At 48.4% G+C, this 241029-nt stretch overlaps 8 protein-coding genes, 1 long non-coding RNA gene and 1 pseudogene across 21 annotated transcripts; 4 read left to right on the top strand and 6 right to left on the bottom strand.

Annotated features, from left to right (window-relative positions):
- The first annotated feature begins 2688 nt into the window (after positions 1-2688).
- B3GNT9 (UDP-GlcNAc:betaGal beta-1,3-N-acetylglucosaminyltransferase 9) lies at positions 2689-6287 on the top strand. Its single transcript, XM_033218733.1, is given in 3 exon segments — positions 2689-3258; positions 3734-4574; positions 4577-6287. Coding segments are annotated over 2 exon segments (1203 nt in total). The 5' UTR covers positions 2689-3258; positions 3734-3919; the 3' UTR covers positions 5125-6287.
- Positions 5851-41628, bottom strand: CUNH16orf70 (chromosome unknown C16orf70 homolog). 4 transcript variants are annotated; one of them, XM_033218730.1, is made up of 17 exons: positions 41515-41628; positions 41280-41400; positions 34057-34139; positions 28959-29042; positions 23933-23976; positions 22747-22826; positions 22365-22459; positions 20979-21076; positions 20777-20889; positions 14725-14858; positions 14239-14322; positions 10322-10404; positions 9819-9862; positions 9280-9323; positions 9072-9130; positions 8045-8117; positions 5851-7350 (listed from the first exon to the last, which is right to left on the bottom strand). In XM_033218730.1, the coding sequence occupies exons 2-17, from the start codon at positions 41341-41343 to the stop codon at positions 7264-7266; spliced, it is 1269 nt and encodes a 422-aa protein (XP_033074621.1). In that variant the 5' UTR covers positions 41344-41400; positions 41515-41628; the 3' UTR covers positions 5851-7263. The 4 variants fall into 4 exon arrangements, 3 of the variants coding, with proteins under 3 accessions (XP_033074621.1, XP_033074622.1, XP_033074623.1); XM_033218731.1 differs by having other exon boundaries at positions 41530-41625; XM_033218732.1 differs by having other exon boundaries at positions 41510-41586.
- A 10775-nt stretch (positions 41629-52403) lies between these two features.
- CBFB (core-binding factor subunit beta) lies at positions 52404-134796 on the bottom strand. Of its 4 annotated transcripts, none has more exons than XM_033218726.1 (6): positions 134452-134791; positions 134128-134214; positions 126272-126388; positions 91324-91440; positions 72212-72307; positions 52404-54748 (listed from the first exon to the last, which is right to left on the bottom strand). In XM_033218726.1, exons 1-6 carry the CDS (start codon positions 134527-134529, stop codon positions 54680-54682), a joined length of 564 nt encoding a protein of 187 aa, XP_033074617.1. In that variant the 5' UTR covers positions 134530-134791; the 3' UTR covers positions 52404-54679. The 4 variants fall into 4 exon arrangements, with proteins under 4 accessions (XP_033074617.1, XP_033074618.1, XP_033074619.1 ...); XM_033218727.1 differs by having other exon boundaries at positions 72181-72307; positions 134452-134790; XM_033218728.1 differs by lacking the exon at positions 126272-126388 and having other exon boundaries at positions 134452-134796.
- Positions 134797-139912: 5116 nt separating this feature from the next.
- On the bottom strand, positions 139913-151990 carry LOC117087923. The gene is made up of 3 exons (XR_004438946.1): positions 150623-151990; positions 142668-142794; positions 139913-139967 (listed from the first exon to the last, which is right to left on the bottom strand). It is a non-coding gene; the product is annotated as an uncharacterized LOC117087923 (long non-coding RNA).
- Positions 151991-155986: 3996 nt separating this feature from the next.
- CES4A (carboxylesterase 4A) lies at positions 155987-170746 on the bottom strand. Its single transcript, XM_033219853.1, is given in 15 exon segments — positions 155987-156761; positions 159223-159295; positions 159521-159649; positions 160628-160781; positions 161145-161225; positions 161750-161777; positions 161779-161879; positions 162413-162451; positions 162602-162706; positions 162788-162892; positions 164499-164652; positions 164969-165102; positions 165180-165321; positions 170333-170534; positions 170671-170746. Coding segments are annotated over 15 exon segments (1689 nt in total). The 3' UTR covers positions 155987-156595.
- Positions 170747-172103: 1357 nt separating this feature from the next.
- LOC117088611 lies at positions 172104-182546 on the bottom strand (annotated as a pseudogene).
- Positions 182547-194793: 12247 nt separating this feature from the next.
- On the bottom strand, positions 194794-208042 carry CES2 (carboxylesterase 2). Of its 2 annotated transcripts, none has more exons than XM_033218722.1 (12): positions 207485-208042; positions 201900-202104; positions 200799-200940; positions 199522-199655; positions 199182-199440; positions 198670-198768; positions 198246-198386; positions 198045-198125; positions 197628-197772; positions 197077-197214; positions 196500-196572; positions 194794-196036 (listed from the first exon to the last, which is right to left on the bottom strand). In XM_033218722.1, the coding sequence occupies exons 1-12, from the start codon at positions 207780-207782 to the stop codon at positions 195850-195852; spliced, it is 1902 nt and encodes a 633-aa protein (XP_033074613.1). In that variant the 5' UTR covers positions 207783-208042; the 3' UTR covers positions 194794-195849. The 2 variants fall into 2 exon arrangements, with proteins under 2 accessions (XP_033074613.1, XP_033074614.1); XM_033218723.1 differs by having other exon boundaries at positions 201902-202104; positions 207321-207817.
- A 174-nt stretch (positions 208043-208216) lies between these two features.
- Positions 208217-211090, top strand: CIAO2B (cytosolic iron-sulfur assembly component 2B). Of its 2 annotated transcripts, XM_033218724.1 has the most exons (5): positions 208217-208934; positions 209091-209170; positions 209416-209541; positions 210325-210370; positions 210847-211089. In XM_033218724.1, the coding sequence occupies exons 1-5, from the start codon at positions 208340-208342 to the stop codon at positions 210942-210944; spliced, it is 945 nt and encodes a 314-aa protein (XP_033074615.1). In that variant the 5' UTR covers positions 208217-208339; the 3' UTR covers positions 210945-211089. The 2 variants fall into 2 exon arrangements, with proteins under 2 accessions (XP_033074615.1, XP_033074616.1); XM_033218725.1 differs by lacking the exon at positions 210325-210370 and having other exon boundaries at positions 210847-211090.
- A 6127-nt stretch (positions 211091-217217) lies between these two features.
- On the top strand, positions 217218-221387 carry RRAD (RRAD, Ras related glycolysis inhibitor and calcium channel regulator). 4 transcript variants are annotated; one of them, XM_033218721.1, is made up of 5 exons: positions 217218-217525; positions 217794-218178; positions 219164-219237; positions 219363-219567; positions 220725-221387. In XM_033218721.1, the coding sequence occupies exons 2-5, from the start codon at positions 217809-217811 to the stop codon at positions 221000-221002; spliced, it is 927 nt and encodes a 308-aa protein (XP_033074612.1). In that variant the 5' UTR covers positions 217218-217525; positions 217794-217808; the 3' UTR covers positions 221003-221387. The 4 variants fall into 4 exon arrangements, with proteins under 4 accessions (XP_033074612.1, XP_033074608.1, XP_033074609.1 ...); XM_033218717.1 differs by having other exon boundaries at positions 217218-217579; XM_033218718.1 differs by having other exon boundaries at positions 217218-217579; positions 217732-218178.
- A 2454-nt stretch (positions 221388-223841) lies between these two features.
- CDH16 (cadherin 16) lies at positions 223842-234685 on the top strand. Of its 2 annotated transcripts, XM_033218709.1 has the most exons (18): positions 223842-224014; positions 224740-224797; positions 225093-225176; positions 226409-226564; positions 226635-226773; positions 227463-227621; positions 228422-228618; positions 229222-229344; positions 229554-229704; positions 229935-230162; positions 230266-230342; positions 230416-230604; positions 230706-230947; positions 231534-231667; positions 232354-232596; positions 232763-232870; positions 233417-233533; positions 234318-234685. In XM_033218709.1, the coding sequence occupies exons 2-18, from the start codon at positions 224753-224755 to the stop codon at positions 234413-234415; spliced, it is 2490 nt and encodes an 829-aa protein (XP_033074600.1). In that variant the 5' UTR covers positions 223842-224014; positions 224740-224752; the 3' UTR covers positions 234416-234685. The 2 variants fall into 2 exon arrangements, with proteins under 2 accessions (XP_033074600.1, XP_033074601.1); XM_033218710.1 differs by lacking the exon at positions 233417-233533 and having other exon boundaries at positions 234318-234683.
- The last annotated feature ends 6344 nt before the right edge of the window (positions 234686-241029 follow it).

Below are 241029 nucleotides of genomic sequence, written 5' to 3'. Positions count from 1 at the left end.
ACCCTATCCCTGCCCCCCGAAAAAAAAAAAAAGAATTTGTGAAGGATGGAGGAAGGAGCCTAACCTGGACAGGGGACAGGTGGTAGGCTTCCTGGAGATGAGTGTGAGCAGGCATAGGGTTGGGGTATCAAGAGAAGGGCAATGTTCGGGGCACCAACAGCCTTAGGCAAGAGCTTGAGGAAGATGAGAGAGAGGGACCTTTGAAGGACAGTTAAAAGTGTCTGGATCTGTGGTTTGGTGGATTTGCTGAGACCTGGAGCTGAGGCTGATCACATGTGTGGGGGGATCTGATAAGCCATTTTACAGGGTGTGGGTTTTTCAATGAGGCCAGTGAGAAGCCTTTGAAGGGTTTCGGAAGTTAAGACTGGGAGGTTTTTTTGTTTTGTTTTGCTTTTTTGCCTTTTTTTTGAGATGGAGCTTCGCTCTTATTGCCCAGGCTGGAGTGTAATGGCACGTTCTTGGCTCACTGCAACCTCCACCTCCCATGTTCAAACAATTTTCCTGCCTCAGCCTCCCAAGTAGCTGGGATTACACACGCCCACCACCATGCCCAGCTAATTTTGTATTTTTAATAGAGATGGGATTTCTCCATGTTGGTCAGGCTGGTCTCAAACTCCTGACCTCAGGTAATCCACCCACCTTGGTCTCCCAAAGTGCTGGGATTACAGGCATGAGCCATCGCACCTGGCCAAGACTGGGAGGTTGATGAGGATGGGGGTGGGGGAAATGGTGGCCCCAGGCTGGGGCAGCAGCAGCAGAGATGGAGGGAAGGGGATGACCACAAAGAGCTGTGTGGGTGGAAGAGCAACAGGCCTGGTAACACTGAGTGAGGAATGGCTGAGAGAGGACCCCAAGTTTCTGCCTTTGCCAGTTGGATGGTGGGTGGGACTGCCTGCTGGTATGGGGCCCCGGGGGAAGTGAAGTGCTTGCTCTGTTTGGGACAAGTTGAGCATGATGTTCCTGCAGGGCATCCAGGGAGAGAGTATGAGGGCAGCTGGGTCTGTAGTTCTGAGTTCAGGACAAGGGTCCAATCTAAAGATTGATGAATAGACAAGTGAGAGTGGGTGGGGTGGCCCCAGGGGATGTCCTGAAGGACACCAACCAGAATGGGAACAGCCAAAGGAGGAAAACCAGGAGATCTGGAAACCAGGAGATTATCCACCCGCTATAATGGAGTGAAGACTGAGGAGCGTCTGTTGGACTCAGTTAAAAGGAGCTTACCAGGCAGGGGTCTTTCTGAGTCATGGTGGAGGCAGCCCGAAGCTTTATCACAGGAGGGAATGGGAGGTGAGGCCGCGGGGAAAGCTGGAGCAGAGGACTCCTGATTACTTCGTGACCAGAAAAAGTGAGGCTCAGGGTGGAGAGTTGCTTTTTTTTTTTTTTTTTTTTGGACAGAGTCTTACTCTGTCACCAGGCTGGAGTGCAGTGGCATGATCTTGACTCACTGCAGCCTTCCTCTCCCAGGTTCAGGTGATTTTCCTGCCTCAGCCTCCCAAGTACCTGGGATTACAAGCATGTGCCACCACACCTGGCTAATGTTTGTATTTTTAGCAGAGACAGGGTTTCTCCATGTTGGCCACGAGGCTGGTTTCAAACTCCTGGACTTAAGTGATCCACCTGCCTTGGCCTCCCAAAGTGTTGGGAATACAGGCGTAAGCCACCGTGACTGGCCTTTTTTTTGTTTTGTTTTGAGACAGTCTCACTCTTTTCCCCAGGGTGGAGTGCAGTGGTGCGTTCTTGGCTCACTGCAACCTCCACTTTCCAGGTTCAAGCAATTCTCCTGCCTCAGCCCTCTGAGTAGCTGGGATTACAGGTGCCCACCACCACGCCTGGCTAATTTTTGTATTTTTAGTAGAGAAGGGGGTTTCACCACGTTGGCCAGGCTGGTCTCGACTTCCTGACCTCAAGTGATCCACCCACCTCAGCCTCCCAAAGTGTTGAGGTCACAGGCATAAGCCATCACACCCAGCCAGAGTTGGTTGGTTTTTTTTTTTTTTTTTTTTTGAGACAGAGGCTCTGTCGCCCAGGCTGGAGTGCGGTGGCGGGATCTCGGCTCACTCACTGCAAGCTCCGCCTCCAGGTTTACGCATTCTCCTGCTCCGCCTCCCAGTAGCTGGGATACAGGCGCCGCCTCGTCGCCCGGCTAGTTTTTGTATTCTTAGTAGAGACGGGGTTTCCGTATTAGCCAGGATGGTCTCGATCTCCTGACCTTGTGATCCGCCCATCTCGGCCTCCCAAAGTGCTGGGATTACAGGCTTGAGCCACCGCGCCCGGCCCAGAGTTGGCTTTTTAAGGTTGAACGTTGGTGGGAAGAAGCCATCAGGAGCAGATATAGCCCTTGGACAGAGGATGGGGCTGGGTTCTTAAGAGACTGGTGGAGGCTGTCTATTCCAGGCTAGACCACATGGGCTGGGACCAAGAAAGAGAGAACTGGCAGCTGAGCTGGGCAAGGACTTAGCTCTCCATTGCAGAGCACCTCTGCCCACCTGGATCCCAGAGCAATCCCTAAGCCAAGGCCTCTGCCAGGAGTCTTCCCAAGCTGTCCCCATCCCTGCCAGCCCAGTCTGACCTGCAGCAGCACAGGCTGATCATTTCTACCTGCAGTAGGCTATGCTGGAGACCAGGGGACTCAGAACTGCACCTGGCTTGGGCTCAGGTCCATTAGTCCTCGGGGAGACAGGCTGAAGTGCTTGCCTGTGAAATCAAAGCAGACTGGGTTGGCCCCCTGTTCTGTATCCCAGTGGATGGATGAGCGGGGCAAGGACAGATGATAAAATAATCCTGGGCGGAATTTCAGAAGACCTGGGGGCAGAGCTTTCTGGCCCTTTGATCCTGGGCAAGTCACTTAACTCCCCGAGGAGCCCCCAGTGTCCCCCATTTGGGCATGAATGAGAGCTGCTGGCAGAGTTGTCCTAAGGATTGGGTGGGCTGCCTTGTTTGTCCCATGCGTGTGTTTACTGGGGGTGGGAAGCATGACAGTACCAGGAGTAAGAAGGCAGCCGTATGTCGTATGTCTCGGGGCAGCGTATGCACCCTGCCTCATGGAATCAGGGCTGCTGAGGAGAGGCTTGCAGGACGGGCCCGGGATGGTGGCTAGGTTCATGCGCATTTGGAACCGGCCCGCTCAGGGTCTCCTAGCAGCCCAGGCTCCGCCCCACTCCGGAGAGGCGGGAGTGGGGAGTGGAGAGTGGAGAGTTGGGGGAGCTAACTACAGGAGTTGATGCTTCTTCCCAATCCCCGGAAAGGCGAATTTGGCATGTGAGCACCCAGACCAGCCCTTCCCAGAGGGCCTGACCGTAAGGAGGCTCCCTCTCAGGGATTAGTCCCCACTCGGAGGCCGAAGTGCTCCTGGCGCCGGGGCGGAGCTGAGCTCTAGAGGTCCGGGCGCGCACAGCTGGAGGGTCACGTGGCACGGCACCGGTCCCCCTTCCTGCCAACGCTGCATTTGGCTCGGGCCCGGTCCATGGCGGCCCCTGGGACCCTGCGCTGAGCCCCGGAGGCCAGGGCGTCCGGGGCTGCGCCACTTCCGAGGGCCGAGCGTGAGTGTCGTGGACCCCAGGGCCGGACGTTAAGGGGATGGCAGGGGTGGAAAGGATTCGGCCTCAGCACAAGGGAGGCGGGCGGGGGAGGGGCCACGGCTCCCGTCTCCCTGGCCCGGTCCTGGGTCGCAGTCCTGGGCCGGAGCGAGGCCGCCAAGGAGTTGGCTACATGGGTGAACTTCTCGTCCCTTCAGGCTGCCCGTCCTGGCGGTGCGACACGGTCGGAAGGAGGAGAACGACACGAGGGGCTCTACTGCCGGTCGCTGGAGCCCCCCCCGGGGCGTGGCCTCCTGCCCCCTCATCTGGGGAGGGCGGGGCTCCCTGCCCCCTGCCGCCGACTGCGACCCTTACAGGGGAGGGAGGGCGCAGGCCGCGCGGAGATGAGGAGGCTGCGTCTACGCAGGGACGCGTCGCTCACGCTGCTCCTCTGCGCCTCCCTGGGTCTCCTACTCTACGCGCAGCGCGACGGCGCGACCCCGACGACGAGCGCGCCAAGAGCGCGAGGGAGGGCGGCACCAAGGCCCACCCCCCAGGCCCGCGCGTTCCAATTACCCGACGCGGGTGCAGCCCCACCGGCCTACGAAGGAGACACACCGGTGCCGCCCACGCCCACAGGACCCTTTGATTTCGCCCGCTATTTGCGCGCCAAGGACCAGCGGCGGTTTCCGCTGCTCATTAACCAACCGCACAAGTGCCGCAGCGACGGAGTACCCGGTGGCCGCCCAGACCTGCTTATTGCTGTCAAGTCGGTGGCAGAGGACTTCCAGCGGCGCCAAGCCGTGCGCCAGACGTGGGGCGCGGAGGGTCGGGTGCAGGGGGCGCTGGTGCGCCGCGTGTTCTTGCTGGGCGTGCCCAGGGGCGCAGGCTCGGGCGGGGCCTACGAAGTTGGGGAGGGGGCACGAACCCACTGGCGCGCCCTGCTGCAGGCCGAGAGCCTTGCCTATGCAGACATCCTGCTCTGGGACTTCGACGACACCTTTTTTAACTTAACGCTCAAGGAGATCCACTTTCTGGCCTGGGCCTCAGCTTTCTGCCCCACGTGCGCTTCGTTTTTAAGGGCGACGCCGATGTGTTCGTGAACGTGGGGAATCTCCTGGAGTTCCTGGCGTCGCGGGATCCTGCGCAAGACCTGCTTGCTGGTGACGTAATTGTGCAGGCTCGGCCCATCCGCACGCGGGCTAGCAAGTACTACATCCCCGAGGGCGTGTACGGCCTGCCCGCCTATCCGCCCTACGCGGGTGGCGGTGGCTTTGTGATTTCCGGGGCCACGCTGCACCGCCTGGCTGGCGCCTGTGCGCAGGTCGAGCTCTTCCCCATCGACGACGTCTTTCTGGGCATGTGTCTGCAGCGCCTGCGGCTCACGCCCGAGCCTCACCCTGCTTTCCGCACCTTTGGCATCCCCCAGCCTTCAGCCGCGCCGCATCTGGGCACCTTCGACCCCTGCTTTTACCGCGAGCTGGTTGTAGTGCACGGGCTCTCGGCCGCTGACATCTGGCTTATGTGGCGCCTGCTGCATGGGCCGCATGGGCCAGCCTGTGCACATCCACAGCCTGTTGCTGCAGGTCCCTTCCAGTGGGACTCCTAGCTCCCCATTACAGCCCCAAGGTCCTAACTCAGACCCAAGATGGAGCCGGTTTCCCAGGCAGATTATTGCCGTGTATGTGGTTCTTCCCCGATCACCAGGTGCCTGTCTCCACAGGATCCCAGGGGATGGGGGTTAAGCCTGGCTCCTGGTGGTCCACCCTGCTGGAACCAGTTGAAACCTGTGTAATGGTGACCTTTTGAGCGAGCCACGGCTGGGTGGCAGATGACCATCTCTTGTCCAACAGGTCCCAGAGCAATGGACATGTCTGGTCCTCCTAGTAGCACAGAGGTGTGTTCAGGTGGGGTGGCAGGGACTCATGGAATCCTACCACACTGCTGGATTTGGAACCTCTAGGCTGACGCGGACGCATGCAGAGGCTCTCAAGGCCAGGCCCCACAGAGAGGTGGAGGGGCTCCGGCTGCCACAGCCTTCATGAACCTGGCAGGCACTCTGCCACAGCTCATCTGAAAACAGACATTGTGCTTCTCACAACCTCTCCTGGGCCCAGGTGTGGCCGACCACCAGGGATGGAGCCACACATAAGGGACAAATGAGTGCACGGTCCTACCTAGGCTTCCCCCACCTCCTGAACCCACACAAGAATGCCAGTCTCCCACTGGAGGCTGTATCCCCTCAGAGGAGCCAAGGAATGTCTTCCCCTGAGATGCCACCACTATTAATTTCCCATATTCTTCACCCCCTTGCTCAAAAAACCAATACCCACACTTAGTACAAACATCCCAGCAACAGCACATGGCAGGCCATTGCTGAGGACACAGGTGCTTTATTGGAGAGGGGATATGGGCACGGGATAAGGAAGGTTCCCACATTCCAGGAGGATGGGAACAGTCCTGGCTACCCCTGACAGTGGGGATATGCAAGGGGCTCTGGCCAGGCCACAGTCCAAATGGAAAGACACCAGTCAGTCACAAAGTCATGGGAGCGCCACACAAACCTGGCTATAAGGCCCAGGAACCATATAGGAGCCTGAGGCAGGTCCCCTGCACATTCATCATTAAACTATACAGGATGAGGCTGTACATGAGTTAATTACAAAAGAGTCATATTTACAAAAATCTGTACACACATTTGAAAAACTCACAAAATTGTCATCTATGTATCACAAGTTGCTAGACCAAAATATTAAAAATGGGATAAAATTATACATTTCTCTTCTCAATTCTTTTCAAAAGGATTAATATTTTTAAAGCACATATATGCTACTTTCCATTAGCAAGACCCATGAAGGGACTGAGCAGCCCAGCCTTCCTTGAGCCCCCAGAGGCTTTGAGCCATGAAATGGCTCAGCCAGGGGCCAGTGCCCAGGGTTGGGGCAGGGAGCCAGCCCACAGTGCAGAACAGAATGCTGAAACACAACAGAAGTAGGAAGATGTCTTTGGCTAAAACTTTGGCATTAAATAAAAGAGGCAAACAGCATGGAAACATGCAGCCCTGCCAGCCAGGTTGGGGCAGAGCAGGGGCACAGGCAATCTTGAAAGCTGACTCCAACAGGGGTGAGAACCAGGCCTGGGCACATACCTGGATGGTAGAAAGCTGTGTTTCAACCAGTTTGGTGTGCCCAGCCAGGGAGCACGTGCAAGAAAGGAACAGGGAAGGGCAGATGGGTCACCCTGGCCACAGCCAGCTCATCAAGTAACTAAAGTGGATGTAGTGCAAATGTTGCAACCAAGTACTACGGACACGCTACCTGCTTGCCTTAAGGGTCGTGTGGCAATGTGGGACCAAAGGCAGGACCTTGTCCTTATCCTGGGTGCCTATGTCCTCAGTCACAGAAAGAGCCCCAAGTCTTCCCAACGTGCATGGGACAAGGGTTGACGTGTCCTGCCTCCTTGCTTGTTTGTTGAGAGCTCCTGGGTCCAGGAATCAAGGCTCAAACTTTGTGCTTCTCTTTGCAGTCTGTGTCCCCTGCTGGCACCAGCAGGCCAAGGATGGACAGAGGAATATCTGGGCCACTCAGCCTATGGCAGAGCACGCAGCCTGAGCCCAACCTCAGAACATCACAACAGCCCTTCAACACTGGCCAGGTGTCCAAGAAAACCCACTGGGTGGTACAGAGGCCCACTGAGCAGGATGTGATGCACAGTTCCACGGGACAGAGGGGCATGGGTGGTGATGTCCCTAGGGGAGCTCCGCTGTTCTCAGGTGGCTACCAGGCCTAGGGGGACCATACAGGGTCACCGAGGCAATGTGGTTGTTCTGCATGACCTGGTGTGAGAAGAGGACAGTGGGTCACGGGGGAGGGGTAGAGGGATGTAGGCAGATCCTGTGCATGAGGGCTGGAGGTTGTGTGACACACCTGTACCTAAGGGCTGGGCTTCCCAACTCCTCAACCTCCCCTGGTTCATGCTAAGGGCCCCCCTCTACCTGAGATCTGCCTGTTTCTCAATGGTTTACGCAGCCTTTACCAGGGCCATGTGTCCAGTCCTTCTGGAACTGTTGGTGTCTGCTGGAGATACCGCATCCACAGGGAAAACAAGGGCAGCTCACTGTTCTCCCAAGTCAGTGGGGCCCCCAGAGCCACTCACTCCCCTACAGTGCATTCGTTCACATGCCACTGGAGGGCCCCCAACACCCTCAGGTGGGCCCCACTTGCCCTGTGGCTCCCTCCCCTGCTATACTCACGTTTTCAGATAGAAACTTGGGATTCATTACCTCCCATCTTGTTGGATACAGACCACTGCTTTGGCCTCTGTGACCCCAGATTTCTCAACATCATTTTTGAACCTTCACTGGTTAAGTGTGGGGAGGCCAGGTATGCAGCAGACAGGGTTGCTGGAGAAGGATGAATCTGCCCACTATGGCAGTTAGGCCCTCCCCAGTTTCACTCCATCATTCACCTGGCTCTGCCATGACCAGCAACCCCCCCAGGCAGTTTATTTCTAGGGCTTCCACAGCTTACCTCAAAGATCATTCGCTGAAGACCAAAACAGAATGTGGAACCAAATGGGTTGGTGTTGTTTGGGGAGGAAGACCTGAGACCAGAGAATTCAGAATTAGAGGGGCAGACAGAGGCCACAGCCTTGAAACAAGGGATCCAGTGTTTTCTGGGGTGTGGGATACTGGCCAGTAGTCTCATGGCTGTGAGTGTATGTCTGTTTCCCACACAGGCCTGCAAGGTCCTAGGGGTAGGGATGGCCTCACTCAACTCAGAATCGTACATACAGAACCCTACAGGGCACAAAAAGTTACTGTGGAACTAGACTAGGGTGGTGAGGAGTCAAGAGGGCTCTCTCGAGTGAGAGAAATCTCAGGCAGCATGGCAACCAGGAATGGGGCTGTGGACGTCAGCAGGTAGCAGCTTTGATGGGAAAAAAGACAGCCCAGGCCAGCCAGCCAAGCCCTCCTTCCTTATGAATTCGTAACTAAAGGTGAGAAGGCCCCCATACCTGGAGGTAGGGTTGGGAGACGGGAGCTACCCCTGGGAACAGCCTCTCTATCACAGGTGAACACAGAGAACAGTTGACTTACTCCTAATGTGGAGTGGGGCAGGAATTAGCCTTGTGGCAACACCAGAAACTTCTGTATTTTTTTTTTTTTTTTGAGATGGAGTCTCGCTCTTTCGCCCAGGCCGGACTGCAGTGGTGCTATTTCGGCTCACTGCAAGCTCCGCCTCCCAGGTTCATGCCATTCTCCTGCCTCAGCTTCCTGAGTAGCTGGAACTACAGGTGCCCACCACCATGCCTGGCTAATTTTTTGTATTTTCAGTAGAGACGGGGTTTCACCGTGTTAGCCAGGATGGTCTCGATCTCCTGACCTCGTGATCTGCCCGCCTCGGCCTCCCAAAGTGCTGGGATTACAGGCGTGAGCCACCACACCTGGGCAACTTCTGTAATTTTTAAGCAACATCCACTATGCCAGGCTTCCCTGGGCTTTCTGGGCTCTGAGGAGTCAGGTGGGGTGGCCGGGGACATCAAACTCCCGCTCACCTGTGCAGGACAACAGGCTTCTCCACAGGGTGGCCCAGGAGCTCCTGGATGTTGTCCCACTGCAAGAGGGACGGGGGGAGCAGGGGTTAGTAGGGACATGAACATGCCTGTGACCAATGGCTGGCCTAGAGGACACAGCCCCATGCTGCCTGCAGGTTCATGTCCACCTCATGCTCAGGCTGTGCCAGGTAGGAAGATAGGTGCTCACCTTGCTGTAGGTCGTGCATGTTTCTGTCTGACCATCTGCATTTTCTGAAAGAAGACAGCAGGGCAGATTGGTAGCTGGCCCAGCCTACCTGTGGCCCCAGCCTTAGGCAGGATCCAGACCTGGTGTCCCTTTGCACTGGGGTTGGAGTACATGGGGAGGACTAACAGGCTGTTTTGGAGTTCCAGGGTGGAAGAGGATGGAGGGGTGAAGGGAGATCAGTCAGGTGTGAGCTACACCAACTGGCAGTGGGTGGCAGGCAACAAGGATAGGCTGGGGGCCCCTGGATGATCATCTGTAGATAAGAAACTCCCCCCTCCACAGGCCAGCAATCCCACAGTCAAAGGAAAAGGCCTCAAGGGCCTCTAGGAGACTCAGACCAAGAACACTGCAGCCCCCAGAACAATGAGTGCACCCCAGAGGAACTGAGGCCATGGGCAGAGGCTCTACACATCCAACCACTGCTTCGATCTTTCTCCCTTCTCATAGTGGAAAACAGACTCTAAAACCCCTCCTTTACCCTGAGAGCTTTCACTACTCACCTTTCTTTATGGCTAGTGGGATCTTGAACTCACAGCGATGATAACTGGAGAGAAGGCAGATGGGTAAAAGCTAGGCCTCCTAGAAGGCCTGGCCACTCCCATATTCCAACCCCATACCCCAGGAGAAACAGAACCAAACACACCTGTCCAAAGCCCTGGCTCTGAGCCCCTGACAGTATTCATTGAGAGAGGCCAGATTTAGGCACGGAAGTCAAACAGAAAAGATCTTGGCCCTGGGGTCTGGAGAGCCTATGACCTTGGATAAGACATCAAGCTTTCTGAACCGATTTCCCTATTTATAAAATGGGTTCAAACAGAGAGATGTAAGGCACTGGACCCCTGTGCCAGGAACACAGCAAGCACTCAGGAAATTCGCTTCCCATGAAACAGCAAGAATTCAGATGTAGATAAATTAGTGAACACCCAAAGCCACAAGCTCTTTCCTGGGGTTTTCAGTCCAAAACTCACTTTACAGAGGGGAAGGTACAGACAGGTGTACTCACATGTTGAAATTATAATGCCCAGGGTAATTGGTGTGTAGAACAAACTTCTTCACTTTGTGTGTATTCGCATCAAAGAGGATGTCCTGGAATAGAAAACAAGGGTACTCAAGGAGGGAATGTTACTGAGGCAGGGCAGAGGACTTTCCAAGGGCATGCCCAACTTGGGACATCCACTCTGCTCCACAGCGAGAATGCCTGCAGGCATCACCTTTCTTCCAGACAACAGTCCGGGGGACAGGCCAACCAGCTTTTAGACATTTTCTTTTCTTTTTTTTTTTTTTAGACAGAGTCTCACTGTATCACCGAGGCTGGAGTGCAGTGGCACCGTGTCAACTCACTGCAACCTCCGTCTCCTGGGTTCAAGCAATTCTCCTGCCTCAGCCTCCCGAGTAGCTGGGATTACAGGTGCCCACCACCTAGCTAGTTTTTTATTTTTAGTAGAGACAGGGTTTCACCATGTTGACCAAGCTAATGAAGTGGGGACCCAACCATCTACAGACCTGACAGGCATAGGGTCTGCAGCTACCAGTTCTTAGGAACAAAAACATAAGGGAGATCCTTCCTGCCAATGGCACCTGATAAAAAAAATCTAACTGAGAGCAGATTTTGGCTCTAAGGCTACCAAGAAGATTGAGAGTCACTTCTTTTTTTTTTTTTTTTTAGAGACAGAGTCTCACCTCTGTCGCCCAGGCTGGAGTGCAGTGGCATGATGTCGGCTCACTGAAACCTCTGCCTCCTGGGTTCAAGCGATTCTCCTGCCTCAGCCTCCCCAGTAGCTGAGAATACAGGCGCACACTACCACGCCCGGCTAGTTTTTGTAATTTTAGTGGAGATGGGGGTTTCACCATATTGGTCAGGCTGGTCTTGAACTCCTGACCTCAGGTGATCCACCCACCTCGGCCTCACAAAGTGCTGGGATTACAGGCGTGAGCCACCATGCCGGCCAAGTCACCTGGTTCTTGGCTCAAGGCCACCTGACTATTCTGAATTCCATGATCCATCAGACCCTCCTGGCTTCCACTACACACTCTGTAGGAGTCAGCAACTCCAGGAACTGAAGTTAGAGCCCGACCTCTCTCTCTCCAGGACTTGGACCTGGATTTGATGCCACCCAGTGAATATTTCCCTCCTATCCCCTACCCTTCCCAGCTTCATATTCATCTAACTGCTTGGGCCTGTGACCTCAGGGTCACCTCTGACTCTACCCCTGTACCCACGGCCAACTAAGTCCTACTGTGGCCAGTCCATTCTCTCCATCTTCCCTGTCACCTATTGATGGCAGCAATGGCCCACCTGGAGCGGCCGCTGCGAGGATGCCAACTGCAGCAGGGGAAGCGTGGCCAGGACCTCTGTTTTCCCATAGAACTGTGCAGAGCTGGCTGGGCGCGGTGGCTCAAGCCTGTAATCCCAGCACTTTGGGAGGCCGAGATGGGCGGATCACGAGGTCAGGAGATCGAGACCATCCTGGCTAACATGGTGAAACCCCGTCTCTACTAAAAAATACAAAAAAAAAAAACTAGCTGGGCGAGGTGGTGGGCGCCTGTAGTCCCAGCTACTCAGGAGGCTGAGGCAGGAGAATGGCGTAAACCCGGGAGGCGGAGCTTGCAGTGAGCTGAGATCCGGCCACTGCACTCCAGCCCGGGCGACAGAGCGAGACTCCGTCTCAAAAAAAAAAAAAAAAAAAAGAACTGTGCAGAGCCTGTGGGAACTGGGAACAGGTGAGAATCCTGCCCTCTACTGAGTTGGCAGGGCAGGAGCCCATGCTCCTCAGTGTAGCTGCAGCCTCCCAGCTGCAGCTCCAGACCCTGGCATCCCTGCACTCTCAGGGCCCCAGAAGGCCCCTTGCCCTGGCAGGCTTGAAAGTGCCTGCTTCCACTCCCTAGCCTCTCCCCACTCCCGGTGCCTGCTCTGGGGAGGAGCAAAGTGGTGGCTGAGCCCAGGCGCTGTCACAACCTGGCTGGGAGTGCACACGCTCAGGGGGGCACTGACACACTAGCCCTGTGCTGCCTCGGCATGCACAGCATGGGCACCATGGATGGCATGTTGATGGCGGTAGGAAGCAGAAGGGCTCCTGGGCGGAAAGGGGTGGGTCCCAGGTGAAACCCCACCTTCAAGCCTGGGATGGCCTAAGGCCTGGGGGCCGGGCTGCCAGCTCTGGGTAGAGTCTGGGTGGAGTGAGAATTTATGGTGCTTTTTGCGGGCCTGCTCATGGACTAATCAGTATGCACTTCCTCCCTTCTGAGCCCATAAAAACCCCGGATTCAGCCAGACTTGGACAGACGTCAAGACTACCAGCTGTGGGAAGGAGCTACCCACTTCAGGTCTCCTTGACTCCTCAGGACAACCTGCCTACAGAAAGAAGCTACCCACTATGGGTATTTTCTCTGCTGAGAGCTGGACACTCGTCAGGATGACCTGCCTGTGGAAAGGAGCTGCCCACTATAGGTCTCCTCAGAACTGTTCTGTTGCTCAATAAAGCTTCTCTCCTTTTTGCTTACCCTCCAGCTGTTTGCATACCTCAATCTTCCTGGACGCAGGACAAGAACTTGGGACCCATTGAATGGTGGGACCGAAAGAGGTGTAACATAAATAGGGCTGAAATGCCCTGCCCCGCTTTCCCCGTTACGAGCAACAAGAAGAGCTGCAGCCCTTCAGGAAGCCCAGACCTAGGAGCTCCCCAAGCCAGAGCTGTGACACCCTGTTTGGGGCTCTGTGGTTCCTGATGTCTCCAAACTTCTGGGTGTCACTGCGTTCTCCCTGTCCAGACACGGGTGCCAGCAATGGAAGCTGCTTGCAGTACATGTGATCTAGCCTTACCCTTACATGGAGCCGGCGCCTATGCTGGCGCCTGGAGCCGCCCGCCCCACCACAGCAGTCAGCGTGCCTGGCTGGGTGCAGTGGCCGGACGCCACATTCACTCGCTCACACACCCCTTGCCATTCCATGCCTGGCTTGCCCTTGGCAGGCATGGGATCCAGGCCGGTAGTGTGAGCCAAACGCAGCCCGCCAGGCTGAGTGAGCAGAATGAGCCCAGTGGGACCAAGCAAAAACTGGGGCAACGACACCACCGGCCACAGAAGTTTCCAGCTAGAAAACAACATCCTAAAGTTCTTGAGATACTATCATCACTGGCCTTTGAACCAGAGGTCCAGCTGCAACAGCACTGTTCCCTCCTGCCGCCGTCCTACTCTCAGGAGTTCATGACCCGACAGCAGCTACACTACTACTCTTGGCTCCTGTGTTTGGTCTTTCCCATTTGGACAGACTCAGTCTCTCCTCACTCCCTCTCTGGAATCTACTCTTTGCTGCCTCAGGACCTCAGACCCTAGAAAACTCAAAGGTTACAAGACCCATGGTCCAGGCCAGCCCTGCCCTCTGAGATGTTTCCTGCTGAAACACTGTTTACACAATCATTTCTCATGTCTGCATCTTACCCACCAGGTGGACTGTCCGCACTGACCAGCTACCAAATACATCCAGCTCCCTGGGTCCAGAGTACAGGGATACAGCAATGCCTCTGGGGTGGTCCTCTAAAAATATACAAGCACACCTCACTGTCTCCAAGCCTTTTCAGTCTCCATTTTGTGACTCAAGAAGAGGGTCCTATGCTTTATAAAAGGGCAGTTCCCCAAACAGCTTAATCTGAATGATTTCCAAAGCCTCCATCTGTGGAACATATTTCCCTCAGAAAAGAAGTCAATATGTACCAGGGAACCTAGTGTTCCTGAGCAATCCTGGTCGCAGGAAAGGTCTACTTTGGAGTACCAGAGCCTATGCAGAACCACCCTGGGCAGAGCCAGCTGGCACTAGGTTCTCCAATGCCCATGGTTCCAGCTGCATGTGGACACACAAATCTGCAAAAGTGTACTGTCCACCCCAATAGAAATGAAGGGCTTCTCTGAGGAATCACAACTTACCACTCCAAGAGTGAAGTAGTTAAAAAAGTAGTCATTGCACTTCGATGGAACTTGTTTATGAGGGGAAGGAGAATGAATTTTCATCTGTAGGGAAAAAATAACCATAAATTAAAATCCATCCCTCTAATATAGTTCGGGATTAACTTAAGTCTACAAATTGTGTTCCGTGAGTAACATTAAGCTGCGGTACAAGCAAGAGTGTCGGGAGTCTCAGCTCCTGGTGCTGACCAATCTAGGAGGAGAGGGGGCCAGTTGTCATTGATTATGGACTGCCTTGGTCTCCAAGGAAAGGTAGGCACTATGGAGAGGGACAGAGTCAGGGTAATTGGACTACAGGGGTTAGAAAACAGTTTTCAATTTACTTTACCATTAGCTTTAATTAGAACAACTTCTATGGGAAAACAGCAAACAGTTTACATTTACTCAATATTAAATTGGTGTTGATTTAAAAAAAGAGGGAGAGAGACTGCAACATAATTCCCCTACCTTGTCTTCTGATTTATAGAAGACTTTGTGTGGAGAGCCAAGCATGCTAAGAACATCTTGGCAGGAATCACCAAAATACACTGAACGTTCAAATACCCGCATCTTGGCATCTGCTAATAGGCCAGGTCCACAACCTGCAAAAAACAAGAGAGAGAGGTTATCAGGTTATGGTTAGGACGAGAGACCCTCTCTGGGGGCCCCAGAGAAGCTACTGGCTCCATGCTACATTATTAGGTCTGGCAAGGGGCAAGACTGCATGCAAGCAGAAACATCAGGTCACCAGGGCTTAAGACTGTACAAGAGATCACTATCTATTCAAAATAATGCCAGGGACTTATTCAATCCCCTACATGTGACATGAAGCTCTGAAGACTTCATTCACTTATTCATTCACTAACTATTTTATTGCCTACCATGTGCTAGGACATTGTGCTAGATGCTGAAGAAACAAAAGCAAACAAAAGCAGTGCAGTTTCTGACCAGACATGGTGGCTCACTCCTGTGATCCCAACACTTTGGAAGGCCAAGGTGGATGGATTGTTTGAGCTCAGAGTTCGACACCAGCCTGGGCAACATGGTGATACCCTGTCTCTACAAAAACATACAAAAATTAGCTGGGCATGGTGTTGGGTGTCTGTAAGTGCCAGCTACTTGGGAGGCTGAGGTGGGAGGATCACTTGAGCCTGGGATGCAGAGGTTGCAGTGAGCCAAGATCACACCACTGCACTCTAGCCTGGGTGATAGAGACAGTCTCAAAAAAAAAAAAAAAAAAAGGCAGTGCTGTTTCTTTCCCATAAGCTCCATCACTGGAGCTTATGTGTGCTGGAGAAGACCTTAATCAGATCATCACACAACGATGGTCAGATGCAAAGATTTATGTTCAGAGGTACTTCTTGGCCGGGTGCGGTGGCTCCTGCCTATAATCCCAGCACTTTGGGAGGTCAAGCGGGGTGGATTGCTTGAGCTCAGGCATTCAAAACCAGCCTGGGCAACATGGTGAAACCCCGGCTCTACAAAATATAATACAAAAATTAGCTAGGCATGGTGGCACATTCCTGCAGTCCTAGCTACTTGGGAGGCTAAGGTGGGAGGATCACTTGAGCACCGGAGGCAGAGACTGCAGTGAGCTAAGATCACACCACTGCATTCCAGCCTGGGTGACAGAGTGAGACACTGTCTTTAAAAAAAAAACAAAAACAAAAGAAAAGAAAGAAAAGATACAAAAGTACTCTCAATGGTAACCCCTAACAGAGACACTGAACCTGTAAGACCGCTCTATCAACAAGTAGAGTGAAGCATACATTACTTGACTCCCTAATTCTACAAAAACACCTGACAGAGCCCTCCAACCCAGACAAGAGCCATTATCACTCAAAAGGGACAAACCAGCTAAGTGGAGGAATAAAAGACCTTCTGATTTGCCAAAAGTTTATTCTTTGGGAAGAATCTTTAAGCTCTGACTTTTTCTAATACATTTCAGAAATGATTACAGTTAATGACACACACACAAACACACAGATGTGGAAGTGGTTGTAGCACAGTAATAGACACACCAACAGTAAACATTTCCCCATTTTGTGGAGGGGGAGACAAGGTGTTGTGCTCCCACCCCCCAGCAAAAAAAAAAAAGGAAGCAAAAAATCTGAGAAGGATTGTAATTCCTGGTGCCATGATAATCACTGACACCATCTTACTCAACAAAAGGCTTTACAGTTGTCAAAGTTCTCTCATGTGTAACAATCCATTTGCTATATACAGAAGCTTTTGAGAACCCAAATCTTAAATAACTAGGTACTGAGTTCAACTAACCCAAGAATCTCTATTCTCAGCAAGTATACACTGAGGGGCAAATAAACGCTTAGGCAAGCCTGGGTGACCTACAGAACCCACCAAAAGTCCTGTCAAGCTGGATTGTGGGCCCAAAGTATCCAGTGGCCTAACACATTTCTTCAGGTGCCAGCTACGTGTGGATGACAGATCCCCGGGGCTGCAGGGAAGAAACCCTTTACAGGTGAGTCTTCTTTTTTGTCTACCTCTGCTTGAAGTATATCCAGGTAAAATTACCCGCAGTTTCAGGCTACTTTTTAGATTGTGATTCCCCAGAGTGTATCTTTCTACAAATTATTGTGGAGACCCAGATGGCTGAACTGACTCCCTGCATTAAAACCATCACTGCAGCCATATTCCATAAGGAAGGATATGAGAAATGAGTGGGTCAAGAAACTTGTGCTTGCCACAGGAAGCTCTCAGTGAAGACGATAACCCTCTGAGGGCCTGACTTAACAAATCGTTTGCCCTGCTGACAGTGTAACCAGTGAGCAGTGTGACTGCTGGGAATGTGCTGTACAAGGTGGCAGACATAATTGGCTGGGAGTCCACCCTTAACAGGCTCCTCCTGCTGTCATCTGGGATGATTAATGACCCTGGTCCTTGACCACCCTGCTGTTTCAAGCAGTGATCCTCTTGGGAAAAAACATACTAAATCACTTGACCTTGCTGTCACATCTCAATTCTCTCAAAAACCATGGCTCACGCTGGGCACGGTGGCTCACACCTGTAATCCCAGCACTTTGGGAGGCTGAGGCGGACAGATCACTTGACGTCAGGAGTTTGAAACCAGCCTGGTCAATATGGTGAAACCCCATCTCTACTAAAAATACAGAAATTAGCCTGGCGTGGTGGTACACGTCTGTAATCCCAGATACTTGGGAGGCTGAGGCATGAGAATTGCTTGAACCCAGAAGGCAGAGGTTGCAGTGAGCTGAGATCGTGCCACTGCACTCTAGCCTCAAAAAATAACGACAATAACAACAAAAAACCCCAAAACCACAGCTCAAGTGTGATACTCCTTTAAGTGGCTGTTCTGTCTTGGCTAGAAAATCACATTTTAAGAAATTCTTAACCTGGAGGTTGTGAACTGTCTAATCATTCACAGAAGTGGGCTCAGAGTTTATATACCAGATTCTTAATAACTAAGAACCATTTGCAAGGCTGAGGTGGGAGGACCGCTTAAGGCTCAGAGTTTGAGACCAGCCTGGGCAACACAGGGAGATCACATGTCTACAAAAAAATAGAATTAACTGAGTGTGGTGGTGGTGTGCACCTGTAGTCCCAGTTTCTTGGAGGCTGAGGCATGAGAATTGCTTGAACCCAGAAGGCAGAGGTTGCAGTGAGCTGAGATCGTGCCACTGCACTCTAGCCTCAAAAAATAACGACAATAACAACAAAAAACCCCAAAACCACAGCTCAAGTGTGATACTCCTTTAAGTGGCTGTTCTGTCTTGGCTAGAAAATCACATTTTAAGAAATTCTTAACCTGGAGGTTGTGAACTGTCTAATCATTCACAGAAGTGGGCTCAGAGTTTATATACCAGATTCTTAATAACTAAGAACCATTTGCAAGGCTGAGGTGGGAGGACCGCTTAAGGCTCAGAGTTTGAGACCAGCCTGGGCAACACAGGGAGATCACATGTCTACAAAAAAATAGAATTAACTGAGTGTGGTGGTGGTGTGCACCTGTAGTCCCAGTTTCTTTGGAGGCTGAGGCAGGAGGATTCCTTGTGCCCAGGAGTTAAAGGCTGCACTTAGCTATGATGGTGCCACCGCATTCCAGCTTGGGTGACAGCGGAGACCATGTCTCAAATAAAGAAAAAAGCAGGCTGGACGCAGTGGCTCAAGCCTGTAATCCCAGCACTTTGGGAGGCCGAGACGGGCGGATCACGAGGTCAGGAGATCGAGACCCTCCTGGCTAACACAGTGAAACCTCGTCTCTACTAAAAATACAAAAAACTAGCCGGGCGAGGTGGCGACGCCTGTAGTCCCAGCTACTCGGGAGGCTGAGGCAGGAGAATGGCATGAACCCGGGAGGCTGAGCTTGCAGTGAGCTGAGGTCTGGCCACTGCACTCCAGCCTGGGTGACAGAGCGAGACTCTGTCTCAAAAAAAAAAAAAAAAGAAAAAAGCAGCAAAAACCTCCCCCCAAAAAAACAAAAAAAACAATGCCTAAGAGACTGATGCAGGAAAACAAATGCTGGTTGGTTAGGCTATGAGCTCCACGAAGGTTCTCAGCTATCTTTATGGGAACAAACTCCACGCTGAAGCTCCCAGTCCCGTTAAGCACAATTCACAACCCAAAGCAGCTGACATTGGCCAGGCATGGGAAAGTCACAAAATGAGGCATGGATCCTGGAGGGACCAGCTACTGAAGGTGGCAACTCTTTTTTTTTTTTTTTGTGAGACGGGATTTCGCTCTTGTTGCCCAGGCTGGAGTGCAATGGCGCTATCTCGGCTCACTGCAACCTCCGCCTCCCAGGTTCAAGCGATTCTCCCATCTCAGCCTTCTGAGTAGCTGGGATTACAGGCATGCATTACCACACCTGGTTAATTTTTGTATTTTTAGTAGAGATGGGGTTTCATCATATTGGTCAGGCTGGTCTTGAACTCCTGACCTCAGGTAATCTGCCTGCCTTGGCCACCCAAAGTGCTGGGATTACAGGCATGAGTCACCGCGCCTGGCCAATTCTGTCTTTTCGTTGTTGTTGTTGTTGCTCGTGGTTGGCAAAACTCTTGCGAAGGTGTGGCCAAACCACAATTCAACAAGTCCCGTCTGCTTGCCTACGTTGAGAACTTGGCATTAAGGGTAGAAAAAGGGAGCCAGGCATGGTGGTGCGTGCCTGTAGCCTACTCAGGAGGTTAAGGCAGGATTGCTTGAGCCCAGGAGTTCAAGGCCACAGTATTCCACTGCAGCACACAGGCCTGGGCAATACAGGGAGAAAAGCTGGGTGTAGCGGCTTGCACCTGTAATCCCAGCAATTTGGAAAGCCGAGGGAGGATCGATTGAGCCTGGGAGTTCAAGACCATTCTGGGTAACACAGCAAGACCCATCTCTACATACACAAAAATTAACTGGGCATGGTAGCACATGCCTATAGTCCTAGCTACTTGGGAGGCTTAGGTGAGATCACTTGAGCCCAGGAGTTTTGAGGCTGCAGTGAGCTACGATCACACCACTGCACTACAGCCTGGATGACAGAATGAGACCATCTCTTTTAAAACAAAACAAAACAAAACAAAAAAGGTAGAAAAAATGGGAGAGCTGGCCAGGTGCGGTGGCTCATGCCTGTAATCCAGCACTTTGGGAAGCCGAGGCGGGCGGATCATGAGGTCAGGAGTTCGAGACCAGACCAACATGGTGAAACCCTGTCTCTACTAAAAATACAAAAATTAGCTGGGTGTGGTAATGCGTGCCTGTAATCCCAGCTACTTGGAAGGCTGAGGCAGGAGAATCACTTGAATCTGGGAGGCAGAGGTTGCAGCGAGCTGAGATCGCACCACTGCACTCCAGCCTCAGCGACAGAGCAAGACATTGTTTCAAAAAAAAGAAAAAAAGGAAAAAGGGGAGAGTAGTAGCACTGCAACCCACAGGATGCATCTTCAGGAAACACTTGGGAACTGTCACGAAGCTATATAAGCACACAACAGGCCTATGTGCATGCTGAGAGAAGCAGTGCTGTTGCTTATTAAGATTTGCTAATTAAAGACTATGTCCAGTCCCTTGATAAAACTAAACAAAAGCTTTAACCATAAACATCTGCATAATTTGTCTTCTACCAACTATGTGGCAATGGACTGAATGCTTTTGTTCCCCTAAAATTCATATGTTGAAATCCTAACCCCCAAAGTGATGGTATTAGGAGGTGAGGGATTTGGGAGGTGATTACATTATGGAAGCAGAGACCTCAGGATTGAGATCAGTGCCATTACAAAACAGACTCCACAGAGTTAGCTAGCCCCTTGCACCATATGAGGAAGTCTCTTCTATGAACTAGACTGCAGGCGCATCCAGATACTGAATCTGCCAGTGCTTTGATCTTGGACTTCCCAGCCTCCAGAACTGTAAGAAATACATTTCTGTTGTTTAGCAGCCACTCAGTTTATGGCATTTTGTTACAGCAGCCTGAATGAACTAAGACACATCCTAAGCACATGGGATTTTAGACTGTCTCAACATAGGTATAATGGGGAATGTACCAACCTCAAAGCCAGTCACTGACCTGCAGCAAGCAGCCGAAGTCGTAAACCTGCAGGTCCAGTTCCATCTCGAAGAACATCTACACTCTCAGCATACACATTGCCCAGGAAACAGCTCAGAGGCATTATGGGAGCCCTGGGGACAGGCACAGAATGAGCAGAGGCTTGGTTCTTTCTCCTAGGCAGCCCAGGCCTTAGCATGAAACTCATGCTCCTTACACTTACTTGGTATCCTGTAGGCTGTTGCCACTGTAGATATACATTCGTTTTACAGTTGCTCCATGGGGTATCTGGAGAGAAGCCAGGCCATGGGCAAAATTGGGCTGCAAACAAAGGTCAAGAGTTTTACTTAGGGCACTACAGGTCATGGGACTCAGGCTCTGGTCTTCCCTGTCACTCATGGTCTTCAAGAGCTGCTCAGGTCAAAGGGTCAAAGCACATCCTCAAACCTGGCTCTCTGGCTCTGGGTCAGTAAACTCCCCAAAACCATGCAAGTCCACCTTTAATTCTGCTTGGTTTTCCTTTTCTTTTCTTTTTTTTTTTTTTTTTTGAGACAGAGTCTCACTCTGTTGCCCAGGCTGGAGTACAGTGGCATGATCTCAGCTCACTGCAACCTCCACCTCCCGAGTTCAAGTGATTGTCCTGCCTCAACTTCCCGAATAGCTAGGACTATAAGCATGCACCACCACAACCGGCTAATTTTTTGAGACAGAGTCTTGCTCTGTCGCCTAGGCTAGAGTGCAGTGGCACAATCTCAGCTCACTGCAAGCTCCGCCTCCCAGGTTCATGCCATTCTCCTGCCTCAGCCTCCTGAGTAGCTGGGACTACAGGCGCCCGCTACCATGCCCAGCTAATTTTTTTGTATTTTTAGTAGAGACAGAGTTTCACCATGTTAGCCAGGATGGTCTTGATCTCCTGACCTCATGATCCGCCCACCTCGGCCTCCCAAAGTGCTGGGATTACAGGCGTGAGCCACTGCGCCCGGCCTTTTTTTTTTTTTTTTTTTTTTTAAATATTTTTGGTAGAGACAGGGTTTCACCATGTTGGCCAAGCTGGTCTCCAACTCCTGACCTCAAATGATCCGCCCGCCTTGGCCTCCCAAAGTGCTGGGAATTACAAGTGTGAGCCACCACACCCGGTCAGTTTTCCTTTTCTTCATAGGGGAAAATGCAGAAATGCTTCCTTAATTAAAATAAGCATTATGAAAGCTTATCATTTTCACAGCCCTAAGAATGAATGAAATGTTTGCAAAAATAAAGGTAATTGAAAATCCAGAGGATGAAACCTCCAAATTCTAGGTAACCAGGAAAACTGCTGATTAGGAGTTTGAAAATAAGGAATGAATGAACTTATCTCTGAAAAGTGAGCCTGACCTCACTCCATGGTGGCAAATATCCTCTTCCTGGGAATGCCAGCCTGAGCATTGTTCTTCCTCTGTCAGTCCCACCCACTCTGCCCCTTCCTTGTCCCGTAAAGAGCTCAAATACATGGAAACCAAAGAAAGTCTGCCTATCTAATACCCACTCCTCTATCCCCATCCCATGACACCGTCTGCTGAGCCATACCACACAGACACTGGGCAACAAACACCAGGGGACAGGAAGGGCTAACCTCATACTTTGGAGCCTCGGTCCATGAGTCTAACTGAAAAGAGAAAGACAGTCCTCTGAAGTTGAGATGGAAGAGCTGCTCAGCGGAGTTGTACACTGTTGGGGGTGGGGGAGAAGAAAATAACATGGTTGACTGGCATCTGAAATGGCTAACATAAACCAACCTGGCAGGGAGTAATGACTGACAACACCTTCCTTGTGGCTTGTTTCTGAACTGGCCTACTAAGTTGAAAACAAGGGGGAGGATCTTTCCTTCACACCCAAGTACCAATCCCACAATCCTAAGGGAGCCTGACTCCAGTGGGGTGGGATGGTACTACCGGGCAGGTTTATTGCTATGAACTGCCACTGATGACCAGAGGAATCAGATGGACTTGGCTTACCTCCAGGATGGGTTGCACCAAAAGACTGGTCAATCTGTTCAATGGTAGGAGCTATGGCCTGAGAATTAAAATGCACGCCACTGAAAAACAAAAATATTTTTTAATACTAGGCTTCACAAGATGGGCTCACAGATCGTGTGAGATGATAGTAGCTGGGAGAGTTATTTTTAAGATGCAGGCAGGTGAGTCTCTAATTATATCAAAATACAAAGTTTAATTAGAGAACTTTTAAATAAGAGAATGAGGTCAGGAGAAGGTCAATTCTCATGAGGCTGATATACAGAGTTGATCCTCTGGGGCTTTAAGACACCAGTGACTCTTAAGAAGAGGGTAGAGAAGAGAAGCCACCAGACCCTGAGGTATGAAGGCCCCAGTAAAACTAAAAGACAACTAGAACCTGCAGGGGCCAGTGGTACCACACATTTGCTTGTCTACTCCTCTATCAGCAAAACTGCCTGAGCCTGCCCCAGGAATCAGGTCCTCTTCACATCCTCAAAAAGGGAAAGGGAAGCCAGTTAAGGAAACTTACTGAAAGGAGTATTCTATCGCTTGAACCCAGGAGGCAGAGGATGCAGTGAGCCGAGATGGCGCCACTGCACTCCAGCCTCGGCGACAGAGAGAGACTCCATTTCAAAAAAAAAAAAAAAGAAAGAAAGGAGTATTCTAGATTTTTAGATGGGGCATGCTGCCTTGCCATAATGGGGGATCAACAACTTTGGATTGTGCATGTCATTCCTGCTGTAATTCTAAAAAGTACATTAGAGCTCTAAAATGGTGGTCTCTTTGGCATTCTCTTCAGCATAGGATTTGGAGTCAGACCTATCTGGTTTGTACCACCTCTATTACTCATGAAAACATGAAAAGAGGTGACAAGAGAGGCTGTCAGGGGGAGGGCAGCTATGACCCAGGAGACTGTCACATTACCTCTGAGCTGAGGTCTGGCTTTGTTGAGTGGATTAAGTTAGATGACATATATGTGAAGTGTTAAACACATCATGTATTCTTAATGAGGTTTACTTCTCTTCTCCAGGAAACTGAGCAGGCTTGAAGGTTGCCTCAGGAAATCATGGCACCAGGCTATAATTCACATCTGTGACAGATGTGAATCTTTACTAACTTAACGAAGGTAGTATATATGGACTGTCTATACCAAGTGTGACATATACCAGCAGGGGAGAAAACTTACCAATATTTTAACTTTACTTTAGTCAAATCATACACTTCGATCACCTAAAAAAAAGTTTAAGAGTTGTCAATGCTCTGAAGGTGATGAGAGACTAAAAACAATTAAAAATACATTTATAGAATAAATAGTAAAAAAAAAAAAAATCTATTACTAATAGAAATTTTATGGAAGCACTGCATGTTGTCTTTTGTTCTCATTTACATTTTTTTTTTTTTTTTTTTTTTGGGACGGAGTCTCGCTCTGTCGCCCAGGCTGGAGTGCAGTGGCCGCATCTCAGCTCACTGCAAGCTCCGCCTCCCGGGTTTACGCCATTCTCCTGCCTCAGCCTCCCGAGTAGCTGGGACTACAGGCGCCTGCCACCTCGCCCGGCTAGTTTTTTGTATTTTTTTAGTAGAGACGGGGTTTCACCGTGTTAGCCAGGATGGTCTTGATCTGCCCGCCTCAGCCTCCCAAAGTGCTGGGATTACAGGCTTGAGCCACCGCGCCCGGCCTCATTTAAAATTTTTTTAAAACTTTTTGTAGAGATAGAGTCCTAGCAAAACTAAAAAACTATGTTGCCCAGGCTGGTCTCAAACTCCTGGGCTCATATGATTCTCCTGTCTTAGCCTTCCAAAGTGCTGGGATTACAAGCACGAGCCACCACGACAGTCCTTTGTTCTCATTTTGAAACTGAGGAGAAAACACACAGCATAACCTCCTCGCCCTCTCCTAGTGGACTGCTCAACAGATGTCCATGGATGCTCTGGATCAAGGCTCTTACATGCAATCCACTTCTGGGTCAGGCTGGAGCACACATCACCCTATAGGACAACGATCTCTTCCACAGACATGAAGCTTGTTAAGGCTCTGCTTTGGACACTAAGCTCCCTTCCTCCCATCTCATACTTTGCTGCATTTTAAAACCCAGGTCGGGTTGCTTTTGAAAATAGCTTATTTTAGCTGGGCACGGTGGCGCACACCTGTAATCCCAGCACTTTGGGAGGCCCAGATGGGTGGATCACATGAGGTCAGGAGTTCCAGATCAGCCTGACTAACATGGTGAAACCCTGTCTCTACTAAAAATACAAAAATGAGCTGGGTGTGGTGGCACATGCCTGTAATCCCAGCTACTCAGGAGGCTGAGGCAGGAGAACTGCTTGAACCTGAGAGCTGGAGCTTGCAGTGAGCCAAGATCACGCCACTTGCCCTCCAGTCTGTGCGACAGAGCGAGATGGATGGATGGAAGGATGGGAGGGAGGGAGGGAGGGAGGGAGGGAGGGAGGAGGGAGGGAGGAAGGAAGGAAGGAAGGAAGGAAGGAAGGAAGGAAAGAAGGAAGCAAGCAAGCTAGCTTATTTTGAAGTTGATTTTGTTTACAAAACAAAAAGATGGAGGGGGAGGCCTATCCCGTTAGAAAGCAAGCCATAATATTTGTCACACAAGTGTGACAGTATTCAGTTATGTCCCTGATGAAGAGGATCTGGTTGAAACAAGAAAGCCTCAGGACCTTTGTGAAGCTTGCTCTTTAATGGCTTCAGCCTCAGATGAAATTCAAAGAACTCACGGCAAGGCAGAGATAAAGGAAAAGGCATCACCTAACACTCTGCCATCAGTGGTGCCAAGTAATAAGCACTATGAAGTCCTCCATGCAATGGTGTCAAGGGTTTGGCAGCCAGCAGCACAAGTAGGGGCTCAGAGCACCATCTACCATCCTCCAGCTGGGAGGTTTGGCTCTCATTGTGGAGACACAAGCAGAGCTGGCTCAATATCTGTTTGTCCTGCCAATCTGACCCTGATTGTGGAAGAGGCAGTGGGGCATTGTATGCAGGAATATCTGGCACTGCCACAGAAACTGAGACATAATAGATAGTAGGTTCACTTTTGGCCAGAGACCCTATCCCTAACTTTATTTAGAGACCACAACACTGAACCAAATTGGAAACTTCTTGACTACAATGTAGCTCTTTTGATCCTATCTGCTAGAAAGAACTGCTCCCTTTGCTAGGCCATCACAGCACTGGAATGAACCCTTTCCTCCCTACTTGTGTATTCTGTTAACTGGTCCACTAAGTTAAGCCCCTTGAGGGACTCATTAATTTGCATAGGGAAGGTTTCAATTCATGTTAGGCAATTCTGCCTGGTGTGAAGCTTGAAAGCATGAAAAGAAGTGCCAGGAGAGGATGTGGAAGGAAGGGCAGGGGAACAGCTATGATTCAGAAGACAGCCAGTGTCCCCTTCAGAATATCTGGGCATGGAGTATACCATGCCAAACTGGCATGCCATTTCACTGAGGCTTGTCTAGCAGAGGGCCTCTACCTTCAGCCAGAAGCCCTCCTTCTCATAGCAGGTGCAGGCACTCACCTCCCTCACTTCTATCCCTACAGCTGGCCAATCATCCCCCAAAGCTTCCCACCACCCACCCTGTGCAAGTGAGCCTGCACAATGTTCCTCCTGTATCACTGGCACCCCACCTGCCAACAGCCATATGGATCCAACACATATAGGTGCTTCGACCCTGCCTGATCAACAGGAAAACAGTGGACCAGAGCTAATCACAGGGCATGAAGCAGTACTTGTGACAATGGACCCAGAGTGCTGGCCATCTTGGAGTCCTTCGTGTCACCAGGAGCATCAATAAGCAGATTTCATCTCTTGGAGCTTGCTGCACTACAGGGACAAGCCCCTGGGAAGGTTAAAGCCCATAATTTTCCACCTCTGGGCTACAGAAGCTCCAGATTTCCCCAGAGGGGATGAGATGTGGCAGCAGCCAAGATAAAAATGGAAAAGACAGGTGGCTGTAAAGGTTGTGACTTATAAAGCCTCATTCCACAGGGCTGTCTCTCTTAGGCTTGAGGCAGGGGGTGGGGAGCAACTGTAGGAGGCAGCATCAGAGGAGGCGGATTCTGAAGGTGTTGGATGGAAGGGCAGGAAGACAGGTCAGGTCACGCTGGTGCCAACCAAAAACATCTGGATGATTACTTGCTCAGTTTCCAGAAGACTCAGGCAGGACCCCAGTCTCTCCTTCATGGGGATCCCACAGAAAGCAGAAGAGGATTGCCGGTTCGATTTTATCTCCTTTCCTATCCAAAGGTATTTCCCATTCCTCACACTTCTGTACATTTCTTCAGCTTTTCTCATTTATTTCCCAGACCCATCAACAGAGCCTAAGTGGTCAGCTACCACATATTGTCAATATCGAGTTAAAAGCCTGGCATCAGGTAGCCTACTTATCCTCTCTTTCCCTCAGTTGTCTTGCTAGTAAACAGTTCCTACTCACAGGCATGTTAGGATTAAATTAGAAAATGCGTGTGAAACACCCAGCCATGTGCCTAGTATATACTAAGCACTCACTAAACATATGACATTGTCTTCACCATGCTGTGATTCTGTGGGCTGCTGGCCATCCCTTTTGTTGGCCATTTAGGTTACTTCCAGCTTCTCATTACCATGAAATGCCATTACCTTCCCCCAGTGTTTCTGGGTTACATTTTCTAAAGTGGACTTTTACCAAGTCAAAGGGAAATGACTGCTTGTAAAGGCATTTCCATGTTACCAGACTAATTTCCCCCCAATTTGTGATTATGCCATATTGATGATCATCCTCTGTCCTTTCCCAGTGTGGAACTTCTGGCCATGAAGACAGGATAGAATGAGGAATTCTAATTCCACATACTGATTTTCTTTCCACGTTCTGTTTTCTCTCCTTAGCAGTTCACTTGTGACATGGATGATGAGAACTGAGAAGTACCCAAGTCTTTTGGAAAGGCTACTCCGTAACCCAAGGACAACAACCCTGGCATGCCACTGCCCAGGGCCCATTCAACCTCATGACTTTGAGGCATGACTCTGGTGTCACATGACTAACCTGTGAGGCCCAGGCATTTATAAACAGAGTATATTATAAACAGACTAGGCTGGGCACAGTGGCTCACGCCTGTAATCCCAGCACTTTGGGAGGCCATGGCGGGCAGATCATGAGGTCAAGAGATCGAGACCAGCCTGGCCAACATGGTGAAACCCCGTCTCTACGAAAAACACAAAAAATGAGCCGAGCGTGGTGGCACGCGCCTGTAGTCCCAGCTACTCAGGAGGCTGAGGCAGGAGAATTGCTTAAACCTGGGAGGCAGAGGTTGTAGTGAGCCAAGATTGCCCCACTGCATGCCAGCCTGGGCAACAGAGTGAGACTCTGTCTCAAAAAAAAAAAAAAAAAAAAAAAGACTGGGCTGGGCGCGGGGGCTCATGCCTGTAATCCCAGCACTTTGGGAGGCTGAGGCGGGCAGATCACAAGGTCAAGAGTTCGAGACCAGCCTGGTCAACATGGTGAAACTCCGTCTCTACTAAAAATACAAAAAATTAGCCGGGTGTGGTGGTGTGCACCTGTAGTCCCAGTTACTCAGGAGGCTGAGACAGAAGATTGCTTGAACCCAGGAGGTGGAGGTTGCAGTGAGCCAAGATCGAGCCACTGCACTCCAGCCTGGGCGACAGAGCTAGACCTCATCTCAAACAAAACAAAACAAAAAAATAGACTGGACTGAAACAGGTGTTAGCAAATTGCACTCAAATGCCGATTAAGATAGCCTCACATATTAGTAAGTTGTTTTTTTACATTTCCTCCTCAGGGTTAAAGAATCAACTCATTGCTGGTGTTATTAACCCAAGCCCCAGCATTCTAGGAAGAACAGTTTCCATTTTCTAACCAAGTTACAGTGTTTGACAAAAGAATAAAGTAAAACAATCTTGTTTTCCTGGACATGAAAGCCCCTTCCCCACAGCATGTTTCCCAAATCTTCAACACTCTTTCACCTTCCCCTCTGGAGCCTGGGAAAGCAGCTCTTCCCAGCCTCTTTCTGACCATCCCAACCACTTCCATCTTCCCTCTTTTTAGGGGAATGGGCACAGCTTCAGTTCCCTACATTGTAGTGATCTCTGAACTAAAGAAGTCCACACTTACTTATAAGTTTTTGAAACATCTCACAATAGCACATACTAATTAGCTCCAGAAAGACTGGCCCAGCTGGACATGAAACATTAGTTGTCATTTATAGTTACCTTAAGTCTCTGATTGAAAGCATCAAACAGTAGTTTGATCCCGTCCTGAGTCAGGTTAAGAATGAGGTCATGGCTTAGAGGAGACTACAAAACAAAAATAAAACACATTCTGACTAACTGATTTATTCACTGAACACCTACTGAAAGCCTTACAATATAAATGCAACACACAGGGAATATCTAAGTGCAGGCAGTCCCTCTCTCCTCCAGCTAATGATGCTTGGAAACCAGAAAAAAACTGCTGCATGAATACATGGTGTTTTTTACTTCTAGCCTGCAGCTGCTGTTTCTTAATATTGGATGAAAAGAGCCTCTCCCTTCTGGGCTTGAGTAAAAATACCTGGGAAAAGGGACAAAGTTATATGAGTATACAGGTCATTTTCCTTTTAGGATCCAGGGTCCACATATGCAGTATGAAGTTCATTGCCATTGAACCTACAGAGCAGTTGGTGAGGAAATACAGGTCATGTGAAAAGGCCTAGTTCAGGATCTAAACTCAGTAGATACTGCTTATGCCTATCAGCTGAACCTACATCCCTTCACACTCGGGCTGTTCGTACCATCCACAGGCAATACATTTTTATTCTTTGATGGTTTAGATCAAATTCTAGGACAAAGAAATATACTGTGATCTGATTATGAATGACCCTCTTATCCCTCTTCTCTCTCCCACCAACCTCCCATCCCATTTCATATGTGCTTCTTCCTGAAAAGCCTAAATCTAAGATCTAAAGAGTCACATTTCTGCATTTGCCCCCTCTGAATCCTGGGGGAGGGGAGTAGCAGAACAAAGCAGTGAACAGAACCCTGGTGACCTTAGGTAACTCTCAAAACTTCTCTAAGCTCTGGTTTCTTCATAGGAATACCTCCATCCCTTCCCTCCAGGGTTGCTAGGAGTACAGAGACAGTAGGTCAGAAAGCACCTAGCCAATACCCAGCACACAGCACTCTCCTCTTGTGTCTGCCCCATCTGCGTGCTTCTGGTCCAATTCAATTAATTCAAGGATTCAATGTCTGAAGATTCCCCACAGCCCTGATCGAGGCTGCCCAATAGTAGAAAGAAAAACACCATCTAAAACCCCACCCTTCTTTAACACATAGCTGCTCAAAATGTTTAGTTTCTTTCTTTTTTTTTTTTTTTAGATGGAGTATTGCTCTGTTGCCCAGGCTGGAGTGCAGTGGTGCAATCTCACTCACTGCAAGTTCCGCCTCCTGGGTTCACGCCATTCTCTTGCCTCAGCCGCCTGAGTAGCTGAGACTACAGGCGCCCGCCACCACGCCCGGCTAATATTTTGTACTTTTAGTAGAGACAGGGTTTCACTGTGTTAGCCAGGATGGTCTCGATCTCATGACCTCATGATCCACCCGCCTTGGCCTCCCAAAGTGCTGGGATTACAGGCGTGAGTCACTGCGCCCGGCCAAAAGTTTAGTTTCTTTATAGAGCTTCTCAAGTTAGACAAAGTGAATGATGGAGATATGGCTATCAGAGACAAAGACACAGGCTGGAAGGCCACAAGTCACTGCTAGTGTTGGCCTTATTGGAGAAATTCTCTCCTAAGAGTCTTTTGGGATTAGTGCAGGTTGCTTCCTTCCATTCCAATGATCCCCACAAGGCAGCAGGCCCAGGTAGTACCATCATGCTTGACAAAAACTAAAGGAAGAATGTTATAATTTTCTAGTAGGTCTATATGAATGTCTAAACCATTAGGTCTCAAGCAAGATAATGGAACAATGAACTCTGACCTTGGATTACCAGTATCAACCCAGAACACAAAGTTCCATTTTGGAGAGAGCCATTCCATGGAAGTAAGCAGAGTGAAGCAACATTTTAGTCTCTCAGGAATCTTGCTTGGAGGAGGAATGTGCCAGGATCTGGATTTTCCTATACTTTCCCAAGATCTGATTTTTTTTTCCCCTGGCATTGTTATAATTCAGGATATAACCTAGCAATTTTCAAAAGCAATCAAATTACTCTCAATGTTTTATTAAACTTTATATCTCTAAAACTAAAATACACATGTACTATGTGGTATTTAAGCAGGTTCTTCCAGTAACCTAGCTGTCGTCCATATGAAGCAGTTTAGAAAAATCATCTGCTACCAGTTAATACCTTATCCCTCTAAGAAAGATGGGATGTACTTGACATTTCATTTCCAAAGTGTGATTTGCATAGAGCCAAGAAGATATTTCTGAAACGTTTAATGCAGACAAAATGTTTTCTGCATTTGGGAAACAAAGAGACAAATGGGTAAGGAAGGGAAGAAAGTAGGCAGAAGAAGAGAACAGGACCCAAATTTAAGAAGCATCACATTGGTTGGGTGCGGTGGCTCATGCCAGCACTTTGGGAGGCCACAGCAGGTAGAATGCTTAAGGCCAGGAGTTTGAGACCAGCCTGGCCAACATGGTAAAACCGCATCTCTGCTAAAAATACAAAAATTAACCAGGCGTGGTGGCATGTGCCTATAATCGCAGATACTCAGGAGGCTGAGGCAGGAGAATTGCTTGAGCCTGGGAGGTGGAAGTTGCAGTGAGCCAAGATTGTGACACTGCATTCCAGCCTGGGTGACAGAGCGAGACTCTGTCTCAAAAACAAACAAACCCAAAGATTATTCTATTATCAAGAAACTATACTGTTTTACAGAAAGATAACTAGATTACTTATTAATATGCCACAACTCCCATGAGTTACAAATGAGAAAAGCAGAGACCTAATCAGGATTCAGACTCAAAAACCCCCCCCTTTTTTTTTGGAGACAAGGTCTTGCTGTGTCACCTAGGCTGAAGTGCAGTGACACAATCATACCTCACTGCTCATAATCCTCCCACCTCAGCCTCCCGAATAGCCAGGATTATAGGCGTGCGCCATCACTCTAGGTAATTTTTAATTTTTTTTTTTTTTTTTTTGAGACGGAATCTCGCTCTGCCGCCCAGGCTGGAGTGCAGTGGTCGGATCTCAGCTCACTGCAAGCTCCGCCTCCCGGGTTTACACCATTCTCCTGTCTCAGCCTCCCGAGTAGCTGGGACTACAGGCACCCGCCACTTTGCCCGGCTAGTTTTTTTTGTATTTTTTTTAGTAGAGACGGGGTTTCACTGTGTTAGCCAGGATGGTCTCGCTCTCCTGACCTCGTGATCCGCCCGCCTCGGCCTCCCAAAGTGCTGGGATTACAGGCTTGAGCCACCGCGCCCGGCCTAATTTTTAATTTTTAATTTTTTGTAGAGATGGGGAATTACTGTGTTGCCCTGGCTGGTCTCCAACTCTTGGACTCAAGCAATCTTCCTGCCTCAGCCCTCCCAAAGTGTTGGGGTTAGTGGTGTGAGCCACAGTGCCTGGTCAAACCCATATTTGCTAACGTGTTAAAGTTGTTTAGAAGATATTGGGGAAAATCAGCTTAATGCTAGCACTGTTTATACCCAAATATTGGAATAACAAACAATGATGGTGGTGATATAAGAAATAAATTTTGGCCAGTCGTGGTAGTTCACGCCTGTAATCCCAGCACTTTGGGAGGCTGAGGTGGGAGGATCACTTGAGTTCAGGAGTTTGAGACCAGCCTGGAAAATATAGCCTGCAAAACATAAAAATAAATTAGCCAGACATGGTGGCATGAACCTGTGGTCCCAGCTACTCAGGAGGCTGAGGTGGGAGGATCACTTGAGCCTAGGGGATTGAGGGTGCAGTGAGTTGTGATCATGTCACTATACTCTAGTCTGAGTGACAAAGCAAGATACTGTCTCAAAAAAAGTAAAATACATTTTCTTAAAAGTTAAATAGGCCAGGCGTGGTGGCTCATGCCTGTAATCCCAGTACTTTGGGAGGCCAAGGTGGGCGGATCAACTGAGGTTGGGAGTTCGAGACCAGCCTGACCAACATGGAGAAACCCTGTCTCTACTAAAAATACAAAATTAGCGGGGGCATGGTGGCACATGCCTGTAATCCCAGCTACTCGGGAGGCTGAGGCAGGAGAATCGCTTGAACTCAGGAGGTGAAGGTTGAGGTGAACTGAGATTGCACCATTGCATTCCAGCCTGGGCAACAAGAGCAAAACTCTGTCTCAAAAAAAAAAAAAAAAGGTAAATAAATAAATAAAATTAAAGAGAATCCACTTTGGCACTGAGAATTCACAGTGGTTCAAGAAACCTTGCACACTCCTACAAGTCCCCTGTTCTGTCACAGGCACCACATGAATACTCAAGCACTTGCTTGGAGACTAAGCATGTCTTCTCTCAGATCCCTCACATGAGGGTCTCACTAGGCTGGTAGAGGGGTACAACATGGCAGAATGTAATCTCTGGGTATAGGTAACAGGCCCAATTCTGAATCTGCTCCAAGCCAAACTGAGAAGCCTCTCAGAAATTTTGCCCACCTATAATTTACAACATTCTTCATATCAGAAATAAGCTGTCATTTGCTTTAGGATCTGAAACTAATTGGAACAGATAGAACTGAAATAATCAAACTAGTACTCAAAGGGTCTCAGAAAAGTCATTGAGGACATCCTTTAGCCTCTGTAGGCTCAAAACTATTCCCTGAGGCTCGTGACACATAGGACACCACAAAGGCTGTTCAACATGGCGGCACATGGTCTGTGTCACAGAACTGCAGATTTCGGAGAGTCCAGTGGTGGGAAGACTACACTTTGAGAGAGATAAAGGGGTGAATTATATCTGCTTTCTTTCAAATCTGGTATGCTGTGCTCGCTAGAGATCTGTACTACAACAATCCTGAACACAAACTAACCAACAAAGCAGAAAAGACAATTTTAAACACGGAAGTGGACGGTAAGCACCCTAAAAGACCAGCGACACCCTCTGAAGCGACCCACCACTGAAAAGTCCCTGTTTAAGGGCCTGTAGGCAAGTTGAGCACAGGCAAAACACAGGTTCAATTATTACTGCTCTTCCAAACCTAGCTGCACTAGATGATCAAGAGCAAAAGTTTCAGAATCAAAGAAAAGGTACTTGATAACTGGCTGGTGCTAGAGATTCTCCCATTCGAACACAGCTATCCTTGCCAGTCAGCCTTTCCCAAAGCATCAGCTCTGGAAGTGACTCACTGCCGAGGGATGCTATTTCAATAAACAAATCAGCCACCACTCACCTGTTCACTGTAGAGAACCTGGACGTTTTTGATGATGCGACAGTGCTTCTGAAGAATGGCTACTGCCTGAGCCAGAGGCATTCCTGAAATAAAGCAAGAAACCTGTGTGGTTATTTTGGCTATACATTTATTGACATCTACCACTTCACTAGGCACTGGTCCCTGTAGTAAAGCCTGGGGATGTTTGGGGGCTACTAAGGTCTACAGATACATGAGTAAATAAGAGTTCAATAAGCAGTAAGAGCCATAATAAAGTTAAGCAGCAAGCACTAAGAGAATACTTGGACTGTGCACAGGTGTCCAACTCTTTGAATGCAAGGACTCTTTTGCTTATCTGTGGTGGTGGATATCACAAAAATCATGCATGGGCCAGGCGTGGTGGCTCATGCTTGCAATCCCAGCACTTTGGGAGGCCAAGGCAGGAGGATCACTTGAGGTCAGGCGTTCAAGACCAGCCTAGCCAACATGGTGAAACCCCGACCTTTTGGCTTCCCTGGGCCACAATGGAAGAAGAATTGTCTTGAGTCACACATAAAATAGACTAACACTAATGATAGTTAATAAGCTTTAACAAAATAAAAATGTAAAATGTAAAAAAGGTCCATGCATCTTTTTTTTTTTTTTTTTTTTTTTAAGATGGAGTTTTCCTCTGTTGCCCAGGTTGAGTGCAGTGGCATGATCTTGGCTCACTGCAACCTCCGCCTCCCAGGTTCAAGCATTTCTCCTGCCTCAGCCTCCCGGGTAGCTGGGGCTGGGACTACAAGTGCGGCCACCTCACCCAGCTAACCTTTTTTTTTTTTTTTTTTTTTTTTTTACTTGGGGTCAGGAGTTCGAAACCAGCCTGGCCAACATGGTGAAATGCTGTCTCTACTAAAAATACAAAAATTAGCTGAGCGTGGTGGTACACGCCTATAGGACCAGCTACTCAGAAGGCTGAGGCAGGAGAATCATTTGAACCTGGAAGGCAGAGGTGGCAGTGAACCAAGATCATGCCATTGCACCCCTAGCCTGGGTGACAGATCGAGACTCTGTCTCAAAAAAAAAAAAAAAGTTGTGACAGGGGCTGAGTGCAGTGGCTCACGCGAACCTGTAATCCCAACGCTTTGGGAGGCCAAGGTGGGTGGATCGCTTAAGCTCAGTAGTTCAAGACCAGCCTGGGCAACAGGATGAAACGCTGTCTCTACAAAAAATCAAAAAAATCAGCCAGGCAGCCGGGCACAGTGGCTCACGCCTGTAATCCCAGCACTTTGGGAGGCCGAGGCGGGCAGATCACGAAGTCACTCCTGGAGATCCAGACCATCCTGGCTAACATGGTGAAACCCTGTCTCTATTGAAAAAAACAAACAAACCAAAAAACAAAAACAAAAACAAAAAATTAGCCGGGCGTGGTGGTGGGCGCCTTAGTCCTGTAGCTGCTTCGGAGGCTGAGACAGCAGAATGGCATGAACTTGGGAGGTGGAGCTTGCAGTGAGCCAAGATTGCGCCACTGCACTCCAGCCTGGGTTACAGAGTGAGACTCTACCTAAAAAAAAAAAAAAAAAAAAAAAAAAAAAAAATTAGCCAGGCATGATGGTGTGCCCCTGTAGTCCCAGCTACTCAAGTGCTGAGGTGAAAGGATGTCTTGAGCTTGGGAGATGGAGGCTGTACTCTGGCCTGGGTGACAGAGCCAGGTGCTGCCTCAGGAGAAAAAAAAAAAAAAAAAAGCGACAGGGTGAGGCATTCCTGAATATCTAACTCTTAACACTTGGTTCTTTAACTCATGGCCCATTATAAGCAGATTTACATATGCCTCCAGTTTAAGTAATCCAAATTCCAATTACATCTCCAACATTCTAAGGACTCACCGAGACCATCAAAAAGTTTGTTTCCAGGCTGGGTGCGGTGGCTCACACCTGTAATCCCAGCACTTTGGGAGGCTGAGGTGGGCGGATCACGAGGTCAGGAGTTTGAGACCAGCCTGGCCAGCTTGGTCAAACCCCGTTTCTACTAAAAATACAAAAAAAAAAAAAAAATTCAGCTGGGCATGGTGGTGCGTGCCTGTAGTCCCAGCTACTCGGGAAGCTGAGTCAGGAGAATTGCTTAAATCTGGCAGGCAGAGGTTGCAGTGACCTGAGATCCCGCCACTGCACTCCAACCTTGGTGACAGAGTGAGACTCCGTCTCAAAAAAAAAAAAAAAAATTGTTTCCAGAGTCCATTATAATTTAAACAAGTAGAAACACACACAGAGACAGGTCCTGGACAATCAAAAAACAAAGACTAATAGTTAAATGAATACGAAAACAGTGTGTCTGCTGTTCACCACTCTCTGGATCCCTTGTACCCTGCTCAGAGCTAACCACCTAGTGACTGGTTTTGTTTTGTTTTGTTTTGAGACAGAATCTCACTCTGTCACCCAGGCTGGAGTGCAGTAGTGCAATCTTGGCTCACTGAAACCTCTGTCTCCCAGGCTCAAGAGATCCTCCTACCTCAGTCTCCCAAGTAGCTGGGACTACAGGCATGTGCCACCACAACTGGCTAATTTTCAAATTTTTGGTAGGGAAGAGGTCTCACTGTGTTGTCCAGACTGGTCTTGAACTCCTGGGATCATGTAATCCTCCCACCTCCGCTTTCTAAAGTGCTGGAATTACAGGTGTGAGCCACCACACCTGGCCAATCCAGTGACTGTTGAATAAATATTTACTGAGTGGGACTGATGGATTGGAGGGTGGGTGACAAGAGAAAGGAAGGAAAAGGGACCATGGCTTCATCGATGGCAGCCAGTTCACATTTAAATCAGTTGGCCTCCAGGTCAAAGAGATGAGATGTGCAAAAAAGAGCTTACAAATGAAAAATTAATTAGAAGGTAAAAAGCTCATGGCTCATCTACATTTAAACAAACAATCTGATTCTACCCTCATCTGAGAGGCCATTCTTCATTTGAAGAAAGTTGAAGGCAATCATCGCAAGGCTGACTTACAATCTTTAAAAAAGTACTTTTCAGCCTTTCATAGCATAAAACCTGGCACATAGTAGGGACTCAATAAATGTTTGAGAATATGAACAAGCTGGATGCATCCCTCACCTTTGCCATTCCTAAATGGAGGAACATCTATGCTGTCGATCCCAGGAGGAATGGACAAACATCCATGTGCAGAAGACAGACAAGTTCAGTTAGTTAGATGTCAAGAAAGAGGAAGGCTGCATGGCTTCTCTGATCCACATGGCACATGCCAGTCTCTTTTTCTTTTTTTCAAAGAGACGGGGTCTTGCTATGCCACTAACGCTGGTCTCAAACTCCTGAGCTCAAGCTATCCTCCCGTCTCGGCTCTCAAAATGCTGGGATTATAGACCTGAGCCACCGCTCCCAGCCCATGCCAGTTTCTTGAGGGAGGATTCCACTTACCACATCAAAGGATGTCTCAGCATCTTAGGATCTTAGGATCCTGAGTCACCCAAGAAGAAACTCACCCAGAGGAGATGAAGCAGCTGGTCGTCACACAGCTACTGGTAAAGGAGGGCTATGAAAGATCTCTAAAGGGAACTAACTATATGAATGGCAAAGAAACAGGGGCACTATCCCAGCTCTAACAGAATGGTCAGCCTTCTAAACCGCACAAATCTTTGTCTCACAGATCTCATCACTTGCCTGCTTATAACCTCTCAATGGAAGGGCTTCCCATTGCAGGCAGATAAAACCCAAACAACATGTCATCACCAAAGGCCCTGAATATTCTGGATCTTAACCATCTATATCTTCTTTCCACCGTTCACCCTTTGTTACTTGCATACATCAAGCTCTTTCTCACCTCAGGCCTTTGAATTAGCTCTTGTTGCTGCTGGAATCTGGAATGTTCTACCCAAAGCTGGCTCTTGTTCGCACTTTAGGTCTTGGTCACACTTCACTTCCCTAACCGCCTTATTCAATGAAGTCTCTCATACCATTTATTTGTTAGTCTCCCTTATATCCTCACAGAGGTAGGACCTTGTCTGTCTTGTTCACCTCAATATCTCCCAGCACCCAATCACTGTACCAGGCACAACTGTAGGTGGTCATGCACATCTGTGAAACAAAGCAATTAGGTGAACACTTAGGTTCTATACCATGAATCCTGTTGACCACCCTCCTTCTCTGGAACTCCTATTGTCTCTCCACCAATACTACTCTCCTCTAACTTTTCCAAGTGTCTCCAATGGGCTATGTTTCTTCTGCTCATCCCTGGTTCAACTAACCACCCAGTTTCTGACTCATATCTCCATCTGTCTCCTGTATACATCTAAAGGCCAATAAAAGTCAACAGATTAAAAGTGATCTTTTCATCTTCTCTGTATTCTAAGTCTCAATATGTATGTCCAACATCTAACAGAGTTTCTGAAGTCAAAAACCTTTAGATTCCTCCTCCTTCCCCACCTTTCCAAATCCAGTTCTTCCTAAACCAATGCCCACAATACACTTCACTAATACATATCCTCTTTTCCACAGATTTGCACAGATTCCAACACAAAGTATCCTTGATAGTATCCCAGGCAGCTAAAACCAAACAGAATTGGGACTGTGGGAAATCCATTTTCTTCTTCTACCAGTACATCATGCTCTAATTATAATATCAAATTGCTTATAGTTCCCTGCACACATCATTTATCTTTTCTCCTGTGTTTTTCTTTTCCTCTTTCACTTGACTAGAAGATTTCCAGCTCCTGTTGGTTGGCAGGAAGCCTTCTCTGAACTCCTACGTCAGGTTAAGTCCCTTCTTCCCCTCCACAGTACCCTATACATCTTCTACTTGATTATAATAAAATGAACTATTTCTATAATCCTTCTCTATCACTAGACTAAGTTCTTCAGGGAATAAGATCATTTTTTTAAAATTTTTTATTTATTTTTTATTTAAATAGAGACAGGGTCTCACTATGTTACCCAGGCTGGTCTCAAACTCTTGGCTCAAGTGATTCCCCCACCTCAGCCTCCTCAAGTGCTGGGATTACAAGCATGAGCCACTGTGCACTGTTTATTACTTAATTTTCAATGTTTGTAAGCAATTCACAGAGGTAGATGATGCCTTTAACACACTGAGCCTTCAGTCTCTGTGGAACAAGGTAATCTCGGAGAAGGTATTTTCTCCACTGACCCTTTAAATCTACCTTTTTTAGTCCCTTTCAAGACCAATTTCAAAAACAAATTCAGAGGCCGGGCGCAGTGGCTCAAGCCTGTAATCCCAGCACTTTGGGAGGCCGAGACGGGCGGATCATGAGGTCAGGAGATCAAGACCATCCTGGCTAACACGGTGAAACCCCGTTTCTACTAAAAAATACCAAAAAAAAAAAAAAAACAACAAAACAAAAACTAGCCGGGCGAGTGGCTGGCGCCTGTAGTCCCAGCTACTCGGGAGGCTGAGGCAGGAGAATGGCGTAAACCCGGGAGGCGGAGCTTGCAGTGAGCTGAGATCCGGCCACTGCACTCCAGCCTGGGCCACAGAGCGAGACTCCGTCTCAAAAAAAAAAAAAAAACAAATTCAGAGACTTGCCTCTGCATCAATACATTCTGCAACTCTCATCGAAAACATTTCAGGGCCCAGCACAAATGCTCACGCCTATAATCCCAGCACTTTGGGAGGCCGAGGCGGGAGGATCACTTGAGGTCAGGAGTTCGAGACCAGCCTAGCCAACATGGCGAAACCTGGTCTCCACTAAAAATACAAAAATTAGCCAGGCGTGGTGGCAGACACCTGTAATCCCAGCTACTAGTTGGGAGGCTGAGGCAGGAGAATTGCTTGAACCTGGGAGGCAGAGGTTGCAGTGAGCTGATATTGTGGCACTGCACTCCAACCTGGGCAACAGAGTGAGACTGTCTTAAAACAGAACACCAACAAAAACTGGCTCTTACAACACACAGGATGTATGTAGCCACTAAGTATCAGCAGGGCCCTACCAGCAATCTGTACCACCTGGTTTCTCCAATACACTGTCTCCACAGACATGAGTCTTCCAGAGTCAAGGATAATTTATAATCCAATGAAGCAGCTGATTTAGTCCAGTAGCTCACATTAGAGTGATTAAAGTTCAGGCCTGCATAAACAAACAGCACCAACACCTACCCCCACCCCCTTTTCTTAGTGCTGGAACATCAAAGTAAACACACAGGGGTTACTGAATGCAAACATCCTTGTACACATAAAAGTAGTGATGTTGGGAATGGAGAGGGTGAAGGGAGAAAGCTGGGCCAGCAAACCCCAAACGACCAAACTGTATCTTTTAGAAACTAAATGTTACGTCCCCCAACTCCTATTTCATCCAGCCTTCACCTGTCACAACTGAGGTCTGGGTTTAGGATTACAGCATCCGATACAGACCACATTTCAAAAGAGAGGGAAGCGGGGCCGGGTGCAGTGGTATACGCCTGTAATCCCAGCATTTTGGGAGGCCGAGGTGGCCGGATCACGAGGTCAGGAATTCGAAACCAGCCAGCCTGGTCAATATGGTGAAACCTCGTCTCTACTAAAAATACAAAAATTAGCCGGGTGTGGTGGCGCGTGCCTGTAATCCTAGCTACGGGGGAGGCTGAGGCAGGAGAATCGCTTGAACCCACGAAGCGTTAAGTTGCAGTGAGGCAAGATCGCGCCACTGCACTCCTGGGCGACAGAGCCAGATTTCGTCTCAAAAAAAAAAAAAAAAGAGAGGGAAGCAAGTCAGCTGTTCCTTTAACACACACAAACTCAACTCCCTTGACCAGAGCCCCAACATCTGATCATGGGTTCCAAACCTAGGTTTCCCCTCCAAAAAAGGGGAAGGAAGCCACAGCCCAGAAAAGCAGTGGGAGACAGACCACAGGCCACAGTGGTGATCAGAGGGATCAGCCACTTCTCAGCCATTATTTAGTCTGTAAAATGGAAATGGGAATAACAATAGTACCTATCCTCAGGCGCCGGCGAAGGGTACTAGAGAAAATTACGTTCAAAAAGAGCAGGGCCGGGCATTAGGCATTTGGGGAGAGCCAGCTATTATTGTCTTTACTACTACTGTCCCACCGTACCAGAAGAGACCCTGCTGAGACCCGAGACGAGCAACTGACAGGCAAATCGGGCCACTTGGAGCGGGTGTCTAGTGCCGGGAGTCGGACAGCCGAGAGGACGAAAGAGGTGAGGAGCTGCGGGCGCAGGGGCGTGAGAGACTGAGAACAGAGGTGGGAAGAACCCAGAAGAAAACAAGGATCAGCGAATGGGGTCCTGACAGAGGACCCCAAACTCACCCAGCGTGAATTCCCATTGCTCGTTCCCCAGAGAGCGTTCGGGCACCACCTCCAAGTCCAGCATTGGTTCGGCTCGCCTGGCCCGGGCGGCCTCCCTGCAGCAGCGCAGACTGGACCCGAGCTGATGAGACAAAGCAGCGGCTGACAGGCCGCCCCCGCCGGCCCGCCGCAGCCCCACTTTCCACCTCCTCCCCGGCGGCAGGGGCGGCGGCACCGGCCCAACACCACACCTCACCTCACTTCACTTCACCTGCAGCAAAAGCGGTGGTGGGGGCTACGGCGGCGGCGGGAGTGACTGCAGTAAAAGTGCCGTGCCGGGCCGTAAAGTGCGGGGAGGGCCGGCGAAGGCGGGAGTGCCGGCGCGGGGGAGGAGCCTGAGGCGGAGCCGCGCACGCGCAAACTCCGGGTTCCACCGCCGTTGCTGCGGAGGCTGAGCTGGGCAGCTGCTGTAACGTCGGCAACCGTCGGGGCTCTAGGAGCGAGGAGCCCGGTACTTCGTGAGCCCCTATATCCGTGCACCACAGCACACACACGTCACATATCTACACAAAGAAGGGTTCACCACACAACACACACGTCACACAGCTGCACAACACCCGTCTGCAGTCTACACACACATCCGACTAACATTGACTGGTCGCAGAAGGCAAGTACAGAGGGCACGCTGAGGCCCAGCTGGAGGGAGGACGCAGAGTCCCTAAGCCTTACGGGCCCCACCGTCTCCGTTGGGGCTGGAGGTGACGCTGGCCGCAGCAGCTTTTAGTTGTTCAGGAATGACGGCCCCACCCGGTCGCCCCTGGGGCAGGAGTCGAACCGAGTGAGGACTGTGGGCGTTAAGGGTTGGAATTGGTTGGGGGAGAGGACTCGGTAGAAGGGGAAGGGGCCGGGCCAGGCCTCCCTGCTGACCACATCCAAATGTGCGCAGTCCCCCGGGACCAGGATCCGAAGCCGCCCGCAGCAGCGTGGACCAAAGCTGTGGGGTCTTGACCAACCCCTATGGCACTTTCTGTGCCACCGTTTTCCTAATCTGCAAGGGAAAGGAAGGTTCCTCTAGCACGTTCAGCCTGAGGTTTTGGCCCGTGCCCCGGGACACCCTGAAACTAAAGGACGACCGAGGCCTCTGCTGATGCCAAGCCTTCACGGAGGCAGTTTCTGGGTTCTCACAACAAACCTGAAACGCGAGATTATGCCGACTTTACGCAGGCGAATGCATGAGGCCCAGAGAGGGAGGGTTAAAGACCCAAGGCTCCTTAGTTCTAGGCGGCAGAACCCAAGTCCTTTCCATTACATTGCCCCGGAAGGTTTTCAGCAGCGGAGAGTGGCATACTAAATTCTCAAACTGGCTTGATACTAGTTTATCTTGGGAGGCTTTATCAAAATTTGAAATCGCTGTTTGATAAACTACATGGAGAAGGTTGTCCACTGCAGCACTGTATGCCAAAACAACAGAACTGGGTCACTGAGATGTCCAGTAGGGAAGTGGATAAATAAACCCTGAGATATATAATTAGACATGTTTTTAAAGGTGAATGCTGAGAACAGTGCTCACAGCTGTAATCCCAGCACTTTGGGAGAATGAGGTGGGAGGATCGGTTGAGCCCAGGAGTTGAGACCAGCCTGGGTAACATAGCAAGACCCAGTCTCTATTAAAAAAAAAAAAAAAATTAGGCCGGGCGCGGTGGCTCAAGCCTGTAATCCCAGTACTTTGGGAGGCCGAGACGGGCGGATCACGAGGTCAGGAGATCGAGACCATCCTGGCTAACATGGTGAAACCCCGTCTCTACTAAAAAAAATACAAAAAACTAGCCGGGCGAGGTGGCGGGCGCCTGTAGTCCCAGCTACTTGGGAGGCTGAGGCAGGAGAATGGCGTGAACCCGGGAGGCGGAGCTTGCAGTGAGCCGAGATCCGGCCACTGCACTCCAGCCTGGGCGGCAGAGCGAGACTCCGTCTCAAAAAAAAAAAAAAAAAAAAAAAAATTAGCTGGTGTGGTGGCAGTAGGTTGGGCCTGTAGTCCTAGCTACTCAGGAGGCTGAGAGGTGGGAGCATAGCTTGAGGATAGCTGCAGTGAGCTGTGATTATTGAGCCCTGGGGCTTCAGCCTGGATGACAGAGCGAGATCCTGTCTGTAAATAAATAAATAAATAAATAATAAAAAGTGAAGTAGGTCTCTATATTGATGTGGAAGGACCTCCAAGAGAAAAAAAGTCAGATGCGGAAGTATGCATACTATGACCCCCCCCCCCCTTTTTTTCTGTAAAAACAAAAATAAAAGAAACATTTGCTGTACCAAAAAGGAAGAACATTTCTGGAAAAATAAAACATTGTCAATCATACCTAATAGAGTGGCAGAGGACAGGAATCAGGGGGTCATTATTCCTTACCATGACAAGCATTAAAGATATGTTTAGAAAAAGCTTAGTTGAGGCCGGGCGCGGTAGCTCACACCTGTAATCCCAGCATTTTGGGAGACCGAGGCTGGCAGATCACGAGGTCAGGAGATCAAGACCATCCTGTCTAACATGGTGAAACCCCGTCTCTACTAAAAACACAAAAACAAAATTACCTGGGTGTGGTGGCGGCACCTGTAGTCCCAGCTCTCAGGAGGCTGAGGCAGGAGAATGGCGTGAACCCGGGAGGCGGAGCTTGCAATGAGCCAAGATCTCGCCACTGTAGTCCAGCCTGGGCAACAGAGCCAGACTCTGTCTCAAAAAAAAAGAAAGAAAAGAAAAGAAAAAAGAAAAAGCCTAGTTGCGCAGCTAGGCTAGATAGCTTGGGAAGGAAATCTGGGGAAAAATCTTAAGATTGGTGAGGAGCAATCTTAGTCAATTAAAAGTGTCTGGCTGGGTGTGGTGGCTCACGCCTGTAATCCCAGCACTTTGGGAGGCCGAGGCAGACAGATCACCTGAGGTCAGGAGTTTGCGACCAACCTGGCCAACATGGTGAAAACTCGTCTCTACTAAAAATAGAAAAAGTAGCTATGTGTGGTGGTGCATGCCTGTAGTCCCAGCTACTTACATACATGTGCCTCCACACCTGGCTTGTGTGTGTGTGTGTGTGTGTGTGAATGGAGTCTTGCTATATTGTACAGGCTGATCTCAAGCTCCCGGCCTCAAGCAATCCTCCCACGTCAGCCTCCCAAAGTCCTGAGATTATAGGCATGAGTTACCATACCCGGCTAGATAAACTTTTGTTGTTGACTGACATTGTTCACAGAAATCTATCTGCCTAGTATCCCAACAGGGAATTTCTTAGGGCTCTCCCTGACAACTTTGTTCTTCCTGTTTTGGGGGTTACCCAAATTAGAAATCATTTTCACTTTGTTATCCAGAATGATGTGGTTTCTTCTTTGTCTTGCCTCTCCCACAACCCCACTGGGCTTATCCCACCCCAATTTAGGCCCCACCCATCTTTCTCCTTCAGAAATAAGTCCCCTCCAAGTTTTGAGAGTCTTGCTCTCTTGCCCAGGCTGGCATGCAGTGGGGGTGATAATTGGCTCACTGCAACCTCTACCTCCTGGGTTCACGTCATTCTCCTGCCTCAGCCTCCCGAGTAGCTGGGAGTAGTAGCCCACCACCATGCCCGGCTAATTTTTCGTATTTTTAGTAGAGACGGGGTTTCATCGTGTTAGCCAGGATGGTCTCGATCTCCTGACCTTGTGATCCGCCCGCCTCAGCCTCCCAAAGTGCTGGGATTACAGGCGTGAGCCACTGTGCCCAGCCAAGCCTGGGAGATTGCGCCACTGCACTCCTGCCTGGGCAACAGAATGAGACTCTCTCTCAAAAAAAAATTAAACATAGCTGCAGTGAGCTATGTTTGTGCCACTGCACTCCAGTCTGGGCAACACAATGAGATCCTATCTCTAAAAAAATAAAAAGCAAAAGTTTATCTTTGCTCATTTAATGTTGATTCACCCAGGTTTTTATCCAAGGTGGGAGTAACAGCTTTGGGATGGTGATATTAGGAGGCCTTGGCCCAGAGCCCAATACACAGAGTAGAAGCAGAAGGTGCCTCAGAGGAGCAGGCCAACTCAGGAGAATGTCAGCAACAGCCATTCCCCCAAAATGAGGGTGGGGATGTTCAGAAATATGGAATTGGCTAATGAAGAGCATATTCAGGGAGGACAAGTAGTTATGGTAGCAGTCAAAGCCAGACATGTAAGGACAGCTTCAGGTCAGAGCATGGTGATTAAGCTCAGGGACTAAGAATTTGAATCCCAGTTCTGCTACTTAATAGCTTTGTGCCTTGACAAGTTAATTAGCCTCTCCATGTCTTAGTTTCTTCTGTAAAATCTGTAACAATCTCACAGATTTGTTAGGAGGTCTGTACTTGTGTGTCTGGCTTACAGGTAAATGCTTTGTGTACAATTAAAATTTTTAAAAATCTAATAGTAACAGAATTGATGGAATCCACTGGCAGGATTTACAGATTGGATGTGGGAGATGAGAGAGACTGGGAGTCAAGAATAACGACATAGTTTTGCCAGCTTGGGTAGCTGGAAGGATGGTGATTGGTGGAACTGACATTGGTGTTTGGAAGGATGTCAGTCCTTCTGGTAAAACTGTCACATGTGATAACTTGGAAGGGAAGAAATGTAACAAGCTTGAAACCTTACATGAAGAACTTGGAAAACAATCTTAGTACCATGGTTGTTATTAACTGCATTTGCCAAGTTATTTTTTTCTTTTTTTTTTCAGAGTCTCACTCTGTCACCCAGGCTGGAGTGCAGTGGCGTGATCTTGGCTCACTGCAACCTCCGCCTCCCAGGTTCAAGCGATTCTCCTGCCTCAGACTCCCCAGTAGCTAGGATTACAGGCACCTGCCACCACACCCATCTAATTTTTGTATTTTTAGTAGAGATGAGGTTTCACCATGTTGGCCAGGCTGGTCTTGAACGCCTGTCCTCAGGTGATCCACCCACCTCAGCCTCCCAAAGTGCTAGGATTACAGGTGTGAGCCACCGCGCCCAGCCAGATTTTTTAAAGCCAGTTTGAAAGCAGGAATGACAGGTAATGTGTACAGCAAATGAGGGATGGAGCTAAAAGTCATGCAAAATGGTGGAGCAGGGAACCCATCCTAATAGGCCTTACAAATACCACTCCCCTCTGTTAGGACAGAGGGCCCTCAAATGGTCTCCAGTGTCATTTCATAATTGTTACTGACCAGTGACTTCATTTTTCCCCTTTCTGAAGGCAAATGCTTCCTGCAATTTTTCTGCCTCTGTCCCACCACTGTGTACTGGGTGTGTAGATCCTGGTCTTCACACACAATTTTAGCTCAATGCCTGACTAGTAGGCACTTTTAGGTTTTCTCCCATGATAAGTATATGTTCTTGAAGGAAGGAGAATAAAACTATTGAAAGAGTGGCCTGTTGTTATTAGAGCGATTCACAAATATTGGACAAAAAGTAGGGTTGCAGTTCCCTGCGCAACTGAAGTTGGGTGTGGCTATGAATTGCTTGGTCCATTGAAAACAGAAGTCACGTGTATCAGTTTCAGGTGAGTTTTCAAAGCCAATGCCTGTTTCATTACCTGTTTTCTTTCTTGGTTCTCTCACAATGGCTGGTGATCTTCCAGTTCTGCTTTATTAGGTCAACCCCTGATGAGTATTTAGCATACAAGACGTAAATCTTTAAGCCAATAATTTTTTGGGGTGTTTTAAAGCAACACACCAGGCTGGCCATGGTGGCTCACGCCTGTAATCCCTACATTTTGGGAGGCCAATGCGGGTGGATCACCTGAGGTTAGGAGTTCGAGACCAGCCTGGTCAACACGATGAAACCCCACCTCTACTAAAAATACAAAAAATTAGCTGGGTGTGGTGGTGGGCACCTGTCATCCCAGCTACTTGGGAGGCTGAGGCACGACAGTTGCTTGAACCCAGGAGGTGGAGGTTGCAGTGAGCTGAGATTGCGCCACTGCACTCCTGCCTGGGCAACAGAATGAGACTCTGTCTCAAAAAAAAAATTAAAACAAACAAAAAAACACAAAGCAACATAACCAGTCTATTCTGACTGATAAGAGAAATTGGGAAAACTGTCAATTATGCCTCCTGTACTATTTTTAGCTTTGAAATGTCTCCATGCCCACAGAGCTACCCTTAATCTTCCTACTATGTTACCATATCATATGATCAGTGGGACCACATTTCTGATTCCAGTCTTATTATTCTCCCCAAACAAAACTTGAGTTTTCTCAAGCACCGATTCCATCAAGGTCATAAGCCCTCAATGGCTTCCTATTCACCCTTGGGAATGGTCCAAATTTTTTTTTTTTTTTTTTTTTGAGGTAAAGTCTCGCTGTCTCCCAGGCTGGAGTGCAGTGGCACAATCTCAGCTCACTGCAAGCTCCGCCTCCCAGGTTCATGCCATTCTGCCTCAGCCTCCAGAGCAGCTGGGACTACAGGCGCCCGCCACTACACCCGGCTAATTTTTTTTGGTGTTTTTAGTAGAGACGGGGTTTCACTGTGTTAGCCAGGATGGTCTCGATCTGCTGACCTCGTGATCCGCCTGCCTCGGCCTCCCAAAGTGCTGGGATTACAGGCGTGAGCCACGGCGCCAGACCCCAAATGTTGGAAAGGCCAGTCCAGCACTGCTGGTGACTCTTACCCTGCCCTCTGCTGGGTGGAATCTGTCCTTCGGATTCATCTCACTGCTGCAGCCCCCTTTTTTCTGTTCGTCATACTCAGCTGCTTTTAGCTTCTCAAAACTTGCCAAGCTATTGGCTAGCTACCTGCAATACCTTCTCTAGCTAGTGTAAGGTCTGCCATCCTTCAGATCTTAGCTCAAACGTCTCTTTTTATTTTTTGAGACGGAGTCTCGCTCTTTCGCCCAGGCTAGAGTGCAGTGGTGCGATCTCGGCTCACTGCAAGCTCTGCCTCCTGGGTTCATGCCATTCTCCTGCCTCAGCTTCCTGAGTAGCTGGGATTACAGGCACCCACCACCACGCCTGGCTAATTTTTTGTATTTTTTAGTAGAGACGGGGTTTCACCGTGTTAGCCAGGATGGTCTCGATCTCCTGACCTTGTGATCCGCGCGCCTCAGCCTCCCAAAGTGCTGGGATTACAGGTGTGAACCACCGCACCCACCCTCAAACGTCTCTTTAGGGAAGCTTTTATTCCCCACCCAGACTAGATGTACTATAAGAGCCAGTACTTCCGATGTAACTTAAACGGTGTTACTGCCTTTGGTCAGCTGTTGAGCTAGACTGTACATTGTGAGCAGGGAACATGTTTACTTTGGACACTGGATATTTTCCCCCCTAAACGATAACCATACTTTTAGTCTAAAAAAAAAAGAGCCTAAACATTTTCCATTTTTATGGGTAAGATCTTGCTCTGGTTGCCCAGGATGGAGTGCAGTAGCTCACTGAAACCTCAAAATCCTCGGCACCAAGCGATCCTCCCACTCCAGCCAGAGGTGTGCACCACCATGCCTGGCTAATTAAAAAAATATTTTTGTGCAGATGAAGGTCTCGCTATGTTGCCCAGGCTGGTCTTGAGCTCCTGGTCTCAAGCAATCCTCCTGCCTCAGCCCCCAAAGTGCTGGGATTAAAGATATGAGCTACCGTGCCTGGCCTTTTATTTTTGTCTACTCACATTTTTGAAATCTGAATGAAGCCAATAATGACCTTAATTCTAAGTTGCTTAAATTTTCTAACCAAAAGCTGAGAGTTGACTAAAACAGTGACTTATGTTTTAGAATATTCTATATTTAAGCAAACTAAACTGCCATTTCCATCCATGATTTCACCCTGTGACTATCATTTTTTAGCTTTGGAACATTTTTGAAATGCCATGTATGAATATATGATGGTGATGCAAGAAAAGGGATTGATGCTATCTAGGGGGAATTATGTGTTCAAATCTGTAAGACTGAAATCTTACCTTTAAAGAATGTTTAGGAGATTAAAACACCAAACATATACTCAGTTACATATATTTGGTAGTATTGTGTCTGGAATTGGTGGGTTCTTGGTCTCGCTGACTTCAAGAATGAAGCCACGGACCCTGGTGGTGAGTGTTACAGTTCTTAAAGATGGTGTGTCTGGAGTTTGTTCCTTCAGATGTTCAGATGTGTCCGCAGTTTCTTCCTTCTGGTAGGTTTGTGGTCTTGCTGACTTCAGGAGTTGAAGCTGCAGACCTTCACAGTGAGTGTAAGGGCTCTTAAAGGCAGCGCGTCTGGAGTTGTTCATTTTTCCTGGTGGGTTTGTGGTCTGGCTAACTTCAGGAGTGAAGCTGCAGACTTTCCAGGTGTTACAGCTCATAAAGGCGGCATAGACCCAAAGGGTGAGTAGCTGCAAAACTTATTGTAAAGAGCAAAAGAACAAATCCTCTACCATGTGGAAGGAGACCTGAGCAGGTTGCGACTGGCTAGCTGGGGAAGCCTGCTTTTATTATCTGACACCCCCCCACACACACATCCTGCTGATTGGTCCATTTTACAGAGAGCTGATTGGTACACTTTGACACAGTGCTGATTAGTGTGTTTATAATCCCTGAGCTAGACACAGAGTGCTGATTGGTGAGTTTACAATCCTTTAGCTAGACCGACAGCTAGACAGAAAAGTTCTCAAGTCCCCACTAGGTTAGCTAGATACAGAGTACTGATTGGTGTATTTACAAACCTTGAGCTAGACACAGAGTGCTGATTTTTGCGTTTATGATCCCTTAGCTAGACATAAAAGTTCTCTAAGCCCCCACTAGACTCAGGAGCTCAGCTGGCTTCACCTAGCGGATCCTGCACCGGGGCTGCAGGTGGAGCTGCCTGCCAGTTCTGAGCCAGGCCTGCACTCCTCAGCCCTTGGGCGGTCGATGGGACCGGGCGCCACGGAGCAGGGGGCGGCGCCCATCGGAGACACACGGGCGAGCGGGAGCCCGCCGCGGAGGGGAGGGCTCGGACATGGCGGGCTGCAGGTCGCGAGCCCTGCCCTGCTGGGAGGCGGCTGAAGCCCAGCGAGAATTCGACCACGGTGCACGCAGGGGCCGGCAGTGCTGGGGGACCCGGCACAACCTTTGCAGCTGCTGACCCGGGTGCTAAGTCCCTCACTGCCCTGGGCCGGCGGCGCCGGCTGGCAGCTCCGAGTCCGGGGCCCGCCAAGCTCGCGCCCGCCAGAACTCGCGCTGACCTGTGAGCGCCACGCGCAGCCCCGGTTCCCGCCCGCGCCTCTCCCTCCACACCTCCCGGCCAGCAGAGGGAGCAGGCTCCCGCCTCGGGGAGCCCAGAGAGGCTCCCACAGTGCCCTGGCGGGCTGAAGGGCTCCTCAAGCGCCGCCAGAGTGGACGCTGAGGCCGAGGAGGCGCTGAGAGAGCTGCTAGCACATTGTCACCCCTCAACATCACTGCGGTGGTTTAGAAAGATGTCCAAAAACGCTTTGACATCCCCGCCTTCAACAGATGAAGCTTAATATTCCTCCCCCTTTGAGTGTGGACTAGATCCAGCAACTAGATTTTAACATACAATATGGCAGCCCAAGATTCAGTTATAAGACTGTGGCCGGGCGCGGTGGCTCAAGCCTGTAATCCCAGCACTTTGGGAGGCCGAGACGGGCGGATCACGAGGTCAGGAGATCGAGACCATCCTGGCTAACACGGTGAAACCCCGTCTCTACTAAAAAATACAAAAAACTAGCCGGGCGAGGTGGCGGGCGCCTGTAGTCCCAGCTACTCGGGAGGCTGAGGCAGGAGAATGGCGTAAACCCGGGAGGTGGAGCTTGCAGTGAGCTGAGATCCGGCCACTGCACTCCAGCCTGGGCGACAGAGCGAAACTCCGTCTCAAAAAAAAAAAAAAAAAAAAGACTGTGCTTTTGGCTGGGCATGGTGGCTCACGCCTGTAATCTCAGCACTTTGGGATGCCGAGGCGGGCATATCACTTGAGGTCAGGAGTTTGAGACCAGCCTGGCCAACATGGTGCAACCCCGTCTCTGAAAAATACGAAAATCAGCCGGGCATGTTGATGGGCACCTGTAATCCCAGCTACTCGGGAGGCTGAGGCAGGAGAATCGCTTGAACCCGGGAGGCGGAGGTTGCAGTGAACTGAGATCGCGCCACTGCACTCCAGTCTGGGCAACAGAGCGAGCCTCCATCTCAAAAATTGCTTTCAACTTGGGTGTGTACTCTCGGATCACTTGCCTTGGGGGAAGCCAGCTACCCTGCTGTGCACCGTCCTATGGAAAGACCCAAGTGGGCATGAAATGGAAGGAGGTCTCTGTCCAACACCTAGCAAGGAACATCTGCCTTTCATCTAGCAGGCTGCAAAGAACCGAGGCAAGTCAATGACCACAGTAGTGGGTTTGAAAGGGGATCTTTCATCCAGCCAATCCTTGAGATGACTGTAGCCCAGGATGACTCTAACCTTGTGAGGAACTCTGAACCAGAACCATTGATCTTAGCTACTTCCAGATTTGTGACTCAACTGTGGGATAATACGTATTCACAGTTTTAAGCTGCTAAGTTTTGGGGTAATGTCTTATGGATAATACAATGGTATTAGCTTGAAAAGCTCCCCATTGCCAAATGAGGCATAAATCAAGTAAGATATTTTTCACCAAGCAGCCCCGAGCTAGCATATTCAATTACATTTTTAGAAGTGATATACTTACTAAAACCATGCTGTTACTGCTCAATTTTTTGAAATTAAGGGCATGAATCCTCTTTGGAATTTCCCTTAATGGTGTCAATTCAGAATTTAAAGGCATTTTTGTTATTTGCAGTAAGTCTGGTGGTTAATGAGTAAATCTGTTTATTACAGGTCAATCTTAAGGTATACTTCCAAAGAAAAGGGCTTTTCTGTTGTAGGAAAATGCCATGAGTCTTAAGAATGTTTGATATAACACCAGCACAATCAAAATGGCTGTGTATTTCCAAAACAACTAGCTTGAAAGATGGAACTAATTTGGATGTGTAATTTAAAATTCTTCCAACTATCACTACTTTATGGTCATATCTCACAGGATGGGTAAATCATGCCAGATTTCTTGAAAACCGTAATATACACTGGGGGATTTGTATACCTTGTGATATCTATATTTAAAGTAGTCTTCTTTGGAATCAACAGAAATTACCACTAGATGCCACTGTTGTTGCTTTCTTAGAAATCACTGGGTTAGGTCAGTAAAGAGGCAAGACCCTGTTTTTACTACACAGAAGTTTATTGTGAAAGTAAATTAAACAAACACACAGTATGGCTAATGGAGGCAAAAGCAATCTGGTAGCTTAAGGCAAGTTTTAATGGAAATGAATTTAGAAAAGATGATGCAATGATGTAATTTTGTTTAAATACAGATTATGAAAAATATCAAATTGCATCAATAACTTAATAGAAGTAGTTTTCAAAGCCTGTACTACTGGAGAAAAAGGGCTCATGATCTTAATGCCAGCATTAAGACAGACAGAAGCAGCACGGTGCTAAATGACAGGAAAATCCAGTATTTACAGAAGGATGGTAATAGGAACATTTAATAGCATTTGATCTTATTTACTGGTGGACTGAAAGCCCTTAGCTAGACAACAGAGGAAAATGTACCATCATCATGTTATTTAAAAAAATTTAACTGCAGAAGTAAAAAACCAAGGAGCTCTGTAATAAAGTAACATAAAACACCACTGTAAGGATCACTTAAAAAGCAATTCCCTCAGGGCAAATTAGGGCACTGAGTGTGTAAACATGTGAGCTGTACACCACCAAAACCAACCAAATTCATTCATAGTACTTATAGTTATGCAAGATCAGCATGGCCTTTAATGATGCATTATTGTTTATAACAATTTAAACACACTTCTTACCATGCATGACTTCAAATATATAACAAATATTTTTATTCTGATCCAGGATATCTGTTTATGAAATAAGACCTATATACAATGAAAGTAACACCTCCCTCATCAATCAAGTAGTTATATGCTTTTTAAATGCAATGACCTTATTCAGACTTCAGTTCATTTTCTGAATTGACTGTGTCAGTTTTTCACCCTTTAAAATAATGCCATTTTATGATAAAATACATTTTTCAAAAATTCAGAAATGTAGTAACATTTAATAAATGTAACCATGAAAAATATTTGTAAGGAGGTGCTAAATGACTTAGCACATTTTTCCAGTCTGTATCTAAAAAAAAAGTTGCACTCAATTTGACAGTAAGCCTATTTAAAAAATATTCTTACATTAATTCATCTCAAAAGGTTCTATTAATAGTCCTTTTGCAAAATACCATATATATAACTGTGAATGTTTTTTCCAGAATTAATGGAAGAAAATGTATCCTCTGCAGAGATGAACATTTTCTCTCTAAAACTAATCTTTTATCATCACCCAGCATGTTTTTACAAAAGCATGCAATATAAAATACACATAAAAGCAGCTATCTTAAACATGATTTTAATATAGTATTACCTTTGTAGCTGATTCATCACTGTCTCCAGTTTAATATGCTGTTACATACATGAAGAAGCTCCAGTATCCCTTTTCTGATTGACTTTTTAAAAAAATCCCTGAATAAAACAGAAGCCAGCCTGTGACTTCTTTAGGCATTTCAGTAGAAGATCATCTATGGAGAATATCTCCAACCAAACTCATGATTACAGAACAGAAGCTAAAACAATCTGGGGCAGAGTACAGAGTTAACACCAATTTAAAACTTCTATGTGTAAAAATAAAGAGCCTGTAATCCCAGTACTCTGGGAGGCTGATGCAGGAGGATCGCTTGATGCCAGGAGTTTGAGACCTGGGCAACACTGTGAAACCCTGTCTCTATTTAAAAAGAAAGAAAGAAAGAAAGAGTGCTGATTACTAGCATTTAAAAGGATACTGCAACTTTAATAACTGTAAACTTTGTCAGAAGGCTGTGGCAGACAGCTCTATGCTACTAGGTTTTTAGCCTGTAAATAATGCAAACATCAGCAGTTTTAAAATGCTATAGACTATAAAAACACAAAAGGAATGGGGCAAACAAAACACAAAACAAGAATGCTTATCTAAAATGAAGCTGTATAACCAAAACATCTAGAAGTACAAAAAAAAAAATTAGAAAAAATGATTAGAGAAAACCCTCTGATATAATTTTAATTTCTTGACCTGTTTTTAAATGACATGAACTTTTAAATTAAAGTGGAAGAAAAGGAGCTTTACAAGTAGATAGTTTTAACTCCCTAAAATAATGCCAACAAGGTAAGCTTGCATAGAAAAAAAACTTCAAATTATTACTGGCTACATGCTTAAAAAATTAGAAATGCAGGTATAATCATAGTGCAAAACCATGGCAGTTTGTGATGTCTATTACTGCCTAAGGTTGAGAAACAGACTGTAGTACCTCCAGTTATCACAGTTTCTGGTCTTTTAATCAATTATTTCTGCCAACTAGAAGCAATGTCTATGTAAAGATGGGCAGCACACATCTGCTGTGCTATTAATTAACGAAGTTTGAGGTCGTCACCACCACCTAAATTGGAACCAGGACTAGGGTCTTGTTGTCTTCTTGCCTGCAATGACAAAATCATAATTTGGGGTCAAAAAGTGTTTCGACAATCAAAATGCTAGATATATAAAATACAAGACAGCAGCACATAGAAAAACTTCATAACTAAAAAATTTTCAACCAACATATTCACATGTAACAGGCAAAAAATAATAATAAAATAGTCTGACATATTTTACTAAAGTTTCCTTAACAATCAAGAATAAAAACCATTTTTATTCAAAGGACAATCACCATAAATACGTACTGCATATAAAAGAACAACGAATCTAGCGCTGGGCTCGGTGGCTCACGCCTGTAATCCCAGGACTTTGGGAGGCTGAGGCAGGCAGATCATTTTAGGTCAGGAGTTTGAGACCAGCCTGGCCAAAATGGTGAAGCCCTGTCTCTATGAAAAATACAAAAAAATTAGCCAGACATGGTGGCAGGCATCTGTAATCCCAGCTGCTTGGGAGCTTGAGGCACGAGAATCCCTTGAACCTGGGAGGTGGAGGTTGCCGTGAGCTGAGATCACACCACTGCACTCCAGCCTAGATGACACGAGTGAGGTTCCATCTCAAAAAAACAAAAAACAAAAAAACCCAACAACAAATCTATATTTGCAGTTTTGGAAAAAAGAGTAACACATTAGTCAGTGCCTTAGAAGCAAACTCTTCCTTTTAGTAATAGCTGACATTTATTGAGTATCAGCTGTCTGCAGGCACTGTTCTAAGTACTTTCCATGAATTAAATAATTTTTTAGAGAGATGAGGTCTTGCTATGTTGCCCAGGCTGGACTGCAGTGGCTATTCACAGGTAAGAACATAGCACATTACAGCCTCAAACTCCTGGGCTCAACCAATCCTCCTGTCTCGCTCAGCCTCCCAAGTAACTAGAACTATAGGCACATGCCATAGGATGTGGCTAGAACTAATTTAATCCCTCCCAATAACCTATGACATAAGTGCTATTATTTATCTCTATTTTACAAATAAAAAAACTAAGTCACAGAGAAATATATGTTCCACTAATTATATGACTGAAAAATGTAGCACTTTATTATGGATAAGGTATTGTCTCATGTTAAAAATAGAAATATAAAATTAGAGTCCTTGGTGCACTTATATCCCCAGATTTTTTTTTTTGAGACGGAGTTTTACTCTTGTTGCCCAGGCTGGAGTGCAATGGTGCAATCTCCACTCACTGCAACCTCGCCTCCCCGGTTCCAGTGATTCTCCTGCCTCAGCCTCCTCAGTAGCTGCAATTAAAAGCATGCACCACCACGCCTGGCTAATTTTGTAGTTTTAGTAGAGACGGGGGTTTCTCCATGTTGGTCAGGCTGGTCTCAAACTCCCGACCTCAGGTGATCTGCCTGCCTTGGCCTCCCAAAGTGCTGGGATTACAAGCGTGAGCCACCGCGCCTGGCCCCAGATGTATTTTTTGTTTGTTTGTTGTTGTTTTGAGACAAGGTCTCACTCTATTGCCCAGGCTGGAGTGCAATGGCACAATCTCTGCTGACTGCAACTTCTGCCTCCCGGGCTCAAGCAATCCTCCCACCTCAGCCTCCTGAGTAGCTGGGACCACAGGCACACGCCACCACACCTGGCTAAATTTTGTATTCTTTGTAGAGACAGGGTTTCACCATGTAGACGGGGCTGGTCTTGAACTCCTGGGCTCAAGCCATCTGCCTGTCTTGGCCTCCCAAAGTGCTGGAATTACAGGCATGAGTCACCATGTACCACCCAGATTTTTTTTTTTTTTTTTTTTTTTTTGAGACAGAGTCTTGCTCTGTCGCCCAGGCTAGAGTGCAGTGGTGCAATCTTGGTTCACTGCAAGCTCTGCCTCCCAGGTTCATGCCATTCTTCTGCCTCAGTCACCCGAGTAGCTGGGACTACAGGCGCCTACCACCACACCCGGCTAATTTTTTGTATTTTTAGTAGAGATGGGGTTTCACCATGTTAGCCAGGATGGTCTCGATCTCCTGACCTCGTGATCCTCCCACCTCGGCCTCCCAAAGTGCTGAGATTACAGGCGTGAGCCACCGCGCCTGGCCCCGATGTATTGTTATAACAATATTTAACAATTAAGAAGCTTCACTACGTCTATGAAATAAAAATTAGAAAAAAAAAACCTTCCTGTTGATCACACGCTTCTGTTTTTTAAAAAAAGAGGCTTGACAATTATAAACACCGAGATTTCAAGATTCACTTTAGAGTAAACATTCCTATTTAAACCACTTAGATAAATTACTTAATAGGGAGACTATATATATATAGTCTCCTTCTCAAGTTCTAATATGTGTTTATTCTATAAGTTTTCTTTACTGCCTCCAAATGTTGGCCAAGCACAAACATCTGTTTGTATCCAGAATCTGGTACTAAATACTTTCCATGAATAACAGTAATAATAATAATAATAATAATATTATTATTATTATTATTATTATTTTGAGACAGAGTCTTCTCTGTTCCCCAGGCTGGAGTGCAGTAGTGCAATCTCAGCTCACTGCAACCTCCGCCTCCCAGGTTCAAGTCATTCTCCTGCCCAGCCTCCAGAGTAGCTGGGATTACAGGCATGCACCACCACACCTGGCTAATTTTTAAAATATTTTTAGTAGAGATGGGGTTTTGCCATGTTGGCCAGGCTGGTCTCAAACTCCTGGGCTCAAGTGATCCACCCACATCAGTCTCCCAAAGTGCTAGGATTACAGGCATGAGCTACCATGCCCGGCTGAACTAATTTTTTTTTAAGAGATGACGTCGGCTGGGCAGTGGCTCATGCCTGTAATCCCAGCACTTTGGGAGGTCAAGGTGGGCAGGTCACCTGAGGTCAGGAGTTCGAGACCAGCCTGGCCAACATGGCAAAACCCCATCTCTACTAAAATACAAAAATTAGGCATGGTCGTGGGCACCTGTAACCCCAGATACTCGGGAGGCTGAGGCAGGATAATCGCTTGAACCCGGGAGACGGAGGTTGTGGTGAGCCGAGATTGTGCCATTACACTGCAGCCTGGCCAACAGAGTTGAAACTGTGTCTCAAAAAAAACCCAAAAAAACAAAAAAACAAAAAAAACCCCAAAAAACAGAAAAAAAACAAAAAAAAAGATGAGGTCTTGCAGTGCTGCCCAGGCTGGAGTGCAGGGGCTATTCACAGGCACAAACACAGCACCCTACAGCCTCCAACTCCTGGGCTCAAGTGATCCTCCTGCCTCACCTTCCCAAGCAGCAAGAGTTTTCCTATGTTAGATAACGGCAACTCCATTTTACCAGTTGTTTGAGCAAAAAGCTTTCCTCTGTCGCCAGGCTGGAGTGCAGTGGTGCAATCTTGGCGCACTGCAACCTCCGCCTCCTGGGTTTAAGCAATTCCCCTACCTCAGCCTCCTAAGTAGCTGGAACTACAGGCATGCACCACCACGCCTGGCTAACTTTTTGTATTTTAGTAGAGACAGGGTTTCACTATGTTGGCCATGATGGTGGTCAGCCCGCCTCAGCCTCCCAAAGTGCTGAGATTACAGGCGTGAGTCACCGCGCCCAGCCCTTTTTTTTGAGACACAATTACGCTCTTGTTGCCCAGGCTGGAGTGCAATGGCCTGATTTCAACTCACTGTAACCTCAGCCTCGCAGGTTCAAGCAATTCTCATGCCTCAACCTCCTGAGTAGCTGGCATGTGCTACCATGCCCAATTAATTTTTTTTTTTTTTAGTAGAGACAGGGTTTCACCATGTTGGTCACGCTGATTTTGAACTCCTGACCTCAGGTGATCCGCCTGCCTTGGCTTCTCAAAGTACTGGAATTTACAGGCGTGAGCCACCAAACCCGGCCTCTTTCTTAAAATTTTGATATATTTCTCTAGCATGTTTTAACTGCTTTTGTAAGCAGAATGGACAATGACTAAATTTTAGCACATTCTTTTCAATTAAATAGGTTATAGTGCATAGTCACAGACCGAAAGAGTTGCGGAATACATATGCATCAGAAAAGCAATTTATGTTCCATATACAATCAATGCTAAACGTAGTGTAAGGACAAATCAATTCTACAAAATCAGAGATGGTGATATAAGCATCTGCTTTCAGTCAATGAAGGTTAGAAAGGGGCTGAGCAATGAAGAAACACTGAGGAAAAAATCAATCCTAATTATATATGTATAAATCACTACTAACCTACCAACAATACTTTGTGAAGAGTATTTCAGCTTTTGTGTCTTGGGGCAAAAGTAATTTTCGAATTATTTTAATAATAACAGGATTACTCCAAATATATGACAAAGAACAGTCATCAGCAGCTGGAGTTTTCCCTACTCATCACAGCTGCACAGAAATAGCCAGTATTTGTTTAAAATATTACATTTTTGATAAAAGCACAGAGAACAGGAGTAAAGAAAAGTTGTTTTGCTATTATTTTTGGGTTTCGTTTCTATTTACATTGTGAAGGCACTGAGGAAGATGTAAGGAAAGACACTGTGATGAAGAGTCAAGAGTAGGAACAAAAAGGAGGGGCCTGGGGGCATGGTGCCTCATGCTAGTAAATCCCAGCACTTTGGAGGCTGAGGTGGGAGGACTGCTTGAGCACTGGAGTTCAAGACCAGCCTGGGCAACACAGTGAGATCCCCAACTCTTAAAAAAAAAAAAAAAAAAAAGAGGGAGGAAGTCTAACAGTACAAATGAGAGCAGAAGAGGGAAGAATGAGATATCTGGGAGGACATTTAATGCTAGAAGGGAAAATGTATTGACCGTCATATGAAGGAAACAAATACAGACACAGATTTAGGTTCAGTAAAATAGGTTCCATAGGACTAGAACTTAACAGCCGAATAAGCAGCTGCCTTAAGAAGCAGAACTTCTTACTGTGGCAGTTTTCTTTTTTTTTTTTTTTTTTTGAGACGGAGTCTCGCTCTGTCGCCCAGGCTGGAGTGCCGTGGCCGGATCTCAGCTCACTGCAAGCTCCGCCTCCCGGGTTTACGCCATTCTCTCGCCTCAGCCTCCCGAGTAGCTGGGACTACAGGCGCCCGCCATCTCGCCCGGCTAATTTTTTGTATATTTTAGTAGAGACGGGGTTTCACCGTGTTAGCCAGGATGGTCTCGATCTCCTGACCTCGTGATCCGCCCGTCTCGGCCTCCCAAAGTGCTGGGATTACAGGCTTGAGCCACCGCGCCCGGCCACTGTGGCAGTTTTCTAATGAAGGCTGGATGTTTTTGAAGGATTTCCTCTATGGGTAAATAAACTATACTACATGATGGCAAGGAAACTCTGAATTCCATCATCCTAAAAGCATAAAGTTTATAATTTCTAGTTTCCTTCTCCTCAGTCATAGGCCCTTGATTCTAACCTTTTAATAACAGTTATTTCAGAATTTGGGTTTTAATATAAAGCACACATCCATGAGTCTGATTTCAGAACACAAATCTGTTCTTAGTATTTATGAAGAATTAATCTCAACATTTTGTGCTACAGATCTCTTACTACAAGTTGCTCTCCTGTTTTCTCTCAGTATATCATCTCCCAGGAACAAGGCAAATAGAGTTGCTAGGAGATAGTCATGAGATGACTCCAAATGAGATGAAAGAACAGACACTAGCAGCTTGAGTTTTCCCTACTGGCCAGAGCTATGCAGAAACAGCCAGGAGGAGGGGGTATGCAGAATGAAGAAAATTTCTTGGTTGATCTCCATTCTTTTAATATTGAAATCTCAAAAAAAAAAAAAAAAAAAAATTGCTGAAAACTCTTCATGGGAAAATTCCCTAACAAAAACAACTACATTTTATTGAGTGTGTACTATGTCCAGATACTGCAGTATTCACTTTATGTTTGATACTTGGCTAAAAGAACAGCTGGGCATAGTGGCTCATGCCTACAGTTTACAGCACTTTCGGAGGCTGAGGTGGAACAATTACTTGATCCCAGAAGTTCAAGACCAGCCTGAGTGACGTAGTGAGATCCTGCCCCTATAAATAATTTTTAAAAGTTAGCTGGGCATGGTAGCACATGGCTGGAATCCCAGCTACTTGGAAGGCTGAGGCACGAACTGCTTGAGCCCAGGATATTAAGGCTGCACTGAGCTGTAAGACTGCACCACTTGGCTCACGCCTGTAATCCCCACACTTTGGGAGGCCGAGGCGGGCAAATCACCTGAGGTGAGGAGTTCGAGATCAGCCTGGCCAACATGGTGAAACCCCATCTCTACTAAAAATACAACAATTACTCAGGCATGGTGGTGCGCACCTGTAATCCCAGCTACTCGGGAGGCTGAGGCAGGAGAATCACCTGAACCCGGGAGGCAGAGGTTTCAGTGAGCCGAGTTCCAGCCACTGCATTCCAGCCTGGGCAGCAGAGTGAGACTTTATCTCAAAATAAATAAAGAAATAAATGAAATTCAGGGGGAAGGAAGGGAGAAAAATAAGTAAAATTCTGAACACAGAATTATAGAATTTTAGAGTGGCAAAGTACTTGAGAGATCTGATTCAACTCTCATTGTGCAGATGACAGCCTAAGATTAAGGTTAAGTGATTTCCCCTAAGTAACATAGTTGGAGGCAGAGTCAGAACACAGAATGAGACCTATGGAAAAGATGAGCCTTTAACTTACCATTGGCATTAATGTCAGCCTCCTTAGTCACTGCTAGTTCTCCCTATTGCTAAGTCTGGAGGAGACACACAGCACAATTTTTTTTTTTTTTTTGAGACGGAGTCTCGCTCTGTCACCCAGGCTGAAGTGCAGTGGCCCGATCTCGGCTCACTGCAAGCTCTGCCTCCTGGGTTCACACCATTCTCCTGCCTCAGCCTCCCGAGTAGCTAGGACTACAGGCGCCTGCCACCACGCCCGGCTAATTTTTTGTATTTTTAGTAGAGATGGGGTTTCACCATGTTAGCCAAGATGGTCTCGATCTCCTGACCTCATGATCCGCCCACCTCGGCCTCCCAAAGTACTGCGATTACAGGCATGAGCCACCACGCCCGGCCTCAAAGCACAAATTTTAAGTCCCAACATGAGAGAAAGGAATGCACTTTCCCCAAACTCATTAAAAAGGTTAAAAAGCAGCCATAAAAAAGAATGAGTTCATGTCCTTTGCAGGGACATGGATGAAGCTGGAAGCCATCATTCTCAGCAAATTAACACAGGAACAGAAAACCAAACACTGCATGCTCACACTCATAAGTGGGAGTTGAACAATGAGGACACATGGACACAGGGAGGGGAACATCACACACACAGGGGCCTGTCGAGAGGTCGGGGGGAAGGGGAGGGAGAGCATCAGGAAAAATACCTAATGCCTGCAGGGTTTAAAACCTAGATGATCGGGAGGCTGAGGCAGGGGAATCACTTGAACCTGGGAGGTGGAGGTTGTGGTGAGCCGAGATCGTGCCATTACACTCTGGCCTGGGTAACAAAAGTGAAACTCTGTCTCAAAACAACAACAACAACAACAACAACAACAACAAAAACCTAGATGATGGGTTGATAGGTGCAGCAAACCACCATGGCACAGGTATACCTATGTAAAAAACCTGCACATTCTGCACATGTATCCCAGAACTTAAATTAAAAAAAAAATTTTAAAAGGTTAAAAAAAGGTCAGCAGACAATTATAAACATCTGTCAGATAAGCAGTCTGCGAGAGCGGGTCCAACAGGCATGTCAAAAAATACAGTTCTTACAAAGTATGCAACCTAAGGAAAATTTTAAATATAAAGTAACATTTTAAAATGGAATAGTGGGAATCTACATTTCTGGGCTTGGACCACGATGGCTCTACCACTTTAGCTATGTGACCTTAGGCAAGTTTCTTATTCTCTCTTAGCCTCGGTTCCTCAAAATGAAGATGTAACTTACAAGAGCATTTAAAAAGCAAATATAAAGCCAAAATTATAATGTATTTACTGCCTGGCACATAGGATGCACTCATGATGCTGTTATTATAACAAAGTTGCTCATCACTTCGCATTTACATTTATGAACTTTTCAAATAACTACTCAAATGTTGAAAAATCCATATCCTGCAGATAGAGTAAGTTTTAGAAACTAAAACAAGGCTGAAACAAAATAAATCTTAATAAAGTCTATAGCTCCTCTGATAGAGAACCAAGACTCTCTTCCTCTGGTAGTGGGGGAAGTCAGATTTTGTATCCTTTTCCTCATTCATTAATCCTCTTCCGATTCTCATTCTCAGTCTGAGTTCATACTCCCAGTTCATTCTCATCTATTGCCATTACCCAAAATACATCCCAGGAAGGCCTAGTACAGACATGTTCTCATGTTGATTTGTCCATACACAAGAAAGAATATTGGTAGAGTTAAATGATTTGAAAACTGAAGTCTTTGCAAATTTAAAATAAGTAAGAGGCTGAGATTTTTTTCTTGGACCACACAGAATTGAAGGCCCCAAAACTATGCAAAATACAAATACAAAAACCACATAAAACTTTTTGCCTGTTTTTATTTCCAAATAGTTTCCACATAAAATTCTCCTATGATTTGAATTGTATTAAAATTGCTTATAGTAGGATAAACAATAATTTACCCATTCTCTGACATTAAAGACAACCATTTATTTGCTGCCACTTTATAATCTAACCAAATGTAGGCATTTTTAAGATAATAGAGAAAATATCTTTAAGCACCCTGTCACCTTGGAGCTGAGTTAAGAGCCAAGAGTACTATATTACGGGTTTAGGTCAAGAGGCCAATAAAGTTGAAGGCAGTCTCTAGAAACAGAGAGTAGTGTATAAGTTGCTATCTTTCCAACTTAACTATGATCAGAGCATGAAATCTGTCCTTTATTAACCTCAATCTTCCTTCACAAAAGACATCTGAATTAGTTATAGACAAATGTACCCCCAAAAGAAAGGCCATGGGAAACAAGTCAACATTTTCAGATCAAGGAAGGATTCTCAGAAAAGGCACCAGGATGCTTCTATATGGCAACAGATGCCAATGGACAGCATTTCACAAAAGTAACGTCTGTGATTATTTTTTCTTTTTAAAAGCCTTCTTTTTATACAAGTACAGAAGAATAGTGCCCAAATTGTTAAGTATGTAACGATGAATTTTCACAAAGCGAACACACCCACCTAACTAGCATCCAGGTCAAGAACTAAACATTACCAGAATGTGGAAAGTTCTTTTCATACCCACTTCTAGTCACTACTCAACCCCCAGAGTAACTGGTAGCCTCCAACAAAGCCAAGAAAAGTCCAAAATCCTTCACTGGTTGTTTCAAAAACCAAACCAACCAATCCACCAAACAAAAAACACCAGAAACTAAAATAGCTTAGCAAAATAGTATCTTTGACTTTCGAAATCTAAAGTTAGGATATGACTACTTTTACTGCTTTCCTGCCACTCCAGATATGTTGTGAGCCAAGTGCACAGAAAGGAGGGGTAAAGAAACTGGCTTCCACTGAGTCCCCATTCTAAGCCTCAGATACTGAGCTCTGTGACAACCTGGGAGGGAGGTTTTAGTGATGAGGCTCAATGAGAATAAGCAATCTTCTCAAAGCAATGTGGCAACAAGTAGTGGAGCCCTGATGCAAAACCTCGTGCTCATTCCACTACATCCAGAGTCCTCGTTATGTTCTGCCACCCACTGGGTGCCGTAAAAACACCCCCAGGGACACCGGAGGGAGACCAGAACAATCCCTACCCTGGCTTTGCCCAGAGCAGTGCCTTTAAAAAAACTATTTTATACAGTGGGGCTCTGTATACAATTTCAAATGAAGGAAGGGTTTCACATAAAAAACAGCCTGTATGCTAGAGAATAGAGATAGCAAGGTCTAGAATCTTCTGTTTTCATTATTTTGTGTAATACTAAAAGCAAATTCTATTTTTTTCTAAATAGGTAATTAATGATACAAAATTCATAAGGTATAGAAGATATATAGTGAAAAATAATAATTTGCTTATTTTGCCCCCCAGATATCTGGTTCTCTCCCATAGTTTCTAGTTCCAGTTTCTTACATATCCTACTAGAGAATGACTATGCACATTCAAACAAAAATCACCCACGGAGTAAGAAAAATACCCAGAGAGTAAGATATTATACACAGTATTCTGTACCTTATGTATATCATTTTAATGTATATCAGCGATTTAAGAGTATTTGGTAAAGGTTACTAACATAAACAATGCTTCTGCATTTCACTATAGTTTCTCATTTCAAGTTAATGATAATCTGCCATTACCTCTGAAAGGTAACAAAAATATTGTACTACTGAAATAGGCTTTTCCAGAAAAATGAGAAAAAGAAAACACTAAATCCTATCATGAAGGATTGAAAACTTTCTAAATTTTACACATGGTGAAATGGAAGTAGGCTCAAGGAATTTTAGAATTAGTTTCAGGTTAAAAGACACTGGTGAAAATCAAAACCCCTAGGGCCACCAACCACTTGGAGTTCTGCTTCCCCCTCTTAGTAATCTTAACCTTACACACAGATTAAATACTCAGGAGCACCACTGTTACAAGTTTAGAATGGCAGGGCTGGAGGCCTCAGAGGTTATCCAAACAGTGGAGGACATCCCTAAGCCTCTGTGCTGCCAGGATCTCAAGCTTCCACAGGCCGTTTACTGAGTTGCTGCCACCCACGAGTTACCACTGTTCTCTGGCCCTCCTCTCCAGCCAGGCATCAGGACCACCCACTAGAACCATTATTATTCTTTTCTGCCTCAGCCTTTTCTATTCCAGGCAAAACGGTTCTTAATCCCTCCTGGCAGATTTTATTTTTCGGCTTAAGCATCTTTATGGGTGGTGTGGAAATTAATTTGCCAGCACTAAGCTGTATTTGTGCAGGCCTCCTGGTTAGGAAACTGGTTTAAATACTCACTTTTTCTGCCATTAACCAAATATTTGAGGGAGAGCAAGTCAATTAATTTTTTGGAGATTCTCAGTTTCATCAACTGTAATAATGTTAGATTAGATGATGTTTGAATCTCTAAAGATATCTGAATTACAGAGGGGAAATAACATTTTTCTCTGATATTCTCTTTTTAGGAAAAAGAAGGTAAACTGTAAGAAAATAAGCTGACATTAGGAATTTCTTATGGATGGAAAAAAAAAGAGAAGCAAAATACATACACACAAAGTGCCAAAAGACACACAAACCCCAAACTCCACTATGTGATTGCCAGTGTATGCGCTGGAGTCAGATTCCAGCCCAATTTTCTAGATGACAGTTCTCTACAAGAACTGATGTTTTAAATTACTGCCATAAGGGACTACAGGATCTTAAATCATTGATGAAAATATAACTGTTTTCTCTATGCTCTAGGTCATAATGCAGGGAAAGTGCTCTGAAACACTTCAGAGAACTAAAAGGATGTTCTTGTTAGCCAAATAATTCAATTAACTGGAACCAGCATTATGGTGGAGCTTTTAGTGCTAAAGAAGTACTTTAGAGCTATTATTTACTGTAGGTATACACATACCAACCATCATATTAAGTGCTTTACAAGCATTTTCCCATTTAATAGTCAATTTCTGTGAGAAAATTAGGGCTCTTGAGGCAAGTGATGGAGCAGGAATCTCAACTACGCCTGACTACAAAGCCCATGCTTTCAATCATTGACAAAAAAACAAGTAGAAACTATCTGAGCAAGAAATTATGTGACATTTCTATCAACAGACTATATTTCTGTTCATATATACATATAAACTCACATACCAAAATAGACTTCCAACATTTTAAATTGGAAAAATCAAATTAACAATGTATTTATTTAATTTTTTTTTGTGGGGTCGGGGAGACAGGGTCTTGACCTGTTGCCCAGGCTGGAGTGCAGTGTCACAATCATAGTTCACTACAGCCTTGACCTCCTGGGCTCAAGCGATCCTTCCACCTAGCCTCCCAAGTAGCTGGGAACACAGGCACACGCTACCATGCTCAGCTAGTTTTAAAATTTTTTGTAGAGACAAAGTCTTGCTATGTTGCCCAGGCTGGTCTTGAACTCCTGGGCTCAAGCAATCTTCCCTCAGCCTCCCAAGGTGCTGAGATTAAAGGTGTGAGCCACCGCAATTTAGAATAGACAATTCTTAGTCAATCAATCTAGAGTTTTACATAAAGCAAAATACATACAAAAGCTTTCAATAGTTGTTCCATTAATTGTCAAATAGTTAATCTCCAAATATAATGCAGCTGAAGAGCACTTTTTAGAAAATGATTCCTATATTCATTTAAGGCCATGTTAGCTTGCTCCAGAAATACTGACCAATCACACTCTCTGACTTGGCAGGCTCTCTTACTCCTCCATGCCTTTGCATACACTGTTTGTCCTGCCCAGAATGCTTTCCCCAACTTGTCCAGCTGGCAAAACACATTATTCCTTCAAATCCCTCTAAACGTACTATTCTGTGAATCTCCCAAGCAGAGGCAGACTTAAGCTTCTTCTACACTGCCACTGTCCCCTTTTTGAACCTCCATTGTGTATGGTGGTTGCAAAAGTACACTGCAATGATCTGTTTATCCATCCTTTTCCCTCAAGACTGAGAGTTGATCAAAGACAGAAACAACGCATTTTAATCTATATATTTCTCAGTCCCTAATGCAGAATACAGCCCAACACACTTGGGGTTTATTACTTAACTAGTTAATATAAACCAACAGATTATATTTAGAATCTTTCCCGACACCATCAATATGTATTATCTACTTGAACTATCCTAGCAGGCTCTCCTATAATTCTAGTTTTCAGACAGTCAGGATAGGGGCTGTTTTTTGAAGATATCCAATGAACAACTAAGCAGTGTACAAAGCATTGTGGTAGGTAATGTGGAAGACACAAAAATCAGCAGTTCCATCTCATGGGATTGCCATAAAGTGGAGGGCACTAATGTTTATAATTGTTTCAACATGTTGTTCAATAAGAACACTAGTAGAAATAAAAAGTGCTACAGAGTGGAAGGGCTTTATGATTATGATTAAGAAGACTGAGGAAAGGTCTGATATTTAACAACAACATTCAGGTTGGGCCTTGGCGGACAGAAAACATTCTACATCAGGGAACAAATGGCATGAGCAAAAAGGTTCAGAATTATAAAAAATGTATATTACACATTTTAATGATCCTAAATTTTACAGATATAGAATGAAAGGGCATGGTGTGGAAGTCTTGTATTCACATATGAAAATCACAAGAATTATAACAGCATCAAAGAAAACAATACATCACATATACCCCTCCATTTTCTTCCCTTAGCTAACAAGTATTCTTGGGGATATCCTCAGCTGCTATCAGCCCATTAGATTAATTAACTCACTGACAAAGAGATCTAGCAATCACTAAAAGACACTAAATTTTAGGCTGTGTGCAGTGGTTCACACATGTATTCCCAGCACTTTGGGAGGTCAAGGAGGGAGAACTGCTTGAGCCCAGGAGGTTGAGGCTACAATGAGTCGTGTTCGCACCACTGCACTCCAGCCTGGGCAGAAGAGTGAGACCCTATCTGCTCCCCCCAAAAAAGATACTAAATTTTATTTCAAGGCTGGGCACGGCAGCTCATTCCTGTAATTCCAGCACTTTGGGAGGCTGAGGCAGGTAGATCACCTGAGGTCAGGAGTTTGAGACCAGCCTGGTCAACATGGTGAAACCGCGTCTCTACTAAAAATACAAAAATTAGCCAGGTGTGGTGGCTGGAACCTGTAATCCCAGCTACTCAAGAGACTGAGGCAGGATAATCGCTCGAACCCAGGAGGCAGAGGCTGCGGTGAGCCAACATTGTGCCACTGCACTCCAGCCTGGGTGACAGAGTGAGACTCCATCACACATACACACACACACACACAAAATTTATTTCATACACTAAACACTAAATAGGCTTGATTTTTAAATGTATTCTAAGTAAATATATTTTAACACACAACCAGAAATTTTATGTAGTACTTTAAATAATATTAACAATAGGCCGGGCGCAGTGGCTCAAGCCTGTAATCCAAGCACTTTGGGAAGCCGAGACGGGTGGATCACGAGGTCAGGAGATCGAGACCATCCTGGCTAACATGGTCAAACCCCGTCTCTACTAAAAATACAAAAAACTAGCCGGGCGAGGTGGCGGGCGCCTGTAGTTCCAGCTACTCGGGAGGCTGAGGCAGGAGAATGGCATAAACCCGGGAGGCGGAGCTTGCAGTGAGCTGAGATCCGGCCACTGTACTCCAGCCTGGGCGACAGAGTGAGACACTGTCTCCAAAAAAAAAAAAAAAAAATAACAATAATAAGAGCATGACACCTATTCAATGGCACATACTCAAAGTGGTTTCACATGTATCTACTCATGTAAAATCCTCACAATGACCATATGACAGGCAGGATTATTACACCTATTCTGTAGATGAGGAACTTCAGTCACAGAAAAGTGAAGTAAGCTGTCCAAGCTGAAAAGTAAATGACAGAGCCAGATTCAGACTTCTGTCTGGCTGTAGAGTCTGGGCTGTTAGCCACTGTCTGTCCACACACACACACACCTTAATTTAAATAATAGTGTTCATATAATTTTGTGCTTGGAAAAAACCCACAAATTTTCCTCATTATGTAACACTGACTTTAAAACTTAAAAAAAGTGATAAAATATACGTATCATAAAACTTACCATCTTAGCCATTTTTAAAGCATACATTCAGTAGTGTTAAGTACATTCACACTGTTGTGCAACCAACTAGAACTCTCTTCATCTTGCAAAACTGAAACTCTATATCCTTTAAATAACTAACCCCCATTTCCCCTGGCAACCACTATTCTACTATCTGTAGATTCCAAAAGTATGTGGGACATGAATTTAACAATCTTAGGTACATAATATTGATTTTTAACACCTGGAAATGGTTCTATTAGTTGACATACTGTAATTATATTTTAATGTGTTTTGATTACCAAAGATGAATGTGTGCTTTTTCTATTTCTTCTTGTATGAAATGTTCATGTTGATACAAAGTTTATAAACTTGAAGCATAATATACAGTAACATTTGACATTCTTCTTCAAACACATTAGTTCTTATCTTGATTATTTTTGCTAGAATATACTTTTTTTTTTTTTTTGAGAGGGAGTCTCGGAGTCTCGCTCTGTCGCCCAGGCTGGAGTGCAGTGGCCAGATCTCAGCTCACTGCAAGCTCCGCCTCCCGGGTTTACGCCTATTATCCTGCCTCAGCCTCCCCAGTAGCTGGGACTACAGGCGCCCGCCACCTCAACCGGCTAGTTTTTGTATTTTTTAGTAGAGACGGGGTTTCACCGTGTTAGCCAGGATGGTCTCGATCTCCTGACCTCGTGATCCACCTGTCTTGGCCTCCCAAAGTGCTTGGATTACAGGCTTGAGCCACTGCGCCCAGCCTTTTTTTCTTTTTTTTTTTGAGGTAGGGTCCTGCTCTGTCATGCAGACTGGAGTACAGTGGCATGATCACAGCTCCTGCAGCCTTAAGCTCCTAGGTTCAAGCTATCCTCCTGCCTCAGCCTCCTGAGTAGCTAGGACGACAGGCATGTGCCACTATGCTGGCTAATTTTTTATATTTTGCAGAGATGGGAGCTTGCTATTTTGCCCAAGATGGTCTCAAACTCCCAGCCTCAAGCAATCCTCCCGCCTCAGCCTCCCAAAGTGCTGGGATTACAGGTGTGAGCCATCGCACCTGGCCCTAGAATATACTTTTTAAAGAAAATCGGTATTTCTGAACAATTTGTATATACTTTGAATATTAATTTTTGTAATTGAGGTCTGCTTAAAGCAGGGTACAATTTTGTGTAAAAAAGGTTAAAATTCTATTGTCAATTAAAAGACACATCAAAATTCAGAAACCAACATGGTAGATTTAAAAAAGCGGGGGAAAAAAGATCAAATTTTAAAACTGGGCAAGACTAAACTTCAATGGGTACTAAAACTAAAGAAACACAAGAAATTAACTAAAGGCCAGGCGTGGTGGCTCAAACCTGTAATGCCAGCACTTTGGGAGGTCGAGACGGGCGGATCACGAGGTCAGGAGATCAAGACCATTCTGGCTAACACGGTGAAACCCCGTCTCTATTAAAAAATACAAAAAACTAGCCGGGCGAGGTGGCGGGCACCTGTAGTCCCAGCTACTCGGGAGGCTGAGGCAGGAGAATGGGCATAAACCCAGGAGGCAGAGCTTGCAGTGAGCTGAGATCCGGACACTGCACTCCAGCCTGGGCGACAGAGCGAGACTCCATCTCAAAAAAACAAAAAAAAAAAAATTGAAATAATGGGCCGGACGTAGTGGCTCACGCTTGTAATCTCCGCACTTTGGGAGGCCCAGGCAGGTGGATCATGAGGTCAGGGGTCTGAGACCAGCCTGACCAACATGGTGAAACCCTGCCTCTACTAAAAATACACAAATTAGCTGGGCATGGTGGTGTGCACCTGTAATCCCAGCTACTCAGGATGCTGAGGCAGGAGAATCACTTGAACCTGGGAGGTAGAGGCTGCAGTGAGCCGAGATCACGCCACTATACTCCAGCCTGGGCAACAAAGGAAGATTCTATCTCAAAAAAAAAAAAAAAAAAAAAATCGAAATAATGATTACTTTTGAGCAGATATCATGAGAAAGTCATGATTAGATGTATATACGGAAGGAACTGCTGGGGCAGCTGTCAAAGTTTTATTTATGTTTTATTTATTTATTTTCTAGAGGCAGGATCTCACTCTGTCATCCAGGCCGGAATTCAGGGGCACAATTACTGCTCACTATAACCTCAAACTCCATGGCTCAAGTGATTCTCCTACCTTGGCCTACCAAGTGACTAAAGCTACAGGCATGTGCCACCACACCCAGCTAATTTTCTTACTTTTTGTAGAGACAGAGTTGCTCAGGCTGGAAGTTTTATTTTTTGACCAAACTGCGGTTGTAAGGATGTTAGCCTTACAATAATTCATTCAGCTATAGATTTATTATTATTTTAAAAAAAAATTTATCCTAAGTAAACCAGCAAAGGAAGCTACAGATTTGTTAATGTTGATTTCTGTTTCTGTATTTTCCAATTGAAAGGTTAAAAGAAAGTTTGTTAATTCCGTTCTTTGAATAGTTTGAAAATACTAAATTTTCCTTTAAAAATCACACAAATGACCGACAATTATAGCTACAAAATCAAGATAAATATTCATAGGAAAATGGAAAGTAATATTACTCCAAAGAGTTTTAATAACGTTCTAAAAATATGCAGTCTATGTTAACATAAGCTAGTTTTTACAAATAATTTGAAAAATAAGAAAAAAAATACGTGAGATTTTGAGTAAATGAATTAAGAGAAAATATACCTTATTATAGTAAATGATTTTTATGAAAATCAATGAATGAGGAATTGATGTACAACCTTAAAATTAGAATAAATTTCTTTACAGCAATTACATTTAATAAATACAAAGTCAGAGAATACAACTTTTTAAAAATGAAAGACAAAATTAAACCATTAAAAAGCATTATGCACAAACATCACAAACACAGCCTGAGAGTTTGGGGGAAAGTACTAACCAGTTACTGCCAGCAGCTGTGAAACTCTCACCTCCATTTCCTCCCGATGAGACCTGTCTCTATCTTCAAATTCGCGTGTCCTTCTCCGAGCCTCTTCAAAGGCCTGTTGTGCTAATGCATCCTCCTGCTGTCAGAATACATGAAATACCTATTTTAATTTTGATTTATAAAAAAATACAAGATCTGGGGTTTTTTTTGTTTTTTTTTCCTGAAACAGCAGCTGGGCACGATGGCTCATGCCTGTAATCCCAGCACTTTGGGAGGCCGAGGTGGGCAGATCACTTGAAGTAAGGAGTTCGAGACCAGCCTGAACAACATGGTGAAACCCCATCTCTACTAAAAATACAGTAATTAACTGGACGTTGTGGCGCATGCTTGTATGGTTAACCAGCTACTTGGGAGGCTGAGGCAGGAGAATAGCTTAAAACCCGGGAGGCGGAGGTTGCAGTGTGCCAATATTGCGCCATTGAACTCCAGCCTAGGCAACAAGAGCGAAACCCCGTCTCAAAAAAAAGGAAAAGAGGCCGGGCGCGGTGGCTCAAGCCTGTAATCCCAGCACTTTGGGAGGTCGAGACGGGCGGATCACGAGGTCAGGAGATCGAGACCATCCTGGCTAACACGGGGAAATCCCGTCTCTACTAAAAATACAAAAACTAGCCAGGCGAAGTGGCGGGCGCCTGTAGTCCCAGCTACTCGGGAGGCTGAGGCAGGAGAATGGCGTCAACCCGGGAGGCGGAGCTTGCAGTGAGCTGAGATCCGGCCACTGCACTCCAGCCTGGGCGACAGAGTGAGACTCTGCCTCAAAAAAAAAAAAAATGGAAAAGAAAATAAAAACAAACAAACAAAAAACAGCGTACCACTCTGTTACTCAGGCTGGAGAACAAGTGCGGTGGTGGAATCATGGCTCACCGCAACCTGAAAATCCAAGGCTTAACCCCATTACAGCAATTCTCCTGCCTCAGCCTCCCAAGCAGCTGGGAATACAGGCACGCACCACTGCACCTGGTTAATTTTTTTTTTTTTAGTTTTTGTAGAGACTGGGCCTTGCTCTGTTGACCAGGCTGGTGTCAAACTCCTGGCCTCAAGAGATCCTCCCGTCTCGACCTCCCTAAGTGTTGGGACAAGCCACCTTGTCCAGCCTTTTTAATTCTGACAGAAACAAACAGCAGAGTATTTCTGAAACATCAACAGCATTAAAAAAAAAAGTCAGAGGTACTTTTAAAAGAAAAATTCAGTATTTCATATTTTATACTACACCTTGGAAACGAAGTCATGTTAATCATATTCTAACAACTGAAAATGCTCTTCCGTTTTCTTTACTTACTTAATCCTACTCATCAAAATCCTGACCAATACAACATTTAAGGCAGAGAAGAACAAGAAAAAAATGTGGTAAATACTTCTATCATTTGTGGAAAAGAAAGGCTCTCTCTATGAACTAAAGCCAGAAATATAAATGAAGATGAACAGCACTGACTATACTACACAAATGTTGGAAACTTCTGGACAACAAAAAGCAAATAAAATCTCAAGGGAAATTATTAAGGAAAATGTATTTGTTAACATATAACAAATCTGTCTTTTCCCAGTTAGTGGCTAAAGATTTGCACATGAAAGAAACCCATATACCTCAGGACTCGTTGTGTCTAAAAAGGTAACCAACTTAAACTTTCTCCTCTCCTCTTTTTTGGTCTCTGTTGGTGGCACCATTTTTTTTTTCTGCTAGAAACCTGAGCCATCATCTTTGACTCTTCCTCATTCTCTCCTTGTCTCCACAGTCAACCAACCACTAAGTCCTACCCACTTGATGTCCTACATATTTTTGGAATCTTCAGTTTCCTCTTCATTCCTATGAAAAGTTTCCTAGTTCAGGCCCCTAAAAATCTCACTTCCATTGCAAAAAGTCTCCTCGACAGTCTCTCCTTGCTTCCATTTGGTCACCCCTCAACCCAATCTACCACACAGCCATCAGAATATGCCTTTAAAGCACAATCTGACCACAATGACCCCAACTTAAAAGAGCTCCCTTACTGTGTACAGCCTAGGATGCTTGGCCTTTGCCGTCACACACTTCTGAAAACTAGATTTTTTTTTTTCTGAGACAGAGTCTCACTCTGTTGCCCAGGCTGGAGTGCAGTAGTGTGTTCTCTGCTCACTGCAACCACCCAAGTTCAAGCAATTCTCTTGCCTCAGCCTCCCGAGTAGCTGGGACTACAGGTGCATGCCACCATGGCCGGCTGGTCTTGAACTCCTGACCTCAGTGATTTGCCTGTCTTGACCTCCCAAAATCCTGGGCTTACAGGCGTGAGCCACTGCGCCTGGTCAGAATACTAGGATTTTTGATGGTACACTTGAAGAAACTAAAAGATCCAAAACAATACCAGAAAAGTCATCAATACTACTCACTTTCCTAGATTCACCACAGCAAGGGGTGGCCACGTAACTCAGTTGTAGCCAATGAGACAGAAATACAAGTCACCTAATGGGGCTTCCAAGAAAGTTTGAGACATTTCACCATTCTACCTTCTTAGGAACTGATGCAGTGCTCAGAGATGCAGCAGCCATCTTGCAAACATAATAATGAGGACATAGTCACGCAGTGAGCATGCTATGGCAGCAAGACTAAAAGATCTTATATCATGTCAGGGTCAAAAAAAAAGGCCCCGGGCGACTGATAACATAATTAAGTGCTATACCAGGCCTGGACTGTGTACTGCTGGATATCTTGTTCTGTATGATAAATCCTTTATGTGTCACTGTCAGTGGGGTTTTCTGATACTCCAATTTTTCAGTGACAATGTCTATAACGTAAACAGAATGGAAAGATGTACTTCAAACATTTGACTGAACATCATGACATGGACCTACTATATTCTCATGACATACCATATAAGCCAGAGGTATCCACAAAATAATGCTGTTTCCAATTTCCCAGGGCTTTCTATACACTTAGGCATCAACTGGGACACATTTGCTCATGACAGGAAAAAACTGTGGGCCTGGTGTGGTGGCTCACACCTGTAAGCTCAAGCACTTTGGGAGGCCAAGGCCAGTGGATCACTTGAGGTTGGGAGTTCAAGAAACCAGCCTGGCCAACATGGTGAACCCCGTCTCTACTAAAAAACAAATACAAAAAATTAGCCAGGCATGGTGGCAGGCCCCTGTAATCCCAGCTACTCGGGAGGCTGAGGCAGAAGAATCACTTGAACCCAGGAGGCGGAGGTTGCAGTGAGCTGAGATCACACCATTGCACTGCAGCCTGGGCAACAAGAGTGAAACTCCATTTCAAAAAAAGAATAAGAAGTATTATTATTAATATTTGCAGCAAAATAAGCCAGGAGATATCTGGTAGCCCTCACTTTCTTGTTCCATCTTCTGTTTTGATCTTTTCTTTCCTCTTTTTTTTAGAGAAGGTCTCGCTCTCAAGCCCATGCTGGAGTGCAGTGGCATGATCACAGCTCATCGCAGCCTCAACCTCCCAGGCTCAAGTGATCCTCCTGCCTCAGGCTCCCAAGTAGCAGGGACTACAGGTGTGTGCCACCAGAGCTAATTTTTAAAATTTTTTATATAGAGATGGGGTCTCGCTGTGTTGCCCAGGCTGGTCTTGAACTCCTGGTATCAAGTGATTCTCCTGCCTCCACCTCCCAAAGTGCTGGGATCACAGGCATAAGCCACCGTGACCAGCTTGTCTTGGTATTTTCTAATAACATGTGAGATGTATGTGCAGTGAACAGAATTCACACTTTAACAAATGGTAAAATGGAAAGACAATTCGCAATTATCAGTATTATCCTGATCCTTTCCTGCTGCAATCTAACACCTCCCTTTCAAGGACAGCATAAAGGGCACCTGCTAATAAAAACCACGTGCTCACCCACAAAGTAGGCTCAAATGGCTAGGAACAACTAACTCCACTCAGGTTCGGGTGGGATAAGGTTTTCAATTCTCCTGTCCCCACCAGCCACTTGTTATACTACTAGTCTGTTACTCCAAAGTCTATACCACAACCTGCATAATGTAGCCAGGTGGGGTCATCATAAAACATGGTTGGGTGTAAATGAAATCCACGTGGAAAATAAAGGCTTAGCAGTTCTGTCATAGAGCATACACAGAATATTCTGACCATTCTTGTACTAATTCTCTCTTCACTGTATTTAAATTGTGTCTTTATTTATTGTCTAAATCTACAACTATATATATTTTACAGTTTGGTAACACCTTTCTGCAGCAGAGGTTAGAAACTAGAAGTTCATGCTTAATTAAAAAATTAAGAATCAAATTTGTTTCCAAGAAAGTTGACGATGAACATGTCATTTGCACAAAATATCGACCTTTACTATTCTCTTTGGGGACCAGAATGGTATCACTGATCACATGAAAACCAAAAGAAATAAATCTGCTGAAGAAGCATCAGTATTTACATAAAAGACAATTAGTATGTGCAGCTGCAAATGGTACATTTAACGTATCAATCTGTAGAGCGTAACTTTTCACTTAAATGACTCTTCCAAATTAATTTCACCCACTTTTTTTGCATATGTAAAAAGTAAAGCTGTTTATATGTTGCTTCATGAACAGAAAAACCTTGCAAACAAAAAGACACTAATTTTACAGCAGTGTCATCAGGTACTTCAAATAGAAAATTCATCAATTCCAATAATGGTTCAATTTTTCTAATCCAATCATGGAATCAAATAAAACTTTGCAGGGTCATTATACTGAAGGTGAACTATTGTTTTGTGATTGCCAAAACAAAGTCATTAAAAAAGTACAACAATGAAGATAAAATTATTGGCTTATATTGATAATACAAATGTTGGTGGAACACACTGTATAAAAAATAACATTCTCACTGAATTAGAAATTTACTAGGAACTAGTCGTGGTACACATGTAATTTATAACTGTATCCAAAGAAATGAAGCATTCTATCATTTAGAAGTTACAGTTTATATAGGCCAGGCATGGTGGCTCACACCTGTAATCCCAGCACTTTGGGAGGCTGAGGCAGGTGAATCATGAGGTCAGGAGATCGAGACCATCCTGACTAACACAGTGAAACCCCATCTCTACCAAAAATACAAAAAATTAGCTGGGCGTGGTGGCGGCGCCTGTAGTCCCAGCTACTGGGGAGGCTGAGGCAGGAGAATGGCGTGAACCCGGGAGGTGGAGCTTGCAGTGAGCCGAGATCACGCCACTGCACTCCATAGCCTGGGCGACAGAGCAAGACTCCGTCTCAAAAAAAAAAAAAAAAAAAAGGTTATAGTTTATATAACTTACAAATATCTTTATATATCCATAGTTAAAGTAACTGAACTGTAGAACTGTGACAAAGCTAATGATGAATTAAAAAAATAATCTCATGACAGTACACACTGGATTTTAAAAAAACTTGAGTCTCTGAAGAACTATGCTAAAACCAACCTAGTTCCTACAATAATATTGACCTTCTTTTGGTAAATGAGTCTTTGTAGTAACATTTTATTTAAAATTAGTTGGAAATCTGATTATTCAATGGTGAAGTACCAAAATTTTCATGTTTTTCAAGTTTTTAGAGAATTATATTAAAAAACCAAGTGTGTGGCCAGGCACGGTGGCTCAAGCCTGTAATCCCAGCATTTTGGGAGGCCGAGACGGGCGGATCACAAGGTCAGGAGATCGAGACCATCCTAGCTAACCCGGTGAAACCCCGTCTCTACTAAAAAATACAAAGAACTGGCCGGGCGCGGTGGCTCAAGCCTGTAATCCCAGCACTTTGGGAGGCCGAGACGGGCGGATCACGAGGTCAGGAGATCGAGACCATCCTGGCTAACACGGTGAAACCCCGTCTCTACTAAAAATACGAAAAACTAGCCGGGCGAGGTGGCGGGCGCCTGTGGTCCCAGCTACTCGGGAGGCTGAGGCAGGAGAATGGCGTAAACCCGGAGGCGGAGCTTGCAGTGAGCTGAGATCTGGCCACTGCACTCCAGACCGGGCGACAGAGCAAGACTCCGTCTCAAAAAAAAAAAAAAAAAAAAAAATACAAAGAACTAGCCGGGTGAGGTGGCGGGTGCTTGTAGTCCCAGCTACTTGGGAGGCTGAGGCAGGAGAATGGCGTAAACCCGGGAGGCGGAGCTTGCAGTGAGCTGAGATGTGGACACTGCACTCCAGCCTGGGCAACAGAGCAAGACTCCGTCTCAAAAAAAAAAAAAAAAAAAAACCAAGTGTGGCGGATCACCTGAGGTCAGGAGTTCGAGACCAGTGTGGCCAACATGGTGAAACCCTGTCTCTACTAAAAATACAAAAATTAGCTGGGCATGATGAAGGGTGCCTGTAATCTCAGTTATTCGGGAGGCTGAGGCAGGAGAATGGCTTGAACCCAGGAGCCGGAGGTTGCAGTGAGCTGAGATTGTGCCACTGCACTCCAGTCTAGGAAATGGAAAAAGACTCCATCTCAAAAACAAACAAAAAACAACCAAGTGTGTAAAGAACACATTCAAACTTAAAGACACTAAAAGATGAAAATACAATTTAAATTTGAATCTTTATAACTGTACTCAGAAATATCTTCATCTATAGAAAAACCTTGGAAATATTTTATTTCAGTATTTTATACATATAAAAAAGTACATGTATCTTAAGGCTATGCTGTCCAATATGACAGCCACATACCACAGATAACTACTGCACACTTGAAATATGAATAGTCTATTGGGTACAGTGGCACACACCTGTAGTACCAGGCTGAGGTGGGATGATCAGTTGAGCCCAGGAGTTTGTGGTATAGCGAGACCTTGTCTCAAAAAAGAAAAAAAGATTAATCTGAGTTGAGAAGCGAAGTAAGCAGACTATACCCCCTGAATTTCAAATACTCATTACTAAAATAATATATCTCAATAAATTTTTATATTGGTTATATGTTCAAATAATACTTTTGGGTATACTGGGTTAAATAAAATGTAAAAAATCACACTTGTTTCTTTTTCTAACTTTTAAAATGGGCTTCTAGAAAATTTTACTTTATTTTTTCCTAGAAAAATTTAAATTACAGTATATGGTTTGTATATTAATTCTACAGGACCACACTGTCCTAAACCCAGCTTGATGAATTTTCACAAATTGAACTCACCCACATAACTAGAACCATATGAAGAAACAAAACAGTATCAGCATCCTGGAAGTCTCCTGCTCCATTCCAGTAATTAGCCCCCTCCACCCAAGAGGGCACCATAACCCTTACTTCTAAAGCATGTGTTAACGATGAATAGACCTTGGGCATTTCAGTTTCTGTGCTGCTCTACCCTGTTTCCCTCTTGTTCCTAGAGGTGACCACTATCCATAATTTTGTGAATCTACTTATGGCTTTCCTATTATTTATTACCAAGAGGTGTTTTTCTTAATTTTGCTTCTTGTTTACTCTTTCTATAGAAATAAACAAATGGGGGTAAAAAAGCATATATTGGTTTTACCCAACTTTGTACTTTTACATAAATCTATTCATATAACATGTGCTATTTTTAAAATTATTTATTTTTTTGAGACAGTCTGTTGCCCAGGCTGAAGTGCAATGGCGCAATCATGGCTCACTGCAGCCTTGACTACCCGGGCTCAAGTGATCCATCTACCTTAACCTCCCAAGTAACTAGGACTACAAATGTGTGCCACCATGCCTGGCTAATTTAAAAAAAAATTTTTTTTTTTTTTTTGAGATGGAGTCTAGCTCTGTCACCCAGGCTGGAGTACAGTGGCGCGATCTCAGCTCACTGCAACCTCTGCCTGCCGTGTTCAAGCAATTCTCCTGCCTCAGCCTCCCAAGTAGCTTGGACTACAGAAACCCACCACCATACCCAGCTAATTTTTGTATTTTTAGTTGAGATGGAGTTTCACCATACTGGCCAAGCTGGTCTCGAACTCCTGACCTTGTGATCTGCGTGCCTCAGCCTCCCAAAGTGCTGAGATCACAGGCATGAGCCACTGTGCCCAGTCAATTTTTTAAAATTTTTGAGATTTTTAAATTTCAGGCTCTTGAACTCCTGAAACAACCCTCCTTCCTGTCTTGGCCTCCCAAAGTGCTGGGATTACAAGAGTAAGGCACAATAACTGGCCTGTTCTGTACTCTCAATATTTTTGAGGAACTCACACATATTGGTGTTAGTTGTAGCTTTTCATTCTCATTGTATTTGTGTGACCACGCACTTTATAAATTTCACTGTTAATGGCCATTTGTGGTTTACAATTTCTAGCTATTACTAATAATATTGTTATAAATGTCCTAGTACATATTTTGTGATGAATATACATATTCACTCCTGTTGCCATCATGCCTTGGAGTAGAACTGCTAGATCACAGTTTATATTATATACATACATATGCATATATATGTGTGTGTGTGCCTGTGCAGCTTGCGTATTTACAGCCAGTTTTCCAAATGTTGTGCCAATCTTTTTTTTTTTTTTTTTGAGACGGAGTCTCGCTCTGTCACCCAGGCTGGAGTGCACTGGCCGGATCTCAGCTCACTGCAAGCTCCGCCTCCTGGGTTCACGCCATTCTCCTGCCTCAGCCTCCCAAGTAGCTGGGACTACAGGCGCCCGCCAACACGCCCGGCTAGTTTTTTGTATTTTTTAGTAGAGACGAGGTTTCACCATGTTAGCCAGGATGGTCTCGATCTCCTGACCTCATGATCCGCCCGCCTCGGCCTCCCAAAGTGCTGGGATTACAGGCTTGAGCCACCGCGCCCGGCCTGTTGTGCCAATCTTACACAACCAACACACCAACTGCTGCTCTACATTCTTGTCAATATTTGGTATTTTTTTTTCATTTTAACCATTCTGATGACTGTGTGGTAGTACTGTAGTTTTAATAATTATTTTTCTGATGATCCAATAAAGTTGAATCCTTTTCATTTGCATAGCCTGCTTGTGAACTACCTGTTAAATGTCTTTTGCCAATTTCTTTTAGGTTGTACTGCGTTTCTTTTCAATGAAAATACTTGCTCACTGAAATGTAAGAGTTCTTTATATACACACACACACACACGCACGCACACACACAAACACATTTTTTTTGAGATGGAGTTTCGCTCTGTTGCCCAGGGTGGGGTGCAGTGACGTGATCTCGGCTCACTGAAACCTCCGCCTCCCAGGTTCAAGCGATTCTCCTGCCTCAGCCTCCTGAGTAGCTGGGATTACAGGTATGTGCCACCATACGTGGCTAATTTTTGTGTTTTTCTGTAGAGATGGGGTTTTGCCATATTGGCCAGGCTGGTCTCGAACTCCTGGACTCAAGTGATCTGCCTGCCTTGGCCTCCCAAAGTGTTGGGATTACAGGTGTGAGCCACTGCGCCTGGCCTCTACATATTTTATGTTAAGTCCTTTGCCAGAAAACATTTTCCACCACTGTTCAGGTTGCCTTCATATTCTCTTAATACTGTCTTTTGATAAACAGTTCTCGGTTTTGCCATAATTCATTATTTATCCATTTACTTACAGTTTAGCATCTTTTGTGTCCTGTTCAAGTTTTTGCCTACTCCAAGGTCACAAAATGATCTTCTCATTTTCCTTTAAAAAGTTTTACTGTTTCGGCTGGGCGCAGTGGCTCATGCCTATAATCCTAGCACTTTTGGGAGGCCAAGGTGGGTGGATCATGAGGTCAAGAGATCGAGACCATCCTGGCCAACATGGTGAAACCCTGTCTCTACTAAAAACACACAAATTAGCAGGGCATGATGGTGCGCACCTGTAATCCCAGCTACTCGAGAGGTTGAGGCAGGAGAATCGCTTGAACCCGGGAGGCAGAGGTTACAATGAGCCGAGATCATGCCACTGTACTCCAGCCTGGTGAGAGCTAGACTCCATCTCAAAATTAAAAAAAAACTTTACTGTTTCACATTTTATAAACTGCTATCCATCTGAAATTGATTTCTGTGAACGGTATAAGGGGCTCTGAAATATTTTCCCCTCACAGAAATGTTTTATTGTCCCAGCGTCATTTATTGAAAAGACCTACCCCCCGCCACCCCGCCCTTGTCTGCATTGCAGTGTTACCTTTGTCTTTGTTTATTGCTGGTATACAGAAATGTAACTGATGGTGCACTGACCCTGTATTACATCTAATACACATGAAATTCATGTGTTAGTTTTCTTTTTTTTGAGACTGAGTCTCGCTTTGTCACCCAGGCTGGAGTACAGTGGCGCCATCTCGGCTCACTGCAAGCTCCGCCTCTAGGGTTCACGCCATTCTCCTGCCTCAGCCTCCAAGTAGCTGGGACTACAGGCGTGCACCACCACGCCCGGCTAATTTTTTGTATTTTTAGTAGAGATGGGGTTTCACCGTGTTAGCCAGGATGGTCTCGATCTCCTGACCTCGTGATCCGCCCGCCTCGGCCTCCCAAAGTGCTGGGATTACAGGCGTGAGCCACTGCACCCGGCTAGTTTTCTTAATAGTTTGTAAATTATCTTAGATTTTCTAAGTACATGCATTTTCTGCAAATAACAGTTTGGTGTTTTGTTTTGTTTTGTTCTGTTTTGTTTTTACGACGGAGTCTCGCTCTGTCGCCCAGGCTTGGAGTGCAGTGGCAGGATCTCAGCTCACTGCAAGCTCCGCCTCCTGGGTTCACGTCATTCTCCTGCCTCAGCCTCCCAAGTAACTGGGACTACAGGTGTCCTCCATCATGCTCGGCTAATTTTTGTAGTTTTGGTTGAGACAAGTTTCACCATGTTGGCCAGGCTGGTCTCGAACTCCTTACCTCAGGTGATTTGACCGCCTCAGCTTTCCAAAGTGCTGGGATTACAGGCATGAACCACTGTGCCCAGCCTCATGTTTTTTGAGATGGAGTCTCACTCTGCTACCCAGGCTGGAGTGCAGTGGCACGATCTTGGCTCACTGCAACCTTCACCTCCTGGGTTTAAGTAATTCTCCCGCTTCAGCCTCCTGAGTAGCTGGAACCACAGACACACGCCACTATGGCTAATTTTTGAATTTTCAGTAGAGACAGGGTTTCACCATGTTGGCCAGGTTGGTCTCGAACTCCTGACCTCAAGTGATCCACCTGTCTCGGCCTCTCAAGAGTGCAGGGATTACAGGTGTGACCCACCACACCTGGTCACATGTCTTCTGTTTCTTTTTGGGAAAAGAATCTTGGATGGAATTCCTATTTTTAACTGGAAATGATTTGATTCTGAAGTAACTGAACTTGGCAAAAATTTCAGAAGAATCATAAATAGAGACAGAATAATAAAAAGAGACAGCTTCGACAGGTTTTTTCCTTATATCAAACTTGTCAAAGAAAGGTACTCTGGACAAAAGCAGAGACAATACCTGTGAAAATATTTCAGCTGAAATATATATACAATTTAATCTTTCAAAAATGGAGTTGACTCTTTTCCATTTAGCTTAGTTTACCAGATACTTCAACATTTGTTGAGAGTATTTTGTCAATTTTTTACATGTTTACAGACACTCAATTGAAGATGTCAACAGTTCCAAATTTACTAATTATAACATGCAATTCTGAAGCATATTGCAAGCACTTTTATGAAGAAAATAAAATTAAGAGGCTAGATGCAGTGGTTCGTGCCTATAATACCAGTGCTTTGGGAGGCTGAGGCAGGAGGATCATTTGAAGCCAGCAATTCAAGACCAGCCTGGCCAACATGGTAAGACCTTGTCTTTGCAAAAAATAAAAAAAACTTAGCCAAGCATGGCAGGAGCTTGAAGCTGTAGTGAGCTGTCATTGTACCACTGCACTCCAGCCTGAGCAACAGAGCAAGATTCTGTCACTAAAAAAAAAGAAAAAAGGGGCCGGGCATGGTGGCTCACATCTGTAATCCCAGCATTTTGGGATGCCGAGGTGGGTGGATCACCTGACGTCAGAAGTTGAAGACCAGCCTGACCAACATGGAGAAACCCATCTCTACTAAAAATACAAAATTAGCTGGGCATGGTGGCACATGTCTGTAATCCCAGCTACTCAGGAGGCTGAGGCAGGAGAATCACTTGAACCCAGGAGGCGGAGGTTGCGGTGAGCCCAGATTATGCCATTGCATTCCAGCCTGGGTGACAAAGCAAGACTCTATCTGAAAAAAAGGAAAAAGAAAAAAGAGAAGAAAAAAAAGACCATATGGAAAAATCTATATATTCTTCAGAAAAATATTGGATACAGATATGAGACTAATAAAGTGCAAAAGTATGAAGACTAAGTATTCTGCTTATTAATAATCTTAATGTTGAGAAGATTAACATAAAGATGTAACTTTTATTTTGCTTTCATGTGTACATATTTTATTTAAAAACATTTTTGAAAGTGTTTTTTTGAATGAAACAATTTTTCTAGGGCTAGCAATATAATAAAATCAATTTGTGGGTCAATAAATTTGTGGGTCAAAATGTTACATAATTTCAGTTATTTTAAACAAGACCTTCTTTTAGGAGTAATACGGTGACAATAAGTAATATGGTCACTCTCATCCTATATCAAATTATATTAAATATGAATGATAAAACATTAACCATGAACTTAAGTAACTTCAAAAAACTGTTTTCTGGTTAATTTAGAAGAGTTATTTCTGCCTGTGTGATCAGCAGGGAGAAACAAAGCTGTGTTGGGACATGGAAGTGAGCCTGCCACCGGGCTCACTTGCTAGAGACGGGGCCTATTTCAGCCCAATGAGAGAGGGCTGAAATCCACGCTTTGTGATTTTACACTCTACTACACAAGATAGACATCTGCAGAAGAGTGGAAACCCTAAGTATAAAATGCTGAAGTACAAGCAGTAACTAACAAGAGTCTTTGTTTAGGAACTGTACTGCATGCCAGATATTGCGCTAGGAATGGCCCTTTACATATGCTATCCCATTCAACAGCCCACAATTTTGTGGGCAGCATTATCCCATCTTAGGAAGGAGAAATCTGAGGCCTGGAGAGATTGAATAACTTGCCAGCATCACAAAGCTGGTGTTTTAGTCATCTCAGGATGCCATACTAAAATACCAAAAATGGAGTGGCTTAAACAAAGAAATTTATTTTCTCACATTGCTGGAGACCAGCAGTCCCAGATCAAGGTGCCAGCCAATGTGGTTCCCCAAGAGGAACCTCCTTTCGGCTTGCAGACATCCATCTTCTCACTGTGTCCTCATATGGCAGAGGGAGGGGGGAGGGGGAGAGGGAGAGGGAGAGGGAGAGGGAGAGGGGAGGGGGAGGGGGAGAGGGAGAGGGGAGAGGGGAGAGAGGAGACGGGAGAGGGGAAAGGGGAAAGGGAAACGGGGAGAGGGGAGAGGGAGAGCTCCCTCCTGTCTGTTCTCATAAGGACACTAACCCTACTGGATCAGAGCCCCACTCTTATGCCTTTATCTAACCTTAATTACTTCCATAAATGCCCTATCTTCAAGTACAGTAACAATAGAATAGGGCTTCAACATATCAATTTGGGGATGGGATACATAAACATTCAGTCCATAAGAGCTAGTAAGTGGTGGGGCCAGGATTCACATTATACGACTATGAACTTCTGCCCCTAGTGTCTACATTTCATTGCCTCTTTACTTATATTATCTTGCAGATGACCTGGGGACAAGGAGAGCTACAGGGAAGTAAGTACTGATTGCTACCTAAATAGTTGGAGTCACCTGCTTTCAATTTTTTTATTATATACTGTATAACTCCCATTATCATAAGAGTTACGTAACTCCGTTGTGATAGCAGTAAACTATCATAACAGATGGCACTCAATGTGTAATGATATAGTTCAATTTGGGGACTATGGAAATAAGGCTTGGAAAAACTCCAAGTATAAAAAATGTTAAAAATTTTAATCTATCATCTTAATAAAATACTTTAGTTTTTGTTGTTTGTTTTTGAGACAAGGTCTTGCTCTGTCACCCAGGCTGGAGTGCAGTGGTGCAATCTCGGTTCGTTGCAATCTCTGCCTCCTGGGTTCAAGCAACTATCCCACCTCAGCTTCCTGAGTAGCTGGGACTACAGGTGCACACCACCACAGCTGGCTAATTTTTTTCTTTTTTTGGTAGAGACAGGGTTTTGCCACATTGCCCAGGTTGGTCTCAAACTCCTGGGACCAAGCAATGCTCCCGCCTCTGCCTTCTCAAGTGTTGGAATTACAGTGTGAGCCACTGCACCCTGTCGAAATAATTCAGTTTTAAAAGTCAATCCAATCTGAATTTTCCTTATATAAATAAAGTCTGCTTTATCACTTCTTAATAGAAAATAGTCTTCTAGATTGCTGGTTATTATTTTTCTGAAAGAACTGGGAACTGATTAGCATTGTGGAAATCAGGGTAGAGAATGGATTCTTTATTTTTGTTAGAGATGAAGGTCTCATTATGTTGCCTAGGCTGGGCTGGAACTCCTGGAATCAAGGGACCCTCCTGCCTCAGTCTCCCAAGTAGCTAGGACTACGGACATGTGCCATTGGGATGACCCAGGCCAGACTAAGGATTCTTTCTTGAGAATTTTCACTTTGAATCTTAAACTTTTCACTAGGAAGTTTTTGTTTTTTGATCCCCTTTAAAGAAAATTCTTACATTTCCATATATAAATAACTACATGGGAAGAGACAACAAAGAAACAACAGTTTCTTTATATTCCTGTTACTATTTTAACTTTGTTAAGAAGGTTAATATCAGGGAAACAATTAAAAGACATTAATATCTGCTAATAATCAGGTGCTTTTACATTTTCGTTGTTTTTAAAGAGACAATGACTCACTTTGTCACCCAGGCTTGAGTGCAGTGGTGCGATCACAGCTCACTGCAGCCTCAAACTCCTGGGCTCAAGTGATCCTCCCACCTCAGTCTCCCAAAGTGCTGGGATTACAGGTGTGAGCCACAGCACCCGATCTGCTTTTACATTTTCTTTCAGTGTTTGTAATACGTCATCCCACAACTTTCTGGCCTCCATGATTTCAAAAGAAGTCAGCTGTTAATCTTACTGTGGTTCCTTTGCATGTGAAGAAACCTCTTTCTTGCTGCTTTCATGATTCCGTCTTTCAACAGTTTATAATGTGACTAGGTATGGATTTCTGTTTATCCTACTTTGTCCATTGAGCTTCTTGGACAATGTAAATTAACATTTTTCATCAAATGTGAGAGTTTCTGGCTATTATTTCTTTCTTTTTTTTTTTTTTTTTTGAGACGGAGTCTCGCTCTGTCTCCCAGGCTGGAGTGTAGTGGCCGGATCTCAGCTCACTGCAAGCTCCGCCTCCCGGGTTTACACCACTCTCCTGCCTCAGCCTCCTGAGTAGCTGGGACTACAGGTGCCCGCTACCTCGCCCGGCTAGTTTTTTGTATTTTTAGTAGAGACGGGGTTTCACCGTGTTAGCCAGGATGGTCTCGATCTCCTGACCTCGTGATCCGCCCGTCTCGGCCTCCCAAAGTGCTGGGATTACAGGCTTGAGCCACCGCGCCCGGCATTATTATTTCTTAAAATGTATCTTCAGCCTCTTTCTTTCCTCTCCCAAACTTTCATTACATTTACGTTAATATGTGTGCTGATGTCCCACAGGTCCCCAAATCTCTGTTCATTTTTCTTGTTTGTATGTCAGCTCTTATCTGCCATTTAGTCTGTGAACTTTTTGTTACTACTATACTTTCCAACTCCAGAATTTCTTTCTTTCTTTCTTTTTTCTTTCTTTTTTTTTTTTGAGATGAAGTCTTGCTCTGTTGCCCAGGCTGGAGCAGAGTGATGCGATCTTGGCTGGCTGCAACCACTGCCTCCTGGGTTTAAGCTATTCTCCTAACTCAGCCTCCTGAGTAGTTTTGATGGCAGGCATATGCCACAACACCCAGCCTGTTTTTTTTTTTTTCTTTTTTTGAGATGGAGTTTTGCTCTTGTTGCCCAGGCTGGAGTGCAATGGTGCAAACTGCAACCTCCACGTCCCGGGTTCAAGTGATTCTCGAGCCTCAGCCTCCCAAGTAGCTGGGATTACAGGCATGCGCCACCACGCCTGGCTAATTTTGTATTTTTAGTAGAGACAGGGTTTCACCATGTTAGCCAGGCTGGTCTTTAATTCTTGACCTCAGGTGATCTGCACGCCTTGGCCTCTCAAAAAGTGCTGGGATTATAGGAGTGAGCCACCGCACCCAGCCTCAACTCCAGAATTTCTATTTGATACTTCTTAATAATTTAGATCCGTTTATTGATATACTCTACTTGATGAGTCATTGCCATCATAATTTCCTTTAATATTAAAAGGAAAGAATTTTCCTTTAGTTCTTTGAGCATATTTATAATAACTACTTTGAAGTCTTTCTCACTAAGAACCAACATTTGCACCCCCTCAAAGACAGTTTATATTGCTTGCTTTTTCCCCTTTGTATAAGTCGTATTTTCATATTTGCATGTCTCATAACTTTTTGTTGAAAACTAGACAATTTAGGCCGGGCGCGGTGGCTCAAGCCTGTAATCCCAGCACTTTGGGAGGCCGAGACGGGCGGATCACGAGGTCAGGAGATCAAGACCATCCTGGCTAACACGGTGAAACCCCGCCTCTACTAAAAATACAAAAACTAGCCGGGCGAGGTGGCGGCGCCTGTAGTCCCAGCTACTCGGGAGGCTGAGGCAGGAGAATGGCGTAAACCTGGGAGATGGAGCTTGCAGTGAGCTGAGATCCGGCCACTGCACTCCAGTCCAGGCGACAGAGCGAGACTCCGCCTCAAAAAAAAAAAAAAAAAAAAAAAAAAAAAAAGAACTAGACAATTTAGATAATACACTGTAGCAACTCTGACTTCTAATCCTTGCTTTCAGCTTGTTGTTGACACGTGTTTGTTTACTGACTTGCCTGGACTAATTCTGAGGAGTCTGTTTTCCTCAGCAGTGCACAGCCTCTGATGTCACTGCTCAGTTTTTCTTTTTTTTTCCTTTTCAGAGAAAGGATCTCACTCTGTTGCCAAGGCTGCAGTGCATTGGCATGATCATAGTTCACTGCAGCCTTGAACTCCTGGACTCAAGCTATCCCTCCACCTCAGTGTCCTAAGTAGCTAGGACTACAGACACATGCCACCACACCTGGGTTTTTTTTTTTTTTTTTTTTTTTGAGACAGAGTTTCGCTCTGTCGCCCAGGCTGGAGTGCAGTGGCCGGATCTCAGCTCACTGCAAGCTCCGCCTCCTGGGTTTACGCCATTCTCCTGCCTCAGCCTCCCAAGTAGCTGGGACTACAGGCGCCCACCAACTCGCCCGGCTAGTTTTTTTGTATTTTTTAGTAGAGACGGGGTTTCGCCGTGTTAGCTAGGTTGGTCTCAATCTCCTGACCTCGCGATCCACCTGTCTCGGCCTCCCAAAGCGCTGGGATTACAGGCTTGAGCCACCGCGCCCGACCCTGGTTAATTTTTAAAACTGTGGAGATGGGGTCTCACCATGTTGCCCAGGCTGGTCTTTAACTCTTGGGCTCATGTGATCCTGCCATCTTGGCCTCCCCAAATGCTGGGATTATAAGTGTGAGTCATTACGCACAGTTGTCTTTTTAAGTCTTGCTTTCTGGGGGGTTGTCCCTGGATCAGCATAGTTCAGCTGTCAGCCAATGACTGGCCAGAGGTTTTACGCAAACACCTTGAGCCAGCAGACTTCCACCTTTTGCCACTGGACTTGTGCGTGGCTTGGAGAAATGCTTTCAAAGTTCAGGGAGTTTGTCAGTCTATCTTGTGTTCACCCAGGGAAAAGTAGCATGCAAGAGCCTTCTGTGTTCTCTTCAGAGCAGATGTAGCCTTGTACCTGCATACAGCTTTCTGGATGACATGAGTGTAATCTTAGTAGGGTCTACTTTACCTATCTCTTTCCCTGAATCTCCCTGATAAATTTCTGGCTGGTCTGCCATTTCATTGCTTTCTGCAACATTAGCTTTGCCAGATTGTTTGCAAATGAGACCTCTATCATTTTAAACAACATGCCTGCATATGGATTTTTTTTCCCAAGCCCTACTTTTAATAAAGTCAGCTCTCTTTTACAGGACAACAGATCTACCAGTGTTCATGGCTTACCCTGCCTGCCCAGGAACAACTTGATGGACCACACAGCTGGGGAATGGGAGCAGCTCCTGACTAAAATGCCACAGTCACTGATCTTACTGAGATTCAATAGCTTCCATGAGGCCTTAAATGGGTGTGGTTTGTTGTTGTTGTTTTTGAAACAGACTTTTGTTCTGTTGCCCAGCCTGGAGTGCAGTGGCACCATCTTGGCTCACTGCAATCTCTGTCTCCTGGGTTCGAGCGATTCTTGTGCCTCAACCTCCCGAGTAGCTGGGATTACAGGTGTGCACCACCACACCTGGCAAATTTTTATATTTTTAGTAGAGACGGGGTTTCACCATGTTGGCCAGGCTGGTCTTGAAATCCTGACCTCAAGTCTCAGGTGATCCGTCTGCCTTGGCCTCCCAAAGTGCTGGGATTATAGGTGTGAGCCACCACGTCCAGCTCTTTTTTTTTTTTTTTTTTAAACAATTTTTGTCAAGTTTTATCATTGCTTTCTGGGGAAACGACTTGTTGAGCTCCTCACTCGAGCATTCCAAAAGCACGGCTCCTACATTTTATTTTGAACTGTTTTTCCTTTTTTCCCTATTCATAATATTGTAGAGATCAAGAACAAATATTTTAAAGAACTACTGGCCGGGCGCGGTGGCTCAAGCCTGTAATCCCAGCACTTTGGGAGGCCGAGACAGGCGGATCATGAGGTCAGGAGATCGAGACCATCCTGGCTAACACGGTGAAACCCCGTCTCTACTAAAAATACAAAAAACTAGCCAGGCGAGGTGGCGGGCGCCTGTAGTCCCAGCTACTCAGGAGGCTGAGGCAGGAGAATGGCGTAAACCCAGGAGGCGGAGCTTGCAGGAGCTGAGATTGGGCCACTGCACTCCAGCCTGGGTGACAGAGTGAGACTCCGTCTCAAAAAAAAAAAAAAAAAAAAAAAGAACTACTTACTGGACTTTGAAGCCCCCACTGAGCAGATACGAATAACCCATGAAATTTAGAACTGCTGAAGAAAAAACTTTCCCAAAATCAGGATCAGAATTTGAGTCTCAACATTTTCAGGATTCCTCAATATTGCTTCGACATAATACTTTCTATACTTAAAGACTGGGTAAAATAGGTCCCCAGACAAAGGCAAGATTAGGGACTACAAATAAAGGGACCATGCTCAATAAAGCCTGACGTTACCCTACCTGGGCTCGCTCCTCATCAAACTCCAGACAGCCCATACCATCCAGTCTCTGGAGATCAATCCAGCCTTTCCAGATAACACAGACTCCATTCAGAATCATGGGAGCCTTCAAATACACCTAAGACACAGAAAAGGACGAAAATCATTGAAAAGCATCAGGCATATGAAAATAAAAAGATTAAACTTACTTATATAAACTCTGTAGAAAAGATGAATAAAATTATGATTGATTGATTGATTGACTAAGATGGAGTTTTGCTGTGCTCCCCAGGCTGGAATGCAGTGGCACGATCTCAATTCACTGCAACCTCTGCCTCCCAGGTTCAAGCAACTCTCCTGCCTCAGACTCCCCAGTAGCTGGGATTACAGGCGCTCAAGCACCATGCCTGGCTAATTTTTTTTTTTTGTATTTTTAGTAGAGATGGGGTTTCACCATGTTCCCCAGGCTGGTCTCGAACTCCTGAGCTAGGCAATCCGCCCGCCTTGGCCTCCGAAAGTGCTAGGATTACAGGCATGAGCTACCATGCCTGGCCAGACACTGTGATTTTTGAATGTTGGGTAGAAAGATGGAAAACAATTGGAAGCCACCACCCTCTGAAGAGAGCATGCACTGCTTCCCTCAACGTGGGTTCCTGGAGCCATGCAGGATCAGGCTCTTGATATTCCCTTCAGTTTTATAAGCTATCTCATAGATTCCTGATAATTAATCTTTTTTTCTTTTTATTTTTTTGTCTTGTTAGCCAGAGTTGATTTCTACTGCTTTTAACCAAAGAACCTGAACTGGTATAATATTTGCTATTATATCACATTAAGTAGTATGTGGTTATCTTTAGGTGTCCATAAATAATTTGCAACAAAACACTGCTATCCTTTATATGGGATTATGAAATTTAATTCAAGTTATTTCACAGTCTTTTATTTATTATTTTTTACTTTACCCAATATGCAACAGTAAGCTTAATCAGTCTTTTAAATACAGTAGAAAAGTTATAAGGTCACAGGGTTTGACTACATGTAGTATGAATCATTGATCTCGAAACTGGTAAGTTAACCCAAAATCTACTTCTTTCAATTCCCTGTTGAAATCCTTTTTTTTTTTTTTTTTGAGGCGGAGTCTCGCTCTGTCACCTGGACTGGAATGCAGTGGCCGCATCTCAGCTCACTGCAAGCTCCGCCTCCCAGGTTTACGCCATTCTCCTGCCTCAGCCTCCCGAGTAGCTGGGACTACAGGCGCCCGCCACCTCGCCCGGCTAGTTTTTGTATTTTTAGTAGAGACGGGGTTTCACCGTGTTAGCCAGGATGGTCTCGATCTCCTGACCTCGTGATCCACCCCTCTCGGCCTCCCAAAGTGCTGGGATTACAGGCTTGAGCCACCACGCCCGGCCGTGAAATTCTTAAATACTATAACAAAATCAACTAAGACAATAAGGCTAGGCACCAGTGGCTAATGCCTGTTATCCCAATACTTTGGGAGGCCAAGGTGTGAGGATCACTTGAGGCCAGGAGTTCAAGACCTGCCTGGGCAACATAGAGAGCCCTCACCTCTAAAAAGTTAAAAAATAAAAATAAAAAAATGAATAAACTTAACCAAGCATCTTGAATTATTTGTTTTTTTTTTTTGAGATGGAGTCTTGCTCTGTCGCCCGGGCTGGAGTGCAGTGGCCGGATCTCAGCTCACTGCAAGCTCCGCCTCCCGGGTTTTACGCCATTCTCTTGCCTCAGCCTCCGGAGTAGCTGGGACTACAGGCGCCCGCCACTTTGCCCGGCTAGTTTTTTTTTTTTGCATTTTTAGTAGAGACGGTGTTTCACCGTGTTAGCCAGGATGGTCTCGATCTCCTGACCTTGTGATCTGCCCGTCTCGGCCTCCCAAAGTGCTGGGATTACAGGCTTGAGCCACCGCGCCCGGCCGCATCTTGAATTCTTAATGGAAATGTGTTTATTCCTTTCACATAATACCTTTAGATAAGAAAATTAGTCAGACTTCCTATTGTATCACATCCAACAAGTATATCTGCTTATACATTAGAGAAATATCAAAAATGAGTATCCTAGGATATGGTAACATCTCAAGTCACTGACAAATTAAATATGTTCATTATACTTTATGCACTGAGGTTTAAAAAAGTACCAACAAATTTTAAAAAGATCTTTAAGATTGCTAAAACCAAAAGTATCTCCCATCTGGTGAACCTTCAGCTTTATGACAAAACTCCTATATCCTGGCTAGGTGCGGTGGCTCACGTCTGTAATCCCAACACTTCGGGAGGCTAAGGCGGGCAAATCACCTGAAGTCAGGAGTTTGAGACCAGCCTGGCCAACATGGCAAAACCCCATCTCCACTGAAAATACAAAAATTAGCCAGGCATGGTTGCAACCACAGCTATAATCCCAGCTACTCAGGAGGCTGAGGCAAGAGAATCACTTGAACTCGGGAGGCGGAGATTGCAGTGAGCTGAGATAGTGCCACTGCACTCCAGTCTGGGTGACAGTGGAGACAAAAAAAAAAAAAAAGAGAGAGAAAAAAAAGAAATAAAACTTCTGTTTCACATTTTCATTAACTTTTCTTCTGGAAAAACAAAAAGCAAACAAAAAAAAACACAGTTTCTTCATCATTCTTTTTCAAGTAAATAAATAACTCTAGAATAAAAATTGCTTTAGGTATACATCATACCCAAATTTAGATCATTTTGATCACCAAATTAATTCTCATATTGGCTCAAAATACAATTGTTCCCAAGAGTATCCACCCAGAAAGGATGGTGCTAACTCTATTATCCTGGGGTGAATATTTTATTGTGATAAACAATATAAGAGAAATTTATTACAGGTTCTACACTCTTTCCACTCCTAATACTACACCATTCTAATAGTTACTTTTAAAAACATAATTTTAGGGCTGTGTGCAGTGGCTCATGCTTGTAATCGCAACACTTTCGGAGGCCAAGGCAGGTGGATCACAAGGTCAGGAGTTCGAGACCAGCCTGGCCAACAAAGTGAAACCCCATCTCTACTAAAAAGACAAAAATTAGCTGGGCGTGGTAGCAGGCACCTGTAATCCCAGGTACTTGGGAGGCTGAGGCAGGAGAATCGCTTGAACCCAGGAGGCAGAGGTTGCAGTAAGCCGAGATGGCGCGACTGCACTCCAGCCTGGGTGAAAAGGCTAGACTCTATCTCAAAAACAAACAAATAAAACACATAATTTTAGGTGTTCTCTACCTCGTTTAACATGAGTTTCTGAATAAACCAGCATAGGTTAGGTTAATATTTACTGCATTGAACAAGATATTTTTAATGCAGAGGAAGCAGGAGTTCTTCAGTGAGTTTTCAAAACTGCAGATTATCAAATATATCTTTATTAACCAGGCTTTTCATTTACCTGCACCAAATGTATTTCCTTTGGGAAATCCAGTGCTTTGTGAGCTCAAATCTGGCATTATTTATTACCTGTTTAATTATATAAAAATTTGTAAAACAGTTTCTCATTCTGAGGAAAAGCTGGAAGCATCTTTTTTAAAAACTCCTTTCAGTAGTCTCTTCAGTCTCTTGGATTCTTTTTGTTTTAGAGATGTCTAATAAGAATAACTGACTGCCAATAATTATAAACACAATAAAAAATTACCTCTGAGATACCTTTAAAATAGTACTTATAGAATTTATGCCCTCTGGCTGGGTGCAGGGGCTTATGGCAGTAATCCTAGCCCTTTAGGAGGCCGAGGCAGGAGGTCAGGAGTTCACGATCAGCCTGGCCAACATGGTGAAAGCCCGTCTCTACTAAAAACAAAAAAATCAGCTGGGCGTAGGTGTACGTGCCTGTAGTCTCAGCTACTAGGGAGGCTGATGCAGAAGAATCGCTTGAACCTGGGAGGCAGAGGTTGCAGTGAACTGAGGTCGCACCACTGCACTCTAGCCTGGGAGACAGAGTAAGACTCTGTCTCAAAAAAATAAATAAATAAATAAACAAAAATTTATGCTTTCCTGGTATATATTTGTGTCATTCCCCTTCACTACTGAACCCAATCATTTCTGCTAAGGGCTGCAATGAACCACACTGAACCAATTTCTACTTACATTGGAAAATAACCAAAATACAAAAGGTTCCATTTCTCCTCCTATTTGGACCAAGGGAAATAGTCTTCCGTTACAACTGAAACCGTTTAACCACACATTTCCTTCTGTTCTGATAAGTGCTCATTCCCTTCCATACTGTGCATTTAAAACTCCACCAATGTGCACCAAATCAAACAAGTGACTATGCCGACCTCTGCTCAACCCCTCACAAAACCTAAAAACAATATCGCTTATTTCATCTCAGTGAAACGTGATCTACCATCTCTCATGAATATTTCCATCCAGAAATCTTCATTAATCTTAAATCCTGTTAGAAGGCTAACGGTGGACAGGGTAGCATGCACTGGGGGCTGTTGTTTCACCTATTAGCACACCTCATTATAAATTCTAATCATGAAGACATCTTTTCTAATAGCAAAGTCAACTTTACACCATTTTAATTGGATTTTATATTAGTCATCAATGATTTACATTCTTTAGAATTGAAGATTCCACAATCTCTTAGCTTATTCTTTTTTAAAAAATTATTATTATTTTTGAGACAGAGTCTCACTCTGTCTCCCAGGCCGAAGTGCAATGGCATGATCTTGGCTCACTGCAACCTCCACCTCCCAGGTTCAAGCGACTCTCCCTGCTCAGCCTCCCGAGTGGCTGGGATTACAGGCGCACGCCACCACGCCCCACTAACTTTTCTATTTTTAGTAGAGACAGGGTTTCGCCATGTTGGCTGGGCTGGTCTCTAACTCCTGACCCAGCCAGCTTATTCATATTAATGTCCATAGTCAAAAACATTTTCCTGGCTGGGCGTGGTGGCTCACACCTGTAATCCCAGTACTTTGGGAGGCTGAGGCAGGGCAGATCACCTGAGGTCAGGAGTTTGAAACCAGCCCGGCCAATATGGCGAGACCCCGTCTCTACTAAAAATAAAAAAAATTAGCCAGGTGTGGCGGTGGGCGCCTGTAATCCCAGCTACTCAGGAGGCTGAGGCAGGAGAATCGCTTGAACCCGGGAGACAGAGGCTGCAGTGAGCCAAGAAAAAAAAAAATTTCCTGGCCGGGCGCGGTGGCTCAAGCCTGTAATCCCAGCACTTTGGGAGGCCGAGATGGGCGGATCACGAGGTCAGGAGATCGAGACCATCCTGGCTAATACAGAGAAACCCTGTCTCTACTTAAAAATACAAAAAACTAGCCGGGAGACGAGGCGGGCGCCTGTAGTCCCAGCTACTCGGGAGGCTGAGGCAGGAGAATGGCGTAAACCCGGGAGGCGGAGCTTGCAGTGAGCTGAGATCTGGCCACTGCACTCCAGCCTGGGTGGCAGAGCAAGACTCCGTCTCAAAAAAAAAAAAAAAAAAAAAAAAAAGAAAAAAAAAATTTCCTTATAAAATTACCAAACTTTTTTAAAGCCAATTTATTATTTATTTATAAATGTTCTTTCACAACAAAGAAAACCAATGATCTATTTTGGGAAAATTCTAAATGGTTTCAGAAAATGTGTAAAATTCTTTGTTTTACGAGATGGAGTTTTGCTTTTAACGCCCAGGCTGGAGTGCAGTGGTGCAATCTTGGCTCACTGCAACCTCCACCTCCCAGGTTCAAGGGATTCTCCTGCCTCAGCCTTCTAAGTATCTGGGATTACAGGCGCCCACCACCACGCACCGCTAATTTGTGTATTTTCAGTAGAGATGGGATTCCATCATGTTTGTCAGGCTAGTCTTGAACTCCTCACCTCAGGTGATCCGCCTGCCTCAGCCTCCCAAAGTGTTGGGATTACAAGTGTGAGTCACCGCGCCCAGCCAGAAAATGACAACAATTTTTAATCAAGACTAATGTCTGCAATTATAATTAAAAATAATATTTAGATGATCCTAGTGATTTATTTAGATGTTCTCATTCAAATAAATACAGTTTTATGTGTACATCTTCAAAGTAAATGCTTGGTGCTTTCATGTATTCATGAATACCAAACTTCAAAGTATAAAGAAAATAAAATTCTGTCTCTTAACAGTTTGGCATTTTATAATGTAATTCAATAATGTCATTTAATACACAGTGAAATGCTTCTGTCAAAAAAAAAAGTCATTTAAGCACAAAGACAGTTTTTCACTGAAAATGATTCCTTATTTAAAGTTATTATTCCTTATTTAAAGTTATTATTCCTTATTATTCCTTATTTAAAGTTATTATTCCTTATTATTCCTTATTAAATTAGTTCCTTATTTAAAGTTATTCCTTATTTAGAGTTATTATTCTAATAACTTTAAAAATAAAAGTTATTAGAATATGAATTAGGGATTAAACCCATTGTCCTAGAACAATGAAATATTTTATACAAAATGAATTTAAAATGGGTAAACAGATGCAGCTAACCATACATGAGAAAAACAAGAAAACAGTTTATCTTTCCAAAAGTAAAATATCACAAATATGTTTGAGACTTCACAGAAGGTTAAAAAGTGACTATAGTTTCATATCTTGTGTTCTTCTGAAAAAGGGGAAAGCTAGTTCAACACAATTTTTAATCATCTCAAGCTCTAAATATAAGTATGTGTGATGTTAGATTCAATCTAAATCACACATGGTATCACCTAATTTTCATTCTGTAGCTTTAAATTTCCCACCACTAATCCAGTAGAGCTTCAGCAAAGTATGTTTGTACCATCAACTGTGGTATCACCTATACAATGGAATATTACTTGATCATAAAAAGGAATGAAATGTTTATACACACAAAAACACAGAATGAACCTTGAAAACACAATACTAAGTGAATGAAGCTACGAAAAAAAGGCTACATATTATATGAAATGTCCAGAAAGCTGGCCGGCGTGGTGGCTCATGCCTGTAATCCCAGCACTGTGGGAGGCCAAAGTGGGCGGATCATCTGAGGTTGGGAGTTCGAGATCAGCCTGACCAACATGGAGAAACCCCGTATCTACTAAAAATACAAAATTAGCTGGGCGTGGTGGTGCATGCCTGTAACCCCAGCTACTCGGGAGGCTGAGGCAGGAGAATCGTTTGAATCTGGGAGGCGGAGGTTGTGGTGAGCCAAGATCGCGCCATTGCACTCCAGCCTGGGCAACAAGAATGAAACTCCGTCTCAAAAAACAAATAAACAAAAACAAACAAACAAACAAAACCCCAGAAACATCCACAAAGCTGAATCTAGAGCGACAGAGCGACAGAAGGTAGGTAAGCAGTTGCCAGGGGCATAGGGGAGTAGCAAATGAGGAGTAATTGCTACTATGTATGGGATTTCTTTACGGTGTGATGAAAATGTTTTGAAATTAAATAGTAATGATGGCTGCAGAACTCTCAATGTATTAAAAACCAATGAAATGTACACTCTAAAAGAGTGAATTTTATGGTATGTGAATTATATCTCAATGAGCTGTCATTTTTAAAAGTTTGCTGCCAAGCATGGTGGCTCACACCTGTAATATTAGCATACTTTGGGAGGCCACAGTGGGAGGATTGCTTGAGTTCAGGAGTTCAAGACCAGTCAGGGCAACATACTGAGACCTCATCTCTACAAAAAATTAGCCAGGTGTGGTGTTACACACCTGCAGTCCCCGAAACTCTCTGCAGGCTGAGCAGGGAGGATCACCTAAGCCCAGGAGGTTGAGGCTGCAGTGAGCCATGATCGTGCCACTGCACGCCAGATTGGGCAACAGAGCAAAACTCTGTCAAAAAAAAAAAAAAAGAAAAGAAAAGAAAAATGAAAAGTTTGCAACAATTTTTATCTGCCACATGTAAATGACATCTATGAGATATCCAAATCAAGATTTTGAGGAGGCAGTTACATATGGGATTCCAGCATTCTGAGAATAGATCTGGGCTGTTATGAATCTGGCAGCCATCAACAATAGCATGGTATTTAAATATAGAGGAAACAAAGAGACCCCGGAGCAAGCAGGGGAAAAGAAGGGGACCCAGGAAGAATCTGGAGGAAGTCCAACTTTTAGATGGTTGAGTAGAAGAAAAAACCCCAGCAGAGCAGGCTATGAACAGCCGGTGAAGAAACCTGTAAGGAGCGCAGGTTAAAGGTTGTCACAGGTCCCCATTTAAAATTTCCCCTTTGTTGGCTGCATTAGATGGAGTTCAGAAAACCTGCAGGGGTTTGGGCTTACAGATATGTTTCAAGAAGACCAGAAACTTCTCTGTGCAAAAATGTGTTTGAGACCATGTGCATTTTTCTAATGAAGTCCACTGCTTTCATTAGATGCTCCAAAGGGGTGTGCAAGGCAAAAAGGATTCAATTATGATAGAAAAACTCCATTTTTCCCTTTCCCTCATAGACACAAAGATCTTTCTAATACACAGCCTGAGATGGTAAATGTTCTCTATTTAGTAAATGAACCAAACTTAAGTATCTCAATATTACTAATCCTGTGTTTTGAAATTTAAGTATCAAAGGAATAACCTAAGTCAACTTCTCATGTATTAACCTGTACAAACAGTTCTTTGAGGGTCTGGAAGGTACTTATTCTATGAATATCTAAATTTGGAATAAGCAGTGACATCCTTACCTGTCTTTTCCTCTACAATACTATGTAACTTACAGAAAAGATCATGGTTTCTAGGTAGCCGAGATGAGAGAGAGGAAATTGAAGGTACAAAGGGATAGCAAAGTTCCCTTTTTTGAGTGATTCTAAAGAAAAGAATTTCAAGGCAATTAAAACAGAGTAACTACAGATTTGCAAACAAGACCCCCACGCACATCAGTACTGAGTCATTAAATCAATACACACAGAAACCAGGTGTCAAAGCTACTGAGAAAAGCAAGAAGCTGAAACTTCACTGTCAAAAAATTCCTTTTGACTGGAAAGGATATCTCACTTCTCTGTAATAAGCTGTTAGAGCTTAAACACTTGTGGCTCTAGTCTATAAACTGATATCTTAAGAAAACGTAAGAAGGTGTGATCATTCATTACTCCTTAGGTTCTCAGTAAATATTTAAATACTGATTAATAGAAGAACAGAAAACAGCTAGAATTTAGAATTTTTTTCTTGTAAGTTTCCAATAATAATTTCCATTTGAAAAGATCCACCTGTTCAACAAATGTTTATTACATAGGTTGGGCGTGGTTCACGCCTGTGATCCCAGCACTTTGGGAGGCTGAGGCGGGTGGATCACTTACTAGGAGTTCAAGACCCAACCTGGCCACATGGTGAAATCCCATCAACACTAAAAATACAAAAATTAGTTGGACATGTTGTCATGCACCTGTAATCCCAGCTACTCAGGAGGCTGAGGCAGGAGAATCACTTGAACCCAGGAGACAGAGGTTGCAGTGAGTCAAGATAGTGCCATTGCACTCCAGCCTGGGCAACAGAGCAAGACTCCATCTCAAAAAAAAAAAAAGATTTGAGTAACTAGTGTGATGTCATATTCATGAATGGAAAGACTACAAATGACAATTTATCCCAAAGAAATCTTAAACGAAATTCCAATGAAATATCTGAAATATCAAAATAATGTTTTTTAGAATTTAGGAAGTCTACAGTTCACATAAAAGAATCAGGCCATCCATGAAAAATTAGAGAAAGAATAATTTTTTGTTCTTTCAGATATTAAAACATAACACAATCAGTAAATATATAGGAGTGCTGTGGCAGTCAGCTGTAACTTAATGGAACAAAACCAAAAAATTCAAAAATGAAACCAAGCATATAAATACTTAATATAGGCCGGGCGCGGTGGCTCACGCCTGTAATCCCAGCACTTTGGGAGGCCGAGGTGGGCAGATCACAAGGTCAGGAGATTGAGACCATCCTGGCCAACACGGTGAAACCCTGTCTCTACTAAAAATACAAAAATTAGCTGGGTGTGGTGGCATGCGCCTGTAGTCCCAGCTACTCAGGAGGCTGAGGCAGGAGAGTTGCTTGAACCTGGGAGGCCAAGGTTGGAGTGAGCTGAGATCATGCCACTGCACTCCAACCTAGCGACAGAGCGAGACTCTGTCCAAAAAAAAAAAAAAAAGGCCTGCTAGAATCCAGGCAGGTCTGCTGATCGTTGACCACCAAAAACAAGCATCCCTCACCACCAAAAACAAGCATGTTACATGGGATGTTTATACTACACTGTTAATGGGAAAAGACACAATACTAGGTAAAGAAAATGATTAAGCCTATGTGCGCACGCACACACACACAGACTTGCCATTGTTATACTCTATCAAGTCTATACAAACACTGAATTAGTGAACACTAACCACTGTTCCTAAGGGAAATGCAGAGGTAGGTTCCTTCTAGCCTAACATCTTCCTCAACTGATCAATACATAATCTTGTTTTATGTATGCTTCTGTTCAGACACTGTCTTCAATATATATTGCTGATTCACTAACACTGAACTTATGGCTGACAGCACTGTAACTCATGACTGAAGGGAACTTAGCTAACATACACATTTTCTCCATAAGGCACATTACGACCTTCTTGCATTTAAGGAATGACAGCACTTTAACATTATCCTTGTGGGCCATTTTAAACAGTGAAATCACCAACAAAAATCACAAAATGAAAAATGTGAAGAGACCTTGAAAAAGACATGTATTTACAGCATAAAAGCTGAGACAAGAAGGCAGCACACCACTTCCGTTCTACCTCAACTGGGAACATGCTCTGAATGTGACTCATTTTTTTGCCACTCTGTACAAGTTTGCGCTTGGCCACCAACAATCCTCGTTCTTTGTGGATTCTGTATCTGCAAATTCATCCACCACAATTTCTTTGTAAACTCAAACTCAATACTCACAGCGCTTTCACAGTGATTCACAAATATGCCCACGTGCACTGTGTTGTGTTGTATTGTATTTCACTCTGTCATCCAAGCTGGAATGCCGTGGTGCAATCACGGCTTACTGCAACCTCAACTCGCTGCCTCTCAAGCAGTTGGGACTACAGGTGCGTGCTACCATGTCCAGTTAATTTTTACATTTTTTGTAGAGATGGTGGTCTCATTATGTTGTCCAGGCTCGTCTTCAACTCCTGGACTCAAGCAATCCTCCCGCCTTGGCCTCCCAAAGTACAGAGATTACAGGCGTGAGCCACTATGCCTAGCCATATATGCTTTGTTTTGTTTTTTTTTTTTTTGAGACGGAGTCTTGCTCTGTCGTCCAGGCTGGAGTACAATGGCGCAATCTTGGCTCGCTGGAACCTCTGCCTGTCCAGTTCAAGTGATTCTCCTGGCTCATCCTCCTGAGCAGCTGGGACTACAGGCACCCACCACTATACCTGGCTAATTTTTGTATTTTTGGTAGAGACAGGATTTCACCATGTTGGCCAGGCTGGTCTCAAACTCCTGACCTCAGGTAATCCACCTGCCTCGGCCTCTCACAGTGCTGGGATTACAGGCATGAGTGAGCCACTGTGCCCGGCCATGTATTCATTTTTAAAAGAAAGAAAATATTATCCACTATGCTTACCTCAAAACAGCATGGGAAGAGTGAAAACAAAATGTGCTTTGGAATTAAAAAAAAAATGTGAGTTTAAATTCTAGCTCTATTAAATGTGCCTGGGGCAAAGATTTCTTACATATAAAAAAATCGGGTTAAATAATACTCCTTCATAGGTGACAATAAAAATCAGACAGCTCAACGTACATAAAAGTTGTGAAACATAGAGAACATTACAGTAACAATGACAGTAATTTCTTTCCAAAGGAGAGACACTGTTTTTTCCCTGACAATGAAGAGTTGTTCCTACCCACAGACCAATGAATGAATCAGCCAACAGTAATACTGGGATGGCCACAGGCACCCAAGAAAACAAGATATTCCACTGAAGAAGTATGTACTCTGTCGTTTGCTGTAATCATTTCTGTAGTCTATTCAACAGATTCCTTTAGAAGATACTTGGTTCTGACTCATCCTCCTTTAGCCACACGCACCTCCCTGTTCATAAATGCACAGTCAGCTGCTCAACTGCCAGATAATCTCTACAGTCACTCAATCTTGTTTGCCTCTGAATTATAACTGGGTTGCATGTATGGGTAAAAATGGCTTCTTCTATAGTGAATTAATGTAATTTACCAATCTTCTTATAGCTCAAAAGAGAAATCATAAAATGAAAAACTAAAGAAAGTGTCTGGAGTGCGGTGGCTCACGCCTGTAATCGCAGCACTTTGGGAGGCCGAGGCAGGCGGATCACGAGGTCAGGAGATCGAGACCATCCTGGCTAACACGGTGAAACCCTGTCTCTACTAAAAAAAAAAATACAAAAAATCAGCCAGGCATGGTGGTAGGTGCCTGTAGTCCCAGCTACTATGGAGGCTGAGGCAGGAGAATGGCGTGAACCCGCGAGGCGGAGCTTGCAGTGAGCCGAGATGTGCCACTGCACATCCAGCCTGGGTGATAGAGCGAGACTCCGTCTCAAAAAAAGACAAAAAAGAATTAGATTTAATTTTAATAGATTTAATAAACTGTGTGTATATACAAATATAAATACATATTCAATAAATGGATACTAAGACTTTTGTCAAGAATAAATTAGACCTTCCCAAAAGTCCTAAAAATGTATCAACATGCCACCCAATATGCTTCTCCACATAATTATTTTAATTTGGTTTCACTGTATTTTTCTTTTCTTAAATGAAAAGCTGAGCCAAGATAAATTCTGACTTTCCCACTTCACTTGCAGTCCCCATTTCCTCTGAAGCGATGTAAAGTGGTAAATATCTACCAGCTAGATTCTCAGATAAAATGCACCCAATAAACAAGAAGGGGATACTAACAAAAAAGGAACATTTGTAGCACACACGGAAAAAACAGGTCAGTGAAACCCCGTCTCTACTAAAAAAAAAATACAAAAAATTAGCCAGGCATGGTGGGGGGTGCCTGTAGTCCCAGCTACAGCAGGAGGCTGAGGCAGGAGAATGGTGTGAACCCAGGAGGCGGAGTTTGCAGTGAGTCGAGATCGCGCCACTGCACTCCAGCCTGGGCAACAGAGCGAGACTCTGTCTCACGAAAAAAAAGAAAGCTCTATTTGAAATATAAATATGATAGTAGAAATTAAGACCCAATAAAATACTTTGAAGATAAAGTAGAGGAAATCTTCTGGAAGGTAAACCAAAAAGACAAAAGAGAAAATAAGAAAATAAGATTAACAGTATCATTCCTGTGGGTCTAACATCCAAATAGTAGATGTTCCAGAAAAGAACAGAAAAAATATAAGAAAGGAAGTCATCAAATAATATAAGAAAATTTCCTTATGAAGGACACAGCTGGCCGGGCGCGGTGGCTCAAGCCTGTAATCCCAGCACTTTGGGAGGCCGAGACGGGCGGATCACGAGGTCAGGAGATCGAGACCATCCTGGCTAACACGGTGAAACCCCGTCTCCACTAAAAAATACAAAAAAACTAGCCGGGCGAGGTGGCGGGCGCCTGTAGTCCCAGCTACACAGGAGGCTGAGGCAGGAGAATGGCGTGAACCCGGGAGACAGAGCTTGTAGTGAGCTGAGTCCGGCCACTGCACTCCAGCCTGGGCGACAGAGCGAGACTCCGTTTCAAAAAAAAAAAAAAAAAAGAAGGACACAGCTGCCATACTGTAAAGGGCTGGCAAGTACCCTGCACAAGGAATGACTGTGGACTGACACTAGGTTACATCATAGATAAATACCAAAACATGGAGACAGGAGATTTTACAAACTTCCAAAGATGAGGGAAATTGGTCACAAACAGATCAGGAAACAGAATAACTTCAGAGATGTTCAACTGCAACATTTAAACCAAGACAATGAAACAAGGCCTTCTTAATGAAAATAATCTCTAACCTCAAACTCTAGAATAAGACAAATTTACAATAAAGTATGGTAGAATAAAGACACTTCAAACATGCAAGGACTCTGTTATCCACAAAGAGACTGTAAACCAAGAAACAGGAAGACAGAAAAATTGAAAAAGAAACAAAAACAAAAAAAGAAGCCCCTCACAGCAGAAGATGAACACAGAAGCCAGTATGAAAGCAGTGCACTGGATATAGAGGATCAACAGTCTAGATTCAAGAGACGGACATTCTTTTCTTTTTTTTTTGAGACGGAGTCTTGCTCTGTCGCCTAGGCTGGAATGCAGTGGCCGCATCTCAGCTCACTGCAAGCTCCGCCTCCCAGGTTTATGCCATTCTCCTGCCTCAGCCTCCCCAGTAGCTGGGACTACAGGCGCCCGCCACCTCGCCCGGCTAGTTTTTGTATTTTTTTTTTTTTTTAGTAGAGACGGGGTTTCACCGTGTTAGCCAGGATGGTCTCGATCTCCTGACCTTGTGATCCGCCCATCTCGGCCTCCCAAAGTGCTGGGATTACAGGCTTGAGCCACCGCGCCCAGCCGAGACAGACATTCTTAAGGATGGTCATCACCAAGATCCTGAGGGCAAAATGCTCATATATAAGCCTTCCCCACTGCTGGGACCAGCTAAGAACACTTATTTGAGCTGACAGAGGCGATGTGCTTTGACTTACTCCTGTGAAAAGAAGGTCGGTCTGGAATGAGACATCAATTTTGACACAAGAATTAAAAAAAAAAAAAAAAAAAAAGGATAAAAGGTGGTAAACGTCATGGTGAGCCTAGAAGCAGAAAATACCAGAGCAGCTAATTCCCTCTGACCATATTCCTCCAGATCTCTGGCACACTAAGCAATGGTTTTACAGTGTGCCAGATGCCCTAACTCCAGTGTGAGCCCTAGGTTTCCCATAATCCACTCATGACTCTGCTCACGAGCTTCCCCAGGAAGGCTCTAAAAATTCACAGGGAAGCTGAATCCAGACTTGACCCTAAGATTCTGTTCAGCTAATTTTCTAGGAGCTGCATCTGAAAGTGACATTAGAAGGCCAGGCGCAGTGGCTCATGCCTGTAATCCCAACACTTTGGTAGGCTGAGGAGGGTGGATCACGAGGTCAGGAGATTGAGACCATCCTGGCTAACATGGTGAAACCCCGTTTCTACTAAAAATACAAAAAATTAGCCGGGTGTGGTGGTGGCAGATGCCTGTAGTCCCAGCTACTCAGGAGGCTGAGGCAGGAGAATTGCATGAACCCAGGAGGCGGAACTTCCAATGAGCCAAGAAGGTGCTACTGCACTCCAGCCTAGGTGACAGAGCGAGACTCCTCTCACAAAAAAAAAAGAAGTGACATTAGAGTTCTTTGTTTACACCGCCCTGAAGTGTGTGCTTCCTATTTTCATGTTTTTAAAAACGAAACAATGCATTATTCAGTGATACATGCACAGGAAATAAAATGACAAAGAAAAGTAAGGGAATAAATACATTAATCAGGATAATGATTATTTTGTGGGGGCAGACGAGTTGAGGAAAAGAACTCTAAAGTTTTCTTTTCCTTTTTTTGTTTTTGGAGATAGCATCGTGCTCTGTGGTATGAACACAGCTCACTGCAGCCTTGATTTCCAGGACGCAAGGGATCCTCCTGCCTCAGCCTCTCAAGTAGCTGGGCCTACAGGCCTGTGTCACCACACCTGGCTAATTATTTTATTTTTTTGTAGAGATGGGGTCTCACTTTGTTGCCCAGGCTGGTCTGTAACTTCTGGGCTCAAGCAATCCTCCCTCCTTGGCCTCCAAAAGTGCTGCAATTATAGGTGTGAGCCACCATACCCGGCCAACTGTGGAGGCAGTGCTATTCAATAGAAATATATAATGTGAATCACAAATGCAAGCCACATTTGTAACTGTAAATTGTCTAGCAGGCATTTTTTTTTTTTTTTTTTTTTAAGAGACAGGGTCGCCCTCCTTCACCCAGACTGGACTGCAATGGCACCATCACAGTTCATTACAGCCTTGAACTCCTGGGCTCAAGCAAACCTCCCACTTCAGCCTCACCAGGAGCTAGGACTACAGGCACATTCCACTATGTCCAGTCACTTAAAAAATGTTTTTATTTTCTAAGGACGAGGTCTCACTATGCTGACCAGGCTGGTCTCAGACTCCTGGCCTCATGCAATCTTCACACCTTGGCCTCCCAAACTGCTAGGATTATAGGCATGAGCAACTGCACCCAGCCTAGTAGGCATTTTTTAAAAAGTAAAAAGAGGTGAAATTAATTTTAACGATGTTACTTAACTCAAAACATCTAAAACTTTCAACATGGTATCAAGTAAGCAATATCTTGGGTCAGGCACAGTGGCTCACACTTGCAATCCCAGCACTTTGGGAGGCTGAGGCGGGTGGATCGCTTGAGCTCACAAGTTCGAGACCAGCCTGGGCAACGTGGGAGGATGGCTTGAGCCTCGGAGGCAGAGGTTGTGGAGAGCTGAGATCATGTCACAGAACTCCAGCTTGGGTGATAGAGCCAGAACTCATCTCAAAATACATTATCTATTCCTACTGCTATATGTATATATATATATATTTCTATTGCTATATGTATATATATTCCTATTGCTATATATACATATATTCCTATTGCTATAGAAATACATACACACACACACACACACACATATGCCTGTAGCTATTGCTACAGGAATATATATACACACACACACACATACACATATATATATGCCTGTAATCCCAGCTACTCAGGAGGCTGAGGCAGGAGAATAGCTTAAAACCCAGGAGGCGGAGGTTGCAGTGAGCCAAGATCATGCCACTGCACTCCAGTCTGGGCAACAGAGCAAGACTCTATTTCAAAAAAAAAAAAAAAAAATCACCAAAATCATATAATACATTTAACATAGACTTGAAATAAGGCTCTCAGCTTAAATGTTTTACCTATATATGTTGGTCATTTAGACATTTCTCAGGTTTTACATAAAAGTGGCAGGTTATGCTATTCATGACACTTAGAAAACTAATTCAGTAAATTGACACAAACAGGTACAAAAACACACTGCGAAACAAATCCAGAAAAAGTAAGTATAAAACTGGATCCATATATATATATATAATATATATATATATTACATTATTTTGGATATATATTTTGGATCCATATATATATAGCAATACATTGTATTATTTTTGTTTTTCATCCAAGTTTCAAAATCTGGTCTGTGCTTTTTCACACACATCACATGTGAATTCACACTAGCCACATTACAAGTGTTCAACAGTCACATGTGTGGCCAGGCGCGGTGGCTCAAGCCTGTAATCCCAGCACTTTGGGAGGCCGAGACGGGCGGATCACGAGGTCAGGAGATCGAGACCATCCTGGCTAACACGGTGAAACCCCGTCTCTACTAAAAAAAAAAATACAAAAAATTAGCCGGGCGAGATGGCGGGCGCCTGTAGTCCCAGCTACTCGGGAGGCTGAGGCAGGAGAATGGCGTGAACCCGGAAGGCGGAGCTTGCAGTGAGCTGAGATCCAGCCACTGCACTCCAGCCTGGGCGGCAGAGCGAGACTCCGTCTCAAAAAAAAAAAACAAAAACAAAAAACAGTCACATGTGGATTGTATAACAGCTACCACACTGAACATGAGTCCTAATATACGTATGTTCATTTTATTATTATTCCTAAAATGTACATTTTTTATCTATTCTAAGACATGTCTAACAAATGAAAAATGATTTAGAATTCCTAAAAGGAAAAATGCATCAAGTACAGTAGTCCCCACCTAGTCACAGTTTTGTTCTTCATGGTTTGTTACTCCCACGGTTACTAATCACGGTCCAAAAATATTATATGAAAAATTCCAGGGCCGGGCGCGGTGGCTCAAGCCTGTAATCCCAGCACTTTGGGAGGCCGAGACGGGCGGATCACGAGGTCAGGAGATCGAGACCATCCTGGCTAATACGGTGAAACCCCGTCTCTACTAAAAAAAATACAAAAAAACTAGCCGGGCGCTGTGGCGGGCGCCTGTAGTCCCAGCTACTCGGGAGGCTGAGGCAGGAGAATGGCGGGAACCCGGGAGGCGGAGCTTGCAGTGAGCTGAGATCCGGCCACTGCACTCCAGCCTGGGCGACAGAGCGAGACTCCGTCTCAAAAAAAAAAAAAAAAAATTCCAGAAATAAACAATTCGTAAGTTTTAAATTGCACTCCTCTCCAGAGAGATGAATCATCTCTTTGTCTAGCACATCCATGCTATATAAGGAACGTGTCCATTAGTTACTTAGTAGCCATCCTGCTGCAGTATGGCAGTGCTTATGTTCAAATAACCTTCATTTTACATTTATTACAGCATATTGTTATTAGTGTTCCACTTCGTTTTTTTAAACTTTTAATTTTTTTGGAGACAGGGTTTTGCTCTATTGCTCAGGCTAGAGTGTCATCACTCAATCATAGTTCACTGTAGCCTCAAACTCCTAGGTTCATACAATTCTCACACCTCAGCCTCCCAAACAGCTAGGACTACAGGTGCATGCCACCATACCCGGCTAATTTTTAAACTTTTTTGTATGGACAGGGTCTCATATTGCCCAGGCTGGTCTCAAACTCCTGGACTCAAGCAATCCTACTGCCTCGGTCTCCCAAAACACTGGGATTATAGTTGTGAGCAGCCTTGCCTGGCCATATTCTACTTTATTATTAGTTATGGTTGTTAATATCTTACTGTGCCTAATTTATACATTAAACATTATCATAGGTATATATGTATCTATATAGGAAAAAACAGCACATATATAGGATTTGGTACTATCAACAGTACAGGAATCCCCGAGAGTCTTAGAATATATTATATATATAAAAAAAAGTCTTAGAACATAATGCTATATGTATATAGATGACATATATTTTATATATTAGATATATGATATATATAATGCATATATGATAATTCATACATAATAGATTATATATAATTAAATATATACAATTATATGTAATTTATATACTATAAATTATATAAATTATATATTAGACATATAATTATATATTAGATATTAGATATATTTTATATATACATATATAAAAAGTATAATCTAATATGTATAATTTATATACATATATCAGTAGAGTACCTTGGTGGGCCAAAATAACTTTAAATAAGGCTTCGGAAAGTGGTATGTGGAGTTTGCATCAACTTACCTAATGATTACTTATTAGCAGTAGTGTAGTATACAAAGAACAGACTTGGTGGTAAAAAAAGAAGTAGGTCGGGGTCCTGGCTCTACCAGGAAACAGATAACATGACTTTTGAAGGTTTACTTAGCCTCTCTGGCCTCAGTTTCCACAGCTGTAAAATCAAGCTATCACCAGATATGTTCTAAAATTAAACACTTCTATACAGTGCAGTATTAAGATAATTAGTGATGATGTAAACCATCTACCACAGTGTCTGGTGGTGGCAATCACCATAAAAACTGCTTTGCAGTTTTCAAAAAGCATTTAAAATGGTTCATGGGAGGCCAAAGTGGGAGGATCATTTGAACCCAGCCAGGAGTTTGAGACCACCCCAAGCAACATAGTGAGACCCCTTCTCTACAGAAAGTAAAACAAAACAAAACAAACAGCTGGTGCAGTGGCATGTGCCTACAGTCCCAGTGAGGTGGAAGAACCGCTTGAGCCGGGGAGGTGGAAGCTGCAGTGAGCCATGGTTGTGCCACGGCATTCCAGCTTGGGCAACAGAGCGGAGACTGTCTCAAAAATAGCATGGGGCAAGGCACGGTGGCTCACGCCTGTAATCCCAGCACTTTGGGAGGCCAAAGTGGGCAGATCACCTGAGGTCAGGAGTTCGAGACCATCCTGGCCAACATGGCGAAACCGTCTCTATTAAAAGTACAAAAATCAGCTGGGCATGGTGGCGGGCTCCTGTAATCCCAGCTACTCAGGAGGCTGAGGCAGGAGAATAGCTTGAACCTGGGAGGCAGAGGTTGCAGTGTGCCGAGATTTCACCACTGCACTCCAGCCCGGCAGACAAGAGACTCCGTCTCTAAATAAATAAATAAATAATAAACAAACAAATAAACAAATAAATAAATAAATGGCCCAGAGCTCTGAAATATTCACAAATTAGATAATGGCGATGGTTGTGACTATATTAAAAACCACTCAGTGGCCAGGCGTGGTGGCTTACACTTGTAATCCCAGCACTTTAGGAAGCCAAGGTGGGCAGATCACCTGAGGTCAGGAGCTCGAGACTAGCCTGACCAACATGGAGAAAACCCGTCTCTACTAAAAATACAAAACATTAGCCAAGGATGGTGGCACATGCCTGTAATCCCAGTTACTCTGGAGGCTGAGGTAGGGAACTGCATGAACCCGGGAGGTGGAGGTCGCCGTGAGCTGAGATGGCGCCATTGCATTCCAGTCTAGACAACAAGAGTGAAACTCCATCTCAAAAAAAACGAAACAAAAAAAAAACAAAAAAAGGCTGGGTATGGTGGCTCACACCTGTAATCTCAACACCTTTGAGAGGCCGAGGCGGGCAGATCACATGGTCAGGAGATCGAGATCGTCCTGGCTAACATGGTGAAACCCCGTCTCTACTAAAAAAAATACAAAAAAATTAGCCAGGCGTGGTGGCAGGCACCTGTAGTCCTAGCTACTCGGGAGGCTGAGGCAGGAGAATGGCGTGAACCCGGGACATGGAGCTTGCAGTGAGCCAAGATCATGCCACTGCACTCCACCCTGGGCAACAGAGCGAGACTCTGTCTCAAAAAAAACAAACAAAAAACACCATTCAGTTGTGCAACTGGTGAATTAAGATGCTGACTTTCGTTTCAATTTTTAACTTTATGTAATACCTTATTTTAATATTTTATAAATAGCTTTTTAAAAAGTGAGTATAGTCTCACTGAGAAGAAGTGTTAGGAAGAACCAAAAACCTTGATTCTCTCCCCTGGTCAACTGCCCGAATTTTCTTTTTTTCTTCATATCCAATGTTTTCATACAGAATATTCAGGATGAATATTTTAACCTTGGCCAATACACTTAAGGAAAATAAGAAATCTTTTAGGGTTTTTTTTTTTTGTTATTTGTTTGGAGATTGGGCCTCGCTCTGCCACAGGCTGGAGTGCCATGGTGCGACCTCTGCTTACTGCAACCTCTGCCTCCCAGGCCCAAGCAACTCTCCCGCCCCAGCCTCCCGAGTAACTGGAACTAGAGACATGCGACACCATGCCTGACCAATTTCTGCATTTTTATTTTTATTATTATTTGTTGAGATGGAATTTTGTTCATTTCCCAGACTGAGTGCAGTGGCGCAATCTTGGCTCACTGCACCCTCTGCCTCCCAGGTTCAAGCGATTCTCCTGCCTTAGCCTCCAGAGCAGCTAGGGACCACAGGCACCTGCCACCACGCCCAGCCAATTTTGGCATTCTTAGTAGAGACTTCACCATGCTGGCCATGCTAGTCTTGAACTCCTAACCCTAGGTGATCCACCCGCCCTGGCCTCCCAAAGCACTTGGGACCATAGGCGTGAGCCACAGCACCTGGCCCAGTAAAAAATGGCCCAGAAATGTTCTGGATAGCAAAGGGATGGAAACTCAGGACTAAAAACCTGGTGTGAATAAACAATATCCCAAAAAAACAATTGAGAGGGTTCTCCCAAAGGGCTCATTACTTAGAACAATGTTCTGCAAACGGGGCCACACAATTATTAGAAAATATGATTGTTGTTATACAGAACAAACTTTGAACATCTATGATATGGGCAGAAGATTTGTTTATTTGAAAATATCTAAATTCTTCTAATGTAAATGTCGAAGTCACAAGTTTCTATGCCATCCTTTTGTTTTAATCTGAAGGTTAACCTGCCTTTACATCTGAAGTTTTAAAACACAAGAAGGCGGCCGGGCGCGGTGGCTCAAGCCTGTAATCCCAGCACTTTGGGAGGCCGAGACGGGCGGATCACGAGGTCAGGAGATCGAGACCATCCTGACTAACACGGTGAAACCTCGTCTCTACTAAAAAAAAAAAAACTAGCCGGGCGAGGTGGCGGGCGCCTGTAGTCCCAGCTACACAGGAGGCTGAGGCAGGAGAATGGCGTGAACCCAGGAGGCGGAGCTTGCAGTGAGCTGAGATCCGGCCACTGCACTCCAGCCTGGGCGACAGAGCGAGACTCCGTCTCAAAAAAAAAAAAAAAAAAAAAAAAAAAAAAAACACAAGAAGGCTCAGTACTGGCTGCATACATGGGTAAAAGGTTTTTCATCCCCAAAAACAACCTGCCAACACAGCCCTTTCCTTCTTAGGTACAGTCTGTATTAGAGTCCTGAAAGCACAGCAATACTGCCAAGAGGCAAGTTTTATTTTTTTAAATACAGTTTCAACACATGTCATTAAAGCACATTTCAAATGCTATTTATTTATTTATTTTTAAGACAGAGTCTTGCTGTGTCTCCCAGACTGGAGTGCAGTGGCTCAATCTCTGCTCACTGAAACCTCCGCCCCCCGGGTTCAAGCGATTCTCCTGCCTCAGCCTCCCAAGTAGCTGGAACTACAGGCGCCCACCAACACGCTCGGCTAATTTTTTTTTTTTTTTTTGTATTTTTAGTAGAGATGGGGTTTCACTATGTTGGCCAGGCTGTTCTTGAACTCCTGACCTTGTGATCTGCCTGCACTGGTCTCCCAAAGTGCTGGGATTACAGGCATGAGCTATTGCGCCCGGCCCTTCTAATGTTATTTAAAATTCTTAGTTCCTAAATACACATCAATTTGAGCAGGCCCATCTTAAACTGAAAAGCTTATAATAGATAATACTTTCCAACTGTTTACATTGTATACTTTCATAAAAATAGGTAAAAATTAAAGTCTACCATATCACTATTATACTTTAGCTTGTCTGTAGCTTCCAATCCTCTGTAGAAAACTATCAAAGAGGCCGGGCGCAGTGGCTCAAGCCTGTAATCCCAGCACTTTGGGAGGCCGAGGCGGGCGGATCACGAGGTCAGGAGATCGAGACCATCCTGGCTAACATGGTGAAACCCCGTCTCTACTAAAAATACAAAAAAAACTAGCCGGGCAAGGTGGCGGGCGCCTGTAGTCCCAGCTACTCCGGAGGCTGAGGCAGGAGAATGGCGTGAATCCGGGAAGCGGAGCTTGCAGTGAGCTGAGATCCGGCCACTGCACTCCAGTCCCGGCGACAGAGCGAGACTCCGCCTCAAAAAAAAAAAAAAAAAAAAAGAAAACTATCAAAGAATAATACTGAAGAAACAAAGTCTCTGCACCTGAAGGTAAACAACATTTTTATGCTGTTAAAAAGAAATTACAAACGTTTTCTTCCCTGTAAGATGAGGATCACGAAAGTATCAGTGCATGTATGTCTTCATCAATTAGAATATTACCTGCAAGGGGGCATGAGGGAACTTTTTGAAGCAATGGAAATATTCTGTATCTTAACTTTGGTGGTGGTTATACTACTGAATACACAGTTGTCAAGGACTTGTACACTTAAAATAGGTGAACCGTACTGTATGTAAATTATACCTCAATAATGCTGATTGAAAAATTACAAGTGAAAATGGGAAACAGTAAAGCCAGGGCATAGCAGTGCTACAAAGAAATTAACATCTTTAGTCGACAACATTTCAATAGTCTATCCTGGCAGTATTTGAATTAACCATTAAAAAAAAATGATGAGTACACGCTTGTAATCCCAGCACTTTGAAAGGCCAAGGCGAGTGGATTACTTGAGTCCAGGAGTTTGAGACCAGGCTGGGCAACACGGTGAGACCCCCTTATCTACAAAAAAAATTACCTGGGCATGGTGGCGCATGCCTGTGGTTCCAGCTACTTGGGAGGCTGAGGTGGGAGGATCACTTGAGCCCAGAAGGCAGAGGTTGCTGTAAGCCAAGATCACACCACTGCACTCCAGCCTGGGTGACAGAGAGAGATCCAGTTTCAAAAAAAAAGAAAAAGGCCAGGCACAGTGGCTCATGCCTGTAATCCCAGCACTTTGGGAGGCCACGGTGGGCGGATCACCTGAGGTCAGGAGTTTGAGACCAGTCTGGCCAAAATGGTGAAACCCCATCTCCAATAAAAACACAAAAATTAGCCAGGCGTGGTGGCAGATGCTTGTAATCCCAGCTACTCGGAGGCTGAGGCAGGAGAATCCCTTAAACCTAGGAGGTGGAGGTTGCAGTGAGCCAAGATTACACCACTGCATTCCAGCCTAGGTGACAGAGCAAGACACCATCTCAAAAAAAAAAAAAAAAAAAAGGCCAGGCACAGTGGCTCACGCCTGTAATCTCAGCACTTTGGGAGGCTGAGGAAGGCGGATCACGAGGTCAGGAGATCGAGACCATCCTGGCTAACACGGTGAAACGCCGTCTCTACTAAAAATACAAAAAATTAGCCGGGTGCGGTGGCGGGCGCCTGTAGTCCTAGCTACTCAGGAGGCTGAGGCAGGAGAATGGCGTGAACCCGGGAGGCGGAGTTTACAGTGAGCTGAGATCGCGCTACTGCACTCCAGCCTAGGCGATAGAGCGAGACTCCGTCTCAAAAAAAAGGTAGAAAGTAGAAGCAAGATGGGGAAGAGTGAAGGATGCTCTTCTCAGACATATTATTTCTGCCTTCTCTCACTTGGACTATGTAATTCAGGAAAGGTCATGAATGAGAATTTCACCTTTACACTAAAATGGAAATAATGCAATCCAAAAGAAGGGAAAAAGGGAATACACAATTCTCAAATGCTTCAGAGGTGCATTTACCATATATGCAGATTCATGTACTCTTTAACTGGAAGGTACTACGACATACTAATTTTAAAACATTTTAAAATTTTTTTTTTTTTTTCAGACAGAGTCTTGCTCTGTTGCCCAGGCTGGAGTATAGTGGTGCAATCTCGGCCCACTGCAACCTCTGGTCCCGGGTTCAAGCAATTCTCCTGCCTCAGCCTCCCAAGTAGCTGGGATTACAGGCACATGCCACCATACCTGGCTAATTTTTTGTATTTTTAGTAGAGGTGGGATTTCATCACATTGATCAGGCTGGTCTTGAACTTCTGACCTCAGGTGATCCACCTGCCTCAGCCTCCCAAAGTGCTGGGATTACAGGCATGAGCCACCACACCCAGCCAAAACATTTTAATTTTTTCAGAAAGTCGACTCCCTCTCTTAGATTGAAAAATAACTAAAATAAAAAATTTTCTTTAAAAATACAAACGTTTTTCTAGATACAAAGGTATCTTTTATATATATATAAGCTCACAGCTACCAGTTCTAAATTGTATGATTCAGTTATTATTAGAGTATTATAGGATACCTAAAACATTTTTTAAAACCAGATTTCAATACACTAAACTGTCAATAACTAAGTGCTGTCAATTCATATTTTAGTTGAACTGAAATACTTAAAATCCAGATGTGACAAGGTATTTGTAAAGTTGCCTCAATTTCTCTCAAAGAAAATCACACTCCAAAGCTTTGCCACAGAGATCTTTTATTTGGAATGACTGGGCTATCTACAGAGAAGGAACTTCTTGAGTTTAAATAGGGATTTCTCAAAGCTAACATCAAGAAGTCCTGTAAACTGTGCCAAATTGTGGATGGTATATAAACAAACACAATATTTATTTTGGGACAAAGATCCTGCAGGCAAGTGTGTAAAAGGTTCCAGAAGAAACAGAGTCATAGACCTTTATTAGAAAAGGCCATTTAAAATAAAATTCTGTCCTCACTCATTAAATCCAATGTTGTTAGATTTTGCTTCATTTCACGCTCACAAAAATAAATTAAAAGACTTTTAAGTATAAAAGTCCACAAAGAAAAAAAATATAACTTATCAAAAATTTTAAAAGTAGCTACTCTAATGACATATACTTTATAAATACTTCTGGATGTCTGATATTAATGTATTTGACTATCAATTAAAATCACAAGCTATAAACAGGAATGTAAACCATAAAAAAGTTTAACCTCTCTTTTTCTGAGGTCCATGTGGTAAAAACTAGATAGCATATTCAATTTCCACACACAAAAAAGAACAGTACCACTGTAAAGTTCATTTTTTTCATTTTATGAAATGATTTTCATACCCCTTATCTTTCAAGTCATAAACTGGTATTGCAAAGTCAGTACATCCAATCATTACTTCAAAATACCAATGAAGCTTTATGAGATACAGAATACATGTAAAAACCATTAATCTGACCACTCAAGACTAACAATTTATGGTCAACCATAATCACTTGCATTTATTTGAAATAAAAGTAAATGGAAATAAGTCCTAAGAGGAAAGATAGGCCGGGCACGGTGGCTCAAGCCTGTAATCCCGGCACTTTGGGAGGCCGAGACGGGCGGATCACGAGGTCAGGAGATCGAGACCACCCTGGCTAACACGGTGAAACCCCATCTCTACTAAAAAATACAAAAATCAGCCAGGCGCGGTGGCAGGCGCCTGTAGTCCCAACTACGCGGGAGGCTGAGGCAGGAGAATAGCGTGAACCCGGGAAGCGGAGCTTGCAGTGAGCTGAGATCCAGCCACTGCACTCCAGCCTGGGCGACAGAGCGAGACTCCATCTCAAAAAAAAAAAAAAAAGAGGAAAGATAAAAGGAATTGGAGTTGTTTGGTCTATACAATTTTAACTTAAGAATGATTTAGGCCGGGTGCGGTGGCTCAAGCCTGTAATCCCAGCACTTTGGGAGGCCGAGACGGGAGGATCACGAGGTCAGGAGATTGAGACCATCCTGGCTAACACGGTGAAACCCCGTCTCTACTAAAAAAATACAAAAACTAGCCGGGCGCAGTGGCGGGCGCCTGTAGTCCCAGCTACACGGGAGGCTGAGGCAGGAGAATGGCTTGAACCTGGGAGGCGGAGCTTGCAGTGAGTGGAGATCGCGCCACTGCACTCCAGCCTGGGTGACAGAGCGAGACTCTGTCTCAAAAAAAAAAAAAAAAAGAATGATTTAAATTCTGATTAGTTGCTTTTCCCTTGTCTTTTGACAGCTAAATTAATGTAAAGAAGAATTAAGAACATTTTGGCTGCCAGTGTTTGTAACACACCAGGATGGAACACTTGGGAAAGATGTAATGTTCCAACGTTTTTCTTTTTTCTTTTTTTTTTGAGACGGAGTCTTGCTCTGTTGCCCAGGCTGGAGTGCAGTGGCCGGATCTCAGCTCTCTGCAAGCTCCGCCTCCCAGGTTTACGCCATTCTCCTGCCTCAGCCTCCGGAGTAGCTGGGAATACAGGTGCCCGCCACCTTGCCTAGCTAGTTTTTTTTGTATTTTTCAGTAGAGACGGGGTTTCACCATGTTAGCCAGGGTGGTCTCGATCTCTTGACCTCGTGATCCGCCCGTCTTGGCCTCCCAAAGTGCTGGGATTACAGGCTTGAGCCACTGCGCCCGGCCCCAACATTTTTCAACTACCTGACATGAAGCTTACCTAAGGCACACTATAGCACAAACACTCTATCAATCAGTTAGCTATAATCTCACCCTACAGAACCATCAAATAGTCTAACTGTGGATAGGTGTTTACAATTTAAAAGGCATTTTCACATATTCCGGTACTACATTTAATTCTCACATGACGCACATGAATAGGGCAAACATTCTGATCCTCACTTACATGTTAAGGAAAACAGTTACGATTGTCTTGACTCAAATCTAGAGCTCTTTCTACTATATTGTATTAGTTTAAACCATTTCTGAGAAAGATCCTTATTAAGAGCCAATGTAGGCAGCTCACCAGGTACCTGGGTATAATAGTTTCAAATATATTTGAAGGATAGATTATAAAATTCTGTGCTCTAACTTGGTCATATGTAAGGTATGTACTTACAATCACACACCCGTTAACAGACCTTTCTTACGGAAGCCCTTGATTTGAAAATATTCTACAGCCACATTAGCAACAGAAAGAATAAAAGGACTAATTTCTTGGAGCCCATTTTCTTAAATCATAAAACTATTTCAAATAATAGATAATATAGAGCTTTTTGTTTCCACTCTATTAGGATTCAGTTTTTTCTGAGTTCACTAAATTTAAGTGAGTATTATTGTAGCCGGCCTCTAAGATGGCCTCAATGATCCCAGCCTCCTGGTATTCACACCCGTGTGTGTGTGAACACCTCTCTCCCTGTTGAACGTGGGTTAGACTTAGTGACCAGCTTCTAATGAACAGGCTAAGCAACAAGTGACTCAAATAATAGATCATAAAAGGTATGAAAGTGACTTGAAGAATAGATCATAAAAGGCACGGTGGGCTGGGCGCAGTGGCTCACACCTATAATCCCAGCACACTGGGAGGCTGAGGCAGGCAGATCACCTGAGGTTAGGAGTTTGAGACCAGCCTGGCCAACATGGTGAAACCCCATCTCTACTAAAAATACAAAAATTAGCCACATGTGGTGGCGTATGCCTATAATCCCAGCTATTTGGGAGGCTGAGGAAGGACAATTGCTTGAACCCGGAAGGCAGAGGTTGTAGTGAGCTGAGATTACTCCACTGCACTCCAGCCTGGGTGACAGAGCAAGACTCTGTCTCAAAAGATAGATAGATAGATAGATAGATAGATAGATAGATAAAAGGCATAGTGGCTTCACTCTTTTTCTCTCTATGGAGAAGCATGGCTAGGAAGTGAAGCCACCTACCAACAGGCAGATCCTTCAGTTCTAGTCAAGTCTTCAGAGACTGCATAGTCCCAGGCAAAAGCTTGACTGCACCCTCATCAGAGACACTGAGGCAGAACCACCCAGTCCAGCCGGTCCCAGATTCCTGCAAAGGGGCACAAGGAAACCTTTGCAGGGGGGGGAACTGAAATATATCTTGACTGTGGTAGCATCTACATGGGTGCATACATTTGTTAAAACTCAGGCTGGACGCAGTGTCCCACGCCTGTAATCCTAGTACTTTGGGAGGTCAAGGTGGAAGGATTGCTTAAGGCCAGGAGTTAGAGGCCAGCCTGAGCATAATTATTTTCTCTACAAAAAAATTTAAAAATTAGCCAGATGTGGTGGCAAATACCTGTCGTCCTAGTGAGTCAAGAGACTGAGGCAGAAAAAATAATGAAACACTTAGAAACAAATGTTTTTTTTTTTTTTTAAAGCCTGTAATCCCAGCACTTTGGGAGACCAAGGCAGGAGGATCACTTGAGGCCAGGAGTTCGAGACCAACCTAGGCAATATAACAGAACGCCATCTCCACAAAAAATACAAAAATAATTTCAGGCATGGTGGTGATGGGGTTACAGGTGAGATGCTGTGGTCCCAGCTACTTGGGAGGCTGAGGTGGGAGGATCACCTGAGCCTGGGAGGTTGAGGCTGCAGTGAGCCATGATGGCGCCACTGTACTCCAGCCTGGGAAGAGAATGAGACCTTGTTTTGTGGGGGTAAAAAAAAGCAGGAGGATCTCTTGAGCCTAGGAGTTTGAGGTTTGAGGTTATAGTGAGCTATAATCACACCACTGCACTCCAGCCTGGATGACAGAGTGAGACCCTCTCTCTTAAAGAAAAAAAAAAAAGGAAACAAGCTGCAATAACAAGCTCCCACCACAAGCTCACATGCCCTAAACAGACCTAACCTGCTGCTCAAAATTGTTCCAGCCAGTTTTCCCAGCCCAGATGACAGTAACCCCATATTCCCAGTTTCTCTAGCCAAAAAGTGGGAGTCATTCTTTTTTTTTTTTTTTTTTTGAGATGGAGTTTCACTCTTGTTGCCCAGGCTGGAGTGCAGCAGCACGATCTCAGCTCACTGCAACCTCCCCTTCCCAGGTTCAAGTAATTCTCCTGCCTCAGCCTAAGTTAGAGTCATTCTTAATTCTTCTCTTTCTCACACGCCATATCCAATCCATAAGCAAATCTTGTTGTCTCTATCTCAAAATACATCCAGGATATGACCATTTCTCACTACCTCTACTGCTACCACCCTGGCCTCTCACCAAGATTACTGCAATAGCCTGCTTCACTTTTGTCCTCTATAATCTATTATTAACCTAGCAGCTAGCATTAGTCTCTCAAAACCTAACGTAGATCGTATCATTCATCTGCTCAAAAGCCAGCTGCAGGAGCATGCCTTTACTCTCAGCTACTTCGGAAGCTGACCAAGAGGATAACTTGAGTCCAGGAGTTTGAGTCACCCTGGGCAACATACCAAGACCCTGTACCTAAAAAATAAGCAAACTAGGCCGGGCGCGGTGGCTCAAGCCTGTAATCCCAGCACTTTGGGAGGCCGAGACGGTTGGATCCCGAGGTCAGGAGATCGAGACCATCCTGGCTAACACGGTGAAACCCCGTCTCTACTAAAAATACAAAAACTAGCCGGGCGAGGTGGCGGGCGCCTGTAGTCCCAGCTACTGGGGAGGCTGAGGCAGGAGAATGGCGTAAACCTGGGAGGCGGAGCTTGCAGTGAGCTGAGAGCCGGCCACTGCACTCCAGCCTGGGTGACAGAGCAAGACTCCGCCTCAAAAAAAAAAAAAAAAAAAAAAAAGCAAACTAAACACTCAAAACTATTCCCCATCTCACTCAGAATAAAAATCCCATGTGGTTATAATGGCCTACCATGGTCACATGCACTGGCTCATTATTATTTCTGATTTCATCTACTACAACTTCTTTCACAGTCTACTCTAGCCACAATGGCCTGCTTGCTGTTGATCCAACATAGGGTGCCACTCTGGGGCCCTTTATAATGGCTGTTTCCTCTGTCTGGAACATCTCTCCCCCACCCCCAACTCCTGCACGGCTCACCATTCCCTAACCTCCTTTGTGTCTTGGTTCAGGTATGATCTTCCTTACCCAGACCACCTAATTTAAAACTGCAAACGTTCCTGCTCATTGATCACCCTTATCCTATAATACCTTTCCTTTTTCCCAAAGCTATTGTCACTTTGTAAGCTATTATATAACTTATTATGTATATTGTCCATTAAGGATCTCTGCTTTGTTCACCGATGTATCTCAAATACCTGGGACAATGCTCAGTACACATAACGTGTTCAACAAAGACCTTCTGAATGAATAAATTTTTGGGTAACTGTGACAGGTACAGTAGTGGTTAAAGACTTTACATACACTATTTCAGTTACTCTCAACAGCAACCCTGGGAAGTATCCATTAATCTCATTTTACAACTGAGGATTATAATAATTAAACATGCCCAAAGTTACATCATAGTAAATGCAGAAGCCAGAACTTAACTCAATTTTGCCTAACTCTAAAGCCTTAACAACTATAGCTCCTCAAAGCTGCATATGAATGGGACGAGAACTAAGCTGCTTCAGTAGGTAACTCAGTTGAAAGAATATGAAAGAAGACACTGATATGGAATCCAAAATAAGGAACAGAGGAACAATTAACATTTGGAGAAGTTCCTTCAATTTTCTTTGCTTCCAGTCCTAGTCCTGTGGGGACAGAAACAAAACCTAATGGTTATAAGAAACAGACCATAAAAAGAGAAAAGAAATTCGAGACCCCACAGTCTGAGCTCTATGGATGAGAAAACACAGGGCAATGCCTTTTCTCCAAATTCACTGGAGAACTTTATTACAGTGGCATGGAACAGTGCAGCAGGAGTTTTTGCCTTAAAATGCTTTTTATCCTAGAAAAAAAGTACAGAAGTAGTACAGATGTTGGCAAAATTTTTTTTTTTTTTTTTGAGACGGAGTCTCGCTCTGTTGCCCAGGCTGGAGTGCAGTGGCTGGATCTCAGCTCACTGCAAGCTCCGCCTCCCGGGTTCACGCCATTCTCCTGCCTCAGCCTCCCGGAGTAGCTGGGACTACAGGCGCCCGCTACCTCGCCCGGCTAGTTTTTGTATTTTTTTTTAGTAGAGACGGGGTTTCACCGTGTTAGCCAGGATGGTCTCGATCTCCTGACCTCGTGATCCGCCCGTCTCGGCCTCCCAAAGTGCTGGGATTACAGGCTTGAGCCACCGCGCCCGGCCGGCAAAATTTTATTTGAGAAATACAGGATCTATGCATAACATTTGCAGATTTATATCTGAGGGAAAGATACTGATTTCTACCAGTGTCATCATTTATGGAACACAGCCACACTCAATTGTTTACATATTGTCTAGGGCCCTTTCACACCACAACAGCAGAATTAAGTAGTTACAGAGATGAGTAGTTGTGACAGAGACTGAAAGTCTGCAAAACTGAAAACATTCACATTTGTCCCTTCACAGAAAAAAACTTCTAAAAACCAGTATTTTAAAAATGTACATTTCCTAATAGCTTGCATCAGTTCTACCATTCTTCCTAATAGAATTAAAAACATATCTTTTTAATACATTCATGCATTGCTTTAACAATGTTTCAGCCTACAATGGATCATACATATGACAGTAGTCCTGTAAGATTATAATGAATCTGAAAAATTCCTATTGCCTAGTGACATCATAGCTATTTTAACATTGTAGTGCAATTGCTTAATTTTTATAAGCAATTTGGTGTGTCCTAAGCATACTGTGTTTATAAAACCTACAGAATCACATTCATTCACCACTTACTCAAGTGACTGACCCACAGCAACTTCCAGTCCTGCAAGCTCCATTCAAAGCCATTTTTTTAATATTGTATTTTTACCATGTCTTTTCTACGTTTAGATACATTAAGACACACAAATACTTACCATTGTGTTACAGTTGACTACAGTATTCAGTACGGTAACATGCTGTACAGTACAGGTTTGTAGCCTAGGAGCAACAGACTATACTATATAGCCTAAGTGTGTAGCAGGCTATACCATCTAGGTCTGTGTAAGTATGCTCTATATATACACAATGATAAAAATCACCTAGCAACACATTTCCCAGAACATATCCCTGCCATTAAGCGACACATGACTGTACTATAACAAACCATCTCACATTTTTGTTATTTTTGGTCATATAACTAAAAACATCTCAATGGCTTAAGTCCAAGGATAATGTGGTGTTCACACTAGTGAAGCAGTATCATTAAATTAATTCAAGCAAACTTAACTTTTGGTAGCGTTAACAACCCATTTATTAGTTATTAAATACTGGAAGACCTCAGTAACACTGAGATGATGCTCTTGAAGCATTAAAATAGTTTTGGGCTAAAGCTGACAAAAAAAAATTTTTTTTTTTTTTGGTTTATGTCTTTAGGATCTGAGCTACCACATTAAACAAACTTTAAGGAAGTATTCCAACAAGAAAAAATAATAATTTCAATGGTCACACATACGTGCATCAGAAGGACCAAAAAAACAACAATCCTACAAGGACTTCTCAAATTCTTCCTTATATACTGTGTAAGAATTACCAAATAGTAAAATCTGGAACATTCACTTTTAGTTTTTCAAGCAAACAAACTAATACACAGGAAAACAAACTGCTTATTACTCGTTTTTAAAAATCTTATAATCTATTTTCCCTTTTCCAATTCAAAGATTGTTTTGTCATGCACAAAAGATCAAATCTAATTCCATAAAACTGGAGAAAACAAAAAATTCTTAATTTTATATATACATATATACACACTATACACATATACATATACACGTATATATATGTATATATACACATATATACACACACAAGATTAAAAATCTTTTTCCTAATACAAAAACCTTTTAATTTTCTCAAAGGAATAGACATTTCTCACGTTACATAAATGTGGCAGGTTATGCCATTCATGATGACACTTAGAAAACTAACTTAGTAAGTTGATAAAAACAAGTACAAAAACACACTGCGAAACAAACCCAGAAAAAATAATGAGTATAAAACTGGATCCAAAAGGGTGTTTTGAGTATAAAACTAGATTTAAAAGAATGTTTCTTCTTTAAAAATTTTATTTCAAGAAGTCAACTCCTTGACTTCTCAATCAGGGATCAACCAATCCAAGATGCTATTCATTAAAATTTCACCAGGCCAGGTGCAGTGGCTCACTCCTGTAATCCCAGCACTTTGGGAGGCAGAGGCGGGCAGATCACATGGTCAGGAGTTCAATACTAGCCTGACTAATATGGTGAAACCTCGTCTCTACTAAAAATACAAAAAATTAGCCAGGCGTGGTGGCACACGCCTGTAATCCCAGCTACTCAAGAGGCTGAGGCAGGAGAACAGCTTAAAACCCAGGAGGTGGAGGTTGCTGTGAGCCAAGATCACGCCACTATACTCCAGCCTGGGCAACAGACAGAGACTCCATCTCAAAAAAACAAACAAAAAAAATCACCCAAATCAAAATCATAATACATTTAACGTAGACTTGAAATAAGGCTCTCAGCTTAAACATTTTACCTATATTTTTGTATCTTTAATCTAAACTTCTAACATCAAAACTGTAAGACATGTTCCCGGAAACTTTTTTTCAAAACAAAAAATACATATTTCCAAGTTAAAATTTTCACATTGTTTTTTCTCAAATGTAAATTTGCTCTGTTAATGGAATTAAAAAGTTACCTATGAGCTATTTCTAAATACTATTAATTTTTAAACCTAGAGAGCTTTTCTTTCCATTTACCTCTTAATTTTACTTTTATAGCACTATACTTACATATATTTTTGTAAACAAAATATATATTGTCAAACTTTTAAAGAAATTGTTCTGTTACTTTTCTTAAGGATTAGAATGTTCTATGACAAATATCATGTACATAAAATTAGGAATGGAGTGATATAAAAGTTTAACAGTGGTTTTAAAAAATTATATTGACCGGGCACAGTGGCTCACGCCTGTAATCCCAACACTTTGGGAGGCAGAGGAGGGCACATGATGGGGTCAGGAGTTCGAGACCAGCCTTGCCAACACGGTGAAACCTCATCTCTGCTAAAAATACAAAAATTAGCCAGGTGTGGTGGTGGGTGCCTGTAATCCCAGCTACTCAGGAGGCTGAGACACGAGAATCGCTTGAAACTGCAAGGCGGAGGTTACAGTGAACCGAGATCATGCCATTGCACTCCAGCCCAGGCAACAAGAGCGTAACACCGTCAAAAAAAAAAAAAAATTTATATTACATCCTTATAACATGGAATGAAAGCAAATCTGAGCATATGCTGATGTAATCAGATCTGTGATCTTTATTAAAATGTAAATTACCAAATAATCTCTAACAAAACAACTCACAGTATTTTAAATTGCAAAGAAACGTTTCCTACCTTGCCTGCTTCTCTTTCTAAGTCGACATACTCTCGGCTAGGTGTTTGTCGCTGTTCTCCCTGCCAGCTGGCCGGAAAAAACTGGAGAGACAGATTGGTTCCTGTGGCCACAAAAGCCTTTTAGAAAAATCAATACAAACAGGATCAGGAGCAGGACATTACATAAATTATGCAGGCAGTCATTTATTTTTATATCAGTTTATGTCTTAAGTCAGGCAGCACAGAGAATACTTAAAAGTAAAAAAACATGCACTCATCATTTTTCTTAAGTATTAAGTTACAAACATCTGATTCCATTTTGAGGACATTTGCCATTGGCTGCTTAATATAAAATCAGACATGGAATCAATACTTTCTTTCAGGTCATTTTTTGCTGACGTTAGGATCTTGCACTGCTAATGTCTAACCAGAAGCCACCATCCATCCTTGCATTTAAAAACTTCTTTTTAAATGTAAAAATCACTGAAAATCTAAAGATTTTGAATTTTAAAGAAAACCTCAATTTAAAGTTGTATAAATGAGACACTTTAATTTTCCCTGATTTCTCTTGCTGAAAGAAACACTGCATGGCAGGCAGTACATAAAAAATGCACTTGGAATTTCCGTCTCTCCTCTGATAAACCATACATCGGCATGGGATATCTAAAACCCTAGATGATTTTTTAAAGTATGTCTTTTCTAATATTTGACTTTAGGAGAACTTGATCCGACTACAACGGAGAGAAAAGTATTCATCTAATATTTATAAAAGATTTGGATGTTAGAGCTCAACAGATGGAACGATCTAAAACCATTTCAATAAAGTGTCATTTTATGTAGCCCTTGAGCAAGTTACCTCTATATTTCCCTCATGCAAAAAACAAAGACATTACCCCTTTCCCAAAGGAAATTAAGAAAAAAAGTAAAAGCATTTTTGAAAAAATACATTTTTCATCATCTAAATGTAAACTCTTCTTTGTTGAAACCAGAAAGTGTTTTTTGTGGCCAGGCACGGTGGCTCACGCCTGTAATCCCAGCACTTTGGGAGTCTGAGACAGGCGGATCACAGGGTCAGGAGATTGAGACCATCCTGACTAATAAGGCGAAACCCCCTCTCTACTAAAAATACAAAAAATTAGCCAGGCGTGGTGGTAGGCGCCTGTAGTCCCAGCTACTTGGGAGGCTGAGGTAGGAGAATGACGTGAACCCGGGAGGCGGAGCTTGTAGTGAGCCAAGATCGCACTTGGTGACAGAGTGCTACACCCTTGGTGACAGAGCAAGACTCCGTCTCAAAAAAAAGTTTTTTGTTTGGTTTATTCTACTAATTGAGTTCGGAAGCATAATTTGTTTCCATGCGTACAGTCTTCATCTCAAATCAAGAGGTTCCCGTTTGGGGCAATTTGTTTAAAGCCATCAACCAATTTGGCTATCCAATAGTTTCCCGATGGTTAACAGCTTAGATTCTTTAGAGGTTAAAATTATCCTTCCTATTTCTATTACTGGCACTGTCGGTACACTTGTCAACCCTAAATGCTAAATCTCTAAACCTCTTTGATGGCATTTCCCTAATCAACTGGGGTACCATTTTCATGTGGTAAATGTTTTATATGCATAAAAACTGAACTAACATCAATATTACAACATCATTTTTAAAAATCTTTCAGGCCAAGAGTGGTGGTTCACGCTTGTAATCCCAGCACGTTGGGAGGTGAGACAGGTGGACCACCTGAGGTCAGGAGTACAAGACCACCCTGGCCAATATGGTGAAACCCTGTCTCTACTAAAAATACAAAAAATCAGCTGGGCGTCGTGGCAGACATTGTAATCCCAGCTACTTGGGAGGCTGAGGCAGAAGAATCACTTGAACCCAGGAGGCAGAGGTTGCATGCAGTGAGCCAAGATCGCACCACTGTGGTCCAGCCTGGACAACCAGGTGAGACTCCATTTCAAAAACAAGAAAAAACAAAAAAACAAAAAAAACTTCCCATGCACTATGAGCATGAGTCTTAAAATCCCCCAATACTAGTTTAAATGAAAAAGGAATTTCTGGGAGGGAAACTGCCCAGGCTGTATGACCTGAAGCATACCTCAGTTTCCTCACAAATTAATTATTTGTAAAGTGCTTAAAACAGTACCAAGTAAATGTTACGAAAATGTCTGCTGAATGATATGAGAAATAACTTTAAGTTCAACAAGAAAGTCAACTTTTTCAGCTTCAGATAATGAAATTCTTAGAGCAGAGTGGTGGCAGAAAAGACTCAGCACATGAATGAATGCCCTGTGTCAAAATCCCTGTGGTGCGCTTCTTCAGTATTCACCTAGTAGCAAATCCTTCCACCTCCAGTGTACCCCAAATCAGCTCTGTGCCAAGACACTCTGCAGATCGTATTACTTCATCTCCTGTCTTGATGCCAACCTCAGAAGAGATTTCCTGCTTCATCACTATATGTCCATTACCTCATAAAGATTGCTCTCTGAGACAGAAGTGGTAAACGTAGATCATTCTAGAAAAGCATTTTCCAAACTTATCTGACCATGGAACTCTTTTAATGAGATACCTACATATACGTAAGAGTTGGAAAAAGTCTGTTCCAAAATATTAATATGGTGTCAACATTGTCATAGGAAAATAAAGAAAAAAAGAAACAAAATGAAAACATTAAAATGCTACACTGGTATGACGCCTATATTTAAGATTTCCAGGTTGTCTTATGTTTTATAGGTTTCACAAATTATAAAATAGCACACCTTGTGCCAATCCAACATACTTTTTACCATTCAATCTTCAGAATTAGAAATATGTATTAGTTTTTACTCTTCTCACCATAGAGTAACCATACTTCTCATAAATATTTTTTCTTCAATTGATTATTAGTGTTGAAGACATCTCCAACACTCTTACTACATAAGAATTGGTAAGCATAGGCCAGGTGCGGTGGCTCAAGCCTGTAATCCCAGCGCTTTGGGAGGCCAAGGCAGGCAGATCACGAGATCAGAAGTTCGACACCAGTCTGGCCAACATAGTGAAACCCCATCTCTACTAAATATACAAAAAATTAGCTGGGTGTGGTGGTGTGGGCCTGTAATTCCAGCTACTCATGAGGCTGGGGCAGGAGAATCGTGTGAACCCAGGAGGCGGAGGTTGCAGTGAGCCAAGATCTTGCCATTGCACTGCAGCCTAGCAGACAGTATGAGACACCGTCTCAAAAAAAAAAAAAAAAAAACAGTGAAACCCTGTCTCTACTAAAAATACAAAAACAAAATTAGCCAGGCACGGTGGCAGGTGCCTGTAGTCCCAGCTACTTGGGAGGCTGAGGCGGGAGAATGATGTGAACTCAGGAGGCGGAGCTTGCAGTGAGCTGAGATCGGGCCACTGCACACCAGCCTGGGCAACAGAACGAGACTCCATCTCAAAAAAAAAAAAAATTCATAAGAATAAATCAAGGCTGCGTACAGTGGCTCACCGAAGCAGGCAGATCACTTGAGGCCAGGAGTTGGAGACCAGCCTGGCCAACATAGTGAAATCCATCTCTACTAAAAATACAAAAACCAGACAGGCATGGTGGCAGGCGCCTATAATCCCAGCTAGTCGGGAGGCGGAAGCAGGAGGCGGAGGTTGCAGCCAACGGAAATGGCACCACTGCACTCCAGCCTGGGTGAAAGAGTGAGATCCAGTCTCAAAAAAAGAATAAATCAGATTCTACCATAGATTCTTCTACTCATGTTCACTTTTATTTAATGCTGATTAGGTTTTACAGTTAAAAACTCAATTGGCATAAAATAAGGGGGCTGACTGAGTTTTATAGTTAAAGAGAGATGATCAACACATCCTTAAATTATTTCACATCTAAATGCAAAATGAGGCTGGGAGTGGTGGCTCACGCCTGTAATCCCAGCACTTTGGGAGACCAAGGTGGGTGGATCACCCGAGGTCAGGAGTTCGAGACCAGCCTGGCAAACATGGTGAAACTCCATCTTTACCAAAAATACAATTAATTAGCCGGGTGTGGTGGTGTATGCCTGTAATCCCAGCTACTCCGGAGGCTGGGTCAAGAGAATCACTTGAACCTGGGGGACGGAGGTTGCAGTAAGCCGAGATCGTGCCACTGCACTACAACCTAGGCAAAAGCAGAACAGATTCTTCATTTACCTCACTGATACATTAAGGAGACATTCAAAATAAGAAGAGGACAACTGGGGCAGGAGAAAGGTTGGGAATAGTTTTGAGAACTGTGGATATTCTTGCCATTTATGGCTGCTGTCAAAACAGGCAAAATAATGCCTTTTTCCACAGCCAGATAGAAAGAAACCATGGCCTGTTCATAAGTCATAAGATAAATTTCAGGCATTAAATTAAGTAGCCTCTAAATTCAAATAATCAAGTACCTATGGTATTGTGCAAAATACCTGTATCCAGAGGAGTTTATACAGAATTAATGAGGTCTCCACCCTCTCGGAGCTAAGGATCCTGTAATTAAATGTGGGTTAACACTGAATTAAAGGAGGGAAACTAGAAAGAGAAAAAACTAGGAAATGTGAAATTCCTCTCCAAATACCAATAGTTACATTACTTTTTTTTTTTTTTTTTTTTTTTTTTTTTTGAGACGGAGTCTCGCTCTGCCGCCCAGGCTGGAGTGCAGTGGCCGGGTCTCAGCTCACTGCAAGCTCCGCCTCCTGGGTTCACGCCATTCTCCTGCCTCAGCCTCCCAAGCAGCTGGGACTACAGGCGCCCGCCATGTCGCCCGGCTAGTTTTTTGTATTTTTTAGTAGAGACGGGGTTTCACCATGTTAGCCAGGATGGTCTCGATCTCCTGACCTTGTGATCCGCCCGTCTCGGCCTCCCAAAGTGCTGGGATTACAGGCTTGAGCCACCGCGCCCGGCCTACATTACTTAACAAAGTAAGACCTATGTCGTCTTAAGTGCAAACCTCACACAGCATTCAATCTACCTTCTTTAACCTTTAATACTTTTCAGAAATTTAAAACTTATAAAATGTGTCGGATCAGATATTTGTTTTATTTTTGGAGACAGGGTCTCACTCTGTCACCTAGGCTGGAGTGCAGTGGTGCGACTATGGCTCACTGCAGCCTCGATCTCCTGGGCTCAGGTGAGGATCAGATATTTGGAAGCGGGAAAGGTCTAGAATGTCTAAATCATCCTGGAAAGAAATTTATGACAAACACTAACCACCTATAACACTACTACAATATTACGGCATTTCAGATATCCCATGGGTTGAATTCATAATTCCATTCAGCAAAGTCTGAGATGACAGAAAACACCCTACTAGCTATGATTCACCATTCCAAAAAAATTCAGCTTTCAAAAATAGTGGTAATAATATAATACACGGGGCAGCGTATGGTGACGCCGAGCCTGGTAGTCCCAGCTATTGGGAGGCTGAGACAAGAGGATCGCTTGAGCCCAGAAGTTTGAGGCTGTAGTGCCTTATGATTATGTCTGTGAACAGCCATTGCACCCCAGCCTAGGCCACACAGCAAGATCATTCTCTTAAAAAAAAAAAAAAAAAAAAACAAGGCCGGGCGCAGTGGCTCACACTTGTATCCCAGCACTTTGGAAGGCCGAAGTGGGAGGATCACTTAAGGTCAGGAGTTCAAAACCAGCCTGGCCAACATGGTGAAACCCCGTCTCTACTAAAAATACAAAAAGATTAGCTGGGCGTGGTGGTGTGTGCCTGTAATCCCAGCTACTCAGGAGGTTGAGGCAGGAGAATCGCTTGAACCTGGGAGGCAAAGGTTCTAGCGAGCCAAGACTACATCATGCTGCTGCACTCCAGCCTGGGTAATAGAGCGGGACTCCGTCTCAAAACAAACAAAAAAGCAAACATTGACAATACAAGTACTTTGTATCTTATCTTTTATACTTGCATCCTTTACCTCCAGGAAATTCTATCCTCAAGTGTACCACCTTCCTTTTGCAAAAGGTAACCTAGGCAAAGGATGACACGATCATCGCACTAGCTAATGAATTATTTTCTTTTTTTTTTTTTTTTTTTTTTGAGACGGAGTCTCGCGCTGTCACCCAGGCTGGAGTGCTGTGGCCGGATCTCAGCTCACTGCAAGCTCCGCCTCCCGGGTTCACGCCATTCTCCTGCCTCAGCCTCCCGAGTAGCTGGGACTACAGGCGCCGCCACCTCGCCCGGCTAGTCTTTTGTAGTTTTTAGTAGAGACGGGGTTTCACCATGTTAGTCAGGATGGTCTCGATCTCCTGACCTCGTGATCCGCCCGTCTCGGCCTCCCAAAGTGCTAGGATTACAGGCTTGAGCCACCGCGCCCGGCCATGAATTATTTTCTTATACCACTCAGCGCCAAAATCTAAAAGCATGTCTTATGCACTTCAATCATATAAATAACACAATTACTCAAGAAACTTGCAAGTGGGCTAAAAGCTTGAGACTATCTTTCATAACATGCACTAATGACCAAATATTCAGGAGCTCCTGATAAATTTAACCATTATCTTCTCACTACTACAATTTTAAAAAGCCTTCACTTAAAATATCAAAATATTCTTTAAAATTAAATTTGAGTTCAGTGATGAAAAGCGAGAGTTCTATGGCATATGAATTATATCTGAATAAAAATAAACTGGTTTTATAAAGGGGGTGGGAGGAGTAAATTTCCAATATGTCTTCCTACTGTTAACCCAAATTCAAATCGCACCTAACTTCAAGCCTCTGACAATGCAATAGGTCCAAGTCACCCAGCAGATAGTAACAGCATTCCATTAGACAGCGCTTTAACTTTTAAAAAAAATAATCAGGCCGGACCCAGTGGCTCACGCCTGTAATCCTTGCATTCTGGAAGGTCGAGGAGGGCGTATCAGTTGCGGTCAGGAGGCCAGCCTGGCCAACATAGTGAAACCCCGTCTTTACTAAAAATACAAAAATTAGCCGGGCGTGGTGGCAGGCACCTGTAATCCTAGCTACTCAGGAGGCTGAGGCAGGAAAATCGCTTGAACCTAGGAGGCAGAGGTTGCAGTGAGCAGAGATCGAGCCACTGTCCTCCAGCCCGGGCAACAGAGCAAGACTCTACCTCAAAAAAATAATAATCAACCTCTTTTCTTGGTTTCTTCCTACCATTCTCTCCTCATCAGCACCTCCAACAAGGCAAACCAAAAGGAGATGAGAGGAACTAGGACCCCTGAATTTTTTTCTTCAACCCAAGGTCTGGTGAAGACACACCAAATCTGCCTCCTAAAACGAGGACCTAGAGATCAACCGTGAGTTTCGCCCATCTGCGCATTTTAGGTACGGCAGCCCTACTAGAGACATGGGGATAATGGTTTATTTCTGATTCTCCTGAAGCTTAACATTCTAAGAAAATGACACTTTTAGGGCCTTTTCCCCCCGTTTCCTCTCTATTAGGACAATAAATAACTGGAGAAAAGATTTCTTCTCGGCGATCTGGGAGTGAGACCGCTTGACATAGACAATCACCGAGAGCTCACCTTCTAAGAAACAAACTATCGCCGACCTTGAATGAAGCTCCGGTTGTTTTTCTGAATGGCGGTTTGCTTGCTTGCTACAAATACCCTGAACCCTTCCTCGGTGTCGCCGCCTAAACAATGCCCTTCACTTGTTTAGTCTGGCTCGGGTTCGAGCGCCACTCGCGGTGCTCCATTGGCCGACACGCGCCACCGCGGCGGGGCCCAGGGAAAGCGTCTCCTCGCGAGCACCGGCCCGCGGCGTCTGGTTTCGCATTTTGAAACCCGAGTAGGAAGTGAGACGGCGCCCGCTCAGTTCCGGGAGCCGCGGCAGCCGCGCCGCCGTCCGGAACCGGCCTGGGCCGCGGCCGCCCGGCGCAACAAGTGACCCGCGCGCGCCCCTATCTGCGCCCCGGGCCCGCCGACTTACGATTTCCGAGCGGCCGTCGCGGCAGGCGTTCTGGAAGCGCGCCTGGCGCTCCTCGTGGGGCCGGTCCCTGAAGCCCGTGTACTTAATCTGCAAGGCAAGACAACCCGAAATCAGAAGCCAAATCCGCGGCGCCGCCCGCGCGCCCGCCCTCCCAGCGCGGCGCCGATAAAGGCAAGCAGAGGCTGCGGGCGACGGCCGCCGCGGCGAGATTGGCCCTCCGCAGGCGCGCCGAACGGGACTCCCGGGGACCGCGCCGCCCAAACTTTTCTCCGCCCGGGCCCACTCGGGGCGCGCTGCGGCCTCCTAGCTGCCCGCCCGCCTCACCTCACACTCGCGGCTCAGCTTCCTAAAGAACTCCTCGTTCTCGAACTTGCTTCTCTGGTCGGGCACGACGCGCGGCATCTTCCCGCCCTGAGGCCGCGCCGGCCAGCCGCACTCGGGGCTTGCGCGGGCACCCGCTGGCTGGCTCCGCGCTGACCGACTGACCGCCCACCCGCGGCGCCCGGACGCCCGCTTCCTTTTGTTTCAGGCGCCCGCCCGCGTGGGTTGCCGTTCCGAGGAGTCTGAAGCGCCGCCGCCCTCTCGAACCCAACCTACGCCGCCGCTGCCGCCGCTTCGGCCGTTGCCTGCTGCCCGCGCAGCCCCAGATCTCGCCGCCCCCGGCCGCCGCCGCCGCCGCCGCCGCCACTTCCTCTCACCGCCCACCCCGCCCCCGGCGGCCCCACCCCTCCTCCTCGCTAGCCCGCCCGCCTCCAACTCCAGCAAACAAGACGCACCATTCACAACTCCGCGGCCCGCGCCGCGCATGCGCCATCCGCCTGCTGGCTCAGCGGCGGGGCTGTGGCGCCCCGAGGCTCCTTCCGCAGCGCTGCCCTTTTCCCGCTGCTCGCCCGCGGCCACTCGGCGTGGAGCTGCAGTGGGGGGATCCGCCTGCCCTTTAGCAGACGGGAGTAGCCAACGCAGGCCTTTTCTTCCGCCCTTCCTCGGCCATCTGGAACTTCTGGGTTCCCCAGGTGCGCGGAGTAACCCCAGATTGTCACTTGAACGCGAGGAAACCTAAGTCCTTGGGGACTTTTCGTCCCTAAACCGACCGGTAGGGGTGTAGGCTGTGCACGTTGAAGACTGAGGTGGAAACGGACCAAAGAATTCAACCGAGGCATGGTGGAAAGGTCGTGGCTGTTGGAGTCAGATGGGTCTTAGATGGGATCCCACTCAGCTACACTACCTGCTGGCTGGGGCCTTAGACAAGAACTGGACCACTAAACCTCAGTTTCCTTATTTCCAAAATGCAGACACTCCTAAGTTTGCAGTGTTAGCGTGAGAACTGTTATGTGGGTCTAGCACACAGTGGGAGCCCAATAAATTTAAGTTTCTAAAGAAGAGCAAGCTGCGTTAAGAATGTAACCGATTGCCAGTCTTACTCAGTGTGCAATCAGCTGCAAAAAAATAAGATCCATAAGTTCTAGGGAAGTCGTTTAGCCCAAACTGGAGAAAGTCTGACATGGAATTTATGGCAGAGTTTCATTCAAAGTTAGTCCTGTGGCCGGGCGCGGTGGCTCATACCAGTAATCCCAGCCCTTTTTTTTTTTAACAGAGTCTTGCTCTGTCGCCCAGGCTGGAGTGAGTGCGATGGCGTGATCTCGGCTCACTGCAACCTCCGCCTCCTGGGTTCAAGTGATTTTCCTGCCTCTGCCTCCCGAGTGGTTGGAATTACAGGCGCCCACCACCATGCCCAGATAAATTTTTTTGCATTTTTAGTAGAGAAGGGGTTTCGTCATGTTGGTCAGACTGGTCTTGAACTACTGACCTCAGGTGATCTGCCTGCCTCGTCCTCCCAAAGTGCTGGGATTACAGGCGTGAGCCTCTGTGCCTGGCCTAATCCTAGCACTTTGGGAGGCTGAGGCGGGCTGATCACCTGAGATCAGGCGCTTGAGGCCAGCCTGGTCAACATGGCAAAACCCCATCTCTACTAAAAGTACAAAAATTATCCATGCGTGGTGGCACACGCCTGTAGTCTCAGCTACTCGGGAGGCTGAGGCAGGAGAATCGCCTGACCCCGGGAGGTGGAGGTTGTAGTGAGCCGAGATGGTGCCACTGCACTCCAGCCTGGGCCACAGAGCAAGACTGCATCTCAAACAGCTACTCGGGAAGCTGAGGCAGGAGAATGGGTTGAACCTGGGAGGCAGAGGTTGCAGTGAGACAAGATCGTGCCATTGCACTCTAGCCTGGCTGACAAGAGCATAACCCTGTCTGGGGGGGGGGGGGGGGGGGCGGGGAAAAACTCCATGAGGAAGCACTCTTGTTCCACAATGAGTCCAAGGAGGGCTCACAGACCTCCAAGTTGATCTTGGCCAAAGACTCCAGCAATAATTGTTTCTGCCATGGGAAATGTGGAATAAATAAAAGTCGAAAGATCTCTAGAATGGCCTTGATGGCCAGACAGACATCATGAGCTTAGACAAGGTCAGGGTCAAGGGAGCTGGACCTGGAGGGGTGGGAGTGCAGAGCAGGGCAGGGCGCTCTCATTGTCAGCCTCATGGAGGGGAGGAATGATGTCCTAAGGGAAAGGGACAGCAAAGCCTGCCAAGCAGACCCAGAACAGCAGCCCCACAGACAGCTTCGGGCAACTGCAGGCCACAGGGTAACCCACACTCGGTGTAGTCTGGCATTCAACAGCCAGGATGACTGGGAAATAAGCCACATACTGAAGAAGGCCATCTCCTCAGCTGACCTCTATATGCCTTTTTGGTTGTTTAAATTTTTTTTCACTTATTTTAAAAAATTGAATGAAAGGAAATTTATAAAGGAAACTTTCACCCATGTAAGGTATACTTAAGTCTGTGCTTCTAACAGCTTTGGCAGCTGTTGAGTTGAGTATGGGTTGGCCCAGACACTATGCTATGGGTGTTTGCTAAGGGAAGGTTTGCTAAGATCCAGCTCTACTGAGGCCCACACATAGAAGCTTGCAGGTGTCTCTTCTGTGCCAAGAAACATCTGCCCCCACCGTCCCAAAACCTGACTGAATTATCTGCAGTCCGGTCATCTGGAATCTTCCTTTTGTAAGGATTCAAGCCAACCAAGGGTCTTCTCTGAGTACCTCCCTAACTTCCTACGTGGGTGCCTGCTCCTGCAGACTCCTAAAGCTGATCTTGGGTGGGTAAATAGATAATACACAATGAAGCTGAGCAGAGTGCAGGAACCCTCACTTGCCTAGTGCAACTGTGAAGCTCTGTTCAGGGTGCCTTCATGCACCTTATCTTGGTTAATTCACACAACCACCTCCTTTTTTTTTTGAGACGGAGTCTTACTCTGTTGTCCAGGCTGGAGTGCAATGGTGCGATCTTGGCTCACTGCAACTTCCGCCTCCCAGGTTCAACCGATTCTCCTGCCTCAGCTTCCTGAGTAGCTGGGATTACAGGCGCCTGCCACCACGCCCAGCTAATTTTTGTATTTTTAGTAGAGAAGGACAGGCTAGTCCCGAACTCCCAACCTCAGGCGATCTGCCTGCCTCAGCCTCCCAAAGTGCTGGGATTATAGGCGTGAGTCACTGCACCCGGCCCACACAACCATCTTGTAAGTCAGGTCTGCTGTCTCCATCTGAGAGATGAGGAAACAGACTTTGAAAAAGTAAATAAGGCCAGGAGTGGTGGTTCACGTCTGTAATCCTAGCACTTTGGGAGGCTGAGGCAGGTGGATTGACCGAGCTCAGGAGTTCGAGACCAGCCTGGGCAACACAGTGAAACCCCGTCTCCACTAAAATACAAAAAATTGGCTGTGCATGGCACAGCTAATTACGCCTGTAATCCCAGCTACTCTGGAGGCTGAGACGAGAGAATCACTTGAACCCGGGAGGCAGAGGTTGCAATGAGCTGAGATCACACCACTGCACTCCAGCCTGGGTGACACAGCAAGACTCTATCTCAAAAAAAAAAAAAGAAAAAAGAAAAGAGAAAGTACAAAAGGACAGTGACGAGACCCTGATCCATTTGAAATAACAAAATGGGGGCTGGGCATGGTGGTGCACACCTGTAATCTCAGCACTTTGGGAAGCAGAAGTGGGAGGATCACTTGAGGCCAGGAGTTCGAGACCATCCTAGACAACAGAGTGAGACACCCCCCCCAACTCTAAAGAAACTAGCTAAGCATTGGGATACATCATCTTCATTCCTTCCTATAAGTTTAGTATTATTGATCCTATTCTACAGATGGGCCAACTGAGATTCACAGGTGCTAAGTGACCCCAGGGTGGTGATTTTAATCATTCTACTCTGAGACCTAGTGGAGATACCAAAAGTCCTGCCTGCCACCCTCACTGAACTGCACACTCGTAGAAAGCTATGTCTGGGGTTATTCCTCTGGGAGCACCCCAACATGTTCTAGAAGGGTCCCCACAGGTTGAAGAAAGGGGCTCTATTGTGGGCCTTGTGGCAAGATGTGGGCCTGCCCTTGAGGGTTGTGCATTCCTACCTCTGAGCCTGTTTGTCCCTTCTTGGCTTGGAAGGTCAAAATCTAGATGTCCTGCCTCCACAGGCCCAGCAGGAAGGATGGTTTTATCCAGTTCTGGTGTCAGCAGCCACCCACCTTTGCCTTTCCTGACAGAGGAGGTCTCTGAGCCTCTGATGCGTTTTTTCTAAGGAAATAGTTTCCCTTCAGTTACTGAGAAAATATTGTACCATCTTGAAGTTGAAATAGGATCTGGAGCCACAAATGAGACTTGAGAGGAGTGGGAGACAAGGAAAATTAGTGGCTGGCACATTGCCTAAAACCCTGGCTCCACTCAGCTTCTAGTTTTTAGAAGGCAATGGGCCTTAATCCAGGATGAGGGTGTCATCTGCCCAAGTGTGGCAGTTTCCTGGGCCCTAAAGAATTTTTTTCTTTTTGAGATATAATTTATATACTGTAAAATCCACCCTTGGGCCCAAAGAATCTCCCCTCCCTCCCAGGGGCATCTCCCTCTTCTGAGCCCCCCAGCCACCCTCCCCCAGCTCAGCCATCCCATAGGGAAAGGAAAGCAGAGAGGAGCAAGTTTCCCCAGAATAGCATTTCTTTAGTGTTGGGATCAATAAACTCGTTTGCTTAAAAGGAACCAGATGATTTCATCCTTGTAATTATAAGTTTGACGTTTGCAAATCTTGCCCGGGCTCCAAATGAGCCTCTTTGTCATCGGGGTTGGGGGTAGAGGAGTTTGTCTGGGTGCCTGGGGATGGCAGGACTGAGCCTACTGTGGTGGGAAGAGTGCCAAGCTGGGGTCGGGAAGCCTGGCTGCTGATCTTAGAGGGCTGCCTTGGAGTGCTCCCCTTCCCCTCCCGTGCTCTCCTAGTTTCTGACAAGTGATGGGAAACAGACTAGACTAGGGGGCTAGGAAATAATAATAATGGAAATAATGATGATAATGGTAGTAATAATAATATAATGTGGTGAGAGCTGGGGTAAGCTCTAACCACACCACCCTCCTGCTTAAGACCCCTCCCCCAAGACTGAAGAAACTTGGGGCAGAAAGACAAAGGCCCTCAGCCTAGCGTTCATGACCCCCCGACAATCCCTACTTTCCAACACTATCTCCTATCGTTTCTCCCCATGGCACCCTGCAATCCAGCCATACTAGCCTGTTTCCATTCCCCACATGCCCATACCATGACTTCCTTCTGTTTCTCTACTGGGAAAACTCACCGTTCTTCTTTCTTTCTTTCTCTTTTGGGGGAGGGTCTTCCTGTTTCACCCAGGCTGGAGTGCAGTGGTGCAATCACGGCTTACTGCGGCCTTGACCTCCTGGAGTCAAGCAATCCTCCCACCTCAGCCTCCTGAGTAGCAGGTAGCTGGGACTACAGGTGCCACCATGCCTGGGTAATTAATAAAAAAAAAATTTTTTTAGAGATGTGGTCTCACTACGTTGTCCAGGCTATACTTCTTCTTTAAATATATTCATGGGCCTCTGATTGTCCTCCGTGGAATGACTGCCCCACAGCATCCGTTTACTCATTTGGCTCCATGCTATGTGCCAAGGAGATGCTCAGCTCGCCTGGGACATAGCAGCCCCCTGGATTCTGGGAGGATTTAGTTTTACACTAATTTGTTTACTTTACTATGAAGCCTTCATATGAGGGTATCTCCCCTAACCCTTGAGAATTTTTAAAGTTATTTAAAACTTGTACTTTTTTTGTAGAAAATTTAGGACATACAGGCAGGGCACGGTGGCTCACACCTGTAATCCTAGCACTTTGGGAGGCTGAGGTGGGCAGATCACGAGGTCAGGAGATCGAGACCATCCTGGCTAACACGGCAAAACCCCGTCTCTACTAAAAAATACAAAAAATTAGCCGGCCGTGGTGGCGGGTGCCTGTAGTCCCAGCTACTTGGGAGGCTGAGGCAGGAGAATGGTGTGAACCCAGGAGGCAGAGCTTGCAGTGAGCCGAGATCGCGCCACTGCACTACAGCCTGGGCAACAGAGCGAGACTCGGTCTCAAAAAAAAAAAAAAAAAATTAGGACATACAGAAAAAGAATAAAGGAATCCTAACATCTCAAAGTAGTCATTGCCAACATTTTACTGTGTTTCGTTTGGGCTTATTTCATCCGCATTTTTTTCACTTAGTTATGACATTCTGTACGTGCAACTTTGGATGCTCTGTTACCACCTAACCCTATGGTATAAATATTTCCCCATGTCATATTAAAATTCCTAATGATAGCTGGGAGTGGTGGCATGTGCCTACAGTCTCAGCTACTTGGGAGGTGAAGGTGGGAGCATTACTCATGTCTGAGAGTTTGAGACCAGATTGGGCAACATAGGGAGACCCTGTCTCAAGAACAGACAAACAAACCAACAAACAACACAATACAATTCCTGATGGCATCTACTTTTTTTTTCTTTTTTTTTTTTCTTTTTTTGAGACAGAGTCTCACTCTGTCACCAGGCTGGAGTGCAGTGGCCAGATCTCGGCTCACTGCAAGCTCCGCCTCCCGGGTTTATGCCATTCTCCTGCCTCAGCCTCCCAAGTAGCTGGGACTACAGGCGCCTGCCACCTCACCCGGCTAGTTTTTTGTATTGTTTTAGTAGAGACGGGGTTTCATTGTGTTAGCCAGGATGGTCTCGATCTCCTGACCCCATGATCCGCCAGTCTCGGCCTCCCAAAGTGCTGGGACTACAGGCTTGAGCCACCATGCCCGGCCCTCTTCTTTTCTTTTTTTTGAGATGGAGTCTTGCTTTTGTCGCCCAGGCTGGAGTACAGTGGTGCGACCTCAGCTCACTGCCACCTCCGCCTCCTGGGTTCAAACAATTCTCCTGTCTCGGCTTCCTGAGTAGCTGGGACTACAGGTGCCTGCCACCATGCCCACCTAATTTATGTATTTTTAGTAGAGACAGGGTTTCACCATATTGATCAGGCTGGTCTCGAACTCCTGACCTTAGGTGATCCACCTGCCTCAGCCTCCCAAAGTGCTGGAATTACAGGTGTAAGCCACAGTGCCCGGCCCCTGCCTTTTTTTTTTTTTAGACAGAGTCTCGCTCTGTCACCCAAGCTTGAGTGCAGCAGTGCAATGTCAGCTCACTGCAACCTGGGGCTTTCGGGTTCCAGCGATTCTCCTGCCTCAGCCTCCCAAGTAGCTGGGATTGCAGGCATGCACCACCATGCCTGGCTAATTTTTTTTCTTCTTTTTTTTTTTTTTGTATTTTCAGTACAGACAGGGTTTCTCCATGTTAACCAGGCTGGTCTTGAACTCTTGGCTTCAAGTGATCCACCCACCTCGGCCTCCCAAAGTGCTGGGATTACAGGCGTGAGCCACCGCACCCGGCCCCTAATGGCATCTTGTAGCTCTACTGTTACTTGGCAGATCCCCTATTGTTGGGCATTTAAGTTGTTTCCTGTTATTCACAAATTACTAATTAGGCTGCTGTGAATGTCATAGTCCTTAAGGCTTTTTCTTAAAAGTTCTGAGCCAGGCGCAGTGGCTCCCGCCTGTAATCCCAGCACTTTGGGAGGTTAAGGTGGATCACTTGAGGCCAGGTGTTCAAGACCAGCCTGGCCAATATGGCGAAACCCTGACTCTACTAAAAATACAAAAATTAGCTGGGTGTGGTGGCATGCACCTGTAGTCCCAGCTGCCTGGGAGGCTGAGGCACAAGAATCGCTTGAACCTGGAAAGCGGAGGTTGCAGTAAGCCCAGATCACACACCACTGCACTCCAGCCTGGGCAATAGAGCAAGATTCTGCCAAAAAAAAAGAAAAAAAAAATTCTGGATAGTGTTTTTAGGATCAATTTCAAAAAGTAGAACCACTAGGTCAAAAGATATGGACATTTTAAGGTTCCTGATGTATGTTGCCAAATTTCTCTTTGACATCACCTCTTCTCTCTTCTTGAGTCTTAAGAATCTGTTCCTCCTCCTCCTCCCATTTCTCTTATCAGTGTCTGAGACACAGGAAATGCCAGCCAAGAATAAACCAAGAGCTGCAGATAGAGATCAATGAATCAATACAGGAGATTGAATAATTCAACACTCACTTCTGGCTCATTATTGACTCTGGAATCCAAATGCCTCTTTTACCTTCTCTCCTTTTGTGTCCCAGCTGATAATGCCTTGATAACCTGCCATGTTCTTGGATTCTCTCCCAAACTTTCCAAGCTCAGAACCATCAAGACAGGCAGGGTTTCCCATCATGCTGTAATATTACCTTGTAAATAAGCAGAAATAATTACTAGCCCACAGATACCTCACCAGCCTGCCTCCCCTCCAGGAACACAAAAAGGGCAATTTAGAAAGCAGACAATTGTTCTTTTCCTCGAGATGACACTACTGAGTAAATGGGCAAGGAATTCAGCTTTGGTCTGCTCCAGCCCTGGCTAACTTCCCTCTGTCTAACTTGTCTTTCTCCCTTTCCTTAGCCAGACCAATTCACACTCTTCATTAAGTGTCATTTAGAGAGGCCAGGCACAGTGGCTCATGCCTGTAAGCCCAGCACTTTGGAAGGCCAAGACAGGTGGTTGGCTTGAGCCAGTTTGGGCAACATGATGAAAGCCCATTATCTACAAAAAAAATACAAAAAATTAGCTGCATATGGTGGTGCAAGCCTGTAGTCCCAGCTACCCAGGAGGCTGAGGTGGGAGGATCATCTGAGGTGGGGAGGTCGAGGCTGCAGTGAGCTGAGATTGTGCCACTGCAGCTCTTCAGCCTGGGCAACAGTCAGACCCTGTCTAAAAAAAAAAAAAAAAAAAAAAATTTCAGATGTGGTGGCACACGCCTGTAATCCTAGCACTTTGGGAGGCCAAGGCAGATCACCTGAGGTCGGGAGCTTGAGACCAGCCTGACCAACACAGAGACACCCTGTCTCTACTAACAATACAAAATTAGCCAGGCATGGTGGTGCATACCTGTAATCCCAGAACCCGGGAGGTGGAGGTTGCAGTGAGCCAAGATCACGCCATTGCACTCCAGCCTGGGCAACAAGAGTGAAGCACCTTAAAAAAAAAAGAAAAAAAAAGTGTAGTTGGAGCCAGGCGTGGTGGCTGACACCTGTAATCCCAGTACTTTGGGAGGCCAAGGCGGGCAGATCACCTGAAGTCGGGAGTTTGAGACCAGCCTGGCCAACATGGTGAAACACCATCTCTACTAAAAATACAAAAATTAGCTGGGGGTGGTGGTGCGTGCCTGTAATCCCAGCTATTTGGGAGACTAAGTCAGGAGAATCACTTGAACCTGGGAGGTGAAGGTTGCAGTGAGCTGAGATCGCATCACTGCACTCCAGGCTGGCCAGTGGAGTAAGACGCTGTCTCAGAAAAAAAAAAAAAAAAAAAAACAAAAAACAAAAAACAGTGTAGTTCAGAGACCTCTGACAAGGCTTTCTAAACGATGCTGGGCAGAATGACTGCCCCATAGCATTCCCTCACCGATGCCTATGAGACAAGACTGGATTCAACCACCTCAAAGGTATCCCACGGTCTTGATAGCTTCCCTAGTCCCACCTTACGCTAACTTCATCTTGCTCCCTTCTACCCAGGGGGAGCTCCCAGCATGCTTTGCAGTTTAGGTAGTGTTGGTGACAGAGATGGACACAAAGATGAACAACCCAGGTTTCCCTTCAGTGAATAACTTTTCTCTTCTTTTCTCTTCTTTTCCTTTTCTTTCTCTCTTCTCTTTCTTCTTTTCTTTTTTTTTTTGACAGGGTCTTGCTCGGTCAAGTGCAGTGGCATGATCCTAGCTGACTGCAGTTTCCAACTCCTGGGCTGAGGCGATCCTCCTGTCTCAGCCTCCTGAGTAGTTGGGACTACAAGTGCACACCACCACGCCTGGCTAATTTTTACTTTTTTTTTTTGAGACAGAGTCTTGCTCTGTCACCCAGGCTGGAGTGCAGTGGCGCAATCTCGGCTCACTGCAAGCTCCACCTCCCAGGTTCACTCCATTCTCCTGCCTCAGCCTCCCCAGTAGCTGGGACTACAGGCGCCCGCCACCACACCCAGCTAATTTTTTGTATTTTTAGTAGAGACGGGGTTTCACCATGTTAGCCAGGCTGGTCTCAATCTCCTGACCTCGTGATCCACCCGTCTCGGCCTCCCAAAGTGCTGGGATTACAGGCATGAGCCACTGCGCCCGGCCATTTTTTTCAATATAGGGTCACATTCTGTTAGACAGGCTGGTGTGCAGTGGTGGCATCATTGCTCACTGCAGCCTCAAACTCCTGGGCTCAAGTGATCCTCCTGCCTCAGTCTCACAATAGCTGGGACCACAGGCACATTCCACTGCACTTGACTAATCCTTCCCTCCTTCTCTCCTCCCCTCCCTCCCTCCTTCCCTTCCTTCTATCCTTTCTTCCTTACTTCCAGAGACGGCGTCTTGTTACGTTGCTCAGGCTGGTCTCGAACTTCTGGGCACAAGTAACTTTCCCACCTTGGCCTCCCAAAATGCTGGGATTACAGGCACAAGCGACTGCATAAAGCAATTTTCCAAACACTTTCTCGCTGGCCTCTCCTTAATTTCTTCAAGATAAAGAGGGAAGGCCGGGTGCAGTGGCTCACGCCTTTAATCCCAACACTTTGGGAGGCCGAGGTGGGTGGATCACGAGGTCAGGAGATCAAAACCATTCTGGCTAACACGGTGAAACCCTGTCTCTACTAAAAATACAAAAAAATTAGCCGGGTGTGGCACACGCCTGTAGTCCCAGCTACTCGGGAGGCCGAGGCAGGAGAATCGCTTGAACCCAGGAGTCAGAGATTGCAGTGAGCCAAGCTCACATCACTGCACTCCAGCCTGGGCGACACAGCGAGACTCCTTCTCAAAAATAAATAAATAAATAAATAAATAAATAATAAAAGGATAAAGAGGGAAAGAGTTACTGTTCTATTTTGTAGCTCTTGAAATTGAGACTCAGAACAGGTGACTGACTCATTCAAGGGCATATGGCCAGGTAGACTCAGAGAGAGAGAGAGATCCCAGAGAAGTCCTGCAGTTGAAGAAATGCAGTCACTTAACTCTTTACTTTTTTTTTAAGAGGTTCGGTGGGGGGGTCTTGCTATGTTGCTGCTCAGGTTGGTCTTGGAACTCCTGGCCTCAAGTGATCCGCCTTCCTCGACCTCCCAAAGTGCTGGGATTACAGGTGTGAGCCATAAGCGCCTGGCCTATTTTATTTTATTTTTTCAAGGCTGTTTCTCAGTGTGAACTATTTCATTTCACTATTCGTTTTTTTTGTTGTTTGTTTTTTCATGAAATGAGGTCTTGCTATATTGCCCAGGCTGGAGTGCAGCAGCTACTCACAGGCACGATCCCACTACTGATTAACACAGGAGTTTTGACCTGCTCCATTTTCGACCTGGGCTGGTTCACCCCTCCTTAGGCTACCTGGTGGTCCCTCGTTCCTGGGAGATCACCATATCGATGCCAACTTAGTGCAGACACCTAATCAGCATAGTGAATTACAGCCCAGATCTCCTGGGCTCAAGCAATCCTCCCGTCTCAGTCTCCCGAGTAGCTGGGACTGCATGCACATGCCACTGCAACTGGATAGTTTTCTGTTTTAGCTTCCTTCACATGCTGACTCACCCTCAAGTGGTAGCCATTCTCTTTCCTGATGTTTCTACAAAAATCTTGAGATTGAGTTTCATAGTCCAAGTCTGGGTTATCTGGTCATCCCTGAGCTGTGGTGTGGACACTGTGAATTGCTGAGGACAGGGTGGTGTCACGGGAAAAGGAATGGCTGTACTGTGTAGCCAAAAACATCAGAAGGTACCTGAGTTAGTGTCTAGCACAAAGTTGCAAGCTCTCAAAGAATGGTGGCTATGACACTCTTTATGGTCTCTTCTATCTCTGAAATGCTATGATTTGTACAATGCTTTGGTTGATACAAAGCCATCTGTAAACATTGGCAGTAAGGGAAGCACTGGATAACAATTTGAGTTCACATAAGGTCTAACAAAAATGCCATACAATGAGCTGAAAGGGTGCCTGAAGCCAGCACAGTGGCTCACACCTGTAAGCCCAGCACTTTGGGAGGCCAAGGCGGGTGGATCACCTGAGGTCAGGAGTTCCAGACCAACCTGGCCAACACGGCGAGACCCCATCTCTACTAAAAATACAAAAATCAGCTGGGTGTGGTGGCTCATGCCTGTAATCCCAGCTACTTGGGAGGCTGAGGCACGAGAATAACTTGAACCTGAGAGGTGGAGGCTGCAGTGATCCAAGATTGTTCCACCGCACTCCAGCCTGGGCGACAGAGCAAGATTCCATCTAAAAAAAAATGGGTAACTGCCTGTGGCCTGCCTCCTTTTCTTTTTTTTTTTCTTTATTCTTTCTTTCTTTCTTTTTGAGATGGAGTCTTACTCTGTCACCCAGGCTGGAGTGCAGTGGTGCGATCTCGCTCACTGCAACCTCTGCCGCCCGGTTTCAAGTGATTCTTCTGTCTCAGCCCCCCGAGTAGATGGGATTACAGGCGAGCACCACCATGCCTGGCTAATTTTTTTGTATTTTTAGTAGAGACGGGGTTTCACCATGTTGACCAGGCTGGTCTTGAACTCCTGACCTCAGGGGATCCGCCCACCTTGGCCTCCCAAAGTGCTGCGATTACAGACGTGAGCCATCATGCATGGCCTGGCCTGCCTCCTTTGGTAGTGGAGCAGGGGCAGCGGCAGTGCCAGAACCAGGGCATGGCCTGGAAAGGACTTCCTGAGCCTCTGGGGCCTGCTACATCCATAGCTCTTTCAAAGGATCCTGCTTCTATCAGCATTAAATGATCCGGCTGGACTGGGACTCGACCTGCTCTGGGAGCTGAAGGGAGCCATGCATAGCTAGAGCAGAAGTGCAGGCTCCAAAGTCTGACCAAAGTGGATGCTTTAGGTTAGGTGGTGATAGTGATCAACCAATCAGAGCCTTCTCTGAGGCAAGTGTGTGGTGTGAGTGTGCATGTGGGTACCAAGCCCAGAGGAGGCAGTCATGAAGCTCAGGTTACATCCAGGCCTCATTCAGACTGTAAACCATGGAAATGGTGCCCCCTAGAGGTGTGTGCTGCAACAGCTATTCTGTCGGCCATTATTCTGGATGGTTCCACATTCAGGCTGCCTCCTTGCTTCTCACATGAGATCTCCCACTACCAATGATTGTTTGGGTATAGTTGCATCCTCATTCTTCAGAAAAATATTCTTGTCTCAGATACACTGAGTATTGTGGATGTATTGGTCGCCTAGAGGCCAGGAAGGTTAGGATTTCTCCTGGCAGGGAGTATCAGAGAAGTCAATTGAGTGTCTGAGATCACACAGCAGAGGGAAGGGTTATATTAAAACCCAAGACCCTTGGCCGGGCGCGGTGGCTCAAGCCTGTAATCCCAGCACTTTGGGAGGCCGAGACGGGCGGATCACGAGGTCAAGACATCGAGACCATCCTGGCTAATACGGTGAAACCCCGTCTCTACTAAAAATGCAAAAAAAAAAATTAGCCGGGCGTGGCGGTGAGCGCTTGTAGTCCCAGCTACTTGGGAGGCTGAGGCAGGAGAATGGCGTGAACCCGGGAGGCGGAGCTTGCAGTGAGCCGAGATCGCGCCACTGCACTCCAGCCTGGGCGACTGAGCGAGACTCCGTCTCAAAAAAAAAAAAAAAAAACCCAAGACCCCCTACTCATTAGCAGTCTTTCCTAGCACTGCAGAATCCTGTGATGTAGGAGCAGCAAATCCATGGTGGCACCTCTGCCAGGTGCTGAGAGGCCCAGCAACAGGGCCAGGGATCTGGGGTCTCTGGAAGGCCCTGGAAGCTGCCAGCCCTTCCCCCAGGCCAGAGGAGCTGCCTCTTTGGCAAGAGACGTGAATCAGCCACAGGCGCCTCCGCCAGCTTTTGATGAATTTTCCTGCCACTGGTGCTAATTTCCTGCAAGGCTTTTTCTTTCACCTTCAGGCTCCCCCTCAAAAGGGTTCTTGCTCTTTATCGGTGGGGGATCCATAATGATCACCCAGCAGCTCCTTGGTGAGGTCACCAACATGCTCCACCAGCAGCTCCTGTGGCTGAAAGGGCTGGGAGTGGACAGGGGTCCTGGACCACGGCTAGAGGGAGCTGAGGCCAGAGTCTGGTCCTACCACAGGGCCTGTTCCCAAAGAAAGTCTGGCCCAGAGAGGCAAATGGTCTGTCTGAGGACACACGGAAGAACAGGCCCAGAGAGGAACACACAGCTCCCTAAATTCTGCCTAAGAGAGGCGTGGTGAACCCTGTTCTGTGGGCCATGTGATCTCAGCCTCTGAGTTCTTTCTGGGCTCAACTGGGCTCTCCTCCCCTACCTACTGGCTCCCCAAATAGACCCAAGCCTAACCCCTCATGGCAGTGGAGTCATCATTGCACAGAGGGCTGGTGGTGGGAGGTGAGAGTGCTGTCTTAACAAGCTTTCTGTGGGGTGGGAGGTCTGTTTGTGTCTCTACCCTGGACTGGACACCCTCTTGGGGCTTTTCCTGGGCCCAGTGGGTAGGTGCCAAGGTCTCCCAGGCCTGGGGAGGGACCATGTGAATTCTCAGACTTGGCTGGGTGGGAGTGCACTAGGCCAGAGTACCCCAGGGGCCACTCTGTGAGTGGGAAGGTGAGTAATCAGAGCTGACCTCCCGCCTTGGCCTAAAGTTCCTTGGAGAAACAGGACACCTGCCCTTATGTGTCACTAGGTCCTGACCATCTACTTTGGGAACTTGCTTGCTCGATTCCATGAAGGACCACTGTCTAGTTCTCTGCCACCATCCCCCGGTCTGCTCACTTCCACTCTCTCTTCCTCCAGTGTCTCTGTACTAGGTAACCTCAAAGACCCTTCTGGAAGGTAGATCTGACCAAGACATGCCCCTCCCATGGCTCCCTAGTGCCTCCGCATAGAGTCCATGCTCCCTCCCAGCTTACAGGCCTGGTGCTCCAGTTCTGGGCCATTTCCTCTTTCAGCCTTTCTGTGGGGGTCATGCTGACTGACACAGAGCTGCTGGGACTGAACAAGCCAATTCCTGCCTCCAGGCCTTTGCTCCTGCTTTGCCCTCTGGCTGCGATAGCTTCCCCTCCACTCCCACCTTCATTCCCTCCACTGTTCCCTATAGGTTCTTTCAAAGGCTCCTCCAGGAAGCCCTCCCTTTCCATCACCCTCCCACCCCAAGGTGTCTTAGTGGTCAGACAACTGTGATGAGAAACAGATCCCTCCCCACAGCTACCTTCTGAGTGTCCAGGCATGGCCCCCCTCCTGCCTGAACTGCCCCAGCACTGCCCTGGCTCTCTTTCCATTTGTGTGTCTGGCTGTGTGTCCACCAGCTTCTGCCTCTTTCCTCCACCCCTGAATTTTTTTTTGTTTTTGTTTTTTGACAGGGTCTCACTCTGTGGTCCAGGCTGGAGTGCAGTGGCACAATCTCGGCAACCTCCGCCTCCCAGGCTCAAGCAATTCTCGTGCCTCAGCCTCCTGAGTAGCTGGGATTACAGGTCTGTGCACCATACCTGGATAATTTTTGTATTTTTAGTAGAGACAGGGTTTTGCCATTTTGGCCAGGCTGGTCCAGAACTCCTGACCTCAGGTGATCCACCTGCCTCAGCCTCCCAAACTGCTGGTACTACAGCCTTTTAAAAAATCTTGTCTCACTGCAACCTCTGCCTGCCAGGCTCAAGCCATCCTCCCACCTCAGCTTCCCAAGTAGCTGGGACTGCAGGGGAATGCCATCATGCTTGGCTAATTTTTGTATTTTTCGTAGAGATGGGGTTTTGCCATGTTGTCCAGGCTATTCTTGAACTCCTGGGCTTAAGCCATCTGCCCGCCACAGCCTCCCAAAGTGCGGGGATTACAGGTGTGAGCCACGTGGCGCCCAGCCAATCCCCTGACTTTCTTGGCTGATCGTTCCATCATCTCTTATACCGATCTCTGTCCCTTTCCTCATTCTTTAATGCAGCTACACTGCATTCCATTGGACTCAAGGTGGTGTCATTGTCGCTATGTTCTTTCATTGTTGCTATGTTCCTTCATTGTTCAGTCTGCATCCCCCAATTTCTGAAAGGGGCTCTCTCCCTCTCCACACAATTAATTACCTTGGTGGAAAGAAGGAATTCTGGTTCTTTTAGAGACATGGTCTATGCTTTCCCAAAGAAAGTCTGGCTCAACAAGACCTGAGTAAAGTTCCAGAGCACGTAGCAGGCTCCCAGCCATCTAGACCTGAGGGAGCAGAGGGAGAACACACAGAAAAGGTCGCTGCATCCAGGACTGGTCCAGCCTCAGCTCTTCTAACCCAGTCCCTTGTGGCACTCACGGGGAAACAGCAGGATCTCTTTGGTCAACCTCACCTGTGGACCTTTCTACTGAACCTTCTCCCACTTCTTGTTCTAGAAACTTCAGCCTCCTGCAGAGGATGTACTGTGCTCAGGCCCACTTTGTCCCTTACTCCAGGGCCCCAGTGTGACCAGCTTCAGCTGCAAGGGGGTTCGTTGGGGGAAGGGAAAGCCTTGACGTGGTGGCATCTGTCCCCTACAACTCCCTCTTCCAGCCCCTTTTTTTCACCCGATGTCTCCCTCCCTGGACCTCGGGGCTTTCTTTAGCTTGGGGTCCCAGCCAAGCTCCTGGAGCCTCTGCCCATGCAGCCTGCAGGCTCCTGGAGGGCAGGACCCATCCCTCTTGGGTCTCCCAAAGCCTATAGGTGGGTAAGTCAGGTTGTGCACAGGAGGGACCCAGGTAAGGAAGTTCATGCATTCACTGTCACTAATGAGTTCTTGTTTCCCTGTGCTGCCCACCCTCCACCCTGCCCACGTGCCTGTCGCGGGGCACGATCCAGCACCAGCCGTGGGTTTCCAAAGCCTGGCTCTGCCATAGCCACCAGCGGGGAACTGCTCCAGTCGGCCAGCCCAGAACCTGGCCTTGGAGGTCCGGAAGAAGCAAGGAGGGCCATGAGAAGACAAGAACGCTTGGGCCGAGCCGCCCCCGCCTGGAGACCGGCGGCGAGATTCAGCTCCCGGCGCCCGCACGTCCGCCCAGGCTCTGGTCCGGCGCCAGGCGGTTGGATCCGTGACTGCAGTTGGCGGGAGGCCGGACGGCGTGTCCCCCGGGGCTCCCAGGCAGCCAGCGCTGTCGGCCAGGCCGGGAGGGCTGCGGCAAGCGGGCGGGCGACTGGATCCTGGGGGCCCGGGGCGGAGGCAGCGCTGCGTGGGCTGCAGTCAGCAGGGGCCCCGCAAAGGGGCCGCGTCCCTTGCGCTAATTGGCCCTTTCCCAGCCGCCTGGGCCGGTAATTGCTGCTTTCCGGGTGGAAGGTGGGGGCGTGGCGGGGGAGAAGCTGGGGCGCTGTTTCCGGAGCCGGGAGCCAGGCTCAGCCGGAGGTGGGCGGCCCGGCCCGGCCCGGCCAGCAGGGGGCGCATGTGTGCGCTGTGCCCGCGAGAGCTTAGCGCCCACACTCGTTCGTCCCCGCGGTGGCGCCGGCTGGCTGGTGTGAAACCCAGGGGATGGGGAGGGCGGCTGGGGGCAAGACTCAGAAGTGTCCTCGGGCTTTCACCAAGATCCAGTCTGTTCTGCGCACCGATCCACGCGGGATGGGGCCTGGCAACAGCTTCAGGAGAGACTCCGGGTGGCCGTGGGAGGACCTGAGTGGGGACAGGAAGACAAGGTGGGACGATGGGACAGTAGTAGGTAGCCCTCCCGCCTCCGTCATCCATCAGTGCAACCCGGGAGGAGCTGATGGGAAGAGGGACACCTTCCTGGGTGTATGGGGAGGGTGTGGAGCCAGGGCTGTGGGAGGCAGGGGCCAGCCCAGCATTCAGATTGCCCACTGGGGTTCTCCCAGGCTTGTCCTCCCTCCTAGGGAGGGTTCTAGGGTTTCCCCAGAGCCCTTTATGATTGTCACATCTGCCACAGCCAGCCCAGACCCGACTAAGTCCTGGCTCCTGCTCAGCTGCACTTCCTCCAATTTGGGGAGGAGGGCCCTGGGCAGGTGGCCCTTAGAAGCAGCTGCCCTCCCCACAGACCCCTGTGAGAGAGCATGAGGAGGCGCGTTCAAGAAAAATCATTCATGATCCTTGTTAAAGCTCAGTAAAGCAGACTTTATTCAGGAGCATCGAAATAGGCACAGGGGCCGAGCTGTTAGCTCATACCTGTAATTCCAGCACTTTTGGAGGATAAGGCGGTACAGAGGTTCTCTGTCACCCAGGCTGGAGTGCAGTGGTGTGACCATAGCTCACTGAAGCCTCGGCCTTCTGGGCTCAAGCGATTCTCCCACCTCAGCCTCTTGAGTAGATGGGACTACAGGCATGTGCCACCATAACTGGCTAATTTTTTTAATTAATATTTTTTGTAGGGATGGAGTCTTGCAGTGTTGCCCAGGTTGGTCTCAAACTCCTGGGCTCAAGCAGTCCTCCTGCCTCAGCCTCCCAAAGTGCTGGGATAACAGGCATGTGCCACCATGTCAGACCCAAACATTTTTAAAAAATTAGCCGAGGCTGGTGGTGCCTGCCTGTGGTCTCAGCTATTTGGGAGGCTGACGTGAGAGGATTGCTTGAGCCCAGGAGTTTGAGGCTGCAGTGAGCTGTGACTGCACCACTGCACTTCAGCCTGGGCAACAGAGGAGACCCTCTTTCCAAAAAAAATTGACATAGGGACTGCCACAGTGGAGTTTTGCAGTCAGGCAGTTGGGGAGAGAGATTGGGCTCAACTCTGAATACAGCATGGACAGGTAAGAATTTATAGCCAAGGAGCAAGGTGGGGTCAGTGGATGGAAAATTACTAAGAGGAAACATCAGAGATAAAGGGGGAATTCTGGCTAAGCCCATCCAATAGGATTCTTGCTGCAGCCAGGCCAGGGTGACCAGACATCACCTTGGGGATAATAGAGGCTAAAGAACTTTTTTTTTTTATTTTTTTTTTGAGGCAGAGCCTTGCTCTGTCACCCAGGCTGGAGTGCAGTGGCATGATTTCAGCTCATTGCAACCTCTGCCTCCCGAGTTCAAGTGATTCTCCTGCCTCAGCCTCTCAAGTAGCTGTGAGTACAGGCACCCACCACCACACCCGTCTAATTTTTGTATTTTTAGTAGAATGGGGTTTCACCATGTTGGCCAGGCTGGTCTCAAACTCCTGAGCTCAAGTGGTCTGCTTGCCTCAGCCTCCCAAAGTGCTGGGATTACAGGCGTGAGCCACTGTACCTGGCCCAGGCTAAGGAACTTAATTAGATTATGGAAGGTGATCAGATACCAAGGGTGGGGGGCTCTGGTTAAACTGACTTAGCAGGAATCTTGCTAAAAAGTCAGGCCTAGCTGAAAAAGTTCAGGTAAGTCTGAGTAGAGTTTGGTCAAGGAGAGAATCTTTGTCAGGGGAGAAATTGGGAGGAACCATCAGAGGCAGGCCAGGGCTAACTCCTGGGCTGTGTTAGCAGGCCCCAGGGTGAGTAGCCAAGGACCTCCAGGTCAGGATGTCCCTTGTGGACACTGGAGTGAAATCTGGCTCAGTTGGAGCTGAGTCCCTGCTGAGTTCTGCACTGGGTGCCCCAAGACCACCTTCCGGGGGCTGAACTAGCAGCCCTCACTCTGGCTCCTTACTGATGAGTGGCTGTTTGGTTGCCTGGGACATCCTCCGGCTGTGCTTCCTGAGACTAGAGCTGCCACATCTCCTGTGGTAGCCACCCTCCTCAGGGATTGCTCCAGGTCTGGATGGAGGTGGCAGGGTGCCTCAGGCTGGCCTGGATCCAATTGCTGCTCTGCCTCCACCAGCTCAGGCCCTTGGGCAAGGCTTTTTAATGTCTCAATGCTTCAGTTTCTTCATCTGTAAAATGGGGATAATAAGATCCATGGTCGTTGTGAGGATTAATGTTTGCTTAGAAGGGGCTTCCCTCCTCCTCCACCATCCCTTTGCTTTGGGGGTTAGATCCTGGGGTATGGGGAATTAGATGGCCTTGTCCCACAGATCTATACAGCTTCCATTTGCCCCAGAGACTCAGGAACCTCTGGGAATCAAGGACCTAATCAGTACTACTTTGGGACAAAAATACTGTGGGACACTATGCCAGTGTTCATAGCAGCATTATTCACAATAGCCTAAAGGTGGAAAGAACCCAAATGCCCATCACTGGATGAATGGATAAACAAAATGTGGTATATACCTGCAATGGAATATTATCCAGCCTTAAAACAGAAGGAAATTCTGATAGATGCTACAGCATGGATGAACCTTGAAGATATCACGTGAAGTGAAATAAGCCAGACACAAAAGGACAAATACTGCATTACTGTACTTATGTCAGCACCTGGAAGAGTCAAGTTCATAGAGACAGAAGCAGAATAGGGGTTACCAGGGGCTAGGACCAGGGGGTAACAGCGAGTCATTGTTGAATGGGTACAGAGTTTCAGTTTAGATGATGAAAAAGTTCTAAAGACAGAATAGTGGCAATGGTTGTGCAATGATGTGAATGTACTTAATGATACTGAACTGTACATGTAAAAATAGTTAAAATGGGGCTGGGCACAGTGGCTCATGCCTGTAATCCCAGCACTTTGGGAGGCTGAGGCGGGCGGATCACCAGGTCAGGAGATTGAAACCGTCTGGCTAACACGGTGAAATCCTGTCTCTACTAAAAGTACAAAAAATTAGCTGGGCATGGTGGTCGGCACCTGTAGTCCCAGTTACTTGGGAGGCTGAGGCAGGAGAATGGCATGAACCTGGGAGGTGGAGCTTGCAGTGAGCCGAGATGGCGCCACTGCACTGGCCTGGGCGACAGAGCAAGATTCCATCTCACAACAAAAAACAAAAATAGTTAAAATGGTAAAATTTGTCATATGTATTTTACCACCAAAAAGCCCACAGTGGCCAGGCATGGTGGCTCATGCCTGTAATTCCAGCACTTTGGGAGGCCGAGATGGGCGGATCACCTGAGGTCAGGAGTTCAAGACCAACCTGGCCAACGTGATGAAACCCCATCTCTACTAAAAATACAAAAATTAGCCAGGCATGGTGGCGGGCACCTGTAATCCCAGCTACTCGGGAGGCTGAGGCAGGAGAATTGCTTGAACTCGGGAGGTGGAGGTTACAGTGAGCCAAGATCGCGCCACTGCACTCCCACCTGGGTGACAAGAGCAAAACTCCATCTCAAAAAATAAAAAACTTAAAAAAAAGCCTACAAAACAATGAAACAAAACTGTGGGACAGGCTGGGATATGCATGGGCTGCAAGAGATGCCAGAGGAATCTGGATGCAGCAGTAAGACCTAAACTGCTGGACAAGTGAGTGTGGGGTGTGGCTGTCCTACTGTTCTGAGGGGTGCACTTGAGACCATGAAGGCAAAAGGCAAGTGTTTTGTACCCCAGGCAACTTTGCAGTAGCACCCCTTGACTGAGTGTAGCATCCAGGCACAGCCCACTAAGGAACAGGCAGCAACACTCCCTTTCTCCCAGGGCTCAAATTGAGACACCATTCACTTCATGCACCCATTTTATAGGTGGAGAAATTCAGGTCAAATCAACACTTCTTTATTGAGAACATCCCTGTGGATAGACTTTGGAGTGGCCCTGGGGGAGGTAAGTGCGGGTGGAAGAGAAGATCCCAAACTACCAAAAGTTTGCTCCATGTCACAACCTGCCCTAGGCCTCGAAGCCAATGTGAACAGACGGGCACAAGGTTGAGCAGGATGAATGGTAAATGCCAAGCTGGGTGCAGTGACAGGGGCAGTGGCAGTCTGGGTCGACCTCCCATAAGAAGGGGCCACAAGGAGACACTGAAGGGTGGGAGGATTTGAAGAAGGGAAAAAGAGGGTGTCCTGAGGCTGGAGAGCTGGGCACAGTATGGTGTTGACAGGGCCTGGCCTAACTGGATGTCAACATTGAGGTAGGGGGCATCATGGGATGTCAGGCTGGAGAGGGTGGTGCAGGTCCCACACAACAGGCAAAAGCTCTAGCTCTGGCCTGGAGGCAGCAGGGAGCTCCTGCAGTTCTAAATTGGGGTGGGTAGAACTCTTGTCCCCAGGTATGTCCATGGCCAGTCTCCCCAGGGCCTGGGTGGTGGGGCAAACCCCTCTTTGGCTCCTTCCTGCATAGGCACCCTTAGAATTGCCTCTGCTTCTCAGGTCTCTGAGACTGGTACAGACTCATGCAAAAAGCCATCTTCTTCCTCTTGAGCTTCATGCCCACGCTCATGGTAAAATCCAGCTGCAGGTACTTTTCATCCTTGTAGTGTGGCCAGCAGGGCAGATTCCCATCATTGGGGTTTCTGCCCAGAAGAAAAAAAGAGAGGATTACATGTGTTCCTCTTCATCATGCTTCTTTCTCTCACCCTGCCCTCATTTAATTTGCCCTTGGGAATTGGGGTTCCAGAGGGCTTTATAGAGATGATACTTAGATCTTTAAGAAAGAGTAGGAAAGTGAGTATTGGGGTGGGTCTTCCAAGCAGAGCAAACAGTATGTGCCAGGTTGAGAGATATAAAAGACCAAGGCTTTTGGAGGAAGCACAAGTCAAGAGTTAGGTAAAAACAGAGTGTGTGTGTGGCCGGGCGCAGTGGCTCACGCCTGTAATCCCAGCACTTTGGGAGGCCAAGGCAGGCGGATCACGAGGTCAGGAGATCGAGACCATTCTGGCTAAAATGATGAAACCCTGTCTCTACTAAATACACAAAAAATTAGATGGGCGAGGTTGCAGATGCCTGTAGTCCCAGCTCCTTGGGAGGCTGAGGCAGGAGAATGGCATGAATCCAGGAGGCAGAGATTGCAGTGAGCAGAGATCACGCCACTGCACTCCAGCCTGGGTGACAGAGCAAGACTCCGTCTCAAAAACAAAACAACAACAACAACAAAAAAACAGAGTGTGTGTGAAAGGGATCGAAGCGGAAAGGAGATGATGTACAAAAGATTTTTTTTTTTTTTTTTGAGACGGAGTCTCGCTCTGCCGCCCAGGCTGGAGTGCTGTGGCCGGATCTCAGCTCACTGTAAGCTCCGCCTCCTGGGTTTAAGCCATTCTCCTGCCTCAGCCTCCCAAGTTGCTGGGACTACAGGCGCCCGTCACTGCGCCCGGCTTGTTTTTTGTATTTTTTAGTAGAGACGGGGTTTCACCGTGTTAGCCAGGATGGTCTCGATCTCCTGACCTCGTGATCCGCCCGTCTCGGCCTCCCAAAGTGCTGGGATTACAGGCTTGAGCCACCGCGCCCGGCCTGTACAAAAGATTTTGAAAGGCCTTTCATGCAAGGCTGAGGGGCTCGGACTTTATCTTGAGGCAGAGAGAAGCTATGAAGAGTTTTAAGCAGGTGAGTGACTTGGTCAGATGTTATTTCGGAAAGACCCCTTGGGCCAGGTATGGTGTCTAACGTCTGTAAGACCAACACTTGGGGAGGCATAGGTGAGAAAATGGCTTGAGCCTGGGAGTTGGAGACCAGTCTGGGCAAAACAGCAAGACCTCATCTCTCCAAAAAATACAAAAATTAGGCCAGGCATGGTGGCTCACGCCTGTAATCCTAGCACTTTGGGAGGCTGAGGCGGGTGTATCACCAGGTCAGGAGATCGAGACCATCCTGGCTAACATGGTGAAACCCCGTCTCTACTAGAAATACAAAAAAATTAGCCAGGCATGGTGGCAGTCGACTGTAGTCCCAACTACTCGGGAGGCTGAAGCAGGAGAATGGCATAAACCCGGGAGGCAGAGCTTGCAGTGAGCCAAGATTGCGCCACTGCCCTCCAGCCTGGATGACAGAGCGAGACTCCGTCTCAAAAAAAAAAAAAAAAAAAAATTAGCTGGGCATGGTGGTGTGTGCCTGTAGTCCCAGCTACTTGGGAGGCTGAAGTGGGAGGATCACCTGGGAGGTCAAGGCTGCAGTGAGCTGTGATTGCACCACTGCACTCTAGCCTGGGCAGCAGAGTAAGACTGTCTCAAAAAAATTTAAAAAAAGAAAAAGAAAGACACTGAGTATCATCCGGATGGACTGAAAGGAGAGAAGCCAGGCACAGTGGCTCATGCCTGTAATCCCAGCACTTTGGGAGGCTGAGGTGGGTGGACTGCTTGAGGTCAGGAGTTCAAGACCAGCCTGGCCAACATGGTAAAACCCCATCTCTACAAAAATACAAAAATTAGCCGGGCGTGGTGGCCTGTAATCCCAGCTCCTCGGGAGGCCGAGGCAGGAGAATCGCTTGAACCTGGGAGGCGGAGGTTGCAGTGAGCTGGGATTGCGCCACTGCACTCCAGTCTGGATGACAGAGCGAAACTTTTAAGAAAATAGTCACAAGGCTATCCAAAGCTCTCTTTACATGTCGCCTGCCCCCTATGCTGGGTCAGACACCTCCTCTATGCTCTCAACATGCCTTGTGCTCCCCCAGTACAGCTCTCAGCGTGCCAGATTGTAATTTCCTGATTTTATGTGGTGAGCTGCTGGAGGATGGGGCTCATGTCTGCAATATCCTTGAATTCCAGCTCCCAGTACTGGGGCTGGGCCCAAAAGAGAGCAGTGGTGAATGACTGTGGAATGCTTGAGTGAATGAAGAGTGTGGGTCATGGATCAAGAAGGACACATTCTGGAGACATTTAGGATCTGGTGACTGACTGGGGAAAGCTGAGGAACAAGGGGCACTCTGGTTGGGCCAACGGCAGTTCCTGTAGGACATGCTGGGGCAAATATCCGAAGCAGCTGGCCATTGGGTCCAGCACTGGGCAGGTAGAATGGCCAGATGTGTTGTGGGGGTAGACTCACCCTGTGCAGGCAAAGTTGGCCCAGTATTTCATCATCCAGAGGCTAAGTGCATTCTCCTTACCTGTGGAAAGGCCTGGGGGCAGAATGGGATGTGGGATTTCAGACAGAGCAGGGGATGCTGACATCCCACCCTACTCTTGCTACTTTTGCTGCCCCCGGAGCAGAAGACTTTTATTTGGGAGAGCATCACAGATTAGGAACTGGTGAGCTCCCTGTGGCCAGCCGATGGAGGGGTGGGTCTGCATACAGAGGTGGAAGACTAGACACCCAGTGGGGGTGTCCGGTGGGGCCTTCATACCTGTGGCGAAGGGGCCCCCGAAGAGGAAGTACATCTCATCCCCATGGTCTGCCCAATCAGTGCGGGGTTTGACAAGTATTCCACGAGCGTGGTGCTCAAATTCATACAGGTAGACAGGGAGTCTGGCATCTGTGAAGAGGGAAACTGAGGAGGGCTGCAGGAAAAGCCTCAGCCTAGGCTTCTCATCCACCCCGTGTGTCCCACTAACCTGCACCAAGCAGGAAAAAGAACTTTGGCTTCAGAATCAAGGGAGCAGACTTGAATCCTGTCTGTGCTATTCATTCGCTGTGTGATCTAAAGCAAGTAGCTCTACCTCTCTGAATTGTATCAATAATTCCTTATCTTCAGACTGAGAATGCTAAAATCTAATTCACAGGATTGTGGCCAGGATCATGGAAGCCTTCCTTTTCCCTGTTCTGAACCTTCCTTTCTTGGCCTCTTATTGAAGGGTCTTCGGTGTCTGCAGTTTCCAGCCCCCACTTTAACCTGTCACCCACATGTTCCCCTAGCCCCAGTCAGCCTGGACTTTCACGGTGCCCCTAAGCCTGTCCTTTCAGCCAGGAAGCCTTCCTGACCACCCCAGGCTTCTCCTCTGTACTGTCTGAGGTTGCCCAGTTCCTCTCTGATACTTTTTTTTTTTTTTTTTTTTTGAGACGGAGTCTCGCTCTGTTGCCCAGGCTGGAGTGCAGTGGTGTGAGGCTGGCTCACTGCAGCCTCCCACTACTGGGTTCAAGTAATTCTCCTGCCTCAGCCTACTGAGTAGCTGGGACTATAGGCATGCACCACTATACCTGGCTAATTTTTTTGTATTTTTAGTAGAGATTGGTTTTCACCATGTTGGTGAGGCTAGTCTAGAACTCCCGGCCTCAAATGATCCGTCCCCGCCTCGGCTTCCCAAAGTGTTGGGATTATGGGCGTGAGCCACCGCTCCTGGCCCCTTCCTCTCTTATAGTTGATAGCATGCTGCCTCCTCTGTGGTATTTTAGAATCCTACACTAGCCCAGAAGTACAGAGAGGGTTGGGGAGCAGTCAATAAGCCCAGTTGGTAAACAGCACACCTGGAGAGTGGACAGGGCCAGTGTGGCCACTCATGGGGACCCCACATACCTCAGTGGTAGTTAACAGTCTACAGCGTGGTGTACACGAAAGTGGCATCTTGAACTATATCCATTATACGGTTTCATAGCATCTTCCAGTTATGCTCATTGACATTGTCCAGGTACTACTCCACCACAAGTGGTACCTGCTCCTTGGTGATATTCTGGGTGGGGAGGCCACACTTATCTGAGGCCTGGGTGCCAGCTGGGCCAGAGATGGGCCCACCAGTGACTTGGATCCAGGCTCAGCCCCCCAGGAGTTTTTGGCCTGGGAGGGGAAAAAGGGAGATTCCTGGGAAAGTTTCCATCTCTGCAGATTGTAACCCCGAATTTTGCTGCATAACTTCCCCTATGACCCTGAGCACCTTACCTATAAGCAGTCATCTGATCCCACACCAAACCCCAGGCCCTCCAAGAAAGATCCTTACACTGGCTGGGAGCCCCTTTGCAGAGAGCAGCTACTAGGTTAAAAAAACAGGGGATCAGCCCCGTCCAAACTGAGCACCCCTGCCAGCTGGGTCCCTCACCAACAGGGTGTGGGTACTCCAGAGCATCTTAGTGATGGTTTCCTTTCTCATCGCTTGCCGGTTTAGCGGGAACTTCACGATCTGTTCACAAGCCAAGGACCCCAGTGTGGGTCAGGCCTGAGCATTAGGAGGGATTCTGGCCAGAGCCACAAAGGCCCCAAGGGTCTTGCCCATCTAATGATGAGTTCTCAGACACAGCACACAGCCCAGGAAGGGCCCATGACTCTCTCTTGCCCGCCTGCTCCCATCCTACTCATCACTACCACCTGGGCTAGAGCTGAAGTGGTACTGAGCGGGGGTCCATCCTGAGTTGGGGCATCTACCCTGACCCAGGAGCAAGGGAGGGCTTGAGGATTTGCAGTTGCCTAGAGGCTTGGGAATGAACATCATAACCCATCTAAACTATGAGAATTTATGGCCCTCAAATCTCCAACAGGCCACACTTAGCCCTTCTTCCCCTCCAACATTCATGGCCAGTTTTTACTGTACAGGGACTACAGGAGGCTCCCAAATATATGTGCATCCCCAGAAGGGCTACTGGCATCTGACCTGGTGCCCAGCACCGTCCAAGAGGCATCCTTCCCTGCCTCCACTGTGGTACTCACGTAAGGCAAGAGCCAACTGAACTCCAGGTAGAAGGGAGGGCACAGATGAAACCTGCCCCTGGGTCAGGAGCACCAGAGAGTCATCTGGGATCACCACACCATCCACCACAGGGCTCATGGACCAGATAATCTACAAGGCAAAGGGCATTTCCAGCCAGTTTCCTCAAGTATCCTCCCAGGGTCCCTGCGACCTTGGGTGCCCCTTCAGAGGCTGCTCTAGCCTAGGCTCTTTGATTGCAAAAAGACTGGAGCTGGCATGGTGAGCCCCAGGAGGATGGGTGTGGGAGGGGAGCAGGATAGGCAGGACCAAGCTACGTGGACTTGGGATGCTTACCGTGGGTATCTGTATAGCTCACTCCTTCACCTCTTGAAAATCTTTGCTAAATTTCACTTCACTGAGTCCTGTCCTATCCATTCTATTTAAAAGTCCACACCTCCCAACATGTCTAACCCCTTTACCCTCTCTATTCCTTGCTATTCACTTATCACCTTCTAAGGAGGTGGATAATATATTTATTTACAGAGTTTATTGTCCTTCCCCACTGGAACATCAGCTCCACTAGGGAAGGGATCTTGGCCTGAACAATTCCCTAAGTATCCCAAGTGCCTGGCACAAAGTAGGTGCTCAGTAAATACTCAAATTGCAAAATGTGGCCTGATTACCTCTTCAGGGTCTCTCTGGAAGTTCAGTTGGAGGAATCTCTGTGGGGGAGAGGAAGGGATCAGAGTTAAAGTCTCCCCAGTGTGCTCTTAAGACAGGGTCCCTGGGGAAGTAGTTAGGGGTGGCTGGGTACCAGGATAGGAGGATGGCCTTTGGGTAGCCAGGTCAGGCAGCTGGAATGTTCTACCTACCATCTTGTTGGACAAACGCATCACCTTGGCCCCTGAAAGTGTCCTCAGGCAATTTACCAGGATCTATGTACTGTTGTGGTTGCATCCAGCCAGGTGGGCAACCTTCTATAGAGAGAAGAAGGGATGCTCAGGGGTGCTTCCATCCTGCCCCTCCTTGCTGAGCCCTGGGGAAGGAGAGGCAACCACCTTGGCCACTTTCAGTGGGTTACGAGTTATGAAAAGTCTGAGTAACGTAGTGCCACTCTCAGAAATGGCCCGATGGAAGAGACCCGAGGCTAGGGGTGACATCATCTGCAAGAACAGGGAGGAAAACACCCGTGAGATGCCCAAGTAGGGACATCTGGGCTGTTCTGGGCATCTGTCTGGCCATGAGCAGGCAGCCTGAGTGAAGCCAGGAAGGGCAAGTAGCTGAGAGGGAGTCAGGAGTCCTGGGGTGATGTCTTAGACCTAAAGCCAGTGGTCTTTCTGCGTCTGGTCTGTGCAGTGGGCCCAAGGGGGTTCCAGAGGGGATGTGAGATTGTGAGAGGGAATCTGCTGGTGTGGGAAAGGGGTCTCCCTCTGCTTTGGGGCTAGAAATGAGGGGTAGGTGGAAGGGAACTCATGGTTTCTGCAGGTTGTTACCTGTGCTGACAGCTGTTAGCCTCTCTCCATTGCTCAAGTTTGGGGAACAAGTACATCTAGGGCCTCCCATCCTGTCCCTTGGATACCTCAGACTTCATGTGCCCCAAACCTGCTCCAGCCAATCCCTGTCTGGCTGGCATTCCTTATCCCATACCATCCCCCAGCCCCAGGGGCCTTCCCTATCTCTGCTAATTACCACACCCCAACTTCCCTAGTCCTGTCCATTTGGCCTCCTGGATCATGCTGAGCCATCCTCTGCTCTCCATCTTTCCTGTTCCTGCTTTAGAGCCAGCCCCCATGATCTCTCCTAGGATATATCCTATCCCCATCCCTGCCCCTCCCAGTAGCTCTCCAAGTCTCTGCTCCTGTTTCTTGCCAACCCAGTCCCATGCAGCAGGCTGAGCCGTCTCTCTAAATGCACATCTGTTTGTGTCACTTTGCTGGTTAAAATCTTTCCCTGCTTTGGAGAATCGCTTGAACCCGGGAGGCAGAGGTTGTGGTGAGCTGAGATTGTGCCCTTGCACTCCAGCCTGGGCAACAAGAGTGAAACTCCGTCCCCCCAAAAATTTTTTTTTCCTCTGCTTTTTAGTGAATCTTGGATAAAGTTGCTTAATTCTCTGGGCCTTCGTTTCTTTATCTGTAGAATGGGGACAACAGTAGCTTTCTTTTTGGGCTATTGAAGGAATTACATGGATGATGACACCTAAGGTGCTTAGAAGAGTGCCTGGCACACAGCAAGTGCTCAGCTGTTGAGTATTATTATGACTGTGGCCAGCAAGGTCCTGTGTGATGTGTTCACTTCCCAGCCATGTGCCCCTCACAGGGCACCTTACATTACACCCACATTCCAGGCACATCCCAGGTCAGCAGTTACACACGAGTCAGGGGCAAGGCCCTCCAACTCATGCCCCTGGCTCGCAGGCCTGGTGTGAGGTCCTGGCCTTGCCCAGGGGGCAGATGGTGGGCTCTGTTCAGGGGATAAAATTCTGGGGGAATGTGGAGAGGCAGGAGGTGCTGGGTAGCACCTGGATTCGCTGATTGCCCCAAGCCTCAGCACTACCCGTCCTGGGGCTCGGTTTTCTCATCAGTGCTATCTGTCAACAGAAGAGACATCCTTGGCTGTGAGGGGCGGCACCCTTGGCAGGGGTGAGGGCAGGTGTGTGGCAGGCACGTTCATGTACACGCAAACCTGCACAAGGACTGTGCAGTGGATGATACATTTGTGGGAACGCAGGAGCCTAAGTCTGTGCTGGGTCCGTCTGGGCATTGCTCTCACCAGTCCTGAGATGCTCATGGCCCCCGCCGACTGGCCGAACAGGGTCACATTTCCTGGGTCTCCCCCGAAGGCTGCGATGTTCTCCTGCACCCAGCGTAGAGCCGCCATCTGGTCCAGCAGTCCCCAGTTCCCGCACGCGTGGCTGTCGTCCATGCTGGGCGTGCGGGGTTCACTGTCAGGGTCCCGGGCTTCGACAGTCGGGGTGCGTAGGGCTGCCCTCCTGGGCTTCCCACACTCAGCCCAGCATTGCCCCTCTAAGACCCTGTCCTGCGACCACACCCCCTACCTTGGAGTTAGCTCGCCCCATCCAGATGGTATGGAGCGCCCGCCCCTTCCACCGAGCGCCAGGCCCCGCCCCCGTCTCGCAGCCCCACCCCTCCATCCCCGCCCCAGGCCCCGCCCCACCCTTCCCACCCAGTCCCCGCCGCTCCAGCCGGAGCTGCGGTCCCAGAGGGTCCCGGCCCCGCCACCTTAGGAAGCCGAAGATGCCGAGCCTGTGCTGCAGAAACACCAGCACCACTTTCTCGCGGGCGGCCAAGTCAGAGCCCTCGTACGAAGAAGCGGCGCCCACGATGAAGGCACCTCCCGGGAACCAAACCATCACCTGGGCAAGGAAGACCCGGGCCTGAGCGGGGCGGTGGGTGGCGGTGGGACCGCGGGCGCGGGAGACTTGGCACTCACCGGCAGCTGGGGGTCCCCGGGCGCGCGCGCCGGCGCGTACACGTTCAGGTACAGACAGTCCTCGCTGAAGCGCAGCCACTTGTACTGTTCCCGCGTGCTGACATACAGGGAGGCCAGCTGGCCCCAAGACTCCTGCAGGCACCTGCGGGCACCAGGTAGCGGCGGCGGCCGCGGGGAGATGATTTCAACCCAGGGTCCGCAGTGAGAGGACAGAACCCAAAGCAAAATCCAGGCAGCGTCTGTGCGTGTCCATGTGCGTGTGCATGTGCGTGCGTGTCCATGTCCGGAAGGCCTCCGCCAGCCCTAGGACCCAGGACTGGGAGGCAGGTTGGCCTCTCAGGAACCATCCCCTCCCTGCCCAGCGCCTCACTCCGTGGGTCTGCCTGGGAAGAGATTCCTGCTCCTGTGGGAGACCTTGTTGGTGCTGTCAAGGCAGGAACCTGCCTGCCCTGGGCACCTCCCTGTCTTTCACGTCCCACCCTCCCCTCAGTCTCCCTTCTGCCTCCCAAACAGCTCTGGAATATGGTCCCTCCCCTCCATCCCCATCTCTGGGGGGATGTCAAGGCCATCACCATCTCTAGTCTGGACAGTATCCCAGCCTCTTCACACTCCTCCTACTCCTCGGCCACACTCTGGTGGACTATGTCACTCCTCTTCTTCAAATCTTCCCTAATATGTACAACTATGATATATCAATAAAAACAAACAAATCAACAAAAATCTTCCCTGGCTCTCCACTGCCCTCAGGATAAAGTTCAGATACCCAGGGTACCCAGGCCCTTCTTTCCATCCAGTCATCTCTGTCCCAACCACCCTTTGCTATACATACATGTGGGCCCTTGCCTCCCACCTCCAAGCCCCTGGGCCTCTCAAGCAAATGCCTTCTGCTGTAACCAGCAAACTCCTATTCATGTTTAAGGCCCAGCTCAAGTGGTGTCTCCTCTGCTGGTCACTTCCTCTTCTGTGACTCCTGATGTCCTGTCCACTTTTTTTTTTTTTTTTGAGACGGAGTCTTGCTCTGTTGCCCAGGCTGGAGTGCAGTGGCACGATCTTGGCTCACTGCAACTTCTGCCTCCAGGTTCAAGCAATTCTCCTGCCTTAATCTCCCAAGTAGCTGGGACTACAGGCACGCACCAGCTAATGCACAGCTAATTTTTGTATTTTTAGTAGAGTCGGGGTTTCACCGTGTTGACCAGGCTGGTCTCGAACTTCTGGCCTTAAGTGATCTGCCCACCTCGGCCTCCCAAAGTGCTAGGATTACAGGCATGAGCCACCGTGCCCGGCCTCCTGTCCACTGTTGACCATGTCCTGGCTGGAGTTATTTCAGTTGGCTGTTTTTCTCCCCAAGTGACCATGCACTTCCCAAGGGCAGGAATGGAGGTAGACCCATTTAAGTCCTGGCACCCAGCCCAGCGCCTTATACTGTATGGATATTTGGGGTATTTTTGGAGCATGGGCTCTCTGGCCACCTCACCTTTTCTCCCTGCTGGCCCAACCCCTAGGTGTCTATTCTCATAACAGCTGGGCCTGGACCATTTGGGGTGCAAGACACCCTATTTGCCTCTGCTCCCTTCTGCTGTTGTCCTAGCCTAGCCTGTTCCCAGAGCATCACTGCTCCCTTTCACCAGTCCTTCCCTACAGCATTCCAACACTCAAGCCAAACCTGTCCACCCCCACCCACATTCCCAGCAACTATCCCATCTCTCTTTCCCTCAGGCCAAACTTTTTAACAGGCTACCTTCCCCTCCACTCCAGGAGAGACCCAGTTTCTCCAAGGTATCAGCATCTGTATCTCTACAGATTGTTTTGTGTCTTCTTTGTTTGACTTCTTGGCAGCAGCTAATGTGGTATTAGAATGCTGTCTAGTAAACCACATCTACCGTCTCACTAGGAAAGCCAGGGCTCTGATAGCCAGGAACTGGGACTATGAACAGCCAAGGCTTCTGTGCCCATCCCACCACCAGAGCCATCCTGCCGTGGTCACCAGTGACATCCATCTAGCTAAATCTCTGTCATTGTCTTATTTGCCCTGACAACCCTCAACGTGGTTGACCACATTATATTCCCCTTTGTTCTGTCTCCTTCTCTCTTTTTTTTGTTTGAGACAGAGTCTCGCTATGTCGGCCAGGCTGGAGTGCAGTGGCACGATCTTGGCTCACTGCAACTCCGCCTCCTGGGTTCAGGTGGGAGATATCAGCTCACTGCCTCAGCCTCCTGAGTAGCTGGGATTACAGGCACATGCCACAACACCTAGCTAATTTTTGTATTTTTGGAAGAGACAGAGTTTTGCCATGTTGGTCAGGCTGGTCTCAAACTCCTGACCTCGTGATCCACCCGCCTCGTCCTCCCAAAATGCTGGGATTACAGGCGTGAGCCACTGTGCCCAGCCTCCTCTCTTTTTTTAGAGACAGGGTCACCCAGGTGAATGCAGTGACATGATCATAGTTCAATGCAGCCTTGACCTCCTGGGCTCAAGTGATCCTTAGCCTCCCAAGTAAGTAGCTAGGACTACAAGCACGCACTATCACACTGGATAATTTTTAAATTTTTTGTAGAGACAGGGTCTCACTATGTTGCTCAGGTTGGTCTAGAACTCCTAACCTCAAGGGATCCTCCCACTTCAGCCTCCCAAGGTGTTGGGATTACAGGCGAGAGCCACCATGCCTGGTCAGATTCTCTTTCTCAAACAGCTTTCTTTCTCTGGGCTTCTGTAGCACCCCGTGCTCCTGATTTTCCTACCACCTTGTTAGTGGTTCCTCCTCCTCTCCAAGCCTAAGCATGAGAGTGCCCAGTCCTCGACCCTCAGTTGTTTTTTTCTGACCATCCTTTCTCTCATCATCCAGGCCCAGGGGCTTCACACCACTGATATGCTGATGATCAGTTTGCCTTCCGTCTCCCCTCTCCAGCCACCTACCTGCCCTCCACATGGAACATCTGTCAGCAAGTCAAATTTAACAGGCCCCAAAAGGAACTGTGTGTGTGTGTGTGTGTGTGTGTGTGTGTGTGTGTTTTAGATAGGGTCTCACTCTATCTCTCAGGCTAAGAGTGAGTGGCATGATCACAGCTCATTGCAGCCTCAACCTCCCAAGCCCAAGAGATCCTCCTACCTCAGCCTCCCAAGTAGCTAGGACCACGGCACGGCACCCAGCTAATTTTTTAAATCTTTTGTAGAGACAGGGTCTCACTAGGTTGCTCAAGCTGGTCTGGAACTCCTGAGTTCAAGTGATTTTCCTGCCTCAGCCTCCCAAAGTGCTGGGATTACAGGCCGGAGCCACTGCTCCTGGCTCAAAATGGATTCCTATTTTGCCCAAACTTGCTCTTGCTCCAGTCTTCCTCATTTTGATAAATGGTACCCCTATTTCCTTGTCTGCTGTGGCCAAAAACTAGTCATTATCAGTGATTCCTCTTCTTCCCTTGTGGCTTATATCCAATTCTCCAGCAAATCCTGTCAATTTTACTTTCTAAAAAATTTGGAGTCTGATACCTTCCTTCCACCTCCCCGGTAACTACTCAGGCAGAAACTACTATCTCTGCAACATCCTTCTCTCCCGCTGCCCACTGCAACCACCACCCATGGGCTATTCTGAGCAATCCACAAATTCTTACACTTGACACTCCGTTTCCAAACAGGCATTGTTCTGACAGCTCATAGTTTCTAACAACTGACACTCAGACTTCTATATAGTGAACGTCCTAACCTCTAAATCCCTGAGGATTTAAATCTCCAAGGTTCTAACAGTGGCCATCTCATGTTCTGTCACCTGATCCCTGATCTTTGGGATTCTAAATAAGTCACAGAATGTTCAGGATAACTGGGATCTTACCAGTGACAGCCAATGTTATGACAATGAACACCCTGGTATTTTAGTAACTGCTGGTCGTGTTCTAACAGTGGACAAACTGTTTCTTTTTTTTTTTTTGGAGACAGGGTCTCACTCTGTGGCCCAGGCTGGAGTGCAGTCAGTGGCGACTCATGGCTTACTACGACCTTGACCTCTTGGGCTTTGATCAAGTGATCCTCCCACCTCAGTCTTTAGAGTAACTGGGACCACAGGTGCTCACCACCACCCCCAGTTATTTTTTTAAAATTTTTTGTAGATATGGGGTCTTGCCATGCTGCCCAGGCTGGTCTTGAACTCCTGGGTTCAAGCAGTCCTCTTGCCTTGGTCTACCAAAGTTCTGGGATTAAAAGTGTGAGCCACTATGCCCAGCCAAACCTGTTTTTAACAGCCAGACACCTAGGGTGGTATTTGTATCTTTGTATGTCAGCTGATACCCAGGTTCTCAGACATTTTTCTAAACCCTGTGCTTTAACCAACTGATGCTGAGCATTAATGATTGCCACAGAATGTTCTGGACAGTGGATGACTCAATAGTCTGAATAAATAGTAAATACACTTGTTCTGGGTAAACTGCCAAGCCCTGTGCTTCAAAGGGCAGTCATTGTTCCAATTATGCTTCTGTGACTCAGGCCTCAGTCCCCAGAGAGAGGGAAGAGCTCCAGACTGGGTCAGGAGGGTGATGTAAAGGTGAACACTGCCCCTCAGGCACATTCAGGAAAACGCAGCTCCGCAGCAGGTGCTGGGGCACGGTCAGTGACAGCCTCCCCCTTGCCTGGAGCTCTCTTCTAAGAAACCAACAACAAGGCTGGGCGTGGGGGCTTATGCCTGTAATCTCAGCACTTTGGAAGCCTGAAGCAGGTAGATCACGAGGTCAAGAGATCGAGACCATCCTGGCCAACATAATGAAACCCTATCTCTACTAAAAATACAAAAATTAGCTGGGCGTGGTAGCATGCACCTGTAGTCCCAGGTACTCAGGAGGCTGAGGCAGAAGAATCGCTTAAACTCAGGAGGCAGAGGGTGCAGTGAGCCGAGATCATACCACAGCTCTGTAGCCTGGCGACAGAGCGAGACTCCGTCTAAAAGAAAAAAAGAAAGAAAGAAAAGAAACCAACAACAGCATTGTCAGTGACTTAAACACCATCAGAAACAGTTAGCTCATGATATGGGTCTGAAAACTGAGGCCCAGAATGGGCCCTAGGCCTGCCTGTGGTCACACAGTGAGTTCTTCTCAGTGAGTTGTGCAAAGCCCCACCCAGACGCAGGCACAGGCCCACTACCCCTCCCAGTGGACAGGCCTCTGACTCTTACCCAGGTGGGTGGGTGGTAGCATCTCTGATTCCTTTCCAGGGCTCCGGGGGTTCTGGAGGCACAAACCTGCGGAAACCTAGAAGAGGTCTGGAAAAGGGGACTCCTAAAAAGACTTGGATGGGTGTCTTCCCCAGGTGCATCTGTTTTCCTTGCAGGGTTCTATATTTGGTGACCACTTGAGGCTTCTTGGTGTGCAAGGCACCTGGGAAGAGAAAGGAAAAGGGTCACCTCTGCTCAGCCACCCAGCCACAAATGGGCTCCTGGCTCAGCCACTCAGCCACAAATGGGACCAAGACACCTGGGAAGAGAAGGGAAAAGGGTCATCCCTGCGCAGCCACTCAGCCACAAATGGGACCCTGGCCCATCTGTCATGGGAAGCAGCGGCTGCTTTTCACAACAACTGATCATAACCATTGTGTGTCTGTCCACTTTTTCTTGTGCTTCTCTCAGAATTTTTTCTCTCATTTAACTCCCTTCCTCCCCTCCCCTCCTCTCCCCTCCTCTCCCTTCCTCTCCCCTCCCCTCCTCTCCCCTCCTCTTCTTTTTGAGATGGAGTCTCGGTCTGTTGCCCAGGTTGGAGTACAGTGGCACGTCTCGGCACACTGCAAGCTCCGCCTCCCAAGTTCATGCTATTCTCCTGCCTCAACCTCCCAAACAGCTGGGACCACAGGCACCCGCCACCATACCCAGCTAATTTTTTGTATTTTTAGTAGAGACAGTGTTTCACCACGCTAGCCAGGATGGTCTCAATCTCCTGACCTCGTGATCCGCCCGTCTTGGCCTCCCAAAGTGCTGGGATTACAGGCTTGAGCCACCGTGCCCGGCCTTTTTTTTTTTTTTTTTTTTTGAGACAATGTCTCGCTCTGTCACCCAGGCTGGGGCATGCAGTGGTGCGATCTTGGCTCACTGCAACCTCCATCTCCCAGGTTCAAGCGATTCTCCTGCCTCAGCCTCCCGAGTAGCTGGGACTACAGGCCTCTGCCACCACATCCTGCTAATTTTGTATTTTTAGTAGAGACAGGCTTTTGCCATGTTGGCCAGGCTGATCTCAAACTCCTGACCTCAGGTTATCCACCCACCACAGCCTCCCAAGATTTTGAGATTACAGGCGTGCGCCACTGCATCCGGCCAAAGTATTTAACTTTCTTTTCTTTTTTTTTTTTTGTGATGAAGTTTCGCTCTGTTGCCCAGGCTGGAGCGCAGTGGTGCCATCTCAGCTCACTGCAACCTCTGCCTCCCGGGTTCAAGCAATTCTCCTGCCTCAGCCTCCTGAGTAGCTGGGATGACAGGCGCCCGCCACCACGCACAGCTAATTTTTGTATTTTTAGTAGAGATGGGGTTTCACCACGTTGGCCAAGCTGGTCTTAAACTCCTGCCCTAAAGTGATCTGCCTGCCTCAGCCTCCCAAAGTGCTGGGATTATGGGCGTGAGCCACCGTGCCTAGCCTAATCTCTTTAATGATTTATTTCACTGTGCATTTTTAATTTTGTTTTTGTCATCATTGTTTTAAGTGTTTGTTTTAGGGCTTACCACATACATTTTACCTAATCAGAATAAGCTTCAGTTTGTACAATGGCCCGGAGGTGGGAGGCAGCGTCGTGACATTTCAGAAGAGCATAATGCCAGTCACAGAGGGGCTGACACTTTAAGGAATGTAACCCCATGTAGGGCTGGTTGAGGTTAAAGCCTCAGCAGGGGGAGAGGCGGGCTGCCCTGCTGGGACTCTGCCACCACTTGGGTTTGCCCCAGCCAAGAAGGTTCAGGCCCGGCCTCAGAGGTCCTCCTGGGCCTTCCTGTTCTGCTTCTGGTACCACTGTTGTATCTTGCTAGGGAGCGTCTCTGACCAGAACTGCATCCGGGCCTCCCTGAACTTCTGTCTGGCCTGTGGCACCGGGTTGATCTCCAGATATTGTTCCGCCTGGTTGAATCGGGGCCAAGGAGGCAGATTGTTGCTATTGGGGTCCCTGGGTGGGAGGAATGAGTGAGGACCAAGGCTTCCTGTGCTGTCCCCCAGAGGGGCCGACCTGAGCATCCAAGGCCCAAAGCTCCCCTCAGCTCCAGAGGGCGGTGATGAGATTGTGTGAATAGGAAGGTTCTGGGGCTTCCAAAGAAGGGAAATATACAAAGATTGAACAGCCCCTGGTATTGAGATCCCAGGTAGACTCTTCAAATGCAACGTCTAGTCTCCTTACAATAGCCCAGGCAAAAGTGCAGTATCATCCCCATTTATAGATGAAGAGATGGGCTTAGAATGGGTAGGATAACTGGGCAAGTGCCCAGGGCTGGGATTTGGTCCCAGGTCTATCTAGCACCACATCTGACAGCTGAGGCTCTGGTGTTAGACAGAACTGGCTTAAACTCTGCCTCTGCCCCTTCCCCACCATGACACCTCAAGCCTCAGTTTCCTCATGTGTAAAATGGGGCTAGTGAAAATTCCTCTGTAAAGAGTTGCAGTGCTGGGCCCGGTGCTCACGCCCATAATCCCAGCACTTTGGGAGGCCGAGGTGGGTGGATCTGAGGTCAGGAGTTTGAGACCAGCCTGGCCAACATGGTGAAACCCCGTCCCTACTAAAATACAAAAATTAGCCAGGCGTGGTGGCAGATGCCTGTAATCCCAGCTACTCAGGAGGCTGAGACATAAAAATCGCTTGAATGCGGGAAGTGGAGGTTGCAGTGAGCTGAGATTGGGCCACTGCACTCCAGCCTCAGCGACAGAGTGAAACTCTGTCTCAAAAAAAAAAAAAAAAATGGCTGCAGTGAGGATTGAAGGAGATGAATCCCTCTCCCAGCGCTCAGGACACCACAGTCCCTGGCACATAGTATGTGCTCATTAATGGGCAGTTTCATCTTGGTGATGATGGTTTTCCTTTGAGAACCACATTGGCTCATGTCTAAGGAGATTCTGGAGTGGAACTAAAATTGATCAGTTAGACAAAGGAGCTTGGTGGTAGGTAGGTAGCTCTGGGTGTCAGAAGGTAGGGGCAGAGACTGTGCTGTTGGATAAGATATCCATTAGCCTCCTCCCTCCTGCCTCGTCTCACCAGACTGGTCAAGAAGGGTGTCGAGATGGCCAGCATGTCCTCCCGGCTCATCTGCTCCATTGTATCCAAGAGACCCCAGCCCTGTGTGGACACCAAGGCCCTCTCAGTGGAGCCTGACCACTGGCTCACCCCGACTCCCAGCCCTGGGGCAAGAGAGTGTTCACAGCCCTGAGGCCAGAAACTCATTATGGAGCACTTGGCCAAAATGGGGCCTAAAAGTCCACAGACCCAAAAAGATAAACCTCAAATTGGTGGGAGGTGGTGAGCATGGGTGGAGAGAGCAGCCCCAAATACAACAGGCAAGTGGTTAATGGCAGTACCGTAGAGAATGAAAGAATTTCTTCAATGTTTTTTGTTTTTGAGACAGAGACTCCTGTTGCCCAGGCTGGAGTGCAATGGTGCAGTCTCGGCTCACCGCAACCTCCGCCTCCCGGGTTCAAGCTCTTCTCCTGCCTCAGCCTCCGAGTAGCTGGGACTGCAGACGTACGCCACCATGCCAGGCTAATTTTTGTATTTTTAGTAGAGGTGGGGTTTAGCCATGTTGGCCAGGCTGGTCTCAAACTCCTGGCCTCGAGTGATCTGCCTGCCTTGGCCTCTCAAAGTGCCAGGATTAAAGGCATGAGCCACCGCGCCCAGCCTGAGTCTTGCAACTTCTAAGAATCATTCTTAGCAGCAAGTCCTGGACACAGCCTTCCACGCCAGGCAGATCTCCCCAGGTCCTGGGGGCCAGCCAGGTTGGGGTTCCCTTGGTTTCACACATACAACTATAAGTTGACGGTGTGGGGTCAACTTATTGACCAGAGTCTAGGGCACTGACCTAAAAACTTTTACAAGCTTTGTCTTTTGTGAGACAGTGTCTCACTCTGTCACCCAGGTTGGAGTACAGTGGCACAATTTTGGCTCACTGCAGCCTCTGCCTCCTGGGTTCAAGTGATTCTCATGCCTCAGCCTCCTGCATAGCTGGGATTACAGGCATGCACCACCACGCCCAGCTAATTTTTGTATTTTTAGTACAGATGGGGCTTCACCACGTTGGCTGGGCTGGTCTCGAACTCCTGATTTCAAGTGACCCACCCACCTCAGCCTCCCAAAGTACTGGGATTAAAGGCATGAGCCACCACGCCCAGCTCAAGCTTTGTCTTTGAGTGTCAAGATTGCATGAGCCTCTCTCTCACATACCAAGGGACCAATGTGAGGGGATTGATTCCAAAGGGCTAAGTCAGAGGACAAAAGCTATGGACATGAAGATATTCACTGCGCTATTAGCCTCAGTGGTAAAAACTAGAAGTTGCCAGGGCCAGGCACAGCCTCATGCCTGTAATCCCAGTACTTTGGGAGGCCAAGGCTGGTGGATCACCTGAGTTCACGAGTTCGAGACCAGACTGACCAAAATGGAGAAACCTCGTCTCTACCAAAAAAATACAAAAATCAGTCAGGCATGGTAGCAGATGCCTGTAATCCCAGCTACTCAGGAGGCCGAGGCAGGAGAATCGCTTGAACCCAGAAGGCAGAGGTTGCAGTGCGGTGAGCCAAGATCGCAGCATTGCACTCCAGCCTGGGCAACAATAGCAAAACTCCGTCTCAAAAACAAAACAAACAAAAAAAAAAAAACTAGAAGTTGCCTAAATGCCAAGATGAAGGAACAATGTAATGAGACCCTCCATTTGTGGAAGGTTTGCAGTCATTAAAAGAGGTTGTTGGCTGGGTGCAGTGGCTCATGCCTGTAATCCCAGCACTTTGGGAGGTCGAGGCAGGATTGCTTGAGGCCAGGTGCTCTAGACCAGCTTGGGCAACAGAGGGAGACCTGCCTATACAGGCAAAAAAAAAATTAGCAGAGTGTGGTGGCATAGACCTGAGGTCCCAACTACTCAGGAAGCTGGGAGGATTGCTTGGGCCTGAAAGGTTGAGGCAGCAGTGAGTCATGATGGCGCTGCTGCACTGCAGCGTGGATGATGGATCAAGACCCTGTCTCAAAAAACAAACACACAAACAAACAAAAAAAAACGGATTGCTTTGTCTTAGGGTATGCAGTGGGCCAAGATGGAAAAAAAAAAAAAAAAGAAGAAAAGTGAAAAAAATGATTGCTGTGAAGATGGGTAGAAGAATAAGAATGACATAAACAAGATGCTTAGGATGAAAGCACAGTGCTGACACTCTTGTGGGAAGTTCTATGCACCTGGAAAGGACTGGAAGGCACTTGGCTCATGAGGTCCCTGGTGGCTTGATATCCAAAACCTGAGAGTCTTGTCAATCGCTCTGGCACAGAGTCACACTAACCAGTCTCATACAGCCTGATGGATAAACCAGATATCAAGGCAGGAATATGCTGCCCAGATCAGCACTGCCTAGAAGGCCAGTTTGTGCAAAAGCCTGGTTTCCCCAAAAGAAAACATTTGCTTTATTGAAGTGGCTCACGCCTGTAATCCCAGCACTTCAGGAGGCCTGGGCAGGCGGATTACCTGAGGTCAGGAATTCGAGACCAGCCTGGCCAATGTGGTGAAACTTCGTCTCTATAAAAATACAAAAATTAGCCAGGTGTGGTGGCATGTGCCTGTAATCCCAGCTGCTTGGGAGGCTGAGGCAGGAGAATCTCTTGAACCCAGGAGTTGGAGGTTGCAGTGAGCTGAGATCGCACCACTGCACTCTAGCCTGGGTGACAGAGCAAGACTGTCTCAAAAAAACAAACAAACAAACAAAAACAAAACAAAACAGCAACAACAACAAAACAAAGCTGGGTGACCTTGGGCAAGTCCCTCAAACCTTTCTGGGCCTCTGCTTTCTCACCTATCAAATGGGAGTAACAGGAGTGCTCAGCTCACAAGGCTGTAGTGTTGATGCTGGGGTGGGAGGTACTGGCTGGGGCAGGGCCTTGAAGGGCACATGGGTGGGAGGACACTCACCATGGGGATAAGCCAGCTGAACTCATGGTTGTTGACATCCATGAGGAAGGGCATGGAATGGAAGGGCTACTCCTTCAGGTGTTCCTTGGGGCTTTGGGGGAAGACAGTGCCATCAACGGTGTCACCACTCCTGAGAAGCCTGCCCTGCCCATCAGCTTGGATGGGCCCAAGGGCCCCTGTGTGTCCCCTACTATACCATAATGTTATTATCTGGGGGAATGGGGGCGCTGAGTCCTCATTGCCCTCTAAGAACAGTGTCATTATCTTTTTTTTTTTTTTGAGACAGAGTCTTGCTCTGTCCTCACAGGCTGGATTGCTGTGGCATGATCTCGGCTCACTGCAACCTCTGCCTCCTGGATTCAAGTGATTCTCCTGCCTCAGCCTCCTGAGGAGCTGGGATTACAGGTGCCTGCCACCACACCTGGCTAATTTTTCGTATTTTTAGTAGACAGGATATTGTCATGTTGGTCAGTCTGGTCTTGAACTCCTGACATCAGGTGATCAGCCCGCCTCAGCCTCCCAAAGTGCTGGGATTACAGGTGTGAGCCACTGCACACGGCTTATAGTGTCATTATCTATTAAGACCTAACTATGTGCCCAGAGCCACAGGCCTGTAGAATCTGTGGAGTAAAAAGGAAATGAGACAGGGTTTAGAGAGGAAGGTGTTGCAGCATGGGCCAGAGTCTGACAGGGAAGGGTGAAGTAAGCTGAGGCTGGAGCAGGGCCAGGGAATGGGTGGGAAGTGAGGCTGGAGGGATAGCTTCAGGACAGCTCACAGGCCAAAAAAACCAAACCAGGGCATGTGGACGTTAGCAGGATCGCTAATATTTGTATAAGGAGATAATGGCTGAGCTGTGTTTTTCTTTCTTTCTTTTTTTTTTTTTTTGTTTTTCCGGGACGGAATCTTGCTGTGTCACCCAGGCTGGAGTGCAGTGGCGTGATCTCGGCTCACTGCAAGCTCCGCCTACAGGGTTCACACCATTCTCCTCAGCCTCCCGAGTAGCTGGGACTACAGGCACCTGCTGCCACGCCAGGCTAATTTTTTGTACTTTTAGTAGAAACAGGGTTTCACCATGTTAAGCAGGATGGTCTCAATCTCCTGACCTTGTGATCTGCCTGCCTCAGCCTTGAGCTGTGTTTTTCTTTGGACACAGGAGAGACAGGGAATGACCTCAAGTCTGTGGTTGAGAAAATCTCTCCTGGCCATGGGGAGAGGATGGGTTGGGGAGGTTGAGAGGTAGATGCTGTTGTTCTCCATGCAAGAGTCAACATGCCCACGCAGAGGTTCCAGAATCATCTTGTACCCAGTGGTTACGATGCCCAGCCCACTCTGCCTTGGCTGCCATCTGGGGCCAGGTGAGGGAACCGACCCAGCCTTCCAAATCCTGCTCACATTTGCCCCCTCTCCCCCTGATGGCTCTGTCCCTATTCCATCCTGTCCTCTTTCTCCTGGACTCTGCCCTGGTCATTTCACTGGCCTCTTGATCTTCAGGACAGCTCCTTCCAACCCACCTTCTACTCCAAGTAGCTCAACCTTGTCTTTGCCCAACTTCTTCCTGCCCTCTGGATAAAGTCCAGATTCCCAGGCATGGCCCCCACTTCTCCAGTGCCTTCACTTCCTGCCCTGTCCGCTAACCTGAGAGCTTGCTGCAGCAGGACCTGTCACTCTCTCCCACACCTGCAGCCTTTGCAGATGTAGTTCCCACTGTGGCTTCCCCTGGATTCTCTTCACAAGGCCTTACAATGAGGATGTAGGGTGGGGATCTGTAGCCTGAATGGAGAGCTCTCAGGCAGCAGGTGGCTGGGAATGGAGACCCCCTCCACCATGCTGCCTGGGGCAGAGAAGGGTGCTCCTCAAGACCCCACGCTGGAGAAAGGGCCAACGATGATGTGCTTCAGGGTGGCATCCTTCAGGAAGCCCTCCCTGACTGCCCATATGCTGGAATGCAGCAGTTGTTTCCTCTGTTCCTCCTTCATCCTAGTGGGCTCCTCTTTGCTAACAGGAAGTTCCCTGCCAGCAACCCCCGCTACTCTGAGACCCCAGGGCCAGCACAGAGTGGGGTATGGGAGGCACACATAGAGTAAGAGAGGGAAGGAAATGCAGACCTGAGCTACGGGCCAGGGGTGAGACTCGATGATCCCTTGGCTGGTGATGACCCCACTCTGTGTGATGGCTCTGTGGAACAGCCCTGCAGCCACTGGGGACAGGACCTGGGTGCAGTGGAGAGAGCAGGTGGTTGTCAGATGAGGGCAGAGGGGCTGGGAGTTCTGAGACCACCGGAGCCCTCCTGGCCACCACTGCCAGTCTTCTATGGTGACTCACCAGGCCAGAGACAATGCTTCCACTAGCAGATCCACCAAAGACGGTGACAGTTGAAGTCACCCCCGAAGGGAGTGATGTTTCCTTGCACCCAGCGCAGAGCAGCTACCACATCTAGGAAGCCCTGGTTGCCAGGTGCATGCTCATCTCCAGTGCTGGGGGCAGTGTGGGGCAATGCTTAGTTCAGCCTGGCTCCTCGCCAGCCTCTGCAGGTTTGCTTTGAACTAGCCACCAGGGTGCCAGACCCTTCTCTGCTCCCCAGGTCTGGCCTGACTGGGAGCCATGGTTGGCATCTCCAGGGCCTGTTGCTTTTTGTCCTATATCCTGCTGGAACCTGGGCTTCAGCCCAGGAATCAATGCCCTCTACAGGGACCAAGTTCACTGTATAATTCTGGCTTTGGCTGGACTGCTCTCCCAGGGTGGAAGTTTGGGGGGTGCCCTTCTCTGCCCCAGACAGCATGGGTAAGCAGCCCTCCATTCAGGCTCCAGCCCCCAGCCTAGATCCCCAGCTGCTCTGGTGAGCTGGCCTCTCCCTGGTGCAGGCAGTGCTCTGGCCAGGCCGGTCATCTTACCTGAAGAAGCCAAGGACCCCAAGGCGGTACTGGACTGTAACCACGACCACATCCCCATAGGCAGCCAGGGCTGATTCATCATAGGAGGTGGCAGCGCCAGTTATCAGAGAGCCTCCATGGACCCATACCATGACCTGCAGAGGTGGCCATGGGGCAGTGACCCCCAAGCTCCTGAGACCTCAGCTGCCCACCTGCCAGCCCAGGGCAGTCTCAGGACCTCTAGGGTGCTTTGGAAACAGGGACGGGGAGGGGAAAGGTGGGAGTAGTGGAGCTGGATTGGGTGGACGGGGCCCTCTGGGGTGCCTACCAGCCTACTGGCCCCTGCGGTGGCCTCAGCTGGGCTATAGATGTTGAGGACCAGGCAGTCCTCTGAAAAAGAGAAGATCTGCTGTTTTCCGTTGAGGACAAATCTGCTGTTGTTCATGCTCTCCACGTCTTGTAGGTACCTGTGGCCAAGGGTGGGCCTGAGGTCGAGTTGTTCAATCCCACAAGCCCCAGCAGCAGGATTCCCCCAGTAACCTGCCGGTTTGCCCGCCTCCACTAGCACTACTCACATAGGGGGCGCACTGCTGGCGTCCCGCACACCCTCCCAGGGCTATGCTGGGCATGGGGCTGAGAACTAGTCAGGCCCCAGTGGTGGCTGGGCAAATGGAATGCCCAGGAAGACATTCACAAGGCGGTCTGTGCCCTTCACGCCCACCTGCCAGCCTCACACACGACCCAGGGTGGTATGTACTTCAGGCTGAGCAACTTCGGGCCCTGAGGGTAGGACAGAGAGGCCATGGGGTGAGTTTGCAGCTCCCATGAGGGGAAGGAGTGAAAGACAAACACTCGGGCTGTTCTCAGTACTTACCACACAGCACCTTGGTAACCTTCCCAGCAAGCTGGTGAGCCTGGTCTTAGGTTGACTCCCAATTTCCTCCTCCCTGCCTGCCTGAGAGTCACTACCACTCCACTCCAGGCCAGACTGGGCCTGCCACTGGGGCCTTGAGCCTTGGGGCCAGCCACTTACCCATTTGTTTGTTTGTTTGTTTGTCTGTTTGTTTGTTTGTTTTTGAGACGGAGTCTCGCTCTGCCGCCCAGGCTGGAGTGCAGTGGCCGGATCTCAGCTCACTGCAAGCTCCGCCTCCCGGGTTTACGCCATTCTCCTGCCTCAGCCTCCCGAGTAGCTGGGACTACAGGCGCCCGCCACCTCGACCGGCTAGTTTTTTGTATTTTTTTTTAGTAGAGACGGGGTTTCACTGTGTTAGCCAGGATGGTCTCGATCTCCTGACCTCGTGATCCGCCCGTCTCGGCCTCCCAAAGTGCTGGGATTACAGGCTTGAGCCACCGTGCCTGGCCCATTTGTTGGTTTTTATTTTTGTTTTTGAGACAGGGTCTAGCTCTGTTGACCAAGCTGGAGTGTAGTGGCACGATCTTGGCTTACTGCAACCTCTGACTCCTAGGTTCAAGCAATTCTAGGACCTCAGCCTCCCAAGTAGCTGGGATTACAGGTGCGCACCACAACGCCTGGCTAATTTTTGTATTTTTAGTAGAGACAGGGTTTCACCATGTTGGCCAGGCTGGTCTTGAACCCCTGACCTCAAGTAATCCATCTACCTGGGCCTCCCAAAGTGCTGGGATTACAGGCATCAGCCATCACGCCTAGCCCTGAATTATTTTTTAAAATATAGAGACGGGGTCTCATTATGTTGCTCAGGCTGGTCTGAAACTCCGGGGCTCAAGCAATCCTTTCATCTCAGCCTCCCCAAGTGCTGGGATTACAGGTGTGAGCCATCGTGCCCAGCTGGCACCACCATGTTTCTTGTACGGCCTGCAGAACTGTGGGTTAAACTTTTCTTTGTGAATTACCCAGCTTCATGTATTGTTTTACAACAACACAAATGGACTAAGACTGGAGGACTGTCTCTCCCAGGCTAGATAATTCCTAGAGATAGGAGGCAGCTCTCTGGGGAGTTGGAATTGGCAGGCAACTCTCTAGGGAGCAAATGCAAACCAGTCCAGAGCCACATCCCAACCACCTCCTTTATACAGCTCTCAGCTCCTGGCTGCCATCAACCAGCCGTAATCACCACAGAGTCAGGTACCAGGAAGCTGGGGACAGCCCCTTTTCCCAGAGCCTGCTGCCAATCATAAACCTGTTTAGCCTGCCTTGCCTACTCCTTCCCGTGGAAACCATGGCAAAAGGGCTTGCCCACATTTCCCCCCTGCTCCCTCTGCCTCCTGGCCGATGCCACCTGGTGCTTCCCTTTGTGGCCTTGTATGGCATGGCCTGCTTCCTGTTCACAGGGAACTATGAGCAAACTCCTTCCTTCCTGATGGTCATTTGCATATCTGCTTGTCTTACCATACTTGATTAAAACAAATCTCGGCTGGGCCCAGTGGCTCACACCTGTAATCCCAGCACTTTGGGAGGCCAAGGCGAGCGGATCACGAGGTCGGGAGGTTGAGACCATCCTGGCTAACACAGTGAAACCCCGTCTCTACTAAAAATACAAAAAATTAGCCGGGCATGATGGCGGGCACCTGTAGTCCCAGCTACTCGGGAGGCTGAGGCAGGAGAATGGTGTGAACCCTGGAGGCGGAGCTTGCAGTGAGCCGAGATTGCGCCACTGCACTCCAGCCTGGGGGACACAGCCCGAGACTCCGTCTCAAAAAAAAAAAAAAAAAATCTCAGGCCCCCTTGAAACATGAAGACAGGCCAGGCCTGGTGGCTCACGCCTGTAATCCCAGAACTTTGGGAGACCGAGGTGCGTGGATAACCTGAGCTCAGGAGTATGAGACCAGCCTGGCCAACATGGTGAAACCCCATCTCCACTAAAAATACCGAAATTAGCTGGGCGTGGTTGCAGGCGCCTGTAATCCCAACTACTCAGGAGGCTGAGGCAGGAGAATCGCTAGAATCCAGGAGGCGGAGGTTGCAGTGAGCCGAGATCGCGCCATTGCACTCCAGCCTGGGCAACAAGAGTGAAACTCCATCTCAAACAAACAAACAACAATAACAACAAAAACAAATATAGCAAGAGCAGAGCACCTGCCCAGAGAGAATGCACAACCCTCGGTCTGCCTCCAAACAGGACTCTTTCCTGAGCGGTCTGCCCACTGCTCCCTGTACCTGTCTCACTCTTGACTTCGCCACACCAAGTCCCTCTGCAGGCCCAGCACGTGTGTCTTACCAGTGGCTATGGCAGGGCATGCCAGGAGCAGACAGGCTACCACGATAAGGACCCCAGACTCCACTCTCACTGCTGTCTCCATTCTCCTGGGGCTTTCTTCCTTCTGGTGGGTTCGTGGTCTCGCTGTCAGGAGTAAAGTTGCAGACCTTCGGGGTGAGTGTTACAGCTCCTAAAGGCACTACCTCTGGAGTTGTTCGTTCTTTCCGGTGGGTTCGTGGTCCCGCTGGCTTCGTGGTCCCGCCGGCTTCCGGGGTGAAGCTGCAGACCTTTGCAGTGAGTGTTACGGCCCCTAAAGGCAGCGTGGACCCAAAGAGCAAGCAACAGCAAGACTTATTGCAGAGTGAAAGAACAAAGCTTCCATAGTGTGGAAGGTGGACCCAAGCAGGTTGCCACTGCTGGCTCGGGCAGCCTGCGTTTATTCACTTATCTGACCCCCAACCACAGCCTGCTGATGTGTAAGAGAGCTGATTGGTCCGTTTTAACAGAGTGCTGATTGGTGCGTTTACAATCCTTGAGCTACACAGAGTGCTAGACGGAAAGTTCTCTAAGTCCCCACTAGGTTAGCTGGATACGGAGTACCAACTGGGGAATTTACAAACCCTGAGCTAGACACAGAGTGCTGATTGGTGTATTTACAATCCCTTAGCTAGACATAAAGGTTCTCCAAGTCCCCTCTAGACTCAGGAGCCCAGCCCACCTAGTGGATACCGCACCGGGGCCGCCGGCGGAGCTGCCTGCCAGTCCCGCGCGGTGCACCCGTACTCCTCAGCTCCTGGGCGGTTGATGGGACCGAGCGCCGCGGAGCCGGGGCAGCGCTCGTTGGGGAGGCTCGGGCCGCGCGGGAGCCCACCACGAGGTGGGGTTCGGGCATGGCGGGCTGCAGGTCTCGAGCCCTGCCCCACCGGGAGGCGGCAGAGGCCCGGCGAGAATTCGAGCGCGGTGCATGCGGGCAGGCAGTGCTAGGGACCCGGCACAACCTCTGCAGCTGCTGGCCCTGGTGCTAAGCCCCTCACTGCCCTGGGCCGACGGCGCCAGCCAGCCGCTCCGTGTGCGGGGCCCGCCAAGCCCACGCCTGCGCCTGCCGGAACTCGCGCTGGCCCGCGAGCGCCGCGCGCAGCCCCGGTTCCCGCCCGCGCCTCTCCCTCCACACCTCCCCGCAAGCAGAGGGAGGCGGCTCTGGCCTCCGCCAGCCCAGAGAGGGGCTCCCACAGTGCCGGGCGGGCTGAAGGGCTCCTCAAGCGCCGCCAGAGTGGACGCCGTGGCCGAGGAGGCACCGAGAGCGAGGGCAGCTAGCACGTTGTCACCCCTCACTGGGATTACAGGCATTAGCCACCACGCCCAGACGAAGATCCGGTTGTTTAAAGGAGCCTAGCAGGCCAAGTGTAGTGGCTTGTGTCTGTAACTCCAGCACTTTGAGAGGCTGAGGTGGGTGGGTGGATCACTTGAGCCCAGCAGTTCAAGACCAGCCTAGGCAACATGGTGAAATCCTCTCTCTACAAAAGATACAGAAATTATCTGGGCATAGTGGTGCGTGCCTGTAGTCCCAGCTATTTGGGAGGCTGAGGCAGTAGGATGATTGAGCCTAGGGAGTTGAGGCTACACTGAGCTGTGATGGCACCACTGTACTCCAGCCTGGTCAACAGGGCAAGACCCTGCCTCAAGAAAATGAAATAATAAAAAAAAAGAACCTGGCATTTATCTTGCTCTCTCTCTTGCCATGTGATGACATCATCTGCCACGATTGTAAGCTTTCTACGGCCTCACCAGAAGCTGAGCAGGTGCTAGCACCATGCTTGTACAGCCTGCAGAACTGTGAGGCAAATAAACCTCTTTTCTTTATAAATTACCCAGTCTCAAGACTTTCTTTCCTTTCCTTTTCCTTTTCTCCTTCCTTCCTTCCTTCCTTCCTTCCTTCCTTTCTTCTTTCTTTCCTTCTTTCTTGTTTCACTATTGTTGCCCAGACTGGAGTGCAATGGCACTATCTTGGCTCATCGCAAACTTGGCCTCTTGGGTCAAGCAATTCTCCTGCCTCAGCCTCCCGAGTAGCTAGGATTATAGATGCCCACCACCACGCCCAGATAATTTTTTTTGTATTTTTAGTAGAGATAGGGTTTCACCATATTGGCCAGGCTGTTCTTGAACTCCTGACCTCAGGTGATCCACCCACCTTGGCCTCCCAAAGTGCTGGGATTACAGGCGTGAGCCACCTCGCCTGGCACCAGGTATTTATTTATACCAATACAAAATGGACTAACACAGGGCCAGTGTCCAGTCTTGCCTACTAGGGCTGCGCCTGAGCCTTGATGTGGGGTTGGGGGAACTGATGTTGATTTTTTTCTTAAATTGAAATTCACATACAATTAACTATTAAAAAGCATACAATTCAGTGGCAATTAGTGTATTCCAAATGTTATGCAACTACCACATTTCTAGTCACAAAAATGGTTTCATCACCCCAGCAAAAACACTGTAACTATTAAAGGCTGGATGGAGGCCGGGCGCGGTGGCTCAAGCCTGTAATCCCAGCACTTTGGGAGGCCGAGACGGGCGGATCACGAGGTCAGGAGATCGAGACCATCCTGGCTAACACGGTGAAACCCCGCCTCTACTAAAAATACAAAAACTAGCCGGGCGAGGTGGCGGCGCCTGTAGTCCCAGCTACTCGGGAGGCTGAGGCAGGAGAATGGCGTAAACCTGGGAGATGGAGCTTGTAGTGAGCTGAGATCCGGCCACTGCACTCCAGTCCAGGCGACAGAGCGAGACTCCGCCTCAAAAAAAAAAAAAAAAAAAAAAAAAGGCTGGATGGAGTGGCTCACACCTGTAATCCCAGCAGATTGGGAGGATGAGGTGGGTGGATCACCTGAGGTCAGGAGTTCCAGACCAGCCTGGCCAACATGGTGAAACCCAGTCTCTACTAAAAATACTAAAATCAGCTGGGCCTGGTGGCATGTGCCTGTCATCCCAGCTACTCAGGAGGCTGAGGCAGGAAAATCGCTCGAACCCGGGAGGCAGAGGTTGCAGTGAGCCGAGATCACGCCACTGCACTCCAGCCCGTGTGAAAGAACGCGACTCTGTCTCCAAACAAAAAACCATAAAGACAATCATGGCCCCTGGCAGGGCTGCCCTTGGCCATCATTCAAGATAGCAAGAGCAGACCGGTGCAGCAGCTCATGCCTGTAATCCCAGCACTTTGGGAGGCCAAAGCAGGTGGGTCACTTGAGGTCAGGCCTTTGAGACCAGCCTGGCCAACATGGTGAAACCCCATCTCTGCTAAAAATACAAAAATTAGCCAGCCATGGTGGCAGGTGCCTGTAATCCCAGTTACTCAGGAGGCTGAGGCAGGAGAATCGCTAGAATCCAGGAGGCGGAGGTTGCAGTGAGCCGAGATCGCGCCATTGCACTCCAGCCTGGGCAACAAGAGTGAAACTCGATCTCAAACAAACAACAACAACAACAACAAAACAACAAATATAGCGAGAGCAGAGCGCCTGCCCAGAGAGAATGCACAACCCTTGGTCAGCCTCCAAACGGGACTCTTTCCTGAGCGGTCTGCCTCCTGCTCCCTGTCCTGTCTCAATCTTGACTCTTCCACACCAAGTCCCTCTGCAGGCCCAGCAGGTTTGTCTTACCAGTGGCTGTGGCAGGGCATGTCAGGAGAAGACAGGCCACCCCAACCAGGACCCTGGACTCCACTCTCACTTCTGTCTCCATTCTCCTTATAACTAGTTGGACAGAAGCTTCAGAAGGTGGAATAAGATCCCTGTCCTTCAGCACAACCAATCTCTAAAGGGCTGTGCTATATAACCTCCCTGGACAGCCCTGCTTAGCTGGTGGCCAGCCCCTAGACCCAATGCCTCATGCTCAGGCTAAGCCAGACGCAGGGCTGGATGAGTACCCTGCAGAGGCCTGGATGATATGACAGCCCTTCCCGACCCACTGTTTTCAAATTCCAGCTCTCCTGATTTGGTGATCTCCATGAAATCCCGTGCCTTCATCTCAAGATGACCACATCACTGACCCGAGGAAGTGGGGGCCAGTGACCCTGGGGTGCCACTCTGAGTGGGCAACCTGGCCTGAGGTGTGGGCTTGATATGATTAGGATGTTTTGTCCCCTCCAAATCTCATGTTGAAATGTGAAAGAAAATAGAACAGTGATGATAATAGGACCCACCTCATAGCACTGAAGTGAGGGTACATGTTTCATGTGTATGCATGTATGTGTGTGTGTGTGTGTGTGTGTGAGAAAACATGAGGCTTGGGACTGGGTGTGGTGGCTCATACCTGTAATCCCAGTGCTTTAGGAGGATGGGGCAGGAGGATCACTTGAGCCCGGGAGTTTGAGACCAGCCTGGGCAACACAGGCAGGGAGACACGTCTCTAGAAAAAATTAAAAAATGAGCCAGGTGTGATGGTGCATGCCTGTGGTCCCAGCTATATGGGAGGTTGAGGTGAGAGGATCACTTGAGCCCAGGTTGTCAAGACTTCCGTGAGCTGTGATAATGGCACTGCACTGTAGCCTGGGCTATAGAGTAAGACAAAGAAGGAAGGGAAACGGAAGGGAAGGCGAAGGGAAGGGGAAGGGAAGGGGAAGAGGAAGGGAAGGGAAGGGGAAGGGAAGGGGAAGGGAGGGGGAAGAGGAAGGGAAGGGGAAGGGGAAGGGAAGGGGAAGGGAGGGGAGGGGAGGGGAGGGGGAAGAGAGGGAAGGGAAGGGAAGGGAGAGAGAAAGGAGAGAGAGAAAGAAAGAAAAAGAGAGAAAGAGAAAAAGAAAAATAGAGAAAGAGAAAGAGAGAAAGAAAGAAAGGGGAGAGGGGAGAGGAGCAGAGGGGAGGGCGGGGGAGGCGAGGGGAGGGGAGGGACTTGGAACCAGAACTGATGGAAACCTGCTCTTGACTGAGGCGGGGATCTGCAGGGCATCTGTCTCTCTGCTGGCTTAGGAGACTCCCACCCCAAGGGAGAGCAGGACTCACTTCTGGGCCTCAGTGTCAGGAACATGGCTGGCTGGGAGTAGGCGGTAGGAGGATGGATAGATATGTGCTGGTCCAGTGAAGGACAGAGTGAGACTTGTGCCGAAACACGATGCCAGATCCTCTTCCGGGGCTCCAGCTGGCACCCAGAGCTGAAGAGAAAGGCTTTAGGATGAAACTTGCCTTCTGCCAAAAATAACCAGTGCCAGCTGGGCATTGTGGCATAAGTCTATAGTCCCAGCTACTCAGGAGGCTGAGGCAGGAGGATTTCTTGAACCCAGGAGCTTGAGGCCAGCTTGAGCAACATAGCAAGACTCTGTCTCAAAAAAAAAAAAACACAAAACATTGCAGCTTCCTGAATCATCCCGGCAGCCTGGGGTAGGCTTTGCTTTTCAGAGCTGCCTCCAGACCTTTGTCTTTCCCTTCTCCACCTTCCTCTTCTTGTTGCCATCATAGCCCTGCCACCCCCCAGCCACACACCCTCTTGATCATTTGCTGGAGATTTTAGCACCTGGCTCTGGCATGCTTTCCACCTTCAACACTCAAATCAAGGCACCTGGATCTCTTCTCGGCCCACAATCTTACCTTCCATCTTCAGGTATGGATGCTGTAAGGAGAGATCTCCATCTGCTCCCAAGGCCAAGTTTCCCAACTCCCTGCAGCTAGGTCTGCCCTCCCTCCTAGCACTGCAGATGGGCCAACCAGGGTCAGGACTAGGGTGAGACAGGCCAGCAAGACACCCAGGGCATAAAAGTTAGAGCCACTCACCCCCGGGGTCATACCAGTAGAGGGTCAGCACCTGAGAATGAGTGCCTTCTAAATTTTACGCTTGCTTGTCTTGCTCTAGTCCCAGCTCTTGGACCTACCCATGGACATTAGACCCTGGTCCCCTCCCACATCCTCAGGGCTATCTCTTTGGCAGCAGCATCCCTCTCATCAGCTGCAAACACAGCTTCTGTGTAAATGCCACCATACAAAGCCTGCCTTGACCCCTTTGCCCTCTAGCTATTGCTCCATTCTTCTGTTTTTCTTTCCCTCCTTCCTTCCTTCCTTCCTTTCTCTCTCTCTTTCTTCTTCTTCTTCTTCTTTTTTTTTTTTGGAGACAGGGTTTCACTCTGTCACCCAGGCTAGAGTACAATGGTATGATCTTGGCTCACTGCAACCTCGATCTCCTGGGTTCAAGTGATCCTCCCACCTTGGCCTCCCAAGTAGCTGGGACTACAGGTGCATGCGTGCCATTATGCCTGGCTAACTTCTTATTTTTTGTATTTTTTGTAGAGATGGAATCTCCCTGTGTTGTCCAGGCTGGTCTTGAACTCCTGGGCTCAAGCAATCCTCCTTCCTCCACTTCCCAAAGTGCTAGGATTATAGGGGTAAGCCACCACACCTGGCCCTTCTGTTCTTATTTCTAGCAAAGCTAGTCATCCACCTTTGCTGTCTCCAGTTTCTCTCCTTCCAGTCTCCCCCAGCAGTTGCTCTTGACGTCCACCCAACAGCATGGCCTCTTGTTGATTCAATGTCTCCCATCCAACTCACTGTGGCCCCAGCCATCCTCCCAGCCTCCTGCCTTGGTAGATGCTAACTCTGCCCTTAATTCTCATGCCCTAATTAATACCTGTGCTGTGGCTGCTAAGAGGTCCCTAGCTCCTCCCAGCTCAGAGTCCAGTGCCAAAGTTCTTTTACATTAACAGGTCAACTTCTTCCAAATCCCTGGGCTGCTGTCCGTGACTACTGGGGTGAACATGCCCATGTATTCCACCATTTATTCTGCTATCATTCAGAGGTCTTGGCATTGATGATGACTGAGGGAATCATAAAAATGTGAAATGAAGGCCAGGCATGGTGGCTCACACCTGTAATCCCAGCACTTTGGAAGGCTGAGGCAGAAGGATCACTTGAGCTCAGGAGTTTGAGACCAGCCTGGGTAACAGTTAGACCCTACGTCTATGGAATTTATTTATTTATTTTTATTTTATTTCATTTTTTTAACTTTTTTTTTTTTTGAGACAGAGTCTCCCTCTTCGCCTAGGCTGGAGTGCAGTGGCATGATCTCGGCTCACTGTAAGCTCCGCCTCCCGGATTCACGCTATTCTCCTGCCTCAGCCTCCCGAGTAGCTGGGACTACAGGCGCCCGCCACCACGCCCGGCTAATTTTTTTTGTATTTTTAGTAGTGACGGGGTTTCACTATGGTCTCGATCTCCTGACCTCGTGATCCGCCCGCCTCGGCCTCCCAAATTGCTGTGATTACAGGCGTGAGCCACCACACCTGGCCTATTTTTTATTTTTTAGCTAGGCTGGTGGTGCATGCCTTTGGTTGCAGCTACTCAGGAGGCTGAGATGGGAGGATTGCCTGAGCCTACTGAAGTCAGGGCTGCAGTAAGCCATAATCATGCCACTGCACTCCAGCCTGGATAATAAAGGGAGACTGTCTCAAGAAAAAAAAAGTGAAAGGAAAAGAAAAGTCATCTCAGGAGCACATTTATGTGTGTGTGAGGAAATGTTACATATATAGTAAATGTAGAGAGATGGAGACACACACAGAGAAAGAGTCAGAAGCAGAGACTAAAAGTCCAAGGAACCAATTGCAATGAGATGCCACTACACACCCATTAAAAAAAAATCAGGGTCAGGTGTGATGGCTCACACCTGTAATCCTAGCAATTTGGGAGGCTCAGGCAAGAGGATAGCTTGAGCCCAGAATTTTGAGATTAGCCTGGGCAAAATAATGAGATCCCATCTCTACAATTTTTTTATTTTTTAAATTTTTTCATACGGAGACTCACTTGGTCGCCAGTCTGGAGTGCAGTGGCACAATCTCAGCTCACTGCAACCTCCAACTCCTGGGTTCAAGCAATTCTCCTCCTCAGCCTCCCCAGTAGCTAGGACTACAGGTTCACACCACCACCCCCAGCTAATTTTTGTATTTTTAGTAGAGACGGGATTTCACCATGTTGGCCACGACGGTCTCAATCTCCTGACCTCGTGATCTGCCTGCCTCAGCCTCCCAAAGTGCTGGGATTACAGGCATGAGTGACTGTGCCCTGCCACAGAATTTTTTAAAATGCCTGTATTGCTGGCTACTCAGGAGGCTGAAGTGGGAGGATTCCTTGAGCCCAGGAGTTCAAGGTTATAGCGAGCTATGATCATGCCACTGCACTCTATCCTTCGTGACAGAGAGACCCTGACTCTAAAAAAACAAAAACAAAAACCCGAAAAAATCAGATTTAAGGTCCATAAGACCAAGTGTTGGTGAGGATAGAAAGCATCTGGAGCCCTCACGGATGGCTGATAGGGTTGCAAAAATGACATAGTCATTTTGGAAAACAGTTTGGCATTTTATTTAAAAAAAAATTCTGGCAGGGCACAGTGGCTCATGCCTGTAATCCCAGCACTTTGGGAGGCCAAGATGGGCAGATCACTTGAGGTCAGGAGCTCAAGACAAGCCTGGCCAACATGGTGAAATCTCGTCTCTACTAAAAATACAAAAAATTAGCCGAGCGTGGTGACGGGCACCTATGATCCCAGCTACTAGGGAGGCTAAGGCAGGAGAATCACTTGAAACTGGGAGGTGGAGGTTGCAGGGAGCCGAGATCATGCCACTGCCCTCCAGCTTAGGTGACAGAGCAAGACTCCGTCACGAAAAAAAAAAAACCATCTATTTATTTATTGTGTAGTGTGGATATTTATTTATTTATTTAGAGAATCTTGCTCTGTCATTCAGGTTGGAGTGCAGTGGTGCAATCTCGGCTCATTGCAACCTCCGCCTTGTAGATTCAAGCAATTCCCATGCCTTAGCCTCTCAAGAAGCTGGGATTACAGGCATGTGCCACCATGCCCGGCTAATTTTTGTATTTTTAGTAGAGACGAGGTTTTACCATGTTGGCCAGGCTGGTCTTGAACTCCTGACTTCAGGTGATCCTCCCACCTCAGCCTACCAAAGTGCTGGGATTACAGGTGGCCTAGTATATATCTTGAAATAAGAGGCATTTTCTTTAAAAGTGAAACACACCCTTGCCATATGACCCAGAATGGCATTATATGGTGAGTGCCCACTCTCAGCTATCTACCCCAAAGAAATGAAAGGCTTGTCTGAAAATGTTCATGGCAGCTTTATAAAAATACCCCCAAAATGGAAGTCACTCAAATGTGCACCCACTGATGAATTAATACAATTGCGTATATTGGCGAGGCACAGTGGCTCACTTCTATAATCCCAGCACTTGGGGAGGCTGAGGTGGGAGGATTGTTTAAGCCCAGGAGTTCAAGACCAGCTTGAGCAACATAGCAAGACCCTGTCTCTAAAGAAAAGGAAAGGGGATATATTTAATACATGGAATACCACTCTGCGATAAAAGAAAAGAACTAACTGGTTGAATTTCAAAAACACAATTGACAGAAGCCAATCGCAAGTTATTTCATTTATATAATTAGTACTATCATATTAATTTATCCTTTGTATTATTTCATTTATATTCTAGAAAACGCAAACTATAGCAACGGAATGCAATTTGGTGGTTGCTTAAGAGCATGGATCAGGACAATGATTGACTGCAAAAGGACTTGAGGGAATTTTGGAGTGATAGAAACATTCTAGGCCGGGCACGGTGGCTCAAGCCTGTAATCCCAGCACTTTGGGAGGCCGAGACGGGCGGATCACGAGGTCAGGAGATCAAGACCATCCTGACTAACATGGTGAAACCCCGTCTCTACTAAAAAATACAAAATACAAAAAACTAGCCGGGCGAGATGGCGGGCGCCTGTAGTCCCAGCTACTGGGGAGGCTGAGGCAGGAGAATGGCGTAAACCTGGGAGGCGGAGCTTGCAGTGAGCTGAGATCTGGCCACTGCACTCCAGCCTGGGCGACAGAGCGCCAGACTCCGTCTCAAAAAAAAAGAAACATTCTAAAACTCCACATGGTGGTGTTTGCACGTCTTATACAGTCACTCAAAGTAATCAAACTGTACACTGAAAATGGGTGAGTTTAGGCCGAGCACAGTGGTTCACATCTGCCTGTAATCCTACCAATTTGGGAGGCCTAGATGGAAAGACCACTTGATCCTAGGAGTTGGAGACCAGCTGGGTAACCTAGTAAGACTTCATCTCTACCAAAAATAAAAAAATAAAAAAAAACTTAAGTTATCCAGCCATGGTGGCGTGTGCCTGTGGTCCTGGCTACTTGGGAGGCTAAGGTGGGGGATGGCTTGAGCCCAGGAGGTGGACGCTGCAGTAAGCTGTGATTGTGCCACTGCATTCCAGCCAAGGTGACAGAATGAGATCTTGTCTAAAAAAAAAAAAAAAAAAGGGCGGGGGCAGGTAAATTTAATTGTAAGTTGTTTAACTATAAAGCTGTTAAAAAGTAACTATTAGGTCTAAACAGTAATCCTGGGAACCGACTTTGGGAAAGTATATTGTACATCTGCAGAACTGAAAAACATACAGAGACATGCATGCAGCTGGTGCTCTATAAACGCTTTCAGAATGTAGTGGGAACATTATGCACCAATCAGTGTTCATTGAAAGTCTCCTCCCTCTCGCAAGTAAGCCCAGGCTTAATATTATCCTTTTCTGCCACCTGGTGGCCAAAATGGGCAATGTGGGTGTTCTGGTCTTTCACTCCTAACTTCAAAAGGCCTTAGTTGGGCTTAAGGGCCGTGGATGGAAAAGAAGGGGGAGACTTTCCGCCTGGAAAACCGGTGCCCTGAGAGGCAAGTTGGTCAGAGGTGGAGCATATAAGGGGATCGTTAGGGTCTATGGGACAGGAATACAGCCTCTTAATGACAGAGAATATACTTTGGTGAAACCAAGATGCTGCTTGAACACAGTTGGCCACCTTTGCACACTGAGATAAAATATGAGGTTTTTTGCAGAGCGAGGCAGGAGAAAAGTTTAGGGACAACAATGAGGTAAGTAGGAAAATAATCATGTGGACACACACGGTGAGTTCGGGGATGCTCAGGGGGTTGAAAGGTTGGCAGGGGAATTCTGAAAGACGAGAGGACATCTCCCTGGATAGAGAGGTCCCTGGGAGCCAGGGGACAGGAATCTCTTGGCAAGTGTGCTAATATCCTGCGAGTATGGGCCTTACAGTGTCTGTAGAACCACTGAGAAGAACAGCAAACTTCAGGAGACGGGCCACTGAGGAAGCAGCTTGGCTTTCCTGGCCACTGTGCAGGCAGCCCAGGCTCAGGGGCCTATGGACAAGCCCAGTCTTGCTTCTTACAAAAGCGGGGTGAGTCACCTCTGCAGGACATCGATAGTTGGGTGGGTGGCTTGTTTTAACTCTTTTTTTTTTTTTTGAGGTGGTGTCTTGTGCTGTTGCCCAGGCTGGAGTGTAGTGCTGTGATCTCGGTGCACTGCAACCTCCGCCTCCCGGGATCAAGCCATTCTCCTGTCTCAGCCTCCTGAGTAGCTGGGATTATAGTCGCCTGCCACCATGCCTGTCTAATTTTTGTATTTTTAGTGGAGATGGGGTTTCACCATGTTGGCCAGGCTGGTCTTGAACTCCTGAACTCAGGTCATCCCCCACCTTGGCCTCCCAAAAGTGCTGGGATTACAGATGTGAGCCACCACAGCCAGCCCGAGGTTGCCATCTATTAACCGGAGAACAAGTTCTTGCCAGACACTAAATCTGCTGGCACCTTAATCCTCGATGTCCAAGCCTCCAGAACTGTAAACAATACATTTCTTTTGTTATAAGACACCCAGTTTATAATAGTAACCTATAGTATTTTATTTAAGTTTTATATCAGTAGAGGAAATTATTTTTTGAGACAGGGTCTTGCTGTGTTGCCCAGGCTGGAGTGTAGTGGTACTATCACTACTCACTCTGGCCTGACCTCAGTGATTTGCCTGCCTCAGCCTTCTGAGTAACTGAGACTACAGGTGTGTGCCACCACATCCAAATAATTTTTGTATTTGTTGTAGAGATGGCATTTCTCCATGCTGCCTAGGTTGGTCTCGAACTCCTGGGCTCAAGCTCAGGAGGCCCACCTCAGCCTCCAAAAGTGCTGGGATTACAGGCATGAGCCACCACACCGGCCTAACTGGTAATATTTATTTATTTATTTACTTATTTTTGAGGCAGGGTCTCTCTCTGCCACCCAGACTGGACCGCAGTGGTGCAATCTCGGCTCACTGCAACCTCTGCCTCCTGGGTTCAAGTGATTTGCGTGTCTCAGCCTCCTGAGTAGCTGACATTCTAAGTGTGCACCACAAAGCCTGGCTAATTTTTGTATTTTTAGTAGAGACAGGGTTTCACCATGTTGGCCAGGCTGGTCTCAAACTCCTGGCCTCAAGTGATCCGCACACCTCGGCCTCCCAAAGTGCTGGGATTATAGGTGTGGGCCATTGCACCCATCCTAACTGGTAGTATTTTTGCTATAGCAACTGAATGGACTAAGACACTAGGATTCTGGTATCCAGGTTTCCTTTTGGCCACTCACAGATATAGGATCACTTGGGGCTTGTGGAGAGGCAGATAGAGGCTCTTTTAGAATTTATTTTTATTTTTTCAGACCTCTCAGGGATGAACGGACATAGGCTTCTCACGCTCAGGTGTGGGCAACATTCTTCAGAGGACCTCCCTCAAAATGGGAAAGGCCTGGAGGCTCAGAGGAGAGAAGAGAGAAGGCAGGTGGAGGTGAGGGAGGGAGGATGGGGCCCAGCGCTCAGTGGGGTGTTGGGGAGGGTGGGTTTCCACTGGGGTTTGCCCATCCACAGCTCAATGGTGGGATCTATCGAGTGTGTCTAACAAGAGAGGAGCCATGGCAGGCTTGGTAACTGACATCATGCAGTAGCTTCTTTTGTCTCTTTTTCTTTGGAAATGGAGTCTCGCTCTTGTTGCCCAGGGTGAAGTGCAGTGGCACAATCTCAGCTCACTGCAACCTCTGCCTCCCGGGTTCAAGTCAAGTGATTCTCCTGCCTCAGCCTCCTGAGTAGCTGGGATAACAGGTGTGCACCACTGTGCCCATCAAATTTTTGTATTTTTCATAGAGATGGGTTTTACCGTGTTGGCCAGGCTGGTCTCAAACTCCTGTCCTCAGGTGATCTGTCCACCTTGACCTCCCAAACGTGCTGGGATTACGGCATGAGCCACAGTACCTGGCCTGTTATTCTCTTATTTTAATTTTTCTGAAGTTTTTTTTTTTCCTTATATTTTGTTTTCTTTGTTTGTTAGAAATCTGTTTTACTTGTCACTGACTTGAAGCTCAAAACTTTCCTATTTAGTTTCTAATCACTCCCCCTCTCTCTCTCTCTTTTATTTTTTGAGAAGGGATCTCACTGTGTTGCCCTGGCTGTTCTCAAACCTCTGGCCTCAAGCCATCCTCCCATCTTGGCCTCCCCAATAGCTGGGATTACAGGTATGAGCCATCATGCCTGAGTAAGTTCTTAATAAATGCTTTCTGAATGGATGGACGGAAGAATGAATGAATGGCTAAGTGAATGAAGGAATCAACTTCTTTCTCCTCAGTGGGTGTGTGTGGGCACAGCAGGCTGACGCTCGCCTGTAAGCGAGCCCAACCCCTCCTCCCTGGCACAGGGAGCTACAGCTCTGTGTGTTTCTCTTCAGGCTCCTCGAGCTCCTGGATCTTCTGGGGCAGCACCTTCTTCCAGAACTGGAACCTGTGGGCCTTCAGCGCCCGGCCCACGGCAGGCTGTAGGTTCAGCTGCAGGTATTGCTCCTCCTGGTCGAACAGCGGCCAGTGTGGCAGACCCTCGCCGTTGGGATTCCTATAGACATGCCGTCCCAGCAGGGCAATACGAGGGTCATTCTGAGCCCCTGGAGCCCAGACCTGAGCACCCTGAGTCTGGTCAGGCAAGGCAGCCAAGCAGGCCAGGTGGGCTTGGGCAGTGAGGGGGGCGTCTTCCAGAAACAGGAAACAAACTCCCTCCAGCTAGTGTCAGCTCCAGTGGGGGCGGGGCGGCTGGCTCTGATGTGTCCCTCTCTCTGAGAGGGAGACCCTGCCGGTGGCACAGCACTGGTGCCCACCCTCGGGGTAGAGCGGGGAGATGGAGCGTGTTCACTGCCCCACGGCACCCCCACTCTGTCTGAGTGGGTCCCGCGGCTGGGGAAGGGGCTACCATGTGATTAAGGATGCAGGTGTGATCATGAGGTCACCCCAGACTAGGAGATTGCTGGACGGGCACAAGCCCCCCAACCCGGGGAGGTTGAGGCAGGGGTGTGCCGTCTCACCCGTTTCGAGCAAAGTTGGCCCAGTACTTCATCGTCTTCCTGCTTAGCCGCTCCTCCTCCTCAGTGAATATAACTGCAGAGAGGAAGGGGACATGTGTCTTGGTCAGGATGGCCCACCTCAGCATCCCAGGTGGAGCTTGTCCATGGCCCCCCAGCCCTCGGCCCCCAGTCCCACTTCTCTGCTTTTTCTCCCACCGCCCTCAGAAGCCAGCCCTCCCCTTTTCCAAACTTTCCCCTTAGCCCAGGCTCTGGCTGACTCCATCCTTCCTGGCCCTGAAGGCCCCTTTTTCCTTCTGTCACTGGGAGTCATTGAAGAAACAAACATGTCTCTGAAACACCTGCTCTGCACCAGGAAGACACCCAAGGGTGGGGAGGGACGGAGGGAGCACAGGCCACAGTCTGAAGGGTCATGAATTCTAATCCTGGCACAGCCTCTGGAGCTGTAAAATCATGGTCACCTGATCTCATCCTGTCTCTGAGCCTCAGTTTCCTTATCTGGGCAGTGAGGACAATCAATCACCCCTCAGGGACCCAGCCAGGGACCCAGCCCACCTCCCGGGAAAGGAAGAAGACTCACCATAGTTGCCCCAGAAGAAAGTTCCGAAAACAAAAGGAAGCTCATCACCATGGTTTGCCTGCACGTGCAGCGGCCTGATGTTCTTGACCCAGCTGGGCTGATGCTGGAACTCATAGAAGTACACAGGGGCCCGGGAACCTGTGGGGTGGACAGCCCGTGACACAGTGGCCCCTCCCCTGAAGCCTTCTTGTCTCACCCATGGTGATAAGATACCTAGGTCCAAAGCTGGCTGGAATCTGGACAGTGGGGTGTGGAGCCCCAGGCTGGGGCAGGAGCAGAGGAAGAGACAGGATAAATCATGGCCTTGGACTTCTTAGCTGTATCATCTTGGGCAACTCACTGAAGGTCCCTAACTTCAATTTCCTCATCTGTGAAACGGGGAAATGTCTGTCTCTTGGGCTAGCCATAAGGATTTACTGCAATGATGGACCTCAAGTGTCCCAGGGGCCCCCAAAAATGGGTGGCAACCCGGACAGCAGCAGGTCTCACCTGGGACCCACAGCCCTGAGCTGTACCCCTGCCAGTCAGGCCTTAGGTCCAAATATACTCACGCTGAAAATGTGCTACTTGGAGTGCAGGGATCACGAACATGGAGTCTGCCATTATCTCCTGGAACTGGGCTTGGAGGTTCTGGGGCTCCCCGTTGTCCCCAATGTACTCCTCCATCAGCAGGTCACCAAATGTAGGAGGCAACATCTACCCCAGGTGGATCAGGAAGAGGCAGGTTAGGCTGGATGTCAAGGGCAAGGAAGAGGTGGCCTTGGGCTTGGGGAGACGGACCGTGAAATGGAACAGGAAGGGGGAGCAAAGGCGAGGCTCTGAGGTGACCCCACCCCCAAGCACACACACACTCGGGCCTTTGCTCATGGGGGTCACTACATAGGCAGGGTATCTGGGGGTTGAATTTCCTCTGCCTCAGGACAGGAGAGGAGCCCCCCTCCATTGGCGAGGGACCCCAGGAGCCTTACCGTCAGCGTTAACATTTTCTGCAGAACAGCCTGGAAGGCCTCTCTGTCCATTTCCTTCTGGGTGTCATAGATACCCATGACCTGGGTGGCCGGGAGAGAGTCTACAGTTGGGGATGGGATGAGTCTGGAACTACGAAGCCCTGAACGCTCCCTACTACCAGATGGGCTCCCAGGCACTTGAGGGCTTGGGTTGGGCCTTACTTTGGGGATGATCCAGCCGAATTCATCATTGTTGACACCAATGATGCTGGGGACAGCTTGAAAGTCGGCAGAGGCCAGCAGCTCCTGTGGGTGCCTGGGCAGGAAGACCCCATCCACCACTCCAGGGATCGTCTTGAAAGGCTGAGGGGAAATGCAAGGTCAGGGAACAAGGTCAGGTCCCAGACATCTTCCAATGCCCTCTGAGTACCTTCCACTCCTTCCTAATTCATCCCCGGATGCTCATATCCACCCCAGGAGATCAGTGTTTGGCTCAGCATGCACCGACATTTAGTCCCTACCCAGGGCTATGACAACCTGGCAGGCAAATGAGATAATGTGCCCAGGGGATATGAGGGCCATGCAGGCCTGCCAGCCCCATGCCTATTGCACCCCTTCCTCTACACCCACATCCATTTAGACCAACCTTGTTAATTGCAAGAATCTCCTCTTTACTCTTGCCCCGCAGGCAGCCCACCAGGGCCTCAGAGTCAACTTGGTCACAGGCAGACAGGTTGGCCACCACCTGCAAAGGGACCAGGCACAGGCTGGCTCATCCTTCCAGGTAGAGAAGAGGAGTTTTCCCAAGGCCCTGGCAGGGGGCAGGGGCACCCCAAATCTCACAGGGTACTGCATATGAATTCCTGCAGTTTTGACACTGTTCCAACTCAGAAGTCGCAGATATAGGAGACCACCCCATCAGCCTAGATGGTTCTCCTCATGATGGGGATCCCTAGGGTGACAACTTTGCACAGAGGCCACAGAACAAACTTGGCCTCTGCAATGGCAGAAGGATGTGCATTCTGACCCTGGAGCCCCTAGCAATTCCAAGGTAGGCGGCAGCTCCTGGGGGATGCTCCCCAATGGCCCTTGTCATCCCCACTTAACAGACAGAAGGGGAGGTAGCAGGCCTAGGCCTCCACAGCTGAGGGCACTCACCGTGGAGATAACATCTCCTGAGCTGGCAATGAGGCCAGGCAGCAAGGCCACGCCACTCTCCATGATGGCCCCATGGAAGAGTCCTTGGGATACAGGGGACACAACAAGCGAAGACACACTCGTGCCACCCGCAGACTCGCCAAAAATGGTGACACGGTCAGGGTTGCCTCCAAAGTGGGCGATATTCTGCTGGACCCAGCGTAGTGCGGCCACTTGGTCCAGGTAGCCCCAGTTACCAGTTGCATGCTTGTCTCCAGTGCTGAGAAGTAGCAGGGACAGGGATCACAGGGCTGTCCTGGCCCCGCTCAGCCCTCATTGCCCAGCCCAGCCCTAATCTCACCTGAAGAAGCCCAGGACACCCAGGCGGTACTGGATGGTGACCACCACCATGTCCTCAAAAGCAGCCAGCATGGAACCATCATACATGGAAGCCATGCCAATAACAAGTCCACCACCGTGGATCCACACCATCACCTGGGGAAATCAAGGCAGCTACCATCATGCTCCCACCCAGCCCGAACCCCACCAGGGCCACTACCTAAACCAACCAGTGCTTTGCCTCTGTCTACCTCCCCATTAGAACTCCAGCACAAATTCATTACATGAGCCAATTGTTAAGCATCCAAGATCTATCAGGAAGACCAGCCCCTGTATCAAAGCCTGGTTTCATCAGCCCCAGAAAACTCACCGAAGTGGAAAGAAAAGGGGCGTCTCCCTGACGGCTCCACATGAACATTAATAAAAAATGTCCTTAGCCTGAACCACATAGGGAGACCCCCTTTCAACAGAAAATGTTTTAAAAATTAGCCAGGCATGGTGGCACAGGCCTGCAGTCCCAGCTGCTCGGTAGGTTGAGGTGGGAGGATCACCCTGGAATTCGAGGTTATAGAGACCTATGTACATGTACTGTATTCTAGCCTGTGCAACAGAGCATAATGCCATCTCTAAGAAAAAAAGTTTTTGTGGCCGGGCGCAGTGGCTCACGCCTGTAATCCCAGCACTTTGGGAGGCCGAGGCAGGCAGATCACAAGGTCAGGAGATCAAGACCTTCCTGTCTAACACGGTGAAACCCCGTCTCTACTAAAAAATACAAAAAAAATTAGCCTTGTTTAGTGGCCAGCGCCTGTAGTTCCAGCTACTCAGGAGGCTGAGGCAGATGAATGGCATGAACCCAGAGGCAGAGCTTGCAGTGAGCCAAGATTGCACCACTGCACTCCAGCCTGGGCGACAGAGCGAGACTCTGTCTCAAAAAAAAAAAAGTTTTTGTGTGTGCCCATTCTCATAGACGCAACAGATTATCCATGGCTGGGGTTCTTGGTCACCTCAAGGTGCAGCCCTTGGGCACTTGGGTGGATCTTCTGGGCATGAGTTGGCTGGGTGAGTCCCGGGTCCAGCCCAGAACCACAGCCTTTGACCTCTGGGAGCAGCCAGGACTCTGTGACACCATGCCCAAGGGTCAGCTGCCCAGCCTGGGTAAGGAGCATTTCTTGGACCTGACAGTGAGAAGCTTCTCAGCACGGTCCATTCTGCAGCAGGGCCTGTGCTAATATTGTCCTTTCTACCTACTTGCAGAAGAACTGTCCTCCAACCCCCAGTGAATTGTGGCCTGACACCCACCGGCAGGTTAGAGCCTTCATGGCTATAGGCCGGCGTGTAGATGTTGAGGTACAGGCAGTCCTCGGACATGGGGACCAAAGGGATGGTCACATTCAATTGGCTATAAAATTCTGACTCCAGTGCAGTGAGGTCCTGCAGACACCTAGTAACCAGGGCAAATAATCAGTCCAGGGACCGGGCTGTGGCCAAAACCAGACCCTGGGTTCAGATGTGCTCCCAACAACCCTCAGCCCCTCTCACAATACCCTGCCCACACATGATCCCTCCCAAAAATCTCTTCCCACCAAGTTACAGGCCACAGGCTCTGGGGAAGCTGGGATGGAGCTTGGACTTCCAGGGAGCTCTCAAGGTCAGTGAGGACCTTGGGTATCATTCCTCCCGACACCGGAAACCTTGACTCTCAGGGGTTTCTATGAGAACCATTGGCTGCATGTGTTGACGTTCACCACTATATCGCTGTACCCCCTGAGGCCTGGGACAGGGGAGTAGCCCACATATGTGTGCTACATGAGTGAATGGATGTTAATTTCTCACGAGAAGGGCAGTGGGATGACCCTCATCCCAAGTCTAAACTCAAAAACTCATCATTCCCACATGGCCTCCAGTTGGAAAAATATACACGTCTCTTGGCCAATGGCTCCTGGCCCTGTCGGTGGACACAGTGACCGTGGAGAGTGCGGGTCCCCAGGAAGCTACCACTACTGTTCTCTTCAGCTATTTGCAACATCTGCCACTAGAGTTAGGGGCTCCTACAAGGTTCATAGAGCTACATCGAACCTTTCCCAGAGACACCTGCCCCTGGTGGCAGAGAAAGCTTGGCATAACCAGAATCTGGGGAGATCTGTGTCTCTGCCCCTCCCTTCAGCACCTGGAGCCAATGCCTCCCGAATGCCAAGCCTTGAGCCAGGAGTCTGAGAAGTGATTCACCCTCCCCAGCCTCAGCATGCTCACTGGAAAAATGCACGTGGGGATCCACGAAACTCAGAAGGAAAACTGGCTGTGGGGGTTTAGGTGACATGACAATTGCAGCCTAGCTGAGCTCAGAGCACCCCCACCCCTGCCCCAGGGCCTGGAGTTCCCTGGACCCCTGGGAGAGCTTACGCATCCGGATGGGTGGTTCCATCCCTCACACCACTCCAAGATTCAGGGGGCTCAGGGGGTGCAAATCGCAGTGGACCTAGAGGTGGCTTGGCAAAGGGAATTCCCAGGAAGGTATGGACCCCCGCATCAGCGCTCTTCACATGGACAAGACTCCCCAGCACCTGGCCCGTGTGTGTGGTCCGGATGGGACTGGCAGAGTCCTGGCCTGTGGGCAGAGAGACAGACATCACAGTTGGGTCTGTCCAATTGGTTGCCCTACCAGACTGTTGGTATTGCTGCCTCCTTGCCATCCTCAGCTCAGCTCAAGGGATCCTGATCTATAAACACAGGCTTTACGAACTTCCTGCCTATAACAGTCCCTTCCCGCTCTGCCTTCCTGGGCCTGTCTTCATCCCACCAGGCCGAAGCTTCTTGGGGCCCGACATCATCATTCAGCCCTAGGACCTTCAAACAAGGGTCACATGACCTTGCTGGGACTAGAGTGTCCCTTCAACTGTGTGCCAGGTCATGTGACAGTAGGATGATGGTGGGAATTGGGCAGGCAAGGTTCTTGTCCTCAGGGATGTCATATCCTAGGTGGCAAGAAATGACATCAATAAAGCATCCTCCAAACCATGAGTGATGTTGGTGAAAAGAGCTACAAGAGAGAAGTATGGCTGTGACTGGGACATAAAAAGCACCGCAGCGGCCTGGGGACCATAGTGGGACTCTGTCTCTGCAAAAAAATCAAGAAAATAAATTATTGGGGCGTGTTGGGGCATGCCTGTAGTCCCAGCTACTTGGCCGGCTAAGGTGGGAGGACTGCTTGAGCCTGGGAGGTTGAGGCTACATGAGCCATGATGGGGTCACTGCACTCCAGCCTGGGTGACAGAGTGAGAACCTGTCTCAAAAAAACAAAAACAAAAAAGCACAGCCTCTGGGTGTGGTGGTGTGGGCCTGTATTGGCATGGTGGTGTGGACCTATATTCCCAGCTACTCAGCTACTCAGGAGGCTAAGGCAGAAGGGGTTCCATGCTGCATGAGCTATGATCTGGCCCTTGTACTCTAGCCTAGGCAACAAAGCAAAACACAGTCTCCAACAATAAAAGCATAGCATGACTGCTGTAGGGATCAAGGAGGGAGAAAGTGACTGAAAATCACCTAACAGAGAAAATCAGTCCTCTTAATAGATAAAGAATTTCTACAAAGAATATGCCAGCTACACAAAAGGAAAAGCAGCATAAGAATATGTTCAGAATAAGCAATAAAAATCAGTGTCTCTCAAATAAACAAAGAGATCTTTACCTCATTCACAGTAAGAGTAATGCACATTGAATTCTCACTGTGATGTCAACCACTCATTTTGTCGTATCACAAAAAGCAAGGCAACCAGATATTACATATTTTCTTTCAGAAGTACACAGCACCACATGTGAAGTAGTCCTCCAAAAAACAAAACAAAATAAAACCTAAAACCCAAATCTGATTATGTCTCTAGAATATAAATACAAGTTTACAGGGTTGACAGGGGACAGAAGAACAGTTAGAGACTCCACTGGGATGCAATCAGCAAAACCTAAATGGTGGGATCTTCTCCAGAACAAATAAAGTGGTTTCTTCAATATGCAACAAAATTTAGAAAGAACATAAAAGAGAGGCAGAAGGTAAATTTGGAGACTTAAAGAGATTCAAGAAACACATAAAAATGACATATGATAATAAGTGTTGGTAAGGAGGTGGAAAACTTGGAACTTTCATACATTGCCGGTGGGAAGGTAAAATGGTGCAGCTGCTTTGGAAAACAGTCTGGCAGTTTTTCAAGGGATTAAACATAGAGCTGCCATACGACTCAGCAATTCCACTCCTAAGTATAAATCCAAGAGAATTGGTGGGACATGGAGGCTCATGCCTGTAATTCGAGCACTTTGGTAGATCAAGGTGGGCAGATCACCTGAGGTTAGGAGTTCGAAACGAGCCTGGCTGATATGGTGAAACCCTATCTCTACTGAAAATACAAAAATTAGCCATGTGTGGTGGCGTGTGCCTGTAATTCCAGCTACTTGGGAGGGTGAGGCATGAGGATCCCTTGAACCTGGGGGGCAGACATTGCAGTGAGCTTGGGCGACAGAGTGAGACTCCGTCTCAAAAAAAAAAAGAAAAAAAGAAATGCCTACCAATTTGCAAAGTAGGAACCTTATTTGAATCCTGATTTAAAAAAAACAAACTTGTATTAATACAAGTATCATTTATAAACATTAAAAGAATATTCGATTATATATTTCATTAAATTGAGAACAATATGTTCTGGAAATACACACATACATTTATGTTCCTTTTTAGTAGGACACAATGACAAATTTACAGATGATATGATGTCTGGGATTTGTTTCAAATAATGGTGCAAGGGGGAGGCGGCCATCCAGAAAACACCGGTTATATTCAACCTGAGAAAGCGGATTTAAAACAGAAACAAAAACAAGATCTTCATCATTGCTGAAGGTGGACAATGGGAACGTTGGATTTGGTACATTACTCTTTCTACCTCAGACTTGGCTCATCCCTTGGTGCTGTGCAGCCCTCTAGCAGCCTTGACTCTCTCTGTGCCTCAGGAAGGTTCACCTGCTGTAGTTATTCCCACCAGCTCCCACCTACCTGGCACCTTCCCTTTTGGAATCTCAGGTTCTGTTTCCGTAGGGTTTGGGAAATCTGAGCCCAGTTCCATAATAAAAAGTCCAAACACAGGCCAGGCGCAGTGGCTGACGTCTGTAATCCCAGCACTTTGGGAGGCTGAGGTGGGTGGATCACTTGAGATTAGGAGTTCAAGACCAGCCTGGCCAACATGGTGAAACCCCATCTCTACCAAAAGATACAAAAATTTGCTGGGTGTGGTGCCGTGTGCCTGTAGACCCAGCTATTTGGGAGGCTGAGGCATGAGAATCGCTTGAACCCACCAAGCAGAGGTTGCAGTAATTCGAGATGGCACCACTGCACTCAAGCCTGAGCAACAGAGTGAGACCCTGTCTCAAGAAAAAAAAAAAAATCAAAAAATAAAACAGCCTTAGGGAGCTAATGCCACCCTACACCTGTCAGTTTAACATGGATCAACATGTTTGATGCCACCTGGTGTGGGGGAGGCCGGGGTCAGTAGACATTTACAGGCACCAGAGAGGACATTTTAACAATGTCTCCAAGTCAAAAGGCCCACTCCTCTCCCCAGTAACACGCTCCTGCACACAATTCCTTGCTGGAGGGGATGTCTATCCAGGTAATTCCCTGTGGCCACTGGCCACTGATGCCTGATGTTTGTTACAGCAAAGGATGTCACCTGCTGAAATGTCCCTGGTTAGAGACCTGTTACATCAACTCATGTAATAAAGAGATTCATTACTTACTTCATCCTTGAGAGAAGCCCTTCCATTAATCAGTATGAAGAAGCTCTACCATGTAGGCGTGTGTGGAGGCCACCCTATGTGTTAGAAAGTGGAAAAGCCTGGCCCCAAAAGTAGGTGAGTTTATGACCGTTTAGATGAAAATCAAGGACAAGTATACACATCTATTCTTGTGTAAATTGCTGGGCACTGTGTGTACTGCAGTGTGAACAGGCAGTTTCCAGTGCATGCCATGGGGACTTTGAAAATCCCTGAGGAGAAGCCAGGACTGGTTGGGTAAAAAGAGTACGGCACACATCACCTATACCCTCCTATGGCTTTTCAATTATTTTTTCCTGAATGTGGGTCCAACCCAAACTTGTGTGTGTGTATGTGTGTGTGTGTGTGTGTGTGTGTGTGTGTATGTCTGTATATATTGCCAGACAAGGTCTCCATCTGTTGCCCAGACTGGAGTGCAGTGGTGCAATTACAGCTCACTGCAGCCTCAGCCTCCTAGGCTTGAGATCCTCCCATCTCAGCCTCCTGAATAGCTGGGAGTACACATGTGTGCCACCATGTCTGACTCTTTTTTTTTTTTTTTTTTTTTGCTAGAGACAAGTCTTGTTGCCCAAGCTGGTCTCTAACTCCTAGCCTTAAGTGATCCTCCCATCTCCATCTCTCAAAGTGCTGGGATAACAGGTGTGAACCACTGTGCCTGGCCCAAAATATTTTAAAAGGTAGCCATCTGTGAGGCCGGGCAAATCTTCATGCCTGGGCTCCTGGTGAACTCTAGAATGTGGTCAAGGACAGGAACGAGAGGAAGCCCTGCAGGAGTGCACCCTGGGGTGGGGGGTATGGACTCCACCTGGGCAGATTAAATTGGGAGAAGTTCAGGAGAGACAGTCAGATCATACACTTAGGAGCGTTTTGGGTGACAGGACCAAAGGCCGAAACACTCCCGAGCTTCTGATAAGGGCCTGGAGAAGCCTGGCAGGCACACAGAGCCATCACCTTTGCCCTGGAAGCCAACTTGTGTACTTGCCCAGGATGAGGTCAATGGCGTGAGGGACACCACGAGCTCTTTGGCTGTTTTTTTTTTTTTTTTTTTAAGACAGATTTTTGCTTTATCACCCAGGCTGGCAGAGTGCAGTAGTGCCAAGAAGGCTCACTGCAGCCTCAACCTCCTCTGCTAAAGTGATCCTCCCACCTCAACTTCCCAAGTAGCTGGGACTACAGGTCACAGGCCACCACGGCCCACTAATTTCTTTTAATTTTTTGTACACTCTGAGTCTCACTGTGTTGCCCAGGCTGGCCTCCAACTCCGGGGCTCAAGCGATTCCCCCTCGGTCTTCCAAGGGGTTAGGATTACAGGCGTGAATCAATCGCACCCAGCCACTTCGGCCTCTTGGTCTGCTTTATGATCTGGCACCCGGGGGCTTCTGTTCCCCAAGGACCGCTAACCTTGTCTGAGGCCCCTTTGGAGGGGTCAGGGCGCCCCCCTGGCTAAGGACGCAACACACTCAGAGCCAGATGCTTTGAGAAGCTGTTATTGTTTTTTTGTTTTTGTTTTTGTTTTTTTTTGAGACGGAGTCTTGCTCTGTCGCCCAGGCTAGAGTGCAGTGGCCGGATCTCAGCTCACTGCAAGCTCCGCCTCCTGGGTTTACGCCATTCTCCTGCCTCAGCCTCCCGAGTAGCTGGGACTACAGGCGCCCGCCACCTCGCCCGGCTAGTGTTTTTTTTTGTATTTTTTTAGTAGAGAAGAGGTTTCACTGTGTTAGCCAGGATGGTCTCGATCCACCCGTCTCGGCCTCCCAAAGTGCTGGGATTACAGGCTTGAGCCACCGCGCCCGGCCGAGAAGCTGTTATTGTTATTATCGGCCGGCAGCACCGGCCACAACCACAATCATAAGAGGCAAATGGACTGAATCCCCGCACCCCCAATCCCTCACCCACTCCGACCCAGGGCTGCCGACCCGGCCTGGCATGTGCCGGCGCTCCTGGGGCCCCTGTAGTCCGCTGGCTCCTCACCGTGGTGTCCCGCAGCCCGAAACTTTCTGGGCTTCTAAGAGCTCACCTTGGGTGGCTGGGAGGCGTCGCGTGGGGATCACGAGTTCCACGCTCTCATCTCCACCAGCTCCTACCTCCCAGGCGCCTTCCCTCCCGCACTGTCAGGTTCTGCCTCCGCAGCATTTGGCAGATCTGACTCCGGTCCCTGTCGCCCCTCCGCGGGAGCCTCACCCTGGCCCTGGACGAGAAGCAACAGGAGCCCACAGGCCACCGCACTCAGCCGCGCGCCAAGTCGGTGTAGTCGCATGGTCGGCTCGCTGGTCTCGGTTCGCTGCCGGTAGACACGCTGTTGTTCACCCAGAGACTGCCCTGGGTTTGGCCTCGCCCAGCTTCGGAGTTTGGACTGAGCAAAGAGTGCGCGGGATGCGCTGGCTTGGGCCAGGAAAAGGTGGGTCTGGCAGGAGAGCAGGACTGAGCAGTCATAGGTGGGTGGGGATCTAGTGGCAGGCAGGCCCGGGCCCCTTTGCATTCTCGGAACGGGCTGCGCGGTTCTGTAGCCCCTCCACGATCCGGGGAATCCTTTCCTCAAACCTGTCCTTGTCCACAGGCCCGATGAGCGTGCTGGAGGATCGATAGGAGGGAGCAATAAACTAGAATTGGAGAACCCAGGAGGGCTTCTCTGAGGAGGTGCACGTTCAGGATCCCCACAGATGGAGAAATGGGAAGGAACTTGATCGGGGTGAAGGAACCGCTTGAGCAAAGGCAGGGAGGCCTGAAGGCGCCCTTCATTCTGGAAACTCCTCCTTGCTTTCGGGAGTCAGTATCTTGGGTCTCCCATCACGGTCCCTCATCCCCTTACAGTCCAGGGTCTGAGGGTCTCCGTGGTCCCCTCCCTACTCAGTCACGCCCTTCTTTCGAAATGTACACGTGACCGCGGCACTTCTTAAGGAGCGCTCCCCTTTGCCTCTGTGGCTTTCAGTTTCCTCACCTCCCGCGGAGACCACGGCCATGGTCATTTATCCACTTGACAAACATTTCACGAGCGCCTGCCGGTCCGAGCGATGAGGACACCGCACTCCCGGGCCTATGGTGCAGCAGGGGACGCAGGCGGGTCACCGGGAGGTCCCGAGACATAAGGAGCCCTGCCAGGCCAGAGGCGACCAACCGTCGTGGATACGGGAGCTCTCGGCCAGCCCGACTTCCCGGAGGAGGCGGTGTGGGGACCACCTCCGACCGCCTTTTGTGCCCCCTGAGACCTGGCTCTGGCCTCTACGTTTCAGCCCGCTACGGGCTCACATGACCCAGCGCCACCGGGGTCCCTTCTCAGCGCCTTTGCTCCAGCGACCATCACGTTCCCGGGTCCGCGCAGCCAGCATCGTGGTCACCGCTTCTCTTACACCTCAGGCGGAGAACCCCCAACGCGGCATGTCCCTCGTGCGACCCCGTCGCCACGCCACGCCCCCTTCCCGTTCTCCGGAAGTGCGCGAGCAGGAGCGGAAGCGCACCCGTGCTAGGGTTTGCGGCGGTGATTCCGCGATGGTAGGCGGCGGCGGGGTCGGCGGCGGCGGCGGCCTGGAGAATGCCAACCCCCTCATCTACCAGCGCTCTGGGGAGCGGCCTGTGACGGCGGGCGAGGAGGACGAGCAGGTTCCCGACAGCATCGATGCACGCGAGATCTTCGATATCCGCCGCTGCTGGGCGCGGGAGGGTTCCGAGGGCTTGCGGTCGGGGGAGCAGTGATGTCCAGTGGCTGGTGGAACCGCATCCCAGCCGGGCGTTCCTGGCAGAGAGTTCTGAGCGGGCAAGGGCGCAGAGTCCCTTTTCCTTCACTTCCCACATCTGATTCGCTCCATCAATGACCCGGAGCATCCACTGACGCTAGAGGAGTTGAATGTAGTAGAACAGGTGCGGGTGCAGGTGAGTCACTTCTGAGGGGAGCGAATTGCTCCAGAGTCAGAAAGGTTTCTGTGCACCAGGAGCTGGCGTGCTCTGCGCTCACGGACACCGAAGGGTATCTTTGGGAAGGGAGATTGTTGTGCATATTTTATGGGTGTTGAAGCTGAGGCCCATGGAAGTTGGATGATTTGCCCAAAGCAACAAGCTAAGAAGAGGGGCCTTGGGCTGAGGGTGGTTGACTCTTGACATGTTCCCTCCACAACCAGGTTAGCGACCCCGAGAGTACAGTGGCTGTGGCCTTCACACCAACCATTCCGCACTGCAGCATGGCCACCCTTATTGGCCTGTCCATCAAGGTCAAGCTTCTGCGCTCTCTTCCTCAGCGTTTCAAGGTCAGTTGGAGCTGAGCCTCGGGAGTGGGACCAGGCATTGAGGGTCTACTGCTGAGGATGGGGACTGGGAGAGCATGAACATGGAGAGGACATCATAGTGGGGCCTGGAAGGATCCCAATTATCAGAGAGGAAACTGGGAGGAAGCTTTTCAAGTCGATGTGACAAGGATAAAGATCTGAGCTGGAAAGTGGAGAAAAGTATTGAAGAGTGTGGCAGGAAGGGCAGCAGGGAGCTGCACATGGGTTTGGACCAGGGATGGGGCACAGGCAGGCCTTTAAATCAGCAGTAGTGAGCAAGTTCTTTGGATAGAATTGGAATAGCTAGGGCCGGGCGCGGTGGCTCACGCCTGTAATCCCAGCACTTTGGGAGGCTGAGGTGGGTGGATCACCTGAGGTTAGGAGTTGGAGACCAGCCTGGCCAACATGGTGAAACCTCATCTCTACTAAAAATACAAAACTTAGCGGGGCGTGGTGGCGTGCGCCTGTGGTCCCAGCTACACGGGAGACTGAGGCGGGAGAATCAAGTTGAACCTGGGAGACAGAGGTTGCAGTGAGCTGAGATCGCGCTACTGCACTCCAGCCTGGGAAAGACTCAGTCTTGGGAAAAAAAAAAAAAAGAATTGGAATACCTGTGGATGGTTTTGGGGTGTAATGGAAGGGCAGAGTCCAAAGGTATGTTTAGGAGGAAGGATCAGCTGGAGATGGTGCCTGAGGGTTTGGGGGCTGCAGGGAAAAGCGTGGGTCAGTGGGTGGGTGTTCAGGCCCTGGTTATCTCCCTCCCAGATGGACGTGCACATTACTCCGGGGACCCATGCCTCAGAGCATGCAGGTAAGGGTGGACTGGTGGTGAGGGTATTGGCTCAGGCACCCTAAGCAGTCTGAGGCTTCCCCTTTGCCCAGGAGTCTGTCGGCAAGACAGGGGATGGGTAACTGCGTGAGTGAAATTGCCAGAGACTCCTCAGTGTAGGTTATAGCCTAGACCAAAGCTGGCCTGACGAGAATCTCCTGTGCTTACCATGTCCCCTTCTCCCAAATCCCTCTCACCAAATATACAGGACCAGAGTGTGTCAGGCTTCAGCAGTGTGGGAGGCAGCCAGGGGGAGGGATCCTAAGAAGGCAGGCTAGGTGGGCTCAGGTGGTTGAAGTAGCCTGATCAAGGTGTGGGGTCCTGGGGAGAAGGTGACAGGAGGGCTCTGTTGCTGCGGGGCACATATCCTATACAGAGGTTCAGAGGTAGGGCTGGCTAGCACTCTGGCCAGAGCTTAGCTTTGACTCTGCCTTCCCCACACTCTCCTTCCCACCTAGTGAACAAGCAGCTTGCAGATAAGGAGCGGGTGGCAGCTGCCTTGGAGAACACCCACCTCCTGGAGGTTGTGAATCAGTGCCTGTCAGCCCGCCCCTGAGCCTGGCCTTTGGCCCCTCAACCTGCATACTGGTGTCCTGGTCCCAGCTCCTGCCAGGGCTCTTACCCTTGTTTTCTTGAATCACTCACAATGAGAAACTAACATTTTGCTTTTTGTAATAAAGTTAATTTATATTCAGTTCCCAGCATGCTTTGGTGTCTTTCATCTTGGTGGAGTCATTTGGAGTTTGAGGGAGGATGGTGGTGGTAAGTGCCTCTGAAGGGTGGTGTACTTGCAACTTTAAGTAAAACAAAATCAAAATGGAAAGAGTAGTGTACGAATGTGCCTGTATGCCCACCACCACCACTAGAGTCAGTAGTTATTGACATATTACACACTGGCCTTATTTATGTGTGCATATATAAACATCAGTATATTTGCGAGTAAGCTGCAGAGACTTGACTCTTCACTTTGAAGTACCACAGCTCGGTCTAGATGAGTAAGCCTGTATAGCCACAATACTTTCATCTGATCAGAAAATGAACAGTTCCTCAACACCATCTAATACCCAGGCATATCTGGATTTCCCTAATATGTCATTCATAGTTGTTTTTGTTTTGTTTTTGAAACAGGGTCTTACCCTGTTGCCCAGGCCCAGGTGCAGTGGCAAGATTGTAACTCACTGCAGCCTCCAACTCCTGGGTTCAAGCAATCCTCCAGCCTTGGCCTCCCAAGTAGCTTGGATTAATACAGTGGCACAATTATACCTTTCTGCAGCCTTGACCTCCTGGGCTCAAGCGATCCTCCCACCTCAGCCTGCCGAATAGCTGGGACTGTAGGCATGCACCACTGTGCCTGGCTAATTTTTAATTTTCTTGTAGAGACAGGGTCTCCCTAGGTTGCCCAGGCCGGTCTCTAGCTCCTGGGCTTAAGTGATCCTCCTGCCTCATCCTCCCAAAATATTGGGATTACAGGTATGAGCCACCCCAACCAGTCCAATTTTAAAATTTTATTTTATTTATTTTTTGGTAGAGATGAAGCCTTGCTGTGTTGCCCAGCCTGGTCTCAAATTCTTGTCCTCAAGCAATTCTCTCACCTGGTCTGCCAAAGCACTGGGATTACAGGCTTGAGCATCACACCTAGCTGTTTTTCAGTTTTTTTAATTCAAAAAAACATTTTATTAAGAGGTAGTGTATTGCTCTGCCACCCGGGCTGGAGTGCGGTGATGCGATTAAAGCTCACTGTAGCCTCAACCCCCTAAGCCCAAGTGATCCTCCTGCCTCAGTCTCCCGAATAGCTGGGACTACAGGCATGTGCTACCATGCCAGGCTAATTTTTTAATTTTTTGTAGAGACTGGGTCTGCCTATGTTGCCTAAGCTGGTCCCAAACTCCCAGGCTCAAGCCTCACAAAGTGCTGGGATTACAGGTGTGAACCAATACACCTGGCCCTTTGTCTTCACAGTGATTTTTTGGAAAAGTTCAGAGAAGTCCCAGTCCTGCAGTCTGATTTGTTCCTGATTTGTGTTGCCTGTAACTGGAAGTTGGTCTAAAGGCCTCAATGAGTCCAGGTTAGAGCTTTTTGATGAAAACCCTGCCCAGGAGTGGCATATATATTTTATAAATCCACTAGTTGTTGTGTGATGCCAGCTTTTCCTGCTGTTAGTGATGCGCCGTCTGGTCCCTGGTAAGGGCAGTGACATCAGACTTCTCTGTTGAAGGGAACCTGAGACACCCTCTTGATCAGCTCTCCCAAAGGCGTGTGTCACCCGCAGTGTTGAGTAAGAGGGAAGCTCAGCACCATGAAGTGATAGGCTCAGGTCTAAGGCCTCTGTCTCCCCTTGGCCCTGTGCCCAGATTGCATTTGGTCACCTGGACAGACTGTAGGGCTTAGACCTTGGCTTAGCTGGTTAGGATCGCTTTCCCGGGGGAACATCCTTCCTGCCTTAGTCTCATTCTCTGAGGATAAATGGCAATATTAAGAAGCAGTGCCCAACCCCACTTCATCCCTACTGAGGCTCAGATGTGATTGTGGGCAGAGAAGCCTCAGTAGGGATCTGGCCATTTTGCAGATCTGTTCTTGAGGGCCTGCTGACAGCATTGAGCCTATCCTAAGAGTGCAATTCACCTGAGGGCTTTACACTTACTGTCTAGTCCTCCATCTAGCCCTATGCAGCAATTGCTATCCTCTCTCTCTTTTTTGTTTTTTTTTTTCTTTTTTGAGACACAGGATCTCGCTATGTTGCTCAGGCTGGAGTACGGTGGCTATCCATAGGTATGATTATAGCACACTACAGCCTTGAATGCCTGGGTTCCAGGGATTCTCTTGCCTCAGCCTCCTGAATACCTGGGACGACAGGCGTGTGTCATCATGCCTAGCTTGCTATTCTTTTTTTATCCCCAATTTTTAGGACAGGAAATGGTTTTCTAGAATAAATGTAGTTAGACCTCCATTATCCATGGGTTCTACATCCATGAGTACAACCCACTATGGATCCAAAATGTAGTTAGGCCTAGGATGACTGTGTCTGTACTGGACATGTACAAACGTTTGTTCTTGTTTTTATTCCCTAAACAACGCAGTCTAACGACAACTTACATAGCATTTACATTGTATTAGGTATTACAGTAGTAATCCGGAGATGACTTACAGTATATAGAAGGATGTGCAGAGGTTGTATGCAGATACTATGCCATTTTATATAAGAGACTTGATCTCAGCCACTGAAGTTGAGTTTAAAAAATAAAGTAAAAAAATACATGTAAAGGAGTTGAGTATTCATGGATTTTGGGATTCATGGGGATCCTGGAACCAATCCCCTGTGGATACCAAGGGACAACTCTAATTTACTTCTCAAGACGTCTAGCCGGACACGGTGGCTCACATTTATAATCTCAGCATTTTGGGAGGCTGATGTGAGAGGATCGCCTGAGCCTAGCAGTTTGAGACAAGCCTGGGCAACATAGCAAAATCCTGTCTCTTAAAAACAATTTTTTTTTTTTTGTAATTAGTGGGGAATGGTGGTGCACGCCTGTGGTTCCAGCTACTCGGGAGGCGGAGGTGGGAGAATCGCTTGAGCCCAGGAAGTTGAGGCTGCAGTGAGCTATGATTGTGCCACTGCACTCCAGCCTGGGTGACAGCAAGACTCTGTCTCAAAAAAAAAAAAGAAAAAAGACTTCTGGCTAGGGAGTAAAGGAGGCCCTGAGCAGCTTGATAGGTGCTATGCAGCTGGCAGGGGGCGCCATTGCCTGCAGAAGGGGCTAAGCCCATCCTGAACTCCAACTCCTATTGCCCCCACTCAGCTCACTTTTAGGAGGGAGTGTCCTCGTCACCTAATGACCAAGAGGAGGTGCTGGATCTGGCTACCTAAGATCAGAGTGGTGAAGCCATCAGCCCCTGTTGCCCAGAGTTGCTTCATCTGTAATACGGGGATAGTCATGGCAATCACCTGGGACTGCTCTTGGGAGATTTAAATGGGTCTAGGCCTAGCTCTGATCATCTAGGCACTGTATCCCACACAGATGAGGAAGCTGAGGGCTCCAGAGAGGCAGGGTGAACAGCTGGACCTCAGGGAGCCTTCCCAAGCTGAAGGCCTCACACCCTGCGACGTGTGTACCTTCTGCCTGACAGTCCCTGTCTGAGGTGGCCATGGTGTCTGTGTTGAGCTGGGGATGAAGGGAGTCATGGGGGCGGCAGGTGTGGTTGAGTCATTCGGCTGGCCTCCTGGCAGCCAGGCCATCGTGGGTGAGGGACACCAAACTGCTCATGCCACAGCTGATGTATCAGATAGTCCCCTTGTCACTCTTGACTCATCTGTGCCTGGCCCCTGGCTGCCTGCAGGGCCACCATCTGTGCATCCTGGGCCAGCGCCCAGGGAACTTTCTGGAACCCCAGATGCTATCTAAGGACATGGGTACAGGGGGTGGTGAAGTTTGAGGTTCCTGAAACCCTCTACCAGGTATGTCTGGCTCTGCTGTTTCTGGCCTGTGACCCCTCAGGCCTTGGTTACCATGTCTACAAAATGGGAACAACAAATCATAGCTGAGTTTGACCGGGGGATTAGATGACATGTATGAACATGCCCAGCCATATCTATTTTTGCTCATCATCCTGCCCCCAGCACAAGGGCCTGGCACACAGTAGGTATTTAGTACAGTTTAGTGGAATGAATGAATGCATTGGGCCTTAGAACACAGCAGAGGCCCCGGGGCCTGAAGGCTGTGGTGTGAGGTGGGGGTGGGGACACTGAAGCCCAGCCCAGTTCCCTCTGCAACATCTTGTCGCCTGAGGGAGGGGGAAGAGTGTGGGGTCCTACAGAGAGGAGGCATGGGTATGGGGCTAAGGGAGAGGTATCTGCATTGTTCCTGAGACCTCTGCCCCACTCCTGGACAGACCACCGTCCTGGAGAGAGTGGAGCAGAAACAGGAGAGGGAACACAAATTCACCTAACCTGTCCCATCCAATCAAGGATGATGATGATAAACGTGCTCTTAGTGAGATATTACTGTGTGCCCGACTTGAGCCAACTACTGTTTTGTCTCATAATAACCGTCAGGAAGAGATGATCCCTGTTCTACACAGGAGAAACTGAGGCTCAGCCTAGATAAATGGACACAGGTGAAACAGCCAGCAAGGGGCACAGCTGGGATCTGAAGCCCAGGCCAATCTAGGGATGGTTCTAGCCTCAATTTATTCCTCCTGAGCAGCCATGCTCAGCCCAGATTGCTGGGAGGACCAGGTGGTGGGAGTGGGGGGTGTCTCAAGGTCGTGTCCTGGTGTTAATCTCTGGGGCCCCTGGCCATATCTAGCTTGTGGTGAGTGTCTCTGGCCTGTTGGAGCAGCCACTGGAATGCCTGGGGCTTGAGTGGCCCTTTGTGGATGCAGTTCCCTTGGCAATGAAGAAACACTGCTGAGGTCAAGAGCTCAGATTGCCAGAGGGGAAACCCAGCCCTGCTTCTTTGCATGGCCCCCTGCTGGGAAGGGCCACAGCTACCCCCCACCCTCACCCTCTGCCAGACACCCAGAGGCTCTTTCCAGGGGCACAGTTGTGGGGTTGGACGGAACACAGGCAGCCCAGCCAGGATTCCTCATGGGAAGTGTGTGCTGGCTCTTTAGACTTGTCTGCTGATGGGAGGCTCTGGCCATAACTCCCTCTTCCCACTGGAGTTCGTTCAGGAAGCCAGAATCAGCATGGGGATGCCTAGGACTCCAAGATCCCCCAGGACCATGGGCAGGCCACACCTCTCAGCCCAGCTTTTGCCTACTTTGGAGACCTCAAGGACAAGAGGCCCCTAATCTTACCAAGCCAGGCCCTCCTCAATCCAAGGCCTTCTTAGGCGTTGCCAAGGAAACAGACGCAGCAGCCAAAGAGCCTGGCCCAGGTCTCCATGACAACCTACCACAGCCCACCAGGGTCCATCCATCTGTTATGTCACCTGAGCCCCAAATGGATGCCCTCCCACCCCCACACTTGTCACAATCAGATGTCACAGTCTGATAGCAGGTCCCTGTCACAAAATACCTCACAGCCTGACCTGCAACCCTCACACCCCTGAGAGATGAGCAGGGAGCTAAGACACTCCTCACGCCTTGACCACACCCTGTGTTTATACCCCTCTTGGGTGGGGGGTCTGCAGCTAGAGGGAAGAAGGGAGACCTTGGCGACTCAAAATGGCTGGCTCCTGCTGGCATTCAACACCCATTGGCCTGGATTTCCCCAACTCTGGGCAACTTCCAGTCCAGAAGCAGAATAACCAGAACCAGGGCCAGGGCCAGGGCTGGGACAAATTATTTTTAGCAGAGTTGCTGGCAGCTGCCTGGTGGGTGCTGGGAGGTGGGATGGGGACTGAGTTTAATCCCTTCCCTCTTCTGGGCTGAGGTTTCCTCCCCAGGAGTCAAGCAGGCACCTCCACCTGCAACACTGTCAGAGCCGCCCCCACCGCCAGCCGCCCTCTCAGGGCCCCCAGGGGCTCACGGGGTGACTCCAATCCTCACCCTGAAGGGTAGGCTCATTAGGGAGAATCTTCAACTCCAGGATGGGGAGAGAGTGGAAAGGGTTTTGTGTGAAAGGACATCCCCTAAATTCTAGCTTAGACCTGAACCTCTGGGGAGTGGGTGTCATGGGCAGAGAAGAGGGATCTCTGTCCAGCCTGTAACTCTTTTACTTGCTAAGAGGACGAGCGGCGACTTGGGGAGAGGGAAGGGAGAATTCACTCTCACGGGACCAGACCTAATTCTTCTCCTGAGGGCAGTTGCTGCTCTTGGCTGGTTGAGTTTACCCTGCTGCCTGCCTCCGCATCACGTACTCCCCCCGCAACCTCGCGCTCTCTCTCCTCACACACACACTCAGCCCCGGACCTTGCCTACCGGTCAGCCCCTCTATTCCCAGACAGCTACTGCCCCTCCCCTGGCGGGTAGGGCGGGGTGTCGGGTGTGTGAGGTCCGAGGAGGAGGGTGGGGGATTCCCCTGGTGGGGGTGGACAGACACGTCAGCCCCCGCAGCAGCGTGAACCGCGGGCGGGAGCGGGGGCGGGTGGAGGCTTAAATAGGCGACTCTGGAGCCAGAGCCCAGTGCGGGCTGAGAAGGCGGTGGCTGCTGCAGCAGCGGCGGCGGAGACCCAAGAGTACGAGTCCAGACTACGAGTGGGTGGCATCCTAACCCGAATCCTAGTCCTGAGCGTGTCTGTGTGCGAGTGGGTGAGTGTCTTGGCGGAGCGGGGTCGGGGCGGCTGCAGATAGATGCGCCAGGTCAGGAGAGGTCCCGGGTGAGGGCGCCGCGACCTCGGGGCTGGGGGAGGGCTGCGGCGGGACCTCTGCCCGAGCATCCCTCCTGACTCCAGGTTGGGCAGGTGCGCCCCAGGTCCCGCCTTCCTCGCGGCTTACACGGTCACCCGGGTTCCTGCTCCCCTAGACGGCCCCGGACACGATGACCCTGAACGGCGGCGGCAGCGGAGCAGGCGGGAGCCGCGGCGGGGGCCGGGAGCGCGAGCGCCGTCGGGGCAGCACGCCTTGGGGCCCAGCGCCGCCGCTGCACCGCCGCAGCATGCCGGTGGACGAGCGCGACCTGCAGGCGGCGCTGGCCCCCGGGTCCCTGGCGGCGGCTGCGGTCGGGACGGGGACTCAGGGTCCCAGGCTGGACTGGCCCGAGGACTCTGAGGACTCACTCAGCTCAGGGGGCAGCGACTCAGACGAGAGCGTTTACAAGGTGCTGCTGCTGGGGGCGCCCGGCGTGGGCAAGAGCGCCCTGGCGCGCATCTTCGGCGGTGTGGAGGACGGGCCCGAAGCAGAGGCAGCAGGTGAGCGGATCGAGCTGTTCGGGAGAGGGGAGATCCCGGGGCTAGGACTGAGGGCTGAGACCAGGACTCAAAGCCGCAAATACCGTGGAAGAATTATTCTTATTCTTATTCTTATTCTTATTATTTTGAGATGGAGTTTCGCTCTTTCGCCCAGGCTGGAGTACAGTGGCGCGATCTAGGCTCACTGCAACCTCTGCCTTCGGGTTTCAAGGGATTCTCCTGCCTCAGCCTCCAGAGTAGCTGGGATTACAGGCGCCCACCACCACGCCCGGCTAATTTTTGTGTTTTTAGTAGAGATGGGGTTTCACCATGTTGGCCAGGCTGGTCTCGAACTTCTGACCTCGTGATCCACCCGCCTTGGCTTCCCAAAGTGCTGAGATTACAGGCGTGAGCCACCGCCCCTGGCCAATACTGTGGAATTCTATTGGTGCTTTCAGAATCATGCCTCTACCTACTCATTTCATAAATGGGGAAAGGAAAGGAGAAGGGACACCCCTCCAGCCTTTGGTAGGGAAGAAATGCCCAGAGTAGAAGGCCAGGGCATAGATATGGCTGCTCTGTGGGATGGGACCAGACATCCCTCCCTGCCTATCAGGGACAGGTCAGAGTTTCCAACCAGAGGGATTTCTAAGAGAGGAGCCCTAGGTGGCCAAGGTCCCTAGGGAGCAGGACAGTCACTATTCTAACTCAGGCCACTGGGTCAGAGCCACCTTGGGATCTAGGCAGCAGGAGGGCAGGGGGCATTGGAGCAGCCACCTGGGACATTGCTAGCTTGGGGGGCATGTGGGTAGAGGTCAGGCACACCATGCCCTCCAGCCCCCACTTCCCTGCCTGGCACTGCTGTTGCCACATACCAGCATCTGCAAGTGGAGTGGAGGACGACAGGGGCTCTGGGGAGGAGTTGGAGGGTGTGGCCAGAACAGGAAACCTGGCAGCAGGGGCTTTGACAGCCAGCTGGTAACCTGTTTACTGGCCTCCTGCCTAGGGCACACCTATGATCGCTCCATTATGGTGGACGGAGAAGAGGCATCACTCATGGTCTACGACATTTGGGAGCAGGTAGGGTACAGGCTGAGACCCAGGGCAGGGGAGGGAGGAGTGAGTTGGGGTAGGGGTCTGGGAGTACCAGGCTTGTGTCAGGGTCATGAGGACTGTTGGGCAGACTGTGTGTGTGTGTTCCCCAGGATGGGGGCCGCTGGTTGCCCAGACACTGCATGGCCATGGGGGATGCCTATGTCATCGTGTACTCAGTGACGGACAAGGGCAGCTTTGAGAAGGCCTCAGAACTGCGGGTCCAGCTGCGGCGTGCACGGCAAACAGATGATGTGCCCATCATCCTTGTGGGCAACAAGAGCGACCTGGTGCGCTCTCGTGAGGTCTCGGTGGATGGTGAGTAGGCGGCATGTTGCAGGGGGAGGGAGTGCCCAGCTGGGCCCTGATACAGGCAGTCTTGGCTCAGCTTGAGTCCCCTGGGGATCATCAGAGGCTAAAAATGTTCAGAAAGAAAACTGGCAGGGAGGGAAATGGGAGAGAGCTGGTGCCTGCTCACTGGGCTCCGGAAGGCCCCAGAGGGGTGGGGAAAGAACCAAAACTGATAGGGGAGCTGGGGGACCACAGGGCCCTCCTCTCCTGCCCCTCTTGGTCCTGGCCTGGCTGGTTTGGGGGTAAGTGGGTGGAAGAGAGTGTAGGGGAACAGGCCCAGAGGTCAGAGTCCTAGGTCTGGGCCATTCTTAGAGTAGACTTGGCCCTGGGGAAGACCTGTCCCACTTGGCCTCAGCATCCTTTCCTATGGGTCCTGGTACTGAGCCCCTCAGAGGAACCCAGCAGTGACTTGGTGACCTTGCCCCCGCAACCCCAATCCACTGCATCATTCATCATGATATAACCTCTAATTAAAAAATACTAAGTTGTGCTGGGCGCGGTGGCTCACGCCTGTAATCCCAGCACTTTGGGAGGCCGAGGTGGGCGGATCATGAGGTCAGGAGATCAAGACCCATCCTGGCTAGCACAGTGAAACCCCGTCTCTACTAAAAATACAAAAAATTAGACAGGCATGGTGGCGGGCGCCTGTAGTCCCAGCTACTCGGGAGGCTGAGGCAGGAGAATGGCGTGAACCTAGGAGGCGGCGCTTGCAGTGAGCTGAGATTGTGCCAGTGCACTCCAGCCTGGGACACAGCAAGACTTCGTCTCAGAAAAAAACAAAACAAAACAAAACAAAACAAAAAACTAAGTTGTCCAACATACTTTTCATTTTCCTGTGTTTACTACTGTTGTACTTTGTTTAAGTATCAGGCTTCAAATTATTTCAATAAATGAATCTCCTTTTGAGGGCCACTGTTTTGGGGGCTCCTTAAACGCAGGCTCTCTGCCTACTGGGTGATGCAGCAGAGACCAGTACCCTCAGTACAGGAGCTGGGGTCTCTGTGTTTTGGGGGAGGACCCTGCAAATTCTCGAGTGGCAGTTTCCATGGGTGGCCAGGGTTGGAAGGGACTCCTCACTCACCCACCCTTTATTTACTGGTGCCTGCCTGTCCCCACCCACACAGAGGGCCGGGCCTGTGCGGTGGTCTTTGACTGCAAGTTCATCGAGACATCAGCGGCATTGCACCACAATGTCCAGGCGCTGTTTGAAGGTGTCGTGCGCCAAATACGCCTGCGCAGGGACAGCAAAGAGGCCAACGCGCGACGGCAAGCAGGTACCCGGAGGCGAGAGAGCCTTGGCAAAAAGGCGAAGCGCTTCCTGGGCCGCATCGTAGCTCGTAACAGCCGCAAGATGGCCTTTCGCGCCAAGTCCAAGTCCTGCCACGACCTCTCGGTTCTCTAGGTCCCACCCGCTCTCAGTATGGTGGGAGACGGACGGACGGGTTGGTGGGCTGGCCCAGCCAACTGCCCCAGGTGCCTCAGGGCTGGCTCAGACTCTGGGTCCCTCGGAGCTGCCAGTCGGGTACCCCCAACCTCATGGTCATGGACAGACAGACAGTGCTGCCCAGTGAGGCCAGGGGCCAGTGAGGGCTGGGCCCACAGAGATGCATGCGCAGGCTCATATGCGTCCCAAGCAGCCGGAGCGCAGCCGCGGGGCAGGCCTGTGTGCGGGGAGAGGACTCTGACTTTTTTCACAACCCGGGTGTGCCTGCCCTGGAGGGAGGCTGTTCAGTGCCGTGGCTATTTGTTTACATGCAGATTTTTGTAATAAAGGCTATTTCCTGATATGTCATGGCTGTTGACTGTCTTTCCTGCTATCTGGGCGCTTCAGGAGCTGGAAGGATTTCTGAATTTGAGGGATGGGGGCTCACTGCCCCACCCTAGTGTGTGGCCATGATGTGTTAATGTGGGGGTCCGGATATAGCCAGCTGGGATGGGCATCGGGTCTGGTTGGGGGTTCAAGGAGCAGGAGACACAAACCCCTCCCAGTCCCTGTTACCCAGATTCTTCTCTTTCTGCATGGGGCCTGGCATTGCCCAACTGATTGAGGGTTCAATCACCTCACTGTCCATAAAGGGAAACTGAGGCTGCTCAAGGGAGCACATTCTGCCCTGGGTCTCACAACCAGGCAGGAGCCCTGAGTCTCACAACTAGGCAGGAACCCTGGGTCTGGCTCCACAGCTGGTATTTCTGCCCTGTTCCCTCTTGAAGGACCGGAATCAGCTGAGTTTGGGGATAGAGAACACTGAGGGATGGTTTGTGAAGGCACACACAGGCACACTCAGCTCCACATGGCTCCTCCACCTCTTCGCTGGGGTTGAGTACTGAGGAGGCCCTCACTGTTCTCTCCACCATGAGTATTCAGGCCAGAACATTTCATGCTCAGCACTGGCTAGTTCAGTTTTGGTGGGAGCAGCTGCCTGGAGCCTGCCCTGCCTGGAATGAGAGGTCTTGCAATGTATAGGAAGGTGTACTCGTGCTTGTGGTTGGGGATGCACCTGTCTCCCTGCCCACCCATGCCTGTGGCTCGCTCACCCTTGGCACAAATGCTGCTAAGAGTTTTTATCTACATGGTCTCAGGAAAAATCATCCCCATTTGGTGCTGGGTGGGAAGTGGCTGAGTGGGGACTGGTATACAGGTCTGCCCATCTCCAAAGCCTGGAGGCAGCCTGGGGTGAAGTGGGGGGCAGTTTCTAAGAAGGTTCTGGGCCAGGGTCCATACATTCCTTCCTTAGTTCAATTTATTCATTCCACAGACTCCAGGGAGCCCTGGCAACCTGGTTAGAATCCTGACTGCAGCTTGTCGAATTGCAGGAGGAGGCTTGAGGGCTGCCCCTCCATGTACCAGGGAGTGCTGAGATTCACCCACGTGCTCCCCAGGGCAGAGGCAACTTCTCAGAGCTGTTGCTGCTCTGCCCCTCCTCCCAACATACTTCAAGGAATACAGAAGGCATGGTATTTTCAGAGCAAGTGAGGGTCCTCAGGCCTTCCTGGCTCTGTCACTTATTGACTGTGTGACCCTAGGTAAACCACTCAGCTTCTCTGTGCCCCAGCGTGTGACATGGGTACAATGCCCCTTCAGAATGCAGTATGTGGGATAATGAAGGTATGTGCTCAGAGCAGGAGTTTAACACGTGTGAAACCCCCTTCAACCTCTCCACAATGCACTGCTCCTGGTTGGGTGCCAGAGTGACCCTGAAGCAGTCACTCAGCTTGTGACAAGGCTGGGGGCAGCTGGGGGTAGCTTCTGACCCGAGAGAGACTAATCAGGTATACAGTGGGAAGGACTTCACGGGGACTATGGGAGGCTTCGTGGGGACCAAGGCTGGGGTGGGACTGGAGACCAGGATCTTCCCACCCTCTCCCCTCGTTCCAGACTCCCAGGCCTCAGAAGTGTCTCCTGGCTCTGCTTGGCTGCCCTCATTGCGGGGAGAGCCCCTGTTCAGCCCTGTAACTCCCTCAAGGTCACCTGAGCCGGTTTAATCTTCTTAGAGGCACAAGACCGCCCATTGTCTCAGCCCTGTCACTGTTGAGTGGCCAGTGTAAGGACTTGGGGAGCTCACAGGCTGCTGCACTCCCCCACCACAGGTCCCCCTGGGGGGTGGTCTGGAGCCTCAATACCCAGTTCCACTCATGCACTGCTCACCCATCCTTTGCCACCTCTAGCCCCTTGTCTTAGTTCCACAAGCCATGGGGAGTTGCCAGAGCAGAACGAGAGCCAGGTCATTTCTGAGTCCCTGAGTTCTGCTTTCAAGGGGCTCCCAGTCTAATGGAAGCCGCAGACAATGACAATCTGGTGTCCTCTGTCTATTAATAGAGATAGCACATGGCATGGCGTGAGGGGGTGGGGCGTTCCCAGAGGAGACTCCTGAACCAGCCTGGGAACACAGGGGAAGTTTCCTGGAAAAAGGAGTATTTGAGCTGAGTACTGAAGCATGAGCAGGTGCTTACCACACAGATGAATGAGTGGGAAGGGTGTTCCATGCACAAGGAACAGAGTGTGCAAAGGTGTGGCTGCAGACGCTGGAGCCTGGGAGATGAGTGAGACCAAGTCTGGAGCCACAGAAAAAGTAGTGTCCAGACCAAGAGGGCCAAGGAATGCCCCCTGGGCTGTGTTGGGGTCGAGGGAGTGCCAGGCCAACCATCTCCCCACCTCCCGGGGCTGGCAGTCACGGATGCTGAGCAACTCCTAGCTTTCCAAAGTCAATGAGTAACTTGGGGGGGCTGGGCGGGGCCAGGCCTGCTGCTATGGGCCCAGTGGCCTTTTCCACTCCTGAGCAAGCGTGGCTGAACCCTCCTACCTGCTCAAATGCCCTGCCTTGCCCCACCCAGCCCAGCCTGGCCAGAGCTCCCTGGAGAAGAAGCCCTTTTGCTTAGCAGCTGGACCAAGGGAGCCAGTCTTGGGCGCTGGAGGGTGAGGGACTGGGAGTGGAGGGGAGGGCATGGCTAAGGCTGGGGTTGATGGTGGGAAAAGGAGAAACACTGCCCTGTCCCCGCCATCTGGGAAAGAATTCCCAGGGCCTCATCTTAGAGAGGTTGTTGATTTGTTGCTGCTCTGTCTGCCCAGCTCCATGACAAGGGCTGGAAAATGATGAGACAAGAGCCAGGCTCCTGCTCCGGGGGCTCTCCTTGTCTAGAAGGTGGCAGTGGGAGGCAGGACAGTCCAGGAGGCCCTGAGCTAGGAGGAATCCTCCGGTGGTCAAGTCCTCTGTGACCTTGGCCAGACCCCAGCCTTCAGGCCTTGCCAGCAACAAGAGGTGACTTCAGGAAGTGACACTCCAAGTCTTCAGGAACTTTCCAGCTTCAAACTTTTGTGATTTGGGGGGTTGCTAGAAAATTACCACTTTGGGATCTGCAAGTTGGGGAGGCTATGGTGAGAAGGAGCTGAAGGTCTAGAGGTGAAATTCCAATAGAGTGCTTGAGGGCCCAAGAGCCCAGATGCAGGGTGGCTGGGCCTGGAGGCCTTGGTGGGCCTGGCTGAGGAGCAGGGCACTACCCTGCAGGAGATGGGGAACCTCAGCTCCTTTTCAGGGGAGGAAGAGGAGGCTACTCTGCAGTGCGATCCCGCTGGTTGTGTGTGTGGGATGGAAAGCCCCTCTCCACCCACCTGGGCTGGCTCCTCACTGCTATGTCCCTCAGGCCCGTCCTGACCATGGTCCCTGCCTGGCTGTGGCTGCTTTGCGTCTCTGTCCCCCAGGTGAGCTGGGCACTGCCCCTTCTCCTTCAGGTCTTGGCCTTGGGGGTTAACACCCTTGTCCCTAACTCCACCCGGACGAATTGCACTGACTGTGAGAACGGTGCAAAGCATGGGAGGGGTCAGAGCTGGGACTACAGAGCTATCGTGGGATGAGGAGGTCAAAGGCCAGAGCACGGGTGGATGGACTAAGGTATGGCCAGGCCCTGGGAAGGGGCAGAAATTCCCCTCTTCTGTTGGGTCCCAGTGCCCAGGCAGGAAGATAGAGCCTGGTGACAAGGTGAGAATCCTCCCACAGGCTTTCCCGGAGGCCCAGCCTGCAGAGCTGTCTGTGGAAATTCCAGAAAACTATGGTGGAAATTTCCCTTTATACCTGACCAAGGTGAGCCAGAGAGCTGGGGGGTGGGAGGGTGGGGGTATCCCTCCCCACAAAGTCCTGCTTCTCCTTCCTCTGGCACCCTTCCTCTTGCTGTTTCTTTTTGAAACCCTGCTTTCCAGAGAGTTATACGTTATACAGGTTATCCATGTTATACAGGTTGAGTGTCCCCTATCTGAAATGCTTGAGACCAGAAGTGTTTCAGATTCTGGATTTTTTTTCAGATTTTAGAATATTTGCATATACATCATGAGATATCTTGGGGAATGGAACCCAAATCTAGACACGAAATTCATTTATGTTTCATATACACGTTATACACATAGCCTGAAGGTAACGTTATACATTTTTTTTTCTTTTGAGACGAAGTTTCCCTCTTGGCCCCCTGGGCTGGAGTGCAGTAGTGCGATCTCAGCTCACTGCAACTTCCACCTCCTGGGTACAAGAGATTCTCCTGCCTCACCTTCCTGAGGAGCTGGGATTAGAGGCATGCACCACCACTCCAACTAGTTTTTTTTTTTTTTTTTTTTTTTGTAATTTTAGTAGAGACAGGGTTTCGCCATGTTGGCCAGGCTGGTCTTGAACACTTGACCTCAGGTGATCCACCCGTCTTGGCCTCCCGAAGTGCTGGGATTACGACTTTGGGATTTGCGAGCTGGGGAGGCTATGGCGAGAAGGAGCTGAAGGTATAGTGGTGAAATTCCAATAGAGTCCTTGAGGGGCCAAGAGCCCAGTGTGCGTCACTGCTCCTGGGTGAATATTTTTAATGATTTTGTGCATGAAACAAAGTTGTGACTGTGTGTTGACTGTGACCTGTCACGTGAGGTCAAATGTGGCATTCTCCACTTGTCACATCATGTTGACGCTCAAAAAGTGTCCGATTTTGGAGTATTTCAGATTTCAGATTTTTAGGTTAGAGATGTTCAACCTGCAGTGGGAATGACTAACAGATTTTAATCCTAGTGGAGAGTACAGCTTTAGATTAAAGAATGAAATCTTGGTGGTGAGGTTTCAAGCTTCAGAAAGAAGGGCAGGGAGTTTGGGGGAGCACCAGGTCCAGGGAAAAGAGTTCTGTCTCTGAGTCTCAGTCCTGATGCTTACTGACTGTGTGACCTCAGACAGGAGCCAGATGTCTCTGAGACTCAGTTTCCCCACATGTAAAATGAGGCCATCAGGTGGAGGGGGGTCATCTCCCAGGCCTGGCCACTGCTCCCTTCACTTCTGTTCACCCCTATCAGCTGCTGCTGCCCCGTGAGGGGGCTGAAGGCCAGATCATGCTGTCAGGGGACTCAGGCAAGGCAGCTCAGGGCCCATTTGCTATGGATCCAGATTCTGGCTTCCTGCTGGTGACCAGGGCTCTGGACCGAGAGGAGCAGGCAGAGTACCAGCTACAGGTATGGCTGGGCCAGGTGTAGGGGAGCGCAGGCAAGGCAGGGCCAGACGCTGATTCCCCTTTCCTGCCAGGTCACCCTGGAGACACAGGATAGACGTGTCTTGTGGGGTCCACAGCCTGTGCTTGTGCGTGTGAAGGATGAGAATGACCAGGTGCCCCAATTCTCTCAAGCCATCTACAGAGCTCAGCTGAGCCGGGGCACCAGGCCTGGTGAGTGACCAGATCAGCCAATTTACAGTAAGCTCGGGTGGGCCCTGATGGAACAGTAGAGAGCAAAGAGATGGCCAGACAGTTGGCATAGGACAGAGCAGCCATTTCTGTCCCATTTCTTTTCTTGCTTTGCTTTGCTTTTTTTGTTTGTTTGTTTGTTTTTGTTTTTGTTTTGAGATAGAGTCTCACTCTGTCGCCCCCCAGGCTGGAGTGCAATGGTGTGATCTTGGCTCGTTGCAACCTCTGCCTTGGTTTAAGCAATTCTCCTGCCTCAGCCTCCCAAGTAGCTGGGATTACAGATGCCCGCCACCACACCTGGCTAATTTTTTGTATTTTCAGTAGAGACGGGGTTTCGCCTTTTCGGCCAGGTTGGTCTTGAACTCCTGGCCTCAGGTGATCCGCCCACCTCGATCTCTCAAAGTGCTGGGATTACAGGCATGAGCCACTGAGCCTGGCCCATCCTGTACCATTTCTGTCCCATCTTGTACCTCCCTACTCCACTGAGGGTGCCATCCACTCTTGGCCTCCGTTTGCTCATCTGGGAAGTAGGACGAAAAGCCGTGACTTATCTCCAGAGTCCTGATGTGATGATGGATAGGGAAGAAAGGACAGAGGAGAAATAGGAGAGGCATGGGAGACTCTCCCCACCCTCTCTATCCCTTACAGTTTACCCTCCCACCATGAACCAGGTATCCCCTTCCTCTTCCTTGAGGCTTCAGACCAGGATGAGCCAGGCACAGCCAACTCGGATCTTCGATTCCGCATCCTGAGCCAGGCTCCAGCCCAGCCTTCCCCAGACATGTTCCAGCTGGAGCCTCAGCAGGGGGCTCTGGCCCTCAGCCCCAAGGGTGAGCCTGAGCAGGGTGTTCTGGGGAGGGAGGGTCAGAGAAAGCTGGAGAAGGTGGTATCTGAACCATAAGACAAGCATGGGTGGGAGCTTGAGAGGTGAAAAAGGAGGGAAGGGCACTCTAGGTGGAGACAGCAACAAGGCAGGGGGCTGTGGAGGCAGGGCCAGGCATGGAGAGTTAGGAAATGGTGTGAATGGAGGGCCTCAACTCCACGCTCCACGGAGACCTGGGCCTAAGGAACAAGGATAGGAACAGTCTAAGGGGTTGCAGCCTAAGATGCTGCTGGGCAACCTTGCGACTGATGGCAGAAGAGACCTGGACCTGGAAGTTCAGACCACAGGCATGAACTAGGGATGGAAAGAAAAGTGAATCAGACATCATCATAGACAGCCATGCATTCACCCACCTACCGCCCAACCACCTACACAGTCCATCCAATCACCCATCACTACACTCTTCCATTCATACACTCAAACTCCCATCCACCTACCAAGTCAACCACCCATTCATCCAACCAGCCCGTCATCTACCATCTACCTACCTCCTCATCCTGGTCATCTACCTACCCCTCTAGTCTATCATGCATTCGTTGTGTGGAGAGATACGGAGGTGGCTTTGCAAACTGTCATGTCCTGGTTGGAGGCTCACAATAGTGCTTAAAGTTCCTCTCTTCCCTTGGCTAAGAGAGTGTCCCAATCAACTGCCATATGCTTGGTTTTTTGTCTGGTATCTTGCTGAGAATGATGCACTGGCCCCTGCTCCCCAGCTGCCTGCTCAGTTGACCATCCTCCCTGTTCTAGGGAGCACCAGCCTTGATCACGCACTGGAGAAGACCTACCAGCTGTTGGTACAGGTCAAGGACATGGGCGACCAGGCCTCAGGCCACCAGGCCATTGCCACTGTGGAAGTCTCCATCATAGAGAACACCTGGGTGCCCCTAGAGCCTATTCACCTGGCAGAGAATCTCAAAGTCCTATACCCGCACCACATTGCCCAGGTGAGTAAGTGGCTGTCAGTGGCTAAAGCAGCCCCATGGTTGGTGCAGCTGGGCCCAAGACTCATGGATATTTGGGGGCTGGGTCTGGAACTCACATGACCCCTGCTCCTCCCTCCACTCCTCCCATCACTTCCTGCTGTGGACTGGGGTGTTCAAAGCCCCGAGTGCAGGCTCACAGCCCCTCGCCTGCCCTGCCATCCTCTAGCAGGCGTGACTCTGTGCTCTGACCTCTTGAACTTGCCCAAGGCTTCCTCAGGGAGAACAGCTGCTACCTCTTGCTGCCACAGGGATTGTCACCCCGGGCTAGGAATGTCTCAGGCCTCTTCTAGGAATGCCCTGGGGTCAGGCCCAGGCTGAGACGGTAGAAAATAAAGTAACCTGGTCACTCAGGCACGTTGGGCAGGGTCCAGGTTTGGACCAGGGCAAGACCACTAACAACATGTACCCTGAACAGAAGGATCCCACCCAGACTCCAGGCCCAGGGAGGGCAGCACCTTGCCTGGGTCACACAATTGCGGCTCAGGCTCCTCACCCAGAAATCAGATGGGGCACAAGGGCTGACATGGATTGCTCCTGCCCCTTGGCCCGGGATGTCCCCGCCAGGTACACTGGAGTGGGGATGATGTGCACTATCGCCTGGAGAGCCAACCCCTGGGACCGTTTGATGTGGATGCAGAGGGAAACCTCTCCGTGACCAGAGAGCTGGACACAGAAGCCCAGGCTGAGGTGATATGAATGGGGAGTCAGGGATGCAGGCTGGGGGTGCTTGGTCACTGTCTAGTTGGCTTTTGGGGGTGTCACAACTACAATAGAGGCTGAGGCAGTGGGAAAGAGCCCCGAAGAGCTGCAGCTGGCCCACCAGAAGGAAACTCAGAGCCAGGCAAGGCTGGAGCTGCCCTTGGTCCTGACCTGAAGCCCCCTACTGCCCACCACAGTACGTGCTCCAGGTGTGGGCTCAGAATTCCCGTGGCGAGGATTATGCGGCCCCACTGGAGCTGCACGTGCTGGTGATGGATGAGAATGACAACGTGCCTGTCTGCCCTCCACGTGGCCCCGCAGTCAGCATCCCTGAACTCAGCCCCCCAGGTGAGCTACGGGATGGGAGAGGGGCAAAGTCTCTATGAACCACCCAGTCTTGCTCTTCTCTGGGATAAGGACCCAGCCTCAGGCTCCATGTCAATGTCCCTCCTTAACATACACACACACACACACACACACACACAAGCTCAAGTTCAGTTTGGCACAAAATAAGGAGTGGCTGGGGTAAGGCCTCCAGGCTGGGCTGTGGTCCTAGCCAGGCGGGTGCTGTCTTGCAGGTACTGAAGTGACTAGACTGTCAGCAGAGGATGCAGATGCCCCAGGCTCCCCTAATTCCCACATTGTGTATCAGCTCCTGAGCCCTGAGTCTGAGGATGAGGTAGAGGGGAGAGCCTTCCAGGTGGACCCCACTTCAGGCAGTGTGACACTGGGGGCGCTCCCACTCCAAGCTGGCCAGAACATCCTGCTTTTGGTGCTGGCCATGGACCTGGCAGGTGCAGAGGGTGGTAAGTGCCCTGATTGGTGACCCAGGTCCCCATGACCCCATGAGACCCCATGAGAGCCCTCTGTTCCTACCCTGACCTCACCAACATGTCCTCCCTGCCCTAGGCTTCAGCAGCACGTGTGAGGTCGAAGTCGAAGTCACAGACATCAATGATCATGCCCCTGAGTTCACCACTTCCCAGGTAAGCAGATGCAGGGGAGAAGACCTTGGGAAGGATGCTGGCGGGGGGCTCACCATCCCTCCTCCTTCTCCAGATTGGGCCTATAAGCCTCCCTGAGGATGTGGAGCCCGGGACTCTGGTGGCCATGCTCACGGCCACTGATGCTGACCTCGAACCTGCCTTCCGTCTCATGGATTTTGCCATTGAGAGGGGGGACACGGAAGGGACCTTTGACCTGGATTGGGAGCCAGACTCTGGGCATGTTGGACTCAGACTCTGCAAGGTGAGGGCCAGGGTGGCTGGGTAAGGGGCCCACAAATGCACGCATGCATGCATGTGTGCCTTGCCTAGGCCCCCACAGTGACCTGGGCCTCCTGATTCCAGAACCTCAGCTATGAGGCAGCTCCAAGTCACAAGGTGGTGGTAGTGGTGCGGAGTGTGGCAGAGCTGGTGGGGCCAGGCCCAGGCCCTGGAGCCACGGCCACGGTGACTGTGTTGGTGGAGAGAGTGATGCCACCCCCCAAGTTGGACCAGGAACGCTACGAGGCCAGTGTCCCCATCAGTGCCCCAGCTGGCTCCCTCCTGCTGACCATCCAGTCCTCCGACCCCATCAGCCGATCCCTTAGGTGAGCCAAAATCCCAGCCCCTTACCTGGACTGGATTTCCCCTGCTCCCTGGGGATGACCCCAGGGCCTCAGAGGGGACTCATATTATCTACCGCCTGCAATATTTTTCAAACTATGGCAAATGCCAAGGTTGTGACTCCTGGCAAGGATCGGGGCTGGATGGACTGGGTGGGACATGGAGAGGGGTGTTTTGGACCCCATGAGAGCTCCGATTATGCTTCAGCACCTGGAGGGAGGACCAGGCCCTCCTCCAATGCCCGCCAACAGATTCCAGACAGACAAGGTTGTTCCCAGACTCTGATTCCTTCGCAGGGTGACCTGGAGTGAGCAAAGTTGAAATGGGCCTCGCAGGCTCTAAGAGTTTCTCCCCTACCCACATGATCTGTTGTTCATCCCACATCCACCGCCACCACCACCACCACCAATCCTGAAGCTGGAGAGAAAGACTGGGCATCCCAGGCTTTGCTGTGGCCTCTGAGTCACAGAGAGGATGTAGAATTTAAGCAAGTCACATAGCCCTGGGCGATTCTGAACAAAACTCTATATGTAGTCCCAGTACCTCCTCACCCCCTTCCTTGGGTGGCAGGTTCTCCCTAGTCAATGACTCAGAGGGCTGGCTCTGCATTGAGAAGGTCTCCGGAGAGGTGCACACCGCCCAGTCCCTGCAGGGCGCCCAGCCTGGGGACACCTACACAGTGCTCGTGGAGGCCCAGGATACAGGTATGGCCAGGCAGTGGTGGGAGCCCCTGGGAGGGGGTACAAACCTCAGGCAGACAGACAGCAGGACTGAGCTTCCTCCCAGAGGCCCTCGCTGGCAACCCCCAGCCCCAAGCAGGAGAGGCAGATATGAAGCTGGGTTCAGTGCTTCTCTCTGAGAACGGATCTGCTCCTCTGGTGGGCAGGTCTGGCGTCTGCTCCCCTCTCTGACCACTCTCCTAGATCAACATGCAAAATCTCCTAACCTTGTCCTTTAGCCCCTGGAGGGCCTCTCAGGGTGTCAACTTCAGGGACTGGTACAGGGCTGGGGAGGTGGCAGAAGGACCAGGGACTGCCCCTGGGGAAGAAGTGCTGGAGTGAATGGGCCACTGGAGCCGGGTGTGGGGGACTCTGAACACTGCTCAGGACAGAGAGCTGGCCCCTGTGTGGGGAGCCCCGGGAGGCAGGTTTCAGCTCCCAGTTGAGCTGTGATACAGGGCAGACCCAGCAGCAGTGAGCTCTGCCACAGTCAGGGATGTCCACAGTGGCATGGGGATGATGACAGGTGGAGAGAAGCATGGAGGGTGAGTGGCAGGGGAGTCTGTAGAGCGAGACTCATGGGCTGTGGGAGCAGCACAGGGACCTCAGAGCTCAGAGCTCACCCCTGCCCCTGCCAATACCTGGCCGGCTCAGCGCTGCCTCCTCTGCAGATGAGCCGAGACTGAGCGCCTCTGCGCCCCTGGTGATCCACTTCCTGAAGGCCCCTCCTGCCCCAGCCCTGACTCCCGCCCCTGTGCCCTCCCGATACCTCTGCACGCCCCGCCAGGACCATGGCGTGATCGTGAGTGGACCCAGCAAGGACTCCGATCTGGCCAGTGGACACGGTCCCTACAGCTTTGCCCTTGGCCCCAACCCCACGGTGCAACGGGATTGGCGCCTCCAGACTCTCAATGGTGTGTGGTGGGGAAAGGGAGGGAGGCTGTGGCCAAGGCAGGGAGGGGGTGTCACTTGGAAGTAAGATGCCCCTCTACCATGGGGGTGGGGCTGGGCCTGGGGGGAGCAGCCCCCAGAGGGCCTGTACAGGCTGGTGATCCTGGTCATTGCCTGCTGTCCCGAAAGGTTCCCATGCCTACCTCACCTTGGCCCTGCACTGGGTGGAGCCACGTGAACACATCATCCCCGTGGTGGTCAGCCACAATGCCCAGATGTGGCAGCTCCTGGTTCGAGGTGAGGGTGGACTTGGGTGCAGCCTGCAGTTCCTGAGGGAACCGCTGGGATGCAGGGGGAGGGAGCTGGGTACAAATGCATATGGGCTCCTCATGTGGACAGCACATGCCTGTGCACACTTGCACACCTATGGCTGGGCACACATACCTGTGTGCACACAGGAACAGGCACAGAGGCACATACATTTTTTTTTGAGACAGAATCTCACTCTGCCACCCAGGCTGTAGTGTAGTGGCACGATCTCAGCTCACTACAACCTCCGCCTCCCAGGTTCAAGCAATTCTCCTGCCTCAGCCTCCCAAGTAGCTGGGATTACAGGTGTGCACCATCACGTCCAGCTAATTTTGGTATTTTTAGTAGAGATAGGGTTTCACCATGTTGGCCAGGCTGGTCTTGAACTCCTGGCTTAAGTGATCCACCCATTTCAGCCTCCCAAAGGGCTGGGATTACAGGTGTGAGCCACCACCGCGGTGGCTGGGCTGGGGGCTCTGAGCCGCTAGGGAGCCCTCCCCTCCCTACTCTTACTTTCCTCCCCTCTCCACCCAGTGATCGTGTGTCGCTGCAATGTGGAGGGGCAGTGCATGCGCAAGGTGGGCCGCATGAAGGGCATGCCCACGAAGCTGTCGGCAGTGGGCATCCTTGTAGGCACCCTGTTAGCAATAGGTAATGGAGTTTGGACATAACCTGCATGGGCGAGGGCGATGGGTGGTTGGAACCACAGCCTCCAAATAAACAGCTTTGTCCCCATGGTGCCCCCAGCTCTGAAAAGGAAGCCCCCAACTCTCCTAGTCATTATGTGCCTGCCCCTTTGATCATAGTCATTGTCATTATCATTGATAATAAAATCTATGGTTATATGATTGCACATTGACTGGGTGGCAGGGGCTATTGCTGGGAATCCTCCCAGCAACACCGTGAGGTAGATCCTTGTATCTCCCCATTTCGCAGATGAGGTCACTGAGGTTCAGAGAGGTTAAGTGACTGGTCCAAGGTTACACAGTCAGGTTGTGACACAGCCCAGGTCTTTCTAGCCTAATTGCGTCAGTCTAAGCTACCCCTTCCATCCATCCCCTTTATTTCTTTAGCCCCTCAAATTTTCTCCTTGCTGGTTTTCCTTGCTGGTTCTAGCACACTGTTGTGATGAGCCTTTCTCTTGGAGGTCCATGGAGTTGGGGTCCAACTTACTGGTTCCCCAGTGTCCCCCAGAGAAGGGGACTTTGGAGGCTGAGTATACTGGGACAGCCTCAGAGGGGTAGGGGCCAAGCAGGCCAAGCAGTCAAGCTTCTCCAGGCACCAGGACCACAGAGTCATACCCAGCCTAGCCTTGGGATGCTGTCCAGGAAACTCATCTCTTCATTAAGCCAATGCCAATCACAGGAAGTCCCTCGTGAAGAACAAGTCCCACAGCCCCTTCTGAGGCCTGATCCATCCCTCTTGGGTCCCACAGGAATCTTCCTCATCCTCATCTTCACCCACTGGACCCTGTCAAGGAAGAAGGACCTAGATCAACCAGCAGACAGCGTGCCACTGAAGGCGACCGTCTGAATGGCCCAGGCAGCTCTAGCTGGGAGCTTGGCTTCTGGCTCCATCCGAGTGCCCTGGGAGAGAGCCCAGCACCCAAGATCCAGCAGGGGACAGGACAGAATAGAAGCCCCTCCATCTGCCCTGGGGTGGAGGCACCATCACCATCAGCAGGCATGTCTCCAGAGCCTGGACACCGACTTTATGGACTGTCCATGGGAGTGCTCCAAATGGCAGGATGTTTGCCCAATAATAAAGCCCCAGAGAGCTGGGCTGGGCCCTACGGGATTGGTATGTCTGTGTCTCAGTGTCTATGTGTGCAGGTGTGTGTGTGAGTGCGCGCATACCTGGTCGTGTGCACACACCTGCTCTTTCATCCCTTCCCCATCTCCTGCCACATAGAAAGAGTCTGGGCTTGAAAGACAAGACTGAAGTTTCCTGCAGGGAAGGACATGAAGATATCATATGGGCTATTGGTGAGAGCTTGGGACCACAGCAAAGTGGGTCATTTTTGTGGGCATCCAGAGCCCACTAGTCGCAGATCCTGGATGGGTGAACTCTAGGCAGGTGATGGTCAAGCAGGGGTGCCTTTGAGGGTGTCATCTCTGTGTTTTCCTGGATGTCATCTTTGCTATGGGAAGGCAAAACCTTGTGAGTCTCCATCTTCTGCTCATGTATGAGCACCTTGTGCTCCTGTGCATGAGTCACCTACACCCAGGGATGGGCAGAGGTCCCTCAGTCTCTGCAGGGGCCTGGGCAGGATGGTGAGGCCCCCTGGATCAGGAGCATGAGAGGTGAGGCTGGGGATGTGTCCTTCTGCCCCAGTGCAGGCTCCAAGGCAAGGCACTGCTGTGTTTCACACACAGGCTGGTGAGTGCATGAGGGCATCTGCAGGAAATCAGAGAAGGGGAGTCACTTAGATGGACACTATCGGAGCGGGACAGGCACCTCTGTGACTTACTCTGGAACTGCCCCTCTCTGAGGTTAACCCCTGGCCCTGGCCCTGGCCTAAGATTAAGCCATGTCCTGATGCTCTGATGAGCCTGGCTGAGCTCTGCTAAGAGCCGAGCTCTCCAGATTGACCTTTAATCCCTGAACTGTAGGTGACCCCAGATACAAGCTGATCCCCTATGTCCCCTTCCCAACCATCTTTGGGGAGTCAAGGTGGGACTTGCTGTCCCAAGCACCATGAGCTGATGATGGTAAATCACAGGGAAGGGAGAAAAACAATCTCTGTGGGGCCCAGGCCCTATTTTTAGGAGATAATCTCTCCACTGTTGGCAGATTCTGTGGGATAGGGGCCAAGCCCAGCTAAGAGAGACAGGGCGGGCAATCTGGAGAAGACTCAGCTAGGATCCCCAGCCCAGGGGTTGGGCTCTGAGGCTGGCCCCTGTCATCCTGGCTCAGGTACCCCCACTGCAGGCTCTGCTGACTACCCTTGTCCAGGCAGGGCTTCCCTGCCCCTCTGCCAGGATATCCTCTGCTCGGCTTGCATGCATTCAGAAATCTTCAGGGTGCAAACCTTCTGGAGGTAGTGTCTCATCTAATCTTTCCATCAACCTACGAGGGTGGATTATTGGCCCCATTTTTCAGTGGGGAATCTTGAAGGTCAGGGAGGTTAAGGGCCATAGCTGGGAGTCTTAGAACCAGGACACATGGCGTAACTATCTGGTCAAGGACCATGTTATCTCTCTGGAAATGTCCGCAGCATTCAGGTGGTCTCTGCTACCCCAAGATCTGCCAGCAGGGCCTTAGAGATCACCCAGATCAGCTCCTTCTTGTAAAGATGGAAAGGTGAATTGCAAAGAGAAGGAGGGAAGTTTGTAGGTTCATACGGCCATAAGATGCGTCACTTGAGCTATAACCACCACTTTCTGGCCTTCATCCTAGATGGATAAGTAGGGAGATAGGAGGGTGTGTGGGTGAGTGGATAAGTGGATGGCTAGGCAGATGCATGGCCGGATGGATTGGTGGGTAGATGGATGGGTGGGTTGGTAATCAGGTGGGTGGGAGACCCACAGACGAAAGGGTAGATGACAGGATACCAGGACAAATGAAGGCATCTTTTCTAGTTTGAGGGCTTCTTCCCTGGGCCTCCAGGTCCCAGACCACTCTTGGTTGTGTCAATGCTGAAGCTGTCTGCCAGGTCCACAAGCCCCTTCTCCACAGACAAGGGCCCAGGTTCCTTGGGCATCGGGGGATATAAAACTTTCCTGTATCCTCAGTCCCGTTCTGCAGAGGAAGGTGGCCAGGTGCAGTGGCTCACGCCTGTAATCCCAGCACTTCGGGAGGCCAGGGTGAGAGGATTGCTTGAAGCCAGGAGTTCAAGGCCAGCCTAGGCAACAAAGTGAAACTCTGTCTCTACATAAATAGAGAAAGAGAGAAAGGTGAGGATCAGAGAGGGGGTGTGGCTTCTCCTGGGTCGCAGAGGAAGAGAGACACAAAGCTGATTGGTCTTTAGGCTTGGCAGTGGGCCAGTGAATGCCTGTGGAGATTAATGCTAGTGAGGCAGGCTTCATTCTGCAGTCAGGGCCTCACCGCTGCTAGAGCAAGGTGGGGGCCAACAAATAGCTGTCTGGGTAGAAGAGCATTTGTTGTGCTTATCCATGCGATGTGTTCCCAGGAAAACTGCTTCACCTCTCTGAGCCTTGGCTTACTTGGTGATACAAGTTTTTGTCATTAGGAAAACTACATGAAATAATCCCTGCACAATGCATTTAGCACAGTACCAGGCACTGCAGGGCTCAGTAAATGTGGCTTTCCCCAGTACATGGATTGTTGAGGGACCTACAGCCCCACACTTACACATACTCCCTAGAGGTCCCAAGAGGCCCAGGCTTTTGGGAGGGAGTTTGTAGAGGGGCCACAGCTCCAGCCCCAACGCAACAGTGCAAGACACCCCTTCTAGCCCCAGCTCCCTTCCAGTGTCCAGGTGCTCACTGGGTCTGTGATGTCCAGGGTCTCACGGGGCTCTGGGCTGGAGCTGGAGGGGGTTGCAGGGTTGGCCCCAGCAGAGCCTCATGCTGCCCCTCTCCTTGGCCCCTTCCAGAGGCACTGGGCCAGATCAAAGGGACCCAGCTCGGAGGATCGGGAGGCAGCTTGGAAAGAATGTAAACATGAGGATATTTTTAAACTTTTTCCAGCCCCAGCAATTAGGGCTCTTGAAGCCAGAGGCCCAGAGGTCAGTCTGGCCCTCACCCACAAAGAAAGCAACAGTCTTGGGCCCTCAGAGACCCCACCCCACCCACACCTACCTACACCCACCCAGGACTCTAGCTGGGGCCTCGGGGCAGAAGTTCTTCCTAGGGCGTCACCTCCAGACACGCTGCTGTGGCAGGACGATGCATTTCTAATGTGAGGGACTCAGCGGCGTGGGGCCCTGACTTAAGGGGTGGTGGGGGCCTACCAGACAGGGCTGGTGTTGGAAGACTGAGCTTGGGAGACTTCCTAGTGGCCTGGTCACTCTACCAGGCGTGTGTGCACACGTGTGTCTATGGGTGTATAAGTGTATGCTGCAGTCTGGTCTGTGTGATGCATACATCAGAATGTGTGAGTGTGTGAGGAGCTTGCCTCGGCCCACCCTTCCTGGTCTTCCCTAGCATCCCTGACCTCCTCCGTGGGACCCCTTTGGTAGGTGGGTGACATAGGGGGGACAAAAGAGTAAGAGTCACCTGAGAACAGGGAGGACACGAGGAGAGAAAGGCGCCAGAGCCGGGGGCAAGGAGGCTGGGGATACCAGGTCAGGGGCCATGCAATGAGTCAGGCTGTGAGAGCTGCAGGGATCACTGACGTGGGGACTGGGACTCGGCTCCCTCCATCACCCCCATGTGTCACAGGTGGAGATGAGGCTCCCTGGATCTCCTGCTTCTGGTGTCACAACTACACTCACCATGGATTCCATGACAACAGCCTCTTACCTTAGAGTGACACAGCCACCCTCACCCCCTCACAGGAGTGTCACAGAACTCATACAGGGCCCCCCAACACCACCCAGTGGTCGTATTCCAGTGATCCCTAACTGTGAGACAGGAGGACCCTCACCTTCTTCACATCCCCACTGACCAGAGTCAGAGTTCACAGGGGCACTCAGAAGCCAGGCCAGACTGTGGTCACCAGGACAACGGGGGACCCAGCCCCTGGAGAGGCCTCAGCTGGCTCTCATTCTCCGGGGACTGCTGTGCCGCCTTGCCCTGCTTGTGGGCCCTGAGAGGGACAATGTCCAGCTCCAGGTCACACAGCTCCCCAGAGGAGGGCTAGGGCTCAGGCCCCAGCTCAGGATCAATGTGGTGATGGCATCCCCTCCAGATTCCCCCTGCTGAGGCAGCAGCCACAGGGGACAAGGCTTGGAGTTTTACCCTAAGATGTGGTAGGATTTGGGGCCCGGGATGATGGGGGAGCTAGGTGGGGCTGGAACTGATGAAAAGGGGAGCCTGGAGACTAATCCTCAGTCTGAGGCTGGGGCTGGCCACCTGAAGACATGGCTGGTGTCCCTGTGGGCGCCCACTCACTGGGGCTGTTGCTATTCTTAGCCAACTCCCAGTGGCGGTGGCAGTGGTGGTGGCAGCAGGGTCAGAGATAGCTGCTGGGTGGGAGAGAGTCATGAGCACCAGCCCTTTATCTGACACATTCCCTGGAAACTTGGCAGGGCCTGCCAGTCTCTGGGGGCCTGGGCGGGGCAGGGCGTTGGGTGGTCACAGGGATAGGATGAGGGGGCTGGGCTGGGCTCAGTGCAGATGAGGACCCGCTCCAGCCGCCTCTCCCACAGCCAGGCAAGGTCCCCTCAGAACTGGCCTGAGGGTTTCTAGTGAGATTTCTTCGATGCGGAGACTAAGACCACAGGTCACCCTCAGCTCCTACTCACCCTCAGTCCAACCCAGAACACCCCACCATTGGCCCCATCTCTGAGCTTTGGGCACTCCAGAGAACAATGTATTGGCTTCCTCAATGACGCGGCTTTCTTCACAGGAGAGCACTGGACTGTGAGCCACAGGGACCCATCTGGTGGCCGTCCTGTCCACTTCCCAGCCACGTGACCCTGGGCAAGTCACTTCCCTTCTCTGAGCCTCAATCCCCTCATCCCTCTCCTGGGCTGTGGCGGAGATGACAGGGTCCAGTGGTCAGGAAGGCAGGCTAAGGGCTGCAAAGTGTGAGTGTGTGTGCACGTGAGCACTTGGGTAGGGGGCCGGGGTGGGGAGAGGGAGGCACATGGGTCTCCCACTTTGGGAGACTCCCGCCCTATGGATTTTCCATTGGCACGTCGGCACCCTCTCCCCTGAAATAGGCTCTATGAGCCGTGTGCGACAGAGCCCAGACTGAGGGGCCTTTTTTTAGCTGGCCTTTGATTGTCAGCTCTCTAGCGGCTGCTATTTTGAGCCCCAACGCCTAGAGGAGTAGGGCCAAGTGGGGGCTGAGGTTAGCTCAGTGGGCCTGGCTGGCTCCCCGAAGGCATCCCCAAGGGGGGCTGGCTATGCCATCTCACACCCTGCATTGTTGGCAGGGAGAGCACAACATCCCCTATGGATGGGGCCTAGGGGCTCCTCTGTCCACCTCTGCGGAAGCTGCAGACCTGGCAGAAAAAAAAACATATTTATAGAGCTCACCCCACAGGCCACTGCCCAACCACCCCCACCCGGAGAAGAGCACGCTGTGGGGATTAACTGAGATAATACAAGCAAAGCCCTTACTTAGCACAGAGGCTGACACATAACTGGCTCTCAAAAAAGGGAACAGCTTCTTTTATTATTGTCATTACAGCTGCAGTCATTCTTGGTTTTGCTGTTGCAGTAATGTTTTTACCAGATTTCTTTCCAGTCTTTTTTCTATGCATTTATTTTATGTTACTGGATTCTGGACATGACCCTTACCACCCCAACCCCATACATGTGTACACGCCTGGTTTCAGCAGAAAGGAGCTCCTCTAAGTCTGCTGGGGTGCCCTCTATGTCTCTGTGCTCCACTCCATACAGGGATCACCCCTTCTCTAAAACGCTTTTGGGGTTGATCCCTGAGATGGCACTTGATCTTTCAGAGTGGATGTAGTCATGCCCACAGCTTCTGTGATTTCTTCAAATGCCATCAGCCACTGCCCCATAGGATTCCAGGCCCCCAATTCTGAATGCCCAGTTCTAGATGCTAGATCCCTGGCTGGCCACTGTACCTTGGTTCTAGAGCCCTCTGACTAGAACCTGAGGAAATGGGCTTGGTCCACAGCTAGATGTGAGTAAGTGGCATTGCCACTGCATAAGGCATGGCAATGGATCCTAAGGACAAACACAGATGCTCTGGGCACCCTGGTTATGGTGTGTGTGTGTGTGTGCAGGGGTATGGGCTGCTGAAAAGAGGGGGATGGGGGTAGGAAGCCAGGTTCTGGGAAGTGGCTGGGGCAGGCCCTCCCCTTTCCTATTGGGGCCACTTTCCAGCAGGGCAGCAAGATCAGCTGGGGTTGGGGGTCACATGTTCCATCCTTGTCCCAAATGGTTACTGCACAAGGTGAGACTTCCTTGTTACCCGAAGGACAAAAATAGGTCCCAGGTGATGGGCCACGATCCATGCCCAGAGCCACCGGAGTTATTCTGAGTGGCAGGCACAGGGCCAGGCCTGGCCTCAAGTGGACCTGAGCTGGCAGTGGTGTCTTCAGC

This window comes from Trachypithecus francoisi, unplaced genomic scaffold (assembly GCF_009764315.1).
Source record: "Trachypithecus francoisi isolate TF-2019V2 unplaced genomic scaffold, Tfra_2.0 Lachesis_group10, whole genome shotgun sequence".
Taxonomy (NCBI): domain Eukaryota; kingdom Metazoa; phylum Chordata; class Mammalia; order Primates; family Cercopithecidae; genus Trachypithecus; species Trachypithecus francoisi.
Note: the sequence above shows the minus strand (reverse complement) of the source record. Positions and strands in the feature narration are given on the sequence as shown.

Excerpts from the sequence above, each read along its gene's own strand:
- CUNH16orf70 (XM_033218730.1), bottom strand. The coding sequence starts at position 41,343 with ATGCTGGACTTGGAGGTGGTGCCCGAACGCTCTCTGGGGAACGAGCAA. Across the intron at positions 34,140-41,279 it reads GCAATGGGAATTCACGCTGG|GAATGCCTCTGGCTCAGGCA; the intron begins GTGAGTTTGGGG and ends GCTTTATTTCAG. Across the intron at positions 21,077-22,364 it reads CCGAGGCTCCAAAGTATGAG|CCCAATTTTGCCCATGGCCT; the intron begins GTTAGCCCTTCC and ends CTTTGTTTGCAG.
- CBFB (XM_033218726.1), bottom strand. The coding sequence starts at position 134,529 with ATGCCGCGCGTCGTGCCCGACCAGAGAAGCAAGTTCGAGAACGAGGAG. Across the intron at positions 91,441-126,271 it reads TAGAAAGAGAAGCAGGCAAG|GTGTATTTGAAGGCTCCCAT; the intron begins GTAGGAAACGTT and ends TCTGTGTCTTAG. Across the intron at positions 54,749-72,211 it reads CTCATCGGGAGGAAATGGAG|GCAAGAAGACAACAAGACCC; the intron begins GTGAGAGTTTCA and ends TTGTCATTGCAG.
- CES2 (XM_033218722.1), bottom strand. The coding sequence starts at position 207,782 with ATGCAAAGGGGCCCGGGCCTGCCTGCCACTAGATCCCCACCCACCTAT. Across the intron at positions 196,573-197,076 it reads TTTCTTCTGGGGCAACTATG|TTATATTCACTGAGGAGGAG; the intron begins GTGAGTCTTCTT and ends TCCTCTCTGCAG. Across the intron at positions 196,037-196,499 it reads GCCAACTTTGCTCGAAACGG|GAATCCCAACGGCGAGGGTC; the intron begins GTGAGACGGCAC and ends GCATGTCTATAG.
- CIAO2B (XM_033218724.1), top strand. The coding sequence starts at position 208,340 with ATGGTGCAGCAGGGGACGCAGGCGGGTCACCGGGAGGTCCCGAGACAT. Across the intron at positions 209,171-209,415 it reads TAGAACAGGTGCGGGTGCAG|GTTAGCGACCCCGAGAGTAC; the intron begins GTGAGTCACTTC and ends CTCCACAACCAG. Across the intron at positions 209,542-210,324 it reads CTCTTCCTCAGCGTTTCAAG|ATGGACGTGCACATTACTCC; the intron begins GTCAGTTGGAGC and ends TCTCCCTCCCAG.
- RRAD (XM_033218721.1), top strand. The coding sequence starts at position 217,809 with ATGACCCTGAACGGCGGCGGCAGCGGAGCAGGCGGGAGCCGCGGCGGG. Across the intron at positions 219,238-219,362 it reads TCTACGACATTTGGGAGCAG|GATGGGGGCCGCTGGTTGCC; the intron begins GTAGGGTACAGG and ends TGTGTTCCCCAG. Across the intron at positions 219,568-220,724 it reads TCGTGAGGTCTCGGTGGATG|AGGGCCGGGCCTGTGCGGTG; the intron begins GTGAGTAGGCGG and ends CCACCCACACAG.
- CDH16 (XM_033218709.1), top strand. The coding sequence starts at position 224,753 with ATGGTCCCTGCCTGGCTGTGGCTGCTTTGCGTCTCTGTCCCCCAG. Across the intron at positions 230,343-230,415 it reads CTGAGTTCACCACTTCCCAG|ATTGGGCCTATAAGCCTCCC; the intron begins GTAAGCAGATGC and ends CTCCTTCTCCAG. Across the intron at positions 231,668-232,353 it reads CGTGGAGGCCCAGGATACAG|ATGAGCCGAGACTGAGCGCC; the intron begins GTATGGCCAGGC and ends CCTCCTCTGCAG.